Source organism: Mirounga angustirostris, unplaced genomic scaffold (genome assembly GCF_029215605.1).
Source record: "Mirounga angustirostris isolate CCGP_5_RB_7025 unplaced genomic scaffold, mMirAng1.0.hap1 SCAF_13, whole genome shotgun sequence".
Classification (NCBI taxonomy): Eukaryota; Metazoa; Chordata; class Mammalia; order Carnivora; family Phocidae; genus Mirounga; species Mirounga angustirostris.
In genome coordinates, this window is record NW_026991721.1 from 52,313,367 (window position 1) to 52,601,724 (window position 288,358).

Here is a 288,358-nt window from a genome sequence, read left to right on the forward strand (position 1 = left end):
AAAGACGCGGGCGCAATGACATCACGCGGCAGCCGGGTGATTCCCCAGCCTCTGGCGTCATGCGCCGATGACGTCATCCCAGGCGCTCGCCCTCCCCCACGCCTGGGTTGGCCTCCTCACGTGGGTCGGGCAGCGCTCCCGCCCCCTCCCACCTGCGGGAGGCGGGGCGGGCCGGTTTCGGCGGGCGCCGCGGCCTCGCGGGGAGGGGGCGGGGGCCGGTGGGCGAGGCGGTCGGGCCGGGCCCCGCGGCGTACAATAGCGCGGCGGCGGGCGGGCGAGGCGGCCGGGCCGCGGCTGCAGCTGTGCCCTAGGTGCCGGCCGCACTGTAGACGCCCCCTCACGGCTTCCCCCCACAACGCTCCCTCCCACTGCGCTCGTCCCTCGCGCCTCCCCGCCGTCTCCCTCACCGGCTCTGCGGTCCTACTTCCCAGACGCTTTCCCTCAGACTCTCCCCTCTTTCACGGGGCCCCGCGCTCTCAAGAGCTCTCAGCGAACTGTCTCCCACCTCGTTCCCCAGAGGCCGCCCGAATCCCCGCACACTCTCGCCCCTCACAGCATCCCCTTCTCCCGCGTCGCCGAACTGCCTCCGGCCCCCTGGCCGTCGCTGACCCCCGCCCCCCAGCCCGTCCTGAGGGGACCCCCCGGCAAGAGCAGGCTGGGGGAGGCGCCGAGCGCGGCGGCGGCGGGAGCGAGAAAGTGAAGCGGCCCCTCGCGCACACCCGCGCGCTCACTCCCCGGCTCGACCGCCGCCACCCGGGTGGAGGAGGAGGAGGAGCGGAGTCGAGCCGAGCGAGCGCGGAAGGTGAGAGCCGGCCTCCCGCGCGGCCGCCGTGGCGTCGCAGGCTGCGGGGTGGGGGCGCGGGGGTGGGCGCGGCGCGGGGTGGGGGCCGGGGCCCATTCATTCCCCGCGGCCGGGCAGGGTAGGCGGGAGGGGGCGCCAGGTAAGGTGAGGCGGGGCGCCGCCCGGCGCGGCCGCGGCTCCTGGCGGACCAACAAAGGCCCCTGCGCACTGCCCGGCGAGGCCGGCGGTCTCAGAAGCTGGAGACCCGGGGAGCCCGGGGGAGGGCCGGAGCGGGGGAGGGGCCGGGAGACCCGACCGGTCTGGGGCTGGGAGCCGCCTCCCTTGCGAACTTTGCGGGGCTCCGGCGCTAAGCCTGGCGGGCCAGCGGGAAGCCAGGCAAAGCGGCGTCGATTCATTCTGCATGGAAAAAGTCCCTCCTGTTCAGGCCGGGGGGACTCACCTCTGGCGTTCACCTCCTTGAAAAACACGGCTGGATGGAGCTTGACTTATGCAGCCCCTCCCCCACCCCGGGAATACCCTGACTTGTGGAGTTAGAAACAAACAAGGAAAGGAGACTGACAGTTACTTTATGTCCAATACTCCATTTCGAAAGACGTGATTATTATGGCCTTTACGGTCTTGAATGTTTCAGCAGCAAACATTACTGCGGGTATTTTGGAAGAATGCTTTAGAAGTTTTGGTATTTATGTGTGTTGGGAGCAAAGTGCCTCTTGTTTGTTAAACTGCTTGGGTAACTGTCTTACACTTTTTCCCCAGAACTGAAAGGTTAGGGAAGGGTTAGTGCTGTGGTTACCAATAAAAATTCAATTCACTAGTCTAGCCCATATTTGAAAACTTGTTCCTGAGAATAATCTTTCATTTTGCCTGCTGTGTCTTTGTCAGGAGAAAACAGGACTCAACAGTATATAGATGCCTCATTGGTCTTACCTTGTGACTTCACCTACTTACTTTGTGATCTTGAGCAGGTCACTCCTAGCCTTAAAATTCCAGGACTTTTTAAGCCCTAGAAATCGGCAGGTATCCAGCACGTACTCAGCTTTGAAGAGTCCGCTGAATAATCCCGCCACTCGCCTCATTCCCCTACCCACCCCCCCAGGTCTTTGCTGGCATCTGCCTTCAAACTCCTTTCAGGCAAAACTTACTTCTCATTGGGGCCCCCAGAAACCTGGCAGGATTTTTATGGCACTTGTAACATTTTTTTTTTGTTCCTATTTGGGAAATCCTTTATCAAGTGTATATGAAATCCACCTTGCCTCAACTGGAGACTCTACTTCTCAGAAGGGGTTTGGGGACATGGACCCTGAAGCTTATCCATATCCTTACCTATATGATCTCATGGGTTTATTGGTAAATTTGCTTACTCAGTCATTAGTTTACCCAACATTACTGGATCTGGAGCTACTATGTTTTGGGTCTCCTGCTAGGGCTATGGGCATTCAGAGTCTATTAAGACATTCTGTTTTCAGAGAGCTCAAAGTCTAGTGGGTGAGTAGACATGTAAACAGTGAAGGCCTGCCCTAATCTCTGGGGGGACTCCAGTTGTACAAGGAGTAATGTGCAATAATTGAGGCTGCTGGACCTGTTTTACAAGTCTTGTCCAGGCCAAAGTGAGTCTTGTGAGGAAGGTGGTGGCCTGGCTCTCATCCATAAGATAGCACTTGACGGAAAGCTTGTTCAGTTCAATTAAATACACATTTAGTAAGCACACGTTAGGAGGCCGTGTAGGCTTGGAGAAACTAGTGCTTTGTGAAAGAAGGGCCCTATGTGTCCAGAGAGATCTTTGTAAAATTATACCTGATCACATCATTTCTCCCTACTTCCCAACTAGTCATTGCCTAAAGATAAAATTTTAAACTCTTTAACATGAATGAGAAGCTCTCGGAGATCAGATTACTGCTTACCTTTGCAGCCTCACTTTCTATAACTCCTCTGCCATACTTTTTCTCATCTCTGCTTTTGCCTGGTGCTATTTTTCTCATTGGAAATGCTGGCTTCCCACCCACTATAAGCCTGTGGAGAAGTGCTTGTTGGACCTCTGGGAAGCAATCCCTAAGTCACTCCTATTACTTCCATAGAATTGGTTGCTTTTCCATCCTCTGGCTCATGTACATACCAGTCTCAGAGCTCTCTATAGTATTCTATTGCAATTATTTGAGTCCCCCCCCCCCATTAGCCTGTGAATTTCTTTTTTTTTTTTTTTTAAGATTTTGTTTATTTATTTGAGAGAGAGAGAGAGAGAGCATGAGAAGGGAGAGGGTCAGAGGGAGAAGCAGACTCCCCACTGAGCAGGGAGCCTGATGCGGGACTGGATCCCGGGACTCCAGGATCATGACCTGAGCTGAAGGCAGTCGCTTAACCAACTGAGCCACCCAGGTGCCCTAGCCTGTAAATTTCTTGAAGGCAGGATCTGTTTAATTTTAGTGACTAGCAGAGTTCTTGGCACTGAATATATTTTTGAAATGAATGAATATATAAAGAAGTAAATCAAGACCTATGGGATAGAGGCTTCCTAATCTGTTGGGTTAGAACAGTTAGCTCCAAGTGCCGTCCCTACACCAACAGCATCAACATAATCTGGGAATTTGATAGAATTGCAAATTACTTTTCCCATCCTGGACCTACAGATGAAAAACTGGGGATGGGGCCCCCAAACCTCTGCTTTAACAAGCCCTCCAGGTGATTCTGACACTTGCTAAAGTTTGAAAACCACTGGGTTAAAAGATCTGTTTTTGATAAGACCAGCTCCTTGCCAGCTCCTTCCCACTCTTTCCTTCTGTACTGTTGCTCTCTCCCTCCCTTCTTTTTCTTCTTTAGCACTTACTGCCTGCCATTCCATCCCATCTGTCAGTCATGTATCTTTTGCCACTAGATTGAAAGCTTCCTGAGAGCATTTTGTCTGTTTTGTTTGCTACCTTATTGCCGATGCCTAGAGCAGTGACTGCATATAGCAGGCTCTCAAATATTTGTTGAATGAAAAATATAAGAGGATTTAGTCCTGTTTACAGCCAGCTGTTATACTGGGATTTTATTTAAGAATAGTTCTCAGAATGAAGAGGAACCATAGTCCAATATGCAAATCCAAGTGGATTCTAACATTTTGGGGGATTTGTTTTAGACTGAGCTTTTCTTCTGTTTTACATCTGTCCTTCTCCACCAAAGCCTGTAGTATTTTTCAGCTAGAGTTCTTTTACCTGAAAACTGCTTTTGAAATATCTTAGGCTAGGATTGTTTCTTGGGAATTTGCAACCTGGTTTTGCAGATCTATATAAGTGCCCTAACTTTTGAGTCTTTTGACTTGAAACTGTCTCTTCCGGATCTTCTGTGGTTTTTGTCTTTCTCTAGTGATACTTAAAGCCATACAAGGGCCGCCCCGTTTGACTCCACACAAAGGTTTCTCTTCCTTATAAAGCTCTTAAAATATTTTGTTTCTTTCACTTTCCTATTAGCCCCAAGATACCATATCCAGTTTCTCCTTTCCTAACTTCCCTCTGAGAGATTGGCTTCATTTGTTCATTTATTTATAAACACTTACTGAGTCTTTCTCTACCAAGTGCAAGTCCCCTTGCTGGGACAGGATGTTCAGGTATGCATAGGATGCGGTTCAAGTCCTCAAGGTGTTAAAGATATTACAATATGGTATGATAAGTGCTGTAGTGCTGAAATGATGAAATAGAGGGGTAAAAAAGTGATGTATACTCGTGAAGATGGGACAAATTTGTCTTTCTAATTTTTTTTCTCAGTTAAGGAATAGTTTATCAAATAAGTATCATTTTGATAAGCAGATCTTTAAAAAATTTTAATTAAGAGATCAATGGCTTTGTTGGGGAAAGTGAAAAGAAAAATCAAGATGGAATCAATAGTTGCTAATTTGAGACAATGCTCAATTCCGTTGTGGCTGGTTTTAATGAATTTTTCTCCCCCCCCCCCACTTTTTTTATCTTTCTAAACCATAACCAGAAAGTAGGGGGGAAAAACTTTTATTTTTGTAAAGAGAGAAGCTTAAGGTTTTCAAAAGCATATACTATTTCATAGATGTCATTTTAATTCCTAAGGACTAATGTAATTTGGGGTGGGAGGAATGGTCAGGGAAATTTAATTTCGTCTCTTATTACTGTATGACCTTATGGAAGTATTTTTATCTCTGTTCCTTTTGTCCAACTGTAAGATGGGGATAGTAACAGTTGCTATGACTAGCTTATAAGGTTACAAAGCAACTTAATAAAATACTGAATATAAAGGAAACTTTGGAGAGTGTAATTTGTTAGCAGTTGTTAGGTGGTGGTAAACTTTATTGACACCTGTTATGTACCAGACATTATGTGAGTTGTTTTCTCCAATCTTCAAAATAAGCATTTAAGATGATTACTGGTATCTCTGTTTAATGGATAAGGAGGTTGAGGCTCAAACTGGCAACAAGAACCTGTTCAAGATTTTGCTGAAAGTAAGTGGTAGACCTCCATTCCAGTTCATATTCACCTGATACCAGCAATTATGAGTTACGTTCATTACCCAGGCTGCTTTAATTTTTCTGTGTAGAGGAGACAATACAGGAATGTTTTACACGTATATTGCTGTGAGAGTTAAAATAAATTTTTTTCTTCATTTAGCCTGCTCTCTTTTTTTGTGCACAGAAAGACTGGTGAAGAGAGTTTTACATGCATTTACATTTATCATTCATACAGGGAAAAGAATAACATCTTTCCCTGGTGTTTTTTGTTTAGTCTTCACGACAGCCCCATGAGATAGGTATTTCCATTTTACGAGTTAGGAGACTGGATTATAGAAGTCTTGGTTTGCTCAAAGGCACATCATTAGCAAATGACTAAATATTGGTTTAGAACTACATTTTTGAATCTCAGTGTAGTACTTCACTTTTGCCACTATATCATATTGCCTTTTAAACTATCAAACTAAACTTTGGAGCACTAGAAATGTCCTTTTAGATTGCTTCCTAATCCCTTTAGCCTTTTCCCCCTAAGAAAATTCTGACTGAAGTCCAGAGTTTGAACTACAAAAAAATAATTGCTGGTAAAACTATGTCACATGGTCATGATAATACAGACTCACAAGATAACATTTTACCACTGAAGCTGAGAGATCAGACTTAATCCAGCGTTCTGAGTCACAACTGCCTGAATATTCATTTCCCTTTGCCGTCATAAATTTATTAACATCATGTCATACATTTTTCTACTCTTGTATTAAGCTTTACTTTTCGTAAGTAACTTCCTCCACCATTCTATCCTTCTAGTCTTTGAGATGGGGGAAATGATCTATGTGCTAGGATCCTCCAGATTATCCCCTCTCTAAGAATAGTGTGATAATAATCCTAGAAAGAACCAGAAGCTCATTGATCCCTCATTAATATGATTTTGTTTGGTATTAATTCTCTAAAGTTGATCTAAGTCTTAGTTATAACAAGTCCATTATGTCTTGGCTCTTACTCCATGGTGTCAGGGTGAGGTAATTTGCATGCAGCATTGGTAAGTTCACTCTTGTGTTTGGGACTTTCTTCCTCCACTTTTCTACTTCCAGACCTCTCCAGTGTCCCTTGCAGACTATTTAAGTACCAAGTGAGGCTGGTAAGAACATTTTTTTCCTTTACAGGATCTGCCTTTTGACTCTTTTGGGATGATAAATGACGGTGACAATATGTGTGGGTTCCACCCTCCTCTGCCTGCCTATATCTTCAAGGCCTAGCTTTTCTTATTCTCTCCCTGATTCCCAAGAAGCTGGGATCCATGTCTTTCTCATTTGAACCCTTGTCTGCATGTACTTGGTATGTTGCTGCAATATTACCTGTCACTTTCTAGGGAAGGAGAGAGAGATAGAAGGGAGAGCATTAAATTTGAAGTTAGGCAAAGACCTATTTGGACACTTATTTAAATATCTATTTCTTAGTTTGGAAAATAGAAATAACACCTAACAGAGTTGTGAAGATTCAATTAATAATATATGTGAAAATGAATATTATGCGCCTGAAACTAATAATAACACTGTATGTCAATGATACTGGATTAAAAAATTAATATATGTGAAAATGAATTGTAGGATGTTAAGCTATGTAGATGTTGGGTAGAATTGTTATAATTTAATGACTTCAATTGTAGCAGTGGTTTTGAATTTTGGCTATGCATCTGAACTACTTGTGAAGATGTAAAAAAAAAAAAAAGAAATACTGTTGCCTGGGCTCTAAGGTCTAATCAAAATCTCTTGGAATTTCTATTTTTGAAGGTTTATAGGTGATTTTGATATGCAGCCAAGACTGAGTATTGCTTTATATTATAATATTTTGCATAAAAGTCTTAGGTACCTACCATATGAAAACTAATGTTTTAATTGTCATTTAAGTTTCATTTGCTAAACACATATTAAGCATCAGGCATTGTCAGGGGCTCTGAAGAAATAGATGAATCATATCTGGTCCCTACCCTTAAGCTTATAGTTGAGAAACAGACATGTCCATAGACAATTATACTGAGACAAAAATGACATGTGGAGATACAGGCTCATGCTATGTAAAGACAGAGGAAAGGCATCTACTCCACCTGAAATGAGGGTGGTCTGGCAAGCCTTCTTAATGCAAGTGACAGCTTAAGTTTTGTTCTGAGAGACGAATAGGGGTTAACCAAGCACAGTTGGGGAGGGGTGGGAAGAGAGGAGAGAGGAAGCACCTTCCTGGAAGAGAGCAGCATGAGGGCTGGCAGGCTTGAGAGCATGTTTGGGGAACTCTGAGTATTTTAGTACGCTTAAAGGGTAGGGTACAAGGTGGGGAGTGGTAAGAGCAGAGAGGAAGCAAGGCCTGGATGGTGAAGGGTCTCTAGTGTACAAAATATTTTCACTAATATTGTCTCACTTTATTTTTTCAACAACTCTGTGGATTAGTTAGGACAGGTATTGTTTTAGCTCCATATTACAGAATAGGAAACAGAGGTTAATTGAATTGAGGCTATTCAGCAGCACAGCTATGATTTGAAGCCAGGGCCTTTAGGCTCTTGAGAATACAGAGGAATAAAAGAAAAAAGAAAAAAGAAACAAACCAACAAACCTTTTATTGTGGAAATGTAGCCAATAGTATCATTTCATCTGTTTTTTAATGTTTTTAAGAAATGAGTTGGGGTTGGTGATCTCCCTGTTTCCCAGCCACCTGCTTCCCCCAACGTCATTGTTCACTGGGGAAAAATGAGATCGAGAACAAATCAACATCATCAGCCTCATTACAACTGACCTTTTACCAAGGACTTTCATGGTACCAAGTACTTTACATTTGATTTTTCCCTCTACTCCTCAAAATAATCCTGTAAGAGGTATACTGTTTTATACTCATTTTATAGATGAGGAAATTTAGGAGCAGAAAGATCAAGCTGGGATTTGAAGACTTTTTTATGATTATTACTGTGTGACATTGGCAAATCACTTAACCACTCTGAGCCTCAGTTTTCCTTAGCTGTTTTATAGATGCATTAAATCTGATCCTAACTTCCCCAGCTCAAATATTTTGTGACAGTGATTTTTTACCTTCATGCCTCCTCCTCTCTGCCTTCACCCTTGTTCTGTAATACACTAGGACATAGTCCATCATTAACAATGTTTTAGTATGGAAACAATTCTTAGTGGGCTAGAGGTCAGGGAATGGGTACAGTGGGACCTGATATAGTGGAGGGACTCTTAGTCCCCCTATCACCTGTTAGAGAATTACTATTTTTATAAGATTTTCTTCCATTTAAGATTATTTTCCCATCTGGAGTTATCAGTCCTGAGTCTGAGATTTTTATTTGCTATCAGGATAGATTTTGCTTGATTAGTTTAAGAAGTTATCTATTTATAATCTGCAAAATAAAACAAACCAGGTGAACAAAGGGGAACAATTCATGATGATAGACTTTTGAAAGTCCAATTTCCTGAGCAGCCTAGAGACAATATATATTGAGGCTTTACTATTTTCAAAACACTTTCATATATAATCTCACTTAATTTAATTCTGTCTTTAAGGCATCATATTTTTATAGATGGAGAGAAGTTAAGGGCTTGTGCATAAAAACATGGCCACGAGTTTGGAAATTGCAGTCTTTAATGCATATCATCTGTCTCCAAATCTAGTTGGCTCCTGATCACTTGGATGTTTCTTTGACCAGTGGCACTTCCTTCATTTTCCCTTGACTTCTAAAAAATTCCTGGTTCCTTGGGGAATGGTAAAGCTATTTACAACTTGTTCTCTTCCCAAAAATCATGTTGTTTTTTTCTTTCTTTCTTTTTTTTTTTAGAGAGAACGCATGTGCGTGCATGAGCAAGTGGGGTGGAGGGTTGGGGTGGGGTGGGGGTAGACCAGAGGGGGAGAGAGAATCTTAAGCAGGCTCCCCGCTCAGCACAGAGCCCCACTTGGGGATCGGGGATCGATATCGCGACCCTGAGATCATGACCTGAGCCAAAATCAAGAGTTGGATGCTTAACTGACTGAGCCACGCAGGTGTCCCCAAAATCATGTTTCTAACTATTGCTGCTTGCCAGAGAATTGTCGGAAGTTGACTGTTTTGTAAAGGTCCCAGGCTAGTTGGGAATGGCAAAATACACATACTTTCATTTGGATACAAACACAGTACGTCTCTACAGTGCATCTGTTTATCAATTCCTTAATTAGTCTACAAATACTTATTGGTTGCTTCCTATGTGCCAATCATTGTGGTACAATTGGGTACAATACAGAAATGATCCTTTTCCTTGCTCTTATAAAGCTTACATTCCAGAGGGGAAGACAAAGAAAAGCATTAAATGTACAAATAAATAGTTGCAGGTTTTGATAAGTCCTACAAAAGAGATAAAGGACTAATGTAGAGAATTTTGGAATGATGAAAGGGAAGGCCGCATTGAGGAGATGATGCTTTTAAACTTAAGATCTGCAAGATAAATAGGTATTAGTCATTCAGAGAATAGGGCGTAGAACATGTCATGCAGAGGGAACATTTTAAATGCACAAAGACTCTGAAAGTAGCTAAAAGTTTGGAGCTATCATGCTCAAGATGGTAACTACTAGACAATATGGCTACTGAACACTTGAAATTTGGCTGGTTCAAATACAGATGTGCTATAAATATAAAATATATACTAGATTTTGAAGGTTTAGTACTGAAAAAAGAATGTAATGCAACTAATTTTTTATGTTTACTATATATCGAAATGTTAACATTTTGGATAAATTGGGTTAATTTATAATTTCACCCGCTTTTTTTTTTTAGCTTTTAAAAACAAAGCTACTAGGAAATTTAAGATTACACATGTGGCTCGTATTAATGGCTCATATTATATTTCTGTTAGACAGCTCTGATTTAGCTCAACATAGGAACTAAAAAAAAAAAAAGCCATTATGGCTGGTGCACATGGAACAACAGTGAATGGAACTTGATAAAGTTGGGGTGGTAGGAAGAGTCTTTCAAAATGCTACCCTATGCAGTATCCTGTTTAATTCTGAGAGACTGAGAGGGGATTATTAAATCTGATTTTATAGACAGAGACAATTAGTGCCTGAGGGCCACTCCCACCAGGATCGTGCCAGCATTTAGCTTAGTATCTTGAGTGTAGAATGTTCCCTATCACTGTCAGCTAACACAAGCAAATGAATATTGATGGGTAAACTGACTAAGTGGTTTTGAGACTGCCTCTTGGTATCTATAATATCTAAGTACAACTCTTTGTCAAAGACTGAAATTTTCATCACACAAAAAATCCTTCCTGGGGAAGAATGAAGCGGGGGAAATCGGAGGGGTAGACGAACCATGAGAGACGATGGACTCTGAAAAACAAACTGAGGGTTCTAGAGGGGAGGGGGGTGGGAGGATGGGTTAGCCTGGAGGTGGGTATTGAGGAGGGCACATTCTGCATGGAGCACTGGGTGTTATGCACAAACAATGAATCATGGAACACTTCATCTAAAACTAATGATGTAATGTATGGGGATTAACATAAGAATTAAAAAAAAATCCTTCCTAGGTTGACTCCTCTTGAAACTGTTTCATGGTACACTTCTTTCAACTTTTTTGTATGTTTAAAAATTATAATAAAGTATTAGGAGGGAAGTATGTGCAGCAAACACCCATATACTCATTATTTAGATTTTGTAATGTTTTGCTGTATTTTAATATCTATCCATCCCTTAATCCATTCATCAATCCATCTTATTTTGAATCCATTCCAAATAAGTTGCAGACCCCAGTGCACTTCACTCTTAAACACTTCAGCATTTGTATCATTATTTATTTACATTGAACCATACTTTTACCCATTACACTATGGCATTATTTGAGTAATCTCTATCTGCCCTATCAGACCGTAAGCTCTAGAGAATTATTTCTCTTTAAGGCATGGCATCCTAAAGAGAATGAATTTTAATATAGTACCCTTTTCCTTAAAATAAAAATTATCTTTTTCTGCTCACCATTATATTCACAGTTCCTAGCATATAGTAGACACTCAATAAATATGTTTTGTTTGAAAGAATGAAAGTGGAGCCAGCATCAAACTGAGGTCCATATGACTTCTTTACTGAGAGCATTTGGTTTTTCTCAAGTTCATAAAGAATCCTTTCAGTGCCTGGTGTTGGGAGAGGGAAGGAGAGAAGAAACCTTAGTGTGCTAAATATTTAGCTACCCAGTACAAATAACTGATCTGAGTCAAAGTTGGATGCATGCCCTGATGCTAGCTAGCTAGCTAGCTAGCTAGCTAGTTAAGGTTGTGGGAAATTCTTAAGCTGATCAAGTTGATCACTGGCTTCTTTGCCATTCTGGGTCTTTCTTCATTTTATTTGATTTGAAGAATTCTATGTTACTGAAAAATGGCATTAGATTGAGGCCCTTGTAGGCATATTTACCTTCCAGAGGGTCCATTCTTTTTATAATATCCAAGACAACATTTCCAAAATTGGTGGTTTCCTTTTAGATTATTAGGAGTTTCTTTGAAGTGCTACATAATTTTAATAAGGCTTAACAATAATGTTACTAACTTTCTTCCATTAAAAATAACAGAGCTCTGTTTCACAGACTATTTCATAACACTATTCATAAATTTAAAATTCAGCCAGGATTCCATTACTCTAATGAATAAACACTTGTTTTTTTTTCTTACATATAAACATACATGTTTACATAGTTGTAATCACAATGTAGACCTAAATTTGTTGTTTGCCTTTTTTTGACTTATAAGTATTTCCCCATGTTATTTCTTTGTGCTCATTATAAAATTTTGGATGATATTCCATAATTTGCCTAAAACCATTGTTATCAGTCAGTGTTCTATTAGAGAAACAGAAATAGTAGAATTCTTCGTTTGTGGGAAACCTCAGTTTTGCTCTTGAGGTCATTCAGCCTGATTGGATGAAGCCTACCATTAGTAGGAAGAATTATCCCCTTCATTTAATGTCAGTTGACTTGTAAATGTTTAATACATCTACAAAATACCTTCACAGAAGTACCTAGATTATTACCTGGATTTAATTAGGTAACTGGGCACTGTAGCCTAGCCAAGTTGTCACATAAAACTAGCCATCACAATCATTTGGGTTTTCTTTTCCTGTTATAAATCATACTGTAATTTTGTCTATAACACTACATATAGCTTTTTCCTTTAAAAGATTTTTTTTTTTAAAGAATAAATTCCCCTATGTAGGATTACTGGGTCAAGGGATATAAAGACCAAATGGGTGCTTGACAGGATTTAATATCTGCAAACAGAAAATACCACTACAGTCTTTTTTGTTTTTTTTTTTTAAAGATTTTATTTATTTATTTGAGAGAGAGAGAATGAGAGAGAGAGAGCATGAGAGGGAGGAGGGTCAGAGGGAGAAGCAGACTCCCCGCTGAGCAGGGTGCCCAATGCGGGACTCGATCCCGGGACTCCAGGATCATGACCTGAGCCGAAGGCAATCGCTTAACCAACTGAGCCACCCAGGCGCCCTACCACTACAGTCTTTCTTTTAATGATTTCTTCAGGAATTAATCTATTCAATTGACTTATTTTCTATTTCCAAAAACCTGGTTTTTTCCCCCTGTGTTTTTGGCTCTGGAATTCAGGGTTATCTTCAATTCTCCCTTCAATCTCCACCTGTCATACTTTCCTCTGGGTTTCTTCTCACCCCCCACCCCCAAACTCCCTACCCTACTTTGCTTCCCATATCACAGATAAAATAGAAGCTTCATATTCCTACTACTGAATCTAAGAATCTACTTGGATTTGCACCCATTTTTGCCTTTGCCGGTTTCTCTTCCAAGGAAAAGCCTGCTCCTTCACATGCTTTTAGATTACTTCCCATGGTCCCATCTTAGAAACTTCACTTCACTGCCTCTTTACATTTTACTTTCTATTGAGTTATCATAAGCAGCATTCAAGTGTTCTATTTAAATGACAACAATTTTCCCCTTCCCTACCAAACAAAAGCCCTCCTGAGATCCTGTGTCAGCCTCCCGCTAAAACCCTGTCTTTGCTCTCATTCAAAGTCACTCTTCCTTAAATAGCTGTTTACAAGTTCTGCTTCCAGTTTCTTACCTCCTATTTACCTGAAAGCTTACTCCAGTCTGCTTCTACCCTTACCACCTCATCACAACCACTCTTACTAAGGCCTACAATGACCTCCGTGGTGCCAAATCTACTTAAAAAAAAAAAAAAGCAACCTGGGCGCCTGGGTGGCTCAGTCGGTTGAGCGACTGCCTTCGGCTCAGGTCATGATCCCAGGGTCCTGGGATCGAGTCCCACATCGGGCTCCCTGCTCTGCGGGGAGCCTGCTTCTCCCTCTCCCACTCCCCCTGCTTGTGTTCCCTCTCTCGCTGTGTCTCTCTCTGTCAAATAAATAAAATCTTAAAAAAAAAAAAAAAGCAACCAAAAACCAATACTCAGTAATCCGTTGATGTCATAAAAATATTCAGTTGTGATTCAAATGTCATACTTTTTCTCTTCTTTAACAGTTTGAAGCAGAATCCAGATAAGGACTACACAGAGAGTTTGGTTGATAGGTCTTTTCTGTTTCTTTTAATCTCTAAAGTTCCTCTCAATCTCTTTCTCCTCCCTTTCAGTTCATTTGTTGAAGAGACCACATTGTTTTGTAGTTTCCCACTGTCTGGATTTTGCATCTCCCTTTTATAGTTTAACAAGTTCCTCGGTCCTGTATATTACATGTAAATTAGTATCTAGAGGCTAATTCAGATTCAGGTTTTTCTTTTCTTTGTTTTTTTGTTTGTTTTACATGACCACTTTCTAGGTATCAGTGTGTTCTTTCATCAGGGGCTCTTAATGCCTGGATGTCTTTCATTTTGTTATGTTAGCAGCCATGGTATTTCCTTTTCATTCTCATAGTACTGGATCTCTCTATTTACCTTTTTGGTTACTCTCTTTTTAAAATATTCTTTTGCCTTCTGTCATATTACTTTCTTCATTTGCCTCCCTCTGATCATTCTTCAGTTAATTTTGTGTCCTTTTTCTATCTTGATTTTATTTAGTTTATTTTTTAATGTTGGAATTCCTTAAGGGTGAGATCCTCTCTTATGCCAGACTCTTTCTACTTGATCTCATTCATTATCCTGCCTTTGAATACCATATATATGCTGGCAACTCCTATATTTTTCCAGATATCCCTGGCCTAAACCTCTCCTCTTAACTCTAGACCCATATATCCACTTACCCACTTGATATTTCCACTTTGAGGTCTTACATTTCCTACTTAATGTGCTCTAAAACTGCATTCTTGATCTTTTCCCACAAACTTAGTCCTCCCTCACTTACCCCTGTCTTAGTGGCATCTTTGTTTCCCTAGTAGCTCAAATCACAAATTTAAGATTCACCCCTGATACCTCCTTCTCTCCTATCCTTCACGTGTACTCCACCCCCAATCTTATCAATTTTATTTCTGATGTATTTCTTGAATCCATCTACCTCTCTCCATGTCTGTTGTCACCTCTCTAATCCACGCTACCACTATCTCTAACCTAGACTACTATAGTCATCTTTTAAATGAACTCTTTGCTTAAAACCTGTAAAGGCTTTTTGTTTTATTTAGGAGAAAATATAAAATCTTAAATTAGATTTGTAAGGTTCTGAGAGACCCGGTCCTTGTTTTTGTTTCTCTAACTTCATCTTGTGCCACTGTCCACGGCACTGGCTGTGCTTCAGAGTGATTGGCATTTTTTTTTTTCCTGTTCTGCAAAGTTTGAGAAAATCTTTCTTGCCTCAAGGTCTTCATTATCTGTTCTCCCCTTGTATGTTTTTCCCCAATTCTGGCTTCTTCACAAGTCTGGTTTCTCTCTCCCCCCTTTTCGTTTCTTTTAGAAAACAAGTGTGAGCCAGGACCTGTCTAATCTAAAGAAGACCCTCCCCCCCATTATCCTCTCACAGTACTTTGTTATTTTCTGTAATGGCATTTGTAATGATCTGTAATTCTATACTTACTTGACTGTTTGTTGTATGTCTAGACTTCCAGTTTCATGGAATCAAAGATTGCATCTCTTTTGTCCACCACTGTACCTCAACACCTAGCACAGTGTGTGGAACATAGTGTTGTAAATATTTGCTGAATGAATGTGCTCACACTATCAAGGATTATTAAGCCTTGGCAGTTTTATCTCTGCAATTTTTTTTCAAATTTGTTTTTATTTTTCTGTCTCCTCTGCTTGGTTTAGACCATAATCATCTTTTCTCTAGGCTTTTAACTACCTCATTACTAGTGTCCTGGTCACCAGTCTTTCTGCCTTCTTATTCATTCATTATTCTGCCTGGAATAATGTTTCTGATCCTGTTACTGTTCTGCTCAAAAGTAATCACTGTGTCCCCATTACTTGTAAGATAATGTGTAAAACTGAGTTTTTCAGGAAACTTTATAATTTGACCCCACCGACTTTTTCATCCTTATTTCTCCCTACCCTACTCCATCTCTCTAAAAAGACTTTAAGTTTCATTCACTTTCATATGTTATATCATTCTATTTCCTCAGCCTAGAATATCTTTTCCCTCTCTGCTATTAAAACTCTTCATTCTTCAAGATCAGCTTGGATGCCATGTCTTCCATGGAGTCTTCCAGGCCTCATCTACCCACGCATGATTACAGATTCCTTGAGGGTATGCTGCACATTGAATGTTTATGTCTTTCCCAAATTTATATGTTAAATCTCAATGCCCAATGTGATGATTGGGGATGTGGGGTCTCTAGGAGGTGATTAGGTCATGAGGATGGGACCCTCATGAATGGGATTAGTGTTCTCATAAAAGAGACCACAGAGAGCTCCCTTGCCCCTTTTGCTATGCAAGGGCACAGTGAGAAGGCAGCATCGATGAGCCAGGAAGAGAGTTCTCACCAGACACTGAATTTTCTGGTGCTTTGATCTTGAACTGCCTAGCCTCCAGAACTGTAAGAAACAAATTTCTGTTTTTTTGTAAGCCACCCAGTCTAGGGTATTCTGTTATAGCAGCCTGAATGGACTAAAACAGGGTAGTACTTTTTTTCATTCCTTACTATGTACTCAGCATCTTGAGCAGTGTGTGGCATGTAGTAGGCTGTCAATTAATCCTTGTTGAATGATTTTTTTTTTTTTTTAAGATTTTATTTATTTGACAGAGGGAGACACGGCAAAAGACGAAACACAAGCAGGAGGAGTGGGAGAGGGAGAAGCAGGCTTCCCGTCGAGCAGGGAGCCCGATGAGGGGCTTGATCCCAGAACCCTGGGATCATGACCTGAGCCGAAGGCAGATGCTTAATGACTGAGCCACCGTGGCGCCCCCTTGTTGAATGATTGAACGACAATTTTACTTATCTACTCAACTATTTATTAAGCTTTTTTGAATGTCCGTAGCATTCTTTGTGTCCTTTGCACTATAATTAGAAGTTCATTTGTTATCCATAGGAACTGATCACTTATAAAATTAATCCCCACTCAAGCATCCCTCTTTGCTCTCTGTTGGACTCTGTCCTCTTCACCTCTCTTTCTCAGTAAGTGCCTTTCTAAATGGTAGGATAATTAACAAATAGATTCTAAAATGGAAACTGACCCCAAAAAAGAAAAAAACCACAATTCCGCAAAGCATGAAGACTTTTATGAATTTGAAATAAGGCAATATTGGAGAATGGCTTGAATCACACACAAAAAAATCATTGACAAATGAGGATTAGGTAGAGTTAGACCAGTTTAAAATTGAAGGGGAAATTAACACGAATAATGACATAATAGGAGATTCAGAGGACAATGATTTGAGTAACAAAGGATTAAAAGAGACCTTTGGGAAAGATTGGTGAAGCTCTTGAATATTTTTACAAAATTGATCCTCTTATCAACATGTTTTGAAAGCCAAATGTGAAGTGACAGATGTTCTTTGGTTTAAGAATTACCTTATAGGCAATTACAACTTAATTTTTTTTTAAATATTAAGAATTAGAAAAATTTGTTTTACATTTATCTTGATAAATTAAAGGCCCAATCAATTTTTTAAAAGATTTTATTTATTTATTTGACAGAGAGAGACACAGCGAGAGAGGGAACACAAGCAGGGGGGTGGAGAGGGAGAAGTAGGCTTCCCGCTGAGTAGGGATCCTGATGCAGGACTCGATCCCAGTACCCTGGGATCATGACCTGAGCCACGAAGGCAGGCGCTTAACGACTGAGCCACCCAGGTGCCCCAAGTCCCAATCAATTTTTAAAAAAAAATTTACTAGGAAATTTTGATCTCTCATCAGTTAACTTAAATGGCATTTTTTGATATCACTTATACTCAGTAAGAATCCCACTGTATGTACTTGTTTCTCCATTAGATTTAGTTCCCCAAGGTTGCGGATTGTGCTTTATTCATTATATTCCTATGGTGCCTAGCTCAGAGTCTGGTACTTGAGAGATACCTCATAAATGCATAGGGGATAGGAAGAAGTAAATAATAATTGAAGGGTTTGGAAAAGCTCTTTGAAAAGGTACTGTTTGGTGCAGAGTGTGTATGGTAGGTGAGTGAATAGGGTTTGACTGTTACACTTTGTTAGGTCCCAAAGGAAAACCTCTCATTTCTTTTGCCGGCTCTTGCCTGGTGTGTACTTTAATATTCACAGTCTGTTCTCTGCCTCAATAGCTCTTGTTCTCATTGTAATTCTTCCTGGAGATTGAGATGGAAATGAGGAAGGCTTTGGGCTGCTGCCTCAGCATCCACATTCATGAGAACTTAGAAATGCAGAGGGACCAAATGCCAGGCCTGACCTAGACGGATCCAGGTCAGCCAATCATTGCTTTCCTGCCTCTCCCTTTGTTCTCTGTGCCTCCAGTCTCCTATCTGCTGGAGGTGCTACAGCTGTTTATACCAATTAATATAATGCTAATGTGACCCTTAATAAAAAGTGTGGAAGCACACGGTCTCAGCTGGTGAATAAGAACCAGATAGGGTCAACCTTCAAAGTACCTTTTCTCTAACAACAGTTGGACTAGGCACCTGAATACCTTTTCGCATTATTTTTGAAATGATGGAAACAAGCTGGAAGTGATCATAGTTTAGGGAATGTAATCCCTCATTTTATGGGATAAGGAAAAAAAAAACAACAACCCAGAGATGATAAAGCTCATGCCAAATTAATAATTCCTGGCCTCCCATTTTAGTAAAGATCTGTCTCATGTAAATGTAATGTTGTCCCTTCTCTATTTTATGCAACATTTAAAACCCCTGCTACTGACCTGACTTTGAATCTTGTAGCCCTGTCTTTTCCTGACTGTGATCCGGGGAGAGTTGCTTAACCTCTGTAGTTTTAGCTTCCTTATCCTTAAAATGGTACTAATAACAGTACCTGCTTCACAGGTTTGTTACTGGGATTACATGAGGCAATAATCGTAAAGCACTTAGCAGATTCGGGCACATAACAAGTGTTCAGCAACTGTTGCCTAATTATTATTATTACAGCATAAGGAAGCTAAAACGAGCCTAATGACCAGTGCTTTAATTTACAGCTCTGTCCTTGAAACCTTTGTTCCTATTTCTCCTTTAGCTAGAATCTGAACCTTGTGAAAGCAAGGATTTTGTCTGCTTGCTTCCCTGTATTCTCAGCACCTAGAGTAGTTTTTAGTAGTAGTTGCTTAGTAAATATTTAGTGAATTAATGAATTCTCTTAGAGAAAATCTCCTCTGAAAAACACCTACTTTTAGTTTTATTTATTTTTTTTAATTTAAATATTTTATTTATTTGACAGAGAGAGAACACGTACAAGCAGGGGGAACGGGAGAGGGAGAAGCAGGCTCCCCACTGAGCAGGGGGCCCGATGTGGGACTCATCCCAGGACCCTGGGATTGTGACCTGAGCTGAAGGCAGATGCTTAACCGACTGAGCCACCCAGGCGCCCCAAAATACCTACTTTTAGATACTCCAAAGACTTGAATCTTTTTTTCTTTGTAGTTGTTTATATGAATTGCACTTGTCTTTATATTATTTGTATTGTGTCCTTGATCTTTTTAGTTATCTTTGTTTCTACATTATAAATCTTCATGGGTAGGAGACTGTGATCTCACTATGGGAATTTCCTTGTGGCTCCTAGTATAGCTTTTTTTTATAGACAGTTATTAAGGCTTAGTAATTCCTGACAACTGACTCTGAAAATCACTCGTATTCAGTACTAATTTATTGAGCAAACACCAGTATATGCTGTGGCATCATTTCCAACTCCAAGAAGTTGTGAATTCATAGGGTAAGGCGTTGGTGGCAAGAGGCACTTTAATGCCCTTGTGAATGTTCTTTACACATGAAATACCCTCTCCTTCCTCCTTGCCCCTTCTCTGCCAGATGTCACACTGCTCTTTCTTTAGGGCTTAGTCTCCTCTGTCATGTCTATTTACTTCCTTTCTTTTGTGATTAATTCCTTTGTATGTAAATCTCTTTATGGAAGAAGTGGATAGCTTTTGCAAATGGGATGATTTTGAGGGAAGACATTGCGGACTGAGGAAAGAGTTGCTGCAAAGACAAGGAAGGAAAGGGTCAGCTGTTAGAGAACATAATAGTAAATAATAAATGTTATCTTTAGTGTAGGGCAGTTTATTGGTCAGGTTTCTTATTAACAGGGGCAAGTAACAGAATCCACTCTAGCAGGTTCAAGGAAAAATGCTTTATTAGAGGGTGCCAGAGAGATTAAAGAGCCTTTGGGAAAGTAGAAGAAAAGGACCCAGGCTGAGTTTCCAGGAAAAAATCCTCAAACTGCACTGGAGAACTGAGCTGTCAAAGATGCCACTGTCTTTGCCATAGTCTCGAAGCTGCAGAATCAGGAAGCTGTTGCCACAACTGCTAGATCTAGAACCGTGCTGCCTCTGTGCAGTTTGCTCCAAGAGGGATGTCCTGTGTCCAGTCTTTCCACTTATCTAATTTCATTCCAAGTCAGTAGTGTGAGAGCATCTGATTAGCGAAACCTAAATCACGCTTAGAAGGGAGTCTGAGAAATGTGTGTATGCATATATATTCTCCAAGCTGGCTTTCATCATGGTGGCTGATAGGAACAGTCGAGGAGGTAAGTTTGTTTTGCTAACCAATGGATGAGAGAGATACATAGAGACAGAGAGGAAGGGGAAGGGGAGGGAGGGAGATAGGGAGAGAGGCAGAGAAAGAGAGATGGACACTGACTTCATCTCCCAAAATGGGGAAAAAAATTCTTTAGTCCAGTTGGATCAACTTAGGCACTTGCCCATCCCTGAACTATGAGAGTTTCAGAGACTACCAGAAACTAATTGGTTAAGCCTGAGTTCTTGAACTAATGACTGTCAAAGAGAATGGTTTGAATACTATGGTTTAAATGTAGAATCAAGACCTACCTCTGGCTGGGATGTCTGGGTGGCTCAGTTGTTTAAGTGCCTGCCTTTGGCTCAGGTCATAATCCCCAGGTCCAGGGATCTAGAGTCCCACATTGGGCTCCTTGCTCAGTGGAGAGCCTGCTTCTCTCTCTGCCTGCCGCTCCCTCTGCTTGTATTCTTTCTCTTCCTCTCTCCCTCTGACAAATAAATAAATAAATAAAATCTGAAAAAAAAACAAAACAACAAACAAACAAACAAAAAACTACCTCTGGAGCTAGGTTTAGGGTCAGCATTACCTTAGTTAGGATAGTGGTTTCCAAAGTGTAGTCACTTGGGAACTTGTTGAAAATGCAGATTCTCAGGGCGTACCAGACCCACTGAATCAAAAACTCTGGGCATGGGGCCTAGGAATCTGTTTTTTTATAAGCACTTCAGGTAATCATGAGTCTGACAACATGCTAAAATTTGAGAAATGCCTTAGTAACATAAGCTGCTGAAGGATGAATACTGGATAAGAATCAGGGCTCTATTAGGAAGGAGGAAGAAGAGAATGAATGCTAGGTAGGCAGCCAATAGCATCCATTTAAAAATTGTAAAGGTGGGTAGTGGTCTGTAAATGAGGAATCATGAATGTCTACCTCACAAGGTTGTTGTGAGATATAAAACCAGGTAATGTATGCATAAGGGAACTGTGCAAGTGAAGGAGATAGATTATAATAGGGATGAGGTAGATAGTACATTGAACTTGGAGTCACAGATTGGGTTCTTATCCAGGTCTCTATACTTCTTTAAGCTTCAAACTCCTCTTCTGTAAAATAAGAAGTATAATTACTAAAGTGTTGAAAGAGTTAAATGAACGAATGTATGTGGAGGTTCATTATTTAGCAAATTAATAAATAAATATTTACTGAAAATGCTTGGCCAAAATAATACAAACTTTATTCTGAGGACAAGGGGAAGTGTGCTCCCTTAGGACTGTCTTTCTTCCTAAGAATTCCCTGGTTCTTAGTAATTGTTTCGGGTCTCAGGTGCTTGATCATATTTAGATAAGCTCTGATTTAATTTCATGAGCAATGGTTTCTGCCTCTGCAGTCTTTTCTTTTCATGTGAATTGTTTACTTCAGCTGTCGCAGATATAGAGATTTCTTTTTGCTCTTACAACTAATATGTACTCAGGGTGATGTGACCATATATATTTTACGTTCTGCCTTGGCAGAATAACTGATTCCTTTTTATTTTATTCTGTGAGGTCATTTTATTTGTAACACTATGGTCTCTTCCTACTACTTTTTGTTTTTTTACATATGTCACATTTTCTAAATATAGGATTTTTATAAATTTCTAATAGGTTACAGTGGGAAAGGTGTTTAGGATTGATTTGGACTCTCTCCTTTACTTTATATAAGAAACTAAGACAGGGAAGTGATTTGTCCAGTCCTGTATCCTGCTTCTTGCCCTTTTCTTATTTCCTGGCATGGAAGAACTTATATATGGGGTTAAATTTCATTTTTTCCCCTATGTATTAGTCAAAAGTCTCTTGTAAATTGTTTATATCTAATGGGATTTAGTTAAAGTCATAAGCCTGGTCTGTTGAAAATGAAACAGAGCTGATGTCCCAACCTAGGAAAAAAGATTACCTAGTGAGTAGAAGTGTTGTGGATCCAGCAGTGGAAAGAAGGGCCCACCATGGACATTGCTCTTCACTTCTAGACATACTTGGCATGCTATTAGATTTGCTAGTTATTGGGTGTACCAATGCTGCATTATTAGGTGGCTTGTGGTCTTTTCTATGTTTATATCTAGAGTGTTTGAGGAAGGAAGGAATGAAATCAAATGAGCAATGTTTACTCTGGTTGCTGAGCACTTCTCACCTTATCTATACTACAAATAACGTTTAATGTTTGTTTCTTTTAGAAAGTTACTACTGGGTGGCAAGGAAATCAGAGAAACTTCTCATAGACTTGTTGGTACTAATTAAAACCTAGATTGCCTGCTGAAGGGCAACCTGAGGGTTATCCAATTCAACACCTTTATTTTATGAATGAGAAAATGGAGCTGAGAGAAGAAAAGTAACTCACTTAATATTTTAAAAAACTTTTTTTTCTGGCTACAGATTTATTCAACACAAAACAATCTTTTCCAACTTTACTGAGGTGACTGACCCCATCCACGACCAAATCCACCTCAAACTGGAATTCAGTTGCTGACCCAGCCCCAGCCTCAACTTTCTTGTCAGCACCAAGGGACACAGCACTTTGTCTGTAGGTGTCTCTTGTCAGCTTCCCCTGTGTGAGTCTTGCAGGTGGCTCTCCCTTCAGACCTTTGGACTGTGGCCTTTCAGTCTCAGGACTGCTGTGGTGCAGAGTGGCAGGCACAATCTCAGGGGGCAGGTGGAGGTAATCACAGAGATACTGGATACCCTTGTTGGTAAGGTTCCAGTAGAAATGTCTCTAGGCAATGTATTCCTTTATGTAGCCTCATGATTTGAGAGACTGCATGGCCTTGACAATATGAAGATGGGGTACATGCTTGTCTGCCAGCTCAGGGTGTTAGGCATGTGGACATCCTTTTTGACCACCATCACTCCCTCCTTGAAAAGGAGTTCGTAAGTGACAGTAGGGTTTTTTTTGGTCATCAACATCTCAGCAGCTGCTACATACGGGGCTGGGGCTGGAAAGGAAAGCAACTCACTCAATGTTATACAGTAAGTTATAGAGTCAGGACCACATCTCAGCACATCGGACTCTCTGTTAAGTACATTTCCACCACACACCTCTGCAGGACACAGTGTAGGAGGAAATGTGGAGTAGTAGAAAAGATCTGGGTATGAACCATGGCTCTGCCATTTACTGACTTGTTCCTGAGAAAGTAGTATCACTTCCTCAAGTATGAGCTTCCTCATTTGTAAAATGGGATAATACTGATATTTCTTTTACCTGCCTTACAGGGTTATCATTAGGATAAAATGTGAGATGCAGTGGGAAAAAGGAAGATTAAAGTGAACATGGCCAATTCACCTATGGATTTCAGCTTTATCACCTATTTTTTTTTTAAAGATTTTATTTATTTATTTATTTGAGAGAGAGAATGAGATAGAGAATGAGAGCACAAGGGGGAGCGGGAGAGGGAGAAGCAGACTCCCCGCTGAGCAGGGGAGCCCGACGCGGGACTCGATCCCAGGACTCCAGGATCATGACCTGAGCTGAAGGCAGTCGCTTAACCAACTGAGCCACCCAGGCGCCCGCTTTATCACCTATTGACTGTGTGATTTTTGGGCAAGTCACTTAGTTTCTGTGAACACAGCTTTTCCTTTGTAAAATTGGGACAATACTAACTCCCTTGCAGAGAGCTGTTTTGAGGACATTAGTGTATGTGAAGCATTCAAAATGGTGCCTCGTACATAATAGGTATTCAGTATGTGAGATCCTCTCAGAAGACTTAGTTCTATCTTTTTAGAACTGTTCCTCTAAAGACTTAAAGTAGATATAGCAGAACTCATTCTTCTGTGGCTTTAAGACTATTTTGTAAAGTTTGATTCAGAGGCTGTAGGTGGGATGGGTAAGGTATGAGCTTTACAGTTAGTCAGGTTTCTGTTCTAAATGCTAGTGGCCCATGGTTAGGCTCTTTCTTCTGTCCAGTGAAGGGCCTGTAGAGATGGCAGGCATTAAATGTGATGAATTGATTGAAGAAAAGGTAGAGGAAATTTGGTGGCTGGGAAACTCAGAAGGGAGAATGGAAATGGGAAAAGTAATGCTACTTTTCATCACCACTGACTGCAGGCCACTGAATATCTGTCAGAACGTTTGTGGTGAAACCTTTTCTCATAGTGATCTCAGTCTCTGAGATAAATGTCTCAAAGTGTTGGGACCATGTCTAAGTCCTCTGTTGCCCCAAACACCTGACCTACAGTAGATATGTAATGTATTTTTATTGAAAGAATGACTACCTGAAATGGAGAAGTACTGTGGCCCATAGAGGTCCATAAATACCTGGTGGCCCCTAATATCTTATCCAAGCTCCACTTTGCTGAGATATTTATATTTATATTTAATCAGGCTTTTATAGTCTTTAACCTGATGGATTTGTGAAATTTTGGGTCTTGGGTTTTTTAAGCTTTGCTCTACTGCCAGCTTCCCTTTACTGCCTTGGTCAGGCCAGACGACTATTTCCTTCATTCCTAGTCATTGTGTGGCACCTGCTGGGTTCGTCTTTCTGGTTTTTAATCCTGGGATGGGGTTGGTGGTTCTAATACACAAGAGCTAGAGAACATAAAATCTGCATGGTCAGGCAAACAGCATTTCCTCAGAAGTTCCAGGATTATGGGACAACTATGGGAAATGCTAATAGGTTCCCTCCTTCTTCCTCCCCCAAAAGAATACTCTCATATAAGCCATTAATTCAGTAAATACATACTAATCATGTATACTACAGATCAGACATTCTTCTGGGTGCTTTGAATACATTATTTCACCAAATGCTTAGTAATCCTTTGAATTAGGCTGATGCCCTCAATTTCACAGATAAGGAATATAGAGTTTAGATAAAGGAAATGACTTGCTTTACCTAGTAAAGGGTAGACTTAGGATTTGAATCCAGGTCTTTATGACTCAAAGATAATCACTGATTGCCATATCTTCTACCTTACTAGAATGGGAACTCCTTGAAGGTAGAGGTCTTGTCTGATTCAAATCTGTGTATTCCTATTGCAAAGGAAAAAATAGAAAATTTTTTTTACATTTTTTGAAGTTTTTATTTAAAGTTCAGTTAACATACAGTGTAACATTAATTTCAGGTGTGCAGTATAGTGATTCAACAGTTCCATACATCACCTGGTGCTCATCCCAGCAAGTGCACTCCTCCATTAATGAAGTAACACATAATTGATGCCTGTGTTGTTCTGCAGCCCTATGACTCCTCTCTCTTTAAGCCCAATGCCTACTTTCCTCTAAAGTCAGTTACCTGCTTTAGTTTAGTTTTCTTTTTTAGGCTGTTTTTGTGTGGGCTAGCGTTCCCTTTTAAAGTTGAATTGAATTGTGTAAAGCCTCAGGAAGTGGCTGAAATACCTTCCTCAAACCTGGTTGCATCAAAAGACCATCAAGTCAAGTCCTGTCCTCAAAGAGGAAGAGAAAGCCTGGACTCCTTAACCAGTAGATAAGAATTGTCTTCTTTGAGTTCTCTGGGCTAATTTCACCACTTAAAGAAGGGATATTTCCTTTTAAATTCCAAACACTCCACTCTGTATGTGATTAATATCCCTGGGCCATTTTTATGTCACTCTTTAATTTCCATCTACCTTTGTAAGTCTGACCCTTGGGTCATACAAAGTAAATTCAAGCTCTTCTCCATATTACAATCCTTTATAATCACAGTGGTGATTTTGTTTCTTTTCTTTTTTAGTAAATATTTTCTTCATGAGTTTCTAAGATGACTACCTCTCCTTGCTTCTCATACCACTTTTCTCTCCACAAAAAATTCCTATGGGTAGGCTCTTACGCTAATTTTCTCATTCTGTATAACTCATTCACTTCTCTCAAGTTTTTTCACTGTTGCTTAGGTAAGCCATATATACCTCTTTCATTGTCTCCCTAAGTTGTTTCTCATAGTTTCTTTTGTGTAACATGTTTTTCTTTGCTTGCTGTACTTCTGCTCAACAACCTTCAAGGCCCAGTTAAAATATGTCTCTGATACCTTCCCTGACACTCTCCTTCTGTTCCAGACAGAATATCCTTTTTTTCAGTGTTTATGTAATACTTTATTCCAATAGCTATGGCAGCATTTATTGTATTGTACTTTTTTGTACTGTATTGTATTGTAATTTTACTTGTTCATCTATCCTTCCTCTCCCTAAACACTTCCTCAGTTAGCCCTTCCAATGTTGAAAGTACCTGTCATATACGAGGTGGTCAACAAAAAAGGCAACTAACATTTGTTCAGTGCCCTACTGCTGTGCAAGTAGCCATATACTCTCACTTAGTCCTTACAACAGGTCTCTCATGTAGTATTAGGCCCATTTTACAGATGAAGTAATTGAGGGCCAGAGATTAGTGATCTATTTATGATCTCACAGCTGGTAATTCAAAGGACTGGGTGTCAGACCTGTTTGCTGACTTCAAAGCTTGATCTGTGTTTAGAACTATGCTTCTGACTCCTAATTCAGTATTCTTTCTGTGCACATCAGAAAACCACAAAGTGAGTATGTAGATGTGTTTAATGCAGTGATGGATAAGAGTTCAAATGAGAGTAAGGTGCAAATAGCAGTAGCACTCACGTAATTGCTGTGTATTAAGAAATGGTCTGGAGTTGTTAGTGCCTTAATCGGTACTGTAGGCAGTCCTATAATTTGGCACTTACAAATGAATCTGTTTTAGCTGGTTAGCAGATGTAACAACACCTACCTTAGGGCATGTTCTGTTCTAAAAAGGGATGAAAACTGCTTCTCTCGCACTATCATGGGTAATGGGGATGAGCTCAACTTTGACCTGAAACAGTGCTTCTGAGATCTTTTGCTTCTAAGCTTTGTCATATTTTGTCAGGTGCTGTTAACCTACTTTTTCAGAACTGTAGAATCAGACAATTGGAATATGAATTGGAATATGGGGTTCTTACTCCCAACTGTTTGAATAGCCTAAGCTCTTACCAGGGAGAACCTAAACACAAAGGACTTTTATGGAGTTGGTAAAGGAGGCCAAATGGTAGACATTGGGAAACACTTCTGTCTCCTTGTTTTGTGACATGGGCTATTGAGTCGTTCTGTCTTTTCTTAAGTTGACTAATAGCAAATGCATTACAGAAAGGTAACAAAAATGAGAAGACCGTGGTTCAAGCTCTTGTTAGCCTTATGTGATTTGGGGCAAATGATTTATACTTCCTAGGCCTTTTCTTTTAGGTGTTTTAATCCAGTGATTCTTTCTAGGGGATGTGATCCTGTAGTCCAGGTACCACACATCTCTCTCTTGTCCAGGGACCATACTGTGCTGTAAATTACATCTTCTTTTGCCTTTCTTTTTTTTAGGTCACAAATCCTCCATTCACTATGTATACTCTAAAAATTTGTTGAAATCTGTCATCTTTTGATGTCTGCTACCCATTCTCTTCCTTGTTGAGTTTTTTACTTTTACTATCTTTTTTTTTTTTTTTAGATATTTTATTTATTTATTTGACCGAAAGAGACACAGTGAGAGAGGGAACACAAGCAGGGGGAGTGGGAGAGGGAGAAGCAGGCTTCCCGCGGAGCAGGGAGCCCGATGTGGGGCTCGATCCCAGGACCCCGGGATCACGACCTGAGCCAAAGGCAGACGCTTAATGACTGAGCCACCCAGGTGCCCCACTTTTACTATCATTTTAGTGTGATTTTAGGTAGGAACATATGTTAATGTGTTTTTAATCTGGCAAATTTAACTAGAAGCAAACTTCAAAGGAAGTTAAAGGTAAAGAAAATGAAGTTGCATTTATATCTGGAGTTGCAAAAACTTCACCATGAAAGTAAGGGAGAGTTAGAGGCTGGGCCTTCCCAGGAGATGTCCTAGGTTTAGATTTTGACTTCATCATCTACTAGGTATATGACCTTGGACAAATTACCTCCCTAAATCCTCATTTTTGAGATTGGAATTTTTTTAAAGATTTATTTTTAGAGAGAGAGAGCATGCTCACGAGAGGGAGGGGGAGAGGGAGAGAGACTCCCAAGCAGACTCTCTGCTGAGCACAGAGCCTGATGGGGGGCTGGATCTCACAACCCCGAGATCATGACCTGAGCCAAAACTAAGAGTTGGAAACTTAACCGACTGCGCCATCTAGGTGCCCCTGGAATTTATTTTTATTTTTTTTTTAAAGATTTTATTTATTTATTAGGGAGAGAGAGAGAGCACAAGTGTGGGGAGGGGCAGAGGGAGAGGAACAAGCAGACTCCCTGCTAAGCTGGGCTGGGCTCCATCCCAGGACCCCAAGATCGTGACCTGAGCCAAAGTCAGACGCTTAACTGACTGAGCTACCCAGGTACCCCTGGAATTTTTTTTTTTTAAGAGAAAAGATACATTAGAAATTGTATTGAACTAGTAATCAAAACATGAGTTTGGTTTTAGCAGACTATGGGACTTTGACCAAATCCTTTCCCCTTTTTGGGCCTCAGTTTCCCTCTGTAAAATGAGGAACTTGGCCTTGGCGACCTCTAAGTTCCTTACTATTCTAAGGAGTATGAAATTTTCCTGATTCCTGAAGAGCACTGGTTCTTTGATGCTAATGTCTAGCCCCTTGTTCAGGATGATTAAGGCCTAGGATTCAAACAAACAGGACTGGGTGTTCTGAAGTCTGTGTGTATCTGCCTACTATACTGACCAGAGCATGATACTTTAAAAAAGAATACTTACCATTTACATCGATGTGGTTGGAACTGGAGGGTGTTGTGCTGAATGAAATAAGTCAATCAGAGGAAGACAATTATCATATGGTTTCACTCATATGTGGAATATAAGAAACAGCACAGAGGATCATAGGGGAAGGGAGGGAAAACCGAATGGGAAGTCATCAGAGAGGGAGAAAAACCATTAGAGACTCTTAACTATAGGAAACAAACTGAGGGTTGCTGGAGAGGAAGTTGGTGGGGGGATGCGGTAATTGGGTGAAAAGCACTGGGTGTTATATGCAACTGATAAATTATAGAACACTACATCTGAAACTAATATTGTACTATATGTTGGCTAATTGAATTTAAATTAAAAAAAAGAGCAATCACAGTATACAAATCCATGGCTCTTAGTACATGGTAAGCAGGCAGCCATTTTAAAACATTCACCCTTTTTCCTTTTTCTCCTGGGATTAGGATAAGTCAGGATACCTGAGGTCTTAGCATGGGAAAGAACAGCTTTTTGCTTTTTGCAGCTGTGATTATTGTGTGTCTGCTTTAGCGGGAAAGAAAGACACTAAAATTATTGTAACGTTCAGTGATGAATGTATAATAGAGAGATGTACCAAGTATTATCTAAGCAAGGAGTGGGAAGGGGGAAGAAGAGGCAATGAAGGCTCCAGAGTGGAGGTGACATTCAAGTTGGAAGAATGAGCTGCTGTTGAGCTTCCACTGAGCTTCACTAATTTGAAAATGTGTGAGGTCTTTTTAGGGTTGCTCTGCTCTTTCTCTGGGCTTCAACACAACCTAAAGGACTTCTTTAGGAAGTCACTGGAGCCTATTAGGAACTGAGAAGTTTTTTGGAAGTCTGAATTAGTGTTTTTCTGATGCTGGCTTGGACTTCTCTTTATACCAGTGGAGACAAGATGCTTGGCCAGGCTGTTGTTCTTAGACTTGTTTGAGGTTTGGGTACTGTTAATGGACGTATGTCAGTTAAGCAGAAAATTATGTCTGCTCTTTTGAGAGCTACCTGAGTGAATTTCTGAGACAGAACTGTTTGGAATCTCTACTTTCTGGCGTTCCAGGCAGCTGTGGGGTCTTTAGGACCTAACCTATTTAAGATACCTCAACATTTAACTCAAAGTAACTTGCCAATATATTTTTCCTTTTGGACTAAAAGTTGGTTCTTTTTTGTCTTGATACTTTTTGCTTGTTGATTGTTGGGCATCTAAACTTCTTAGTAATTTCATAGGCTAGAACAGCCTAGCACAGAAATAGTGAAACATTTTTATTACATCAACAACAAATATTATTGTATTTATTTTATGCTACTTGCTGTGCTAGACTCTAGGTATACAAAGGTAACTAAGATCCAGTTCCTGTCTTGGAGAAGCTCATGGACTAGTGGCAAAGAAAGAGAAAACAATAGGAACTGTTGATTGAGCATGTACTATGAACCATGATAAGCAATGGGGATGAATGAGAGACTCTTAACCCCTGATAATGTGTATAGCCTAATGGGAGGTGGCATGGTGAGAAGGAGCCCTGTAAGCCAGTAACTAATACAATGGACAAGGGAGAATGTAGCATTTATCATAAAAGAGAGAGCAGGGTGCCTGGCTGGCTCAGTCAGTGGAGCATGTGACTCTTGATCTCAGGGTTGTGGGTTTGAGCCCTGTGTTGGCTGGAGAGATTACTTAAAAATAAAATCTTAAAAAAAATTAAAAAAACAAAAGAGAAATGGTATGTATGCATTGAGGAAAACACCACATTAGGTTTGCACTAGATGGTCTGTAAGCTCTCTCTCAGTCCCAAACAGTATAAGATTATATGATATTGTGAGTTTTTCACTTATGGGTACCAGAGAGTAAATGATATTATATATACCAAAAACTCATGAAGAAGAATGTTGATTTAAAAATAGATAATTCCGGGGGCACCTGGGTAGCTTAGTCAGTTAAGTGTCTGACTTTGGCTCAGGTCATAATCCCAGGGTCCTGGGATTGAGCCCCATGTTGGGCTCCCTGCTCAGTGAGGAGTCTGATTCTCCCTCTCTCTCTACCCCTCCACCCTGCTTGTGCTCTTGTTCTCTCTGTCAAATAAATAAATAAAATCTTTTTTTTAAAAAAGCTAATTCCTGTGTAACAGAATTATGGAAGTAGGAGAAGTGATTTTTTGGTTGTTAAATTCTAAAACAATAGTAGTGGTTGTTGAACATTTTCCAGAAAGTGATCAAGTGAGCAAATGTTTCCTGAATACTTTTTCTGAGATCAGTCTCTCCCTAAGAGTGGTAGATGAATGATGTTCCTGCCCCCGAAAGGCTTTGATTTCATTAGGACAGTAGGATGTATATGCTAAAAAATTGAACAGTTCTACCAAATAAACTGGGTATAAACTTAAGAGTTTAGAGAAAGGCAGATAATTAGTTTCCTAGACCTCCTGTAACAAAGTACCACAAACTAGTTGACTTAGAACAACAGAAAATTATAGTCTCACAGTTCTGGAGGCCACAAGTCCAAAATCAAGCCGTTAGTAGGGCCATGCTCCCTTTGAAGGTGTGAGGGAAGGATCTGTTCCAGGCCCTTGTCCTAACTTCTGGTAGCCTCAGGTGTTCCTTGGCTTGTAGATGGACATCTTCTCTCTGTGTCTTTTCATAGTCGTGTGTGTGTGTGTGTGTGTGTGTGTGAACTTCTTAGTAAGCACAGGCCAGAACAGCCTAGCTGGAATTTGGAAATTTGTTTCCAAATTTCTCTTTCTTAGAAGGACCCAAGTCATATTGCATTAAGGCCCACCCTAATAACTTCATTTTAACTTAATTATCTTTCTAAAAACTATTTTCAAATAAAATCACATTCTGAGATACTAGGGTTTAGGACTTTGACATATCTTATTTTGGGAGACACAGTTCAAACCCATAACCATAGGTTTGAGGGTTAAGGAAAGAACTTGGTCAGGTAAGAGTTGAATTAGCAGAGAGAAGTGGAGATATTATGAAACAAGTCTGTACAATATCCAAACCCTCATAAGAGGACACTCCAGGTAAATTCATCTTGGTAGAACCAAGGAGTTCTGAGATCCTCAAGCAGGGATATTTAGAGAAACAGGATTACTTCAGTTTTCTTAGTTATTTTTGTTCACAGTATACTATTATGGGCAATTTTATTAATGCATGCCACATATCCAGTCTCGACCAGTAAGACGTTGATTGCATATTGCATAAAAATTTATTCTTAGGTAACAAAAATTAAATTATTTTAACTTACACAGTCATTTGTAATAATAGAAGATCTTTTTCTTTGTAAATGTGATTAATTTACAAAAAAAAATAGATGGCTTCACTCAAGGAATAAGAAAATAAGGTTGAATCATGACATTTCTTAATCTGTGACTCTTGGGATTAGGGCAGTAGTTCTCAAGTGTGGCCATTCCTAGAAAGCTTAAAATTATGTTGATACTTAGATTCCACCCATGCAGGACCAAATAAATTAAATTTGGGGGGTAAAGGTAGGTATGGGGTTCAGGCATCAGTGTTTTTAAAAAGCTCCCCAGGTTTGTATACCTGGTTGTAGCACTGGGTTAGGGGAGTAGGAAGGAAATGGTGTTCTTTTTTTTTTTAATTATCTTTTTTTAAAATTAACATAAAATATTATTTGTTTCAGGGGTACAGGTCTGTGACTCATTAGTCTTATACAATTCACAGTGCTCACCATAGTACATACCCTCCCCAATGTCCATCATCCAGCCACTCCATCCCTCCTACCCCCCTACACTCCAGCAACCCTGTTTGTTTCCTGAGATTAAGAGTCTCTTATGGTTGTCTTCCTGTCTGGTTTCATCTTGTTTCATTTTTCTCTGCCTTTCCCTATGATCCTCTGTCTTGTTTCTCAAATTCCTCATATCAGTAAGATCATATGATACTTGTCTTTCTTGATTAACTTATTTCACTTAGCATAATACCCTCTAGTTCTATCCATGTCGTTGCAAATGGCAAGATTTCATCTTTTTGATGGCTGCATAATATTCCATAATAGACCACATCTTCTTTATCCATTCATCTGTTGATGGACATCTACGCTCTTTCCATAGTTTGGCTATTGTGGACATTGCTGCTATAAACATTGAGGTGCACATGCCCCTTTGGATCACTACATTTGTATCTCTGGGGTAAATACCCAGTAGTGCAATTGCTGGGTTGTAGGGTAGCTCTATTTTCAACCTTTTGAGGAGCCTCCGTACTGTTTTCCAGAGTGGCTGCACCAGCTTGCATTCCCACCAACAGTGCAGGAGGGTTCCCCTTTCTCCGCATCCTTGCCAACATCTGTCAAGGAAATTGGACTCTTGTCCTTGCTGTGACCTTTGGACATTCCCTAAAACTATTGAGTCTCAGGTACCTCTGAGAATAAATCTAGGTGTATTATCTCTGGCATGTACCAGCTGTTTGATAGCTCAAAATAACTTTTTGAGTCTCAGCTTTCTCATTTGTAAAATGGAGAGAATTAAAACTACCTTCAAGGTTTGCTGTGACAATCAAATATTTGCAGATACTTCAGAATGCTTTGTAGATTCCGAAGTACTAGTAAATATGAGGGTTTTTAAATTTTTCACTAATAGATAACTTGCCCAAGGTGTTACAGCTGCTTGGTGCCATGGATAGGACCAAAGTCCACATCTCTTGAATCTTTTTATTTCCCCATTAACTTGAAAGGTGATCTTTCTTCCTTTCTCTTTCATTTTTTCAGTTCTTTTAAGTTGTATCTGAATGCCTTTGTATTGGATACTTTTAGGCTCCTAGGTATAGTAAGCAGCATATTGGTTTAGTGGAAAGAACATGGTCTTTGGAGTTGCATGGATGTGAAGTTCAATTCTGGCTCCATTACTAACCAAATCACTTTAACCTAAGTTTCTGTTTCCTTGTATGTTAAATGGAGTCGTAAATGAGAAAATAATGTGAAAGCACTTAGCACTATATTTGGTATGTAATACCAAGCATTGGTAATTGTTACTTTTTGTTGTTATGAGGGGCAGTGATTGAGGGAAATACCTTTAAAACAGTCGGATCAATGGTAAAAAACTACTCCATGTGACTTCACTCAACAGAGTCATCTTCCTTTTGATGGCTGTTGGGGGTGTGCTTGGTGGGGTACCTTCCAAAGTCTTTATTATACCAACTTTAATTTGTATAGTTTTACAGTTTTAAAGATGCTTTTATGAGCTGTTCTCATTTAATCCTCACCATAATCTGCAAGGGAAATATCCCTATATGTTCAATAAGGAAACCACAGCTAAGAGAGATGAAGTGACTTTCAGCTGGTTACCTTATGAGTAAGCAATGCAGAGAGTTACTGTTTAAGGGGAAGCCCCAACCCTAGAGGCCTTAGGTTTTGTTTCAGCTGGACTTTTGGTTTCATAATGGGCTTTCGGATGTAAACCCAGAAGCCTTAGTTTCTTGGTTGTATTACTTATGTACTGTTGCTTAAATAAATTGCCTGCAAAATTTAGCAGCTTAAAAAATAAACATTTATTATCTTACACAGTTTCTGAGGGTGAGGAATTTTAGAGTGGCCAAGCTGGGTGGTTCTGGCTCAGTATCTCAGCTGAGATTACAGGGGAGCTGTTGCCCAGGGCTACAATCATCTAGAGGCTCAACTGGGCCTGGTGGATCCCCTTCCACACTCACTCATCTGGTTATTGGCCAGCTTCAGTTTTTTGCTGGCTGTTGGCAGGCTGATGACTTCAGTTCCTTGCCACGTGGCCTCTCCATTGGGCAGCTCACAACATGGCAGCTGGCTTCCCCACAGTGAATGATCTGAGAGAGAAAAGAGCCAAAACAGAAGCTGTAGTGTCTTTTATAATCTTAATTTCAGAAATGACATACCATCACTCTATTCTTTTGGTTACACAGACCAACCCTTCTACTAGGTGGAAAAGGGTACACAAGGTGCAAATACCAGGAGGCAGGGACCATTGGATATCGTCTTCGAGGCTGGCTACCATAGCTGTAGAGAAACTTTGAGGCCCAGGCTATACACATAATGTATTAAGGAGTTAACTTTATTTAAAAGTTTTTTTTTAATTAATTTATTTTTGAGAGCGCACACGCGAGAGAGAAAGCACGAGTGGGAGGGGCAGAGGGAAAGAACCCCAAGCAGTCTCTGTGCTGAGAGCAGAGCCTGACACAGGGCTGGATCCTCAGGACCCTGAGATCACGACCTGAGCTGAAACCAAGGGTCAGACGCTCAACCAACTGTGCCACCCTGGTGTCCCTAAAAAGTTAACTTTATTTAATACACAGGTGTAGATTCTAGTCCATGTTCCAGGCATGGTGGATATCAGGAAAATTCCCATATGTCTTTAAGGGATGGTTTCTCAGGACACAGGGAGCAGGGAGTCCTGCAGAAGCCTCCTGAGTCTTATTTATTTACTATCAGTCTTTCTAAGTTGGTAACATAATCATGCCTGTTCTTAAAAATAGACACTTTATTGAGGAGTTGGGGAACATGAGAGGATTTCTTTGCCATTGAGTTTCATCTGGTGAAATTAACCTTGGAAATCTGAGCATTTTGATTCTTTTACCTGTAGAGAAAATTAGCTGAAGGAACTATGCAAGCCTCCAGCACTTAGTGCTTTTAAAACGCCTTTCACATTTCATTTTCACGTGATCATCTCAAAGGAATAGTGTGATGAGATGGGAAATTGACTGCCATTTAAGTCAGTACGTCTGAATTTGAGTTGCAGCTTTGGCACTAACTGACTGTGTGATCTTGACAAAGTCATGTTCTCCCTCTGGACCCTAGTTTCTTTAAGTAAAACAAGGAGGTGTTAAATAGAGTCTCAGGGTTTTGAAGTGCAACTTCACAGGCTATTGTGGTGAGACTGGGAAGTGGGAAGAGGCTGAGGAAGTGGAACTTCCCCACCTCCTTTTCAGCCAGAGCAGCACTACATTTATCTGTTTAGATATTGGTGTTTCTGTAAGATTTGATGGGAAAAAAAGAGTTCAAGAGACTTTTAGAAAAGCTTGGAAACCATTGGGTTGAGTGATTTCAAAAGACTTCTCCATGCAAAGAAAAGGGTTGGTTTTTCTGATGTCACTGGGTGAGCAGTAGCCTAAGGGGTGTTGGCGTACTATCCTTTCTACATTTCTACAGATAGAACAGCAGAGCAGCGGACCTAGATGTCTCCTAAGAAACCTAGATGTTTTTCTCACCCTTTCCTCCTTAGATTTTTCCTTTAAGCCAGCAGAGGGAGAGGTGGGCATTCGTTGCTGCTGGCTATGTCTCCCGTCTTTAAGATGGTATAGCTTCTTCTGGAATTAGGATCCAGATCTGGAGGAATGAATGAAGGCCTTCCTTGGAGAGGCAGAGGTCATGCAACAGGCTTCCTGGGAGAGGAGGTGACTGGGTAAATCAGCAGCAGGTGAGAAGGACTGGTCCTGTAAGTTGGCCTCTGTCTCCTTTGGATTATTTAGATGTAAACACACTTTCTCTGGCCTATTATTGGTCCCCAAGCCCATCTATCTTTTGGAGACTAATGGAGAGAGAAGGTAGAGGTGGGAGGAATTTCAAATGAGTCTTGCTTCCAGCAGCTTAGGAGGATTCTTTTCTTTTGGTGGCTCCAGTACTTTTTGTTATTTCTCTATTGGCGGTAGAAAGCAGACCATTGCCAGCTGGTTGAAGTTAGGTTTTAGCCCTCTTTACTCTCTGTTCTCTTACTTTCCAGGTAATATTCTTTTTGGAGTAGAAGCCTGGAAATGAATAGTTGAGCAGAAAGAGGACTGAGAATCAGTTGGTCTAGGTGAAGCTCTGGCTCTCCTACTCACCTTTGTGAACTTGGGCAAATTTCTTAATCTTTCTCAGTTTGTTTCCTCATATATAAAATAGGATTGCTGTGAAGATGAAAGGAAGTAAGCATGCAAAGTACTGCATCTGCCAAAATACGTGTTCATTAGGTGTTAAGTGTTTACTATTATTTTTGTACTTATGTTTTTGAGAATTTAGGATAGATGCTAATTAAATTATAAGAATACTATTTTATATTAGAGTAACAATATCAGTACTGGAAAAAGTCTTACGGATCATCTTATTTATTCATTTTACAATTGGTACATTTTATAATTGGAATTATTCAGGCTCAAAGTGAAGCAATGAATGGTCCAAGATCTCCCAGTAGAGGCAGCAGGGACTCAGTTTACAATACCTCATTCTCCAGTTACAGGAGTGTCTTCAACTAGTCTGGGTGGCTGGGGCTGGCATAGGTATCCACAGTAGGTTCCTAACTTTATGCTTTGAGGGCCATTAATCTATGTGCCCTGAGAAACCAATGGCCACTTGAGTTTGGATACTGCTGGGTAGAACCAATCTTGTAATGTCCCACTCTTCTGAGAGGTATTCGCTGGTGTGGACCTGGGCCCTGAAGATATACTTAGTGGCTCTTTCCTTGATGACTAAACCCATCCTTCCTCTTCATAAATTAAAAACAAATCCTGAGAAGAGCAGACAGATGTCTCTGGCTGTGAATGACATAGTGTGCTGGAATCAAGTATGGAAAGAAGGAGGGAAGGAGAGTGGAAAAGTTCAGGAAACTTTTTGGGTATTTTTTCCCCTCCAACGTATGCTAAAGGCTGTTCTTTCTGTTGTTGTGTGAAGAGAGAATTGTAGAATTTTAGGACTGAAAATTCCTTGTAAGGACGTCTAACACGGCTTTTACCCCATGTTTGAATTTCTTCTGCAAAGTTCCTCCCAAATATTTCTATTATATCTGCTTGCATATTTCCATGATGGAGAGCTCTCTGTTGCTAGAGACAGTCATTTTCATGGTTTGACATTTTGGCCCTTAAAACTAAAATCTACTCCTATGTGGCTTCTAATCACCAGCCTCTTACATGAAGAAACTTAGGTTCTGGTGGATGAAATAGTGTATGTTAAGTCTTTGGGTGTGCATTCATCCCACATCCAGCTAAGGGGATCAGGCAAGACAGAGACCTAGGAGCTCAGTTCTAGAGCCTCAAATTCATTCTCATGTCTTTGTGGGTCAGTGGGTTTTATTAAAATTATTTATTCTTTTTCATGGACTTGCTGGATTTATTAGCAGTAGAATCACTAGAATTTATTATTAGAATTTATTAGTACTAGAAAGAACCTTAGTGGTCATATGGCCTGTTTTTATCATTTTACAGATTAGTAACTGAGTCCCAGAGAGGTAAAGTCATCTGCCCAAAGACACACATAAATTCTGGCATTAAGACCCTGGTCTCCTGGTAGCCAATACTGGGTGTCATTCCATAGATAGTTCTTCCAGAGAGACTGTTACCAAACTCTAAAACTTTTTTTTAAAGTGCCATGTGGCAGGTGTACCTTGAGATTTCTATTAGGAGAGACAGCATCAGTTAAAAATTTTGTAGATTTCTGTCTAAAAATAACATGCTATTTTTCAGTATCAGGAGAGAAGGTAAAGGGTTCTATCCACAGATATTTATAGAGCACCTATAGGAGTTCATGTGCCAAATTCTTTAAAATTTATACTTCAAGACACACTCAGAAACCTTCACTTTTGTGAACTTTCCTGACTGTTCCCTTCCCCCACCCTCATATCCTCATGGAAATGTTCCTCATTATAGTTCTCATGCTGCATAGGCAGTGTGGTGTGGTCAAAAGAATATGGACCTTGGATTTAAACAGGCAGACCTGGGTTGGATTTTGGATCCAAATAATTCACGTGAAGTGCTTATTAGAATGCTAGACAACACAATAAGCGTTCCTGAAATGTTGGCTACTGTTATTGTCATTATTTTTACTCTTACTAATGTCTTATCTCCCCTTTTAATCTGGGAGCTCTCAAGGGCAGTGTTTTTTTCCAACTGTGTAAGTCATAACCCCTGGATTGTTGATTTAACATAGTACGTTGGACCAGCATTTTTAAAAAGTCAAACAGAATACGCCAGAAAAAAAAAAAATCAGAATACATGCTATATAGAAAGAGCAAGGACTGTTTTGTGAAACTTGTGTTTTAGTTTTATATTTATAGATTGTGTGTGTGTGCATGCACACACATGTGTATGTGCATATATACCGTGTCTCCAGTTTGAGAAGCCCTGCCTTAGAGAAGAGACTGCCTGCTATTTATATCTTTTATTCATAGGCGCTAGCACAGGGTCTGGAACAAATCTAATGCACATGTAACTAAGACAAGAGAGCCTGAAATTAATTGCTTAGTATGTGATACAGACAGTAAATATAATATAGGTTCAAAGAAGGGGGAAATTGTCTTGAGAAACAATTTAGTAAATTAGTTGAGAGCTTAGTTTTCTGCTGTCTGAAAGATCTGGAGATAAATTGCAGCTCTGCTACTTATTGGCTAAGGCAGTAAGGCAAGTTACTTAACCTCTCTTACCAGTTTCTTCATCTCTGAAATGGGGATAATAATGACCTCAGGTTGTGAAGATTAAATGAGATAAAGTTACTATAGTGGCCAACACATAATGAGCACTTGCTTAATATTTTCTTGGGCTGAAGTGGTCATGGGAGGCTTTTTTTGAGGAGGCAAGCATTTGTCCTTGAAGTACTGGTAGGAATTAGATCTGGGAAATGTTTGATATGTCCTGTATGCAGCTGAATACTCTGTTAAAGCCATCGATAGTCTTTTTCTCTTACATATTCTTTTTCCATGTTTTTTCTCACCAAGATATCCATGGTCTTTTTTCTCTTCGAAACCACTTCCTGGGAAGAAAGTCCAACATAAGCTGTTACAACTTGCCTATGGCCGCCCCTCCTTAAGGCTAGTTCATTCCCATAGACAGGGAAAAGGAAATTACTCCAGGTTGCCTGACCCAAGTTATGCTTTCAGGCAGAATGCCTGCCTAACCTCGGGAGAGAGCAGAGAGAGGTGACCAAAGCAGCTCAGCTTGGCTCCTGTTAAAAAAAAAAAGTAAATAAGAAGAGTTCTTGGCTTCTGGTCGAAAGCCCATACTGGAGCTCGAGAGGGCAGGTCCTTCTAAAGGTAGGTAACTGGAAGGGTGGGGAGAAAGGTCATCCCTGTCTCTCACTTCTGATGATACTAGAAAAGAAACAGATCCAAACCTGGGAAGGAGGAATAGGGAGAGGAAGAGGGAGAAGCATAGAAGAATTAGGGAAGGGAAAGAGAAAGTGCTCGCAAGGTTATCTAAGTTAGCTCCACGGAAGGAGCCCTGGTCTGGGAGTCAGGTCTGTTTATTTTCCTTTTAGCTTGTGGGAAAAAGCCACAGAGCTACTTAAATGAAATGAGAAAAGTGTCCTTCTCTCCTTGTTTCAATTATTTTGATCAGTAAGATTATTTTGGTCTAGTGACAAGAAATGTTTATCAAGAGAAAATAAGTATCTTAGGAAATCAGCTGTATGCAAAGCGCTTTCGTGTCTGTTTTCTTACCTTATTTCCCAGCCATTTTGCAAAGGTAGTGATTATTATTATTATCCTAATCTTACAAATAAAGAAAATAGATTCAGTGAGAAGTCATGGTCATTCAGGTAGTGAGTAGTAGAACCAGCATTTGAACTTAGGTCTGATTCTTTTTTTTTTTTTTTTTTTAAAGATTTTGTTTATTTATTTGAGACAGAGAGAATGAGAGAGACAGAGAGCACATGAGAGGGGGGAGGGTCAGAGGGAGAAGCAGGCTCCCCGCCGAGCAGGGAGCCCGATGCGGGACTCGATCCAGGGACTCCAGGATCATGACCTGAGCCGAAGGCAGTCGCTTAACCAACTGAGCCACCCAGGCGCCCTTTAGGTCTGATTCTTAAGACCAGTGGGTGCTCTTGCCATTTTACTGAAGTGTGTGTGTGTGTGTGTGTGTGTGTAACAGCTTTACTGAGATTCAGTTAGCATACCATAAATTCACCTACTTAAGGTGTACAATTCAGTGTTTTTTAGTGTATTCATGGGATTGTGTAGTCATCACTCCAATCCAGGTTATCTTCCTAAAAGAAACCCTATAGCCATTAGCAGTTACTTGCCATTCTTCTCTATCCTCATCACCCTAGCCCTAGGAAACTACTAATCTATTTTTCTGTCTCTATAGATTTGATTTGCCTATTTTGGACATTTCATGTAAATGGAATCCTACAATATGTGGTCTTTTGTATCTTATTTCTTTCACTCAGTTTGTTTTTAAGGTTTATCCATGTTGTAATAGGTATCATTTCTTTTTATTGCTGAACAATATTTGGTGATTTTTTTCACGAAATAATACTCCATTGTATTATACATTTTACATACGTACAAATACGTATGTATTTTTATACATATTATACATTTTACATACGTAAAAATACATTTTACGTATTCTTTCACATTTGATGGACATTTGGGTTGTTTTTCCCTTTTTGCTGTTACGAATAATGTTGCTGTGAACATTTACGTACAGTTTCTGTGTGGATGTATATTTTCATTTATTTTAAATATATATCTAGGAGTGGAATTGCTGGATCATATGTTAACTCTGTTTAACCTTTGAGGAAATGCCAAACTTTTTTCCAAAAGAACTGCACCATTTTACATTTCTACGGCGATGTATGATGGTTCCAATTTCTCTACATCCTCACCAAAATTTGTCATTATGTGTCTTTTTTATTATAGGCATCCTAATGGGTGTGAAATGGTATCTAATTATAATTTTGATTTGAATTTCCCTAATGACTAATGATGTGTTTTTTGGCCATTTGTATATCTTTGGACAAATGTTTATTCAGATCCTTTGTCCATTTTTAAATTGGTTGTCTTTTTACTATTATAGACGTACTTGGAAGGCAGCTATGTTCACTACTACACCACCAACACTCTTATAGATATACCTTGAAGATACTGTGGGTTTGGTCCCAGAGCACCACAGTAAAGAATATTTGCAATAAAGTGAGTCAAATGAATCTTTTGGTTTTCCAGTGCATATAAAAGTTATGTTTACATTATACTGTAGTCTATTAAGTGTGTAATAGCATTGTGTCCAAAAAAAAGCAATATACATACCTTAATTAAAAAATACTTTATTACAGGGGCACCTGGCTGGCTCAGTCAGAAGAATGTGTGACTCTTGATCTTGAGGTCGTGAGTTTGAGCCTCACGTTGGGTGTGGAGATTACTTAAATAAATAAAAAACGTAAAAAAAATCTTTATGGGGTACCTGGGTGGCTCAGTCGGTTGAGTATCTGACTCTTGATCTCAGCTCAGGTCTTGATCTTTTTTTTTTTTTTTAATTAGAGAGAGCAAGCAGGAGCAGGGGGAGGGGCAAAGGGAGAGGGAGAAGCAGACTCCCTGCTGTGACACGGGGCTTGATCCCAGGACCCTGGGATCCCATCTCCCAAAGGGAGATGTTTAACCGACTGAGCCACCCAGATTCCCTTCAGGTCTTGATCTTATGGTCATGAGTTCGAGTCCCACATTGGGCTTTGTCCTGGGCATGGAGCCTACTTAAAATAAATATTACTAAAAATGCTAACCATCATCTGAGCTTTCAGTGAGTTGTAATCTTTGTGCTGGTGGAGGGTCTTGCGTCAGTGTTGATGGCTCACTCATCAGGGTGGTGGTTGCTGAAGGCTGGGGTGGCTGTGGCAATTTCTTAAAATAAGACAATGAATTTTGCTGCATTATTGATTCTTTTTTCACGAATGATTTCTCTGTAGGATGCAATGCTGTTTGACAGTATTTTACCCTCCGAAGAACTGCTTTCAAAATTGGAGTCAATCCTCTCAAACCCTGCTACATCTTTATCAACTAAGTTTATGTAATATTCTAAATCCTTTGCGTCATTTCAACAGTCTTCACAGTATCTTCACCAGGAGTAGATTCTATCTCAAGAAATACCTTCTTTAACATCCATTCAAGTTTTATCATGAGATTGCAGCAATTCAGTCATGTCTTCAGGCTCCACTTCTCATTCAAGTTCTCTTGTTGTTTCCACATCTGCAATTACTCCCTCCACTCAAGTCTTGAACCCCTCACAGTCATCTATTAGGGTTCGAATCAGCTTCTTCCAAACTCCTGTTAATATTGATATTTTGACCTCTTCCCATGAATCATGAATGTTCTTAATGGCATTTAGAATGGTGAATCCTTTCCAGCAGGTTTTCAGGTTTCTTTGCCCAGATTTATCAGAAGAATCAGTATCTATGGCAGCCTTATCAAATGTATTTCTTAAATAATGAGACTTGAAAGTCGAAATGACTCCTTGATTTCTGTGCTACGGAATGGATGTTGTATTGGTGAGCATGAAAACATTCATCTTGGAGGCGCCTGGGTGGCTCAGTCGTTAAGCGTCTGCCTTCGGCTCAGGTCATGATCCCAGGGTCCTGGGATCGAGCCCCACATCAGGCTCTCTGCTCAGCGGGAAGCCTGCTTCTCCCTCTCCCACTCCCCCTGCTTGTGTTCCCTCTCTTGCTGTGTCTCTCTCTGTCAAATAAATAAATAAAATCTTTAAAAAAAAAAAAAGAATACATTCATCTCATTATACATCTCCATCTTGGGGGACCAGGTACATTGTCAATGAGCAGTTTTTTTTTTTAATGAGCAGTTATATATATATGTGTGTGTATATATATATATTTTATATATATATGTAATATATTTTTAAAAATATATATAAATTTATATATATATTAAATATTTATTTATTTGAGAGAGAGAGAAAAACATGATTGGAGGGGAGGGGTAGGGGGAGAGGGAGAAGCAGACTCTTTGCTGAGCGAGGAGCCTGACACAGGGTTCCATCCCAGGACCCTGGGATCATGACCTGAGCTGAAGGCAGATGCTTAACTGAGCCACTCAGGTGCGCCAAGCAGTTATATTTTGAAAGGAATCCTTTTTTTCTGAGTAGTTAGTCTCAGTAGTGGGCTTAAAAAATTCAGTAAACCTTGTTGTAAACAGATGGGGTCTCATCCAGGCTTTGTTGTTCCATTTATAGAGCAAGTCACCGGTTACATTAGCCCCTAACAAGAGAGTCATGCTGTCCTTTGAAGCTTTTAAGCCAGACACTGACATCTCCTCTCTAGCTATGGAAGTTCTAGAGGCATCTTTTTCCAATAGAAGGCTGTTTTTCTATATTGAACATCTGTTGTTGAGGGTAGCCACCTTCATGAATGATCTTAGCTAGATCTGGATAACTTGCTGCCGCTTCTACATCAGCACTTGCTGCTTCACCTTGTACTTTTATGTTATGGAGGCAGCTTTTCTCCTTAAACCTCATCAACCAACCTCTGCTAGCTTCACACTTTTCTTCTGCAGCTTCCTCACCATCTCTCAGTCTTCGCAGAATTGAAGAGAGTTAGGACTTTTTTCTGGATTAAGCTTTTGCTTAAGGCATAGTTATGACTGGTTTGATCTTTTATCCAGACCACTCAAATTTTCTCCATATCAACAATAAGGCTGTTTCACTTTCTTATCATTTGCATGTTCTGGAGTAGCACTTTTGACTCCTTCAAGGACTTTTCTTTTGCATTCATACCTCGGCTAACTCTTTGGCACAAGAGGCTTACCTTTCAGCCTATCTTGGCTTTCAACATGCCTTCCTCACTAAGCTTAGTCATGTGTAGCTTTTGATTAAGAGTGAGAGACATGGAAATTTCCTTTCATTTGAACACTTAGAGGCCATTGGAGGGTTATTAGTTGACCTAATTTCAATATTGTTATGTCTTAGGGAATAGGGAGGCCCAAGGAGAGGGAGAGAAATGGGAAAACAGCTGGTTGGTGGAGTGGTCATAACACATACAACATTGATCGATTAAGTTCACCATCTTATACGGGCATGGTTTGTGGTGCCTCACAACAATGACAATAGGAACATCAAAGATAACTGATCACAGATCATCAGAATAAATATAATAATGAAAAAATTTGAAATATTGTGAGAATTATCAAAATGTGACACAGAGACACAAAATGAGCAAATGCTGTTGGAAAAATGGCACTAGTAGACTTGTTCACTGCAGCATTGCCACAGATCTTTAATTTGTAAAAAATGCAGTGTCTGTGAGGTGCAATAAAATAAGGTATGCCTGTATTGTAAGAGTTCTTTATATATTCTTGCAGTTCCTTATCAGATATATGATTTATAAATATTTTCTCCTGTGGATTTTCTTTTCACTTTCTTGATGCACAAACGTTTTAAATTTTGATGTAGTCCAATTTATTTAGTTTTTCTTTTGGTGCCATATTGGACAAATAATTGCCTAGTCCCAGGTCATAAATATCTACACTTACATTTTCTTGTAAGTGTTTTGTAGTTTCAGCTTTTACATCTAGTTGTAGGTACCATTTTGGATTACTTTTTTGGATATATTGTGAGGTAGTAGTCCAACTTCATACTTTTTCAGGTGGATATCCAGTTGTCCCAGCACGACTTGTTGAAAAGACTATTCTTTTCTCATTGAATTGTCTTGGCACTTTGTCAGAATCATTTGGCCGTAGATATAAGAGTTATATCTATATCCTGGACTCTCAGTTCTGTTTCATTGATCTGTATCTCTGTTTTTATGCCAGTACCACATTGTGTTCATTACTGCAGCTTGGTAGTAAGTTTTGAAATTGGGAAGTGTGAGTCTTCCAACTTTGTTCTTTTTCAAGGTTGTACAAATCTTGCACTTCTTTTATTCTTTTTGAGGCTATTGTAAATGTAATTTAAAACAAAATTTTCAGCTTTTGGATTGTTCATTGCTCATGTATGGAAATATAATTGATTTTTGTATTGCTCTTATATCCTGCAACCTGGTTGAACTCATTTATTAATTCTAATGGTTGTGTGTGTTTATGTCTGTGTATGTGTGGATTCCTCAGGATTTTCTATATACAAGATCATGTCATCTCAAATAGAAATAGTTGTACTTTTCTAATCTTATTGCTTTTGTTTATTTATTTTTCCTTGCCTAATTGTTCTGGCTAGAACCTCCAATACAATGTTAAATAAAGGTGGCAAAAGCAGATATCCTTGTCTTGTTCCTGATTTTAGGAAGAAAGCATTCAAATTTACCAATTTAAGTATGATATTAGGTGTGGGGTTTTTTGGTAGATGCCCTTTATCAAGTTAAGGAAGTTTCCTTCTATTATTGGTTTCTTGACTGTTTCATCATGAAAGGGTGTTAGTGTTTGTAAAATGCTTTTTGTGTGTCAGTAGAGATGATCTTACAGCTTTTGCTTTTTACTCTGTTAATATGGTGTATTTGATGTATTTATTTATTTATTTTTGGACATTAAACCAACCTTCTGCACCATTGATCATATTGTGTTTTATGAGAAGTAATTTTTGGGCACCAACTGCTTGAAGCCTATGGGAGTACACACATGACTAAGATGTTGGGGCCATTCACGGTAATTGTGGAGATGAAAAATACACTGGTTTACAGTTGAAAACACAGGAATATGATAAAGACAGCATCTTGTGTGGATGTGTGATAGTTACCAAATGAACTGTACAATGACCTTATTTTCAGGCCACTCAGTGATTGTAGCGTTGGCATATTATAACTCTTTTTTTCTTCAGATATGTCCTTTCCCTTCTCCAGGTCTCAGATTCACCATGTATACATGGGAAAGTTGGACTTAGTGGTATGTAAGAGTCCCTCTAGTTATAGCATGTTGTGAAATTACTTGCCTTTTGTGGGGCTTCCTTCACTTAGGTCCTTCTGAAGAGTTTGCTGTTTTGATAAGTTCTAAGTGGATAGGTATTAGGTGACTTACCCTATTCTAGTTCTGAGTGAAAGAAAGGTGTTTTGCTTTTTTTTTTTAGTTGGCCTTAATCACGCTCCCATCTCAGAGAGATGATTTCTTTTCATATTATTCCACATTCTGGTGAAAGGGAATAATCCGTGAGAAGGGCCATTTCCTTCAGCAGCACAAACTCCATGAGGAGGAAAGGCCACTGGAGAGGGAGTTTGGAGTACATGTTTTAGGCTCAGCTGTATATTTAACTTACTGTTAAGATTGGGCACATTAACTCATTCTATTCTTGTTTCAGTTGCCTCATTTGTCAAATTGAAAAAAGAGTACCACTATCATTATGTAATCTCTCAGGGTTGTTATGGGGCATAAATGATATTGTAGATGCATATAAAACTGTGTATACACATTAGTTATTTGTGTTAGCAAATAATGCAAATATAAATAATACAAATTATTATTGTAAATAATAATGCAAATAATAGCAAAATGTTACACATAATATAGCAAATGTAGCTAAAAGATAGGTACATTTTATTTTATTTTTAATTTTTTTTAAAGATTTTATTTATTTATATGACAGAGACACAGCGAGAGAGGGAACACAAGCAGGGGGAGTGGGAGAGGGAGAAGCAGGCTTCCCGTGGAGCAGGGAGCCCGATGTGGGGCTCGATCCCAAAACCCTGGGATCATGACCTGAACCGAAGGCAGACGCTTAACAACCGAGCCACCCAGGCACCCCTAGATAGGTACATTTTAAACGCCTGCTCTTTATGGCACTTTTGATAGGTGCTTTAAACCTAATTTCTCCAACAATTTATAATAAAAACTTTATCCCCATTTGATAGGTGAGGAAATTCCAGTTCAAAAAAGTTAAATAACCAGGTCAAGGTGGCAGAGTCAAGAATCAAAACTAGATCTAATTCCAGAGTCCGTATTCTATTATATTTTGCTGCCATTATCTCATTACTGTTGGTGTTCAGTTTGGTAACCTGCCTAAGATGGTATCTTTTAGACTTCTCTACTGAAAGGTACTCTTTTCTCCTTCATAATTAATAAACATTTTGTAGGGAGGTACTATGAAACTGTGTAAATATCCTTTTCTGTGCCAAACTTTCTATATATTTAATTATTTGTATCTGCATGGACTCATGGCTTCCTACTTTATTCAGTTAGGTAATATGCTATTGCTATTTTATTTATTTTGATTCTCTAGTTCTCCCTGATTTGGCCAGTAGGAGCCCCATTCATTGGCTTTTGTATACTTTTCACATGTCCCTGCTTTTCTTTGACCACTCCTTTTCCTTCTGGCCCAAGAAGATATTCTAGGCTCATCCTGTGCTTTCTCTGCCCCAGCCCTGGAAAGAAGCCATTTCACCAAGGAGCCTTGGTTTCTTTTAGTGTTAAGTGGTATTTAGAAGCCAAAATCTGGCTGCTAGGTATGCTTATTTCTGTTGGGCTGGTGCTGCTCCCAGGCCCTCTCAAGAGACATAGTGAGGAACTAAGATTCCAACTCTCCATTACAGGCTCTCCCCACTGTATGGATGCTCTCCTTATCCTGTGTGGGTTCAACAACCTAGACCAGGCTGCTCTGTCATGGAGATTTCTTCTTCACTTCTTCAGCTTGGGTTCTGACATGCTGTACCATGCTCCCTTGCCCTCATATGGATGCCCTCCTCACTGTACTTAGACTCTTATATTCCACACCAGTCCATCTCCCTGCTCCATGCATGGATGCCCTTCTCACCTTGCTTGGGCTCTGATTCTCCTTACCAGCCTGTGTCTCCCCCACCCGTCTCCCCACTGTAGATCCTCCTCACCCTGCTTAGGCTCTGATCATGATGTTGCAGTGCCCTTATCATCTTTTAACAGGGCTTTTATAACATAGTAGGTTCCTAACAGTCGTACTACTTCTAATCTTCCCTTACCTTTCACACTTCTGCTAGAGTGATCTTTCTAAAATATAGGTCAAATCATGCCCTGTTCTGCTTAAAAAAATTATAATATTTCCCCATGCTTGTAGAATGCATTTCAAGTTCCTTACCTTAGGCTGGCATTCAAGACCTTCCAGAATCTGACCCAAATGTGCCTTTCCTGCCTTGTTTCTTGTTAATTCCTCCGTGCATCCTGTACCCAAACCATGGTCAATGGCCATTCCTTAGATGTTCCCCATGCGTGTACTCTTCCAAGTTTTTGCCTTTGCCTTCTCCTCTACCTGGCTTAGCCAACTCATTTCTTTCCTGTATGGTAAAATTCCTTGGTGTGTTTTTTTGTCTGGTATGGGTTGTCAGAGTCTGAGTACAGTACAGTGAAGAGGGCATCCATAAAGGGAGAAGGTCACCTAGTGAAGTCTCTCTGATGTCCATGGTCAGTATCAATCCTTTTTTTCTACTTCTTATGGAGTACTTACTTCATTCTTCCTGTTTTCATGATTAACTCTTTTTTTTTTTTTTAAGATTTTATTTATTTATTTGACAGAGAGAGACACAGCGAGAGAGGGAACACAAGCAGGGGGAGTGGGAGAGGGAGAAGCAGGCTTACCCCTGAGCAGGGAGCCCAATGCGGGGCTCGATCCCAGAACCCTGGGATCATGACCTGAGCCGAAGGCAGATGCTTAATGACTGAGCCACCCAGGTGCCCCTCATTCTTTTTTTATGGCTGAAGAGTATTCTGTTGTATGTATGCATCACATTTTCTTTATCCATTCATCTTTCAGTGGACACTTAGATTGTTTCCATATCTTGACTTGTAAATAATGCTTCACTGAACATGTTGCGGGGGGACATACATCTTTTCAAATGAATGTTTTTACTTTTGGAATTGCTGGATCATATAGTAGTTCTATTTTCAGTTTTTTGAAGAACATTCATACTGTTTTCCATAGTGGCTATACTACTTTCCATGCCCACCAGCAGTGCACAAGGGTTGCCTTTTCGCCACATCCACAGCAACACTTGTTATTTTTTGTCTTTCTGATAACAGTCATTCTAACAGCTGTGAGGTGATATCTCATTGTGATTTTGATTTGCATTTCCCTCATGATTGGTGGTGATATTAAAAAAATAATTTATAGGGGCGCCTGGGTGGCTCAGTCATTAAGCGTCTGCCTTCGGCTCAGGTCATGATCCCAGGGGCCTGGGATCGAGCCCCGCATCGGGCTCCCTGCTCGGCGGGAAGCCTGCTTCTCCCTCTCCCACTCCCCCTGCTTGTGTTCCCTCTCTCGCTGTGTCTCTCTCTGTCAAATAAATAAGTAAATAAATCTTAAAAAAAAAATAATTTATATATGGGAAGAAAAAGTATAAGCAACAGATAAGTGAAATAAATAGGTATCATTTGTTTTACTGTACAGCATTTTGTGTCTTCCAACTTACGAGTCTTTCTGGGGGCAAAGATGCTATCCCCTAAAGGAGATAAAAATGTATCTTAGACAGTTGTTTTTCATACTGCCCTGCTTCCGGAACACAGTCAGTGACCTGGCTTTCACCAACACCACACTTGGATTTAGGACTTGATGACACGAGAGAGAAAGCAATGGGCAGCCGGCTCTCTGCCTTTGGCGGCAGAGGCAGTAGCATCAGCCTGCAAGTGTGAGTCTCTGGCGCTGAAGTGCTATTGATGCTAGTGGCTCTTGCACTGAGGTTTGCCCTGTCGGAAGGGGCAGTGCCACCCATTTCAGCATCTGATGATCAGAAGTAATGGCAGTCATTTCCTCATTGAATTGGGTCATCAGTGTGTTGTGCTTTGTGCTGGATTCGGTGTAGAGGTGATAGAAAAAGTAGAGTCAAAGATGAATCACATTTTTGGCTAAGTAACTGAAAGAGTTGAATTGCTGTTTGCTGACGGGGGCAACTGAAGAAGGAACAAATTTGGACTTGTTAAATCTGTCAGTGACACAGCTTTGTTTTCTGTTGTATTTAAAAATGTTTTGCTGCTGCTGCTGCTGCTGCTCCTCCTCCTCTTCCTCCTCCTCCACCTCTTCCTCCTCCACCTCCTCCTCTTCCTCCTCCACCTCCTCCTCTTCCTCCTCCACCTCCTCCTCTTCCTCCTCCTCCACCTCTTCCTCCTCCACCTCCTCCTCTTCCTCCTCCACCTCCTCCTCTTCCTCCTCCTCCACCTCTTCCTCCTCCACCTCCTCCTCTTCCTCCTCCACCTCCTCCTCTTCCTCCTCCTCCACCTCTTCCTCCTCCACCTCCTCCTCTTCCTCCTCCACCTCCACCTCCTCCTCTTCCTCCTCCACCTCCACCTCCTCCTCTTCCTCCTCCTCCACCTCTTCCTCCTCCACCTCCTCCTCTTCCTCCTCCTCCTCCTTTTACTCCTCCTCCTCCACCTCTTCCTCCACCTCTTCCTCCTCCTCCTCCTTAAAATGCTTTGCTTCTTGAAAGTAAGAAGTAAGTTTCCTCATGTTTGTATCCCTCAACACTAGCACTGTGTCTGGCATGTAGAACATATTCAGTAAATAATGAATGAATGATGAGATTATTTGCTGTTTCCTTGAATGACTAGACTATTCTTTGCTAAACAGAGTGCATACTTTTTCCTCTTTTGAGTCTTTGCTTTTCTGGTTCCCGTAAGGGAATTCTCTACCCTTATCCCCCATCTTCAACACCTCTATGTATAAAAATTCTACTTCTTCAATTCCCAGCCCAAATACTGTCTCCTCTACAAAACTTCCCCCATCTCCACAAATGTAATTAATGTCTCCCTTCTCTGTACTTTTTTTGGCCTTGTTTGAACTTCCAGTACATTTTGATTTACCTGCTTTGAATTGCTGCTGAATGGTTTTGCCCCTTTTTCCATATCCATCCCACCATTGCTTATGTCTTTTCTTGAAGTATTTTTGTAAGCTATTATTATTTATTTATTTTATACTTCACCTCATTTCATAGTCGTTTATAGGCAACTGGCCCTGCCATCTGATTACAAGAAAGAATGGTATGACTTGTTAAATCTGTCAGTGACAAGTTTAACTCGTGATATGGGAAGATTTAATTCTCATACAGTAAATGTATTGTTCTTTTTTTTTTTTAAAGATTTTATTTATTTATTTGAGACAGAGAGAATGAGAGAGAGAGAGCACATGAGAGGGGGGGAGGGTCAGAGGGAGAAGCAGGCTCCCCGCCGAGCAGGGAGCCCGATGCGGGACTCGATCCCGGGACTCCAGGATCATGACCTGAGCCGAAGGCAGTCGCCCAACCAACTGAGCCACCCAGGCGCCCCTAAATGTATTGTTCTTAAAAATTATTTGCAGTTGCAAAATAATCAAATAAAAACTATCTTTTTCAAATCCTATGGGCACTATAATCACTATACATAAGCCATTAGGTTGAAACCCATAGTGTCTAAACAAAATTTGCTAATTATTACCAATCATTAGCCTTTATATAGTGTTATCCGGGGTTATCCGGGGTTGCAAACTCATATGCCTATACAAGCCAGGTGAGTAACCTAAAAGGGCCTGGTCAAGCCTAAGGTGACTACACAGATAAAACATTACTGGTCAGGGTCCATGGCTCAGAAGGATAACTTGTGAATTATTTACTTTGTAAACCAAAGGACTATATAACAGCAAGGAGTAATTGCACTTAAAACAAGTTAACTGCTAACTTATGTAAACTTAGGCAAGTTATTTGATATCTCTAAGATTTAATTTCTTTCTTTGAATATACAGTTTTTTCTCTGAAGTAACTTCTCCCTCATTTGGTTCTGCTTTTTCATTTCTTTAGCTAATAGTTTCTTCCTTGATTATAAGTTTGATTATTAGCCCTCGGTAATAAAGCTTCCTTGATTATTAGCTCTTAGTAATTAATAGAATGCTGGCTTCTCACCAGTATGCCTCATTTTCATGAGTCTTGTGTTTTAGAAGGGAGGGAGGGAGCCAAGCTTAGCCAGGCTTCCTGTAGTAGCACCCACAATTGAAAGAGGCTCTCTAGGAGTGAGACAGCTAGTCAGCCTTTTGTAACCAAACCAGCATCTGGTTTTGAGAGAACTGAAATCTAGAATAGAACATACCTGAATTTGATCTTTCCTGCTGAAGATGCTAGTGGTCCTGCCTTATATTGTATGTTAATGTTTTATTGTTTCTTCTACCTTATTTATTTTGTTTATTCAATTTTCTAGTGTGGGACTTTTTAGTTTTATATATGCTAGCCTCCATTGTTAGTGGTGATTAGTGGAGACATAGACCATTTCTAGGTTGTCTTTAATCCCTGAGGCCTAATGTGGGTGAGGGTACATGGTAGATGTTTGATAAATGTTTTGAAGAGATAGCATATTTATTGGATTTGCAGGTGATAAAGACTGGAAGGGAAAAGTACAATGCTAGATGGCAGAGAGAGAGCAAGCAAGAGAGCTTGCAAAGATGTGTTGAAGCCAACAAGATGAAATTTAAGGATGACAGAGGAGTTCTACATTTTAAGTCTCAAAGAAATGGCAACATATGGGCAGACTGGAGGAGAACTAGCATGATGCTATTCTTACAAAAAATGGTGGTTTTGGCTGCCTAAGCTCAATGTCAGCCAAAGACATTGCAGTGGCTAAAAACTAATGCAACTTCAGACTAAATTACTGGAAGTAAGTAGAGTTAGAGGAGATGATAGTTCAACTATGTTCTGAAGGGGACAGACTGCACTTAAGAGTGTCATGTTCCCCATAAGGTACCAGGTAGTAAGAGGGTCATGGCAAACAGGACTATGTTTAGTGGAAGGTGCCCTAGATCACCACTACTCAAAGTAGATTCTGAACAGTTCTCAATCTACAATGAAGTAAGCATAAAAATTGAGAGTGTTTAGAAACTTTTATAGCAATTTGACAGAATAATTTTATGTCTAATGAATCTAGTAAAAAATAAAATGAACTTTATCTTGTATGTCCTTTATTTTGCTCGATACTTTTATTTTTTCTTTTATTTTAATACATTTTATTTTTAGAGCAGTTTTAGGCTTAGAGAAAAATTGACCAGAAAGTCCAAAGAGCTCCCATATACTCTCTCTCTACCACTCCCCCTTGCACTTTGTCAATTACCAACATCCTACATTAGTGTGGTACAATTGATGAACCAATATTGACACATTATTACTAACTGAAGTCCATAGTTTATATTAGGGTTCACTCTTTGTGTTGTACAGTTCTGTGGGTTTTGACATACATAACGTTATGTATCCACCATATAGTATCATATAGAATAGTTTCACTGCCTTAAAATGCCCTGTGTTACTCCACCCCACTTCTGAACTCCTCACAACCACAGATATTTTTGCTGCTTCTATAGTTTTGCATTTTCCATAATATCATACTTTTCAGACTAGCTCTTTACTTGATACTTTTCCACTTGGGGTTTTTCTGTGTCTTTTGTGGTTTGATAGTTCATTTCTTTTTATTGCTGAATAGCACACCATTGTATGGATGTTTGTTTACCCATTCATCTATTGAAAGATATCTTGGTTGCTTACATATTTTGGCAATTATAAATAAGGCTGCAATAAATATTTGTGGGTAGGATTTTGTGTGGACATAAATTTTCAATGCACTTGAATAAATACCTAGGAGTGCAATTGCTGGATTATATTAAACCTATGTTTAGCTTTATAAGAAACTGCCAAACTGTCTCCCAAAGTGGCTGTACTGTTTAGCATTCCCATCAGCAGTGAATGAGAATTCTGCTGCATATACTCACCCACATTTGGTGTTATCAGTGTTTTGGATTTTAGCCATTCTAATAGGTATGTAGTCGTACTTCATTATTATCCCTAATGACATATGATATTGATTATCTCTTCATATTCTCCATATCTTTTTTGGTTTGATGTCTTTCAGATCTTTTGTCCATTTTTTGATTGGGTTGTTTGTTTTCTTGCTGTTGAGATTTAAGAGTTCTTTTATACATTTTGGATACAAGTTCTTTTTTTGTTTGCTTCAAATTTTTATTTAAATTCTAGTTAACACATTGTGTAATATTGGTTTCAGAAGTAGAATTTAGTGATTCATCACTTACAAATAACACTCAGTGCTCATCATAACAAGTGCCCTCCTTAATACCCATCACCCATTTAGCCCATCCCCTACCCACCTCCCTCTGTCAACCCTCAGGTTGTTCTCTATAGTTAAGAGTCTTTTATGGTTTGCTTCCCTGTCTCTCTTTTTTTCCTTCTCATATGTTCATCTGTTTTGTTTCTTAAATTCCACATATGAATGAAATCATATGGTATCTGTCTTTCTCTGACTTATTTTGCTTAGCATAATACACTGTGGCTCCATCCACCTCATTGCAAATGGCAAGATTTCGATCTTTTTGGTGGCTGAGGAATAGTCCATTGTGTATGTGTGTGTGTGTGTGTATATATACATATACATATACACACATATACATATGCAAATACACACACATACACATATATACACACCACATCTTCTTTACCCATCCATCAGTTGATGGACATTTGGGCTCTTTCCATAGTTTGGCTATTGTTGATAATGCTGCTATAAAGGTGCATGTATCCCTTCGAATCTGTATTTTTGTATCCTTTGGGTAAATACCTAGTAGTACAATTTCTGTCATAGGGTAGTTCTATTTTTAACTTTTTGAGGAACCTCCATACTGTTTTCCAGAGTGGCTGCACCAGCTTGCATTCCCACCAGCAGTGTAAGAGGGTTCCCCTTTCTCTGTATTCTTGCCAACATCTGTTGTTTGGATACAAGTTCTTTATCAGATGTGTTTTGCCAACATTTTCTCAAGTCTATGACTTGTCTTTTCATTCTCTTAATAGTATCTTTTGCAGAACAGAAGTTCTACATTTTAATGAAGTTCAATTTACCAACTTGTTCTTCTATGGATCGTGATTTTGCTGTTGTATCTAAAAAGTCATAACCTAACTAAGGTCATCTAGATCTCCTATGTTATCTTATATACATTTTATAGTTTTTCAGTTTACATTTATGTCTGTGATACATCTTGAGTTAATTTTTGTGTAAAGTGAAAAGTCTGTGTCCAGACCAATTTTTTTTTGCATGTCTTGTTATTGTAGCACCGTTTATTGAAAAGACTACTCTTTCTTCATTAAATTTACTTGGCTCTTTGTTGGAAATCAGTTGACTGTATTTGTATAGGTCTATTTCAGACTCTCTGTTCTGTTTCAATGATCTATTTGTCTATCCTTTTGCCAATACCATACTGCCTTGATCACTGTAGCTTGAAATCAGGTAATGTTAGTCCTCTGTATGGATGGATATCCATATAGCTATAGTTATATCCATAAAGATATATTGCCTGTGCCACATTTCAGACCAACTGAGTCAAAATCTATGCTAGGACTTCAATATATATTTTTAACATTTCCCAGGTATTTTGATACAAAGGGAGAGTTGAAAACCATCATACTAAAACTGTAAACTCCTTGAAGGTGTGGTCCTGTTCACTGATGTGTCTATCCCAAGTAGGTTATACAAGGTGCTTCAGTAGTTATTGAATGACCAGGTGATTAATAGAACTGGGAGTATCTATCCTGGAGAAGAGAAAAAGTGCAGGGGCTTGATAGATTACCATAAGACGTACCCGAAAGCCTTTAATATTTGCCTTGAAGGATGCTTTCTGAGTGCTCCAGGAGGCAGAATTGGAAGTTTACAGAGAAGCACCTGGCTGAATGTTAGGAAGCATTGTCTATTTCCAAGGGAGCTCTCTGTTCCTACATGTATTTCAGCAGAATGTGGAAAACCGTCTGTAAGAGGGGGGGATGCTGGATGAGGTGGAAAGTTGGGTAAGATCAGATGCTATGATTATTGATGGTTACTTTGAAAAGCTATGTCCAAGGCAGAGGACTGTTTCTGCCTTTTATCCACTCTGTATAAGTTGAGAGAAGGGTGTAGGGTTAAAAGAACATCCTAAAACTACTTTGAAGCTGAGTTCTAATAGTGCAGCAGGTCCCCCACTCTGTGTTATTGACCAATTCTCTCTATAATGTGGATGTCTTTAAGAAATTCCCTGTCTCCTCCACCAAATTTGGGACTTCTTGTAATTGGACTAGCATGGGTACTCAGGGTCTGGGAAAGATGAAAGATACTTAACAGAAGAGTTCTTTCTGTCCTCATTGGAGTTCTTCCCTTACATCCTTCTACAGTTAAATGATTGGGCACATTGAATGGAGGTGGAGACATCCGGCAGGAGAAATGGAGAAATAGATAAACACCATAAAATTTCCCTCTAGCACACTTAAATCATTGATCAGGCATAATGCTGGTTACCTGCTCTTTGCTGGCAGCAGGGACAGGGGTATGGCAGATGACTAACATGGCAGAGAGAAACAGCATAGCTTTAGGAGTCAGATCAAAGTTGGGACAACTTGGCCATTTTCCAGCTGTGTGGTCTTGGGAAAGTTACTGCCCTCGTTCACCCATTACATTCTGTCTTTCACCAAGTTCTGCTGCTGCTGCTTTGAGCTGTATCTTTAGAATATGCTTGTTTTGTTTTGGCTCATCTTCCAATATATTAGTCTAAATCATTACCATCTTCTCTTGCCTGGAGTTCTGTAAGAATCTACTAACTTGGGGTGCCTGGGTGGCTCAGTTGGTTAAGCGACTGCCTTCGGCTCAGGTCATGATCCTGGAGTCCCGGGATCGAGTCCCGCATCGGGCTCCCTGCTCGGCGGGGAGCCTGCTTCTCCCTCTGACCCTCCCCCCTCTCATGTGCTTTCTCATTCTCTCTCAAATAAATAAATAAAATCTTTAAAAAAAAAAAAAAGAATCTACTAACTTGTTTTCTTGTTTTCCACCATTCTCCCCTTTATTCTCCATTCAGCAGTTAGTGATCCTGTTAAAGATGTAAATTAGATCTTGTCATTCTGCTTAAAATCTTCCAAAGCCTTTCGATTGTTAAAACTTAAAACCCAAACTCCTAGCTCTGACCTGGAAGAGACCTTGCATAATCTGACTCCTGCCATATGTCTCAAGAGCAGGGTGTAGAGGGGAAGTTGGTGGGACAATATTATTTCTTAGGGAGCATTTGGATATGTATGAAGGTGGGATTTTTTGTTGTTGTTGTTAAATTACTGAGGGGGCACTAGTGGGATTTAGGGGGTCTGGGCCAGGGTTGGTGAATGTCCTGTAATGTGTTGTTCAGCTCTGGGCTCATTATAATGCCTGATTCACAGTATGTGCTTAAGAAATACTTATTGTATGAAACCACATTCTTCCTGGACCTCAGTTTTGACATGTGATTTGGTAGAGAGCCTACTTCATAAGGTTGTGGTGAGAGAGACATAACATTTCGTAAAACACCTGGGACACAATAGCACTTAAATGGTAGCTGCTGCTGGGCGTTCTTTGCTTAGAAGCAGCTATAAGTGCCCCCCTAGAGTTTTCCCTAGGACGTTAGACACCTTTGTTGGTGGGGTAGAGGGGTGGGTGCATCTTTTTACCTGAAGGCTAAACTGATGAGTTGCCCTGGAGTCCAGACAGCTGCAGAAACTAAGGCACAGAGGGGGTCTGGTTCTCTTCCTTGACTCTGGGGCTCACCGAGGACTCTGACAGGCCCTGGAAAGCCTGGCCCCAGTGAGAAATTACCTCCTGCTGGAGACTAGGTGGGGGAGAATAGCTGAGAGGGTGCGAAGGTAGTAGTCTCCCCGCCCTCAGAGCTTCGGGGAAAGGAGAAGCGCGGTTTCCTCCCGCCTCCTTCCCTCCCTTCTTCCCCCGCCCCTTCTGCTTCGCCAACCCCGAAGCTGCGCCTTTGCTGCGCCCTGCGAGGGCGGGAGCGTGCTGCACCGGGAGCGGGAGCTGGGGCGGCTGAGCTGCTGGGAGCCCGGCCCCAGCTGAGGAGAGCGGCGCGGGTGGAGCCAGGGCGTTGTGCGGCTGGCTGGGCGGGAGAGGTGCGGCTCTGCGACAAAAACAGTCGCCAGAGATGCCGGGCCCAGCTCCCCCCACCAGGTAATACTGGGCCCACCCTGGGGCGCGCCCAGTTGGGCCCTGCTGGGGAGGGGGAGGGGTCTCCGCCGGCTTCCGGGGAGTGGTGCCGCGCTGTCGGTGGATTTAGGGTCTTTCCTTAAAGATACTCTAAGCGAGAGAAGGGGCTGAGCCCTCAGATGAGCCGGCCTAGAGCTAGGCCAGCACCTGGAATCAGCTCTGGCTAGGGAAGGTTGTGAAGGAGAAGCTGGTTTTGGGGGGAACTGCTGTGTCTCAGGAGCCGTTCTCATTTGCTAACACCCTTTTGCTTGGGGGTTAGGGTGATGCTTTCCTCTGTCTTGGCTTAGCTGCCGGCCTGCTGGGACCATGGGGGGTTTTCTCTTGGGTGCTGGGGAGGGGCATTATATTATAAGTGACCTGTTAAGAGGTGGAGTAAACCAGGAGATAGGAGACCTAAGGAAGCTGGTGCCGTTCAGGCAGCCTCTGTGGGCCTCAGTTTCCTTATCTGTGCATCCAGGAGCTTGACATTCTGTTTGTAACTCTGGCTTCCCCAGACTATCAAACGGCCTTTTGGAAAGGTGAGCTGGTTAAAGCCCTAGAATGGGCTGCAGAGATGTTCCCGTCAATAATGTAGGAGACAGGGGAACTTGAGAAGCAGACCTTTGTATCCTGTCCTCCAGCAGCCTTTTGGATGGCATCTTGCTGGTCTGCTGAGGACCCAGACACTTAATGGACAAGGCAGAGGTTGAAAATGCTGATTATTTTGGTGTTGAGTGTAGATATGTTGGATGTAGGGAGTTGGGGTTGGAAAGAAACAGGTCAAGGCATGTTAATGATTTTTCTCTGAACTGGCCAATGATTTGATACTTGGGTGTAAAGCTGCTTTAAACTAAGCTATCTTCTCTGGAGCCCCCTCCTTACTCAGCCTAGTTAATGACAGACCTTGGGGGCTGTGTAATGTCTTACTATAATTCTTTCCTTCTTGATCATCTGGGACCAAGAAACACATGTTAGGCCTGATACTAACCTACCTTGATTATTTTGATCTCCTTCCTCCCCAGAGTTTTTCTGTGAGTCCCCTCTTTGTCTTCTCCCCATTTTTCTACTTCTTACTCCTGATCATTTTTCCTTTTCCCTTACCCATCTTTTCTCCCACCCTCCACTTTCTTCCTTCTTCCTGCTCTCCTCATACTTCCCTTTCTTATCCTTTCCCCTCCAGAGTTAGTTTTTCCTTCCCTCTCTTGGGTCCTTCTCCTCTTGGTTAGGCTTTCTTCTCTTTTCCTTTTAGAATTGTTGGTTAAGGGGCGCCTGGCTGGCTCAGTCGGTGGAGCATGGGACTTGTGATCTCGGGGTTGTAAGTTTGAGCCCTGTGTTAGGTGTAGAGATTACTTAAAAATAAAATCTTAAAAAAGAAATACAGGAAATAGAATTGTTGGTTAAGCTTTCTCATTATTAATGTTTGTAGGGACCTTTGTTATGGTGTTTGTGAGGTCCAAACACTGTGTTTCCCACCTAACTCCCTTACTTTCAGCTTTTATCTACAAATTCTGTCTTCCCCAAGTGCCAGTCTCTTTCCTTACTTCCTCTGTGTCTTGCTTTGGGCCTGTCAATAAGCAATCTTTCTTCCAGGATTTGACCCCCACTTCCTTCGCAGAGGGGAGGAGGCAGTGGAGGACAGTAAGGAGTAAGCAAGATGAGAAGTGGAGAGCTTGAAGACTAGAGTGAGAGAAGAGTAAGCTGGGCAGAGGCCCAGACTGTCTTTTGTGAGACAAGTGATAGGAACAAAAACTCTATGGCAGCTTTGAAGTGTTGCTTACCTGGAGGAAAAGAGGTGACTTATGAGCCTATGGAAGAAGAGGGGATAGTAGGGATAGGGTAGAGGGAGAGAAGGTGGAGGGATCTTTTGAAGAAGAGGGTGGATGGGCAAGATAGGGGTTATTTGGGAGTAGAGGTAGGTGTGGTGGGAAAGACTACAGTCTAGGAAAGAGGACTGTATAGATTAATTTCTTTCCCTCTGAAGCCTGGCTTTTTGGACGGGTTTGTTTCTACTCAACTAACTTTTCTTGAGCAGTGTCCTCAAAGTGGGAGAGTGAGAGGAGAAGCAGAGATAAGAAGACAAATTGCTGTTTTCCTGGCACTCACTTTCTAGACTGTTATGTGGAATGCACATGTGTACAAAAAGCACTGAATATGACATCCATCATCACACATTCTCTGGATCACCTGTTCTGTGTTAGTTATGGTGCCAGGTGCTGGGGATACAAAGATGGAAATTGGACTCAGTTGCTACCTTCCATTGCAAGTCAAGGAGTATGGGTATCTGTAACCTTATATGTTAAGTATATGTGATAGAAGCACAAGGGGCTGTGATAACACAGAAGGAGGAAACTTTTTAATCAGCAAGTCAGTGGCAGAGCTGGGACCTAAATTCAAGTCTTCTCTAAAGGTGGGATCTGTTCTCTTATGCCATGTTCTCTTCTGACCCTGTGGATGCATATAGTGTACAGAGAGTTTTCTTACATTTTCATCTGTCTGTGGGGCTGGACTCAAGGTATTACTGAGATGAAAAAAGAACAGTTCCATGTGGTAGGTCACTCATTACCTTGGAAGGGAAACTGACTTGGTCCCTGTTAATTTCTCCTGGCTCTAGGCCACTTGGGTGAGCTTCCTCTATAAGTCATTTACTCTCTTCGTCCTTTTCCACTCCCCTCTATTTTCTTAAATTCAATTTTTGGTAGGCTGTAGAGTCCAGATGGTGCTAGGCTAGGTATTTCACTTCCATTGGCCTCTGTAAAATAGGGATTTAACACCTCATAGGGTTGATGAAGATCAAATGAAATAATGAATGTGTGGAACTAATTTGTAAACTGTGAAGTGCTCTACAGATGTTAACTGTGGTTGTTCCTGAATACATTTGCAGCTGTGAAAAATGCTCAGATACTTTAGCATAAAAGAAATGCCTAGGGGGCGCCTGGGTGGCTCAGTTGGTTAAGTGGCTGCCTTGGGTTCAGGTCATGATCCCAGGTCCTGGGATCCAACCGAGCCTGCATGGGACTCCCTGCTCAGTGGGGAGTCTCCTTCTCCCTTTGCCCCTCCTCCTTGCTCTTGCTCTCTGTCTCTCTCAAATAAATAAAATTAGGGGTGCCTGGGTTGCCCAGTCATTAAGCATCTGCCTTCGGCTCAGGTCCTGATTCCAGGGTCCTGGGATCGAGCCCCGCATCGGGCTCCCTGCTCGGCGGGAAGCCTGCTTCTCCCTCTCCCACTCCCCCTGCTTGTGTTCCCACTCTCGCTATGTCTCTCTCTGTCAAATAAATAAAATCTTAAAAAAATTTTAAAAATATATTTAATAATTAAAAAAAAAAAAGAAATGCCTAGGGTTGCTCACTGATCAATTTAAAACGAGCCTCAATCCTTAATAACAAAGGAAAAGGAGGGAGTTAGAACAAGGATGATTTAGAGACTGGTAATTGAACCCCATGCTAAAAACTGAGTTCAAGAGGTATAGTGATTTCTTTTAGGTCAAACAAATAGTAGGTGGCAAGTATAACAGATATTATTTTTGGTGGTACCTTGTGATATAGCAAAGAAAAAAAAGAAGAAAAGGAGGAAGGGGGAGGGATTTAAAAGCATACTGACCTCAGTTCAAATTTTGGTTCTACCACCTACTAGCTGCTTGGTTTTTAATCTTTCTAAACTTCATATATAAAATGGAATGTATTTACAACTACTTGGAAGAGTTATTATAAAGCTTAAAAATAATTATATAAAAATATATTTAGTAGGCACTTAATAGCTATTCTTACAAAAAAAAAAACCTCTTAAATTATCTTCTTAAGAAAGTTTTCCTTGACTCCTAGGCTATTAAGGGCCCCTCTTTGGGATTGATGAAACACTCGTGTTCTTCCCCTCACCATTCACAGTGGCACTTACCATGTCATACCGTCATTGTGGTTTATGAATCTGCCTATCCCATTAGTATGTGACTGTTTTGAGGCTAGAGACAGGGTCTAGTAAATCTTGGTGTCTACTGTTGCTGAGCCCTGTTTCGTTGCTAGGTATGCACTGCTAAGCACAAAAGACTTAGTTGCATCATTGTGAAGCTTACTGTTTATTGCTGGAGATGTATAATAAATAAGCAAATATAATTCATGATAGTTGCTGTGAAAATCAAGAGTTTCATTTGTTCGTTTTAGGTCTAGATACTTAAAATAAATGCAGGCAGAATTGTCTAACAGATGGATTAGTCTGAAAGAGAGTTTTTGGGCTAAAGGTAGAAACTTGGGCATCATCAACATATAGGTAATAAGTAAAGCTATAGGAATGGATGAGATCATCTAGACAAGATTGTAGCATATAAGGAAAGGAGGTTTTTCATAAGTTTTTTTTTTTTTTTAAAGATTTTATTTATTTATTTGACAGAGACACAGCAAGAGAGGGAACACAAGCAGGGAGAGTGGGAGAGGGAGAAGCAGGCTCCCGCTGAGGGGGCAGCCCGATGTGGGGCTCGATCCCAGGACCCCGGGATCATGACCTGAGCCGAAGGCAGACGCTTAACGACTGAGCCACCCAGGTGCCCCGGAAAGGAGGTTTTTAACCTTGGACATGTCAAGGATAGCTAGGAAGAGTCTGCAAAGGAGATAGGAGTACACAGAAAGATAGAAGAAAAGCCAGGTGAATGCTGCAGAGTGATTGAGTAAGGTGAGGACAGAATAGTAACCATTTGATTTGGCAACATGGAGATGGTTGGTAACCTTGACAAGACTACTTTTGGTGAAATACAGGGTGTTACTTGGTGAACATAAGGGGAGGGAGTGGAGAAAGTGTAAATAGACAATTCTTCTGAGAAGCTTTGCTATGAAGGGAAACAACGAAATGTGTTTTGAGGAAGATATTGGTGTCACGGGAGGGGTGTATGTGTGTCTTTGAATAGGAGACACTATAGCGTGTTTATATTCACTCAGTATTCACAGATTAGGCCAAAAATTTAGAGATCATCTTCATTTTCTTTTCCCTCACACGGTACATCCAATTTCTAAATAAGCCATTTGGCTCTACCTTCAAAATGTCTACCTTTGCTGTACTACTGTATACCTACTGCAGCCCAGTCAAACCACCGTCAGTTCCCACCTGGATTATTGTACGAGTTTCTTAACGGTCTCTTCACTTTTCCTTTGCTCCCCTGCAGTCTGTTTTCTGCAGCCAGAGTGGTCTATTTAAAACATAAATCAGATCACTACTCAAAATTCTTCAGTGTCTTCTCATGCTTGATACAAAATCCAAACTTATTGTGGCATGTAAAGTCCTATATAATCTGATCTCTGGCTAATTTTAGTTTTCTACCATGTTTCCCCTTGTTCACTAAACTTTTGTCTTGCTGTCCTTTTTGCTATTCTACATGCCCAAGAATATTCTCATCTAGAATATTTGTACTTATTGCTCCCTCTGCTTAAAATGCTTCCAGATATTACTATGGTTAGTTGTCTCATTTCATTCAGGTCTTAAGTGTCTCTTCCTCAGAGAAGCCTGTCCTGATCATCTTGTCTTATATACCACCCATCCCTGGCTTCCCCTCCCCCCCCATAGTCACATGTACTACTCTTTAATTTTCATTATGGACTTGACATTGTATATTTGCTTATTTCTTTGCTTCTCTTTGCTTCTCTTACTAGTCCATAAAATCCACAAACACAGGGACTTTGTTTTATTCAGCTAGATTAGTACTGGTACATTGTAGATGCTCAATAAATATATGTTGAATGACTGAATATATCTGGGAGAGAGAGTGGGGGAGAGAGATTGATTGATTGGTTGGTTGATTAATGTAGCTGAAAGAGATCATTCCACGTGAGAGGGAGTGCAAGTGAGGGAGAAGAGGGAATGGCTTTTGATGGGAGTAGGAACACCTCCTTCATTGTAAATGGGTGGCGCGGGTGCAGGGAGGCATATAGATTTGGGAGTGGGAAGATGGAGTTCTGCAAAGATTTCTGTTTTCTCACAGGCGAGTTCATCAGCGAAGGGGAAGCGGTGAATGGGAAGCCTAATTGAATGCCCATTTGAGGCAAGGTAATCATTTGCAGAAAGGTATTCATAATTCTCAAGTGAAAGCAGTCAATCAGGTAATGTTTTTTAGGACATTCAACTACTTCAGTACAGAGACAGTTGGGAGAGAGTTAGAGTTCAACTATCCCAAAGCTGGGATTTTGCCAGTTACATTTTGGAAAGGGAGAGAAGACAAGGGGGTTGATTGTTTTGTTTGTGTGTGTGTGTGTTTTTTTTTAAATCAGATTTGTTTAGATTAATCAGATTTGTTTAAAGTATACATGTACAGGGGCGCCTGGGTGGCTCAGTTGTTAAGCGTCTACCTTCGGCTCGGGTCATGGTCCTGGGGTCCTGGGATCGAGCCCCGAGTTGAGTAGGGCTCCCTGCTTGGCAGGGAGCCTGCTTCTCCCTCTCCCACTCCCCCTGCTTGTGCTCTCTCTCTCTCTCTCTCTGTCAAATAAATAAATAAAATCTTTTAAAAAAATAAAGTATACATGTACAGTGAAAGCCTGTTATAAACTGTCTTATCATCCTACAAATTTTACTGAGAATCGGTTATCCATTGCTCGTAATTAATATCTTAAGTCTCAGTTCATTGGCCTCTACCCTAGCATTAACAGGCTCCTGTGGTAATATAACTGTGATATCATTGTGAACTTTCAGCACATTGTAGTGTATCTATTGGATAGTAAATTCTAATTCCCCTTACTTTTTTTTTTATTGTGGTAAAATATGCATAACATAAAACTTATCATCTTAACTATTTAAATGTATGGGTTAGTGGCATTAAATACTTTTAACATTAGTATGCAACCATCAGCGCCATTCATCTTATAACTCTTCATCTTATAAAGCTGAAACTCTGTGCCTATTAAATAACTCCCCATTCTCCCATGCCACCATCCCCTGGCAGCCACCATTTTACTTTTTGTCTTTATGATTTTGACTACTCTAAGTACCTCATATTAGTGGAATCATATGGTATTTGTCTTAGCATAATGTTCTCAAGGTTCATCCATGTTGTGGCATATTACAGAATTTCTGTCCTTTTCTGAGTAATATTTGATTGTATGTGTATACTACATTTTGCTTATTTATTCATCTGTCAGTGAATACTTGTATTGCTTCCACATTTTAGCTGTTGTGAATAATGCTGTTATGGACATGGGTGTGCAAATATCTCTTTGAGACCCTGTTTTCAGTATTTTTGTGTATATATCCAGAAGTGGAATTGCTGTATCATATGGTAATTCTATTTTTAATTTCTTGAGGAACTGCTATACTGTTTCCCACAGCGGCTGCACCATCTTACATTCCCACCAACAATGTGCAGGGTTCCAGTTTCTCCACATCCTCACCAACACTTCTTGGTTTCTCTTTTTTTTGATAGTAGCCATCGTAATGGTGCAAGGTGTTATCTCATTGTAGTTTTGACTTGCATTTCCCTAATGGAACATTTTTTCATGTGCTTATTGGCCATTCATACATCTTTGAAGAAATGTCTATTCAAGTCCTTTGCCCATTTTTGAATTGAGTTGTTTGGTTTTTTTGTTGTTGAGTTTTAGAGGATTGATGGGTTATGATGTTTGAGTGATTTTTGATGGACTATAGTTAAGGAAAAAGAGAAGTGAAGGCAGGAGGTACTAATGGATAGTGGATTAGAAGTTCTTGAGCAAGTGAGCTCATGGATAGGAGGTTGTGTTGGAGTATATAGGATTCATTCCAGATACTGGAGTTGATACACATTTTGGTGATAAGGTCCAGGATGTGATCATGGGAGTATTGGCTAACTTGGACTGGAGGCCAGCAATTGAAATGGCCAGAGTGTTGGAAGGGTCATCATTGTTGGAAGGGTATAGAGGTCACCTATAATGATAACTGGAGGGGTACAGAAGAGATTGATCTAGGAACTAAAGCCTTTGAGTGAGGTGACCAGAAAGTGGGTCTTAGGCAGCAAGGAAGTGTGATAGCAACCATTGGAGGCTACTCAAAGGAAAGAGGTTTTTACAAGAAGAAAGGAATGGTTTGGAAATAACCCTGAAAATTAAGGACAGCACTGATAGGTTGAGTATGAGAGAGAAAATAGCTTCCAGTTGAGAGGGCTGCTGGAGAAATCTCTTCTTCAGGTGATAGCCAGGTTCCTTTTAAGAAAAGGAGGCAAGGGGAGTTAGCCTGTGACAAATGGGAAGATCCAGAGGAAATAGTGAAAGGGATCCAGAGTCAGGAAGGGGGTGAAGAATTTGATGAGGTTAGAGGGCATACAGAAAAGGTTGGGGGACAAGATTTTGGGTGACTGGGGATGACTGAAGTAAATGAACACTAGAAGCTTGATTGACTTAGTCCTGAGTATCTTTTAGGGGAGAGAGAACAGTCCATTTTCAAGCTGTGGTTCTTAACACTTCCAAGAGAAAATGTTCCTTTGAGACAGCATGGGGTAGGGGCACTGTGGGAAAATCACAGGATATGTTCAGGCACAGATTGACTAGAAGGTCGTCCATCCAGGAGACAGCTGAGTAGATTGCAGTGTTTCTTGGGTGGTTGAACCAGATGGCCTTATAGGTTCCTTTCAGCTCTCAGATTGTATGGGCCTCAGGTTTTAGTGATGATTTTCTTGGTTCAGGGCATCCATTGGGAAGTCTAATGGCTTAAATTTGATTTTTTCCCTTAATTGTTGGGAATAGCTTAATTGGGGCTGCAGGTCAGGAATTTCCCAATATGGTGGGGAGGGGATTATAAGAGCTTTGGTACTGGTTTCTGCAAGTAACTCTAGTGGCTATCTGCAAGGGTGGTAGAAGTGAGGAGGATGTGTAGGTGTGATTGGGGAGGGGAGAGGAAGGTGAAGGTACAGGGCTAGCTTAAGTCTTGGACCCCAAATCTCTCTGCCTTTTCCATTTTACTTCTTTGCCTCCCATACTCTCTAATTCCAGGTACAGACCTTTGTTCATTCTGTCTCAAATTATAATTAGTGTAGAAAGAGTGTTTTTAAGAGAATCAGAATAATCAGAGTCTCATCATGTCCTCACTATTTCATTGACTGATCTTAGGTAAATTTCATACTCCTGTGGGTTTCAGGTTCCCAGCTATAAAATAAAGGTTTGAAACTGGCTGATTTTTCAGGATCCTTCTAGCTCCTTTTTTTTTTTTTTGTCTTTTTCTGTAAACCAGGCTGCCTTAGTCAGTGAACCTTTGCTAGTTACCTAGTGTGTGCTGGGTCTGTGCTGGGTGGGACTTGGAGACATAGAGATTAATCAGACTCAGTTTCATCCCTTGACTTGTTCATGGTCTGGTGGGGTTGATATGAAATATGGACACTGTTGCATAGAAGTATGTATAAACTGCTATTAAATTTTTGGGAAAAGATAGAAATAGGGGAGCTTCTTTGAAGGTTTCATAAAGAAAGTGAATCAAACTGGGTATTGAAGAATGAGTAGGAGTTTGTTTGGCAGACAAGTTGGGACATCTTAGGCAGAGAGAACAGTGTGGGCAAAGGCAGGGGCATGAAAGCATATTGAGCTGGAATGACTAAGTTTAAGGAATAGTAGAGATGAAACTGGAAAGATGAGTGGGGGATAAGAACAGATATTTATTGGACATCTATTTTGTGCCAGGCAGCTTGCTAGGTGCTTTTATATATATATATATTTTATGCTTTTAAATTCTCTTAACCCAGGGCGCCTGGGTGACTCAGTCCGTTAAGTGTCTGCCTTTAGCTCAGGTCATGATCCTGGGGTCCTGGGATCCAGCCCCATGTCCGGCTCCCTGCTCAGTGGGGAGTCTGCTTCTCCCTCTCCCTACCCCCACTCATGTTCTCTCTCTCTCTCATTACTTTCTCTCTCTCTCAAATAAATAAAATCTTTTAAAAAACCAATTTCTCGGAACTCTATATACAGTCTTATTTGTATTTTACATGAGGAAACAGGGCCAGAAATTAAAGTAGCTTTTCCAACAACCCAGAAACAGCCTCCAGTTTTCCTGCCTGCTACCTCAGTGGTTGCTTTCTTGCTGCTGAACCAGAGCAAGTGGTTGGAGGCTACATAGCGGGAGTGCCTTTGCTGTGTCAGAAGGACATCCCTTAGCAAATTCAAGACTGCAGCATTCCAGGTTCCTGCCAAAGAAAACCTCTTGGCACAGTTTAATTAAAGATCAGATTCTCATAATCAGGTGTCAAGGGCATGCAATACTCCCCAGTTCTGGGTGGAGTGTTGGTCATGCCAGTCTCAGCTGCTTTGAGTTGTTGACTGACAAATGTGATTAATATGTGGAATAGGTTTTATTTTTTTCTCCTTCCTTTCCCTTCTTCGTTTTAAATAATGGACTGAGGGGTTGTTAAAGGTTATCTAGTCCATTCCTTTGCCTTTAGAGTGAACAGTGACACGTGGTATAGTAGAAAAGGAGGTGGTCCTGTAGTCACACAGACTTTATTTCAGATCCCTGCCTCTGCTAGCTCTGGGTGCCTGGCAGTATCTCTGATATTTTGCTTCTTCTGACTTGCTCACTGTTTTATCCCCAGCGCCTAGCACAGCCTGGCATATAGTAGGTGATGAATAAATATTTGCATGCATGAATGAGAAAAATGATACCAACCAAGTAGATTTCCAAGTTTTCTGTAAATTCCAAAGTGTTTTCTAATGTTAGTTGTTATTAAACTATCAATGCCAAATGATGGCTGAAATGCTACTTGTAAAGATAGTTAGTCCAGGAGGTTCTGTGGGGAAACTTTTTTAGAATTTGAGTAACTCTGTTAGACAGTTTATAGGACTCTCCAAAACTCCCATTGTGTGAGCTCAAGGCATCACAGAGCCCTCAGTGCAGACAGATGGCAGCTGATGCCCTCCTCCAGGCAACACCTCTTTTCTCATTGTCATCTCTCCACAGCCTTGTTAAATCAAGTGTCATCTATTTTTAACATGAGACATTCATTGCGTGGATCTAGAACTGCTTAGAAGGGACCATTTTTCTGACTAGTGCTGTATGTGTTACAGAACATAAAAGGCTCTCTGATCGCTGTGTCCTACTTTTTCATTTTTGTGTTGCATTCTACCACACTGTACCCTCACACATGCTATTCCTGTGGTCTAGGATGCATTTGCCGTTATCATTCTCCGTCAAAATTGTCCATTTATTTATTGTCTGTTTTCTTTGGTCTAGGTACTAAACCAATGCCTGGACCTATTTTATTTTAGACCAGTTAAATCAGAGCTCAGCAGCAATGGTATTTGCCCGCCCCCCCCACCAGCTTTTTATTAGGAGAAATTTCAAAAGTACAGCAAAGTTGAAAGAATTTTATAGTGAATACCTGTATATCTACCACCTAGATTCTTCTACCATTAACATTTTCATATATTTGCTTTATCACATCCACTATAAATTATGTATGGACATGCATATTATATCACATCCCTGTGTTCCTCCATTGATCCATCTTATTTTTTAAAAATACATTTCAAAGTAAGTTGCATGTATTAGTATACTGCCCCCTACGTACTTCAGCTGGTGTTTTAAAAAGCTCCTAGGGGGCTTCTACTAGTCCAAGTCAAAGACCACTGGTCTGACTTATTTATTCTTTAAGCTCCTGCTTTTAACACCACCTCTTCTATGAAGCCTCACTGATCACCCAAATTCAATACTATCTTTCCTTTTTTGTGTCTTCTGACATTTTACCACTTGTACTGCTCTACAGCACTTGGCCTGGCATTGTGGTTTTCTAGATCCTATGTATCTTGCTTACTAGGCTGTGAGAATGTCTAGAGTTAGATCATATTCATTTATTTATCTCTTTGTCCCTAATTTCTACCATGGCACCTTATATGTAAGTACTCAGTAAAAATTTATTGATTTGAATTGTACTTAAATGAAGAACCTGCGATGATAGCAAAAGGTGTACATAACTTTCACATGGCTGATTTGAGGACCAAGAATTTATTTATCTTCTTTGGCACTTAGACTCATGGAAGACAGTAAATATCAATCAGATCCAGGCAAACATGTTTATATTGTTCTATTTTTGCCATTGGCTAGATTTGACTTACCTAAATCAAGAGTAGCAGAGTTCAGGTCAGAAAAGGTACAGAGGGGATAGAATTACCTCAGGTATACTTGGAAAATTCTTTGGCAGAGAGTCTGAAGATATGGGTTCCAATCCCACCTTTAAATTGCTGTATGATCGTAAGCAATTTCTTTTTGTGTTTTGGACCTCAGTATTCCTACCCATTATATGGGAGGGTCAGATTATTAGGTGACCTCTACAAGGTTGCTTCTGGCTTTGATGTGTATCTTAAAATCTTTATCTTGGCCCTTTTTATATTAGTGGCTGTGGCATCAGATGTGATAAAGTGGAAAGAAGTAGCTGCTGGTATACACACTCTTTCCCTCAGTTCCTGTCCAGTTTCATTCAGTATGTAAAGTACCTTATACATAGTGGCTACTTGAAAAGTGTTTTCTTTTCCTTCTTTTTGCCCTAGCACTGTATCTTTATGCTATTTACAGCAAAGGGGACATAAATCACTTCCACTCCTTGGTTGGCTCTTGACCAGTATCTGTCTAGTGACCATAGAGTGGGAAGTAACAAATTGCAGCTCATAGGTGAAGGGACTTTTATTAGAGTCATAACTAGTAAACAGCAGAGCCAGGACCTAAAAATCCAGATCTCTTGATTTTAGATCCAGTCATCTTTTTATTATATTGCCTTACCGATGGCCTTTTTGAAACTTCACAGTGATCCTGCATTTATGATAGAGCCATTCAGTTGATTCATAATTAATACTTCAGTATAATTAGTTGCTCATAAATTATTCGGCTCCCTGAGCCTCTGGAGCATTGGTAAAATGTGGTCAGTGTGTCTTTCCTTCTGTCTGTTTTATCAGTTTGTTGTCTAGGATGGATAGAGGGGTGCCATCTGAACTATCGTTCTAAACGTTGGCTTTGAGCCTAGCTTTATACTGCAGCCTGTCAGAAGGCATTGGCTTGTCATCTTCCCAAATCTTTGACCTGCACAGACTGTGAGAAGATTTAAGATGTGTTTGGTCTCCTTATTTAAGAGTTGAGTATGTTTTTCCTTTCTCCTCTCAGGATTAATCTTTTGGACTTGTTTTCCTATTAAAGTTTACAATGGCATAGTTTTTAAAAATGTGCCAATTATTGTGCTGAATGTAGATGGACAAAATGACCAGGAGGGGATCTATGAAGTACAAAGAGAGTAAAGAATTGTGGAGAAACCACAGGAAGGGACTGGTTGGAGGGCTGCAGGGAAACTGGAAAGTAGTATAGAAACATCAAGTCCAAGTAAGTTCAGAGGAAGGATTGGGAAGGTACAAAGTTGTGTTCTGTGAGTATAGTTGAAGATACTGACAATGTTTAGCATGAGAAAATAGATTTGGGGGGTTTTGAAGGATGATTTCAAGTATCTAAATTTCAGTCTGGGGAAGAACCAATAGACTTTTCTGAATAGCTATGAGATAAGATTTAGAACTAACAGACGTAGTGTTTGTTCATTTATTTGTTTACTTGTTCTTTATTCATTTGTTCAACAAATCTTTATTGATTAGTCTGTGTCAGACCTAGTGTTGGGGATTGAGAAATCAATAAGATTGAACTTGGTCTTGAGGAGTTCATGGTCTAAGCCTGGCAGAGGAGGGTGTGGGTGTGTGCTGGTGGGGGAGGCAAATGTATGAACAAATAATTGCAGTGCAGTGTGAAATAGATAGAACTTAATATTAAGTGAGAACTCTCTAAATGAAATGACCAAAGATAGAACAGGCTGACTTTTTGAGACTGTAGATTCTCTAAAAATGGAAGTTTTCAAGCATAGGCTGGATGACCTAGGCTGGAATATGGTACAGAGGATTCAAGCATTGCATTCCAACAACAGATTTTAGATTTTGATAATTTGGAATAATTTTGAAAGTGGAGGTCTACCCCTGAGAACTCTCCAAGTATGATTGAAAGAACTGAGAAATGAAGAAAAGCCTGTATTAGAAAGGGTGGTGAAGCCTTTCTTGGCACAATCTTGGGCTATGGTCCTGAAGGGGAGCTACATTCAATGAAGCTGTGGGCTGAAGGACCTAAGAGGCAAGGAAGGGCCTGCTGTCTGTCAGGTGGCTGTAGGGAGTATAATTTTGGAACCTGCAGTCCAGAGTAGGAAGTTACACTTGAGAACTTAGCCCATGGAAATTCCCTTTGTGGGAGCGGAGGGACTTGAGTTGGGGCTGGGAAGAAAAGCAAAGGCAAACCTGCAAAGCAAAACCAGAAAAAATGGGTAAAAAGCACACCACCCAGAGAGTTAGTATAGTTTAATAGGATTCTTCTTGCTTACTTAATTTCTTTTGATCAGAAAGAGAAGTAAGGAGGGCGCCTGGGTGGCTCAGTTGGTTAAGCGACTGCCTTCAGCTCAGGTCATGATCCCAGGGTCCTGGGATCGAGTCCCGCATCGGGCTCCCTGCTCTGCAGGGAGCCTGCTTCTCCCTCTCCCACTCCCCCTGCTTGTGTTCCCTCTCTCGCTGTGTCTCTCTCTGTCAAATAAATAAATAAAATCTTAAAAAAAAAAAAGAGAAGTAAGGAGTAGTTGGTTTGGCAGAGGTAGGTTAGGATGAGTTACACAAAAGGTGAAGTTTGAATTTGGCCTGAAAGATGAGTAAGATTTTTATCAGTCAGAAGAGGGAGAAATCTTTGACAAAAAGCACTGGGGGATTGGGAGGAGGGGGTAAGAGACTACTTGGCAAATCAAGAGAACAGAGATTTCCAAGGTATAGTTTGAGTGTAGGCTGTGTCCAGGTGTGGTGGCTTAGTTGGTAAGGAACTTTAGCTTTTGTTCTGGGATGTCAGTGATGAATTTTAAAGTAGAGGAGTACTGCATTTTAGATCACTGATGGCATGTGGAGGAAGAATTGAAGGGGAAAAATGGATGCAGGGGATCATTTAGTCCTGCATTTATTAAAAAATTGTAAAAAAGATTAATAGATTTTGCTCATAGCATTTAAATAATTGACATCTAAAGCAGTAGTATTCAAATCTGGCTGGCACTGGGGTCACTAATTTTTAACGTTACAGAATTTTGGCCATAACCTAGTTGTACTAAGTCAAAATTTATGGGAGTCAAAACGGCATCTATATTTCTAAAAATCTTTTGGTGATTATTACATTGGTTTATTTATTTATTTTTAATTAGAAACGTTAGTCTCTAAAGCACTATTGTGTTTACTCAAAGGAGCTTATATTCTAAGTAGTCATGGCTAAAGATATAATTTCCATTGTAACCTGAAAGAATAATGAGAGATTTTATTAATTCTGTATACGTACATGCCTGCCCATTGTCAAGGACACTTATTTAAAGTAATAACATCTGTCTTCGTTAAAACTATTGGTACCATGTGATACGAATTTTTTCCCTTTTTTAAAGATTTTATTCCTTCTCTTTACCAGAAGCATTGGAGATTGCCAGTAAATTCAACACCGTATATGACAGGATGGTTACCGCATTGACTATCATGTATTTAGAAAAAGATCAATTTTTAGAGGAAGAAGATACTGGAGAGATGTTATAGGCCAAGGGTCAGCAAACTTTTCCTGTAAGGGACCAGATAAATATTTTAGGTTTGTGGGCATATAGTCTCTGTTGCAACTACTCAGCTTTGCCATTGGGATGTGAAAGATGCCATAGACAATATGTAAATGAACAGCTGTGTTCCAATAAAACTATTAACAAAACTGGCAGCTTTATGGACTCTTGATATAGTGATACAGTCCATTCTAGAGAGGGAACATGATTTTCCTAAGGTTACAAAATTAGAGGTTGGGAAAGGGTCACTATGTGGAATGCTGTTAGCAGTTTTATTTAATGAATGAATAAATGGAACCCAAGTGGCTAAGGAATTTCTCTAAAGCTAGTAGTGACACTGGGATTCCTACTTAGTTTAGCTGGGCCAAATTTCTACCTTTTAAACTACATCATGGTGATTTTCTGTGCTCTCCAATGTCAGGTAGAGAAAAAGAAGCACCTTGTGAATTTTCAGCAGTGCTTGGCACAGAGTAGGTATTAAATCTTTGAGTATTGTTGATTGATTAAGATGGCGGTAGTTATGGTATGTGGTGGAAAGGCTTGAGCTGGGCCCTTGAGGATGGGTTGTATAATTTGGATTCTTTAAAATTTTTCAACATGTATTTCCTTTTGCATGAAAATAATAAAAGAGTTATGTTCTTCTCTCTGATTCCAGTAGCTGCTGGTGGTGGTGACAATGTCAAATAACGGCCTAGACATTCAAGACAAACCCCCAGCCCCTCCGATGAGAAACACCAGCACTATGATTGGAGCTGGCAGCAAAGATGCTGGAACCCTAAACCACGGTTCCAAACCTCTGCCTCCAAACCCAGAGGAAAAGAAAAAGAAGGACCGATTTTACCGATCCATCTTACCTGGAGATAAAAGTACAGTATTTCATTTCTTTCTCACCATTTATATACTTAAAACAATTTTTTCTGGTAGCTTAGGTAAAAGGACTGTCCTTTCCTTTACTTAATTTTCCTTTAATACCTTTTTCCCCCTTAAATACTTCCCTTGTCTTTCTTTCCTAAGGCAGCTGAAGTCAAATAGAAAATAGACTTATTTTTATACCTTATTAACTATTGCTGAGCAAATTTCTAAGAAAATAATTATGCTGTTGCTGGAGTTTGAACAATCTGAAGCCATATGTTTATAAGTTATAAAACTTTTATGAACTCACAAAATATAAGAAATACTGGAATGGCTTCATTTGGAAATGTTTTTTTCCAAGCTAGTGTCATTTTTGGAATGTCTTCTTTCTGGATTCTTGATTGCCTCTTCTTTATTCATATGTCCTCATCTCACATCTAGATTTGGAGATTAAATATCAGTAAGAAGGGCAAGTAATCTCTGGGAAAAAGAAGCAAGACTCAGTATGAGTTTACTAAGAATAGGTCATACTAAGTGGGCTCATTTTATTAATAAAACTTTCAGAAGAATAATCAGGATTTTAAAGATTTTATTTATTTATTTGAGAGAGAGAGGGAGAACATTGGCAGGGGAAAGGGGCAAAGGGAGAGGGAGAAGCAGGCTCCCTGCTGAGTAGGAAGCCTGATGCAGGGCTCAATCCCAGGACCCTGAGATCATGACCTGAGCTGAAGGCAGACACTTAACTGACTGAGCCACCCAGGTGCCGCAAATAATCAGGATTTTAACAGTGTATCTGATAAAGTTGCTGAAATCCTATGGACAAGATAGTGAAATAGAGGTTTGGGTGTCCACATTGATAAATGATTTTTGTTTGACTACCCAAATATTTATTTAAGTGGCTCTTGATATGAGGTAAAATTCTCAGTCATGCTTGCAGGGCCTTTTCTTGTGGCGTGTTGATGAAATTGACTTTGTTTATAAATAGTTATCATGAGCTTCTGATTTAGATGGACCTGGTTCAAATCCTGGATTCATCACTTACCAGCTCTCTGACCTTAGATATGTCAGTTAGCTCCTTTGACTTTTAGTTTCCTATCTCTAGGAAAGATTGGGATTTTTATATCTCTAAAATCGGGATAATATTTCACAGGGTTGTTGTGTGAAAATTACATGCAAATTTCCTAATTAAGTACCTTCCACACAGAAGGTACTTCATTTTAATGTGCTTTCTCTTTACTTCTTTATTGAAGCTGGGAGGCATAACTAGTAGACTATATGATAAGATCAGAATTAGGATTCTGAAATAGTAGGCCAGATATAACAAGCACAATGGTGAATTGTGGAAAATATCCTATATTGCAGAAAAATATAACTGCATAGTTATAGATCAGTGTAAGATGGTAGATGATATATCATTAACCAAATAAGGAACACAGAAAGAGGAACAAGTCAGGAGGGTTGGTAGTTGAAGAGAACAGGAAAGATTTTAAACACATTGCATTTGAGGTGAAAAGATAATTTTAGACACTTTGCATTTGAGATGTCTTGACACAGATGTCTAATAGGCAGTGATATTACATATAGGAAATGATTGTTGAATAACTGAAATGAGAACTATTGAGCATTTTTATTATTTTGGGCTTTATCTTTGTGTGTGCTTACCCTATCCCCTGTTCCACCTTCATAGTGAGCTCTTTTGGGGTCTAGTTGGAAGAGATATGGGTAAGTTGCTTAGTTTTCATTTTTTGGCTAACTCATTTACGTAGTAGCTGCCAACTTCCTGGATACAGGGGCTATGATCTAGGTGGTGTTACTCTGCCCTAGAATCTTCTCCCACGTATGTAGCCACTTTGTTTATCCCTCAGTTTAGGTGTGTGCTTATTTTTAACATTGTGCTTTATCAACCATAATTTTTAATCTCTGTAAGTAAGTAGGTCTTCAGCCCAAGTTTCTACATGTAGTAAAGAGAACTCTTAAAATTAAAAAGTTGGAATTGTTCTTGCTGACTAGGAAGATAAGAAGAGTCCTGCTTCGTAGATAGCATCAAAATTAAAAACTTTTGTACTTCAAAGGACACCACCAAGAAAGTAAAAAGATAATCCACAGAATTGGAGAAAATTTTCTTAAATCATATATCTGATAAGGACTTGTATCACAAATATATAAAGAGCTATTATAACTCAACAATAAAAAGACAAGTCAATTACTCAATTAAAAAAATGGGTAGGGGCGCCTGGGTGGCTCAGTTGGTTAAGCGACTGCCTTCGGCTCAGGTCATGATCCTGGAGTCCCGGGATCGAGTCCCACATCGGGCTCCCTGCTCAGCAGGGAGTCTGCTTCTCCCTCTGACCCTCATGATCTCTCTATCTCATTCTCTCTCTCAAATAAATAAAAATCTTAAAAAAAAAATGGGTAAAAGATCAGAATAGACATTTCTCCAAAGAAAATATACAAATGGCCAATAAACACATGAAAAGATGCTCAAAATCATTAGCTATCAGGGAACTGCAAATCAAAAGCACAGTGAGATGTCACTTCACACCCACTAGGATGGCTGTAATAAAAAGATAATAACAAATGTTGACAAGGATGTGGAGAAATTGGAACCCTCATACACTGCTGGTGGGAAGGTAAAATGGTACAACCACTTAGAGAAGTCTGGCAGTTTCTCAAAAGATTAAGCATAGAGTTACCATGTGACCTAGAAATAGAAACATATGTCCACGTAATACTTGCACATGAATGTTTATAGCAGCATTATTCATAATAGCCAAAAAGTAGAAATTACCCAGATACCCATCAACTGATGAATGGATAAGTAAAATGTGGCATATCCATACAAAGAAATATTATTTGGTAATAAAAAGAAATGAAGTTCTGATCCATGCTGCAACATGGATGAACCTTGCAAACATTGGGTTCGTGAAGAAGTCAGTCACAAAGGACCACATATTATATGATTCCATTTATATGAAATATCCAGGCAAATCCATAGGCAAAAAGCAGATGCATGGTTGCCTAGGGCTGTGGGAGGAGGTAGATGGGGTTAGGGGGTATGGAGTTTCTTTATGGGGTGATGAAAATATGAGGACCACAGGGCAAGGGAGAGAAAACTGAATGGGAAGAAATCAGAGAGAGAGAGAAACCGTGAGAGACTCTGGACTCTGGGAACCAAATTGGGGGTTACAGAAGGGAGGGGGTTGGGAGGATGGGGTAACAGGGTGATGGGTATTAAGGAGGGCATGTGTTGGGATGAGCACTGGGTGTTATATGCAACTAATGAATCCTTGAACACTACAACAAAAACTTATGATGGGGGCACCTGGGTGGCTCAGATGGTTAAGCGTCTGCCTTCGGCTCAGGTCATGATCCCAGGGTCCTGGGATCGAGTCCCACATCGGGCTCCCGGCTCAGCGGGGAGCCTGCTTCTCCCTCTGACCCTCTCCCCTCTCATGCTGTTTCTCTCTCACTCGCTCTCTAAAAAATAAATAAAATCTTTAAAAAAAAAAAACAACAAACTTATGATGTACTATATGTTGGCTAACTGAACATAATAAAAAAAATAAAGAAAAAGAAGAAAGAAAACCTTGAAAAAAAGAAACGGAAAATGTTCTAAAATTGATTGTGGGGATGGTTGCCCAGCTCTGTGAATATATATAAAAAGTCACTGAATTGTGTACTATATGGATGAATTGTACAGTATGTGAATTATATCCTGTCTAAAACAGCAGATGGAAGCATAACCCTTAGACATTATTGAGAACTAAAGGGATGATCTTATGTACTGAACGGGGAGGTGGGGGTCTGAATATCTGGGTTGTAGTCTTAGTTCTCTCATAAATTGGCTGTCCAGTTTGGGTCAGTTATTTCTCTGTAGACTTAAGTGCCTTCATCTAAAAAACTAGTGAAATCAGTAGATGTATAAGGTCTCTTTTAGTTTTGAAATCCTATAATTATATAAATGATATTATAAAGATGAAGTCGGATTGGGTTGTATACCTAGTGAAAAAAAACTAGGCCATTGCAAAGTACTTTAATTAGTGATAAAGCTGTATGTAGACCCAGAGGTTCTTGGACACCCTTCACTGAGTGATCCTAGGCCAAATCTTTTCTGAAAATAAATCTCATAACTCAAGATCAAAGCAGTTTTTTTGTGAATTCAAAGTATAGATGTAGAAAGTAGAGTTTTAGTAACCTCTCTTTCATCCCTTAGTTATAGATTTTCTTTGCATGCCATGAGCACATAGGTTTCTCCTGTTTGCTTTAAGATGGCTATAATTAATGCATATATGAAAATGAAATAAGTGAAGTTTTTTTCCTTTTGTTTGGAGCCTTTGTTCTGCTTAATTTTATGCTTATTGATATTATCTTTCAACTGGTAAGCATTTGTTGACCTTTGCCTTGTGCCTCACTTAGTCTTAGCAGGATACAAAACAGTGTTGGCAGTCTTTGAAGTGGTATGCCCTTACTAAAGTATTTGGCCTAGAAATGGTCTAGAACTGGACTTAGAGAACCAAGATTGAGTCCTGTCTCTGACATTTATTCTGTGATTTCTTTTCCTTTTAGCAATTTATTTTAATCTCAGTATCCTCATCTGTAAAGTGGGAATAATTGTAATTCCCGTCATCCCTATCAATAGGCTTTTGCCACTTGACATAGTGGATACAAAACCATTTTCTAAACTGTAAAACACTACAAATACGAGGTTGGTTTTTTGTTTTTTGTTTTTTTTTTAATGGGAAACTAACTTCTTGTTTTAATCTGATGCCCACAAGTCATTTTTAGTTGAGGAGGCTGAGATTTAGAGAAAGTTAAATTGCTCGAGATCTCACAGCTGGAAAGTGGCAGGGATGAGTGTGGAACTAAGTCTTCTTGAAGTATCTGTTACAGCAAAACCTACTATCTCTGTTAGTTGTTCTCAACCCAGATTACACATCTGACTCACTCATGGTGCTTTTAAAAAATAACAGATGCCTAGGTCCTACCCAGACTTTGGGAGCCAAAATTACCGAAGGGATAGTTTTAGGTCTCTAAAGAGATTTGGGAAATGAGAAAGAAGAGTCTTTGTGGCCTCCGGTAGTGGTTGAGATTTGAGCTGTTTAGGATGTCTGTGGGCATTACCTAATGCTGACCTCCAGCACAGCTTCAGTGTGTGCCTGGAGGAATGCATAAGTAAATTGAAGAAGCTGTAGCTGAGGGCCTGTAATATGTGGCAATGGGTTGCAGAATTTTATGTGGGAAAGCCTGGTACCTGAGGTTAGGATCTGGAGCCTTTGGTTTATTCTAATAAGTCCCACAGCATTTAGTTTGGAATCTTTTTCTGGCTGAATTTTCACAACCAAAGTGGAATTCTCCAGGCTTGGGAAGAGTTTAGCAAGTTAATTTTAAAACTGGACTACGTCAGTGTTTATCTCTCCCAAGTTTGGAGTGTTTTACTGCCTTGGGCTCAGATTAGCTCGGCTGAACCAATAAGAGGTACTTTTTAAAAATAAATCTTTTAAAAAAATAAGTAAGGCCAGTGATTTGTGCTGAAACATGGATGGCTGTACTGCCCATAGGATTTGGCAGTGTCAGCCTCATTTCCCATGCTATCAGAAAGCCAAAAGGACTAGGCCAAAGATAGGGTTAAAGTTAGGATGGGTGAGGTTGTAGGCTTCTTTTTCCACTTTGTTTCTTCAAGCTTGTGATCTCTAGTTACATGACGTCAGAATGATTCTTTCTTCTTTCTTCTCATAGTTTCTCTTAGTGAGTGGGTTGGGAAATCTTACTCTGAAACTTTCTTATATTAATGATAACTCATGTTTGTAAAGCTTTTAGCTTATAAAACGTGTACATTTTCTTTACCTTAGTTGGTCCTCAAATTAATAACAATAATAAAAATAGTAGTAATAATAACAAATAGTAATTACACAATAGTCATAACCATAAAATAGTAACAACAATAACCCAGCTACTATTTGTTGAATGCCTATTAATTACCACACAGTATGTTAGGAACTTTGATGTTTGTGAAATATACCAGCCCTTTCAGGTAGATAAATATTTCACTTATTAGACAGTAAACTGAGGTTCACAGTGATTAACTAACTTTCCCAAGGTCATCTAGTTAGGGAGTGGCCGAGTGGGGACTGAAGCTCTAATTCCACTGTACAACACTGATACTCTTAGGTTTAGCAGGTCAGCAACTTGCCCAAGGTCACATACTGCATAGTTGTAGTGCATGGAGTCTGAATTTGAATAATTGTCTCTTGACTTCTGGACTGTACCCTCTCACTCTTCTAAATCCTCAGACACCATATAGTGTTTGAGGGCTCCTATCCGAGAGATGTTCAGACTGATGCCTTTAGTAGAATTGATTTGGTTGTTTCTTTTAACATACTTTAAAACAAATTTGCTTTTAATGACATCCATTCTATCACTCACTGGCATATTCATGTAGTCTGCAATATGGGGAAGGCACAGTACATACAAAAGAAGCCATGTTGGAGTTCAAGCACTTGAAGTTACCACCATTGCCCATCCCTGACTTTGTGACCTTTGGTTAAGTTGCTTTACCTTTCTTGGCTTCAATTCTCTTATCTGTAGTATGGATACACGTAATATTTATCTCATAGAATTGCTGAAAGGATTATAAGACTAAAGATGTGAAAAATGTTATGCAAATTGCAGCCTTGTTAAGAGTTGGTAGAAATTTTGGTGGCTATTGTAGCTTGCAGTTGTGTTTTTCTTTTGGAATCTGTGATTAACACTTAAGAGTTGTTAACGAGATTTACAAAATAGCAGCTCTTGACAGGGTTCCTCGAAGATAGAATTAAAGAATGATTCTGGGGTAAACTACCTTTCTCTTCCTACATATAGGCTTGTATTTCCTTTGGTTTAGATACGGCTAATGGGAAGTCCAGATTAAGTTATTTTGTGCACTGAGACTAAACAGACCCAAGAACAGATTTCCCAAGAAGTTCCCAAGAGTTCTGTGTAATATCTGTCAGAAGCAGGATTCTAAGCTCTGGATATGGGCCTGGATTTCTGGACAAATAATATATTTGAAACTGAGGCCGAAAGGGTAAGCCTCTTAAAACTCCAAATCTCTTAGATACTCTTCATTTCTTTCTTACTCTAATCCTCTTCCTTTTCCCTTTCTTTCCCTCTTTCTCTTCCTCTGTGTTCTCGAATTCATTTACATAGTTGTCAACAGGGGTGGAAGCATTGATGTACATATGATATTAGGAGTTGGGCTTGGCACCCAACTATGTGTTCAAGATTTTCTAAGGAAATAACATTATAAAATAATCTCTTTGGGGTTTGTTCCTATTGCAGTGTTCTCATGTATTTGTTGCGTGGCCTTGAACTACTCCCTGAACTTCTCTGGGCTTTCTCATCTTTCAAATGGAAAAAATTGGATAAATACTCTGTAAAGCCATATGTGGCTCATGAACCAAGGTTCTTGTAGGTTCCTCCACTGCACTTTTACACCTTCATATTGAAAAATGCACATTTCAGAAGTGTACGGTTCAGTTACGTATTGACTGCACCTATGTGGCCACTAACATGACCAAAAAAAAAGGATATAGCTAGTTCCCTAGAAGCTCCCTACATTTTCCCTTCCAGGCACTAACATCTCTCTCCTTCCCAAAGATTAACTCATAAATGAGTTTGTCTGCTTTTTAACATGCTATACATCCAATCAAACAGCATATATTCTTTTCTTTGCCTTTGTTTGATTAACATTGTTTATAAGATTTATCTGTATTTTTACATATAGCTTAGCTTGTTTCATTGCTGTATAATATTCTCTACTAGGAATATTTTCCACTATACTGTTGATGAACATAAGGTGTTTCAGACATAGACTGTTATGAGTAATATTTTCTGACCCTTCCAGTGCATGTCTTTATACATGTGTTCACACATTTCTATTGGGTACCTATACATAGCGAAATAGCTGGATCATGCAGATACTTGTGTTAAACTTTGGTTGATAATACCAAAAATTCAAAGTTCGAACACATAGTTGTTCAATATATATTCCCACCAACAATGCATAAGAGTTGCACTTACTTCAATTTTTGGTCACCACTTAGTATTGTCCGTCTTTAATGAGGTTGAGCAGCTTTTCGTGTTAATTGGCCATCTGGGTGTACTTTTTTGTGAAGTGCCTGGTCAAGTCTTTTGCTCATGTAAGAAAATTTTTTTTATTGATTTACAGAAGTTCTTATCTAGATATAAGCTTTTTGCCAGTTATATATATTGCAGGTATCTTCATTTATACACTTAATGGTATCTTTGACAGAATTTAATATAGTCAAATTTACTATTTCCTTTCCAATGCTTTCTGTTCTGTTTTTGGAATCTTTACCTGTCCTCAGTTATGAAGATTTTTCTCCTATTTGAATTTTTCTGTGTTTGTATACACAATCATATTATCTGTAAATTGTGATAGTTTTGTTTCTTCCTTTCTAATCCTTCTCCCTGTGCTTCTTTTTCTTTCCTAGTTTCACTGGTTAATACCTTCAGGATTATGATAAATAGAAGTGACATCCTTATCTTATTTGTAATCTCAGAGGATAAACTGTCAACATTTCAACCATTAAGTATGATGTTGGCTCTAGTGTTTTTTGGTAATTAGCTTTTATTAGATTAAATTCCCTTGTAATCCTAGTTTGCTAAGAGGTTTTAATCACAATTGGATATAAAATTTTAACAAATGCTTTTTCTGCATTAATTGGATTATATACATTTTCTCCTTTATTTTAATATGGTAAATTACTTGGTTGAAAAAATTGAGATATAATTCACATACAGTTCACCATCTCAAAGTGTACAGTTCAGTGGTTTTTAGTATAGTGATAAGATTGTACAGCCATCACCGTGCTCTAATTCCAGTACATTTTCACCGCCCTAAAAAGAAACCCTGTGTTTCACCGTATTTCCTTCTTCTCCCAGTCCCTGGCAACCACTTATCTACTTCTGTCTGTGGATTTGACTTCTCTGGACATTTTATATAAATGGAATCATATAATATGTGGCCTTTTGGGACTGGCTTCTTGCATTCAGCATAATGTTTTTAAGGTTCATCCATGTTGTAGCATGGATCAGGGCTTCATTTCTTTTTACAGCTGAATAATATTTTGTTGTATGGATATACCGTATTTTTATTTATTTTATTCATCTGTCCATCAGTTGAGGGACATTTGCTTTTTGAGTCTTTTGATTAATGTTGCTATGATGCTATGGACATTCACTTACAAGTTTTTGTGCAGACATAGGTTTTCATCAGATTCCTCTAGACTCATACTTGCTAGTCACCATAAAAAAGTTTGCTAGCAGCAGCAGTTGTCCCAGGCAGCCTGATGTTTGTGGCCTTGAGATATGGGCCTACCAGTATCCTGAATTTGCTTTATTTTCTCCATTGTATCTCCTCTCAGTCCCAAGCTTGGAGTACATCTCTAATAAGAGTTTATTAAATTTGGTTGACTTGCTGGGCAGGTGGAAAGCTGGGACAAAGATCACTGTTTTCTGGGCCTTTGTTTATTCTGTTTCCCTCTGGAATGTCCTTCTCTGTCTCTGCCTGACCCACTCCTGTTTATCTTTCATGAGTTCTTTCAGGTATTATCTTCTCCAGAAAGGTGATTTTTTTACCTCCTTTTATCTGTACCTGAACATGGATCAGTGACCTACTTTACAGATTGAAGACTTGAACTCAGAAGAAGAAGGTAACTTTTGCACGGCCATAAAGTGGATTAATGGCAAAGAGAATACTGGATCCATCTTCCTCTCCTAGTCCAGAACAGATTTCTTTTAATTCCCTGACTTCAGTCTTCTCAGCTGTGAAATGGGGATGATCCATGCTGTCTAGTTCTTGGAGTTGTTTTAAGGAACCAATGAGGCAGTGAATGTGAAAAGGCTTTGTGAAGGGCTATACACATGTGAGGGAGGTGAGTGGTGGCTCTGTGACTCCTTGACTTCTCCAGTTCCATCCTGCTTTCCTGCCTCAGGTATCCTGTTTCCTGCTGGTGATCCCCAGCCAGTGAGCACTCAGCCTAAATTGCACAGCACTTGGGATAAATCCTGTCAGCTAGGTTTTTTCCCCCCCACCCTTGTACTTCTCTCCTCTTTCACTTCAGCCAAGCCTTTCCTCTTCTTATAGTCCATTTCTGGTCTATGTTAAACTGTTATTTCAGTCAGTAGTTCCTTCCATTCAAATCAGTCGGTAGGCATCAGGGGATATCACAAAGGATAAAAGATTTGATCAGGTGAACTGAGTCTTACCTCCATGTGCTCTGTGATGCAGGTCAAGTCAATTTACTTCTCAAGGCCTCTTCAGGGAGTAGGATAACCGTCTCTAAGGTTACTTCTTAATATTTTTGGTGTGTTCTTGAATAACTTATTCTGTGTTGGGTCCTCAATGGAAGATTTGGAAGTTGAACAATCATAATTACAAGCCATGATTATGGTCCTCTAGAAGCTTACATTTTAAGTAAAGAGGTAAGTCTTTAAAATAGCAAGGAATCATACAAGACAGGAAGTGACTAAATGCATGGTGGTATGGCAGACTCAGTGTCTTGGGAATTAACAGAGGGAGGAAAGGTCAGGAAGAGAAGTGGGACCTAGAGCAGTCTTTAAAAGATGACTAAGAGTTTGACAGGGAGACTGGGAGGAAGAGCATTCTAAAGCAAGGAGAAGAAAAAGTGAGCAAAAACTTGGAGATGGTAATATGGGAGGTATATGCAAAGGTTATGGGGCAAAGAGTAAACCTGTGGAAGCCAACTTTAGCATTACTCTGTATGTTCATGTGGTAATTGATTTAATTTCCTTGACGCTCTTTTCTGTAGACTACTCATCCTCTGAGCCACTCTTTTTCTGTGTCTCCATTACTGGAGTTTCTTTTGTATTGACATTCCATGCCTGTGATGGTATATTATGTAGTACATTAATAACATAAATTAGAAATGATATATAAAAATAGAAGATACATAAGTATAAAACAAAAATCTAAATAAAACATAAGAATAACATATTTGTTCTTCCCTACAATCTTTTAAGTGACTAGATCAGAAGAAATTTAGAAATAGTAAGCAATTCCAAAGTCCTGTACCATGTCCCATGCATTCTAGCTATGAATAAGACAGATGGACTTATGTCATAAATGAGTGCTTAATTTGGGCCCTGGTAAACTCTTGGCCTTCCCTTTCTAAAAGCAGCTGCTTCTGGAAGGGAAATTGCCAAGTGCATAAATAACTTAAACCTTAGCAGTTGGCATGTAAGCAAATAGTTCTCAGTAAGACACTGAGGAAGGAAACTTTGGAATCAGACCTGGGTTCAAATCTCAGCTCTTACTAGCTCTGTGAGCTTGAGCAAATTATTTAATGGTTTTTTGTTTTTTTTAGTTTCCTCATCTGTAAAATGACAGTGGTAATAATCTATCTCCTAGGATTTTAAGAATTAAGGAAAATAATGTATGTTATGTATCTTATACATGGTAAGTTCTTATTCAATGTTACTTCCTTTCCTTATTTTACTAAAGTATGTTTTCTTGACTTAACTTGAAATTCTTATGGGAGGCAAAACAGTAGAATGTAAAGGGCCTTGGCTTTGAAGCCAGACCTTTTGAATTTCAGTCACTTCAATAACTACAGGCAAGTCTGTGCTTCAATTTCCTCATCTACAAATAGGATTTGTGGTGCCTCTCAGGATTGTGGTGATTATATAAGATGATGTGAATGGAGTATCTCTTAAAAACTGTGGGGTGCCGTGTCAGGAAGAATCTAGCTACAGAGCTTTGAGAGTATTCATCTTTCTGTTATCATAGACTCACGGAATGTAGGAACTGGAAGGGTCCTTACAATTGTCTAGTCCATTCCCTCCATTGTTTAGATGAGAAAGCCAAGAACCTGGGCTATATGGGTGTATAGGGGCAAAATTGGCCTGGACTCTAGACCTTCTTGCTTCTTCCCTCCTCCTCTCCCACCCCACCCCCATTTTGCTGCCTTTCATCAGGATTATCCTGGGTCTGTGGAGGCATTAGGACTTCCGAATTTCTTTTGGCCAGTGTGCTGAGCCAAACAGGACTGAGGTAGCTGGCTAACAAGGATTGTGAAAAGTCAGGTCACACCTTGTAAAAATGAAACATTTATTCCTGTCCTGGAGGGTATTTGCCTGTCTTTGACAGATTCCTTAGACCCTTGCCAGGTCGAGTTAGGTATTTGGTCATTCGTTCCTTTCTTCATTCGCTGTTTCGTGCCAGGTGTGTGCTAGCTGTTGGGGATCCATGATGAATTGGACATGGCCCCTGCACTTGGGATTCAGTCTGGTTGGAAGGTAAACCCATAAAATAGGCAATTACTATAATGGTGCTGTGGGAACAGAGGAGAGGGTGAAGGACTGCCCAACCTTGAGATCAAGGAGGACTTCAGAGAAGAGCTGACCTTTAAGCTGACCCCCGAAAAGGGTAAATTAAAGGCTGAGGTAGCAAGGGAAGGGAAAGGGCAGGGCAGGATTCATAGGCAAAGGGTGTAGCTTGAGAAAATGTGAAGAGGTGTAAAAGAGCTCATTATGTTTGGTGACATAACTGGTTCAGTGTAGCTGGTAGAGAGTGTATGAAACATAAGTAGCAGGAGATTAGGAAGAGGTACAAGTTTGTAGAAGAGAGCTTCAGAAACTTAAAAAAAATTAGAGCAGTTTTAGGTTCACAGCAAAATCGAGTGGAAGGTACACGGTACACCTTGTATATCTGTATACCTCCTGCCCCCACATACGTACAACCTTCCCCACTGTTAACATCTTGTACTAGGGTGGTACATTTTATTAATCAGATTGTTTATCTTCTTATTGTTGAGTTTTAAGAATTCTTCATATATTTTGGATAATAATCCTTTATCAGATATATCTTTTGCAAATATTTTCTTTTTACTTGTGGTTTGTCTTCTCATTCTCTTGATTCTCAAACTTTTATATGCATATGAATCATTTGGGATCTCATTAAAATTCAGACTCTAATTCAGTAGGTCTGGGTTGGAGCTTGAGAGCCTACATTTCTAATGGTCTCCCAAGTTGTGCTGATGCTGCTTTGAATAGCAAGGTTATAGATCACCCTGGCTGCTGTCTGCATTGAAGGGGAGCAGAATGCAGGTGACAAGTTACTGTTAGAATGATCCAAGGCCAGAGATAACAATGCCTGAAATAGGGTGGTGGTAATGAAAATGGAGAAGTGGATAAATTTGATCACTATATAGAATAGGAAACCATTAGTAACCTGTGAACTGAATGGAAGAGAGATGGGGAGAAAGAGGAGAAATCACATAATCATGAGCAGCAGTAATCCACAAGAGGCAGAACAACAGAATAGGAAGGCCTTGGGGCTGGGAGTCTGAAGACCTCAGTTCTGGTGGCAGATCTGCTTCTAACTTGCTCTGTGACCTTGTGCAGGTTATTTAACTTCCTAGAACCCCTGTTTCTTCTTCTCTCAAATAGGCAGCATAACCACTGCCCTGCTCATCACACAGTTGTTTTGAGGCTCTAGTGAAGTAATATATGTGAGAGTGCTTTGTAAGCATTAGAGCATGATACAAATGAAGGTGATTATTATGAAATGTAAATCTGTTATAAAGTGCTGTAAGGTATCTGGTACTTTCTTTGCCCTATAGGAATATTCAGTCTCGTAGTGAGGCTCAGACAAGTCAACTGGGAAAGGCAGTACAAGTGGATCATATATATGCAGTCCAGCTCTTCTTCTTCTTTTTTTTTTTTTTTTAAAGATTTTATTTATTTATTCATGAGAGAGAGAGAGAGGCAGAGGGAGAAGCAGGCTCCCAAGGAGCAGGGAGCCCGATGCGGGACTCGATCCCAGGACCCTGAGATCATGACCTGAGCCGAAGGCAGATGCTTAACCATCTGAGCCACCCAGATGCCCAGTCCAGCTCTTCTTGAACATTGGGGCCATAACTGTGGATTTTGGGGTCTCTTTTAGTCCACAGCCTGTACTTGAAAAGAATTTTATTTTTATTGGAGCATAGTTGACACACATTACTTTAGTTTCAGGTGTACAACATAGTGATTCAACAAGTTTATACGTTATGCTGTGTTCACCACAAGTATACCTACCATCTGTCACTGTGTGGCGCTGTTACAATACCACTGACTGTATTCCTTACGCTGTGACTTACTCATTCCGTAACCAGAAGCCTGGATCTCCCACTCCCCTTCACCCATATTACTCATCCCCACCCCCCTGACGGGCAACCATCAGTTTGTTCTTTTTTTAATTATAGGTTTGATTCTGCTTTTTGTTTGTGTATTCATTTTTTTTTTTTTAAAGATTTTATTTATTTGACAGAGAGAGACACAGTGAGCGAGGGAGCACAAGCAGGGAGAGTGGGAGAGGGAGAAGCAGGCTTCCCGCAGAGCAGGGAGCCCGATGTGGGACTCGATCCCAGGACCCTGGGATCATGACCTGAGCTGAAGGCAGTCGCTTAACCAACTGAGCCACCCAGGCGCCCGTATTCATTTTTTTTTAGATTCCACATATGAGTGGAATCATATGGTATCTGTCTTTTCCAGACTGACTTATTTCACTTAGCATAATATCCTCTAATCCATCCGTGTTGTCGCAAATGGTACTATCTCATCCCTTTTTTATGGCTTCAAGTATTCCTCTGTGTGTGTGTGTGTGTGTGTGTATGTAAACACCCACGTCTTCCTTATCTATTTGTCTATCAATGGACAGTTAGGCTCCTTCCATATCTTGGCTGTTGTAAATAATGCTAATAAATATAGGGGTGCATGTATCTATGCAAATTAGTGTTTTTGTTTTCTTTAGGTAAATACCCAGTAGTGGGATTACTGGATCATATGATAATTCTATTAACTTTTTAAGGAACTTCTTTACTGTTTTCCACATTGCTGTACCAGTTTACATTCCCACCAACAGTGTACGAGGTTTCCTTTTCCTCCACATCCCCCCAACACTTGTTATTTCTTGTGTTTTTTATTTTAGCCATTCTGATAGGTATGAGGTGATATCTCATTGTGGTTTTGATTTGCATTTCCCTAATGATTAGTGATGTTGAGTATTTTTTCATATGTCTTTTGGCCATCTGGATGTCTTCTTTGGGAAAATGACTATTTGCATCCTCTGCCCATTTTTTAATCAGATTGGTTATTTTTGGTGTTGAGTTGTATAAGTTCTTTGTATGTTTTAGATGTTAACATCTTATTGGATATATCATTTGCAAATATCTTCTCCTATTCAGTAGGTTACCTTTTTGTTGATGGTTTTCTTTGCTGTACAAAAGCTTTTTATTTTGATGTAATCCCGATAGTTTATTTTTGCTTTTGTTTCCCTTCCTTAGGAGACAAGGGAAAATGTTGGAAAACCTTCCACAGCCAGTGTCAGAGAAATTGCTGCCTGTGCTCTCTTCTAGGATTTTTGTAGTTTCAGCTCTTACATTTAGGTCTAATCCATTTTGAGTTTATTTTTGTGTATGGTGTTAGAAGTGGTCCAGTTTAATTCTTTTATGAAAGAACGTAGCTGTCCAGTCTTCCCAGCACCATTTATTGGGGAAGACCAGAGACTTAGGGCTCCTGGGCTTTCCTTGATGACTTGCCTTAAAGAGAGGATATTGTGGTCTTGCCTTTCAGGCCTGTGAGCCTAGATGGCCAATGTCTAATACTTTTAGGATAGACTTGTCACTGAAACTTGGGAATGATCAAGCAAATTATTAAAAAGAAATACTTATGTTTCCTTACCTATAAAATGCAGATGTTAATATTTGTTTTGCAGGGTTGTATGAGTATTTGGTGACATGATACATATAAAATTTATAGCGCATGCTGGCACATGGTAAGAGCTCAATAAATAGTAGCTTTTGCAGTTAGCCTCTGACCCCACTTCCCCCAGGTGTGTGTAGGAGTTCCCTGGGAGTTTAGACCAGATGGCCTCCTCCCTAGAACATTGAAAGAGGAGGAGCCTTGGGTGGAGAAATAAGGAGGGTTTCTACAGATGTTTAAAATCTGGGCTCTGTAGGTCCCCATTTAGGAAGGAAGATTATCTGGCTGAGCCTTGGAAGGTATTTAAGCCTGTTTCAGTGGGATTGCATTTGCAGATGCCTGCTGAGGTCTAGCTTGATACCAAGACCTTGAAACTCCTTTAAGCTGGAAGAGGGTTATATTTATAGAGCTTCTTTAACTAAATACCACAAGCTAGGCAGCTTAAACAACAGAAATTTATTGTTTCAGTTCTGGAGGCTAGAATTCCAAGATGAAGTGGTCTGCAGGGTTGTTTTCTTGTGAAGGATGAAATCTGTTCCATGTCTCTTCCTTAGCTTCTGGTGGTTTGCTGGCGATCTTTGGTGTTTCTAGACTTGAAGAAGCATCACTCTGACATCTTTCTTCATCTTCATATGGTATTCTCCTTGTGTGCATCTGTCTCCAAATTTCTTATTTTTATAAGGACACCAGTCTTAACTGGATTAGGGGTGCACCCTGCTCCAGTACAACCTAATCATAACTAATTATATCTGCAATGACCCTATTTCCAAATAAGGTCACATTCTGAGCTACTTGGAGTTAGGACATATGAATTTGGGGGGACATAATTGAACCCCTGACAAGGGTACTTTACTTTATGGTTAAGCGACTGCCTTGGGCTCAGGTCATGATCCTGGAGTCCCTAGATTGAGTCCCGCATCGGGCTCCCTGCTTGGCAGGGAGTCTGCTTCTCCCTCTAACCCTCCCCCCTCTCATGTGCTCTCTCTCAAATAAATAAAATCTTTAAAAAAAAAAAAAAAGAGTACTTTACTTTAGCACTACAATTCCTTAAATGAAACTTTTTCTGCCGGGAAGCAGGACCTTAGTGAACATCTATTTTACTCAAGACCCTTGATGGGAGAGAGGTGATTACAAGTATTTGGTCTGAATGATCCTTTAAGGTCCTAGCCTGGGGAGCAGTGTAGCATAGTGGCTTTGAGCTCAGGCTCTGGGCCAGACTGCCTGGGTTTGTGTCTGGATGCTGCCAGTTACTAACCACGTGATCTTGAACAAATAACTTAATCTCTATGCTTCAGTTTCTTTACCTGCAAAATAAGATAGTATCTAACTGATAGGGTTGCCATGAGGCAAAGTGAATTCATACATGTATAGAACTAGAACCATTGTCTGGCAAGCATCTGACAAAATATTAGTGATTTATATTATTAAAATAACATCCAGATCTAAAATTCTCTAAATTTGGAGAACCGTAAAGCAGTCCATAATCAAATACCAAACCAGTAGGATGTAGGTCATAGAAACTCATATAATGTAGGATGTCAGAGCTGGAAGGATCTTTAGAGACCATTTACCCACCCTAGCCTTCTCTTTTTTATAGATGGGGAAACCAGGGTTCAGGAAAAGGAAGTGACTCACCCTAGATCAAATGGCTCATTAGTGGTAGAGCCAGGACTTTAAACTCTGAGGAATATTCTTTCTTTCCCTCCCTTACTTTAATTCAACAAAAGATTTAAGTTCTTTAATCATGCTTTGAGCGCTTATTCCAATCTGAGTCTGGCATTTGGCTTGTCAATACTTCTGTGAAGTAGACGGCCCTTAGCCTTAGGCGCTAGGGCTTAGCCAAAAGCTCAGCCCACAGCTCAATGAAGAGTTCAGTAAGCCAAAAGATGTAATGTCCTTGTTTTTGATTTCCTTTTCCCTGTTTCTCTTGCAGCAAATAAAAAGAAGGAGAAGGAACGGCCAGAGATTTCTCTTCCTTCAGATTTTGAGCATACAATTCATGTTGGTTTTGATGCTGTCACAGGGGAGTTTACAGTAAGTCCTGGGTCGCAGAAAGGGCTTTGGTCTTTGAGAGCTCTGACTGTGCACTGTTAGATTCATTTTTTCCCCCTTGGTATTCCTGATGCCTCTGTCTTAGCCTGAGACCCTCCTTACTATCTTCTTACATTCATGAGAGGGACATTTTCTTCACCTCCAAAACTGTACCAGAGAAGGCTTTGGATCTGCATTCCTTAACTAGACCTCTGTTAAGTGGCTCCTTGGCAGTAGGCTTTGCACGGGACACTGATAATGTAAAGACAAATCATACATGGTTCCTGTTCTGAAGGAGGAATAGCTTAGTGAAAGAGCAAACACCTCAAGAAATGACTAATATAATGAGATAGGTACTATAAAAAAGGCTTGTATAGAGCTCTGAGGGTATAGAGAGAAAGAATGACTAAACCTGTCTTTAACTGCCAGCAGGTATCAGAGTTTCTCCTTCAGGATCTCCTTTGACTATGCCTTCCTGATAACGTTGTATGTCTCTCTTATAGGGGATGCCAGAGCAATGGGCTCGCCTGCTTCAGACATCAAATATCACTAAGTCAGAGCAGAAGAAAAACCCACAGGCTGTTCTGGATGTATTGGAATTTTATAACTCAAAGAAGACCTCCAACAGCCAGAAGTACATGAGCTTTACAGGTATGGGGATTGAATTCAGAGCAGTCTAGGAAAAAAAAAGGGGGGTTTTAGTCTGGGTGGAAAAGCTCCACATGCCTGTTGGTGTGGGGTAAGGGAAGAAAAGTATTGGAAAGAGTGGGGATGGTACTTTAAGGTGGGATTTTGGAATTTGAGAGCCAAAGTGATGGGTCTTTGCTCTGAAACTGCACATTTTTAAAAAGTAGCATGACACATATATTTTGAGCCTCAAAATGGGAATAGTAATTCCTGTCTCAAGAGATTGTAGTGAAGAATAAATGAGCTCATTGATATGAAAGTTCTTTATAGGTTGTAAAACAGCACCATGGAAATGTAGCTATCATTATCATTTTTAATTTTAATATCATTAAGTTATTTAATAACACATTTGATGTGTATCTTTTAGGGCGCTTGGGTGGCTCAGTTGGTTAAGCGACTGCCTTCGGCTCAGGTCATGATCCTGGAGTCCCGGGATCGAGTCCCGCATCGGGCTCCCTGCTCGGCGGGGAGTCTGCTTCTCCCTCTGACCCTCCCCCTCTCATGCTCTCTGTCTCTCATTCTCTCTCTCTCAAATAAATGAAATCTTAAACAAAAAAAACAAAAAAACCAAAAAAACTGATGTGTATCTTTTAAGTAGGTAAGCCTAAGTTTTTCCTCAAGGAATTAATTTTTATCAGTCAAATGTAAAACAGGCCACTAATAATAAATGTACTTTAGATGTACCCTCTCTGTAATGGGCTATGTTTTTCAGACTGCTTTTAATGGCAGAATTGGGATTAGAATCCATGTCTCCTAATTCCCAGACCAGCACCTTTTGAGTTTACTACTTGCTTCTAGTAACTCTATTTGGAGCACCTCCTTCCATAGCAGGGAGATTTTTCTTTTCCAAGATAAGTAATCAGAAGGCCTACATTTCTAGAAACTTGCCTTTTATAGTGGCATCTTAGAATGTTAGAGCAAGACATATCCTCAGTATATACTGCTCCTATTCCCCCTTGTTTTACAAACACTAAAGCCAAAAAAGGCCTTTCTAATATGGCTTAATTGGTGGCAGAGCTGGTCTCTTAACTCCAAGTCTGGTGCTCTTTCCAGTATTCATGCTGTCTCTTTCAAAGAGCAATATTGTTGGAGAAGGTGAGAACCAGGATGAACTAGCTAATTTTGAAGGATACTTTACCCAGCAAGTATCTGGCTTGTATCAAAGGGCACAGATGGTGAGAATGACAAACTGCAGCTTAGCCCATGCTGCTATGGTGGTACCCAGGAGAAGGTCATGCATGTTCCCAGCAGTATTTCCTTCCTCACGCCTGGCCCCTCTGGCTCTGCCTCACTTCTCCCATTGAGAGACTGGGTCATTCCAAGGAGGAATTGGGGTTGAGGGGTGTTGGGTGGGAGAGTTTTCTAGTCAGGAGATTAGAGCTTGTGTTTTTAAGGCATTTGTCATGGACGTCCGATTAGAAGCTGGCTTTGAAAACCTCAGCAGCGAAGTCTTTGGAAGAATCTCTGTTTATGTACATGTGTGTAGATGTGTACAAGTACCAGATATGTATATGGAAGCACAGCTCTGTGGGTTTGCATATGTTTGGAATTAAAGTCCACTTAAGTATTCATGAATTAACCTGTGTATAGATACACACATTAAGATAAAGGTATATATGATCATCTCTGCATGCATATATGAATAACACTGTATATGTGGAGAATGTATAGATGTGTGTTTATACATCTCCTTCTGTGTGTATAAAGCTATGCACATGTGTATATGTATGTGTGTGCACACGCAAGTGCAGAATTTTTAGTTTTTTAGAAGTTGAAATCCAGGGCTAATTCTAGGCAAAATTGTATATTTGGCACAATTTATTTTTATTTAATTTATTTTTTAAAAAGATGTTATTTATCTGACAGAGAGAGAGCAAGAGTGTGCACAAGCAAGGGGAGCGGCAGGCAGAAGAAGAGGGAGGCAGAGGGAGAGGGAGAAGCAGACTTCCCTCTGAGCAGGGAATCATCTGACACGGGGCTCAGTTGCAGGATCCTGGTATCAGGACCTGAGCCGAAGGCAGACGCTTAACCGACTGAGCCACCCAGGCACCCCTGGCACAGTTTATTTTTCATGCCATCTCTCTCCTTTTCCTGTTTCCCTTCTTCTCATACTATTGATTCTGAGAATACTACCTCAGTTTGTATGCTTGCACATGAATTATCTCATTGATCCTCATGACAGCGTTGGGGGTTGGTATAGCAAGGACTATTATCCCCATTTCACAGACTTGGAGAAATTAATTAGGCTTAGAGAAACTGAGTGACTTACTCAGGGTGAATCGACTGATATGTGATGGAATTATGTTTAAAGGATATCCTGAATTAATTTCTCCAGGGTACAGTTGGCGATTCAGGGTTTTTTTAAAGAATACATTGTCACAGCTTGTGGGTTCATGATTTGTCATAGGATCAAAGAAGCTGTACCTGACACTTTCTTATATGATGGAATTGGGATCTTGGACATTCTCTGGACTTGGTTCTTGGTGAGGAATATGTTGGATTTGGTAGAACACATTTCTCCTCCTTAATTCCATTGGTGTTGAAGTCAGCTTCTTCTTAGGTCTGTAAAATTAAAGTGTAAAACCAAACATGGTATTTGGCTTTTAAACTTATTTTCTTGCTAAGATCTCCATTGAGTCTGTGTTTCATATTTTATTAAATATATCATTAATTGTAAGCTGCACCATTATTTTATATACCACTAAAGAAGAAAAAGTTGCCAATTAAACCATGAAATGCCTTTGATTGTAGGACACATCTCTCTTTCAGAGATGTTAATGTGAAAAAATTTATATTTCAAAATCAATGAAATGTGATAATTGCCTCATTGAGGAAGTTTGAATCTATTCTTAGAAATAAGACCCTGCCTTAAATTAGACTTGACATGATTAATGCTTGTCTTTTCCTAAACCTCAAATTTTCTTTCCCTGTAGGAAATAGACGTGGATCCTTTTTTAAAAGCTGAAGCCACAAGCTGGTCATGATTTGTCATGGATAGCTCACGACATGAATTCTTTCCCTTTCTCTTGGGGAGAAGAAATTTCCTTGACCATTGAGACCTGATGATGATATAGTTGATGATGTGGATATAGTTCTATCATAGTATTTAGGATTAGACTAGGATTCAAATGTTGACCCCTGTTTAACCTGTGTGTACCCTGGGCAAATTACTTTTCTGAACCTCAGTTTCCAAATCTATAAAAGTAGACATAATAATAGTATTCAGAGCTGTAGTGAGGATTAAAGGAGGTAATGTGTATAATGTGCTTTAGTGTGGTGTCAGGCCCATAGTACCAGTAATACTACTATTATTCTTTGAGCCTGGCAAGTGCTTGACTGGATAGGCTTCGTTAGCTCTCAAGAATGGATTAATTGTAATTATTTACTGACTGAGTCCCATGTCTTTTTCCCTTTGCAGATAAATCAGCTGAGGATTATAATTCTTCTAACACTTTGGTAAGTCTTTATTTTCTTTATTCTGATACAGGCAGGCCTGGTAGTTAGGGATCAGGACAGTGTGGTAGATGCAGAGCCTGGACTGGGAGACACTCATCTTGGTTACTTCATGCCCCTCACCCGCCGGCCCTCATAGTTCTTATCTATACAGTAAAGGAATTGGACTTAATAAACAGTAGGTATCACTTCTGGATTTAATTTTTTAGTGTTCCAGATATCCTAATCTTGGAACCAGAACTGACATCTAGACTCAGGTTTTCATTTGTAGCTTTGAACCTTGGGCAAGCCAATTTGCTTTTCTGAACTTTAGTTTTTTTATCAATAAAATAGGATGATACAATTTCCCTTACCTGGACATGTCTTCAAATACCCGAATTTAGAAGAGAATTCCCTCTTTTTTGTTGATAGGGTCTACAAAACCAGAATTAGGACTAGTTGTTGAAGGGGGTAGATTCTGTTCATTTAAGGTCATTCATTCTGTTCTATGACACTGTAGTGAATGCCCTGTCACTTAAAGGCGTAGTATAGGAATCACTGATGAATTGACTGGAAAGTAAAGCTAGATTACCCCATCCTCAAAACTTTAAAAATAGAACTACCCTACGATCCAGTAATTCCACTGCTGGGTATTTACCCAAAGAATACAAAAACATGAATTCAAAAGGATATATGCACCCCTATGTTTATAGCAGCATTATTTACAATAGCCAAATTATGGAAGCCACCCAAGGGTCCATTGATAGATGAATTGATAAAGAAGTGGGGTGTGTGTGTGTGTTTATATTTTTTAAATATATGTTCTATATTTATATATAATGGAATATTATTCAGCTATAAAAAAGAATAAAATCTTGCCACTTGCCACAACATGGGTGGTGCTAGAAAGTATCATGCTAAGTGAAATAAGTCAGACAAAGACAAATACCATATGATTTCACTTGCGTGTGGCATTTAAGAAACAAAACAAATGAACAAAGGAAAAAAAGAGAGAAACCAAGTTCTCTTAACTATAGAGAACAAACTGATGGTTACCAGAGGGGAGGTGGGTGGAGGATGGGTGAAATAGGGGATGGGAATTAAGGAGGGCACTTGTGATGAGCACTGTATAATGCATAGCGTTGGCTCCGTCACTATATTGTACACCTAGAACTAATAGAACACTGTATGTTACCTATACTGGAAATAAAATTTAAAAAGCTAGATGACCGCAAAGGTCTCTGCCCTCTCAACTTACAAATTCCCTTTTTCAGAGCAGATAAAATGAGATGTTGTTGTTTGAAAGGGTCTTTTAAATAGTAAGTTCTGATATGTATAAGAGAATACTGCAATTCTTTCTTTACACCTGATGCTTTCTCTTGTACAGACGTGGTTTTGTCATATTGATTTATTAAATTTTTACAGAACCTCCACTCTATGCCAGGTCCTGTATGGAGAAATGACAATATAGAAATGAATCAGACATTGTCCCAACTCCTAAGAGTCTCCCAGTCTTATGAGCAACATGAAGGCACAGGCGGTTACAGTAGAGTGTGCTAAAACTTCATGAAGCCAGGGGCTATGTCTGACTCGTTAATTGCTGTATCCATGGCATCTGGCAGATAACCATTTATTGAATAAAAGGTTGGATGTATAAGAGAAAACTTCTTGATGGTAGAGTCTGAGTTGAGGGGTTTGTTATCTAGGGCAAGAATTAAGGAGAAATGAGGATATTCGAGACAAAGAAAATAAATAGCATGTGCAAAGACAAGGAGGTTCACAAGGTATGCTTTTATAGGGAACTGCAAGTAGCTTGTTATGATTGGAATGTGAAGTGTGAATGGACGAGAGGTGGGTGATGAGGAGGAATGGTGGCAGGTCAGATCATGTAGAAGTTTTATCCTTATCTTAAAGGTAATGAGAAGCTATTAAAGAATTTTAAACAGGGGAATGGTAAGTTCTAACACAATACTGAGTCACCATCAGAGTACTTTAATCCATGCTTCCAGCCATAGGGATTGGTTTACTTTGAGTCATTTACATCCTGTCAATCATAAAAAATGTTCACATGTCCAGGGCCTTTGTAACATACTGAGTCCTTTCTTATTCACTATGTCTTTTAATCCTCACAGGAGTTTAATGAGGTGGGTTATTATCCTTGTTTTAGGGATAATAACACTGAAATAGAGATGGGTTAATGGCAATAGGTATCTGGTTCCCAGTCTACATTGTTTTCCCCTGGTTCATTCTTTCATCAAATGAAAGAGATGTAATTAAAGGAGGGAAAAGAATTTGTAAGTGTTCTGATCTTTGGGAGTTTCTCCCCATTACTGAACAGTAAATTATTGAAGAAGGAGTCTAAACAAAGCTGAGCTGTGCTTTGTGGCTCAATGTGTTTATGCTTTTACAGGAGTGACAGCTATCATTTATTGAGGTGTCAGTGTATGCCAGGCACCATGCTAATAACTATTTATGGTTAGTATGGTTAGTCCTCACAGTTACCTTGTGAAGAAAGCATTATCCATTCCCATTTCACAGGTAGAAAACAGACTTTCTTGAAGACTCATAATTAGTGATGGTGGCAGAACCAGATTAACTAGGGTCTTCTGAGTCCCAGTCCAGGATACTTTTCACTGTGGCAGGGAACTGAGAAAGATGATGTCAGAGAGGTATTATAAAGGAGACTACAGTAAAGCCATAGCTATGTTGTTCGTTCATGAGGAGGAGGAGCCCTGGGGCTCATGCCATATGGCAGAGAGGATAACACCTGCTTGGTAAAAACCTGGTTTAGTATCTACAGTTAAAACCACTCAGGCTATCAAGGACATTTTATCCCCTAATTCATAACATTTTCCCCTGTGGTTCAGTATTCTATATTTCCTTACTAGTTTTACTTGGGGGATTATGGTTTGCATTGTGGTAGCATATCATTATTTTCCATATTGCTTTCGTACAGATCATCCTACTTGATTTGTGAAATAATTGGATGGGATTGTTATTCCCATAACACAGATTAAGAAATTGAGATTCAGAGATTAAGTGACTTGCTCTCTACCCTTGAATAAATTAGTAGTAGAAACCAGTACAAAATTCCATATTCCTAAGCATTCATTTATTGATTCATACTATAAATACTTACTTAGCACCTTCTTTGTACCCAGGTGTTGGTGAAACAAAAATGAATATGCACTATCTTAGTCCTTGAGGAAAAAAATTAACAGCAGACTAGAGGAATGAGGGCTGCAAGAGAGGTATGAATAATGTGTGATGGGGGTCATATTTGATAGAGTGATTTATTCTGCCTGGTAGTGCAGGGAAGTTTTCAGAGTTGTTGGTCCTAATGATTTGTTCATTTAAAAAACATGATCTTTAAGATTCCTTCTAGCACTAAAATTCTGTTACTTATGGCTTATTGGTTTGAGGTCTGGCTCTCAGATTCTATAGGATTTCAGTGCCTGAATTCTCATTTATAAAATGAACAGCTGTTATGTGATAGGTTCTTTGAGTGTTGGGGAGTCAGGGACTGGTAAGGTCTTTGCTCTTGATTTAACAATTTAGTGAGGAATCAGAACACGTAAACAGGGATTCATAATATCTTGTCAGGTAAACACAGGTAATGATACCAGGCAGATAAAAGGGAAATGCTTTCTTGTCTGAGATACCATGAACAAAAGCCAAGTTAAGGATCCATCGTGTCAAGCCAAAGACCTAGAACTGTGTGCTGGAGCTAAGGAAATCTTTTATATAGGAGATTGATACAGCTCAGGAGAGGGAACAGTGGAGAAACAAACTCACACATTTTAGTCTAAACTCACATTTTAGAAAGATTCCTCTGGAAATTGGATCAGGGTACTAGAATGAATTCATGTCTCTATCTCTCTTGCTATCCCAAATTTCTTAATTTCAGAAACGATCTATTAAAAAAAATACAAAGCAGTGGTCCAAAACAAAAACAGGACATAAATAAACCATTGTCAGAAATTCATAGAAGATATAAAGCAAAGATCAGATTGATGAGAACAGAAGAAACTACAGCTTAAAATATGTGGAAGAGAAAACTCCTGGGAAGATGAGAGTAGCTGAGAGAGTATATAATAAGAAGCAGAAAGGAGTCCTGGATCATCTTCAGGGGTAAATTATTTAAAATTTTGCATTTGAGACAGCAAGGGCAGTCTTCATCTTACAGTGAGCAAAAGGTAGCAGAATTTTGATTCTAAGCTTAAGCTAGATAATTTTCTAAAGAAAGTAAACTGCCTACTTGAGAACTCGTACTGTAGGTATAGGTGCTTGAGAGAGAAGCAGAGCAGAACCTGAGTTAACTACAGATCTCTACAACAGGTATGAAGAAGGAGAAAAGGAAGAGTAGGTCTGCAGTGGAAGAAAATAAATTAAATTTCTCCATCCCAAGAGTAAATTTCTCATACTTCTGATAACTGGAAGGAAAGGAATCAAAACCCTACATGTTCTTCTATGTCAACACGCCCTAAAGTGATGCCTGCGATCAACCACATACAGACTCCATAACTCACATATACACTTCATTAGACCTCCCATTCAAAGAGGGGACAGTGGAGAAACATACAACTGCAGAATAAGCTCATGCTACTTATATACTAATGAATCTAGTTCTTCACTTAGAAGTATGAATGGATAGCCCAGGATCCTCAAGTATTTAGATAAGCATTAAAGAGAAGAATCAGATAAAAAAAGTAAAATTGACCCCAGAGCAAATAGATAATTCAAAGAATTTTTTTTTTAAAGATTTTATTTATTTATTTGACACAGAGACAGCGAGGGAGTACAAGCAGGGGGAGTGGGAGAGGGAGAAGCAGGCTTCCCGCTGAGCAGGGAGCGTGACGCCAGGCTCGTTCCCAGGACCCTGGGATCATGACCCAAGCCAAAGGCAGATGCTTAACGACTGAGCCACCCAGGCACCCCTTTAAAAATATTTAATATATTCACAGTGGCTTTATGTGATGTTGCATCCACAAAAACAAAACTGCAATTAGACCAAAGGATGAAAAAGATTTCTTAGAAATGAAAAATGTGATTAAAGAAATAAATTCGGAAGGATTAAAAAATGCATATAAGAGTGAATAATATGACACAAAATATAAAAACAGTGGGAAAATAGGGGAATAAGGGACACAGGGGTTTACTTAAGGAGATTCAAAAAGAATTAAAGAACTGGGGCACTAAAGTGGAAAAAATAATCAAAGGAATAATAGAAGAAAAATCCCTCAATTAAAGAAAAGCATGACTCTTCAGATGAAAGGGCATACCGGTTATCAAGTTAGGTAACTGCAGAGACCCAAGGATAAAGAGAAAGATCTTCAGACCTTTCAAAGAGAATATACACCTAATGTTCCTCATTAGCAATAGTGGGCAGAGGAGCAATATCTTCAGAGGTATGAGAAAAATTATTTAGAACCAAGAATTCTGTGCCTCATCAAACTAACATTCAAGAATGCATGAGGTCAAAATGAAGACACAAAGATACAGATGGACCACCCACAGATAATCTCTGACAGGCTAACAAATAATAGCAGTAATTATCCGTTAGGCAAGTTGATGGTGATTAAAAATATTCCCTTAAAAATTATTTTTACCCAAGTATTAGATGAAAAAGTCAAATAGGATTAGAATGCTTGTAATTAACAGTTGTTCTGGGATCTCTCTTAACCATTGTCTTGCCGATCCCTTTGCATTTCTCTGTTGGCGTTGCTGTTTTCTTTGTGTTGTGCCTTCCTCATTTTTGGTTTACTTTTGCAGTTTGGTGGAGCTCATCTTCCAGTAGCTTTGAGAAAGTAAATGGGAAGTAAATATTTTAATGCCTTCCAAGTCTTGAAATGGAGCATGTCTGTTCTGCCCTCAGATTTGATTGATTCTTTGGCTGAGTCTGGAGTTCTAGATTGAAAATAATTTTCCATCAGTATTTGGAAAATATTGCACTTTTGTCATCTAGCATTCAGCTTTGGCTATTGATGTCTGAAGTTATTTTATTCCTGCTTCTTTGTATCTGACCTATTTTTTTTTTCGCCTGAAAAGCTTGTGGCATCTTCTTTGTCACCATGGCTTTGAAATTTCATATTTATATCCTTATATTCATCTATTTATTTTACAAGGGGATTTGTGGACTCTTTAAGCTTTGGAAATTCAAACCTTCAGTTCTAGGAAATTTGCTTGACTTATTTCTTCGATGATTTCTTTGCTTCCTCTTTCTGGAACTACTGTTATTTAGATTTTGGACCTCCTGGGCTGATTTCTCCATTTTTCTTACATTTTCACTATTTCTCTTGCCTTGATTTTTGTTCTGCTTTTGGGAGACTTCCCCAACTTCATCTTTCAATCTGTCTATTGAATTTTTTTTTTAAATATTTTATTTGTTTATTTTGACAGAGAGAGACCCAACACGAGAGGGAACACAAGCAGGGGGATTGGGAGAGGGAGAATCAGGCTTCCCGCTGAGCAGGGAGCCTGATGCAGGGCTCAATGCAGGACCCTGGGATCATGACCCGAGCCGAAGGCAGATGCTTAACGACTGAGCCACCCAGGTGCCCCTGTCTATTGAATTTTTTTTTTTTTTAAGATTTTATTTATTTGACAGAGAGAGATACAGCGAGAGAGGGAACACAAGCAGCGGGAGTGGGAGAGGGAGAAGCAGGCTTCCCGCGGAGCAGGGAGCCCGATGTGGGGCTCGATCCCAGGACCCTGGGATCATGACCTGAGCCGAAGGCAGACGCTTAACGACTGAGCCACCCAGGCGCCCCCTGTCTATTGAATTTTTAATTTCTGTTTTCATGCTGAATTTCCAAGAGCTCTTTTATTTTCACTTTTTAAAAAATTAGGGTATCCTATTCTTGTTTCCAGAATTGGTATCTGTGCATATCCCTGAGATGAATGATAGGCTTTTTTTTTTTTTTTTAATGTTTTCTTCTCCCTGTCTAGTTTGTTTTTTCCAGGTGTCCTTTTTCCCCATTCATTTTGGTTTCCTCCTTTTATGTTAGAGGTATCCCATGGATATTTGGTAATCCTTGGGGACATGCCCATATTTATGATTGGGTTACTAAAGTCCTTAATAGAATTTTAAGCTCATTGGTTGTGGCACTGAATTGTAAGTATACAGTTGTAAAATGTATGCTTTTAAAAGTAATTTAATAAATTTTTAGAGTTGTGCAGTCATTGCTATAATCTAGTATTTTGTTTGTATCACTATAGAATAATTCAGCTTGGACCATTTGGTGAAACCTCCTGTATTTTATCTGTAGAACTTAGGCTGGTGAGATCCAGAGAAGGATCTTCTAATCTTCTGCGTTGAGAATAAGAGTTTGACTCCTAGTATTCTAGGAGCCTAGAAAGGGAAGAAGGGTGGGTGTCTCAGCATTCAGTATGTTCTCTTAATTACCCTGTTTTTAATATGATACTCTTATATTTGACTGTGCCTAACATCCCTAATCCAGAAATGATGTGTTTTACCTTCCAGAGACTTGACCTCCAGTTTTCTGCTAGGGATGGGGAGGGCAACTGCACGGTGGTATAGAGTAGGGGAAGAGATTTAGGGATCTAACTGCATCTTACATAACTGTCACTGAATCTGCCTTTAGGACTCTCCCTTTCCTGTGGACTTCATCTCCAGTTTCAGAAGTATATGGTGCTACCAGTTCCTGTGCCTTTTGAGGATTCTGCTGCATAGATAAATGGATTGGTTTTCAGCTTTGAATTAAGCCTCCTTGAATCAGTTACTGCTCATCCGTCATTGGCTCTTTTTTTTTTTTTTTTTTTTTTTTTTGCTGCTCTTGCCTTCTCTCCTGTTCTCCTCATTCTTTGGGGTTTAATTCCTTGAAAAGACCGTTTATTATAGTTCTAGTGAGATTTCAAGATGTAGATGCCTATGTTCAATTTGCCATCTTTACCAAGCATTCGTTCCTGTGGACTGTTCACTTTTAACTCCTTATATTTCTAGATTATTTAAAATTTATAATGAGAACCTACTTATTTTACATATAATTTAAAATTTTTATAAGCAGCTTTATTGAGGCATTATTTACATACCATGAAATTCACCCATACTGATTGTACAATGCAGTGGGGTTTTTTTTAATTAAATTCAATTTAGTTAACATATACTGTATTTTATTAGTTTCAGGGGTAGAATTTCGTGATTCATAAGTTGCATAGAGCACCCAGTGCTCATTACCTCACGTGCCCTCCTTAATGCCGGTCACCCCATCCCCCCGCCCATCTCCCCTCCAGCAACCCTCAGTTTGTTTCCTATAGTTAAGAATCTCTCATGGTTTGTATCCCTTTCTATTTTCATCTTATTTTATTTTTCCTTCCCTTCTCCTATGTTCATCTGTTTTGTTTCTTAAATTCCATGTATGAATGAAATTATACAGTATATTTCTTTCTCTGGCTGACTTATTTCACTTAGCATAATACCCTCTAGTTCCATCTTGCTGTCGTTGCAAACTGCAAGATTTCATTCTTTTTGATGGCTGAGTAATATTCCATTGTATATGTATACCACATCTTTACCCATCCGTCAGTGGACATCTGGGCTCTTTCATATTTTGGACATTGCTGCTATAAACTTTGGTGTACATGTACATCACGATGTTTGTATACCTACATATTTATCCAAAGGATACAATGCAGTGGTTTTATTAAATGTTTAGACTTGTTCAGCCATCACCACAGTCTACTTTTAGGGCATTCTCATCACCTTGAAAAGTTCCCTTGTTTCCTTTAACAGTTCATTCAAACTCCCATGCCCAGCCCTGGAAAACCACTGATCTTCTTTCTGTCTGTTCAAATTTGTCCTTCTAGACATTTTATATAAATGTTCATGCAACATGTGTCTAGTTTTTTGCTTAGCATAAAGTTTGCAAGGTTCATCCATGTTGTAACATGTATCAGTACTTGATTCCTTTTTATATCCTAATAATATTCCATTGTATCAATATACTACATTTTTTTTAAAAGATTTTATTTATTTATTTGACAGAGAGAGACACCGCAAGAGAGGGAACACAAGCAGGGGAGTGGGAGAGGGAAAAGCAGGCTCCTGGCTGAGCAGGGAGCCCGATGCGGGGCTCGATCCCAGGACCCTGGGATCATGACCTGAGCCGAAGGCAGACGCTTAACGACCGAGCCACCCAGGCGCCCGATATACTACATTTTTAAAAAAGATTTTTAATTTATTCATTTGAGACAGAGAAAAAGCAAGAGCATGAGTGGGGGTTGGGGGGCAGGGAGAGGGAGAAGCAGACTCCCTGCTGAGCAAAGAGCCCAGCACAGGGCTTAATCCCAGGACCCCGGGATCATGACCTGAGCTGAAGTCAGATGCTTAACTGTCTGAGCCACCCAGGCACTCCTGATGTTTTTAATCCATTCATCAGTTGATGGGCATTTCGGTTGTTTCTACTTTTTGGCTGTAAATAATGCTCATTCATGTATGAATTTTGTGTGGCTGTGTATTTTGACTTCTCTTGGGTATATACCCAGGAGTGGAATTGCTAGGTCATATGGTAGCTCTGTGTTTAACCTTTTGAGGAACTGCCAGGCTGTTTTCCACCATGGCTACACCATTTTGCACTCCTACAAGCAATTTGGAGGGTTCCAATTTCTCTGTATCTTCCCCCACATTTGTTATTCTCTGTTGTTTGATTATAGCCATTTTAGTGGGCGTGAAGTGGTATCTCATTGCGGTTTTGGTTTGCAGTTCTCAATAGGTAATGATGTTGAGCGTCTTTTCATGTGTTTATTGGCCATTTGCTTATGTCTTTGTAGAAATGTCTTAACTGTTGTTGATCTCTAATTTAATTCCATGGTGTCAAAGAATACATTTTATGTGTTTTTAGTCCTTTTAAATTTATTACGATGTATTTTGTGGCCTAGCATATGGTCCGTCCTGAAGAATGATCTATATGTGGTTAAAAAGAATGTGTCGGGGCGCCTGGGTGGCTCAGTTGTTAAGCGTCTGCCTTCGGCTCAGGTCGTGGTCCCGGGACCCTGGGATCGAGCCCCGCATCGGGCTCCCTGCTCCACAGGGAGGCCTGCTTCTCCCTCTCCTACTCCCCCTGCTTGTGTTCCCTCTCTCGCTGTGTCTCTCTCTGTCAAATAAATAAATAAAATCTTTAAAAAAAAGGAAAAAAAAAAAAAAAAGAATGTGTCTTCTGCAGATCTTGGGTAGAATGTCCTGTATATGTCAGTTAGGTTGAATTGATTGATAGTATTGTTCAATTTTTCTGTGACTTTGCTAATTTTTATTCTAATTCTGTTAATTATTAAGATCTCTTTGAGGTCTGTTTCGGCTTTTACTTTCTGCTTGGCTCTTTTGAATCTTTAATGTATATGCACACAGCTAAGCTTGTAAGACTAGTGAGAGGCCTCTCTTGTGTCTGCCCCAGCCAGAAATTTATTTGCCCTATCCAGGACTACATTCTCAGGCTAGCAGATCTGAGCAGTTGGCCTCTTTTGCTAACCCCTCTGGGAGGTCATTTCCACTGACAGCACCACTAGACCTGGGCATTGCCCACTGCTCCAGATGAAAGTGAGCCCTCTTGGATGATGTCGTTAGAGCCTGCCTCATCCTGGAAGAACCCGCACTCTGACAGAGCTGGGGTGGGATGGACGGAAGCAGCTCTGGGCCAGAAATCAGAGGTTCCTACTGCTTTTATCCAGAGTTCAGCAGTTTTTATATCATCAGTGTTTCTTAGCAACATAAGTAGGCCTCCCAGAAGTATTGGAACACACCAAGCATGTTTGCATCTCAGGGTCTTTGTACTTCTTCCACCTGCCATGAATATTCTTTTCCCAGAGAGTCCCATGGCTTGCTCTCTCAATTCGTTCAGGCCACTGCTTATATGACTTCTCATTAGAGAGCCCTTTTCCATGACTACTGTATCTAAAGTAATATTTACCCACTCCTAACCAATTACTACTCTCATGTGTAAATCTTATTACTACCTGGCACTTTGGTAATTAATTTTGACTGTATTTTCTTCTAAAATGCAAGCACAGGATCAGGGACTGTATCTATTTTGTTCTTTAATATAGCCTCAGAGGCTAGAATAGAGCCTGATACACAGTGAACAAATACATGAGTTGAAGTCACTGGCTTTTTTAAAAAGAGGTTTGTGGTTATTAGACATAATGATAACTTAATTGATTCCTTGCATCTTTCTAGCTCCTTAGCACTTATTTACAAAGTGTTTTTATGCCCACATCACTTCATTTCATCCTCCATTGGCCCTCTAAGGTGTCATTATCCCCATTTTATAGATGAGAAACTTGTGGCTTAGGGTAGGACAGCTTTGCCTAAGGACACAAGGATAAGAAGTAAAAATATGGGATAAAATCTTATATCTCTTGATTCTAGTAGTTGTTAATATTACCACTCAAAGCCCTCACCTGTGGAAAGCAAAAGGTGTTGCAGTGGAAAGTGATGAAATCCCCTTTTCTGCAGGGTTTTAGGAAGCAAACATACCTGTTAAACTGTGTTTACAGTATACATTGGGGAGCCCCAGGGCCACCTGATTATGAAGAGGCTGCTGAGTAACTTTGTTCCCATTTTGGGTTTTTTAGTTAAATTTTGTTGGGTGGAATAGTGGGGAGAAAAGAAATTAGAGCAGAAAAATACCAAAATATGTAGTTTGACAGGGAAAGACCTCTACTGGATTTTAGAACTGGAAGTGACTTAACTAAGGTCACCCCTCAAATTATACCACTCCTCTTCCTCCACATTCCTCAACCAATGGAACTTGAGACCAAGAGGATAGACTAAGTACCCGTGGTCACCAAAGCTAGTTGCTTACATATAGCTGGCACTGGCAGTTTTTAAGTTATGCCCTGCACCAGTGATCCTGTTAGAATCTATAAGATTGCCAGTTTTCCTTTTCTTAGTATGTCAAATGTGGTAAATACCAGTCTCCCCAACGGGAGTTCTTGTCTAGTATTCCACTAGGTAAGTTCCCTCACTAAGCTACTGTCATTCTGACTTCTGACTTTCCTCTCTCCAGAGGCCCCCAAAGGCAGGCAGGAGGGGAGTTCACCCTCTCTCTGTCTCCCATACCAGACAATGAGCTGCTTTAGGACAAGGACCGTCTTTTTCATCTTTGTACTTCTGTCAACAGTATCCATCACAGTATCTTACTGAGCACAGAAATGGGTGCTCTGAAAATATCTAAAACAGTTGAATTATGCCAATATATATTAAAAGATTCCTATTGCCTCTCTGGTCCTATGCTGTAATCATTTAATCTCTGTCAGAAATCTCATGTTTTGGAGCTACTCTGGCTCTTGAATCTGTGTGGTAAACAGTAATGGTATATTTTTTTGAGTGGACCTGCCCTAAAACCTGCCACTCTTGGCCCAGGTTTGTTATAGTTTGCATAGAGAAATCAAGTTGCTGAGATTATAGCGGATTCAATTAGTAGTGGTGATAAGGTTCATTCTCAGGGCAAAAGCTTAGTGAAATGTATAGCATCCAGTCTGGGGAGAAACTCGCTGCCCTCTTGAGGCAAGGGGCTCCTGATATTCTGTATCTTCAGGTTGAGGCAAGGGTACCTGATGACATAATGGGTCCAGTAGGTTTTGGTAAGGAAAGGAAAAGGAGGGGCAAAAGCCTGTCTGGACTCCATTTACCATATCGGAAAGAAGTAAGGAATTATAATGATAAACTTTGTAAAATTTCAAACTTTTGATCACTTTACCACATTTTGTACTTTATTACCTGTTAAATGTGGAGAGTGAAATTCAATGAATAAGAAAGAACTGTGAGTTTATCTTCAGAGTTTGGACTAGAGAAGGCAAATAGAGAATCTGTAAGCTTGCTTCCCAGTTCACAACTAGGCTGTTGGTAGGAGAAGGAAGCCCCCAAGGGACTGAGTGGATAGTAGAGGCTAAAAGAAGAGAGGGAAGCTGACCAAGTTCCTGGGACTGGCTACACAAAGGTGGAGAGTTTAGAGGATGATGTGGGTTTGAGGAGGGGTGTCAGGATGAGATTTCTTCTGGGGATTGGCGATCCTGGTAGCTTAAGTGTCACGTCAAGCTGGACCTGATGAAACTGGCTTTTCTCTGCTGTACAGAATGTGAAGACGGTGTCTGAGACCCCTGCAGTGCCACCAGTTTCGGAAGATGAAGATGATGATGATGATGCTACCCCACCTCCAGTGATTGCTCCACGCCCAGAGCACACAAAATCTGTGAGTCTGTGGGGATGTGGATAGCTTTGGGATTTATTAGAGCTTGCAGGGGTGGGAGGGGTTGGTCCTGAGGCCTAGAGGTTTAATACTCTGGTAGGGATCCTTGGATTTTGGAGCTGGTGAAATCACGGAACCACCTTGACTGAAAAGTACTTTCTGTGTGATTAAAGACAAATGGTATATTTGTAACTGGTTTGCACATAGTCCCGAAGTATCCTAGATAATTGGTGTTTCTGCTAACTCAGCCCTAGTTTACTTAGCCTGTTCTCCAAAGACAGGAAGATACACAGAATTAATGTTACATAGTGCAGGACTAACATAAATTATTCTAGTCTCCTGGGAAGCAACAAATTAGCCTGCTGCGGATCTTTTCTTCCCTGTTAAATGTGTAGCATTCTACCTCTTAGAAAATCATTGATGATACTGAAAGACCCAAAGGAATTTATAAATACATTAGTGCTATTAATATGCTGGACATCAGGAGTGCGTTTTGATGCTGGGTATTGGCAGTGATTTTTATTTAACTTCCTCTGAGGTTTTTGCATCTCAGAATAGCCACAGTCCTTCTGTCCTCACTTTGTACAGTCTGGTCCTCATGGCTTTTACTTGATTTAGCATCACTGAACACTGACCTATCATCAAATGATACTATATTAGTGTTTCTTTGTTTGGACTTTTTATATGACAAGAGCTTTATAATGGAAGAATGATTTAGGGCTTAAACTCTGTGATAATACAAAAAAAGGTGCCTTTGGAGTAGAGCATTCAGGGAGGTATTCAAGCAGAAGTTGGTTGACTGTCTATAGGAGATGCTGTGGGGAAATTCAAGGGGTTTAGATGACCGTTTAGGATGAGAACTTACAAACAGGATCTGTGGAATCACCCTTTCTATAGGTCACAAAGTCACCGTAACGAAAATGAGCTTCAAAATTGGGGAGTTGCCAAGATAGCTCACATTGATATGGCCTTTTTTCAGTTTGCAAGCATGTTCTTTTAAACCATGAACTTCTCAAAAATAGAGGAAATATATATGAATTGGTAGTGCTTAGTTCTTGGCAGGTATCAGAAAGACAATAAATACTGAGTGAAAAATGAATTAATAAATTTGATCTTCATGGCATTCCTTTCTAAAAAGACATTGTTTTGCATTTTGTTTTATTTATTTATTTATTTATTTATTTATTTATTAAGATTTCATTTATTTGACAGAGAGAGACACAGCGAGAGAGGGAACACAAGCAGGGGGAGTGGGAGAGGGAGAAGCAGGCTTCCCGCCGAGCAGGGAGCCCGACATGGGACTCGATCCCAGGACCCTGGGATCATGACCTGAGCCAAAGGCAGACGCTTAACAACTGAGCCACCCGGAAGCCCTAAAAAGACATTGTTAATTCCTAATTTATGTTGTGTATAGTGAGAACAAGGAAGGCCATTCCACCCACAGAGAATGGGCCTGGGCACAGAGGAGGAGGAACATAGATTTTGACCTAGGAGAAGGGATGAGTTTATCGGGATTTGTTCTTCTGTGGATATTCTAACACATACATGTGTAAGAGGCTCCTGAGTGTCTCGTGTGCTAACAAAGACTGGCCTTGCCAAATTCTTGCACCAACAATACAGGTATACACACGGTCTGTGATAGAACCGCTTCCTGTTACTCCAACTCGGGATGCGGCTACATCTCCTATTTCACCTACTGAGAATAATACCACTCCACCAGATGCTCTGACCCGGAATACTGAGAAGCAGAAGAAGAAGCCCAAAATGTCTGATGAGGAGATCTTGGAGAAATTACGTAAGCACTTTGTAGCTTTCTGAACTTTCCTTTTGTATGTGACTGAATGAGCACAAAAATGGAAAAACATTGCTAAAAGGATCCTGATCCTAGGCTTGGTCTATGTGGCTGGCTGACTATGTTGATACCTTAGCCACATAAGGTGTGCTTCTCACCTTACCTCTGCACCCACCTCCTCTGTCTCAGCAGCCACGATTGGATATCACGTTAGGATGGGAATTGAGGAGAGTGGATAGCATACTTCGAGGGCTAGGCCTCGCTCAACCTTAGGCATGGGTTATGGAGATGAAAAATAGCTTTCATCTAGTGAATAGTCTGGAATGTTGTGTTGAGAAAGACTGAGGCCTTGCCCATACCTGGTAGGAAAGATTGCTGTGATTATTGATGCTTGCCATTGACTTAGGAAAAGACTGGTCTGCCATCTTGGTTGTAGGGAAAGAGGGAAGAGAAACTAACATTTTGTGAGCCTGTACTGTGTACCAAATGACAAGCAGGGTATTTTCTTGATTTTTTTTTTTTGGTTCCTTTATTGCTCATATTAACCCTGTGAAGACAGACATTATAATCTTCATTTCTTGCAGTTAAGGTGTTTGAGGCTCAGGGATGCTAAGTACCCTGCCCAAGATCACACAGCCAGAAAGTGACAAGGCTGGGGTCAGAGCCCAACTTGTGCTCCTGTAATTAGAGCATGCTGCCTCTTGCTCTCAGGTGGAAACTTCCATTTTGCTTTCTTTAGTGGCCAGAAGTGGGGTATATTAGAGTACCTTGTTTCTGTGTTTCAGTAAACTGCAAGAGAATTCATATTAGAAGGAGGGACTACATTGACCTTTGGGCTTGGAAAAATTTGATGTGACCTTTCATTTATCCTTTGTACCTATTTACTAAAGGAGATTTGATGTGACTGTTTTGGCCAAATCCACAAACTAGCACTGCTCTCAAAAGCCTAGGTTTCTGGTTCTTTAGCTTAGCAGCTCTCAATTTCTTCCTGATGATTCTTGTTTGATTTTTTAGAAAATTTCACTCTTTTAAAAGTTGCCCTTGCCCAGAGCCCTTATGAAATGATGAAGTAAGAAAAGCCACTTACCTAGCCATCTGTTTACTCCTATATATAGTGTTTTTCTCTGAACCAGATTTGTTTTAAAGCAATCATACTTAGAACATAGAATTATGAAAAGCAGACTGGCCTGAGAGTTAAGGGCACTTGGGTTGAAACCCCAGCCCTGCCACTGACGGGTCTTGGGCAAATTTGTACTGTTCTCTAGGCCTCCTTTTGCTTATCTTTTAAATAGGGATGTTAATACCTCTCTTACTTGTAAATCAGATGAGATATATGTGAAAAGTATCAAATCTTAGTAATTGGTGTTAGGGAGAGCACACTGGACTGGGAGACTGAAAACCAAACTCCTAGTCTTAGCTCGGACACCAGTTTGATGTGTGACCTTGGGGGGAAGTATTTTCTTCTGTGGGCCTCAGTTTCACCATTTCTAGAATATAAGTTGTGAAACCCAACCTCCCTCACACCTCTCTATCTTTGCACTTGAATTACTGCCTGCTGTAACCTCTTCTCCGACTTTCTGGCTAACTCCTACTTACCGTATAAAAATCAGTCCAGATATCACTTCCTTTCTGAAGCCTTTCCAGTCTGTATTTTATGCCTCTTTCTGTATTGCAACAATTGTATTTTCATGGAACTTTCATGTCTCCTCCATGAGACTGAGCTTCTTGAGAGCAGGGACTATTTTAACTGTGTCTCATCTATCCCTTTATTCTTAGTATTCAGCATAGGGCTTGGTACATAGTAAGTGAGCATATTAAATGATTAAGTGTTTATTGAATGAATGAATTTAAAAATGAATGAACTGTGAATAAAAGCAGTAAGGAGTTGAAACTTTTGGTTGGAACTTACAGGTAAAAGCTAAGGACCTGCTTCGTATGGCTTTGGGCATTGGAGGTAGTTCTTTAATCCTTGCCAGCTGCAGGATTTGGGGGAATATGGGGTCTATTTTGTATCTTGATCTGGGAAAAAATGATTCATGGTCTCTGTTTCTTTCAAAGGGAGCATAGTGAGTGTGGGCGATCCTAAGAAGAAATATACGCGGTTTGAGAAGATTGGACAAGGGTTAGTAGGGGGGCATTTTGTTTCCCTAGAGAAATGACTTAAAAATTGTGTATGCTTGTATATATGATTTTGCTTTTGTATTGCCTCTCATAAACCTTGTTCTTTCTCTACCTCATCCCTCACCCATTTGAAGGTGTTATGTTAGGCTGACTTCAGGTTTGGCAGAATTATGCTTAGTATGAGAGATGTGCCATTAGCTGGCCATGTTGCTAAAAATAACCCTTCAGTGAGAATGCAAAAACCATTTATTTTCTTAGCACAAAACCTGTTTCCCAAATTACAGCTCTGCTTTTTCAGATTAACCCTGTTTACCTGGCACTGAGACCTACCAGCACTAATATGAAATGGAAGGCTCCAAACTGCAGACCCTTCTCCTAGTGTAATGGAACCTGTTTTTCTAGGTGGATGCCAAGATTCATGTCTGTTCTCTGATTTCTTCTCTGCATCTTGCATGCTGCCCTCAGTGTACTGAACTCAGCAGATCTTAACCGAGTTCCTGTTTATGTGCTAAGCAGTATGAATACAGCTATGAATCTGACACAGACTTTGTCTTCAAAGACCTCATGTTTATGGAAAGAGACTGTCAAACACAAAATTATAATATACTTTGATAAGTCTTAAAACTGGCCATTATTTTGAGCAAAAGAAATCAGATATAAAAGAGCAGAAACTGTATGATTTTGTTTATATGAAGTTCAAGAACAGGCAAAACTAATTTATGCAGAATAATGGTTGTGTCTGGGAAGGGCATGTGAATTGGGAAGGAGCATAAGGAACCTTTAGGGGTGATCTTAGTGGTGAACACATGGGTGTGTACATATTGAAAAATCATCAAGTTGTACACTTTAAGATTTGTGCAGATTACTTTAGTTAAGTTATACCTCTGTATAAAAAAGCAAAATAATAAGATTTCTGCAGACCTACCCAAGTAGCTAAAATTAAAAAGAGACTGGAAAAAAAGTACCTGATTTGTAGAAAGCTCTCAGTGTTAATTTCATGAAAGCATTGTTGCTGATGAAGTCTTTGAAGTTTTCTGTTTCAGTTTTCTTTCTTGTGCATCCAAGGATATTCAAAAATAAGATAAAGCATTGCATTATATAATGATATATTTGTACAGCATTCTACAGCTTGCATCTGTTATTTGCATCTGTTGCTTAATTTAATCCTTGAAATCACCCTGGACATGAGTGGATCTTATCTTTTCCTGGTCCAGTACTTTTCCTACTAGACATGCTTTTGTGAGTCTGAACTGGCTGGTATAAGGTAGTTAACATCTTGAAGAGAAATTATTTTGCTTGCCTCAAAATAATCTGGGATGGCATTTCCTTTAGTTATTACATTGAGATACTAAGAATGTAGCAGAAAGGTACACAGACAAGTATGGGCAAGTCAGGTCCCGTTTCTGGACTTCAGTTTCTTCATCCATAAATTTCAGGGAGAGGTTGTGGACTCCGAGCCTTTCACCTCCAGAACTTCTGACCTTTTTTTTTCTCATTCAGATGTATGTGGCCCATAAATAAGCAACATTTCCTTGCTTACTTGACAGTTCTGTTAGTGCTAAGGGAGGAATGAAATATTTATTAAGCACCTATGCTGATGTTTCCCCTTTCCATGATTTTAAAACATAAATGCCAGTGCACCTGGCTGGCTCAGTCAGTAGAGCATGCCAGTTTTGATCTCAGGGTCGTGAGTTCAGGCCCCATGTTGGGCATGGAGCCTACTTAAAAAAAAAGTTAAAGAAATGCCACACAAATATGATGAATTGGTACTATTATAATTTTTGTTTGCTTTTTTCCCCCTTTAAGACCTGAAGTTTTTTTCTTTTTTGGACCTGGAATTCATATGTCTTTTCAAGGTGGAAATAATCAAGTATTAACTAGTGGACCTGACTTCTAGACCTCTGTAATCATGGAGACGTAGTCCCAAAATGTCCAGTCCCCTGGGGCCTGGGCATATTTGCCCTTTAAGAATGATGCTTCTGATAGGATGGGGGAGGATGGGTGTAGGAAGATAGACACCAGCTTTATGACAGAAAATGGCTAAAGACAGAAGGACAGGCAATGGGAAGGTAACTGCCAATACAAATAATCCAATTCTTATAGCCCATATATTATGATCACAATTTCCTGGCATGGTAGGTAGGCTTCCAACTAAAGAGTGGTGGTGTGGAGGCTGGTGACCATAATTTCTAGCCTCAAGGCATACTTACAAGTGACTTCTCTCCCTAAATTGACCTGACTTCTCTGGATAGCATAATCTCAGGGCTTGCCTAGAATACATTTTGGTAATACGTAGACTTTAAAATTTCTTCAAATTGCACATAATATATCTGACGTATGACATGTACAATTACAAATATTGTTGTATATCACTCACCTACAAATATACAGGGCTCATGATTATAAAGTGAAATTTTCAGATATTTAGAATGGACATGATTGCTTTCCTACCATTATTCATAGTATTTCTCTGCCTCCCTTCCTCCTACTCTCTTTCTCTCTGTTTGTATGTGTGAGTGTATGTATGTGTGTGTATGTATGTATATTATACATACACACATATATGTATAGTGAGATTGTTTTTACCTTGGAGATGGGATAAAAATTATATCAGATTTTCTGGGAGCATATGTGTTGGAAAAAACATTTAATATTTTGTGTTTGAAAAAATGAAAAATAACCTATTTTATAATATAAACTGCAAAATAAAACTCATATCCTCTTATATGATAAATGTTTGAAAATACTGTTCTAAAGGTTCATAGTATAAAAGCAGGAAAGGCACCATGAGATTATTTTTCTAGTTTTTTAGTTGTTCTAGTTTTTTTTTTTTTTTAAGATTTTATTTATTTATTTGAGAGAGAGAGAATGAGAGAGAGCGAGTACATGAGAGGCGGGAGGGTCAGAGGGAGAAGCAGACTCCCTGCCGAGCAGGGAGCCCGATGCGGGACTCAATCCCGGGACTCCAGGATCATGACCTGAGCCGAAGGCAGTTGCTTAACCAACTGAGCCACCCAGGCGCCCAGTTGTTATAGTTTTTTAATGTAAATTATAATTGACTATAACACACATAAGTGTACAACTCAGTGAATTTTTAGAAAATGAACACACCCATGTAACCAGTACCTACATTAAGAAACAGATCATTACTGTTACCCCAGAAGTCCACACCTCTTTTTGCTAAAAATATAAGCCATCCCCTCATCTCATTCTGAAAATTTCCCTTGGGCCCCTTTTCCCTCACTCCTCACCCCTGGTTGAAAACTATAGATCTTATCTTACCGAGGCTCAGTGAAGCTCAGAGAAAGAAAGCTTGTTCAAGGTCATATAGCTAGTAGGTACTTAGATAGATGTTTCAGATTGGAACTTAGGTCTGTTGGCCACTAGAACCTGTATTCTCTTTCTACCACATACTACCTCTCGCATATGAGAATAGAGTAGGGGGTGTTGGGGAGGATTATTTTTGCTGCTGTTGTTATTAACACTTGCATTGCCAGATTGTATGTAAAACTGCATTTGACAGCTGTCACTTCATTTAATACCTATGTTTTTTGTCTTTCTCTCTCTCTCACCTGTTGTTCAGTGCTTCAGGCACTGTGTACACTGCAATGGATGTGGCCACAGGACAGGAGGTGAGTATTAACCACCAACTATTGCTCCTTCAGTTCTACTGTTTTATTATTATTATTATTATTATTATTTATTATTTATTTTTTTGGTTAATTTTTAGTCCTTCTTAGCTCAATAGGAATACTTCTAGTTTCTTACTATAGCAGACTAGAACTAAACAGAGTAGTAACATGATGAGATTTACAGATTTTGGGAAAAGTCTCTGTGGCTACAGTGTGGAGAACAGATTGGAGGAGATAAGCTTGGAACAGGTGAGACAGGCGGTTATTGTGTAATTCTAGGTGAGAGATGATGGTTTGGACTAAGGTGGTAGCATAGTATGAATGGGGGGAAGTGGCTGGATTTGAGAGGTACTTAGATAGATTTGAGAGAATTTGGTGAGTGACTGAATGTGAGAATGACTCACAATTGAGTGATCCTCGTCAAGGAGAAAGTAAAAAGGTGGAGGTGTAGGTTTAAAGAAGTGGGATACTGCCTGAGAGACCTTGTGGAACTGCCTAGTGGGCTATTGTGTATATAAGTTTGGTATTTGTTAGAGAAATCTGATGTGGAAGAGATTTAACTTTTTTTTCTTTAAAGATTTATTTATTTAGAGTGAGCAAGTGAGCAGGGGGGAGGGGTGGAGGGAGAGGAAGAGAGAGAATCCCAAGTAGACTCTGTGCCAAGTGTGGAACCCTATGCAGGGCTCAATCCCACAACCCTGAGATCATGACCTGAGCAGAAATCAAGAGTTGGACGTTCAATTGACTGAGCCACCCAGGCACTCCTGATGTAGAAGAGATTTAAACACATGTCTCTTGACTCCTAATCTAGTGGTCCTTCCATTACTCTGTGCCCAGGATTCCAGTTGACATTGAAGTCCTCATTTGGAGGCACCTCTTTGTCTCTTTCATTTCATTAAGCTGAGAGAGCTCTGACTTCTTTGCTAAGGCCTGCTGACCCAAGATCTTCAGCAAAAGGAAGCCGTGAAGGGAATATAGAGTACTTGAGGTTTTCTTGCATTCACTCTTGGTTGCAGAACAGGATTGTTGGTGGGTGTGCTGTGGATGGGAGCTGCCTAAGGAAGTTCTTAGTTCATAGAATACTGGGACTCAGAGGTTGTGAGAGAGACCTCCTGTTCCAATCATAGAGTCGGGCTCCTCGGAGCGAGGCTACTAGGACCTGTTTGTATATGTTTGGTGGTTGAAACCTCCTGGTATACTGGAGAAGGCATGGTTAATAGGGATAGCACATATTTCACCTTGCTCTTGTGAGTCTTTTACAAGCATCTAAACCAAATATTGAGGCTCTGTTGAGGGTAATTATTGTGATTAAAGATTTGTGCATTGTGCTTTGAGATGAGAATTCAGCAACCTAGATGTTTACTGTTTGGTAGATGTTTAAGTAATTTTGAGCAAGTCATTTGACTTCTCTGAGTCTGAATTTTATTTATTTATAAAATGTGCATGATAACACCTACCTACTGAAAGTGTTGAAAGAATTCAGTAAAGAAATGCATGTGAAAATACATCATAAACTTTAAGAATTAAAGTTTTTATTACATAGAAAATAACATATTTATTAGTTTTTATTTGTTCCATAAAGCAATTGCTGAAGATATGTCTTATGCCACACTTTGTGCTAAGAACTATGTGAAATACTGAGTCCTGTGCAGGCACGCAGACAATAAAATCATATATAAGTGTTAAGAGACCACACTTTCCATTGGGTACATGTACAGCGCAGGACGGGAACCTGCATTAAAGTAATGGTGAGTAAGGAAGGATGGTATCGTTGTGCCAGTTTTAAACATGGTGAATTGGAGGCAGAGATAGAAAAGAGGTGGTTATACCAATCTTAAGAAGAACCCTGGGAGGTAGGTAATATTATTTCCTTTTTACTGATTAGAAATTTGAGGCTCAGGGAGTTTAAATAACTTTTGCAGGTTTATGCTACCAGCAGTTAGCAAGGACTGGGTTAGAATCTTGACTCTAAAGCCTAAACCTGCACTCTCCAGACTGCAAGTCCACAGCAGAGCTGAGACTAGGTTCTAGGTCCCTTTGCCATGTTTCTGGCCTCTGGGGCCCTACAGCCATTGATGGGAGACACGCTGGTGATGGGCAGTTCCTGGAAAGGCCTGGAGCCTGCATGTGTGAGAAGTTGGCCATAGGAAACAAAAACTTGACTTCACTATATGCCTGCCTTGTGGTTACAAAACTATGAATGGAAGCAAGTCCATTAGTGTGGCTAATGCAGTGTGGTCAGGAAGGCCTCATTTCCTGCCCCAGGGAGTATAAATATTTAGTGGAGCTGGCGAGATGCTCTCAGTCTTTGTGAGTGAGTGCTTATTGGGGGGTATCCACTGGGAAGAGCAGAACTATTGTCTGTCACATATAGGAAGCTTAGCATGTTAGTGCCAGGAAGTCTCCCAGTTACACAATTACTTTTTAACCCATTTTTAAAGGGAATGTGTTTAATAGAAAGAATAGACTGGAAGAGACTTTGGAGTCATATGGACCTGAGGGCATTGATTATGATCTTGGGCAATTTTCTTGTAAGTCTTAGTTTCAATTCCCTTACCTGAAAATACAGGTAATGATTTTTACTTGGAGGGTTGTTGTTAGCTTTTTACTGAGATAACATAACTAGAGTACCTAACATAGCACCTGGCACAGGGTAAGCATTGAATAAACAGTATTGGTGGAACGGTGGTTAGTTTTTGTTGTTGTTTCTGTTGATGTTGTCATTCTTGCTGCTCAGTACCAGATATTCCTCAAATGCAGTTATTACTACAATTTGCATTTTCATTATTGTCTTCCTTTATTATTTAAAATTTTTACTTATATTTGAGTAACACATTGGCCACTATCTCCTAAGTAGTCCTCAAAACAATCCTGCAAAGAGGGGAACCAGGGTTGGGATTATTATCCTTGGTGTATTGATGGAGAGACCCAAGGCACAGAGAGCTTTTGATTGGTCAAGGTCAGTAAGTGATAGCCCCAGAGCTTAGGTCCTCAGCACTCAAGCCCAGTTCTTTTTCTGTTATAGGAATGCTATCTGCTGGCCTAAAAGGGACTGATTGGGTGAAGGACATTGGTTAGTGGATAGCTACTGAAAAGGACTCCTGGTATCCAGCCACCACCTCTATGTTATCCTCTGCCTGCCAGTCATCTCTCTTGCTGCTTCCAACAGTGACCTCTTTGAGGTTCATAAACCCTTTCCCATCCTCTAGGATGGCCAGACGAACTCCAAAGGCATTCCTTTGCCTCCAGATCTTAATATATGTTACAAGGGCTCACTATACTTAATGTAATATATCTTTAGATCAATGTGTTACTCTTCAGACATTAGAAAAAGCTAATAACCAAACATTATAGAAAGCTACAGCCAGACCAGAAGCCTAACCTGATAGGAGACCCCCCTCCAAAGCAAATTTTTCTAACTTGGGATAAGGAATGGAAGTAGTAAAAGTGTTTAAAAGAATCATTTCTATTCTTACTGATGATCCGGATCTCTGCAGAAGACTGCCTATACTTAAGAAATAAGAGCCATGGGTTTTTTTCCCCATAAAAATGTGGGTTATTCATTTTTTTAACCCTTCTTGCTGCTTCTGGAAAGACTGATTTACTTATTCTGTTAGGTGTTCATGTTCTTTTCTGTTAAGCAGGAAAAAGAAAATATCTCTAGGGAATAAACGTTTAACAAATAATAGAAGTTCTCCTATGGAATAGAGTAGCCTCTTGCTGATACTATTTATGATTTAAAAACAAGGTACTTATCAACCCACTGAATTCTCTCTTTCTCTCTTCATTTCCACAAACATTTGTTCAGCAACCACTGTGTGTCAGGTCCTGTGCTTGGCACCAGGGGTTCTGAGTTTTCAAATGAGCTCTCAAGCTTCTAGAGATAAACACTCTAACTAATCATCATGGACGTAGTATGTGGTAAGTTCACTAAGAGAGGTATAAGTATGATCTTATGAGGCCTTAAAGAAGAGAAAAAGCCTATCTGGTTTAGAGAATGAGGTTTCTTTTGGCCTGACACAAAATATAAATAGGTTTTGAACATGTGAAAAGGAGGCAAGGTCCTCCAAATGGAGAGATCAGATCACAGAGTATGTGAAGGAATACAGTAGGAAGGAAAATCATGAGAACTTTGAATGTTGGGCTGAGGAGCATCTCTAGGCAAACAGAAGCCATTTATGATTTTGAGCAGGGGAGAGTGTTATCAGATCTGTACTGTGGGGAAGACTAATCTGGCCATGTGTACAGAATAACTTGGCATCACTTTTGAGGGTTCTAATCATAACTTTGCTATTGAATAGCTGTGTATGCAAGTCACATATCCTCTCTGAACCATGCTTTCCTTCTCTGTCAAAAGGAGTCAATAGTAATAGTTAACTCATGGGGTGTCTCTGAGGATTAAATAAAATAAATCTGAGAATACCTTACCCTAGTACATGACACATAGAAGAAATGGATGCAAAAGTGCTTTGGGAATTCATTTATTTCTATAGACAAAAAGCCTATAAAGTTCTTTTTGATACATAAATATTAGGGATCTCATCCCCCTTTTCTCTTCTCTCTCAATGTGGTCAATTCTGACTCATCTTTCCACAGCAAGCTCAAAAAGTCCTCTCCCCCTTTTTGAAGCCTCTCTACCCTTGCCAGATTGAAAGAGTTCTTGCTCTGTTTTGTGTTTCTACAGCGCTTTGTATGGACTTTTGTTATAACATACCACTTTTTTTCTTTTTCTTTTTCTTTTTTCTTTTTTTTTTTTTGAGAGAGAGAGCACTAGCAGGGGAGCAGAGGGGCAGAGAGAGAGAGGGAGAGAGAGAGAATCTTAAGCAGGCTCCACACGTCTGGCCATCCTAGAGGATGGGAAAGGGTTTATGAACCTCAAAGAGGTCACGGTTGGAAGCAGCAAGAGAGATGACTGGCAGGCAGAGGATAACAGAGGTGGTGGCTGGATACCAGGAGTCCTTTTCAATAGCTATGAATGAGTGTGGAGCCTGATGCAGGGCTTGATCTCACGACCCTGAGATCATGACCTGAGCCGAAATCCAGAGTCAGACACTTAACAGACCGAGCCACCCAGGCGCCCCCGCACAGCATACCTCTTTTATATTGTGATTTTTTTAAAGGTATTTTTCACATACAAATATTTTATTAGGAGAAAGTTTGATCCTCAAACTTTGATGCATGTCAGAATCATCTGAAGCGTTTATTAAAATAGTTTCTGATCCAGTATGTCTGGATGGGACTTAAAAATTTCAATTTCCAGCTAGTTGCTAAATGATGTTGATGCTGCTGGTCTGGGAACCTCATACTGAGTATACTGGTTTATGCGAATTCTGCAAGGGCTAAGACTGTATTTTATTCATCTCTGTCTCCTTGGTGTTTAAGGTCTGGTACTAAGTTGTTGCTCAGTAAATGTTGAGTGACTGGTTGCACACTGAATGTACTCTGATTTCAGGTGGCCATTAAGCAGATGAACCTTCAGCAGCAGCCGAAGAAAGAGCTGATTATTAATGAGATCCTGGTCATGAGGGAAAACAAGAACCCAAATATTGTGAACTACTTGGACAGGTATGGAGTGATAGGTCCTGTCACAGAGATCAGCCTTTGGAACTGATGGATGGTGGCGCTAGGCTGAACTGCCTCCACTTGAGAATCTTCTATGATGCTTGGCTGTCTGCCTCCAATCCTGATTCCTGTTGGACACTTCTGATTGCTGTGCAGTCCTTCTGAGTTAGGTGAACCCTACCACCGCGTAGCTTCTAACAGCTGATCCTAGAACTGTTTGTTCTGCCTCGGAGAGGCCCTTCAGCCCATCTGCCAGAGTCCGACATGTAGGTCTTTAAATCATTTTACATCTCAAGTCTTTCCTTTTCCTGCTAACCCTCCTGAATAACTTCTAGTTTGTCTTAATCTCTTAAAATTTGACGGTCAGTAGTTTCATTTGAGGTTTGGCCAGTATGGAAAGAGTAAGACTTCTCTTTTGTTCTAAACTCTACACAACCTAATGATTTCATTCACTGTTTTATTTTTAGGAAGCCTGTTTCATTGTTGACCCCTAGTAAGTTTGTAGTCAATTAAAATCTCTGATCCCTTTTTTTATTTTTGCCTCAAACTGGTAATGTAGAACTTTTTAGTAACCATCATTAAATCCCATTTTAATTATTTCCATCCATGATTCCAGCTCATGAGAATTCTGTTCTTCAACATAATAGTGGTTGCAGCTAACATTTGTGTTATGCTTTACTTTGCACCAAACACTTTCATGAACAGTATCTCATTGTGAGGTAGGGTTTATTATCTCTATTTTACTGATGAAGAAACTGAGGTTCATAGAAGTTAATAACTCGTCCAAGACCAGTAAGCCAGTAAGTAGCAAATGAGGGTTTTGGATTTGAATATTCCTAGCACCAGCATCCATGCCCTTTCCCTCATATGTTCTTTTCTCCTATATATGAAAAAAGAAAGTGAGCTTCTTGCCTGTTTCAGAGACATCACCAGTGGAGGTGATATTGGACTAAGTCTTGGACTCTTAATTCCTTTATTATCTATGCTGCATTGCCAACTATATTTCGTTTCTGCCAGATTCTGCCAGATTTCTTGTTTTGCATCTAAAACATTGGTAAGCTTCAGTTTCTTTAAAGAGGAAAGGAGTTGGACTTTGACCTTCCCAACACACAATGTTGATAAGTATAGTGAATATAGCCTTCTTCCTTCCTGGGGGATGATTGTCTCTCTATGACGGGGATCATGACTGGCTCTGAAAAATCCTCTGGAAGTTATTATTCACCTTCCCATCTCTTTGAAGAACTTATTATATAGAGAATATAGCTTGGACAAACTAAGGCTATAAGGGTACCAGTTTTTGGCTCAGGATAAGGAAAAATGAAAGCTGCACAATAAGGGTATGGGCATTAAAAAAATGAGTCTCTTATCACTGGAGGTGTCTAAACAAAATGCATGACCATGTTGTTGAAGGAATTTGTGTTCTGGGAATAAAATTAGATTTATAAATTTGTTTATCAATCAAGTCTTTGCTGGTGTTTCCAGAGGCTTGTACTGTGAAACCAGAAGAAAATAAGGCTCAGTCCCTGCCCTCAAATAACTCCTAGTCTGGTATGGGGGAAAAAAAAATATCTAGGAGCTCCTGTGGGGGGGCAGAAGTGGGTACCCTTACCCTGAGCATTAAATGAAGGTATTGTAATTTAGAATCTTTGGTTTTTGTGAGTTGTCCCAGAAGAGAACTCCATCCATATTTGTTCTTCTCCAAATATGTGATGCTCTGAGGCTTTAACTTGAGATACGATTTTTGAAGGTACCTTGGCACAGTGTAGAGCCACCAAGTTTTTGGGACAACCTGAATCTGGTTGTGCGTTGTCTTAGCTTTGACAGTGACATGTTGGGCCCAGGTAAAGAGGCTCTGCTTTGTCAGTGTCCAGAGATAGTCTCTTGGACCCTCATATTTCTTCCCCCAATCAGTCCAAGCTGACAGATATCTCCTTGATGTGCTGGGTAAGAGGCATAATGTGCATTCTTTGTCAGGGAAGAAATAGGCTCATACCAGTGGAGGGCTTTTTACCCAGTCCTAAATTATCTTTTGGTCTAAGTCCTTATAATCTCTCAAAAGAGATTGTTGAAGAACACCCTAATCTGTCATATATATTCTTCCTGGAAATTAAAAAAACTACAAGACTTTTAGTTACAAAGAATATAGAATCTACTGAAAGAGTACTAGGTTCAGAATCAAGAGAATAGGATTCAAATCTTAACCCTTTGCTGGAGGCCATTTTTTTTAACAGTCTCTCCATCTGCCCAACAGTAGTCCCAATATCAGGATGACAATAAGATGCCATACCACACAGCTCAAGCCAGTCCACTATAGGTTCTTTGTCTGAAGCTAGCAGAAGAGTCTGTAGGGCTCTGGGCTATTCTTCTTTTCATTTCTTACTCTGTAGCTAAAGAAACTGACCAGACAGGCCAAGTGATTTTTTTTATTTATCACACAATAGGGCTGAGTGATCTAGTCCCTGAGTGATACAATTGGTTCTAACTCATGTCTCCCTAATCTCTGCAGGGAGACTGTACTAAATGTCAGTCCTTGGCTTACCAGAAGAGGCTTTGGCTCTGCAGCTTGAATTCATTTCATTCCTAGAATCAGAGACGCTCAAAATGGAGATCTTGCCAGCATAATGACTATGTGTATAATACTTTATAGCTTTTAAATGGCTTTTACAGCCATTATTTCATTTAATATTTACAATCAATTATCTTTTATTTTGCTCATTGATTTACTCAGTGAATATTGGCATCTATTATGTTGGACTCTGGGGATAGAGTTTTTTTTTTTTTTTTTAGTTTTCCTTTTATTTTTTATTTATTCTTTTTTAAAATTTTTTTTTATTATTACGTTATGTTAATCACCATACATTACATCATTAGTTTTTGATGTAGTGTTCCATGATTCATTGTTTGCATATAACACCCAGTGCTCCATGCAGAACGTGCCCTCCTTAATATCCATCACCAGGCTAACCCATCCCCCCAATCCCCTCCCCTCTAGAACCCGCAGTTTGTTTCTCAGAGTCTATAGTCTCTCATGGTTCGTCTCCCCCTCCGATTTCCCCCCCTTCATTCTTCCCCTCCTGCTATCTTCTTCTTTTTTTTTTTTTTTTAAACATATAGAGAGTCTTGAACAAGACCCAGTATTTGCTCTCATGGAGCTCAGATTTAGCAGAACTCTCAAGGACGTTTAGTGCCTTTCCCTAATGTTGCAAACATGGATTCCAAATCCCACCTTTGTCAACTGTTTGTGTGCTCTCTGCCTTGATGCTTCTAGAGGTGTGGGAATTGTGCCTAATTTTGAGAAGCATTACTTTGTGTTGTGATGAAATATAATTTTATTATATCTTCAACCTAGTGATCTTAGTTCTGCCATTTGGGGCTTCACAGAACAGTCTACTTTGTTTTCTCCAGGAGAATCCTTAAGAGGTAATCAAGTTAGCATTTCTGTTCCCCAGATTCTGCTTCTCCCCAGAGTAAAGAACCCTAGACTTTTCCACAGCTGTTGGAGATGCAGGTTCACTCTGTGTATATGCCTAGCCTTTGAAACCCAGTGCTATGGCTCAGTGTACTCTGTTCCTTCTTACCCTTTATCTGTACTCCTACAGTTACCTCGTGGGAGATGAGCTGTGGGTTGTCATGGAATACCTGGCTGGAGGTTCTTTGACAGATGTCGTGACAGAAACTTGCATGGATGAAGGCCAGATTGCAGCTGTCTGCCGTGAGGTAAGGCCAATGGCCAACTAGCCTTGAGCAGGAAGTGGCCTTCATATCAATGTCTCTCAAAAGTTCTGCACCTGATGGGATCTCAGCCTGGGCATTGGAGGTGGGAGAAAGTAGCTGAATTCTCCCATTATTCTCTTGTTTATCTGTTTTGAAATTTCTATCACTATGATCTGTTCTTTAAAGATAACTTTATTCTGATTACAAAAGGATATACCCATTGTAGAAAAATCAGATATTACATGTATATGTAAAGTCACTCTTTCAATCTTAAAGGTGACTGCTATAAATACTTTGTAATATTTTTCTCTTTTATATGGATATATATTTTAATCATAATTTTATTTTACTTTCCTATTTTCATCATGTGCTGTGAAGGAAATAAAACAGTAAGAAAATAGTGACAGAGGAGGTACTATTTTAGAGTAGTCAGGGATGGTTTTGCCATAGATTTGAATAAAGATCTGAATATACATAAAAGCAAGTCATGCAAAAATCTAGGGTAAAATATTTTCAGGCAAAAGAAATAGAAAATTAAACACAAGTAGGTATGCTCTTTTCTCCTCATTGCTATTGAATGTCTAAGGTCTGTAATATGCTGGTATAATGGGGAAAAAACCTCTTTACAAAGCCTCTGTGAGAAGGATGGATGGCCGATACCAAAGAGGTTACTGCCTATGTTCTCCTCTAGGATTTTTAGGATTCATGTCTCACATTTAGGTCTTTAATCAATTTTGAATTTATTATGTATGGTGTAAGAAAGTGGTCCACTTTCATCCGTCTGCATGTTGTCCAGTTTTCCCAACACCATTTTTTGAAGAGACTGTCTTTTTTTCCTTTGGATATTCTTTCTTACTTTATTGAAAATCAATTGACCATATAGTTGTGGGTTCATTTCTGGATTTTCTGTTCTGTTCCATGATCTATGTATCTGTTTTTTGTGCCAGTACCATACTGTTTTGATTACTACATGTTTGTTATATAACTTGAAATCTGGAATTGTGATGCCTTCAGCTTTGCTTTTCTTTTTCAAGGTTGCTTTGGCTATTAGGAGTCTTTTGTGGTTCCATACAAATTTCAGTGTTGTTTGTTCTAGCTCTGTGAAAAATGCTATCAGTATTTTGATAGGGATTGCATAAATGTGTAGATTGCTTTGGGTAGTACAGACATTTTAACAGTATTTATGATTCCAATCCATGAGCATGGAATATATTTCCATTTCTTTGTGTCATCTTCAATTTCTTTCATCAGTGTATTATAGTTTTCAGAGTATAGGTCTTTCACCTCTTGGTTAAGTTTATTCCTAGGTATCTTAGGGATTTTGGTGGAATTGTAAATGGGATTCCTTAATTTCTCTTTCTGCTTCATTTTTAGTAGATAGAAATGCAACAGATTTCTGTGTGTTGATTTTGTATCCTGCAACTTTATTGAATTCATGTATCAGTTCTAACAACTTTTGGTGGGGTCTTTGGGTTTTCTTTATAGAGTATCATGTCATCTGCAAATAGTGAAAGTTTGATCTCTTCCTTGCTGATTTGGATTCCTTTTATTTCTTTTTGTTATCTGACTGCTGTGGATAGCCATATATTTTTTTTTAAGTAGGCTCCACACCCAGTGGGATCCTGAGATCAAGACCTGAGCTGAGATCCAGAGTCAGATGCTCAACCAACTGAGACACCCAGGCACCCCAGCCCTATTTTTGTTAGAACAAGAAGATGAAGGGATTATTCAGGGAAGTTGAGAATATTGGGTGTTTTGCTGGTAAGAGACTGGAACTTTCCAATAGCCCAATAATAGAAAAGTCTGAGAGTTAGGGAAAGAGTAGATTAGGTTCAGAGCATTATGGGGTTAAGTTTGATAGTGTGATTGGGGTTTGATGATGTAAGGTCTGGAGGCATTCAGATGAAATAATGGAGTTGTGTATTTAATCAATATTAGAAAAAATAAAATCATATGAAGTCAGTTTCATCCTTGAAAATATGATCACCTTTGCATTAAAAACCCTGGGATCAGGGTGCCTGGGAGGCTCAGTCATTAAGCCACTGCCTTTGGCTCAGGTCATGATCCCAGGGTCCTGGGATGGAGCCCCGCATCAGGCTCCCTGCTCGGTAGGAAGCCTGCTTCTTCCTCTCCCACTCTCCCTGCTTGTGTTCCCTCTCTTGCTGTGTCTCTCTCTGTCAAATAAATAAATAAAATCTTAAACAAAACAAAACAAAAAAACCCTGGGATCTAGAACATACCCACATAGGTTAATGGAATTAACACAGGCCCAGGACTCTTAGGATCTACGTCTACTTTGCTGTACTCCTAATGCAGTGTTTTTCAATTTTTTTTTTTTTATTATCTCCCCTAAGGAGGCTTTTAACACATTTTTTTCCTAATCACATTCCCCCCATGAAGTATTTTTTTTTTTTTTTTTAAGATTTTATCCATTTTTCAACAGAGAGAGAGAGAGACAGTGAGAGAGGGAACACAAGCAGGGGGAGGGGGAGAGGGAGAAGCAGGCTTCCCGCGGAGCAGGCAGCCCGATGCGGGGCTCGATCCCAGGACCCTGGGATCATGACCTGAGCCGAAGGCAGACGCTTAACGACTGAGCCACCCAGGTGCCCCCCCCATGAAGTATTAATACCATAGATATACTGCATATCTCTTTATGTACTGTGGCCCTTTGGAAAGCCACAAACCGCAGTAATATCTAAAATATTTTTCACTCACTCCAGGATCTGGCTTTCACTGGTTGAGGATACTTGCATATGTGGACTTAGGGAAATCAATTTTCCCCAACTTACTTATTAACAATGGGAATTCATGCTATATATACAAGTTCTAAGAGAGATCATCCCCCTTTAAAAAATTAGTTTTGTTGAGATATAATTCATATACCATATAATTCACCCATTTAAGGTGTATAATTTAATGGTTTTTTGGTATATTGAGTTGTACAACCATCACCATAATCAATTTTAGAACATTTTCATCACCCCCCCAAAAAACTCCTTACCCATTAGCAGGCAGTGCCCCACCCACCTCACTTCTTGGCCTTTTCAACCCTGTGCAACCACTAACCTATTTTCTGTCTCTATAGATTTACTTGTTCTGGACATTTCTGATAAATGGAATCATATGATATATGCTTGTTTGTGACTGGCTTCTTTTCCTTAGTATCATTATACTAAGGAAAGTTCATCCATGTTAAAGTATACATTAGTACTTCATTCTTTTTATTAACAGATAATATTGCATTTATTTATCATTCATCAGTTGATGGACATTTGGGTCATTTCTACTTTTTGGTTATTATGAACAATGCTATGTACTTGTACAAATTTTTAGTTGGGTATCTGTTTTCATTTCTCTTGGGTATATGCCTAAGAGTAGAACTTTTGGTCATATAGAAACTCTGTGCTTTTTTGAGAAATGACCAAACTGTTTTCCAAAGTGGCTGTACCATTTTATATTCCCACAAACAATGTATGAGGGTTCTAATTTCTTAAAATCATTTTTTATCATAATTTTTGACACCCAGAGGCCAGGGTCTCTCCAGCTTCCTAAGGAAAGCAGCTCTTACTTTTTCAGGGAAAAGCTGCTTCTGAATATTGGTTTGTTCTTAATTTAGCCATTGGAATGTTCTTAAAAAATGGAGTATTAATTTGAGAACATTTAAATAGTATTTTCCAGTTGGTTTGCATCTTTTGTGTTTTTTAGTTGGTAGAAGCTTCTAAAATTTTAGCTTTGGGTTATGGACTTAAACTAGTAGATTTAGTAGCAAACCTGAGATTATCTTTTCTAATCCCCACATTTTACAGATGGGAAAACAGTAGCCTAGAGAGAGTAAGTGATTTGTTTAGAATGATATTGTTAGTTAGGTAGTGGAAGAACCAAGCATCTTCATTGTTCCATTCAGTCTCTATGTTACTCATTCTGCCTGCTAATTATAGGTGTTTTCCAAGGTACTTTTCTTTCTCCTCTTCTATAACATTTGCCAGTTCCAACCATTCCAATAACTTAAAGAAAATCACCAATCAAAAATGACTCATAAATACTTAAGTCCAGATCTCTGTATAGAACTTAAGACTCTACTGAACATTTGTCTGCAAATGTTTGTAGGTATATAAAATTGAACATACCCAAAACAGTACAAATTATCTCCTCACCAAAAATATTTCTCCTAACTTCACTGTTTCTAATATCACTTCCATATGTCTCAGATATGACTTTTTTTTTTTTGTCACTTTCCTCCAGTTTTATCTTTATAAAATCATTTCCATTTCTCCTCAGTAGTCTAGCTTGGGCCTCAGGTTCTTTGTTAAGGATCTGATGTTTGGTAAAAAACTCCAAAATACATAGGAGGAACTCCTGTAAAAAAACTACTGTAAGGTGTATTATAATAAGGTTTATTATATGAAAGGCATAAGGCAGCACCAAGTTAGAAGAGTGCTTAGCCAGGAGATAGGAGACTAGTCAGTAGACCTGCCTCTGCCACAGATTTGGTACTAGTTCTTTCACTCACTGGGACCTCATTTTCATTGTCACAAAATGAGGAGGTCGGATTAGTTGATTTTCTGTAAGTCTTCATATTATAAGTCCTTTCTCTCTCTCTTTGCCCATCCATTTCAATAGTGCCTGCAGGCTTTGGAGTTTCTGCATTCGAACCAGGTCATTCACAGAGACATCAAGAGCGACAACATCCTGTTGGGAATGGATGGCTCTGTCAAGCTAAGTGAGTAGGAGTGATGATACTTCTCTTCCTGATGGGACCCTGTCTCCTGGGGGGAGGTTAATCACATAATAGTAGCTACAAGACTCAGCATAGGGTCTTTGTTACAGGCTCACCTTGGAGATACTGCGGGTTCGGTTCCAGGCCACTGCAGTAAAACAAACATTGCAATAAAGCAAATCAAATGAATTTTTCCTAGTGCATATAAAAGTTATGTTTACACTGTACTATAGTCGATTAAGTGTGTAATAGCATTATGTCTAAAAAAAATGTACATACCTTAGTTAAAAAATACTTTATTGCTAAAAAATGCTAATCATCTGAGCTTTCAGTGAGTCATAATTGTGCTGGTGGAGGGTCTTGCCTCAGTGTTGATGGATGCTGACTCATCAGGTAGTGGTTGCGGAAGGCTTTGGTGGCTGTGGCAATTTCTTAAAATAAAACAGTAATGAGGCTTGCTGCATCAACTGTCTTCCATTTCACAAACGATTCCTCTGTAGTATGCAATGCTGTTTGATAACATTTTACCCACAGGAGAACTGCTTTCAGAATGGGGGTCAATCCTCTCAAACCCTGCTATTGCTTTATCAACTAAGTTTATGTAATATTTTAAATCCTTTGTGTCATTTCAACCATCTTCACAGCATCTTCACCAGGATTAGATTCCTTCTCAAGAAACCACTTTCTTTGCTCATCCATAAGAACCCACTCCTCGTCTGTTCAAGTTTTATCATGAGATTACAGCAGTTCAGTCATGTCTTCAAGCTCCACTTGTAATTCTAGTTCTTGATGGTCCCAGGGTCCTGGGATCGAGTCCCATATCAGGCTCTCTCCTCTGCGGAAAGCCTGCTTCTCCCTCTCCCACTCCCCCTGCTTGTGTTCCCTCTCTCACTGTGTCTCTCTCTGTCAAATAAATAAATAAAAAATCTTTAATTCTAGTTCTTATGTTATTTTCACCATGTCTGCAGTCAGAACATACACATTTATCAACTTAAATTCACCATCCTATATGGGTACAGTTCGTGGTGTCCCAAAACAATTACATTAGTAACATCAAAGATCACTGGTCACAGATCACCATTACAAATATAATAATAATAAAAATTTAGAAATATTATGAGAATTACCAAAATGTAACACAGAGACATGAAGTGGAAGCTGTTGGAAAAATGGCACCGATAGACTTGCTCATCACAGAGTTGCCACAAACCTTCAATTTGTAAAAATCGTAATATCTGTGATGTGCAACAAAGCAAAGTGTGATAAAATGAGGTGCAGGCTCTTTATATTACTCAGCACTATACAAGGTGTCATTTCTTTTTTTTTCCATTCATTTATACGTTTAGCCAAAAAAAGTTTACTGAATGCCCCCTATGTGCTATGATGGGCACAAGGATACTTTTGCCATTCTTCAGGTAGCTCTCAGTCTAGTAGTGGAGTCATAAAATACATAATTAGAAAATAGAGTTTAGTGTAATTTCTTTGATTCATTCATTCAGCAAACTTTTATCAAATGTGTATTATACTTGGGCCCTCTGGGATTAAAAAAAATGAATAAGAAGACATAGTCCTTCCTATCAAAGGCCTCATAATTTAAATAAACATATAATTGCAATTTAATGTGAATGAACTGTAAGCAGAACATCTTGTTCAAAAGTGTAAGGACCAGTAGTCCAGACAAACAGGTGTGTTACAGGTAGACGGGCAGCTGTGGGAAGATTGTTAGCAGTCTTTGTCTGGGGACACAGGGTAAGAAACTGATAAAAGCAGGGCCATTCCTACTCGTAGGTGATTAGGGTTTAAGTCAGGGACTCATGCCCAGGAAATAAAGCAAGGACCTAGACTGCCAGATTCTGAGGCATGGGAATGGTTTTTAAGAAGAAAGCAGAAGCGGGGCAAATAGTCAAGGCCAAAGCGGGCAGCTTGGACTTTAATGCCTAGTTCTTCTGGTTTGAGGAGCGATAGGGGGCCAGAAGTGATGTTTCTTTTGTTCCTCCTGCTTCTTTTCAAAAGGTTAAATAGAGGACAGGCTAAGAGCCAGTCGTGAAAGTAGCAGTCATGTGATTCTAGCTGTGGAAAGACAAGGGATTGCAGTGGCTAGGAGCCAGGCAGAGCTTGACACCTGGGGATAGGCACCATAGTCAGTACATACGGAAGGAATACCCTGAATATAAGTCCATTCCTTCTTTTCTTTTCTTTTTCTAGCCGATTTTGGATTCTGTGCCCAGATCACCCCAGAGCAAAGCAAACGGAGCACCATGGTGGGAACTCCATACTGGATGGCACCAGAGGTTGTGACGCGGAAGGCCTATGGACCCAAGGTTGACATCTGGTCCCTGGGCATCATGGCCATCGAAATGATTGAAGGGGAGCCCCCATACCTCAATGAAAATCCTCTGAGAGTGAGTGTTACTAGTCCCATTTTAAGATGTTCGGGCTATTGTCTTTAGTCCCAGGAAATAGGACTCAGGCGGTTCCTTACAGTTTCCAACCTGGATTTGTCTTTTCTGGATAAAACTTGGCACTGTTGGGTTTAAAGTATAAATGCTCAAAAAAAGAGGTATTAGCAGTCACTCAATCATTTATTCAACAATTTTTTGAGTTCCTCTAATGTAAAAGAAACTGTTCTAATGGTGATGAAAAAGATTAATATATAGTAACAGAAGGTAAGTGCTGTGAGAAAAAGCTGAGTAAGGGGCTTAAGAGAGCAATGGGGAAGGAGGGAGAAATGTGCTCTTTTATTTAGAGTAGAGAAGGAAGTCCTCTGTTCTAAGTTATTTGAGCAGAAATCTGAAGAAAGGAGCAAGCCATGAGATTAATCTGATGCAAGAGTTTCCCAGGTATCAAGTATGATTTGATGTAATTTGAGAACACAACTCGTTGTATCCCGAGAAGACCAAAGAGACCAGTGTCCCTAAGTGAGTCAGCATGGTGGAGATGAGTAGACAAGGTCAGAGAACTAGCAGGGAGCCGAATCCCAGGTAAGACCTTGTGACCATTGTGAGAACTTGGCTTTTATTCTGTAAGAGATTGGAAGCCATCAAAGGATTTTGAGCTGAGTAGTAGTATGACTTAATTTATGTTATAAATATTAACCAACCATTTTGACTGCTGTTATAGAAAACAGATTGAAATACTGTTAGAATCGTTCAGGTAAGAGTGGTGGCTTGGACTATATTGGTGGCAGTAGTAATGAAGAGTGGTTAGACTCAGGAAATACCTTGAACATGCTGCTGACAAGTTGAAATGGATATCAGAGAAAGATGAATCAACAATACCTATAAGATTTTGGGCCCTAATTGCTGAAAAAGTTCATTTGCCATTTACTGAGAAGGTTGAAGGGCAAGTAAAATGGGATAATAGAGTTGGTTTTGAATGTGGTGATTTGAAATGTTTATTAGATATCCAAGTGGAGATACTGAATAGAGTTGGGCATATGAGTCTGGAGTTCAAGGGTAAGAGGTCAGGGCTATAAATATGAATTTATCAGGAGGTGGTATATAGTTGGTTTATTTAAAGCATTGGAACTAGATGGTTGATGCGATCACTCACCTAGGGAGTAAGGTTTGAGTACTGAGCCCTGGGGTACTCTCACGCTTACAGGTTGGAGGAACTAGCAAATTAGACCAAGGAGTGGCCTTCCAAGTAGGAGGAGAACTGAGAGAAGTGTGTCCTGGAGGCCAAGACAGCAAAGTGTTTGGAGAAGGAGGATGGACCACTGTGTCAGATGTCACTGATAGATCGTATGAGATAAGATTGAGAAATAAACATTACATTTGCCAATGTGGAGTTTATGGTAATGAAATGAAAGCCTGATTAAAGGAAATCTACCAGAATGGGAGAAGAGGTTGAGATGGCATGTGAAAGCAGTTGTTCTTTAAGCAGTTTTGCTCTTAAGGGAACAGAAAAATGGAGCAGGAACCTGAAGTGGAGTTGAGGGAGGACTTTGGTTGTTTTTTTTTTTTTTAAGATGATATTATTTTAGCATGTTTGTGTGCTGATAGGAATGATGTAGTGGAAAGGAGGAATGTGGTCATGTACAAGAGAGAAGTGACATCTGTTGGAGTGCTGTCCTTAAGTAGATGAGAGGGGTTGGATCAAGTATTGAAAGAGTATTAGATTAGAAGATGGACAATTTATCCATTGTAAAAAAAGAGGAAAAGCAGAGTATATGAATACAAATGCAAGTAGGTTGGTAATTTTGGTCATGGGCAAATAAGAGAATTAGTCTGATTGCTTTTATTTTCTCATTTCTCAACCTCCCATCCAGTGCAGGAAATATGTGTGTGTTGTTGTTGATAGGTGGTCATCTCATCTTAACTGGTTACCTCTTGGATAGCTGATTACTGGAAAGTGCTTCAGTATACCAGCTGAAACTGCCTGAAGGTCCAAGCTTTGCCCTCCGATTGCACATACCACTTATCTTCCCCCATCTTACAGTGGCCTTGAAGAGATGATCAGTATGGTGTGGATGGAAATAAGACTGGGATTAGAGTCAGAGGACATAAATTCACATGAATAGCTTGATCCCAGGCATATGTCTTTATGTTTCTGGACTTTATCTGTGAAATGGGGATGATAATTCTTGCCTAGCCTATTATCCAGATTTATTGTGGTCATTCAATGAGATAGTATTTGTGTAAATACTTTAATACTTTGTGAATTAAAGTTCTGAGTGCTTGAAAAGGACTTTTTTTTTTTAAAAAAGATTTTCTTTATTTGACAGAGAGAGACACAGTGAGAGAGGGAACACAAGCAGGGGGAGTGGGAGAGAGAGAAGCAGGCTTCCCACTGAGCAGGGAGCCCGATGTGGGGCTCGATCCCAGGACCCCAGGATCATGACCCAAGCCCAAGGCAGACGCTTAATGACTGAGCCACCCAGGCACCCCAGGACTTTTTTTTTTTAACCTATCCCATAAGATGGCTCATGTTAGGGGACCAGGGGAGGCAATAAGGAAACAGATTGTTGCTTTACAGAACACTTGCTTTTTATATTGCTCTCTTGCTAGAAGAAATCAGTTCTTAGGTGATTAAGGTGAGGGCATCAGGAGTAATTTCCTCCAGCAAATGGGCAGATAGATGTTTAACTCATCATCAGGCTAAGTGAGTAATAAACCCTTTAGATACATAATCAAGAATAACAATCAACCCATGCGTCTGGAACACATTTCATAAGTTTTTAAAGTGCTTTCCAATATACTATCTTGGTTTTTACAGACATGTGAGATAGGCACCATTGTCATCCCTATTTTCCAGATGAGGAATTTGGGAGGTCACTGGCTTGCACATGGTCACATGGCCTTTAAATGTTAAATCTGATCCTTAGGTCATATTCTTTCCAGTATACCAAAGCTGCCTCTTTGTGTCCTGGAGGCATAAAGCAGCTAACCATATTTCTAGAGGGCAGGTCTGGACACTAAGAGAGAACTCAAGCTAGAGCCTAAGGTGATTCTCCATTTGTATTGCCAGGCCTTGTACCTCATTGCCACCAATGGGACCCCAGAGCTTCAGAACCCAGAGAAGCTGTCAGCTTTCTTCCGGGACTTTCTGAACCGCTGTCTTGAGATGGATGTGGAGAAGAGAGGTTCAGCTAAAGAGCTGCTGCAGGTAATTGTCCCTATGCAGGGAAGCTCTGAATTCAAGGGATAACTAAACCAAGCCTTTTTTGCTTCATTTTTGTCTGTGAAGCACTACTAGGCTTCTCACCTACAACTTCCCACACTCAATTTATATTCCTAGTTCGCTAACCTCCTTCATCTCTGGGCCTTTGTTCATGTTATTCCCTGAGGCTATTCCTCAGTCTGTTAAAACTCTGTACACATTCATAGGCTCAGCTTAAAAAATCTACTTTCTGAGCTTCTGCTGAACTTTGCCTGTAACTTTCATCAGCACTTCTTTCGTTTTACCTGAGTTAGAGTGAGATTCTGCCAATTGTGGGGAAGCCTGGAGTCGAAGGTTTGCCAAGCTTTTATACTTCCACCTGTTTAATCCTGAAATTACATAATTATTTCGTATGGTTGCAAAAACTGCTTTTAGCAGGCTACCACATAAGTATCACATTAAACTTTATGGTGGTGATTAATCTGTAGGCGTGCACAGTTACTTCTTTATTATGAGGACCAAGAGCAACTGAGCAAGGCAGGCCAGACCTCCTGCGTTAAAGTTAGTTATGAACAACCCTCTCTTTCCCACTAAATTGTAACTTCTATCTTTTTAATTTCTTGGTCTCCTCTTATACCTAGGACCTGACTTGGAAAAGGTATTCGGAAAATATTCATTGAATTGAATGAAATTGCTTAAAGTATTTACCTTCCTTGAGATGCTACCCTCTAGAACATAGTTATTCGGAAAACATTTATTGAATTGAATGAAATTGCTTAAAGTATTTACCTTCCTTGAAATGCTACCCTCTAGAACATATTTAGCATCTCTTTATAACCAGGGTTATGGATTTACAGAGCACTGGTCTGTTAGATATGAGATTTCGGCTCTCCCAAATGTAACCCATTAGTGTCTCGGATCCTTTGAAACTGAAAACCCCTTATAACAGGCAGTACCATATAGGATCCTTTTGCTTTGCATATGAGGTTTGCTCTGGAAACCCTAGACATGGAAAAATGTTCAAATTCTACTCTAAGCCTGTGATTGGTGAAGATATTGTTAATTAGGTACCAAATTATAATTATTGAAAGATTAGTGCCCTCTAGAGTTTTCTTCCTGATACCATAAGAAACAATAAATGCATTATATTGAATCTTTACCACACTATAGGCACTAAGTGCTTTATATGTTATTTTCGTCTGTTCTTTGTAACAACCCTGTGATTTATAGGTTCTATTATTCCCATTTTTATAGGTGAGCAAGTGAGGTTTCAAGTGTTTAGTAACTTTTCCATGATTATATAGCTAATATGTGGTAGACCCAGGTTTTAACCTATGTCTGCTTGGCTCTCAAGTGTGTATGCTCTTGGCTACTGCTCTTTTGTCTCAAAGAGTGCTAAAACTGGAAGGGCTTTAGGGCTTATCTATGATACTTTGTTCATTATACAGAGGAGGAAACTGAAGCCTCCCAGATTGGTATTGGATCATGCTGCTTTCTCAACTCAGAGGGGAGTTGTAAAAACCTGTGATTTTATAACAATGGCTCTTTAACTTTTACTGTACGTTGTAAATATTCAAAACTATGACTTTTGGAATCTTAAATCACAAAAGCTTCACATCTCTTTCTCCTGTGAGAACACATATATGGATAAAAATACATGGGGTATTATGTTGAAATTTGTATCTTCATGATTTAGCCAAGGTCTTTTATTTTTTTCATGGTAACTTCTTGTCTTCAGTGCCTTTTTATATCCTATCTCTGTCCAAAAAGAAGATGAAGCAACTTCCAGCAATGAAAAGGTGTATATATGCCTAAATGTGTATGTGCCTATACAGTATATAATATAATTAGTAAAAAGGACTCATAAGGATGGCAGAAGGATCAAATATGCTAATCATCTGAGTTAGTTTTGTTTAAACATTAAATTTGGTTCTCAGTTTCCTGGTGGCCAGGACAGAAAAAGAAATGTGATAGTTCCTATATTTCTTATCAAATGGAAAAACATCACATCAAGACACAAAGCCTTTTTACTACTAAATGTAAGAAAAATCATTTTTAGTTAAGAGGCTCTGAGTTACATAAAGAATTGTTCTCCATAACAGTCTTGCTGAAAATGTAGATGCAGTTTTCATACAGTGTTTTCTCCAAAATGGTCTTCTTTAATAGTTGTGGGTGTGGCCCAAAGTATAGCCCAGTGACAGTGATTTGGGAAAGGACCAAGCTATTGAAGGCTTTATTGAATTCAAAGATAGAACAATAAATTCCTAGGTCAGTGCTCCTGAACTGCAGTATTGCAATATACCACTGGGTCATGATCAGTCAATACTTTCCCTCAGAGATAATTATTATTCTGATTATCACCATAGTTTAGTTTTACTTAATATAAAGTGGAATCATACGATATGAAATCTCCTGTGTCTGGCTTCTTTCACTCAACATAATGTCTGTGGGATTCATCCTGTTGTCAGTGTATCAATCATTCATTCTTTTAAATTGCTGTGTAATTTTCTGTATAGTATTATAAAATATAACATTATTCATTCTTTCATTCTCTTAGACATTTGGGTTCTTTTAGTTATGACTATTGTTAAGTAAAACTGCTCTGAACGTTCTTGTTTGTGTCTTTTGGTGGATACACAAACTTACTTCTCTTGGAAATATACCTACAAGTGGAAATGCTGGGATATAGCATAGATGTGTGTTTAAGTTGTAAGTAGATAGTGCCAAACAGTTTTCCAAAATGGTTTGTTATCTTTTAAAGATGTTCTTCAACTTGGGGATGATCTGAAGCTTTCCAGGCAGCACCTTGTGCAAATATGGATGCCCTTAACATCTTATGATGGTTACTGAGGAAGAATGGTAAATAGTCATGTGTCTTTGCTTTTTTTCCTTTCTAGCATCAGTTCCTGAAGATTGCCAAGCCCCTCTCCAGCCTCACTCCACTGATTGCTGCAGCAAAGGAGGCAACCAAGAACAATCACTAAAACCATGCTTACCCCAGCCTCATTGTGCCAAGACTTCTGTGAAATAAATGCTTATTTTAGAAATTCCAACCCCTGATGCCCTCTCTTCCTTGCCTTGCTCCTCCCATTTCCTGGTCTAGCGCTCTCATGACTTTGATCCTTGAAAACCATGTGTCCAGCATTGAAGAGAACTGCAACTGACTAATCAGATGATGGCCATTTCTAAATAAGGAATTTCCTCCCAATTTGTGGTTGTGAGAGTAGTTTATGATCAAGGGCTTAAGGAATAAACCCTTGGACTCCTATTTCTACACAGCAAAATCTTCTCCCTCCACCCCAATCTTACGCCTGCCAGTCAGTTCTTGACTCTATAAATTTTTGGCTTTATAACATTATCAATTTGTAATCAGTTGAGATTTCTTTAGAGCTTGCTTTTCCGAGGCTGAACTGCCCAAACTCCTATTGTACTTGAAAACTGGAACAGCATGAGGAGTGCTGTGAGCATTGATAATTTGCCAGGGGCATGAAATGGCTCATCTTCCTGGACCATGGCTTTGGCGCAGCTGATCTTGATATGGGAGAGAAAGCTACCATGTTTTTTCTTTGTGTGTGCTTTTAGCAGCTATTTGGGAGGATCTTCACCCAGTAGTGCTCCCCATGCTATTTCTTGTGAAATGGTCTTGGCTATGTAGCAGCTTTTGACTCCCTACATCCCCTAGGCTGCTGCCCCAATTCTGTCTTTGTTTAGAACTTTTTGAGAGGTTTCCTAGGGCACATGCTGGGTGAGAGCAGTGTGAGAAGTCAGGGAAAAAAATTTAGCTGCTTTTAGAACAAAGTTGGGTATCAGCATGTGTCCAGCTGTACCTGTGTGTTGTTTCAAGAACTCAGCCTCTTTTTCCACCTGGGATAAGGAGCTGAAAGATCTGATGGCCTGAGTCTTTGGGTCAGAGGGAAGGATCTCCCAACTCTGAAACTGCGTGTTAGCTTTGAATGGATTCGGCGACCTGATAAGATACTCTGCCAGCTGTGAGGGGACCCTGTTTTTACAATGCATGGCCAAGCTCTCTGCAAATGGAAATGCTTGCACTGGGTGTTGGGGATGTTTGCTACCTCCTGCTATCTTTGTGGTTTTGGTCCTCCCTCTACAATAGGACCCCTGGCCAGCATTGTGGCTTGTCATGTCAGTCCCATTGGCTACCTTGTCATGCTCTGAGGTACCGCTGCCTCTTGCAGCACAAGTTTTATTTCCTTCAATAAAAGGAGATGAAAATATTCTACTTGGAGTATGCCTCTCTTCTTTTCCTCCTCCCCTTTTCTAATTTATCATTTTGAAATAATTTCAAACTTAAGGAAACTTAAATATATATATACACATATATATATAAAATAAAAATGTATATATAAATTTTTCTTCCTGAACGATTTGAGATTAAGTTGCAGTGAGATGCCCCTTTACCACTATGTACTTCAGTGTGTATTTTTTTTCTTAACACTTTTAATTATAAACTAAGAGAAAAGGGCCAAAAATGGTTATATATTATAAGGTATTGGCTCAGGCGAGTATGGAAACTGAGAAGTCCCATGATCTACATCTACAGGTTGGAGCCCAGGAAGGCCAGCAGTGTAGTTCAAAGGCCTGAGAGCCAGAGGGCCAGTGGTGTAGATTCCAGTCAAAGTCTGATGTGTAAGAACCAGGAGCACCCAGGGCAGAAGATTGATGTCCCAGCAACGCACTCCACCTTTTTGTTCTATTCAGGCCTTCAGTTAATTTGATGATGCCCACCCAAGCAGGACTCTGTCCACCAATTCATATGCTAATCTCTTCTGGAAACACGCGTTTCCCCGCTACCCCCACCCCCCAACCACACCCAGAAAGAATGTTTAACCAGATACTGGGCATCCCATGGCCCAGTGAAATTGACACAGAAAGTTAACCATCCCACACTCCATCCCCACCTCCAGGTGAAGGAGATAACTCCAGCAGGGACTAACTGAGCTGACACCTTTTACAGTGCTATGTGGTTATGACCTTTAGATCCAGGGGGCAAAAGTGAAAAGGTTGGTGACCCCCAATCTTGTCTTACGGAAAAAAAATACAAAGGTACAGGAGATCTTGCATGCAGTTACTGAAAGGACAAGGACAATGGCATTGCTTACATGTAACATAGAAGGAATGTTAGATGATGGTATAGCCCATCAGAAGACAGGAATGTTACACCTCCTCACTTTAGATTGCAGTGGTAAACTGGTTGGTCTGATGAGGACTGAGGAATTCTTAGCTGCCTATCCCTCTGGAATCTTAGAATCTTGGAATTTTCTGATAGTTGGGCATTAAAACAGAAGCATTGCCTCTCCTGTGAACTTTCCAACACTCTGTTTAAGCGTTATAGGGATGACTGTTTACTACTGGGATATCTAGGCATCTACTCAGATATCGGAACATTTTTCCTGCCCAGCCAGCTTAACACAGCATATTTCCATGCCTTTTATTGTCTGCGGAGTGTGGAGGCAAGAGAACTCTGAAACTCTCTACTCATAGACAATTGCTGCTTACTTAATTCTATGAGTACTGTACACACCTATCCCATGTGTTAGTTTTCTATTGCTACATAACAAATTACCACAAGTGTGGCTTAACACAACATAAATTATCTCACAGTTTCTATAGGTCAAATGTCTGAGCACGGCATGGCTGGATATTCTGCTCAGAGTCTCATGAGGCTGAAATTAAGATATTGGCCAGGGCTATAGTTCATCAGGGCCTTGAAGTCCTCTTTCAGGCTCACTAGTTGTTGGCAGAATTCATTTCCTTGTGGTTGTAGGACTGAGGTCCTCATTTTCTTTCCAGCTGTCAGCCAAGGACCACTCTCAGGAACTAGAGGCTGCCAGCGGTTTTTTGCCCCACCCCCCCACCCCCGGCCCTCTCAGGCAATTCACAAAATGAATGTTTGCTTTATTCCAGATTAGCCAGAGCACATCTCTCTTTCACTTTGACAACAGCCAGAGAAAACTCTGCTTTTGAAGGGCTCCTGTGATTAGGTCAGGCTTAGTTAGATAATCAACCAGTCTTAAGGTCAACTAATTGGGAACTTAATTACATCTGCAAAACCCCTTCACCCCAGTACTTAGACAACTGTTTTTTTGGAAAAACGGAGAAGTTACGTACACCAAAGCCTGGGCATCTTGGAGGGCTCAGTCCATTTGGGCTGCTATTAACAAAATACAATAGACTGGATGGCTTATAAACAACAGAAATTTATTTCCCACAGTTCTAGAGGCTGTGATGTCCAAAATCATGGTGTCAGCATGGTCAGGTCCTGGTGAAGGCCCTCTTCCAAGTTGCAGACTGCTAACTTCTTGCTGTGTCCTCACATGGCAGAAGGGATTAGGGGGTTCTTTGGGCTCTCTTTTCTAAAAGCACTAATCCAATTCATGAGGGCTCCACTCTCATGACCTAAGTACCTCCAAACCTCCCCATCTTTATACCATCACTTTGAGCATTAGGATTTCAACATATGAATTTGAAGGAGGGGGAAATACATTCAGATCACAGCAGGGATCATCTTAGAGTTCTGCCCCACATATTCTGGAAGGGGCTATCTGCTCTCAGCCATCTGTTAAGGACACAGAATTAGGGGATGGGGAAATAACTGGAGTAGTATAATTGTAGTGCAGGGACCTGAACCCAGGTATTCCTTTCCATACCTCTGTACCTTTTCTCCTATCCTGATTCTCTTTGGCAGTTGGAAGTCTGAACAATACACTGTATCAAGACTAGGCGGATACGAACCTGAAGACACTGCTAGAGCCATGAGGCTGGCTGGTGGTGACCAATTAAACTGAAGTCACACTAATACCTTTATCCTGCATTTGATGTTATTGTGTAAGTGCTACGTAGGCATCATGCAAGGTGTCCTCACCCTTGGGTATAAGTAAGTGCAGTGCAGCTACTGTGGAACCATGGAGGGAGGAGATCGGTAGTGATGGGGTAAGGTAATTGTGCTGGCTCAGATGTTATAGATCTTTTCAGAAGAAGCCTTTCACCAGAAATAAGGGTATACCCAACACCACGGGAGACATTTGGAGGAAGTACATCCTATCTTCTTCTACTTGGGTCCCTTCAAGAGAACCATCACCCAGGCTATCCCGTTCTTCTAGGCATGTCTTACCATGGGTCCTTGGCTAATCTGTCACAATGCTGGATCAGTCATCAGTTACCAGATGCAGCAAGGGACAGCTGGAAGCACTCCAGTGTTTTCTAACATTTACCTACTATGAGTTTCCTATCCTACTCCACTGAATCACACTACCCACTACCTGCCTATAAAACTATCCATAATGGACTCTTAGGTTCCATGTCTCGCTCTTCCTCTACTTGTTGAGATGACACAGAATTCTTGGTCATTGGAAAAGGCTTGGGAGTAATCCTATAGGCCTTGGTTAGGCTTTATTCAAACCCTGTGACTATGAATATTGGCCTTAACTCCAGTACAATGTGTGGGCGAGCACACACACATACACAACTCTGGACTGGATAATATTTTCTGCCTAGGCTGTTTTCCTGTGTGGTCAAATGGCCTTCACCTGTTTGCCTCCAGTAACCATGACCTATAACCCTGAGGTGATAATCCAGCTATTTGATGTTTTCTGGGATTCTCAGGCCCCCGCGTAGCCACCACCTGGCCTAGATGTAGAGGAGAAAACCTGCCAGCAGGTAGTGAGGAGAGAGGACACTGTAGTCTTATTCCTGAGTGGGGATAATTGAAGCTGAAGACAACAATAGGAAATCTAGCAGTTAAGCTAGGCTAAATAGCTAATGAGATCACTCTAACTGTCTAGCAGATTAGCCTGGACTCCTTAGCCAGGGTAGTTTTATTTTCATTTATTATTGTTGTTGTTATTTTAACCAGAGTGGATTTAGACTACAAAACTGATCTTCATAATCCTATAGCCAAAGGGCTTTCTGTGCCCTAATCAACAATTCCTATTGTTTATGGATCATGATTAGTGGCAAGTAGAATAATCAGTATTCTGCATATGGGAAAAGGCAGTAGGGTTATTTAGTGTATCCCAATCTGGTACCCCTTTTTCTTGTCTGAGTGTGAGCTCCTTCAGCCCCTGGTTTAGGGAACAGCTATTCAATAGGCTTGCCCTATTCCAGTGATTTTCAAAGCGTGGTTCCTATACAAGCAGCATTAGCATGACAGGAGAACTCTTCAGAAATGCAAGTTCTCAGGGTCCTTCATGGATCTGAAATCTGCAGATAAGTCCTCCAGATGATTCTGAAACAGCTCAAGTGTGAGAACTACTGCCTAGTTGTTGTATTAACCATTCTCCAGAGTTGCCTATAGATTGTAATGGCATATATTACTGATGTAATGGGGTATGATGTATAGAGGCCACATAGAGAGTGGAGGTGAAGAACTGTTGTGGTTGAGAAATAAGGGTTAACTTGCCCAATATTCTCTACTGGCTGGCCTCCCAGGAAAGGAGTTGGCCTTTGAGCTCCATGGAAACTAGCTACAGCCAAATGCTTAGAGAAATCATTCTAGAAGAATGCTGATCAGATCACTTCTCTGCCATACCAAGACATGGTTTTTTGTCCCTGGTCTTGACAGAAGACAGCCTGTGCATTCTCTTCTGTATGTTTGATATGTATGTATGAATGAAGTGGTGGAACAGAGCTAGAAGCCATGGTTCTGCCATGTCATGCAGCTATTGGATCATAACCCTCATCAGGCCAGCTATTCTATGGCTTTTCAGACCTCTACCTCTGTGAAGAAACAATCTTCCTCACTGGTAGTCATGAGGAAGGGAGATGAGTAGGAGATACTACACAGTCACATTCATGCAAGGATCAGGGTCTCATTCCTGTGTGCTGACTTCAAATGGAATGAGCAACAGGGGACTTCCAAACCTGCTGCTGCTTCTATACTCACTGATTTCCTCCAATAAATGCTATTCTAAAGGCCTGGTATGTGTTCTGTGTGGTCATTTGGCTTTGCTCCATGTTATTCAGCTGTATGAGAGTATGCTGACATTATTTATTCATTCTTCTGTTGCTAAGCATTTGGGTTATTTGCTGTTTGGGACAATGGCAAGCAATGCTGCATAAGCACAAATTTATCTACTAGATATCTTAGGTGTGGAATTGTTGGATCACAGGGCGTATATATCTTCAACTTTTTAATACCTACAAGTTTTCCAAAGGAGTTATACAAATTGACATCCCCCACTAATGTGGGAGTTCATACACATTGCTCAACCTTGCTCACATTGCCCAGCCAATCCTTGCTAACATTTAATATTGTCAACTACTTCATTGTAACCTGTCTGTGTCTATAGTGCATTTCATTGTGTTTTTAGTCTTTTGTGAAGTGTTTTTTCAAATCTTTCCCTCATTTTTTTCTTTTTTGTCATCTTTTAAATATTTTCTGTTGAAATTCTTTGTGTGTGCTGGATAATTTTTCTTTCTCATTTTTGAGTTATAAAATCTTTTCGTTGGTTGTCTTTTTAAAATTAAACTTTCTGGGAACCTTCTTACACTGTTGGTGGGAATGCAAGCTGGTGTAGCCACTCTGGAAAACAGTATGGAGGTTCCTCAAAAAGTTGAAAATAGAGCTACCCTACGACCCAGCAATTGCACTACTGGGTATTTACCGCAAAGATACAAATGTAGTGATCCGAAGGGGACATGCACCCCGATGTTTATAGCAGCAATGTCCACAATAGCCAAACTATGGAAAGAGCCCAGATGTCCATCAACAGATGAATGGATAAAGAAGATGTGGTATGTATGTATATAAATACACACACACACACACACACACTGGAATACTCAGCCATCAAAAAAATGAAATCTTGCCATTTGCAACGACATGAATGGAACTAGAGGGTATTATACTAAGTGAAATAAGTCATCAGAGAAAGACAATTATCATATGATCCCACTCATATGTGGAATTTAAGAAACAAAACAGAGGATCTTAGGGGAAGAGAGGAAAAAAATGAAACGAAAACAGAAAGGGAGACAAACCATAAGAGACTCTTAACCATAGAAAACAAACAGGGTTGCTGGAGGGGAGGGGTGTTCAGGGGATGGGGTAACTGGGTGATGGGCATTAAGGAGGATACCTGATGTAAGCACTGGGTATTATAAAAGACTGATGAATCACTGACCTCTACCTCTGAAACCAATAATACATTATATGTTGATAAATTGAATTTAAATTTAAAAAAATTAAAAAAAATTTTAACTTTCTATTTTGAGATCATTGTAGATACACATGCAAAGTGAGAAATAATAGAGAGATAGCCCACATACTCTTTACCCGGGTTCCTCCAATGGTACCCCCTCGCAAAACCATAGTACACTATCACAACCAGAATATTGACATTAATAAAGATGCAGAACATTTCCATCCCCACAAGGATTCCTTATGCTGCTCTTTGACAATCACACCCACTTCCCTCCTGCCCCCACTTCCTCTTTATAATAATTTCCTTCTCTCTGCTGGCTTTGGGTTCATTTTGCCCTTCTTTTTCTAGGTTCCCGAGGTAGGAACTTATATGCTCTGATTTGAGACTTCCTCTTTTCTAATTTATATATTTAGTGCTGTAAATTTCCCTTTCAGCACAGCCTTAGGTGTGACCCAAAAATTTTACATGTATTTTTTGAACATATTTATACACTTCCAGTGTATTTTTAAAATTTACCTGGAGACTTGCTCTTTGACCCATAGATTATTTAGAAGGGGGTTGTTTGGTTTCCAAATATTTGTAGATTTTCATGTTATCTTTCAGTTATGATTTCTGGTTTGATTCTAGTGTATCACAGAACATACTCTGTATGATTTAAATGCTTTAAAATTTGCCGAGGTTTGTTTTAATGCCCAGAATATGGTCTATTTTGTATATGTTATGGAAATAAGCATTTGAAATGAATGTATAATGTATAATGATGTTGTTGGGCAGAATGTTCTATAAATATCAATTAGATCCTGTTGCTCGATGTTGTTGAAATCTTCTAAATACCTGTTGATTTTCAGTCTAATTTTCCTATGAATTGTGGAAGGATAGGTGTTGAGGACTTGAACTTTTATTGTGGGTTTATTTCTCCTTTCATTTCTATTAGTTTTTCATTCACATATGTTGCAATTCTGTTGTTTCCTGCATACATATTTAGGACTGCTATCTCTTTTTGGTGGACTGACCCTTTTATCATTGTATAATGTCTTTCTGTGTTTCTAGTAATTATCTTTGCTCTGAAATTTAATTTATCCGATATCAATGCAGCCTCTTCTGCATTCCTTTGATTAATGTTTGCATGATATAACTTTTTCCATCCATTTACCTTCATCGTGCCTACACTGTTTTATTGGAAGTGAGTTTCTTACAGACAGCATAGAGCTGGTTCATGAATCCTATTCTGCACCTTATACACGTGGAGGTCATGAAAAATCAGAGCATATGTCCTTATTTTTGTTTATTTATATTTATATCCTGCCTTTTCAACAAATGATTTAAGAATACCTGCAACAATAACATCTTCAATGAAACAAAAATTAATAAATACAGATAGAGAATCAGGACCCAGGAAAAGGTGAGCACAAACACGTTGGTTACCAGGGCTAAAGTATTGCTATACTTGAGCTTAAAATCTTGAATTGAACTTATTGGAAGTTAAAGTAACAAGGTAATGTGTATAATTTCCATTATCAGAAAGGCAGAAGGCATGCCAGTTACTGGGGGCTGTAGACCAGCATTATCCAATAAACTTCCTACAATAATGGATTCTACACTTGCATTGTCCAGTGTGGTGGCCACTAGCTACATGTAGCTGTTAAGCACTTGAAATGTGGTTAGTGACTGAGGAACTGACTTCCCATTTTAATTTTTATTAATTTAATTCCAAATAGCCATATATGGTTGGTAGCTATCTTATTGGACAGCAGACGTCTAGGGGAAACAAAATAGTGTAATTGGAGTCAAATGGGCTGTATTTAATTTTTGGCTCTGTCACTGGTACATATGACCTTGGAAAAGCTACTTAGCCTGTCTGAGCCTCAGTTTCTAAATCTGTAAAGTGAGTACAATAGGGTATCTACCTTCCCTAACCTATAAGGAAAGACAAATCAGGTGAGCAGTAGTTCTCTCCACAGAGACCTGGCAGGCCAGAAGGCAATGACATGATTTATTCAATGTGCTGAAGGGGAAAAATATGCAGCCAAGAATACTTTATCCAGCAAGGCTGTCATTCAGAATGGAAGGAAAGATAAAGAGTTTCCCAGACAAACAAAAATTAAAGGAGTTCATGACCACTAAACCAGCCCCGCCAAAAATATTAAAGGGGACCCTTTGAGTGAGAAAGAAACACCAAAAGCAACAAAGACTAGAAAGGAACAGAGAAAATCTCCAGACAGCAACTTTACAGGTAATACAATGGCACTAAATTCTTATCTATCAATAATTACTCTGAATGTAAATGGACTAAATGCTCCGATCAAAAGACAGAATGGACTAAAAAAAAAAAAAAACCAACAGAAAAAAAACAAGACATAACTATATGCTGCTTACAAGAGACCCATTTTAGACCTAAAGACACCTCCAGATTGAAAGTGAGGGGATGGAGGTCAATTTATCATGCTAATAGACATCAAAAGAAAAACAGAGTGGCCATACTTTTTCCAGACAAACTAGATTTTTTTTATATTTTATTCATTTATTTGATAGACAGAGAGAGTGCATAAGTAGGGGGAGTGAGAGGCAGAGGGAGAGGGAGAAGCAGGTTCCCGCTGAGCAGGGAGCCCAATGTGGGACTCGATCCCAGGACCCCGGGATCATGACCTGATCCGAAGGGAGACACTTAAATGACTGAGCCACCCAGGCACCCCAGACAAACTGATTTTAAGCCAAAGATTGTAACAAGAGATGAAGAAGGGCACTATATTATAATTAAGGGGTCTATCCAATAAGAAGAGCTAACAATTGTAAATATTTAAGCCACCTGTGTGGGAGCAGCCAAATATATAGATCGATTAATAACAAACTTAAAGAAACTCATTGATAATAATACAATAATAGTAGGGGACTTTAATACCCCACTCATAGCAATGGATAGATCATCTAAACAGAAGATCAACAAGGAAACAATGGCTTTGAATGACACACTGGACCAGATGGATTTAACAGATATATTCCGAGCATTTCATCCTAAAGCAGCAGAATACACATTCTTTTCAAGTGTACATGGGACATTCTTCAGAACAGATAACATCCTGGGTCACAAATCATCCCTTAACAAGTACAAAAAGACTGAGATCATACCATGCATATTTTCAGACCACAACATTATGAAACTTGAAGTCCTAATAAAAAACAAAAAAATTTTTTCCTCAAATTTCCACAATTAAAGATTTGGAAAGAGCACAAATACATGGAGGCTAAAGAACATCCTCCTAAACAATGAATGGGTTAACCAGGAAATTAAAGAAGAAATTTTTAAAAAATACATGGAAGCAAATGAAAATGAAAACACGACAGTCCAAAGCCTTTATGATGCAGCAAAGGCAGTCCTAAGAGGGAAGTATATAGTAATACAGGCCTATCTCAAGAAGCAAGAAAAGTCTCAAATACACAACCTAACCTTACACCTAAAGGAGTTAGAAAAGGAAATAAAGCCTAAAAAAGCCTAAAGTCAGCAGAAGAAAGAAAATAATAAAGATTAGAGTGGAAATAAATGATATAGAAACAAACAAACAAACAAACCCCCAGTAGAACAGATCAACGAAACTAAGAGCTGGCTCTTTGAAAGAATTAATAAAATTGATAAACCCCTAGCCAGACTTATAAAAAAGAAAAGAGTAAGGACCCAAATAAATAAAATCACAAATGAAAGAGGAAAGATCACAACCAACACCACAGCAATACAAATAATTATAAGAGACTATTATGAAAAATTATATGCCAACAAATTGGGCAATCTGGAAGAAGTGGATAAATTCCTAGAAACATACAAACTACCAAAATTGAAACAGGAAGAAATAGGAAATTTGAACAGACCTATAAACAGCAAAGAAATTGGACCGGTAATCAAAAATCTCCCCACAAACAGAAGTCCAGGGCCAGATGGCTTTCCAGGGGAATTCTACCAGACATTTAAAGGAGAGTTAATACCTATTCTTCTCAAACTGTTCCAAAAAAATAGAAATGGAAGGAAAACTTCCAAACTCATTCTATGAAGCCAGCATTACCTTGATTCCAAAACCAAAAACCCCACTAAAAAAGAGAATTATAGGCCAATATTCCTGATCAACACGGATGTAAAAATTTTCAACAAGATACTAACAAACCGAATCCAACAGTACATTAAAAGAATTATTCACCACGATCAAGTGGGATTTATTCCTGGGCTGCAGGGGTGGTTCAATAGTCACAAATCAATCAATGTGATACGCCACATTAATAAAAGAAAGGACAAGAACCATGAGATCTGATCAGTAGATGCAGAAAAAGCATTTGACAAAATACAGCAGCCCTTCTTGATAAAAACCCTCAACAAAGTAGGGATAGATGGAAAATACCTCCACATCATAAAGGCCATATATGAAAGACCCACAGCCAATATCATCCTCAATGGGGAAAAACTGAGCTTTTCCTCTATGGTCAGGAACAAGACAGAGGTGTCCACTCTCTCCACTGTTATTTAACATAGTACTGGAAGTCCCAGCCTCAGCAATCAGAACAACAAAAAGAAATAAAAGGCATCCAAATTGGCAAAGAAGAAGTGACTCTTTCACTATTTGCAGAAGACATGATACTCTATGTAGAAAACGTGAAAGACTCCACCAAAAAATTGCTAGAACTGATACATGAATTCAGCAAAGTTGTAAGATAATATAAAATCAACATAGAGAAATCTGTTGTATTTCTATACACCAATAATAAAGCAGCAGAAAGAGAAATCAAGGGATCGATCCTATTTACAATTGCACCAAAAACTATAAGATACCTAGGAATAAACCTAACCAAAGAGGTGAAAGATCTATACTCTGAAAACTATAGAACTCTTATGAAAGAAGTTGAAGAAGACACAATGAAATGGAAAAATATGCCATGCTCATGGATTGGAAGAACAAATATTGTTAAAATATTATACTACCCAAAGCAATCTACACATTCAATGCAATCCCTATCAAAACATCAACAGCATTTTTCACAGAGCTAGAACAAACAATCCTAAAATTTGTGTGGAACCAGAAAAGATCCTGAATAGCCAAAGCAATCCTGAAAAAGAAAACCAAAGCGGGAGGTATCACAATCCCAGACTTCAAACTGTATTACAAAGCTGTCATCATCAGGACAGTATGGTACTGGCACAAAAACAGACATATAGATCAATGGAACAGAACAGAAAATCCAGAAATGGACCCACAACAATATGGGATTAAAGATTAACCTAATCTTTAACAAAGCAGGAAAGAATATCCAATGGAAAAAAATGGTGTTGGGAAAACTGGGCAGCCACATGCAGAAGAATGAAACTGAACTACTTTCTCACACCATACACAAAAATAAATTAAAATGGATGAAAGACCTAAATGTGAGACAGGAATCCATCAAAATCCTAGAGGAGAACACAGGCAGCAACCTTTTTGACCTTGGCCACAGCAACTTCTAACTAGACACATTGCCAGAGACAAGTGAAATGAAAGCAAAAATGAACTATTGGGACTTCATCAAGATAAAAAGCTTCTGCACAGCAAAGGAAACAATCAACAAAACTAACACTTCAGAATGGGAGAAGATATTTGCAAATGATATATCTGATAAAGGGTTAGTATCCAAAATCTATAAAGAACTTATCAAACTCAACACCCCCAAAACAAATAATCCAGTTAAGAAATGGACACAAGACATAAACAGACATTTCTCCAAAGAAGACATCCAAATGGTTAATAGATGCATGAAAAGATGCTCAACATCACTTATCATCAGGGAAATACAAGTCAAAACCATGATGAGATACCATCTCATCCCCATCAGAATGGCTAAAATTAAAAACACAGGAAACAACAGATGTTGGGGAGGATGTGGAGAAAGGGGAACCCTCTTATACTGTTGGTGGCAATGCAAAGTTGTGCAGCCACCCTGGAAAACAGTATGGAGTTTCCTCAAATAGTTAAAAATAGAATTACCCTATGACCCAGCAATCGCATTACTAGGTATTTACCCAAAGGATACAAAAATACTGATTCAAAGGGGCACATGCACCCCAATATTTATAGCAGCATCATCTACAATAGCCAAAATATGGAAAGAGCCCAGATGTTCACGGACAGATGAATGGATAAAGAAGATGTGGTATATATACACAATGGAACATTTTTCAGCCATCAAAAAGAATGAAATCTTGCCATTTGCACTGATGTGGCTGGGGCTAGAGAGTATTATGCTAAGCGAAATAAGTCAATCAGAGAAAGACAAATATCACGATTTCACACATATGTGGAATTTAAGACACAAAACAGATGAACATATGGGAAAGGAAAATAAAAGGAGAGGGAAGCAAACCATAAGAGACTCTTAACTATAGAGAACAAACAGAGGGTTGATGGAGGGAGGTGGGCAGAGGATGGGCTAAATGGGTGATGGGTATTAAGGAAGGCACTTGTTATGAAGAGCACTAGGTGTTATATGTACGTGATGAATCACTAAATTCTACACCTGAAACCAATTTTACCATATATGTTAACCAACTAGAATTTAAATAGAAACTTGAAATTTAAAAAAATAGTATCTACCTTAAGATTCCAAGCAAACAAAATAATGTATATAAAGCATTTAACACAATCCCTGACACCCAGCACATTCAGTCCCGTTTTACAATGTTTGAAATTACCTGGTTTGTCAGGAGACTCTTTTACTGGCACCAAAATGAAGGTTTTATAATAACTAGGAGTCTAGGTTTGCTTAAGCATCTTAGCCAATAACTGGTTTCTGGTTATAGAACCAAAAGATAAATCAAACATGGATAAAAACTTTTGTCCATTTGAAGCTGCTTGAGGACGCCCTGTTTAAAAGCCCAGGGCCCCCCTTTTTTCCCCACCGAATTGCTAATTTCCCTACCAAATTGCTAAGCCCTAATATTAGTATTTAATCTCTCTCTCAGATTTGTAGTTCAATTATTTCTTCATTATAGGTGTATTAAAAGCAAAAGTACTAATTTCAATGATCTTTTACTTAAGAGGAGATTCATTACTTTTAATAAAAAGGACACTTGTTAAAACAGGAGTGCTATATGCATTTAGCAAAGATAATGTCCAAGCTTTGGGCTTGACACACTGTTGTACAGTTGACCAGAGTCTGAACTCAAGCCCTGGCATGCTGCCAAGCGAGAAATCGGAGGCTGCATTAGACCACTTAGGTGTATGTTGCCACAGGTCTCCAGTTTATCCTTTTATTTGTGTCAGTTTTATCATTTTGCTGATTTATATAATGAGTACTCAAAACAACATTTGATTGTTTACTCATTCTTTAGTCCAAACAGTGAGTGATAAAATTGCTCTTACAATAATAGGAAAGCTACAAAAATGCTGGAATAGCTATTGCTAGATGTTTTAAATGCACATGCACGTGTGTGTGTGTGTGTGTGTGTGTGTGTGTGTGTGTGAGAGAGAGAGAATGCATGTTTGCAAAATATACGAAGATGGCTTTATGGACTACAGCAATCTGCAAACTCTCTTACATTGCTTTTAGCAGCAATCTCTGTAAAACCATAGCGTGACAACAATCGTGAGAAAAAACTTTATCTCAGGTCAGCTTATTCCTTATGGAAACTACTGGAATAAGAGCCACTACACTATGAAGAAAAGGTAGAGTTCTGAAAAAATGATGAGCAAATCTTCAGTTTGCAGTTTTGAAAATCTTAAAAAAACAGAATTGAGTTCCTCCAACACAATCTCTTTTGAGTTCACACTTTTTGTCTAAGATCAGACAAGGCTACCAGACTTTGAACAATATTCATTGCAAAAGAACAATTTAATTAGATGAAAAATGAGTCTACAAAATTGAGTCCGTTCTGTTGGGATAACAAAGCCAGGAAAAAAATGTCCTTTAGATATTGATGGGAATCTGTGGTTTCTTAAAGCCACATCATATCCCTCAGTTTACTATCATTTCTGATTTTTAACTGGTAAATATGAAGCCCCCCACAGAGATTAATTGAATACTTTTGTTCTTTGAAATAAGAATGTTATAACTTATTTGATAAGTTGTTTGGTACCCTTTTTATACTCTGTTTTGCATGCTTTCGTTTTGTCTTACTTCTGCTTTAAAACCAGAGACAGAATCAGGCCTGTATTTGCTCAAACATGGGTCCAACCTCCACAGCTTTGTTCATTCTCTATTGATAAAAGGAAAAGGTCTCTAAAGAAGTCAGAATGGAGTTTCAGAAAATCTTCAGATCACACAAAAAATTGCTTAATCCCTTGATTGTTACCTAATCTCAGTGGGTGCCAACCAGTTTAGTAGTGCTATGTCAAGGGTTAAGCTAGGGTCCCAGAATGGAACTTAGGAGGAAGAGGGTAAACATTAAAGGATCAAACTACTTTTCTACTCTACACTATTACCATCCTGATCCAAGCTACCATTCTTTATTCTGGTCAAGCCCTCCCAACTTGTTATTGGAGGTGTACTCTAGGGACATCAGCTAGGTCAGGGCAAAAAAAAAAAAAAAAAATGCAGCCTGTCTTACTCAGCTTAAAGGTTGATGGATCTGTAGCTTCTATTTATGTGACCAGTTGTGCCAAGCTTTATAGTAAGCACTGGGAATAAGTGATGAGGTATGAGGTATGGTCTCACCTTTAAGTAGATTAAAATTAGAAGAGGGAAGCAGAAATTGAAACCTCAGCAAAACAAAATAAGTAATTATAATCAATGCGGCTAATATAGTACTAAGAAGTTAACTTGGACAGACATATAGGACAGAGGAGGAAGTACTTAACTGAGCCTGGTGGTAAGGAACAGGTTGTGATGATCAAAGAAGGCTTCCTGACCTGAGTCTTACACCAACAAAAAGAGTAAGTCAGGTAAAAGTTAGGGGTGGGAAGTGGGAAAGCCTGACTGTAGGGACATCATGAATAAAGATACATAATGGTGTAGGGCAGAAGTACAAGAGGTCTGGTTTTGCTGGAGTTTGAATATGAGCAGGGGTGAAGGAGAACAGGGGGAAAGAAGCTGGAGAGAAAGGCAGGATCGAATTTAAGGGTCTTGAGCTTTACCTTAGGAATGAATTTTAAACATGGTGAGACTTGCATTTTTAAAAGATCACTAGCTGCTCTTTGAAAGGTAAATTTGGGGAGCAGCTCAGTCGGTTTAGCATCTGCCTTCTGCTCAGGTCATGATCCCCGGAGCCCCACATGGGGCTCCTTGCTCAGCGGGGAGCCGGCTTCTCCCTCTGCCTGCCGCTCCCCCTGCTTTGTGCCCCTGCACTGTGTGCGCGTGCTCTCTCTCTCTGACAAATAACATCTTTGGGGGGAAAAAAAAGGTAAATTTGGGAAACGGTAAAGTGGAAGTAGCGAGTCTTTGGGAGCCTACTGAAGTAACTATCTTAGCCCTTACCGCAGCAGTCCTAAGCCGCTGGTACCTACTGAGATGGTTACGGGCCTAGTGGCCATTGAGATACCACAAGGCAAGCGCCGGCAGAAATGGACAGGAAGAGTGAGGGCAGGAGCGGGGAGGGACGCTGCAAAGGAAAGGGAGGAGTCAAGCGTGGAGCTTTGCTTTGAGGTCTTGCCCTGTAACAGTTCGGAGCCACAGGAGGTGGAGCCGTTTTGACGGGAAATAATTCAGCGTAGGGTATACTGAGTTTGAGGTCTAAACAGCGGGACAATTCAGATAAAGAGGACCAGCAGGCAACTGGATATAATGGTCTAAGAGCTCAGAAGTGAGGTCAGAGCCACAGAGATAGCCGGAGGAATCAAAGATTAAACAAACAAAACTAAGGCCCATTGTTGAAGGGGGGCGGGCAAAAAAAAGACAAGAAAAATATAATAAAAAATGAGATAATCTATAAATAACTCGGCTACAAAAAAGCTAATGCCCGAACTAAATGACTAGCGAGAACTAAGCTTATGCTGAAATTATTTTTATAAGAAGCAAAATAAAGAGAGCACACCTTAAAATACACATTTAAGGGCGCCTGGGTGGCTCAGTCGGTTGAGCGACTGCCTTCGGCTCAGGTCATGATCCCAGGGTCCCGGGATCGAGCCCCACATCGGGCTCCCTGCTCCGCAGAAGCCTGCTTCTCCTTCTCCCCCTCCCCCTGCTGGTGTTCCCTCTCTCGCTGTGTCTCTCTCTGTCAAATAAATAAATAAAATCTTTAAAAAAAAATACACATTTAAGACGCGGTGCTCTGAGCTAAGCTTGGGGGTCCACCTGCAGCTCAGCCTCGCGGCCGGACGGAGCACCGGAGGCCACGCCCCTGGCCACGCCCCCCGCGCGGCGGCCGCCGCAGCCTCGTTGAACCAGGCGACCATCTTGAGAGACGCTGGTCTTCTCCAGTGGGGAATTCGCGTTTGCCTTTGAGGCCTTGAAGTCGTCGTAAGTAACGTGTCCAGCTCTCTGCTTCTCCCCCTTAAGCATCTCCAGGAGTAGGAAGCTACATAAACATTATCACGTTGGCAGCCAGACCTGAGGCACGTGTACCCAGGCGGCTCACTAGGTGTGGTGAACCGGGAGCTGCCATTACCCCTGTGCTCAGGCGAGGAAGCTGAGACCAAAGCGCTTCCGCCTGTCCCTTTGCCGGTCGGTGGGCGACAGGGGCATCAAGCCGCGCAGGCCCAGTGGCTTGGCTGGCGTCCAGGGCTGGCCTGCGGTCGTCTGGTCCGCACGTCCCTACAGGTGTGAAGGGCTCGGCTCGTTTGTTTCTCGCCTCTCGGCGGTCAGAGCCCAACGCTGCCCGTGTTGAGCGTGGGAAAAGGTTGCTTCTTGCCCAGTTTCCGAGTTATTCATGGACGGAGCGTAATTCTTGCTCTAGTTTCTCAATCCTGGCAAGCACACCCTGGTGTTTGACTCAAGCACCGGGTGCACGGTGGTGCCCTTTGCTGAGATGCGACAGACTTCAGAAGGAACAGGTTTGGGAGGGGAAGGCAGGGGTTCAGCTTGGGATGTATTAATTTTGAGATGTCTGTGAGAAATCCAGGTGGAGATTTCGGCAGGCTGCTGGAGGTTTGGAAGGGAAACTCTGTTTATTATCTTTCCCTAAATATTATTGAACTTCAAGGATCTGTAGGTACCTGGGAAATTGTTGTGGTAATGATTCTCGTTAAAATGCGGCCTTTTATTCAGTATTCAAGCAGTTTACCACCATTCCAGTCACAAAGTTTTTGTTCTTGGATGTACCAATATTTGCAGCTGCTCACACCGAATTCATGTAGTTTCATCATCAGCCAATTCAGACTTTTTCACATTTCCATTGTGATTATTTTCCTTAGACCCATGAGTTTTTATATAGTTTTTATATAGTTCCCAATGTGTATTTTTGTAGTTACCTTTTTCTTACTGATTTCTAGCTGAACTGCACTGTAGTCAGAAAATATACTCTTAAGATTTCAATTCTTATAAGTTTATTAAAACCAGTTGCATGGTTCAATATATAACTTTCGATAAATGTTGCAATTGAAAAGAATGTACATTCTGCAATCATTGAGTATAGTGTTCTATAAATATTAATTAAGATTAGTTTGTTAATCGAGTTGTTAAAATCTTCTGTATCCTTTTAGACTTTTTTGTCTGCTTATTATATCATTTATTGAGAGAAGTATGCTGAATCTCCCACCATGATTGTGGATTTGTCTGTTTCTTCTGTAGAAGCCATGTGATTGGGTGCCTATAAATCGAAAATTATTTTTTGAGTCATTTTGCATCATTATGAAATGTCTTTCTTTGTCTTTACTAATGCTTTTTGCCTCAAGCACAAAGCAAGGTCTTTTGATCTGCTGGTAACTAGTGAGGTAGATTGTATCATTTGGCTTCACACTCTTTTTGCCTTGTAACTTTTATTGCCCTCCTATCATGAGTTGACTTACTCTGCTTCTGACTTTGACTTGAAGACATCCTTTGAAGCAGAGCCTTGAGATGGATTTGCATGTTACGACTTACTCTTTTGGACAACTTCCACCACCATGAGAATATACTCAGGCCAACCTGGTTGAACCACCCATGGAGCAGAGCCAGGTCACCCCAGTCTTACTAGCTGAGGCCAGTCTAGATCAGCAGAGTATGAGCAGTAAATGCTTATTGTTTGTTACATATGACTCAGGTTTCATCTTTGATTGGTACATGGCATTGTCCTGGTAATGGATACTAATTTTTCCATTCTTTTACCTTCTGTAACAACAAACCAAATTCTTGAAAAGAGCATATTGTTGGGCTTTGTTATTTTAATCCACTTAGACAATTTTTAATGTGTTTTTAAACTTGGAACATTTAGACTGTTTATATTTAAAGGAATTACTGGTATATTTAAGTTTAAATTTGATTTACTACTTGCTTTCTATTTGTTCTCCTGTGTTCCTTTTTCACTTTTTTCTTGCTTTCTTTTTGATCGAATAATGTTTATGATTTCATTTTATTTTCTTTGTTGGCTTATTATATACATACACGTTATCCCAGAGGTTACTTTGTGGTGTACAGTATACATCTTTAACTTATCAGAGTCTACTTTCAAGTTATATTATACCACTTAATGTATCATATGAGAACTGAATAACACTACACTTTCATTTCCCTGCTCCTGGCCTTTGCACTACTGTTGTCATACATTTTACTTTTATAATTGTTATAGGCTGCAGTATTCATTGTTACTGTTTTTGCTTCAGTCAATTATCTTCTGAAATAATTTTATAAATAAGAAAAACATTATTTTATATCCACCCATATATTTAATATTTCTGGTGCACCTCATTTCTTTATGTAAATGTGCATTTCCACCTGGTACCTTTTTCCTTCATATTGAATGATCTTAACATTTCTTGTAGTGTAAGTCAGCTGGTGATTAATTCTTCTAGTTTTGAATATCTGAAAGGTCTTTATTTCACTTTCATTAAAAAAAAATTTTTTTTTTAACATTTTATTTATTGGGGCACCTGTGTGGCTCAGTTGATTGAGCATCTGCTTAATCTGCCTTGCTTGTATGCTTGCTCTCTCTCTCAAATAAATAAAACCAATTTTTTATTTGAGAGAGTGAGTGAGAGAGAGAGAGAGAGAAAGAGAAAACATGAGCAGGGGGAGGGGCAGAGAGGGAGAGGGAGAAGCAGACTCCCTGCTGAGCAAGGAGACTGACTTGAGACTCAATCCCCAGACTCTGGGATCATGACCTGAGCCAAAGGCAGACACTAACCGACTGAGCCACCCAGGCCTCCCTCTACCAAACATTTAGAGAAGACTTAATACCTATTCTTCTCAAACTATTCCAAAAAATAGAAGAGAAATGAAAACTCCCAAATTCATTCTATGAGTCCAGCATGACCCTGATACCAAAACCAGATACAGACACCAGTAAACTATAGGCCAGTATCCCTGATGAACTTTCATTTTTTAAGACAGTTTATGGTGAGCTTAACATGTTTTGTTCAGTTCTTTAAAGATGTTGCTCCACTGTCTTTTGGCTTGTATTGTTTTCAACAAATTATTTTTGTTGAAAAAATGTCAAGAAGTCATCTTTGTTTCTCTACATGTAATATGCCTTTCCTCTGGCTGGTGGTGAGATTTTCTCTTTACTAGTGTTTTTAAGCATCTTGATTATGATGTGTCTTGTAGTTTGCTGTGTGTGCCTTTTCCTTGGGGCTTGTTGTGCTTTTTGGGTCTCTAGGTTTATAGTTTTCATCATATTTGGAAACATTTTGGCCATTAATTTTTCAATTATTGTGTTTATCCCTTTCTCTCTCTCCCTCTTTTAGGAACTCCAGACATGTTTATATTAAACTGCTTATAGTTGTTCTGCAGCTCACAGTTGATCTCTTTATTTAAAAAAAAAATTCTCAAGTTCTCTAATCCTTTCTTTTGTAGTGTCTAATCTGCTATTAATCCTTGCAGTGTATTTTTCATCTAAGACATTTATGTCTTTCATCTCTAAAAGTTCAGTTTACATCTTTTAAAAATACCTTCCATGTCTCTCCTTAACATGCTTATTTTCTTCTACTATCTTCAACATATTGAATACAGTTGTAAAAATGTTTGGTGTCCTTCCCTACTAATTCTATCATCTGAGACATTTCTGAGTTGTTGATTGACAGTTTTTTCTTCCATATGGGTGCACTCTCTTACTTTTTTATGTTCCTGGTAATTTTTGATTGGATGCTAGGCATTGAGAATTTTGTTTTGTTGGCTACTTCTTGTATTTTTTTTTTTTAATCTGAGATTTGTTTCAGAACAGAGCCAAGTTATTTGGAAACATTTTGACTAATTTGAAACTCATTTTTAAGCTTTGTTTGGCCAGGCTGTAGTCCTTAGTAACCTTTAATGAAGGCCTAATTTTTTTCCCACTATTGAAGCAATACTCTTCTGAGTATGCTTCCTAGTGCCTCATGTATTATAAGGTTTTTCTGCTTTGGAGGAAACACCAACTATTCCCAGCCTTTTATGAGCTCTAAAGATTGTCTAACTACCTCATTTTATGTGATTCTTTTTCTAGCATCTGGTAATTTCTTCATAAGCATGTACCGATTATTATTCAATTGGAGACTTGGGAAGACACAGAGGGAGGTATTTCTCCTTCCCCAAACTTCCATTTCTGTCTGCTCAGTTCAGGGATACTGCCAGGATCCACCTACATTCTCAATCCCAGGGTTTCATCCTGGAAACAATCCAGATTGCTTTTACAAATACTCACTTCCTTTGTTTCTTCTCTTTCAAGGATTGCTATCCTTCACTGCCTATTGTCCACTGTATGAAAACTTTTCTTTCATATTTTCCCCAGTTTTTTAGTCACTTAAGCTGGGAAGGTTACTCTAGTCCCTGTTACTCCCATTTTTTGCCAGAAGTGTACATTGAGACTATGCACTCTGAACTACAACACTGCCTTTCACAGAAAAACAGAGTGGAGTACAACAGAAAGTTTTTAGGGGCAGAGACTGTTGCCTGGGATCAGGCCCTTTAAGACTTCTTGTTTGTTTATTTTTAAATAATTTCGGTTCTTGGTTATCTTTTTTTTTTTTTTTTTTGCCCCTAATTCCATACATTATCTGGAAGTGTCCTATCACAGTAGGGCGAGAAAATTCAGTAGTGGCAGCTAGACATAGCTCAGTATCTTCCTTTCTCTCCCTCTTTCTTTCTTTGTCTCTCCTGCTTGCTTCCTTCTTTCCTTCCTCCCTTCCCTAGTAAGAAAAACCCCTGTCAGTGAAATGTCATGTTCAACTTCTGTAAGTATCCTTAAAGTAGGGGGAACATCCTTCTTAGTTCTTCTTGCTTTCTCCTGGTTGGAATTTAGAATAGCTCGAGGAGCCATTTTGGACCCTGAGAAGGAAGCCCTGTGCTGCAGAGGAACAGCAAGATGGAAGATGTCTGGGTTCTTAATGACATTGTGAAGCCACATACTACATTTTTTTTTTTAAGATTTTATTTATTTATTTGACAGAGAGATAGTGAGAGCAGGAACACAAGCAGCGGGAGTGGGAGAGGGAGAAGCAGGCTTCCCACTAAGCAGGGAGCCCGATGTGGGGCTTGATCCCAGGACCCTGGGATCATGACCTGAGCTGAAGGCAGATGCTTAACGACTGAGCCACCCAGGCCCCCCATACCACTTTTTGAAATATTTTTGTTAGCAAAAGAAAAAACAAACTTGTCTTTTTTCAGCCATTGCTATTTTGAAAATTCCATCATTTATTTTTTTTTTTTTTAAGATTTTATTTATTTATTTATTTGACACAGAGAGAGACAGCGAGAGAGGGAACACAAGCAGCGGGAGTGGGAAAAGGAGAAGCAGGCTTCCTGCCGAGCAGGGAGCCTGATGCGGGGCTCGATCCCAGGACCCTGAGACCATGACCTGAGCTGACGGCAGTCGCCCAACCGACTAAGCCACCCAGGTGCCCCGAAAATTCCATCATTTAAATTGAGGCTAACCCTAACTAATTCCAGATGGGAGAGGAATGAAAGGGATGGGGCAGGCAGCTATATATCTGAGTCACTTATTAGTCAATGATTATATTTTTCACATATCTCACCCATGCCTCTTAAGATCTCAGATTATTTCAAGAGCATATTACAGTTGAAAAAACACATTTGTATCATTTCTATAGTATGTATATATTATCTAATTAGATGCTCTCAGCATTTATTTGTTGACTAGGGCAGAGAATATGGTCCTACTTTAGAGGTAAGAAAACTAAACCTCGAATGGTGCATGACTGCAGTAAATACTAAACAAGTTAGTGGAAAAGGTAGGGTGAAGCTCTGCTCATCTCCACCAAATCCAGTGCATTATCCTAGATTATAACTTTTAAAATCTATCTTTTTTTAATGGAATTTTCTGTAGAACAGTGAGGTAGGAAACATTTGAAGGAGCTATTAGATCCTAATCGTTTTATTTTTCTTTTCAGTAAGAGGGTGAACCATGCCTAAGGCCAACAGGATTGAGCCTGGGAGCCAGAGGAGAAGAAATCTGAAAAGGCATAATCCGTGGATCCTATGCGGCTGCAACCGACAGTGCTATATCACCCTCATTACTGGTTGCTACAACTGCGAGTGGCAAATCAAGCAGGAGAAAAAGTCCAGACCCGGACCCTGCTGCTGCTCTTGGGTACAGAGAGATGGGAAGGAGTTGGACCATACTTTCTCAGATGTGGGGAACATGGGCTGGTCCCTGCCCCTGTGAGGGCTTATTAGAGTCTCCAGGACTGGGCATGGTAGGGCTCTAGTTGTTCGATGAAAAGCCTGCTGCAGTTCTGGAGCCAAAGTTAACCTTACAGAAACACATGCTTGATTTCTTCATCTTCTTTCACTTTTATTCTTTACTTCTTTTTTTTTTTAATACCTCTTTTATGTCATTCATTTACTCATTGATTTACTTTTGCTCTTATTCATTTAGTGAGTCTTGAAAAAGTGAAGTTTAGGTATAATTAGATGTTTTTGACTCAGAATTACATGAATGCCTGAATCTTTATTTCTCTCTTCATTGTGAGTTTCCCAAAGGAGCTATGTTTATGAGAAAAATAACAGCAAGTGGGAAACAAGGTATTCCTTTATTATTGGTCAGGCTAATGCCTGATTTTCCGTAATGAAAAACTTTAGTAAGGCTAAGTGGTAGCATGTGGCCTAGCCTTATTGAGGGCCTCTTACTTTAAACTCTCAGCCATATGTGGGGATCCTCTGGTGGGCCATTTGATATAAGAGACCAAATGATGAGCACACTGAAGCGATAAGAGGAGGGCCATGTCCTGTACCTTCATGTACTTATAAACACACTCCAACCAGGGTCTGAGGTTCTGACCAGTTGGATCACTAGTTTCTTATGCCTAAGATGGGGAACACAAGGAAAGGGGTAGAAATGGGAAGCTTGCCTAGATTAGGAGAAGTATTCTTCTGTCTCCTATATCTTACCTTCCTAGATATTCTACTAGCTTATAGTTTATAAGGACTAGTTTATATACTAGTGACTAGGAATAACAGAAATGCCTTAGATATCATTGCTTCTCAAACAATTCATAGTCTACTGGTGGAAGAGACGAGCATAATACAGTCTCAAAATACTGAGAGTATTTGTGTGTTTATGTGTATATGCATACATGCCTCCATGTGCCAAGGGAGGGGCTGAAAACAACTTCATATAGAAGGTGAAAGGTGATTAAGAATCGGGTAAGTAAGGATTAGGGGATGGTAGAAGAAACTGTATTGGAGGAGTCAAGGAGCATTGGTATAAGGTTTATCTTAGGTGGGACAGAGGATAAAAACGGAGAAGTGAAATGAAGCTAGAGAGGGAGATGGGACCGGTGTTGTTTGGTTTTAAGAATTTGCTCTCTGCCATGTAGGGGATAAAGAGTCCCTAAAGAGTTCAAGCTGATGTTGCCTGATCTGTTTTGGAAGGATTATTTGATCATGTGGAGGATGCATTGGAAGGTACAAAACAGGGAGGGAGATGTCTTTGCCTTCAAAGATAAAGTGAGAGTAGTATTTAAGGTAAGAGATGTTGGTGGCCTGGATTAGAGTAGTGATGGTAAAGATGGAGAAGAGTGAATTGATTCAACAGATAATTATTAGGGATGAGGCAGTAAGTTACATGAGAGTTATTATGTAGTGAGGGAAGGAAAAGGAAGGCTTTGTGGGCAGGGTGACATTTGAGGCAGTGTGGTATTATGGAAAAATCCCTAAACTAGAGCCTGGGAGAATGTTTGGGTACTATTTCCCACTCTGCCCTTGGGCTGGCTATGTGAGATCTCTGAGCCTCTCTATAGCTAGGAAATTTAACTAGATAATTGCTAAGTTCCTAGATAATTCTCAAGGCCCCATTTCTGCTCAGGGGAAGGAGTATAGCATATAGCATAAGAACTAAGATCTTGTGTTTTGGGAAAAGACTGCCTGGATTCAATTTATGGCTTTACCACTGACTATCTCCAAATTAGAGCTTTACCACTGTGTTACCTTGGGCAAGTTACTTAACATCTGGTGCTTTAGAGTCCTCATTAGAATAATGGAGATGGTAATAGTAGTACCCACCAATAGGATTTGTGGGGATGGAAGAGGTAATGTGAATTGGGCTTGTCACACAAGTAGGCCCCAATAAACTCTTCATGGAGTCACTGACTTGTGGAAGTGATCTTTCACATACAGAAATATTGGTATAAGGAATTGTGGGTAGAGGGAATGAGGTCAGAAGTCAAGGGATAGAGGAAGCACAGTGGTGCGTTTAAGAAAAACAAATTGCCACTGTTGAATTAGGGGCATATAAAACAATGGCAAGTAGTAGGGTTGGAAAGGAATATTTTGATCAAATTAGGAAGCATCTTTATGTCAAGCTAAAGTATTTGAACTTTCTCTCGTAAACAGTGGGGAATCTTTGAAAATGAGCAAGAGTGGCAGCAATGAGAATCAAAATAAGGAAATGGATTTATTCAACAAAAACAAGTTAGTGGAACACTTAACTATGTGCCATAGTGAATAAGACAACTAAAGCCTCAGCCCTCCTGCAGTTTACAATCTAGTGAGACGAGTTAGTTAATAGACAATAAATGAAGAAAGATCATTTCAGATCGTGATAAGAGCTTTGAATATAATAAACAGGAAAATGTGTTAGAACCTGGGATGGGAGAGTGGTTGGAGAAGACCTCTTTGAAAAAGTGTCATGTGAACTGTCTCCTAAATGGAGAGGTAGAGTCAGCCATGTGTACATCTGGGGGCAAAAGTATTCCAGGCAGAGGAACCAGACAGAACAAAGATTTTGAGGTGGAAACAAATTCGGTTATATTCTAGAAACAGAAAGAAGGCCAGTGTGGCTGGAGTTCAGAAATGGAGTGTGTAGAATGGGATGAGGTCACGGATGGACAGGGGTTGATCATGGAGGACCTCGTTGCCATGGCAGGCAGTTTGATGGTACGTTACTACAATAGGAAGCTCTGGCAGGGTTTTGAGCAGGGTAATGACATAATCTGATACATTTTTAAAAGTCCACATAAGATTTAGTAGAGTATGAGCATAAGATCTGAGTCAAAGATCCTGTGCTCTTCATCCTCCTACACTCAGAAAGTACATCTTGATAGCTGTAATCTCTCTCATCTTTTTGGAATTCAGTTTCTACATTTTCCATTTTATTTCTTTATTTTTGCTTTTCACGATAATGCCATAATTTAGACAGGGCAGGGATTATTCTTTCCAGTGTTAAACGATTAAATGCAGTGTCCCAAAGAGGCAGAATTCTTATTCAGGTGATACAGAAGTGTTAAGATTATAACTCAGGTAACAACCCAAACCTAATGTTCCCGGGAAGGATTTGGCAACCTCTGGCATGACTGGTTTGTGTTGTGACTTTCAGTGAACGGGGTTGCCTTCAAGGCTGTTTGAACACCTCCTCTGTAAAGATATCCTCCATCCTGGCTTTAGGCTCAGGTCTGGACAGTGTCCCTGCCAGTTCTTGGCTGTGTGAACTTGAGTCAATTACTTTACCTCTCTGAGCTTTAGTTCTTTTGCAAAGCAAGGTTAACAATACCTAGCTTATATGGCCATATTGAAAAATAAATTAAATGAAAGTAGAGTTTGTGAAATTTCTAGAATTGTAGTGGCACAAGGTAGCTACTCCAAAAAAAAAAAAGGCTTTATTCGGTGCCTGGGTGGCTCAGTCGTTAAGCATCTGCCTTCGGCTCAGGTCATGATCCCAGGGTTCTGGGATCGAGCCCCGCATCAGGCTCCCTGCTCGGTGGGAAGCCTGCTTCTCCCTCTCCCACTTCCCCTGCTTGTGTTCCCTCTCTTGCTGTGTCTCTCTATGTCAAATACAGAAAATCTTAAAAAAAAAAAAGCTTTATTCCCTAACCTGTCCCCCATCCCCCAAATTTGGGTAGGTCAGTGACTAAATGAACCATTGAGTGATGATTGAATGAATTACTCAATGAATGAGTCAGCAAACAAAGTTTGGTAGATGGAGAGGTGGATGAATGCAACAGATGACTGTTAAGAGCCAGCTGCATTTAAGGAACTGTACTAGATATTGGCAGGATGGAGGTGTGTAACCGAAGTTCTGTTTCCTCAGAGAAGAAACTGTCTCACCAAATACAAACGGATAAACATGTAATTGCATTTAAGTGTAATAAATGTTATAAATAGGCTTATACAAAATTCCATAGGGGTAAAGAGACTAGAGTGGTCACTCCAGCCTCTGGAGGGTAATGCGTGGCATTGCAACTCTGCACAACTTTGACAAGTGTAGACAGATACTGCCGAGGTGACGTGGATACATGGAACTAATTTATACTTTTCTTTCTCTTCCCAGAGAGAGCAGTTATTTTATCCATTTCTGATTTTTTCATTTTTATTGTCTGTGGTTTTGCTGTTCGTGTGGATAGAAACTTCAAATGAATACTTTGGCTTTGACTGGTGAGTTTCACATTTTGTATTTTCATTTATATAGTGGCTCTTTGGTTTGCGGGCCACCTCAGGCTGAAAAGATCTGGTGGCATAAGAGGGAGGGTCACAAAATTGGTCTTTCCACAGTGGGTGGATGAGAGGCCTGACTCTGGCGTGGAGGAAGGATGCTTGGCACCCTCACCTGTGATGCTTACCTTCCACATTTAGACTGAATCTGGCTCATTGGGAAGCTATTCAGATAACTCCCTGAAACCTTGTTCCTCAGTCTTTTTGTCTGGGCTACTGATGTCTACATTAGTTGGTCTTCATGTTCTCTGTCCACGAACCCTCATGTCTCTGCCTCACCTCCGTCCTCTGCCTCTTCCTTCTGTCCCCAGGGAGCTTCCTAGGACTCTGAACACAGAGATGGGTGTCCTCGGCATCCTTTCATGGCCAGACTCTTCAACCTGGACTGCTCCCAGCAATTCCAGTTTCTCTGGCCTGATGGTTGCAGATCTTACCCATTATTTGGTATTTGGGGGAGAAAGGGGTATGTTTGGATATGAGGCTTTTTAAAAAAAATGGAATACAGTTAAGTTTTACTTTTATAGAAGTAAAATGTATTTTGTTTTAAGAGTCGGGGAGGGGAGAAGGAGAGAAGAAATCATAAGCAGGCTCCACACACACAGCATGGGACTCGATCTCATGACCCTGAGATCAGGTCCTGAGCCAAAATCAAGATTTGGACATTTAACCAACTGAGCCACCCAAGCACCCCTGTTTGTTATTTTAAATATGAAAAAATTGGAAAATATAAAAATTTGCTTTGTCTATTCTTGAGTGACTATCACTTGTTGGTATATTTCCCAGCCTTTTTTTCTACGCTTGTTTTTATATTATTGCACTCATACCATACATATATATAATTTTGTTTTTCCTTTTCACTTAAAATAATAACATTTTGACACAAATTATTAAAAACTGAACATCATTTTAAATGGTTTCAAAATATTTCATGACAGGATGCTGTAATATACTTAACCACTTTTTATTGTTATGCATTATGTTTCCAATTTTTTTGTTTTTATGAAATAAGAGTGCAGAGAAAGCTTTGTATTCTGACTTAGGTCTTAGAATGACCTATTGAGTTATTGAGTCAAGAAGAATAAATATTTGTAATATTCATTATGCCTGTTGCTGAAGTACTTTCTCAAAAGATTGTAGTGATTTTCATTCATGACAGAGGTATATGAGAGTTTCTATTTTTTTTTAGCAAGAGAGAGAGAGCATGTGTGCGTGTTTACCTGAGTGGGGATGGGGGAGGGGCAAAGGGAAAGGGAAGGAGAGAGAATCTTAAGCAGGCTCAACGCCCATTGCAGAGCCGATTTGGGGCTCGATGTTACCACCCTGAGATCATGACCTGAGCCGAGATTGAGAGTTGGATGCTCAATCAACTGAGCCACCCAGGCACCCTGAGAGTTTCTGTTTTAACCTGTCATTGACAGCATTAACCATTCTTATTTTGAATAATTTTTATTAATTTTCTAGAGAGAATTTGTTTTGTTTTAATCATTAAGTGTTAAAACTTGTTTAATTCATTTTCTTTTTAGTTTTCTTCTTTGCCCCTTACCTTATGGGATTTTTAGTGAGTTTTCTCATCAGTTTATATGCAGTCTTTATGGGTCAGTTCTAAGTTTTATTACAAAGCACTTGAAATACAAAAATATTTCATTTCTTATATTTAGAAAATTTCCCCCAATTTTAAAAAACTTTTTATTGAGATATAATTGACATACAACGTTGTATTAGTTTCAGGTGTACAACATAATAATTTGATGTTGTATATATTGCAAAATGATCACCATAATAAATTAGGTAACATTCATCACCACTCATTGTTACAAATTCCTTTTTTTTTTTTTTTTTGTGATGGCAACTTTTAAGATCTACTCTCTTAGCAACTTTAGAAATATATTAATTACAGTCACTGTGCTTTACATTACATCCCCAGGACTGACTTACTTTATAACTGGAAGTTTGTACCTTTTTTTCCACCTTCACGCATTGTACTCACCCACCTCTCACTCCCTGCTCCTGAAAACCACCAATCTGTTTTCTGTACCTATGAGTTTAGTTTTAGTTTTTTTTTTAAGATTTCCTCTAAGTGAAAACATATGGTATTTGTCTTTCTCTGTCTGACTCACTCACTCAGCATAATGCCCTCACGGCCCATCCATGTTGTCACATATGGCAGGATTTCTTCTTTTTATGGCTAAATAATATTCCTTTGTGTGTGTGTGCATGCATGTGTGTGTGTGTGTATACATATATGCATAATGTATGTCACTTAAACCTCAATTTAAAAACAAAGTGTTGGGGCACTTTGTTTTTAAATTGAGGTTTAATTGACATGCAACATTATATTAGTTTAGTTGTACAACATAATTGTTTCATATTTGTATATATTGCAAAATAATCATCACATGAGTCAGTTCACATCCATCACCAGGGGCGCCTGGGTGGCTCAGTCGGTTAAGCCTCTGCCTTCTGCTCAGGTCATGATCCCAGGGTCCTGGGATCGAGCCCCACATTGGGCTCCCTGCTCAGTGGGGAGCCTGCTTCTCCCCCTCCTTCTGTTGCTCCCCCTGCTGTTCTCTCTCTCTCTCTGTGTCAAATAAATAAATAAAATCTTAAAAAAAAAAAAAAGTCCGTCACCATACATAGTTGCAAATTTTTTTTCTTATGATGAGAACTTTTAAGATTTACTCTCTTAGCAACTTTCAAATAGACAATACAGTATTATTAATTATAGTTACCATGCTGTACATTATATCCCCATGACGTATTTATTTTTTAACTGGACGTTTGTACCTTTTGACTCCCTTCACCCATTTTGCCTACCTACCACCCCCTGCCTCTGGCAACCACCAGTCTGTTCTTTGTATCTGTGAGCTTGATTTTTGTTTTGTTTTCTCTTGTTCTTTAAGATTCCACATATATCTGAGATTATGTGGTATCTGTCTTTCTCTGACTTACTTCATTTAGCATAATACTCTGAGGGTCCATCCATGTTGTTGCACATAGCAAGATTTCATTCTTTTTTATGGCTGAATAATATTCCATTGTGTATATATACCACAGTTTTCTTTATTGATCCGTCGATGTACACTTAGATTGTTTCTGTATTTTGGCTATTATGAGTAATGCTGCACTGAAGATGGGGGTGTATATATCTTCTTGAGTTGGTGTTTTTATTTTCTTTGGATAAATACTCCAAAGTGGAATTGGTAGGTCACATGGTTGTTCCATTTTTAATTTTTTGAGGAACCTTCGTACTGTTTTCCAGAGTGGCTGCCCCAGTTTGCATTCCCACCAACAGTGCACAGAGGTTCCCTTTTCTCCACATCCTCACCAACATTTGTTAATTTCTTGGCTTTTGATGATAGCCATTCTAACAGGTGTCAGGTGATATCTCATTGTGGTTTTGATTTGCATGTGCCTGATGATTAGTGATACTGAGCACCTTTTCATGTACCTGTTGGCCTGAATGTCTTCTCTGGAAAAATGTCTGCTCAGATCCTCTGCCCATTTTTTAACTGGATTCTTTATTTGCTGGTTGAATCGTAGGAGTTCTTTATGTATTTTGGAGTATTAATCAGATATATGATTTGCAGATATTTTCTTTATTTTGGTAGTTTGCCTTTTCATTTTGTTGATGGTTTCCTTTGCTTTGCAGAAGCTTTTTATTTTGATGTAGTCCCACTTGTTTATTTTTAAAATCTTTTAGGCCTGTTTTCACTATGATTTATTTTTATTTTTATTTTATTTTACTAATTTATTTTTTCACTATGACTTATTTTTAAAGTTCTTGTGCTTTTATTTTATCTTCCTGTCTTCTGCCTTCCTCCTTCCTACTTGTCCTCTCTCCCATGAGTACCAGTGGGATATCATATTTTAGTTTGATTTTCTTGGGCTTTCTGTATTTAAAAAAATTATTAGGAAATGATTATAGATTCACAGGAAGTGGAAGACAAATGTACAGGGAGGTCCCATGCACACTTTACCCAGCTTCACACGATAGTAACATCTTGTAAAACTATTGCATAATGTTAAAAACAGAAAATTGACATTGGCAAAACACGTGGAGCTTATTCAGATTTCATTGGATTGACTTATAAAATAGCGAATTATTACATTTGATAAGCAACAGTTATGATCACAGTAAAAGTTGAAATTCACCTTGTGTGTGTATTTTGGCATGGGTCTGGTAGGCATTTGTGTATATTCATGTGTACACACACAGAAATGAATACACAGACATGACTTTTACTGTCTTGGTTTGGCCATCTGGCACCTCACCCAGTGCAGGACAACTGAAGACAGCCATCATGTGCATGTGTGTGTGTGAGAGAGAGAAAGAGAGAAAAAACTCTGGCTCTACCCATTTCGTGAGACTGTTTTGAGGAACAAATGGCAGAATCTCATGTAAGTACCGTTCATAAACTATAAAATAATAAAAAGTATTATATTTTAGTAGACTTCTAATGTCTCAGTAGTGTACACAGAAAATAAGAGGAGCATACTTAACTGTAAAAGGAGGGGTGCATGTGTTGGGGGGGTTAGTATATAGCAGTCTCAGCAAAGTCACATCCAAAGACGTAGAATCACAAAGTCAGAGGGATCTTGGAGGCAGCTGTTCCAATTCTCTACACTGTACACGTATTTTAAAATATTCTTTCCAGGTGGTCTTGATTCTAATCTCTGATTAAAACTTCAAGTGGTGGGCACATACTGTTTTATGTTTCAGTCTTTCCATACTTAGAGAGCTCTAAATGTTTAAGAGCTCTTTATTATAATAAGCTGAAGTCTGCTTTCCCTCTGACTTTTACTTGTCTTGGTTTGGCCATCTGGAACCTCACCCAGAGCAGGACAACTGAAGACAGCCATCATTCCCCTAAATATTCTCTTCTCTATCCTAAACAACTCAAGCATTTAACATGTTCATCATATACAAGACTGTTCATCTCTGGGTGAGCTTATTGTTCTTCACAAGAATGGAACCAGGATTGGAGCATAATGGGATGTGAACTGGACCAATCCCCTTCCATGTCTGTATATAAAACTTGTATTTATATACAAGTATAATATGTATAATATGTATAATATGAGCCCCTATGCTCATATTAACACATTTTCCCTCATCTTGCCTCATATTCCTTTTTTTTTTTTCTATCCATTGAGGGTTTTTTTTGTTTGTTTGTTTTATTGATGTGTAGTTGACACACATTAGTTTCATGTGATTCAACAGCTCTGTATGCTGTGCTCATCACAAGCATAGCTACCATCTGTCACCATACAATGCTATTGCAATACCATTGACTGTATTCCCTATGCTATAACTTTTATGTACCTTATCATGTACCTGTTGGTCTGTATGTCTTTTTTGGAAACATGTCTGTTTAGATCCTCTGCCCATTTCTAATTGGATTATTTATTTGCTATTGAATTGTATGAGTTCTTTATGTATATTGGATATTAACTGCTTACTCAGATATATGTTTTGCAAATATTTTCTCCCTTTCGGTAGGTTTCCTTTTCATTTTGTTGATGGTTTCCTTTGCTGGGCAGAAGCTTTTAGTTTAAGGTAGTCCCACTTATTTGTTTTGTTGCCTTTGCTTTTGGTGTCACCTCCAAAAAAATTGTCAAGAAGAGGGATGTCAAGGAACTTACTGCTTATGTTTTCTTCCAGGAGTTTATGATTTCAAGTTTTACATTCAAATCTTTCATAATCCATTTTGAGTTGATTTTTGTATATGGTATAACATAGTGGTACAGTTTCATTCTTTTGCATGTGGCTATCCAGTTTATTGAAGAGACTGCCCTTTCCCCATTGTATATTCTTGGTTTTTGATTTCTTTGCCATAAATTAATTGACCATATATACACATGGGCTCTTTATTCTGTTTCATTGATCTATGTGTCTGTTTTTATTTTATTTTATTTTATTTTTATTTATTTATTTATTTTTAAAGATTTATTTATTTATTTATTTGAGAGAGAGAGCAGAGTGCAAGAGAGCACACACGAGAGGGAGAAGCAGACTTCCTGCTGAGCAGGGAGCTGGAGGTGGGGCTCAATCCCAGGACTCTGGGATCGTGACCTGAGCCGAAGGCAGATGCTTGACCAACTGAGCCACCCAGGCACCCTATATGTCTGTTTTTAATGCTAGTACCATACTGATTTGATTACTATGGATTTGTAAACAATCTGAAATCAGGGAGTGTGATGCCTCCAGCTTTGTTCTTTTTCCATATTGCTTTGGCTATTCAAGGTCTTTTGTAGTTCTATAAAAATTTTAAGATTATTTGTTCTATTTCTGTGAAAAATGCTTTTGGAATTTTGATCCCTATCAAAATTGAACTGAATCTACAGATGGCTTTGTGTAATATGGAAATTTTAATAATATTCTTTAATATTCTTCATGAATGTGGGATATCTTTCCATTTATTTGTGTCTTCAATTTCTTTCCTCAATGTCTTATATTTTTCAGTTATAGATCTTTCACCTCCTTGGTTAAATTTATTCCTAGGTATTTTATTGTTATTGATGCTAATGTAAGTAGAATTTTTTTCTTATTTCTTTTTCAGATAATTCATTATTAGTGTACAGTAATGCTATTGATTTTTGTGTGTTGATTTTGTCTCCTGCCAACTTAACTGAATTTGCTGATTAGATTTAACTGTTTTTTGGTGTCTTTAGGATTTTCTGTATATAAAATCATGTAATCTGCAAATGGAGGCAATCATACTACTTCTTTTCCAATTCTGACGCCTTTTATTTATTTATTTTTTCTTGCCTGATTGCTCTGGCTAGGACTTCCAATACTATGTTAAATAGGAGTGGTGAGAGTGTGCAGCCTTGTCTTGTTCTTGATCTTAGAGGAAGAGCTTTCAACCTTTCCAGTTGAGTAAGATATACACTGTAGACTTGTCATATGTGTCCTTTATTATGTTGAGGTATAATCCTTCTATATTTCATTTGTTGAGAGTTTTTTTCTTTCCAAGTTTTTATTTAAATTCCAGTTAACGTAGTGTAAATTTAGTTTCAGATGTAGAATTTAGTGATTTAACACTTACATGTAATACTGGTGTTCATCACAACAAGTGCCCTCCTTAATTCCCATCACCCATTTAACCCATTGTCCTCCCACCTCCCCTCTGGTAACCATCAGTTTGTCCTCTATAGTTAAGAGTCTGTTTCTTGGTTTTCCTCTTGAGAGTTTTTATCATGAATAGGTGTTGAATTTTGTTAAATGCTCTTTTTTCATCTATGGAGATGATCATATGATTTTTGTTTTTCATCCTATTAATGTAGTGTATCATATTTATTGGTTTATGTATCTTGAACCATCCTTGCATCACTGGGATGAATCCCACTTGATAATGGTGTATAATCTTTTTAATGTGCTATTGAATTTTGCTTGCTAATTTTTTGTTGTGAATTTCTGCATCTATGTTCATCAGGGATATTGGGCTATAGTTTTCTTTAATTTTTAAAAAATTCTTTATTTAAATTCTATTTAGTGAGCATATGCTGTATTATTAGTTTCAGGGGTAGAAATTAATGATTCTTCAGTTGCATATAACACCCAGGGCCTGCAGTTTTCTTGTAGTGTCCTTATCCAGCTTTGGTATCAGGGTAATTCTGGCTTTGTAAAATGAATTTGGGAGTATTCTTTCCTCTTCAGTTTTTGGAAGAGTTTGAGAAGGACTAGTGTTAATTCTTTAAATATTTGGTAAAATTCACCAGTGAAACAATCTGGTCCCAGAATTTTCTTTGTTGGAAAGTTTTTGATTACTGATTTAGTCTCCTCACTCAGTATCAGTCTGTTCAGATTTTCTATTTCTTCATGATTCATGTTGTATGTTTCTAGGAATTTATATATTTCTTGTAGGTTGTCTAGTTTGTTGGCATATAGTTGGTCATAGCAGTTGCTTATGATCCTTTTTATTTCTGTAGTATCAGTTGGAGTGTCCCCCTTTCATTTGTAATTTTATTTATTTGGGTCTCTCTTTCTTCCTTGGTTAGTCTTGCTACAGGTTTGTTGATTTTGTTTACCTTTTCAAAGAGTCAACTTTTAATTTTGTTAATCTTTTTTGCTGTTTTCCTGCTCTCTATTTTACTCATTTACCAAATAAATTGGCCCATGAATGAAGGGAAGGCCTTGCAGAAGGATCTTGCTACACAACCAAAAGTATGTACTGTCAGTCTTCCTCCAGTCCCCCCCTCTCCCCCGCAAAGAATCTCTGGTCGTTTACCAAGGTGGTTGTGCATGGGGTTGTACTTTTGGGGGAATTAGCGTACACGGACACTGAACTGATAGGAATTTCTGGAGATGTTGAAAACACCACTGTGACTCACTAGTCAGAATAAGGCTTTCAGATGATAGGTAATGGATGGCACTTTGGCCAGGTCCATCTCTACAATGGGTCTAGTGGGTCCCCAAACACACTTTGTGGTTATTTCTCTAGTTCTGGAATGTATAGTTGGAATAAACATACTCAGCAGCAAGCAGAATTCTCACTAAATACTCCCATCATCAAATAGAAGTTGTATGTATGAGTGCATTCCCACAGGTTCTAATGCCATAAGTAAGTTTCATGGGCAGTTTTCCATTGCTGCTATAGCAAATTACTACAAATTGGGTGGCCTAAAACAATACGCATTTATTATCTCACAGTTCTATAGGTCAGAAGTCAGGTATACTCAGCTGGGTATTCTGCTTAGGATCTCATAATGCTGAAATCAAGGTGCCAGCTGCCCTGATCTTTTATCTGTAGTCTCTGGGTGAGAATGCACTTCTAGGTTTATTCAGTTGTTGGCAGAATCCATGTATTTCTGGTTGTAGGAGTGAAGAGCCCTTCCTTTGGTGGTTGTCAGATGAAAGTTGTTCTTACCTGCTAGAAGCCAGTGCATTCTTTAGCTTGTGGCCTTCTCTGTCTTCAAAGCTAGCAACTGGGTGTCAAGTCCTTCTCACACTGCAAATTTCTCTGAGTTCTTTTTCATCTCTCTGACTTCCTCTTACGCCCCCCTCTTCTGATTTTAAGAGTTCATGTGATTACACTGGATTGACCCAGATAATCCAGGTTAATCTCCCTATTTTAAAGTCAGCTGATTAGTAACCTTAATTACATCTGCAAAGTTCCTTTTATCTAAAATACCATTATTACTGGTATGACACCAGAGGACAAAGGTCATGGGTGCCAGAATTCTGCTTGTCCATCCCTCCCTTCCTCCCTTGTTTCTTCCCCCCATATATATATTTTTTTTCTCTTCCATTCTTCTACCATTCAAAATAGTATATGTTAATAGTAGTTAACCATATATATCGGTACTTAAATTAGAGGTATAGCCATCACCCATTGGTGAGAACTCTAACCTCTTTTGGAGAGAAGATTGATGTATTTTTAGTTGTATGAGAGATAATTGCGTCATGTTAGACAGAAAATAAGGGTAGTTTGTAGAGGTGTGCATGGATACCAAGTTGACCTTGAGTGGACTGGGATAGTGTACTTTCTGGCCCAGCTAAACTATAACTACATTTCTGAGAATTCCATTCCCAATATAAGATTGAGTTAGGATTAGTCACAAGAGAAATTTGCATAAAATTTGGATGTGGGAAGTGAATCAGTAGCCACTGTTTTATACTCTGAAGGTCAGCGATGTGCCCAGGCATTATGGCAGCCTTCATGCAATGTCAGTATCTGATAGTTCATTAGATGGCATGGGGTGGCACCTCAGCCCACATACTCCCTGACCTTGCCAGATCTTTTTTAGTTTCTTCATGTCCTAGGCCACGGTAATGAAAGGCGCCAACTTTTCTACATGTCACTCTTTTCATCAAGGTTGGAGGCAGTTGTTAAACTTAACATTTATTACGTGGAGCACAGAGTACTGGATGATGTGTCAAGGCAACAATAGTGGTGAGTGGTGGTTCAGCAGCAGACCACCAGAAAAATCAAAAGAGAAGTTTATTACTTATAAGTACGGGAGGAAGTACATGGCACACTTCAAAGGGGCACACAGAAGGTCAAGGCAGAAAGAGAGGCAGGACCTGGGGCACACGCCTTTTTTAGGGTCCTTGAGTGGAGTGTTTTAGGGTTCCTGGGCTAGGGCCAAATTGATCAGTTCAAACTAAAAGAGCAGGAATTTGGTAAGTGCCATGAGTCTTATCTAAGGGGCATATAAGGCATACAGGCACTAGGAAGCAGAGGACTTGATCCCAGGGGCTGTTGGGAGAGACCTATCAGGAACTTACATTTGCTTGTGACTTTGTGGGATGCTGTATAGGGCATGTACTTCCCTAAGGGAGCCTGTGTCAGTTTAAGGTCCCTGCAGGCCACTTGGCCAAACAAAATGGATGTTGAGGCAGCAATACCATGGACTAGCTTAGCTAAATGCTTGACATGGTGATAGACAGACACATGTTCCATTGTCTGTGTGTCTCCTCACGGGTTCCAGTCTGTCCTCATGTGTTTCAGTTTGTCTTTGTGGGTTCCAGTTGTTCATTATGGGTTTTAGTTCTCTCATATGTCATGTCCAGTTTTCCTTCCCAACTGCTGGCCTGACTTCTAGCAGCTTTAGGCCAAATATCAGAACAGATGTAACAGCCTTATATAGCCTTCTCTAATAGCTTCTATAATAGCATAAGGTCTAATCCCTACAATAAATTATTTCCTGACTGATCCCAGAGCAATAAAATATTTTAATCATTTTGGAAAAGTTCTCAGCCACTGTCTTTTCAAATACTGTTTGTACCCCATTTTTTATCATCTCTACTTTTGGAACTTTAATTTTATGTGTATTAGAACTTCTTTACCCCCAGGTGCCTTAATCTTCTGTATTTTTCGTGTATTTGTTCATGTGTCTCTGTTTTATTCTTGGTATTTTTTTCTGACCTATCTTTTGTTTAACATATTCTTTTATTTTTTTAATTGATCTCCTTTTAAATAGTTCTCTACTGAAATTCTAGTCTAAACATTTTAAGGATATTTATTTAGAAGTCTGTGTCTGATATTTTTCTTACCTATATTTGCTGAAGATCTTTTTATGTTGTCCTCCCTCCCTCCCTTCTTCCTTCCTCTTTTAAGTAGGTTCCATGCCCAGCATAGAGCCCAACACAGGGCTTGAACTCACAACCCTGAGATTAACACCTGAGCTGAGATCAAGAGTTGGACACTTAACTGACTGAGCCACCCAGGTGCCTCTGTTGTCCTTCTTTCTTTAGGCATTCACTAATGTGGTCTCCTCTCCTGGTGTGCCCAGTTGTTTTGCTTGAGTGCCAGACATTGTTTATAAAAAGTTTGTATAGGTAATTTGAGGCCTTGAATTACATTATGTCCTCTCAGTTACTCTGACAAGTAACTAGGTGTAATAGCAAATCGTATTCACCTTAATTTAGTTTGATGTACTTAAATGGTTCAAAGCTAGGATTCAGTTCCCCAAAAGCAGTGTATTTCTGGATTGTGTTTATTCCTAGGATGTAGCCTTGGAAGGTCCCAAATCAAAGTGTATAGTGTTTATCAGATTACCCTTCTCACTTTTTTGTCCTCCTAACCCTGCAAGATACAGGAAGCCCTCTTTTTTATCCCAGTCACTTCTAGAGAAAAATCATTCAAATGCCAAGTTATGTCTGTTGATTTCCTCTCTTATTTGGATCTTGGTTCCATAGTTCTTCACTGTTTATTGGCTCCCTGATGCCTTCATTTAGATTTTAAAGAACATATCCAGCTTTTTTAGTTGTTGTTACCTTTAGCTAGAGAGAGGTAGAGCAGAATTTTTGATGGGGTAGCTGTCACTTTCCTTCTTCTCCACCCCTGCAACCCCGTGTGTATTGTGGGGTTAAACTTGTCTCCCCCTTCCTTATGTTATGTGAAAGTTCTCAGTGGCTCACCATGATGTGCCTTTTTTTTGTTTCTTCAGAATTACTGTCAGCTGACAATTGGTGGTACTAATATAATTGAGGTATATAAGATATGTATTCGGGAAGAGGCAAGAAAGCTGCATTGTGCAGCTATGGGAAAGCAGGGATGGGGTCCTGGAAGATTTCTTTAAGCATTAGTGCAGTGAATGTGGATTTAGACAAAGTTGCATTGACTAGGCTTCCTAACAGGCTTTCTCTATAGAATGATAGAGAAAAGGGGGATGTGATTATGGTGCTGGGGTATATAAAACAAATGACCTGGAGCAGAGAGAAAGCTGCTTGAAAATACTAAGTCATAAGAAGCCTAAATTGGACAATCCATGTAGAGTGAGCCTATTGCATATTCATCAGCAACTGTATATTCCCAGATTAAAGGAGTGATGGCCAAGAAAGACTTGATTTTTTAATTCCCACAGATGTGTAGTCAGTCACTTAAGCTAACTCCTTTTCATTCTTCTCACTCCCTTTTGTTATCTACCCCTGCCCCAAACCACCACCAAGAGTACGCACAGATGAATGGGACAGGAAGAAGTAGAAAAGGGAGAGAGAGAAAAAAAAAATCACAGCTCTTCCTTTGCCTGAAGTTCATAGCAGGTGGATGAGAACTTCACTTGAGTTTGGTGAGAGAGTTTTGAGCTGAACTAAACTAATAATAATATTTACATGTGATTGAATATACAAAAGAAGGTTGAAAGGAAGTGGGGAAAAAATCTAATGTGACTAGAGAAATGATTAGAAAAGATAGAGGCACCATTAAATGGCAAACTTTAGCTTTCCATTCTCACTTGAAAGCAAAGCCAATATCATTTCTTGGTTAAATTGTTCTGTTAATCCTTTGGCTGTATCTAGACTGATATTAAGTCCATCTTTCATTTTCTTTCAAGAACTTTATTTGATTGTTTTGATTATCCCTGTTCTTGTATTAAAACATCATATTCTTGGGGCCCCTGGCTGGCTTAGTCAGTAGAACATGCGACTCTTGATCTCGGGGTTTTCAATTCAATGCCCATGTTGGGTGTAGAGATTACTTAAAATAAAATCTTTAAAAAAAGGCAAAAACATATTCTTGTTACATGGATATTAGTCCTCCCTTTATTTCTCTGAAATTCTGAAATATATTTGTTTTGTGATTCTTTTCTGATTGTTCTATTGCTCTGTTTTCTTGGATGCAAGTTATTCTATTTGTCAGCTTTATTGGATTCATTTGTTGACATTGGATGATTTCTGATTTCTGGTTGTAAGCTCATCTACAGAATACTGTTCCCAGTGTCTTGATTTGTGATAGTTCTCGATATGGTGACTTCTTGTCTGTTTGTTTCTTCTGGGTGTGTCTTACAGCCCCTGACCAAAGAGAATTTCCTTTGTTATTTTTAATGTGGTTATATGTTCATTATTCTATATTTTATATTATTAAAATATGATTTCTCCAGGTTTTATATTGAGAGAAATTAATTTCTATTATCTGGAAATGAGTGTAAATTATTTGACATATAATATCTAGACCAAGTATAACACTGTTTCTCTTAGCAAATCATTAGCAGGTTTCTCTCATAACCTGTTTCAGAACAGAACACATTTGAACTGTTTTTATTTTATTTTTATTTTTTTTAAAGATTTTATTTATTTATTTGACAGAGAGAGACATAGCGAGAGAGGGAACACAAGCAAGGGGAGTAGGAGAGGGAGAAGCAGGCTTCCTGCTGAGCAGGGAGCCCGATACAGGGCTCGATCCCAGGACCCTGGGATCATGACCTGAGCCAAAGGCAGACACTTAAGGACTGAGCCACCCAGGCGCCCCTGAACTGTTTTTAAAAGACCCAAATCTCCTAGTTCTAGCATAGAGCACTTAAAATGGTAGCTAATTACAATTACTTTAGAAAACATACATGCAAATGGACAAAGAACCTGCCAAAATGGAAAATACTAATTTTTTTAAGGTGGTGAACTTATGGATGACTTTTTCTCTTTTGACTTTCCAGAATTTCTGTATTATTATATTATTTTTTTAAAGAGGACATAATTTTTGAGTATATATTCTAAATAACTTTAAAAAATCCTACCACTAATACAGACCCCCAGTAAAGTATCCAGTTGCCTCTAGGATAAAGTTAAAACTTCTCAACTAAATATCTCCAAAGCTCTTCACAGATCTGTTCTCAGATTGCTTCTCTTACCTCCTTCCATTTTCTTATGCTTCATTTAGTCCAGTCTTGTTCCCCACCCTTGACACAGACACTACTAATTTCCACTATGTTTTAAGGATTGAAACACATTTTTGCAGGGTCATTTTTCTAGGTACAGGATACTGGTTCTTTTGGTCCATTGTTTTGCTGAGTTTATTTGGGATCCTGGCTGCCTACTGTACATTGCTGGTGGTGAGTAATATTTCATTGCAGTTGGTGAGTAATATTTTGCATTTCTCTTACTCCTTTCTGAGTAGCCTCGTAAAGTGCTCCTGTCTTGGATAGTATCCAATAGGTGCTGAGAACCTTCATAAAATAAGATCACTCTTGTCTTGGCAGAGTTGGGGTTTACATCAGCTCCTTGAATCTTAGGCACAAAGGATGGATGAAGGAAAGAAAGGCTTGTGCTATTAGAGGATCTGTCTTACAACCTTCCCTTTTAAAGGGTGGCAGAACATCCTTTTTTTAATCTTGTTTCATAGCCTATTTTATGGTTCAATGTTGTTATTTTCAACACTCCAGATTCACATTAGCAGTACCTTTACATATTGAACTACCTCATTTCATATCCTATCTCCTGAGAATCAGTCTTTCTGGGCCTTACAAATTAAATTAGCTAGTTTTTTAAACCTATTCTAATGTGCAAATGCACATTAGTCCTCTAGTCTAGTTGCAGAGTACATTTTATCAAGTCTTTTGGCAAATAGTGACCCTGTCTCTGTTGCCTGACATACTAGTATAGTGTGGTATGAGAAATTCAGGCCAAGCAAGAGAAAAGTCTGTAGAAGTGGAAAGCTATGGGAGGATAACTTTCAAGTAATGGGAGTTTTTCAGTGCCCGCTTATCCATAGGACGTATATATCTTTCTCTGATTTCACAATTCCCTGTCCTTACTGATTTCCTTTCTGATAAGAAAACCCCAACCCACCAAATCCATTGCCATTTGCATTTTTTCAACAAAATTTATTAATCACTGTATGAGTGCTAAGTACTGAGTATACAGTGATCCACAAAACATGCAGTTTTTATTTTCATGCAGGGCACTTCAAAGAGATAGGTATGAGATGTAAAGTTATAAAAGTGTCTTAATTCAATGAATATTAACTCTAATAGGACAACTAACTCATAGACAAAAATAACTAACACAAGCAGAACATTACATTTGTCACTAGAGAAGCCTTAAAAAAGTTCTGTATGGGTTCTGAGAAGGAAGAAGTGACTTTCAGCCAAGAGGATTAAGTAAGACTTCTTGGAAGAGGTGGCACTGATGTATGATCTTGAAGGGGTGGTAGATTTGGACATGTGTATATGGGGATGGGGGAAGAACATTCCAGGCTGTGGGAACATTATGACAAAGGTGGCGAGACAAAAATACAGAGTGTGGCTAGATAACAGGGCAGGGTCAGTTCTGTTAGCATGTAGGGCATAATGAAGAATAATGGGGAACATAGCTAAAAAGATAGGCTTGTGACAGATTTTGGAAGGTCTGGAAATAAGGCTAAGACATTTGGCATACATCAGATTTCTATTTTAGGAAAACCATCCTGGAAATTGTGGTGTGGAGGGTGGCTGTAGGCAGGGAGGCTGGTTAGAAACTTCTTTTTAATGGGGGAAATGCAGATGAAGGATGTGCTCTGGGCCAAACTCTGGCCACTGACTTGTACTGCTTTTATACACAGTGAACATGAAATGGTATAGCTAGCTTCTAAGGTGGGAATGAGTTCTAGTGTCCAACAAGGCAATATATTATAACTACAACAAAGTTTCTACTCTACCCTACTTCTTTTTGGGTACATACAGTGGCAACAACAGTGCACAAAGAGGAAGACCTGAGTTCTATTTCTATTGTTAGGTTACTTCGTAACCTTGGTCAAGTCATATAACCCTTTGAGCCTCCATTTCTTTTCTTTCAAATGCGAATGATAATATTTAATAAAATGGTATTTTATGGGGCTGGATAAAGAACAAATGAAATCAGATACATAAAATTATTTTGATAAAAAGATTAAGAGCTTTATACATTCCAACTCCCATTAATATCCTGAGCATCTAAGGGTTCTGATTTTGTTTAGATTAGATTCAAATCTGATTAAGATTTATTGACTAAATATCAGGTTAGCAGCAGTAGTTAACAGTTGTAACAATGGCACCGATTCCTCAAGAAAGAGCTTTTAAATAACGCATTGGAAGGGCTGGCCTCTGCCCTCTTTTCTCTCACAAGTGTGTCTAAGTAATACCATGAATACAGTTCATCATGGGGAAAAGAAATTGGTAGGAACTCAGGAAGGATATCAGTGTGGTGATTGTCATGAGACTCCAGAGATGAGAATAATTCTTCCTGGGGGTGCTCGTGAACATTACAAATAGAAGATGACATTTGAACTGCCTTTGAAGAAGCATCAGTGGCATGGGGAGGGAGAGCTTCTCAGGCAGGGGAGCAGCATGGCAAACTACCAGAGGCTGCAAAGTGCAGGTAGAGCAAGAAGTGAATGTAGTGCTAGACTGTGAAAGGAATTTTGAGCTACAGAACAGTGCTTTGCCTAGCAACTTGGTGATTTCAAAATAACCTCCTTTTTCTTCTTTGCTTTTCCAGGTACTTGCATTTTTGTTGGTTTGGGAAGGGTATGAACCAAACCTGCACTGGTGTCATAAGGTAGGACACTGAACCTTTGTAGGAGCTCTTGGGCCAGGACTGAATGTGCCTCTCAGGCACTCAGTGTTAAGTAGAGTCACCCTTTCTTTCATTGTTCCCCTTAGACAGAAGAGATCTGTTTACACTGTTTTAACGGAAATAATTAAATTTCTAACAGATATAACTGATTTACTGAAGGAACTGAACGCAAACTTTTTTTTTCACCCCTCCTTGTTAAACTCACGCTGTGACTGTTCTTCCCATCACATCTTAGGCAAACTCCATTACTTTCTCAGTCCTTTATAGTCATAAGAACATTCTCATTTCAGTCATTAAAAATTTCAGTTCATTGTAATAACCCAAACTTCAACATTATTAAGATTTTTTCCTCTCCTTATTTGGACTTAACCCAGGCCTGGAAACCTGCAGTGATAGCGAGAGCATGATGGTCCTTTTACCTCTCTTTTCACCAGAATAGGGCACAGGGGAAAAGGAGATAGAATAAACGAACACAGTTGCACAAAGAGGGGTAAAAGGGTCATCTGGGGTTGATGCTGTCAGGACCAGATAAATGTACAGTTGTTGGCTTTTTATCCAATAGGCTTTTTCTGTGTGTATTTTCAGAGACCCTTCTGCTGAGAACCTTGACCACACCTTTCTTGGTGGAGTCAGTGTCTGTCTTCCTATACACCCGGAAATTTCTTGAGGTCTTTTTAACCTTCCCTTAGTTTGGAGCCCCCCCCTTTTTTTTAAGATGTTATTTATTTATTTCACAGAGAGAGAGAGAGACAGCAAGAGAGGGAACACAAGCAGGAGTGGGAGAGGGAGAAGCAGGCTTCCCGTGGAGCAGGGAACCCGATGCGGGGCTCGATCCCAGGACCCTGGGATCATGACCTGAGCCGAAGGCAGACGCTTAACGACTGAGCCACCCAGGCGCCCCTAATTTGGAGCCCTTTAAAATGACTCCAGAATGGTGTCTCTCAAAGGATCTGAATCTGTTCCACAGAAAACAACATCTTTGCCCCATCTGTGGACATGCAGCTCATTTCCAAGATAGCCTCCCTCATTTTGTTCTGCCATGGGCTTGAGCACCTCCAGCCACAGCCTCTTGCCTTTCTGTAGACTTTTTTCAGGCATGGTTTGATACCATATTTTGTTTTTCCTTAAACCCAGGAACATATCAAACGCTGAGTGGTCCCCTTAAATTTCTTCTTTCTCAAATGAAAAGTATGAACTGGAAATATAAATTTAAGAGTTATTAGAATAGATCAAAATTGAAATCATGAGATCTTAAGGGAAAGAATGTATATTGAGAAGTGAAAAAATAGGCCTTATTGAGATCACCATCTATTTTGGAGTTGGGACACCATGATCATATGGTCACTACCAAGAGTCATGTGAAATCTAAAAAACCCAGATGAATAGACAAAAAGCAAAATCAGACTGATAAATACAAAGAACAAACTGATGGTTGCAGGGGAACAGGGGTAGGGGGTGTTGGGCAAAATGGGTGAAAGGGAGCACGAGATACAGGCTTCTACTTAAGGAATGAAGAAGTCACAGGAATAAAAGGTACAGCATAGGGAATATAGTCCACGGTATTCTAATAGTGTTGCATGGTGACAGATGGTAGTTACACTTGGGGTGAGCATAGTGTAACATAGAGAATTGTAGAAAATGAAAATGCTGATTTGAAAAGATATATGAACCCCTGTGTTTATCGTAGCATTATTTACAGTAGCTAACATATGGAAACAGCTTGTGTCCATCAATAGATGAATGGATAAAGAAGATGTGGTATACATACCTAATGGAATATTACTCAGCCATAAAAAATGAGATCTCGATATTTGCAACAATGTGGATGGGCCTAAAGGATATTATGCTATGTGAAATAAATCAGAGAAAGACAAATACCATATGATTTCACTGGTATGTGGACTCTAAAAAACAAAACAAATGAACAAACAAAAAGCAGAAACAGACCTATAAACACAGAGAACAAACTGGTGGTTGCCAGAGGGGAGGGGGGAGGGGATAAGCAAAAAGGGGGTAATTAAGTGGGGAGTGGACGGTATAGCTTCCAGTTATAGAATGAATAAGTTACAGAGATGAAAGATGGTATAGCATAGGGAATATAGTCAGTGGTATTGTAATAGTGTTGTATGGTGATAGATGGTAGCTTGAGGTGAGCATAACATAATATATAGATTTATGCAATCACTATGTTGTACACCTGAGACTTTTGGAACATTGTGTGTCAACTATATTTCAATTAAAAAAAACACACTCCACATTTTAAGTCCCAAGAGCAGAATGTATCCTAATATAGAAGAGGAAAGACATTTTTATGAGTAGCTGCATTTAACAGATTCACGTTTCTCCAAGAGAAAATGTTTTATATGTACCTTCTAATTGCCTGTATCCTTTGAATCATAAATAAGTTTGGTGTTGGGTAGATCATAGAATCTTATGCGATTCATGTGAGTCTGATGGACCTGGGCAAAGTAAATTGAAAGCCTTCTGGAAGGATTCAATATTCAAGATGTCCTGAAGAACATTTGTGATTCATGGGAAGAGGTCAAAATATCAACATGAACAGGAGTTTGGAAAAAGTGGATTCCAACTCTCATGGATGACTGTGAGGGGATCAGGACTTGAGGGAGTAACTGCAGACATGGTGGAAATAGCAAAAGAACTAGAATTAGAAGTGGAGCTCGAGGATGTGACTGAACTGCCGTAGTCTTATGATAAAACGTGGATGGATGAGCAGTTACTTGTTATAGATGAGCAAAGAAAGTGGTTTCTTGAAATGGAATCTACTGGTGAAGATGCTGTGAAGATGGTTGAAATTACACAAAAGATTTAGAATATTACATAAATTCAGTTGGTAAAGCAGTGGCAGGGTTTGAGAATATTGACTTCAATTTTGAAAGAAGTTTTACTGTGAGTAAAACACTGTCAAACAGCATCACATACTATAGAGAAATCATTCGTGAAAGGAAGAGTCAATCAGTGCAGCAAACTTCATTGTAGTCTTATTTTAAGAAATTGCCACAGCCACCCCAGCCTTCAGCAACCACCACCTGATGAATCAGCAGCAATCATCACTGAGGCAAGACCATCCACTGGCAAAAACATTATGACTCACTGAAAGCTCAGATGATGGTTAACATTTTTAGCAATAAAGTATTTTAGAATTGAGGTATATACATTGTTTTTTTTCTTTTTTTATTAACATAATGTATTATTTGTTTCAGGGGTTCAGGTCTGTGATTCATCAGTCTTACACAATTCACAGCACTCACCATAGCACATACCCTCCCCAATGTCCATCACCCAGCCACCCCATCCCTCCCACCCCCCTCCACTCCAGCAACCTTCAGTTTGTTTCCTGAGATTAAGAGTCTCTTATGGTTTGTCTCCCCCTCCGGTTTCATCCTGTTTCATTTTTCCCTCCCTTCCCCTATGATCCTCTGTCTTGTTTCTCAAATTCCTCATATCAGTGAGATCATAAGGTAATTGTCTTTCTTTGATTGGCTTATTTCACTTAGCATAATACCCTCTAGTTCCATCCACGTCATTGCAAATGGCAAGATTTCAATTTTTTGATGGCTGCATAATATTCCTGTGTGTGTGTGTGTGTATGTATATATATGACGTCTTCTTTATCTGTTCATCTGTTGATGGACATCTAGGCTATTTCCATAGTTTGGCTATTGTGAACATTGCTGTAAACATTGGGGTGCAGGTGCCCCTTTGGATCATTACATTTGTATCTTAGGGGTAAATACCCAGTAGTGCCATTGCTGGGTTGTAGGGTAGCTCTATTTTCAACTTTTTGAGGAGCCTCTGTACTGTTTTCCAGAGTGGCTGCACCAGCTTGCATTCCCACCAACAGTGTAGGAGGGTTCCCCTTTCTCCGCATCCCCGCCAACATCTGTCGTTTCCTGACTTGTTAATTTTAGCCATTCTGACTGGTGTGAGGTGGTATCTCATTGAGGTTTTGATTTGGATTTCCCTGATGCCGAGCAATGTTGAGCACTTTTTCATGTGTCTGTTGGCCATTTGGATGTCTTCTTTGGAAAAATGTCTGTTCATGTCTTCTGCCCATTTCTTGATTGGATCATTTGTTCTTTGGGTGTTGAGTTTGATAAGTCCTTTATAGATTTTGGATACTAGCCCTTTATCTGATATGTCATTTGCAAATATCTTCTCCCATTCTGTCAGTTGTCTTTTGGTTTTGTTGACTGTTTCCTTTGCTTTGCAAAAGCTTTTTATCTTGATGAAGTCCCAATAGTTCATTTTTTGCTCTTGCTTCCCTTGCCTGTGGGATGTTTCTAGGAAAAAGTTGCTGTGGCTGAGGTTGAAGAGGTTGCTGCCTGTGTTCTCTGAAAGGATTTTGATGGATTCCTGTCTCACATTGGGGTCTTTCATCCATTTTGAGTCTGTTTTTGTGTGTGGTGTAAGGAAATGGTCCAGTTTCATTCTGCATGTGGCTGTCCAATTTTCCCAACACCATTTGTTGAAGAGACTGTCTTTTTTCCATTGGACATTCTTTCCTGCTTTGTCGACGATGAGTTGACCATAGAGTTGAGGGTCCATTTCTGGGCTCTCTGTTCTGTTCCATTGATCTATGTGTCTGTTTTTGTGCCAGTATCAGACTGTCTTGATGATTATAGCTTTGTAATAGAGCTTAAAGTCCAGAATTGTGAGGCCACCAGCTTTCTTTTTCTTTTTCAACATTCCTCTGGCTATTTGGAGTCTTTTCTGGTTCCATACAAATTTCCATTTCTTTGAAAAAAGTTGATGGTATTTTGATAGGGATTGCATTAAATGTGTAGATTGCTCTAGGTAGCTTAGACATTTTCAAAATATTTGTTCTTCCAATCCACGAGCATAGAACATTTTCTATTTCTTTGTGTCTTCCTCAATTTCTTTCATGAGTATTCTGTGGTTTTTCTGAGTACACATTCTTTGCCTCTTTGGTTAGATTTATTCCTAGGTATCTTACGGTTTTGGGTTCAGTTGTAAATGGGATCAACTCCTTAATTTCTTTTTCTTCTGTCTTGTTGGTGTATAGAAATGCCATTGATTGCTTTTTCTTTTTTTAAAATTTCTTATTGTTAGGTTAATCACCGTACATTACATCATTAGTTTTTGATGTAGTGTTCCATGATTCATTGTTTGTGTATAACACCCAGTGCTCCATGCAGAATGTGCCCTCTTTAATACCCATCACCAGGCTAACCCGTCCTCCCACCCCCCTCCCCTCTAGAACCCTCAGTTTGTTTTTCAGAGTCCATTGTCTCTCATGGTTCATCTCCCCTCCGATTCCCCCCCTTCACCCTTCCCCTCCTGCTATCTTTTTCTTCTTTTTTTTTTTTAAACATATATTGTATTATTTGTTTCAGAGGTATAGGTCTGTGATTCAAGTCTTGCACAATTCACAGTGCTCACCATAGCACATACCCTCCCCAATGTCTATCACCCATCCACCCCATCCCTCCCACCCCCCACCACTCCAGCAACCCTCAGTTTGTTTCCTGAGATTAAGAATTCCTCATATCAGTGAGGTCATATCATACATGTCTTTCTCTGATTGACTTATTTCACTCAACATAACATCCTCCAGTTCCATCCACATCGTTGCAGATGGCAAGATCTCATTCCTTTTAATGGCTGCATATTATTCCATTGCATATATATACCACATCTTCTTTATCCATTCATCTGTCAATGGACATCTTGGCTCTTTTCACAGTTTAATTCCATTGATTTCTGTGCATTGATTTTATATCCTGCCACTTTACTGAATTCCTGTATGAGTTCTAGCAGTTTTGGGGTGGAGTCTTTTGGGCTTTCCACATAAAGCATTATATCATCTGCAAACAGTGAGAGTTTGACTTCTTCCTTGCTGGTTTGGATGCCTTTTATTTCTTTTTGTTGTCTGATTGCTGAGGCAAGGACTTCTAGTACTGTGTTGACTAGCAGTGATAGTGGACATCCCTGCCGTGTTCCTGACCTTAGGGGAAAAGTTCTGTTTATCCTCATTGAGAATGATATTCGCTGTGGATTTTTCATAGATGGCTTTTATGATATTGAGGTATGTACCCTCTATGCCTATACTCTGAAGAGTTTTTTTATCAAGAAAGGATGCTGTACTTTGTCAAATGCTTTTTCTGCATCTATTGAGAGGATCATATGATTCTTGTTCTTTCTTTTATTTTTATTTATTTTTTTAAAGATTTTTTTTAAATTTATTTATTTGACAGAGAGATAGCACAAGTAGGCAGAGTGGCAGGCAGAGGGAAAGGGAGAAGCAGGCTCTCTGCTGAGCAGGGAGCCCAGTGCGGGGTTCAATCCCAGGACCCTGGGATCATGACCTGAGCCGAAGACAGCTGCTTAACCAACTGAGCCAACCAGGCGCCCCTGTTCTTTCTTTTATTAATGTATTGTATCACATTGATTAATTTGCGGATGTTGAGCCAACCTTGCAGCCCAGGAATAAACCCGACTTGGTTGTGATCAATAATCCTTTTAATGTACTGTTGGATCCTATTGGCTAGTGTTTTGGTGAGAATTTTTGCATCCATGTTCATCAGGGCTATTGGTCTGTAATTCTCCTTTTTGATGGGGTCTTTGTCCATTTTTGGGATCACGGTAATGCTGGTCTTATAAAATGAGTTTGGAAGTTTTACTTCCATTTCTATTTTTTGGAATAGTTTCAGAAGAATTAGGTATTAATTCTTCTTTAATGTTTGGTAGAATTCCCCTGGAGAGCCATCTGGCCCTGGGCTCTTGTTTGTTGGGAGATTTTTGATTACTGCTTCAGTTTCCTTAGTGGTTATGGGTCTGTTCAGGTTTTTTGTTCCGTCCTGTTTCAGTTTTGGTAGTTTATACATCTCTAAGAAAGCATCCATTTCTTCCAAATTGTCTAATTTGCTGGCATATAGTTGCTCATAATATGTTCTTATAATTGTTTGTATTTCTTTGATGTTGGTTATGATCTCTCCTCTTTCATTCATGATTTTATTTATTTGGATCCTTTCTCTTTTCTTTTTGATAAGTCTGGCCAAGGGTTTATCAATCTTATTAATTCTTTCAAAGAACCCGCTCCTAGTTTTGTTGATCTGTCTACTGTTTTTTGGTTTCTATTTCATTGATTTCTGCTCTGATCTTTACTATTTCTCTTCTCCTGCTGGGTTTAGGCTTTATTTGCTGTTCTTTCTCCAGCTCCTTTAGGTGTAGGGTTAGGTTGTCTTGTCCCGAGCTGCTTTCATAATTTTCTCTTTGTCTGTGAGACTTACAAGTTTTACTATTAGATGTTGGGATGTTGACCTATTTTTATTGATTTTGAGGGGGGTTCTCTATGCCTCCTGGATTTTGATGCCTGTTTCCTTCCCCATATTAGGGAAGTTCTCAGCTATAATTTGCTCCAATATACCTTCTGCCCCTCTCTCTCTTTCTTCTTCTGGGATCCCAATTATTCTAATATTGTTTTATCTTATGGTATCACTTATCTGTTGAATTCTCCCCTCGTGATCCAGTAGTTGTGTTTGTCTCTTTTTCTCATCTTCTTTATTCTCCATCATTTGATCTTCTATATCACTAATTCTCTCTTCTGCCTCATTTATCCTAGCAGTTAGAACCTCCATTTTTTTTACTATGTTATGTTAATCACCATACATTACATCATTAGTTTTTGATGTAGTGTTCCATGATTCATTGTTTGCATATAACACCTAATGCTCCATACAGAACATGCCCTCTTAAATACCCATTACCAGGCTAACCCATCCTCCTACCCCCCTCCCCTCTAGAGCCCTCAGTTTGTTTTTCAGAGTCCATCGTCTCTCATGGTTCGTCTCCCCCTCCGATTTCCCCCCCTTCAATCATCCCCTCCTGCTATCTTCTTCTTTTTTTTTTTTTAACATATAATGTATTATTTGCTTCAGAGGTACAGATCTGTGATTCAACAGTCTTGCACACTTCACAGCGCTCACCATAGTACATACCCTCCCCAATGTCTATCACCCAGCCACCCCATCCCTTCCACCCCCCACCACTCCAGCAACCCTCAGTTTGTTTCCTGAGATTAAGAATTCCTCATATCAGTGAGGTCATACGGTACATGTCTTTCTCTGATTGAATTATTTCGTTCAGCATAACATCCTCCAGTTCCATCCATGTCGTTGCAAATGGCAAGACGTCATTCGTTTTGATGGCTGCATAATATTCCATTGTATATATATATACCACATCTTCTTTATCCATTCATTTGTCGATGGACATCTTGGTAGAGCCTTCATTTTTTATTGCACCTCATTAATATCCCTTTTGATTTCAACTTGGTTAGATTTTAGTTCTTTTATTTCTCCATAAAGGGATTCTCTAGTATCTTCCATGCTTTTTTGAAACCCAGCTAGTATCTTTATAATCGTCATTCTGAACTCTAGTTCCGACATCTTACTAATGTCCATATTGATTAGGTCCGTGGCTGTTGGAACTGCCTCTTGTTCTTGTTTTTGAGGTGAGTTTTTTCATCTTGTCATTTTATCCAGAGGAGAATAGATGAATGAGAGAACAAAATGCTAAAAGGGTAACAACGACCCCAGAAAAATATACACTAAACAAATCAGAAGAGACCCGAAACCAGGGGGAATAAAAGGAAAAAAAAAAAAAGATTTTAAAAAAGGAATCAATAAGATAAGAAGTTGGTTGAAAAAAGAAAGAAAAAAATTTTTTAAAAAAGGAGAAAATGTGATCAGGTGGGAGACTAGAACAAAGCCATACACTAGATTTAGGGTATATTTTGGTCTGTTAAAAGAAACTGTATCTCAAAATTTTAAAGAAAGAAAAACTTACATTGAATTTTTCTTCTTTCCTTTTTCAACCAACATCTTGGGAGGAGCCAAGAACTCAGGGCCCCACTCCTCAGTGAGCCCTCAGAGAAAAGCAGTCCATCACTCCTGTCTCCCTGGTCTCCGGCCGCTCTCCGAGCTCACCCGGCTTGTGACTGAGCATTTGTCTCTGGCACATGACCCCGTTTGGAGTCTCCAAACCCAGCAGATTCCTGCAGTGTTTTCCCGTGCCACTCCTCCTGGGGGAAGAAGGGGAGTCTCCCCGGATCTGCCGCTTGTTGGGTCCCGGCTCGATGAACAGCAGCCCGAATGGGCCGCAGATCACGGTTTATGACAACTCCGAGCTGAGAGCCCACTCCTCAGCTCCGTCTTTTTAGCTGGCTTCCCTGCTTTGATACCTGGGAGTTCTGCTGCACTCATGCACCCTTGGTCTTCATGTGATCCCAAGGGTCCTGAGACCACACTGTCCCAGTGAGGGTTCCATACCCCTCTTAGCCACTGGAGCAATGCCCGTCAGTGGAGCAGACTTCTAAAAGTTGCGATTTTTTTTTTTTAAGATTTTATTTATTTATTTGACAGAGAGAATGAGAGAGAGAGCACATGAGAGGGGGGGAGGGTCAGAGAGAGAAGCAGACTCCCTGCCGAGCAGGGAGCCCGATGTGGGACTCGATCCCGGGACTCCAGGATCATGACCTGAGCCGAAGGCAGTCGCTTAACCAACTGAGCCACCCAGGCGCCCTAAAAGTTGCGATTTTGTGCTCTGCTGCTCTATCACTTACTGGTAGCCGGCTGACGGAGGCTCCCTCCCTCTGCAGTGTATCTTCTTGAATATCACCTTGGATTCACTCCTCTGCATGTCCTGCCTTCCAGAAAGTGGTTGCTTTTCTGTTCATAGAATTGCTGCTATTCTTTTCTTCAATCTCCTGTTCAGTTTGTAGGTGTTCAGAATGGTTTGGTAACTATCTAGATGAATTCCTGGGACCAGAAGAAATTTAGGTCTCCTACTCCTCCACCATCTTGCTCCTCCTCCCTATATGTTGTTTTTTAAGATATAATGCTATTGTACACTTAATTGACTATAGTATAGTGTAAGCATAACTTTTATATGCACTGGAAAGCAAAAAATTCATCTGACTTGCTTTATTGTAATAATGGCTTTATTGTGGTGATCTGGAACTGAATCTGCAGTTATGTCTGAAGTGTACCTGTACTTTTTCTTTTTTGTAATGTCCTTGTTGAATCTGGGCGTGAATGTTTTGTTGGCTGTGTAAGACAAGTCAGAATATGTTCCCTCTTTGTCTATTCTCTGGAAAAGTTTGTTAAGGATTGGAAATATTTATTCCTTAAGTGTTTTGTAAATTAGCCATTTAAGCCAGCAAAGCCTGGAGGTATTTTATGAGAAGGTTTAATTATGGATTCAATTACTTTAATAAATAGATTATGGAAAGGAGGTAACTAAACACTCTTTCGAGGACAGTACAGATGTAAAAAAACTATACATTTAAGGAGATAAAGTTGTGTTTTCTTTGTCTCAATGTTTTTTTCTCTGTGAAGTGTGTAGTGTTCTGGCAGGCAGATTTTTGTTTCCCTTTGTTCAACAAATATTTATTGGCCGCCTACTATGTGCCAAACATTCTGCAAGGCAGTAAGGATATAATCATAAACATCATCCTTGATATCATGAACATTATAGTCTGTTGGGGAAGGCATACATTGAAAAGGCAATTACAAAATACTATTTATTTGTGATTGTATTGAGTCATATAGAAAAGTAGTGAACATTTGTAATGGCCACTGTTGAAGGTGGGTGAAAGGTGCTAAGCAATGTTAAGGGCACAGTTGAGCCTGGAGACTATAAATCAGTAAAGGCATCAGACCACATAGCTGGGTAATTTTTTTCCCAGCCATGCTGTCCAGCAAAGACTTATTTATGCACGGAGAAGGTAAGTGGTTGGATCCATTCCATATTGAAGATTTGCAAGATAGTTAGAGTAAAAGGATGAGGAAATGAGGTCACTGATATTGTTGGGACACATATACAATTCCCAAGAACAGTTCTGATTCAGTCCTAGTGCCTAGAAGTCAGGAGATTCTTTCTGTTTCCCCAGATCGTGGTTCTGCTAGTGATTCTGATATGCTCATTTTTTTTGTGGATTTTATGCAAGTACTGGGAAGAAAGGTGGCTGACAGCTGGGCTGTCACTGCAGGTAAGCATCATCCTATAGGTCTAGCGCTGTCTGTCTAGATGTATTCAACCTAACTTTTGGCTTTCTCCCAGATCTTTGCTCCCTACGTGCACCTGAGCAGCATAACTGTGATGGTTATCCTTTCCTGGCCTGTAGGCTTCTACTTGATCCATTTGGAAGAAGAAGGTATGTCATGTGGTAGAATCTTACCTGTTTCTTTGAGCTTTGACTTTAGCTTGTATTCTCTATTAGCAAAATGCGAGTTTGGTAGATTGCCACCAGTACACCTCTTTGAAATTCATTTAGCTTGTTACTCCTACATGCTCTTTGTGGTCGAACTCACAACCATATGTGGCTTGTCATAGCATTTCCCTAGCCATTTCTTAAGAGGGATTCTTCTAGAAAAATAAGAATTTTCTCTATGTTGTTATAGATTGTCTGGGAATGGATTAAGGGTGGGGTGAGAATAGAGGTACATTTTAATTTTATTTGACCAGAATGATTGTACAAGTCACATTAAGTTTAGTTTGTATCAGATATTACTAGTTTCAACTAATGAACTTATGATAGGTCCGGATATCCCTTGTTCCATCCTAGTAATTCAAAGCAGTCTCCCGTGAGTCCCTGACTCACAGCAGAAGCAGAAATGTCTGCCTCAGCCACTGATTGCCTCTCCATTCCTAATATGGAAACAAAAGAGAATCAGAGCTGTATACTAAGTCGTTTTGAGAATAAAATTTTCTCGTAGCACCTTTACTAAAAAAGTAGGATCTTCCTTTCTTTACTGTCTCTCTTTTTACTCTTGGTTAAATAAGTAGTGTTTGCTTCCTGACTTGTGGGAGGATGCAGGCAAAAGAAAGACTGGATTGATACTTTTGCCATTGTGTGCTTGTACATGCGTGTATGAGTAAGTGGAAGTAAATTTTAGGCAATATTTCTGGGGCAGGATCTTAAAAGAGATAGTAATGAACTCTTTTTCATTTCCTAAATTTTAGCTAGAATCAGAAGATACAAGATGACCTATTATGACAGAGAAAGAACCAAGAGATGTAATATACTCACAAAGTTGAGAGGTTAGAGCTGGATATCTAGATTTGCAAGTGATTGGAGCATAAGTGGTAACTTAAAAATATGCAAATGTGTAAAATTCTCAGAGGTCTAAAATAGTAAGTGTTGGGGAAATGACCAGTGATAACAGATATTGTGGACAGGCTGTGTGTGGGGGGGGGTGTGTAGGAGAGAGAGAAAGAGGAGCAAATACCTAATATTTATTGATTACCTATTATGACTCATTACTGTTATATCAATTCTATGAGGTAGATTTTAGTAGCAAGAAACCTCCATTTTTCAGAATGAAGAAAATGAAGATGCAGAGAGGTTAAACAACATGTCCTTAGTCACACAATTAGAAATTGGTAGACTGTGGCTTTGAACTAAGATTTCTGTCAACTAGTGCTCCTTCCACTATTTTGCAGTGTCTTAAATATGGGCATTTTAGGCTTATCTTTACAGGCTTCAGGGCTTTCTCAGAACCAGCCAAACTACTCTTCCTTCTGAGAAGGTATTCCTTAACATTTTCTCCATCTTATGTCCTTCACAGTTCATTCCTTTATAAATTTAGAGTTCCAGTAATTTTTTCTTAATGGTATTGCTGATGTTTGGATATCCCTATACTTTAAAATCACTGAAAATAAGCAGGGATGTGACAGAAATAGAGAGTAAATCAGCCAGTCCACAGAGTCAATGAAACCAATAGACTGGGTATTTACTGTTGGGTAGTTAGTTGCTTGAGATGGTTCTCCATCCCACTTCTGCTTTGTTCTCACTTCTCTCTCTTCCAACTTTTTCAGCTCTACAGGTGGCTATTGGATTGCCTTTTTTCCTTATCCTTTTATGTCTCTATGTTATGCCACTGGGGATTCATTCTCCCTGCATTCAGGAGGAGGGTAAATTGGGACCCAAGCCAGACTTCTTTGGACATAGAGGTGCACCCATGGTAGGTCTGAGCATGGGTGGGTAGAGGTATACATGGGGTGTGTGGGTGAGAGAATGGGACCTCAGAAGCATGGTAACCCCTGGAAAGGAAAAGGGGTTGGCTTGAAATGACAAGAATGAGTTAATTGTAGAGGTTGAATATGAACCCAATCACCTAACTTATTTTTCTGTACTGCGCCCAGTGACATTACCTCAGATGAGCAAAGTCCCAGAATCTGGGTAGAGGAGAATATAGGGAGGCTCTTTGAAAAAAGAGCCAAGGCATCCAAACTCATTTTCCTAAAGCCCTTTCATTACTGGGCTCCCTCCCAGCCATAAAAGGGATATTGAGGGAAAAGACCCTGAGGCATGGTGACTGATGTTATTTTCTTCCACAGCTGGGGCCTGAGAATACCATGATGTCCTTTGAGAAAGCTGTTGAACAAGGGGCCTATGGGCTGGAGAGTGATGTACAATTAAGGTAGGAAAGCAGGGGCTGGGGTGGGGAGGAGTTAAGGCCAATGCCATGGAAGACAAGTAGGGACCCAAGTTGTAGAGAGGGCAAGCCCTGGGAAGTTTCTCCTGTGTTCGTATGGCACATATGCACAGAGCACACACACAAACCACTTCTTCCTTACAAACCATATATCTGTACCCCTACATTCTCAAACATAGTCTCATAAATCATACACACACTATATAGTCTCCATATATAATTCAAATTTGTCCTCATTGCAAACCATGCTGACATTTTAACCCCATGCACTACCTTAGCAATCTACTTAATGTTCCCTGGGCACCTACTGTATTCCAGGCCTTCTTCTGGGTGCTAGAGAGGGGCAAATAATATGTAGCCCTGCCTAAGAGATGTTTCTAGCCAGTGAAGGAGACATAGCATGTTTAAAAACAGAGTATAAAACCATTGTGGTGAGTTCTTCCAGAGAAGAATTAGTCAAATGCAGTGGAACCTCAATGAAGGGAAAGACCACTGTGGCCTTAGAATTGTGTTTATGTTATCTTGAGGAAAATATATTATTTTACCAATCAAAGGTGGGGAAAGAAGGTATTCTGGGTAAATGCAACAGTTTATTCAAAGGAATCTAAATGAGAAATAACAAGTTTGTAGATCAGCAAGCTAACCTGTATGGATTCCTAAAGTGATATGCTTTGGGGACAGGAGAGGGCTATGTGAGGAGGAGGTATGGCTGTAAGGCTCACTGAGGCTGGATCAAAGAGATCCCTAAATGTGTAATGGGCAGCTATGGTAGATTTTAGAGGATATATTTATTGTTTTAGAAAGACTTATTGCGAAGTATATGAGGGAGAATTGTCAGGGAGATGGATGGTAGGCTGTAGCATTGTCCAAAGGGAAACAAAAGAAGACTTGGATCAGAGCAGGGGCGAGGACAAAAGACATGCTTTGCTGTAGAACCTATATGTACCTGAGCAGCTGGAAGTGGAAAGGCTTCATCTCTAGCATGGGTATTTTAGATAATGTGGTGTGTACAAACTGCCTTTACAGCCCTTCTAAGGGGGAAACAGAAGAGAAATGAACCTTCTATTTCACAGATGAGGAAATGTATTTTGAACCTAGATTCAAATAAGAGAAATATATTACTGAAGTCATAAGGCTAGAATGTACATAATAAATCTGGAATTAGAACTAGATTTTCTGACCCCTGAGTGGGGTTCTTGATGTTACCCAACAATGACAGCTGTTTCATGCAGAATGTTTGACTCAGGATTGAAAATGGATAGTCTATCAGAGCTGGGTTCATTTGTTGAAATGCCTCTTGTCCACGGCAAAATGTGGTAAAGGTGCTGAGTCGGTGAACCCTGGCGTCTTACTCTCTCCTGTTACTTCTGTGACTTCAACTTTGATGTAGGTGACCCTTCCAACCCCTCAGTTTCTTTGCTCATTGTCCCTGCACCATCCACATTCATGGTCATACCCTAAGCTTTATGATTACCAAAAATTGCATATCAGCCAGAGTCCAGTCAGGACATGAATAGCACACCAGTAACTTGAACAGGAAAAATGTAATATCAAGAATTAATAAGTATTAAAATGTGGCTAACTACCAAAAGAGGTAAGAGGATCCTGGGGAGTACAAAAGTATCAAGTACAGCTACTGGAACTTCTGTTCCAGATGAAATGCAATAAGCACATTCCACCCTATTTTTTCAGAGTTACCAAAAAACAAAACAAACAAAAATGGACAAAATTCACCTACTTAAAAGTGCACATCCTGCCCACTACTTTCAAGAATAAGAGATGTAGCTGACTTTCCTAACACAAAGAAACAGACACAGAGAGCTAGGCAAAATGAAGAGACAGAGGAATATGTCACAAATGAAAGAACAGGACAAAAACACAGGAAGAGAACTAAGCAAAACAGATACAAGTAATATGCCTGAGAGAGACAGAAAACATAAAGAACCATTCAGAGTTGAAGAACACAATCAATAAAAATATACTTGATGAAATAAATAGCAGGCTGAAAGCAGAGGAACAATTTAATGAACTAGAAGAGTAATGGAAAACAATCAAACTGAACAAATGAGGAAAAAAGATTTATGAACATGAGAATAGACTTAGGGAACTCAGTGAGTCCATCAAGCGTAATAACATTCACATTATAGGGTTCCCAAAAGAAGAGAGAGAAAAGGGGGCAGAAAATTTATTTGAAGAATTAAGAGCTGAAAACTTCCCTAATCTGGCAAAGGAAACAGGTAGCAAGATCCAGGAGGCACAGAGATCCCCCCACCAAAAATCAGCCAAAGTAAGTCCACACCAAGACACATAGTAATCAAAATGGCATAACGTAGTGATAAAGCAAAAAAAATTGTGAAAACAGCAAGAGCAAACACAGCTATATACAAGAGAAACCCTGTGTCAGATGTTTCAGCAGAAACTGCAAGCCAGAAGCGAGTGATATAATATAGTCCAAGTGCCGAAACGGAATAATCAACAGCCAAGAATACTCTTTCCAGCAAGGCTATCATTCAGAATAGGAGAGATAAAGAGTTTCTCAAACAAAAACTAAAGTTCATGACCACTAAACCAGCCCTTCATGAAATATTAAAGGGGACGCTTTGAGTGGAAAGGAAAGACCATAAGTGAGAGTATGAAAAGTAGGAAACACAAGAACAGTAAAAATAAGTATTTCTGGTTCAGGAAAAGATGGCGGAGGAGTAGGGACCCTATTCCAACCAGTCCCTGGAATTGAGCTGGATATCTACCAGACCACTCTGAACACCCACAAAATCAGCCTGAGATGTAAGAAGACATATCTGGATCTCTACAAACAGAATATCGCAGGCGGTTGGTTTCGAGGTATGAAGCTGGGAGCCGTGATTCCGCGGGCACATATCCGAAGATAAACGGAAGGGGGAGGGATCCTACACCGCCAGTGTGATAAAGCCTCCCACGCTGGGGACAGGGCACAGACTCGCAGACCGGTAGCAGTGGGGAAAGGACTTTAGGGCATCTCCCCAGACTGAAACCTGGAGCGGCAGTGCTGCTCGTGCAAACTGGGGATGGCTGGCAGTTTTAGAAGGACAAAGGGCAGAGACGTGCCCCAACCTCAAGGTGAGGACTGGGAGAACTGCTGAGGGGTGCACAACCCAGGATGCTGCAGTTTATTGCAGCACAGACAGAAACAGAGGTACTGTACTGTAGAGCTCACTGAAGAACAGACTGCGATCTCTCTGCTCTGAGGCAGAGGGTTGGAAATGATCTCTTCTGCTCAGACTCTCAGAAGAGACACAGAAAGCTGCCAGGGAAAGCCGCCAGAGAATAAAAGCCTCCCCAAAACCGGTTTTCACTGAGCCCATCCCCCGCCACAGGGGGCAGGGCAACTCTGCCCAAACAGGGTTGCCTGAGTAACAGTGCGGCAGGGCCCTCCCCCAGAAGACAGGCTGGGAGAACAAAAGGCTGGCAACCGTAAGGTCCCTATAAAACAGGTGCATCTTGCTTGGGTTTTGGTCAATAATTTGGACTCTGTACATTCCCTCAGCCATCCCTCAACAGAATAACTAGGAGGAGGAACCCCCAAAATAGGAAAGACTCAGAGACTGTGACTTCTGCCGCAGATTTACAAATGGATACAGATATAACCAAGATATTGTAGATGGAATTCAGGGTAGCACTTGTGAAGACAATAGCTAGAATGGAGAAATTGATTAATGGCAACATAAAGTCTCTAAGGGCAGAAATGAAAGCTGAACTGGCAGAACTTAATAATGCTATCAATGAGATCCAATTCAATCTAGATAAAACGGCTAGGGTAAGCGAGGCAGAAGACCGAATTAGTGATCTAGTAGAAGACCAATTAATAGAAAAGAAGAAAAAACAGGAGGCCAGGGAAAAACAACTCAAAATCTGTGAAAATAGAATCAGAGAAATTAGTGACACCATGAAACATTCCAATGTCAGAATTATTGGGATCCCTGATGGGTGGAGGGAAAGGACTAGAAGATATATTTGAGCAAATCGTAGCTGAGAACTTCTCTAATCTGGGGAATGAAACAAACATTCGTGTCCTAGAGGCAGAGAGGACCCTTCCCAAGATCAAAGAAAACAGGCCAATGCCCTAACATGTAATAGTAAAACTCGCAAATCTTAGAACCAAGGAAACCATCTTAAGGGCAATTAGGGGGAAGAGATTCCTTAAGTACAGAGGGAGGAACATCAGAATAACATCAGACCTATCCACAGAGACCTGGCAAGCCAGAAACGGCTGGCAAGATATATTCAGGGTACTAAACGAGAAGAACATGCAGCCAAGAATACTTTATCCAGCAAGGCTGTCATTTAGAATGGATGGATAGATGCAGAACTTCCAAGACTGGCAGAAACTGAAAGAATATGTGACCACTAAGCCGGCCCTGCAAGAAATATTAAGCGGGGTTCTATAAAAGGAGAAAGACCCCAAGAGTGATATAGAACAGAAATTTATAGAGACAATCTGTAGAAACACGGTGTTCATAGGCAACATGACGACAATAAATTCATATCTTTCAATAATCACTCTCAACGTGAATGGCCTAAATGCTCCCATAAAATGGCACAGAGTTGCAGATTGGCTAAAAAGACAGGATCCATCCATATGCTGTCTACAAGAGACTCATTTTGAACCTAAAGATACATCCAGACGGAAAGTGAAGGGATGGAGATCCATCTTCCATGCCAGCGGACCTCAAAAGAAAGCTGGGGTAGCAATTCTTATATCAGACAAGGTAGATTTTAAGCTAAAGACTGTGGTTAGAGACACAGAAGGACACTATATCATTCTTAAAGGGTCTATCCAACAAGAAGATCTAACAATTGTAAATATCTATGCCCCCAACATGGGAGCATCCATCTACATAAGCCAACTGTTAAACAAAATGAAGAGTCATATTGATAACAATAAGTTAATTGTAGGAGACCGCAATACTCCACTCTCAGCAATAGACAGATCATCTAAGCAGAAAATCAACAAAGAAACAAGAGCTTTGAATGACACACTGGACCAGATGGACCTCATAGATATATATAGAACATTCCACCTGAAAACAACAGAATACTGATTCTTCTCAAGCACACACGGAACTTTCTCCAGAATAGACCACATACTGGGTCACAAATCAGGTCTCAATTGATACCAAAAGATTGAGATTATTCCCTGCATATTCTCAGACCATAATGCTTTAAAACTGGAACTCAATCACAAGAAAAATTTGGAAGAAATTCAAACACATGGAAGCTAAAGACCTCTGCTCATAATGTTTGGGCCAACCAAGAAATCAAAAAAGAACTTAAACAATTCATGGAAACCAATGAGAATGAAAATACATCAGTCCAAAACCTATGGGATACTGCAAAGGCGGTCCTAAGGGGAAAATACATAGCCATCTGAGCCTCACTCAAAAAAATAGAAAAATCCCGAATTCACCAACTAACTTTACATCTTAAAGAACTAGAGAAAAAGCAACAAACGATGCCTAAGCCATGCATTAGAAGAGAAATAATTGGGATTAGAGCAGAGGGCGCCTGGGTGGCTCAGATGGTTAAGTGTCTGCCTTTGGCTCAGGTCATGATCTCAGGGTCCTGGGATTGAGTCCCGCATCGGGCTCCCTGCTCCTTGAGAGCCTACTTCTCCCTCTGCCTTTCTCTCTCACTCTGTCTCTCATGAATAAATAAATAAAATCTTAAAAAAAAAATAAGATTAGAGCAGAGATCAATGAATTAGAAACCAGAAACACAGTAGATCAGATCAATGAACTAGAAGCTGGTTCTTTGAAAGAATTAATAAGATCAATAAACCACTGGCCGGACTTATCCAACAGAAAAGAGAAAGGACCCAAATTAATAAAATTATAAATGAAAGGGGAGAGATCATGACTAACACCAAAGAAATAGAAACAATTATTAGAAATTATTATAAACAACTATATGCCAATAAGTTGAGCAACCTGGAATAAAAGGATGCCTTCCTGGAAACGTATGAACTCCCAAGACTGAAACAGACTGAAACTGACAACCTGAATCGGTCAGTAACCAGTAACAAGATTGAAGTAGTGAACAAAAACCTCCCAAAATTCAGGAGTCCAGGGCCTGATGGATTCCCTGGGGAATTCTACCAAACATTCAAAGGAGAAATAATACCTATTCTCCTGAAGCTGTTTCAGAAAATAGAAACCTTTAGAAAGAAAGCTTCCAGACTCATTCTATGAGGCCAGCATTACCTTAATCCCCAAACCAGGCAAAGACCCCATCAAAAAGGAGAATTTCAGACTGATATCCCTGATGAACATGGATTCCAAAATTCTCAACAAAATCCTAGCTAATAGGATCCAACAATACATTAAGGATCATCCACCACAACCAAGTGGGATTTATTTCCTGGATGCAAGGGTGGTTCAACATTTGCAAATCAATCAATGTGCTAGAATACATTAATAAGAGGAGAAAGAAGAACCATATGGTCCTCTCAATTGATGCAGAAAAAGCATTTGACAAAATACAGCATCCTTCCCTGATTAAAAGTCTTCAGAATATAGGGATAGAGGGAACATTCCTCAAGTTCATAAAATCTATCTATGAAAAACCTGCAGCGAATATCATCTTCAATGGGGAAAAACTGAGAGCCTTTCCCTTAAGATCAGGAACACGACAAGGATGCCCACTCTCGCCACTATTGTTCAACGTAGTACTAGAAGTCCAAGCAACAGCAATCAGACAACAAAAAGAAATAAAAGGTATTCAAACTGGCAAAGAAGAAGTCAAACTCTCTCTCTTCACAGATGTCTTGATACTTTATGTGGAAAATCCAAGACTCCACCCCCAAATTACTAGAACTCATCCAGCAATTCAGTAATATGGCAGGATACAAAATCAATGCACAGAAGTCAGTTGCTTTCTTATACACTAACAATGCCACTGTAGAAAGAGAAATTAGAGAAAAGATTCCATTTACAATAGCACCAAAAACCATAAGATACCTCGGAATAAACTTAACAAAAGAGGTAAAAGATCTGTACTCTAGGAACTACAGAACACTCATGAAAGAAACTGAAGAAGACACAAAAAGATGGAAAAACATTCCATGCTCAAGGATCGGAAGAATAAATATTGTTAAAATGTCTATGCTACCCAGAGCAATCTATACCTTCAACGCCATCCTGATCAAAATTCCAATGACATTTTTCAAAGTGCTGGAATAAACAATCCCAAAATTTATATGGAATCAGAAAAGACCCTGAATCACCAAGGAAATGTTGAAAAAGAAAAACAAAGCTGGGGCATCATGTTGCTGATTTCAAGCTATATTACAAAGCAGTGATCACCAAGACAGCATGGCACTGGCACAAAAACAGACATATATACCAATGGAACAGAATAGAGAGCCCAGATATGGACCCTCAACTCTGTGGTCAAATAATTTTTGACAAAGCAGGAAAAAATATGCAGTGGAAAAAAGACAGTCTCTTCAATAAATGGTGCTGGGGAAATTGGACAACCTATATACAGAAGAATAAAACTCAGCCATTCTCTAACACCATACACAAAGATAAATTCAAAATGGATGAAAGACCTCAATGTGAGTTGGGAATCCATCAAAATCCTAGAGGAGAACATAGGCAGTAACCTCTTTGACATCAGCCACAGCAACTTCTTTCAAGATACATCTCCAAAGGCAAGTGAAACAAAAGCAAAAATGAACTTTTGGGACTTCATCAAGATAAAAAGCTTCTGCACAGCAAAGGAAGCAGTCAACAAAACAAAGAGGCAGCCCAGAGAATGGGAGAAGATATTTGCAAATGACACTACAGACAAAGCACTGATTTCCAAGATCTATAAAGCACTTCTCAAACTCAACACCCAAAAAACAAATAATCAAATCAAAAAATGGGCAGAAGACATGAACAGATACTTCTCCAAAGAAGACATACAATGGCTAACAGACACATGAAAAAATGTTCATCATCATTAGCCATCAGGGAAATTCAAATCAAAACCACATTGAGATACCACCTTACACCAGTTAGAATGGCAAAAATTGACAAGGCAAGAAACAACAAATGGAGAGGTTGTGGAGAAAGGGGAACCCTCTTACACTGCTGGTGGGAATGCAAGTTGGTACAGCCACTTTGGAAAACATTGTGGAGGTTCCTCAAAATTTAAAAATAGAGTTACCCCATTGACCCAGCAATTGCACTACTGGGTATTTACCCCCAAAACACAGATGTAGTGAAAAGAAGAGCCATATGCACCCCAATGTTCATAGCAGCAATGTCCACAATAGCCAAACTGTGGAAAGAGCTGAGATGCCCTTCAACAGACGAATGGATAAAGAAGATGTGGTCCATATATACAATGGAATATTACTCAGCCATCAGAAAGGATTAATACCCAACTTTTGCATCAACATGGATGGGACTAGAGGAGATTATGCTAAGTGAAATAAGTCAAGCAGAGAAAGTCAATCATCATATTGTTTCAGTTATTTGTGGTAAGGAATAGCATGGAGGACATTAGGAGAATGAAGGGAAAAATGAAGGAGGGGGGAATCGGACAGGAGACAAACCATGAGAGACTGTGGACTCTGAGAAACAAACTGAGGGTTTTAGAGGGGAGGCGGGTGGGGGGGATGGGTTAGCCTGGTGATGGGTATTGAGGGCCCATAGTGCATGGAGCACTGGGTGTTATACGAAAATAATGAATTGTGGATCACTACATCAAAAACTAATGATGTATGGTGACTAACATAACACAGTAAAATTAAATTAAATTTTTAAAAAAGTATTTCTGTAAAAAAAACAGTCAAGGGATTCATGAAAGGATGTAAAATATGACACCATATACTTAAAATGGGAAAAAAGGAGTAAAGAATGGGTTTGAACTTAAATGATAGTCAACTTAGTGTAGACCGCTTTATGCAGAAGATGTTATATACAAACCTAATGGTAACCACAAATTAAAAACCACTAATAGGTATGCAAAGAATAAAGAGGAAGGAGTCCAAGTATATCACTAAGAAAACCAGCAAATCATAAAAGAGAGAGAAGAAAGGATCAGAGAAAAACTACAAAACAACCAGTAACAAAAAGTCAAACATATCTATCAGTAATTACTTTGAATGTAAATGACTAAATGTTCCAATCAAAAGCCATAGGGTGACCAAGTGGATAAAAAAAAAAAAAAGACCCATCTATATGCTGCCTACACAGGATATTTTCAGACCTCAAGAAGCCTGCAAATTGAAAGTGAGGGACTGGAAAAACATTTATCATGCAGATGGATGTCCAAAGAAATCCAGAGTCCCAATACTTATATTGGGCAAAATAAACTTTTTTCATGTTTTAAAAAAATTTAAATTTTTTTTAATTCTAGTGTAGTTAATATACGGTGTTATATTAGTTTGAGGTGTACAATATAGTGATCAGAAGTTCAAGGGGTGCCTCGGTGGCTCAGTCAGTTAAACGGCTGCCTTTGGCTCAGGTCACGGTCCCGGGGTCCTGGGATTGAGCCCTGCATCGGGCTCCCTGCTCAGCGGGGAGTCTGCCTCTCCCTCTCCCTCTGCAGCTCCCCCTGCTTATGCATGCTCTTGCTCTCTCTGTCTCTCATTCTCTGTCAAATAAATAAAACCTTAAAAAAAATGTTCTATGCATTACTCAGTGCTTATCATGTTAAGTGTACTCTTACTCCCTTTCACCTATTTCACCCACCTCCCTACCCACCCCCCTCTAGTAATCTTCTATTTGTTCTCTATGTTAAGAGTCTGATTCTTGGTTTGTCTCTTTTTTTTCCTTTGTTCATTTGTTTCTTTTTTTAAAATAATTTAAATTTTAAGTAGTTAACATACAGTGCAATATTGGTTTCTGGAGTAGTATTCAGTGATTCATCACTTACATACAACACCCAGTGCTCATCATAACAAGTGCCTTCCTCAATACCCAACACCCATGTAGCCCATCCCCCACCCTCAGTTTGTTCTCTATCGTTAAAGTCTCTTATGGCTTGTTACTTATATTGGGCAAAATAAACTTTAAAACAAAGAGTGTAACAAGAGACAAAGAAGGACAGTCTATAATAATAAAGGTGACAATCGAAGAGGATGATGTAACAATTTTAAGTATTTATGTACCAAACGTGGGATCACCCAGATACATAAAACAGTTAATAACAAACACAAACTAATTGATAGTAATACAATAACAGTAGGGGACATTAACACCCCACTTACATTGGTGGATAGATCATGCAAACAAAAAATCAAAAAGGAAACAATGGCTTTGAATGACACACTGGACTAGATGGATTTCATAGATATATTCAGAACATTCCATCCTAAAACAGCAGAATACACATTCATTTCAAGTGCACACGGAACATTTTCCAGTATAGATCATGTATTATGGCAAAAAACAAGCCCCCAAAATTTCAAAGAGATCTAAGTCATACCATGCATCTTTTCTGACCATAATACTGTAAAACTAGAGATCAACCACAAGAAAAAAGTTGAAAAGAACACAAATACGTGGGGGTTAAATAACATGCTAGTAAACAGTGAATGGGTCAACCAAGAAATCAAAGAGGAAGTTAAAAAACTACATGGAAACAAATGAAAACAAAAACACAGTGGTCCAAAATCTTTGGGATGCAGCAAAAGTGGTTCTAATAGAGATGTTTATAGCAATACAGGCCTACCTCAAGAAGCAAGAAAAATTTCCAATAAACAATCTAACCTTACACCCAAAGGAGCTAGAAGAACAACAGACAAAACCCCAAACCAGCAGAGGGAAGGAAATAGTAAAGATTGGAGCAGAAATAATGATATAGAAACTGAAAAAAACAAACAGATAAATGAAACCAGGAGCTGGTTCTTTGAAAAGATCAACAAAATTGATATACCTCTAGCTAGACTCATTAAAAAAAGAAAGAAAAAGAAAAGGGAAAAGACTCCAACAAAATCACCAATGAAAGAGGGAAAATGGTAACCAACACCACAGAAATACAAACAGTTGTAAGTAAATATTATGAAAAACTGTATGCCAACAAATAAGACAACCCCCCAAAATTGATAAGTTCCTAGAAACATACATTGTACCGAAAGTGAAACAGGAATAGAAAATTTAAACAGACTGATTACTAAGGAGATTGCATCTGTAATAAAAAACTCCCAAAAAACAAAAGTCCAGGACCAGATGGCTTCACAGGTGAATTCTACCAAACATTTTAAGAAGACTTAATACCTATTCTTCTCAAACTATTCCAAAAAATAGAAGGAAAACTTCTAAATTCATTCTATGAGGACAGTATCACCCTGATAACAAAACCAGATAAAGGCACAACAAAAAAAACTACAGGCCAATATCTCTCATGAACTTAGATGCAAAAATCCTCAATAAAATGCCACCAACTCAACATCAAAAAACAAACAATCCAATGAAAAATGGGCAGAAGACATGAACAGACATTTCTCCAAAGAAGACATCCAGATGGCCAAGAGACACATGAAAAGATGCTCAACATTGCTCATTATCAGGGACATGCATATCAAAACTACAATGAGATTATCACCTCACACCTGTCAGAATGGCTAAAATAAGAAACAGAAGAAACAACAGGTTTTGGAGAGGATGTGAAGACAAACACTTGTACACTGTTAGTTGGAATGCAAAGTGGTGTAGCCACTGCAGAAAACAGTATGGAGGTTCCTCAAAAAGTTAAAGATAGAACTACCCTCTGATCCAGTAATTGCACTAATGAGTATTTACCCCCAAAATACAAAAACCCACTAATTCAATGGGATGTATGCACCCCTGTGTTTATAGCAGCATTATTTACAATAGCCAGGTTATGTAATCAGCCCAAGTCACCATTGATAGATGAATGGATAAAGAAGATGTGGTTTAAGTATACAATGGAATACTATTCAGCCTTAAAAAAAAATGAAATCTTGCCATTTACAACAGTATGGATGGAGCTATAGAGTATAATGCTATGTGAAATAAGTCAGAGAAAGACAAACACCATACGATTGCACTCATATGTAGAATTTAGAGGAAAAAAAAATAAATGAGCAAAGAGGAAAAAGACCAAGAAACAGCTTCTTAACTATAGAGAATCGACTGAGGTTACCAGTGGGGAGATGGGTGGAGGGATGGGTGAAACAGGTGATGGGGATTAAGGACGGCACTTGCTGTGATAAGCACTGGGTATGGAAGTGTTGAATCACTATATTGCACACCTGAAACTAATATTACACTGTATCTTAACCCTACTGGAATTAAAAAAAAAAACAACAACACCTTTCCTCTTTTCTCCCTTCCCTCAGCCCCTGGTAACCACCATTCCAGTTTCTGTTTCTATGACTTTGACTACTGTAGATACCACATATGAGTGGATCATACAGTATTTGTCTTTTTTGTGACTGTCTTATTTCACTTAGCATAATGTTCTCAAGTTTCATCCATGTTAAAGCATGTGATAGGATTTCCTTCCCTTTTCAGGCTGAATAATATTCTATTGTGCGTATATAATACATTTTACTTATCTATTCATTTGCCGATGGACATTTGGATTGCTTGCACGTCTTGCTATTTTGAATAATGCTGCTATGAACAGGAGTCTACAAATATATTTTCTAGACCTTGCTTTAAATTCTTTTGGGCATATACTCAGAAGTAGGAATTGCTGAAACACAGTAATTCTGTGTTTAATTATCTGAGGAAATGCTATGCTTGGAGAAAGGGATTTTTAAAACATGTATATAAAATCCTGGGCAGACCTTTGTGTAACCCATGCATGAAACCTTACAGAAACAACACAGCAGATTTGATAACTGAATGTTGGTCCGGAATACCATCCAGGTTTTAGATTTACTTCTGGGTAGCACATAATGGGAAAGGCCAGAAAAGCATTGCAAAGCCTTTGAAAACTAAACTGACTTTGGAACTATGGTCTACAAACGTGGGCCAGGACATGTGTGCCTAATACATTGACTGCTAAAATAAATATAAATAGCAATGAGGATTTCATCAAAATGCCAAGGATACAGTCCAAAGTTTTCCTCATCCCAAAACCTACAAAAATCTCAGCTTGAATGAGAAAAGGCAATTAACAGATATCACCACCAAGAGAAACAGATGTTGGAATCATCTGAGAGTTTTAAATCAGCTGTCATAATGTATCTCAAACAAATTGTGGACACTCATTAAGCAAATAAAACAGTAGAATGTATTAGCAAAGAAACAGAAGGAATAAAGAAGAACCTATGGAAATAAAATTTCTTTAGAGAAAAGAAAGTGATTTAAAATGTCAACTTGTTTATATATATCAAATCATTATGTTATACATCTTAAACAAATACAATGACATGTCAGTTATATCTCAGTAAAATGAGAGGAGTCACCCTCTTAGCATTTGAATTCCTCCCTCATTTAAAAAACAGTTTTAATATGGCTTCCAGAGTATCATACTGTCCTGATTTTCTTCCTTTCTGGATTGTTTCCTAAATGGTTTTCTTTGATCACTCCTGCCATCTCTTCTTACTCTCAAAATTGTGGAATTTTTGATAAAATATTTAAAAAGGAAATCTCATCTCTACCCCCAAAGTGAACTTGTTTTGACAGTGTTCACCCCATTTTGTAAAATTGCAAACATGTTGTTTTAATGATATGTCAAATTTGTTTATATGAAACTTTCATTTGAATATGATATTTTTAAGACACAGTTGAAAAGGAGGCGTGTCTATATGTCAAAAGCAAGTAATATGAAGTGGTATTTAGCATCTAAGAGAGAAAGCCTATGGGAGACCCTGATAAGAATCTATTGCAAAGACTCTTGGCTGCTGAAGGTTTATTTATAGCATAAAGGCCCAGTTAGATACCCTCACTAAGCGTGGAGCAACACCTCTTAGAGAACACTGAGTCATGTTTTCTGAAACAACGTTGACCTCATGTGAGCCAAAAGGAGAAATGTTGACTCACTGGGAGTCAAAGGAAGCTGAGGCACAGAGGCTGAAAGATTGCAGTAAGCTTCGGTGAGATTTACTGCCCCATTCCTTCCCCACCAACTCAATTCTTACTTAATATTTTAGGGGAAATAAGTGTAAATGTTGTATTTAGTGTGTGTGTGTGTGTGTGTGTGTGCGTGCGCGCATGTGAACATTATGTATGTGTGTAAGAGAGAGTTCAGTAATTTCTTTCAGTATTGCCTACCCTTGAACATCCATGATGAACAAAATGTCAGATATTTTAGTACAGATGTGCCATGCCAAACCATAACAGAGCCCGAGGCAAAAGGTAAAGTCTGTAATTCTGTCTGTATTTGAAATTTAATTATTTTGTTTGTCATGGATTTTTTCATTTATATAATTTTTAAAAGATTTATTTGATAGAGCATGCATGCAAGAACGAGCAAGGGGTGGGGCAGAAGGAGAGAGAGAGAGAGAGAATCTCAAGCACACTCCCCGCTGAGTGCCGAGCTGGATAGGGAGCTCGATTCCAGGAGCCTGAGATCATGACCTGAGCTGAAATCAGGAGTTGGATGCTCAACCAACTGAGCCACCCAAGTGCCCCATCATTAATTTAGATTTTTTTAAAATATTGCATTAAAACAGTATTTATCTTGATTACTGAATATTTGGCACCTTCCTTCCATTTTTACACCTGGTGCACTACTATTTTGCTATCTATTTTTCTCATTTTTTATCTCACTTTAGATTAATGGAGTACTTTTTACGACTTTATCTCCCCTTATTAGCTATACTTTTTTATTTTTTTAGTGGTTGCACTAGAGTTACAATATGATGTTTAACCTCTCACCTCTGACTTAAATATTATACAGTTTTTGTGTGTAAAATACAAATCTTTTAACAATATACTTCCATCTCATCTCTCCCATCGTTTGACCTGTTACTGTCATGAATCGCACAATACATTGTTACTAATTTTTGTTTTAAATGGTCAGTAATCTTTTTTAAAGATTAAAAATTAGAAAAAAGTTTTAAGTATTCACTCATGTATTTATCTTTTCTGGTACTCTTCATTCTTTTGTGTAGATTCACGTTTCCAGTTAGTATTTAGTTTTTGCCTAAGAGTATCTTTTAATTTTTCTTAGAGTGCAGGTCTGTCGGAAAAACAGTCCTATCTTTTATTTCCATGAAAACATTCTCATTTTCCTTTTATTTTTTTAAATATAAATTTATTTTGTGCCTTAGGGTGATATTTGTGTGCTAGAAACATTTTACTTTGATTGAAATCAAAATAATTATTCAGTTTATTAAATTCAGAACCCTTGTTCTTAAGCTTTTAAATTTAGCTTATAAACCTTATTCCCACTCCTGGGTGGGATATGTGTGACATTCTTCCAGGAAGCTCCCAACTGTCTTAATATTAATGCCTTGCTAGAGGGAAAAATAACCTTAACTTGACAACAACAAGGCCTGGGTATCCTGTGAGTCTTCTTTAACATATGAAAATCCTTTTGAAACCTCCCTTTTCCTTACCTCCCCCAACTCCCAAGAATGTAATCAGCCACTCCTCACAGCCCCGGTGCAGCAGGTCTTTCTGCCCACAGGTCCTGTCCCGATGCTTTAATAAAACTACCATTTTGCACCAAAACAAAACAAAACAAAAACTTACTCCATTTATAAGTCTAACTTTTTTTATTAAGTTTTAAAATTTTAATTCCAGTATAGTTGACATACAGTGTTAAATTAGTTTCATGTGTACAACGTCATGATTCAGCAATTCTATACATTACTCAGTGTTCACCATGAGAGGTGTACTCTTAATCCCCATCACTTTTTATCCCCTTCCAACTTGAAAGTATATACTTGAAAGTATATAACGGGCCACTCCTCGTGACCCTAGTGCAGCTCTTTCCACCCACGGGTCCCGTCCCTGTGCTTTAATAAAATCACCTTTTTGCACCAAAGACATCTCAAGAACTCTTTCTTGGTCATTGACTTTGAACACTAACATTTCCCACATCAAATTAATCTTCAATAAAACAGGAAAGAATATCTGCTGGGAAAAAGTCTCTTCAACAAATAGTGTTGTTGGGAAAACTGGTCAGCTACAAACAAAAGAATGAAACTGGACCACTTTCTTAAACCATACATGAAAATGCATTTAAAGGGGCGCCTGGATGGCTCAGCCGTTAAGTGTCTGCCTTTGGCTCAGGTCTGATCCCAGGGTCCTGGGATCCAGCCCTGCATGGGGCTCTCTGCTCAGTGGGAAGCCTGCTTCTCCCTCTCACACTCTCCCTGCTTGTGTTCCCTCTCTCGCTATCTCTGTCAAATACATAAAATCTTTAAGAATTAAAAAAAAAAAAACATTTAAAATGGATTAAAGACCTAAATGTGAAACCTGAAACCATAAAAATCCTAGAAGACAGCACAGGGAGGAATTTCTCTGACATCAGCCATAACAACATTTTTCTAGATATGTCTCATTATTTTATGTATGGTGTATATGTTATTTATATATATATATATATATATATATATATATATATATAATTTATATAATTTTTAAAAGACTTATTTGATAGAGCATGCATGCAAGAAAAAGCAAGAGTCTTTTGTGGTTGCATATAAATTTTAGGATTGTTTGTTCTAGTTCTGTGAAAAATGCTATTGGTATTTTGATAGGGGTGCATTAAATGTGTAGATTGCTTTGGGTAGGATAGACATTTTAACAGTATTTGTTCTTCCAATCCATGAGCATGGAATTCTTTTCATTTGTGTCATCTTCCATTTCTTTCATCAGTGTTTTATCAAAGTATGGGTCTTTCACCTCCTTGGTTAAGTTTATTCCTAGGTATTTTATATTTTTTGGTGCAATTGTAAATGGGATTGTTTTCTTAACTTCTCTTTGCTACTTCATTATTAGTATATAGAGATACAATGGATTTCTGTACATTGATTTTATATCCTGCAACTATAAGTCTGGTTTTTTTAAATTTTTTTTTATTAGAGAGGTGGGGGAGGGGCAGGGGGGGAGAGAGAATCTTAATCAGGCTGCTCACCTAGCACGGAGCCCAATGAGAGGCTCAATCTTATGACCCAACATCATGACCTGAGCTGAAATCAAGAGTCAGATGCTTAACTGACTCAGCCACCCAGGCGCCCCATAAGTCTAATGTTTTAACCATCATTTTTTTTTTTTTTTTTTTTTTTTGCTTAAACAACAGAAATTCATTTTCTCATGATTCTAGAGTCTAGAAGTCCAAGATCAAGGTGATGGTAGGGTTGGTTTCTTTTGAAGCCTCTCTTCTTGGCTTACAGATGGCTGTCTTCTCCCTCTGTGTGTGTCTGTTGTCCTAATTTCCTCCTTTTTTTAATGCTAAGTTAGCCACCATACAGTACATCATTAGTTTTTGATGTAGTTTTGAATGATTCATTAGTTGCATATGACACCTAGTGCTCATCACAACACGTGCCCTCTTTAACCATCATTTTTGAGGGCCTTTGAATAATACTTAATCCCATTTAATTTAGATGTTTTAAATTGCATTTATGCATTTAATATATTGTTTTGGTACTGCAGTTGTCTGACTGAAATATTTTCAGAATACTTAAGGAATTCTTATAAATTTAATACATTAAATGTGTAACTATAGAGACCTTAAATGCTCATGTATCTTTCACATCTATAAATGTAGTGAGATGTTTCTTTGTGATTTTTTTAACTGAAAACTGGAAATTTGAATCTAATAATGTGGTAACACTAGAAATCAGATTCTCCCCCTTCCTCAAGGTTTGCTGTGTTTTTTGTTGTTGTTATTTTTACATCACTTAGGATGTCTGTGCTTTGGGTCAATCTGAGGCATAAAATCAAGGTCTTAGGTTTTTCTGATCATTTCCTTGGGAATGCACTGTCACTTTCTAATTTTCCCCATATATGCAGCTGTTTCTAATGTGCTAGCCTGTAATGTCTGGGAAAAGGAGAAGAATGAAGAGGGGTAAAAAGGGTGCTAGTTCTTTAAATTTCCTGGCAGTCACTTTAGCCTGAAAGGAAGGACTTTGCAACAGTGGGAGTAGGTGCAACAATGGTTGCTTGCCTTTCTGTCTGTCCTTCTGTGGCAAAAAGCAGCAAACAGTGACCAGAACACACGTTCCCTATATTTGGAGTACAGGTTTGTTTGTGCTACCCTGGCTCTCACCAGCTGCTGTGTAAGCTACTCTTGGAACTGTACACAGTTGTTTGCCATGTGGCTGGGGTGGGGGGTTGATAGCTGCTAATGTGCTAAGAGCTGAAATTGAGCAAAATTAACCCCAATTTATGTAAGTCTTCCTCTGGAAGTTGCTAGCTTTTTAATATACTCCAGAGTTCCAAAATAATTACATTAGACACAGTCTGCCAGTACAGTTTTGTCTTAAGTTGAGAGACAGATTCCTGGTGCTTCCTACTTTGCCATTTTTCCAGAATCCTCTTTTCTTTCCTTTTTTCAAAGATTTTGAGTTGATATTTTCCTTCACCATTTAAATATGTTATTTCACTGATTTTTTTGTCTTTTATCTTTTTATCTTTTATCATATTTTTTTATGAGAAGTCTGCTATTTGCTTACCTTTATTTCTCTCTAAATATGTCCTTTGTTTCCCCCTCTGCCTACCTTTACAGTTTCCTTTCCTTCATCAGTTTTTGGGTGTTTTTCACCAGTTTGAATGTAATAATCCTTAATGTGGTGTGTGTATATGTACTCTTATATTTATCCTTCTTGGTATTCATTAAGATTCTTGGATTTGTTGATGTGTAATTATCATCAAATTTTTAAGATATTTTACTTTCATTTCCTCAGATTATTTTTGTTTCTCCTGTCTTTTTAGGACTCCAATCATACATACATATTTATATATATGTGTGTATATATATATATAATATTACTTGTCTAATAGTGTGTTATAGGTCATTTGGATAGATTCTGTTCCTATATCTTCAAATTCTCTGATCTGTACATGATCTGTAATATCTAATCTGATATTAAGTTCATCCAGTGAAATTTTCATTTATTATATTTTTTCAGCTCTAGAATTTCCATTGTTTTTTGTGTCTTACAGTTATGTTTTTATTATGTTCATGTTTTCTTGACATTATTTAAATACACACCTGTATTTTTGTTTTATATGATTTAATACCCTTGTTGATTCATTCTATCATCTCTTTCATTTCTGAGTTTGTCTTTATTGAGTAATTTTTTCTGGTTCTAGTTACACTTTCCTGCTTCTTCACATGTCTGGTAAATTTGGGTTACATGCTGGACATTGTGATTTTAGGCTAGGTGATATGTTTTATTGTATTCCTTTAAAGAATTTTGGATTTTTCTAGCAAGCAGTTAAGGTACTTAAAGTTAGTTTGATCCTTTGAAGGATGTTTTTAAGTTCTTTAATAGAGGCTCTAAAGTCATTCTAGTTCTAAATTATCCCCATTCTAAGGCATGGCCCTCTGGAGGCTCTGAAGAATGCCTTTGTAATTACTGAACTCTCTCTGCTCTTGCTACATGGAACTTGAAAGATTCATACCCCTGTGTGAGCTCTGCACATTGTCTTAGAACTTTCTGGTAATTTTTCTTTTCTTACAAGTTGTTCTTTGCAAGCTTTATAGTTTTACTCTGCACATATACTAATTGATATTTAGCCATACACTCAAAGGACCTCTGCATATTTCTCTGGAACTCCTCTTTTTTTTTTTTTTTTTCTTCAGAGCTCCATTCTTGGTGAGACTCTATCCCACAAATTCTAGCTATCTTGACCTCTCTTTAATCTGTTCTCTTTCTACTCAAATCATCATGCTAGCTGGGTCCATTTTAGGTTCCCCCTCTCTGTGCCACAGTCTAGTATACACCTGCAAAAAGGAAGCCTGAGTAATGGAAGAGCTAGTTTCATCTGTTTACCTTTTCTCAGAGATAATCATATTGTGCTCCCAGTTCCCCACTGGGCTGAAAAGAATTATCTTCCTTATTTTGTTCAGTTTTCTAGTTGTTTATGGGCAGGAGGCAAAGTCTTAGTTCTGTTACACCCTCATGGCCATTACAGAGTTCTCTTCACAGGTATTTTAATGAGAAAGGAAGAGAGATTTTCATAAAACCGGAGATACTTCAAGGCAAATAACAGATAAGAGAACAAGGAACTTTTCTAATGATACCATCTGATATGAAAAGTCTAGGGCCAGAAATACTCAGGGCAGGTACCTACCTGGGAAATGGGTCAGAACAGGGAGATTAGTGTGGTTTTGGGACCTCAGAGCTTTGCCCCATCCCTACCCCATTCACCTTACTCTCAGGTTATTACTGTACCTACAGTTTTCTTGCTGCCAGAAAGCCCCTAGAGAGGGAAGCTACTTTTTCACCATCACTAATATGATTATTATATGTCACTAAATACTGACTTCTAGAGCATAAAAATATTGAAATCAAAGTGTAAGTGACTAGTACTTAGTATGTTTCTGAGATTTGGGAGGGAGTAAGGAACGCTAGTAAGACTTGTGACATTAATGGGCTTTCTGAGAACCTTATCTGCCAAGGTGGCTGAGTTCAGCCTTTCTCCCTCTTCTTTTCCTCTTCTGCCTGCAGTTACGATCAGATGCCTTTTCTCATGCATGACAATGACCTGAGAAGAACAACCAATATTAGGGAGGTCCTGCCAAATGCCTCCTTCACACATGCTAGCTTCTTCAAGTGGAGTTTCCTGTCGACTCTGAATGCAGGCAAATGGTTTGTACAATCACGGGTAAGACACATTCCCCAACTCAATAAACCTGCATTAAATGTCTCTTCTATATGAAGTCATGTGCTGCTCCTAGAAATAAAGGCAAGCATACACAGAATTTCATCCCAGTTTGGTAGCAGAACTATAGCACTGACAGGAGGACTTTTCCAGGAATGCAGTCAGTCTAATTGCTGCTTTCTACATTCAGTGGAAATTCTGAAGATGAACTTGTAAACTTACTTTTGTCATTTAATTCCTTTTTATCGAAGCGTTTCATTAACTTTCATTGTATCTACCATGTAGACAGCATTTTCCTAGGCATTTTGAGTAGCTCATAGTCATAGATGAGGCAGACTGGGAAACATATTTATTCCAGCCTCCTCTTCTTATCATTCAATAAATATTTATTGAGTACCTCTTGGGTACTAGGCACATGGAATACAATGGTGAATAAAACACACTCAGCCCTAATGGAGTTCACAGGCTAGAAGAGACAATTACAATACACTGTGATAAGTGCTGAACTAGAGTTAATTTTAGGTTGCTTAGGAGCACACAAGAGCAACTTCTAACTCAGTCTCAGGGATGGAGATGGGGGATTCTGGAAGAAGGAGACAATGAAGGTGTGGTAAAATATAAAGCATTGCTGTGTACAGTGTAATTTAGAGGCAAGAGTGAATGGTTCTACTTGAGAGAGTTGAATACTCGATGCAAACGTATCATTTGAGCTGAGGGAAGATCATTAGTAATGGGAACCATGGGCAATGATGGTGGTATATTTCAAAGATTACAGTATACTGGAGCAAGAATGGATATGGTGTGCATGCATGCATGTGTGAAAGAGGAAGAGAAGAATGGAGGGAAGGAAGGAGAGAAAGGTGGGTAGGGAGGAAATGGGAGATAGATTTGGAGAAGAACCTGGGAAAACATGTTGAGAGGAGATTATAGCAATGCTTAAATAACAAGTTAGAGAGTTTAGAATTATCCTGAGTATTTTAAAGTGGCTAAAATCAAAGGTCACATTTGCATTCGATAAAAGTTAAATCTGCCTTCCCAAGATAGATTAAAGAAAATAAAACAACTTAGATTCCAATTTATCATATGTCTAGGGGGAATCCACGTGACCTAGGTTATACCAATCAGATACACTCATTTGAGACTTCAATTTTGAAAATAAACATCTGAGCACAACAGGACAGCAAGCATTCACATTGCTAGCACCTGTAACATCAGAGATAGTGTGGTATGGGTATCAGCTCTCTTATCAGGTAATTATAATTAGGAAAATAAGTCTTAAGGTATTTTTAATTGTATACTTGGGCCGGAATGGAATTTTATTTATATTTTGATATTAACCCTGAGAACTTATTTGATCCTTTTTTGTGTAAAAATAGTGTTAAGTAAAGCATTATGTTAAAATGCACTTCTCGGGGTGCCTGGGTGGCTCAGTCATTAAGCGTCTGCCTTCGGCTCGGGTCGTGGTCCCAGGATCCTGGGATCGAGCCCCATGTCGGGCTCCCTGCTTAGCGGGAGGTCTGCTTCTCCCTCTCCCTCTCCCCCTGCTTGTGTTCTCTCTCTTGCTGTGTGTCTCTCTCTGTCAAATAAATAAATAAAATCTTTAAAAAAAAAATGCACTTCTCTGCTTTAATTTCATTCTATTAACTAGTGTTAATATAAGAGATAGCTGAAAGTAGATTTGTAATTACAGTATCTTAGAAAACTTGTTCTTATAGGAGTATATAGCCTATAAATACTGTTTCCATTTGTGAAAACCTGGTATTCCAGGTTTCTGTGCGTACATAGGCTCTCTCTGTGTCTCATCATACATGAAGAAACAGACACATACAAACTAGAGATGCTCCATTAGAATGTATATATTGGGTTAGTCAGCCATAGTTAATGTTTTGGCAAATGTGCCTTCCGGATGAAAAGGCTGATATTGTGTCTGATACATCATGTATGACTCATAGAATCTTATTGTTAAGTGATAGGGTTAGATATGTCATTGTAATAAATTTTGGTGGGTTTTTTAAGGATTAATAGTTTTATTTTAGCATAGTTAGGTGGCATTCTTGCAGTATTTAGTTAATACTATTACTATGGCTACTGAAGAGTATCCTGAAACCTGGCGTTCCAAATATGGTTACCTAGGGGGCTTTATTTTCAGGTTTAATTGTGGAGTTTTCTTTGCTTGCATGCTGTGCAGTCAGGGATGGCTGAAGTGGTGTGGGCATGTGATTTTAAAGATTTGGAAGTTTGGATACTCTTTCATAGCAAAGGAATTGTTTTTGTTTGTGAGGATTATTCTGGTCATTCTTCACTGGATGTGTAAAATTATGAATTGATGATGGTGAGTTGATCATTATTGTTAGTATATATATTCCTGAGATTATTGGTGAAAATTAAATTGTTAATCTGATTGATAATGAAATAAAAATAGAGCAGTTCTGGTAGTTGTTCCTGGAAGTTCAGCTGAGTTCCTGTTTCTCCAGCAAAATCAACATTTCTGTAGAGATTTCTTATATCTTTTTGTGAAAGTGTCATTCTCAAAATGATAAAAATATAATTCTCATGCAGGGGCGCCTGGGTGGGTCAGTTTGTTAAACGTCCGCCTTTGGCTCAGGTCATGATCTCAGGGTCCTGGGATCGAGCCCCACATCAGGTTCCCTGCTAAGTGGAGAATCTGCTTCTCCCTCTCCCTCTGCTCCTCCCCCCCACTTGTGCTCTCTCTCCCACATATAAAGAAAATCTTTTAAAAATATATAATTCTCCTGCAACTAGATAGTGAGCATGAGTAAAAGTTTTATTTAGCACATTAATGAAAGAACAAATCAGGATGACAAAACCCACTCAAAAGAAAAGTGAGAAACCAACATGTGTATAGTCAGTGCAACAAAGAAATGCTGAAATTAGATTGCTAGATTAGATACAAACTTTGTAAAGATACTATTATATATTATGTATATAATATATAAGATATACTACATTACTATATGATATTATATGACAATAAAGCTATACCTTTGGAGTTATCTTCTCTATCAGAAAATATCATTTGCATCTGTACTGGTCAGAAATCATTTCCATTTTTATCAGTTTTCTACAACTTAACATCTAACTTTACATAGTTTTGCCCTAATCAATAGTAAATAGTAATTCAAACAAAGTTACCTTCCCCTAAGAGTTAGATGACCCTTACACAGTTTTGTTAAAGAATGTGCTACCATGGGATGCCTGGGTTGCTCAGTTGTTGGGCATCTGCCTTTGGCTCAGGTCATGATCCCAGAGTCCTGGGATCAAGCCCCACATCGGGCTCCCTGCTCTGCGGGGAAGCCCGCTTCTCCCTCTCTTACTCCTCCTGTTTGTGTTCCCTCTCTTACTGTGTCTCTCTCTGTTAAATAAATAAATAAAATCTTTAAAAAAAAAAAAAAGAATGTGCTACCATGATCCTATATGGTCCAACAATCAACTTTTTGCCTTATTTGTAAGTTGAATAGTTTAACAGTCTCCTTTTGTAGTCATAATTAACTTCTATAGAGTATTTAGAGGTTCATCTCAGTGCAATGTTGTGTTATTTTGGCTTTATTAATTTCCATAAGTTCCTTGTTGTATAATCATCAAATTCAGAGCCAGATTGTGTTAAACAACTTCTTAGTCTGTCAAATTAGATTCTGTCTGGAGATTATGTATAGAATAAAAAAATTCAATTTTAATAGTCCCTATCACTCCAGAGTTCTTTTTATCACTATTATTTGCAAAATAAGAAATTAATCTCTACCAGGTTTCACCTGTATACCTACAGACATGGGCAAATTCCTCTTTTTTCGTGCTAGGCAGTGATCTTTCTTACTACCTGTGATGCTGGGACAGTGTACAACAACAGATACCAGTTTGCTGAGGAAGACTTATAAGCATGGGTTTTCAAATGTCAATTATATCTGTGTCCTTAATGGAGACTGGGGATTTGTCATATCGAGTGAATGGAATGTATTCTCAAAGATGATCCTCCAGATTTGGTCCTGATTACACAATTTGTTAAATTATATCCCAGTAAAAAGGAGGACAGATTTTTATTCAACTTATGCAAATGACTGCATTGCCATGAAAAGTAGAGACTCAGTAAAAAATATTTCTACCTTAGTTCTGTGGGGTCAGTGAGAACAAGATACTAAATACGAAGAATGTTTTGCACATGCGTAACAGAGAAAAAGTTAAAAGAGAATAGGTTTTAAAATAGCAATAAGTACTACTGGGTATTTACCCAAGGACACAGATGTAATGAAAAGAAGGGCCATATGCACCCCAATGTTCATAGCAGCAATGTCCGCAATAGCCAAACTGTGGAAAGAGCTGAGATGCCCTTCAACAGACGAATGGATAAAGAAGATGTGGCCCATTTATACAATGGAATATTACTCAGCCATCAGAAAGGATGAATACCCAACTTTTACATCAACGTGGATGGGACTGGAGATTATGCTAAGTGAAATAAGTCAAGCAGAGAAAGTCAATGATCATATGGTTTCAGTTATTTGTGGAATGTAAGGAATAGCATGGAGGACATTAGGAGAAGGAAGAGAAAAATGAAGGGGGGGAAATTGGAGGGGGAGACAAACCATGAGACACTATGGACTCTGAGAAACAAACTGAGGGTTTTGCGGGGGGGTGGGGGTTAGCCCGGTGATGGGTATTAAGGAGGGCACATATTGCATGGAGCACTGGGTGTTATACGAAAACAATGAATCGTGGAACACTACATCAAAAACTAATGATTTACTGTGTGGTGACTAACATAACATAATAAAAAAAATAAAATTAAAAAAATATTAAAAAAATAGCAGTAAGTACATACCTATCAATAATTACTTTGAATGTAAATGGACTAAATGCTGCAATCAAAAGACAGTGTGACAGAATGGATAAAAAGGCAAGACCCATCTATATGCTGTCTACAAGAGACTCATTTCAGACCTAAAGACACATGCAGATTGAAGGTGAGGAGGTGGAGAAACATTTACCATGCAAATGGATGTGAAAAGATAGCTGGGTTAACAATACTTACATCAGGGGCGCCTGCGTGGCTCAGTCAGTTAAGCAGCTGCCTTCGGCTCAGGTCATGATCTCAGGCTCCTGGGATTGAGCCCCATGTCGGGCCCCCTGCTCAACAGCGAGTCTGCTTCTCCGTCTCCCTCTGTGCTCTCTCTCTCCCTTCCCCCCCAGTAAATAAATAAAATCTTAAAAAATCACAGTACTTATATCAGACAAAACTGACTTTAAAACAAGATCATAACAAGAAACAAAGAAGGACACTATATAATCATAAAGGGAACAATCCAACAAGAAGATATAACAATTGTAAATATTTATGCACTTAACATGGGAGCAATGAAATACATAAAGCTGCTAATAACAAACATAAAGGAACTAATCGAAGTAATTCAGTAATAGTAGAGGACTTTAACACCAACTTACATCAATGGATATATTATCTAAACAAGGAAAAAATTGTATATATTATCTAAACAAGGTAAAATTGACAAGGAAATAGTGCCTTTGAATGACATATTGGATCAGATGGATCTAACATAATATTCAGAACATTCCATCCCAGAACAGGAGAATACACATTCTTCTCAATTGCACATGGAACAGTCCCCAGAATAGATCACATATTTGGCCAAAAAGCCCCAACAAAGTAAAAAAGATTGAAGTCATACCATGCATCTTTTCTGACCACAATACTGTAAAACTAGAAATCAACCATAAGAAAAAAATCTGGAAAGAACACAAATACATGGAGGTTAAATAACATGCTAGTAAACAAAGGTTCAACAAAGAAATCAAAGAGGAAATCAAGAAATACATGGAAACAGATGAAAATGAAAACAACAATCCAAAATCTTTGGGATGCAGCAAAAGTGATTCTAACAAGTTTGTAGCAATACAAGCCTACTGCAAGAAGAAAAATCTCCAATCAACAACCTAGCCTTATACCTAAAGGAGCTAGAAAAAAAAGAACAAAGCCTAAAACCAGTAGAAGGAAAAAATAGATATCAGAGCAGAAATAAACAGAAACTAAAAAACAGTAGAACAGATAAATGAAACCAGGAGCTGGTTCTTTGAAAAGAGCAACAAAATTGAAAAAACCTTAAGTTGGACTCATCAAAAAACAAAAGAATTAACAAACTCAGAAATTAAAAAGGAGAAATAACCAACAGCATAAAATACAAAGAATTATAAGAGAATATTATAAAAAATTATATGCCAACAAATTGGACAACCTAGAAGAAATGGATAAATTCCTAGAAACATATCACCTACTAAAACGGAAGTAGGAAGAAGTAGAAAATTTGAACAGATCAATTCCCAGGAATGAAATTGAATCAGTAATCAAAAAATTTCCAACAACAAAAGTCCAAGACCAGATGGCTTCACAGGTGAATTCTACCAAACATTTAAAGAAGACTTAATACCTATTCTTCTCAAAATATTCCAAAAAATAGAAGAGGAAGGAAAGCTTCCAAATTCATTATGTGATGCCAGCATTACCCTCATACCAAAACCAGATGAGGACACTACAAAAAAAAAAAAAAAAGGAAGAAAGAAAGAAACAAACAAACAAAAAGAACTACCGGCCAATATCTCTGATGAACACAAATGCAAAACTCCTCAACAAAATGTTAGCAAACTGAATCCAACAATACGTTAAAAAAAATAATTCACCACAATCAAGTCTGATTTGTTCCTGGTATGCAAGGGTGTTTCAGTATTTGCAAGTCAATCAACATGATACATCACATCAGCAAAAGAATGAATAAAAACCCTATGATCATTTCAATAGGTGCAGAAAAAGGATTTGACAAAGTAAAACATCCATTCATGATAAAAGCCCTCAACAAAAGTAGGTTTAGAGAGAACATACCTCAACATAATAAAGGTCATCTGTGAAAACCCACAGCAAACGTCATACTTAATGGTGAAAAACTGAGAGTTTTTCCTCTAAGATCAGAAGCAAGACAAGGATGTCCATTCTCATCACTTATATTCAACGTAGTACTAGAAGTCCTAGCCTCAGTGACAAGGAAGGAAGGAAGAAAGGGAGGGGGGGTTGGAGGGAGGGAGGAAGAAAGGGAGGGAGGGAGGAAAGAGAGGAAGAAAGGAAGGAAGACATCTGAAAGAAAGACATCAGAATAGGAAAGGAAGAAGTAGAACTGTCACAATTTGCAGATGACATGATACTGAATATAGAAAATGCTAAAGAGTCCACCAAAAAGTTACTAGAGCTACTGAGTGAATTCAGTAAGGTTGCAGGATACAAAATCAATATACAGAAATCCATTGTATCTCTATACACTAATAATGAAGTAGCAGAAAGAAAAATTAAGAAAACAGTCCTATTTATAATTCATCAAAAAGAATAAAATACCTAGGAATAAACTTAACCAAGGAGGTGAAAGACTCATACTCTGAAAACTATAAAACATTGATGAAAGAAATGGAAGATGACACAAATGGAAAGAATTCCATGCTCATGGATTGGAAGAACATACATTGTTAAAATGTCTATCCTAACCAAAGCAATCTACACATTTAATGCACCCCTATCAAAATACCAATAGCATTTTTCACAAAACTAGAACAAACAATCCTAAAACTTATATGCAACCACAAAAAAACACAAATAAGCAAAGCAATCTTGAAAAAGAAAAACAAAACAACATCAGAATCCCAGATTTCAAGTTATACTACAAAGCTATAGTAATCAAAACAGTATGGTACTGGCACAGAAATAGACACATAGATCAATGGAATAGAATAGCAAGCCCAGAAGTAAACCCACAATTATATGGTCAATTAATCTTCGAAAGGAAAAAGTATGCAATGGGAAAGAAGACAGTCTCTTCAACAAATGGTGTTGGGAAAACTGGACAGCTACATGCAAAAGAATGAAACTGGATCATATTCTTACATCATACATAAAAATGAACTCAAAATGGATTAAGGACCTAAATGTGAGACCGGAAACATAAAAATCCTAGAAGAGAGACATTGGTTGTAGCAACATTTTTCTAGATAGTCTCCTAAGGCAAGGAAAATAAAAGCAAAAATAAACTATTGGGGCTACATCAAAATAAAAAGCTTCTGCACAGCAAAGGAAACAGTCAACAAAACTAAAAGGCAGCCTACTGAATGGGAGAAGTTCTTTACAAGTGACATATCTGATAAAGGTTACTATGCAAAATATATAAAGAACTTATACAACTCAACACTTAAACAAATAATCCAATTAAAAAATGGGCAGAAGATATTTCTCCAAGGAAGACCTCCAGATGGCCAAGAGACACAGGAAAAAATGCTCAACATCACTAATCATCAGGAAAATGCAAATCAAAACCACATGAGCTATCACCTCACACCTATTAGAATGTCTAAAATAAAAAACACAAGATACAAGTGTTGGTGAGGATGTAGAGAAGAAGGAACCCCCATGCACAGTTGGTGGGAATGCAAACTGGTACAGCCATTGTGGAAAACAGCATGGAAGTTCCTTAAAAACTTAACAATAGAATTGCCATATGATTCAGTAATTCCACTACTAGGCATTTACCCAAAGAATACAGAAACACTAATGTGAAAAGATATATGCACCCTTATGTTTATTGCAGCATTATTTACAACAGCCAAATTATGGATGCAACCTAAGTCCATTGATAGATAATTGGATAAAGAAGCCATGGTGTGTGGGTACACACACACACACACACACACAATGGAATGTTACTCAGCTATAAAAAAGAATGAAATTTTGCCAATGATGGATCTAGAGGGTTTAATGCTAAGTGAAATCAACCAGTCAGAGAAAGACAAATACCATATGATTTCAAACAAAGAGAAAAAGAGACCAAAAAAAGAGCCTCTTAACTATAGAGATCAAACAGATGGTTACCAGAGGGGAGGTTGGTTGGGGGAATGGGTGAAGTAGGTGATAGGGATTAAGAGTACACTTACCATGATGAGCACTGAGTAATATATAGAATTGTTGCATCACTATATTGTACGACTGACACTAATATAACACTGTATGTTAAGTATACTAGAATTTAAAAAATAGTGCTCAAGTGTTGGGAACATACATATTTATGATTGTTTTGTGGTTTTTTTTTTAAAGAATTTATTTATTTATTTATTTATTTATTTATTTATTTATTTATTTGACAGGGAGAGAGAGCAAGAGATCAGAGCCTGATGTGGGGCTCGATCCCAGGACCCTGAGCTGAAGGCAGATGCTTAACCAACTGAGCCACCCAGGAACCCCTGTTTTGTGTTCTTGATATATTGACCCCTTTAACGTTATATAATGACCTTCTCTGTCTCTTGTTAACATTTATGGCTTAAAGTCTATTTTGTCTGATATAGGTATAGCTACACATGCTTTCTTTTGGTTATTTGCTAGGAGTATCATCTTCTACCCCATCACTTTAAGCCTATTTGTGTCTTTATAGCTGAAATGAGTCTCCTAAAGGCAGCATATATTTGGGTGTTGTTTTTTCATCCATCCAGCCTCTCTCTGTTGATTGGTGAGTTCAATCCATTTACATTTAGAGTGATAACTAATATGTAAGGACTTACCACTACCATTTTATCTTTTGCTTTCTGGTTATTTTGTATCTCTGTTATTTCTTTCTCCTTGTGTTTCTACCTTTTAAAATTGGTGGTTTTCCATAATGGTTAGGTATGTTTCGCCTCTTTTTAAAAAAATTTTGTTAGTTAACATACAGTGCAATATTGGTTTCTGGAGTAGAATTCAATAATTCATCACTTACATACAACACCCAGTGCTCATCATAACAAGTGCGCTCCTTAATACCCATCATCCATCTAGCCCATCCTCCATCCACCTCCCTCCATCAACCCTCAGTTTGTTCTCTATAGTTAAAAGTCTCTTATGGCTTGTTTCCCTCTCTCCTTTTTTACTTTTCCCCTTCCCATATGTTCATCTGTTTTCTTTCTTAAATTCCACATATCAGTGAGATCATATGGTATTTGTCTTTATCTGACTGACTTACTTCGCTTAACATAATACACTCTAGCTCCATCCATGTTGTTGCAAATGGCAAGATTTCATTCTTTTGATGGCTGAGTAATATTCCAGTGTGTGTGTGTGTGTGTGTGTGTGTGTGTGTGTGTGTGTGACCTCTTTTATCCATTCATCAGTCGATGGACATTTGGGCTCGCTCCATAGTTTGGCAATTGTTGATAATGCTGCTTTAAACATCTGGGTGCATGTAACCCTTTGAATGTGTATTTTGGATCCTTTGGGTAAATACCTAGTAGTGCAGTTGCTGGATTGTAGGGTAGTTCTATTTTCAACTTTCTGAGGAACCTCCAAACTGTTCTCCAGAGTGGTTGAATCAGTTTGCATTTCTTCTGAGGCAAAGATAAAGAGCCTTGCTACTGGATCAAGGAATAGGCATTAATAGGCAATGAGTCTTTGATGTGTGCCAGGTTGTTGAGTTAATACTTTTAGACCATGGCCTCCCCTTTTGTGTACTTTCATTCAAAGAAAGGTTTATTATGATTTGGAAGATCAGCAAAGATGATTGTTGAAGAAATATTTTGAGATTACTGAAGGTGTTTTTGGTTTCTGTGTTTTGTGAGAATGGTTCCCAAGATGTTTGATTAAGTTAAATCATACAGAGGCCTATTTCAAAAGAGCTTGCTGTGTATACTCTACAACATCCAACTAATTCCAGAAATTATTTCGTTGTCCTTAGTGTTTGGCCTTGGATAATTCTGGGTAATTTGTAATCTCTCATTAGATTATGTCCTTCCACAACCAATATATCATGGCCTAGATCAAGTTTCGGCAAACAGTGGCTTGCTGTCCAAATCCAGCCACTGGCTATTTTTACACAGCCTGTGAGCTAGTAAAAGTGGCTTTTTACATCCCTACATGGTTGAAAAAATCGAAAGAAAAATACTACCATGAACTGTAATAATGATATAAAACTCAAATTTCTGGGTCAATAAATAAAATTTTATTGGTATATAGCCATGCTTATTCACTTACGGATTGTCTGTTGCTGTTTTTACAGCATAATAGAGTTGAGTAGTTGTGGCAGAGACTGTATGTCTTACAGAGTCAAAAATATTTAGTATCTGGCCCTTCACAGAGTAAGTTTGCTGAGCCCTGGATAATGAGTTGTTATTTTGTAGAACTATAATTTCTTTTTAGAAGCTCTATGAATATATAGTTGATCTTACAATTTCAAGATGCATTACTGTATATCCTTATGATCTTGGTTTAAGATTTGAGATAAGTAGGATGGGGGCTTCAGTAAATGTCTGAAGCATAACTTTCCAGGTAAATTGTTGATTGTTCCTTGGTGAGGGCAGTGAATATTGGCTATCTTCCTCAGCTAAAACATGAAAGAAAGACAGGGCCAAAGAGAATACATTTGGGTTAGGCAATACTAGAAAACGAGATATAACTCTTTGGTAAATAGCTTACAGATGTTAGATGAATTGGTATCCTTTACCATCACAGTTTTGGGTTGTTGTTTTTTTTTTAAACAGACATTTTGCTTGGACTAATGTGAGGGATACTTAATCCTTGTTGTATCAAAAGTCTGTTACAGTTGGCTTAGATCTTCCTTAACTTCAGCATTAAGAGGTTTTTAGGCAATGGTGTCAACAGAGTCAGTCTGAACCCTTACGGGTTTGACTCCCAATTATTCTATCTTTTCCCAGTGGTTCTGGTACCACGGCCAATTATTTGGTTGTTGTTTGACTCAAGTGTACTAATGTCCATAACCATAATTTGGTAATGTGTAGTAGAATTTTCTGCAACTCCTGAAAATATTTTGTCTGTGGTATATTTCTTTTGGTGGATCTTTTTTGCAGAGTAGATTCCTAATGATGCAATTTATAGGAAAGTGCCATGGAGAAGGAAGGAGTGTTCTTCTGACAAAAATAACAGTTACAGGTTGGGATGTTGAAAAGGGTTTAAGATTGTTAGAAACTCCCACTACTTCAGTGGTTTCAGTACTTTGAACGATCTGATTTTTCATGGTAGTAGAATTAATAGTAAAGGTAGTGGCACCTGTATCAACAGGAAGTTGTGTGGTTGTTCATCTATATTTACAGACAGTTCTCTTCAGAACTGTATGTTGAGTGGTAATGTTTCCCTTTAAGTGGCATTATTGGGCAGATTTTGGAAAATTGTTGTATTTCTTACCAATATGGTGCATTGGATGGTCCTACTTGTAATTTCTCTAAGCATAAGCATAGAGAACTGAGGACTCTTTAGTGTTGTTTTTATTTGAGGAACCAGGTGTTTCATGTGGAGAACCAGAAGTTTGTTTTCATTTCTAGCTTGTTACTTCCTAGGGCTTTTTTGAAAATGTTCAACCATATGTTGGAGATAGTCTAAACTGGCTGTGTCCCGTTCCAGTTTTTTTTTTTTTTTCTCACTAAGTCCCCTATTTTATATACCCCTCCCCCAGAAAAGGCTCAATGTACTTCTGCTGTTAGAACTATCCCATGGGGCGCCTGGGTGGCTCAGTTGGTTAAGCGACTGCCTTCGGCTCAGGTCATGATCCTGGAGTCCCGGGATCGAGTCCCACATCGGGCTCCCTGCTCGGCAGGGAGTCTGCTTCTCCCTCTGACCCTCCTCCCTCTCATGCTCTCTGTCTCTCATTCTCTCTGTCTCAAATAAATAAATAAAATCTTTAAAAACAAAAGAACTATCCCATAATATTATTTAAAGCTACCCCATAATACTATTTAAACCCCAAATACTGGAATCTAGTTTTAAATTCTCCTCTTGTTTAATTTATCCTTAAAGGAAAGGCTTTATAAATGTCCTTGTACAGTGCATTTCCTATTCTTTTTGCCCATTCAGGGACATTTTTAAAATTATGCACAGCTGAGTTATTTAAGTTCTGTCTTGGTCTTTCCCATTCTTTTAATAATTTTCCCCACATGAAGGTCTAATAATTAAGTGAATCAGTTGGTCTAGATTTGGTAGAATCTAACAATATATTAAATTTTGAAGCACATGTTCTCTTTTCCTGAGGATTAAGAAAACCCTTAATAATAGACCTCAGCTCAGATCTAGACCGTGGTTTAACTTGACTTCTATGGCCTGACTCCTGTTCTAGCATGAGGATACTGTACAAGATGATAATTTCTTTGCTGAGAAGAAGGAGGTCAGGGGAAGGGGAGGAAATAGGGTAAGAATGAGAACAAAGAAAGTTATGTAGGAAAAAGAGATTACTTGCCTCTTGAGAAAAGGACCCATGTCCTGTTTCCTTCTTAGAAGTAGCCTTTTATCACTGACTTCACCTACAAATGATCTAAAATGGGCAAATGATTATAAAAGTAGTCCTCTATTAAATTTAATATAGCTAATATACATATGGACTGATGTGTAAAATGAAATGCTGTGTATTGCAAAGAAAATATGACAGTTCCTGCCATAAGGGAGGTACAATCCAGTAGAGGCAGTAGGGAGTGAGGGAACTATTGTGAATTCTGCACTTTTCCATGTACTAGACATGCTTGTAGATGCTGTAAATTTTTATTGTATTTAATATTCAAAATAATCCTGAGAAATACATAGATTACTTCTCTCCTCCCCCATTTTATAGTTTGGGCAATGAAGACTCTGAGAATATAAATGGTTTTACCAAGGTTACACAGCAAGACACCTATGAAACCAGGACTTGAATCTGGTCTAAGACATAAACAAGTAGAAAGCAGAATGAAACATACAACTGAGGCATAAAAATGAGCCTTTGCAGTTTAATACCATCAAAGTCTCTTTAGTTCAGGAATATTTAAGGAAGGCTTCACGAAGGAGGTAACATTTAAGCTGGGCTTTGTAGGTTTAGGAAGGTGGAGGGGCGCCTGGGTGGCTCAGTCAGTTAAGCGTCTGCCTTTGGTTCAGGTCATGATCCCAGGGTCCTGGGATTGAGTCTCGAGTCTGACTCCCTGCTCAGTGGGGAGTCTGTTTCTCTCTCTCCCTCTGCCTCTTCCCTCTGCTTGTGCTTTCTCTCTCTCTCTCTCTCTCTCTCTCTCAAATAAATAAATCTTAAAAAAAAATAGATTTTAACAGGTGGATTCGTCAAGGAAAGCCAATGAGTGATAGAGCTGGGATTGAATCCAATTTAATCTGAAGCCAAAACCTATTTTCTTTCCATTGCATAAAACTAGAATAGTGAGAGCAAATGTGGGAAGCCAGTGTGACTTTTATAAAAAGAGATTTTATTACCTCAAGTTGTAGAAAAAAAGCTGAAAAGGAAGGTCAAGACAAAAATATGAAGGACCTTTGGTGCAAGCACATGTTCTACAGTGTAGAAGAAATCATTCCAAATGCCATAATTACCTATGAAGATTACATTTAATTTCTCTTCTTGGCAACTCTTATCTCAGGACCAGTATCTCAGAGGGTCTGGTGGGTTGAATGATAATGGAGCAAAAGGGAGGTAGGTCTGGGTGTGGGGCTATACAGCAGGAAAATTGGAAATTGCTTTTGATAGGAGCCAATGTATTCTTTGATGTATTTGTTTTTAGTCGAAACCATTTTACAAAATGAAACCCCTATCAAAGGCTGATCGTGAAAAAGCAGAAAATCAGACGATTCCAAAACTAACCGATTTATTGGAACTTGCACAGAAGGAAAGAAAATTTGTGATATTTGATCTTAATGCCCCTCCACAAAAACATCCTCTCAGAAACACATTTATTCGTCATGTAGTAAGCGTGATCCTTGACTCTAAAATTGAGCAACATCTGGTATGTCTACCTCATTATTTATGGTAGAGTTTGGGAGGTGGGTAGCATGTCCCAGGAGCATAGCAGTTGAACTTGACCTACCCTGTAGATCTTCCCTGAGATGCCCAAATAATTTTACTATCTGTAGAAATGGAGGTTATTACTTAGATAGCTACATATGGCAATCTAAGAATGACCCAGTTAAATTTTCCCCAGTGGGGGAAAACATGGCAGCTGTTTGCTACTCCAAACCAAATGAAGTAACAGCACTCTGTTAAAAAGGCATGAGTGTAATGATTATGTGATGTGATCTGCACCATCACTAGCATAGAACTATTAGAAGGGGCTTGGGAAACACTGAAGCTTTGAGGATTTGGCTTTAATTAATGATACAGAAGAAACAGCAGGTTCTTATTTGAGCAGAGATTTGTTCATGTTTTTCAGAAGCAATTCTCTGCGCTTGAGCTATCATTCCAAATCTCTTAAGTTCTCAGAATGTGGTAGAGTGCTCAGTGAAACAAATATGTGTTTTCTTGCAAACGGAACTATTTCCACAGATGAATCATTAAAGTATTCCCCATTGACAGGAAATGACCCCTTTCAAAGATGATTTTTAGTGTCATCAACCAGAAGAAATATGATTCCTACCTTTCATCCACACCTACCAACTCCTCATCCACTTTGGCTAGTGTGAAGCTATCTGAACACAATGGGCCTTTGACTCAGCATGTTAACTCTCAGTTCCAGAACAACCTTGCTGAATGGCCCCATTGTAAGAGTTCATTAGACGGTATTAAGCCAAGTTCACTTTCACCAAGAACTAGAATCTCTCTCCACTACCTATAGACTGTTACCAATGCTGGAATGAGGCTCCGTTTATTCTACCTGGGGCTCTTTGTACCTGGAGAGCTGATTATCCACTGAAAGACTTCCTTTTTCACCTTACAGATTTTTTGGTTGCCAAATTTCGATAGGCAGTATGTCAGAAACGCAGCTCCTGGTTTTCAGCAAGTGGGCCGGTTATTTTCCATTGAACATCTTACAAAAGAAAATATCAGTAGAATAAATGTTGACTACAAGAGGTTGTTCCACAATGGGTTGAGGTAAGAGTTTGACCACACTTCTCTTGGCAGGTATTGCCCTACTTGCATAAAATCTGCACTCCCACCAAGCTCCTTAGCTTCTCCTTCTCATCTCAGGATTACTTTGTATATCTCTTTTTGGAATCCCCTATTTTCCCCTCTTCCTCTTCCCACCCTATCTTCCTCCCTCCCTCTGCCAGCAAACATTTATCAAGTGTAGACTATGTCCCTTGAACATAGTCTTCAGCCCCTTCTCTTCATTTCCAATCTGTTATCATTCAACACGCTTTTTTTCATGCTTGGTGGTTTTGTTCTTATATAAGGTGATCATTGAACAGTCAGAAATCAGGAAATTGTTTATTTCCTCCTGCCATTATCAGATGGAATGCAGTACTTCATAAATAGCTTTGTGGTCCAGAAAGCCAGATTTATTATAAGGATAATTAAGAACATAACTAAATCATTTAAAAAAAAAACCTTAAAACAGCCAAGCATGAGAAGAAACTAAAATTATTAGCTACATTTATAAATATGTAATTAGTGACAGATTTTTCAAATTAAAAGCACCAGGGAATAAAATGGCAACTTTTCCAAACTTAACTATTATTAATCACTGCTTAATTTAATCCATATTTCCTTTCTCTTAGTTTTAAAAGTAAATTTTTTCAGATGATTTTAAATGCTTCAAAGACAGAGTTTTCCTTGGAGAGATATATATCCAAAATCTCCTTGGGCTTAATAAAAATTCCCACTAGATACCTTTCTGCATCTCAAGCCATGAACTAAGCTGTTGGATTTACTTCTGCTCCTGTTCTCACTTTTCCTGCCTCTCTGGCCATGTGGTGGTTGATCATGAAATACTGTCTTTTTTCTTTTAACAATGTTTTACTTCTATTTCCCAATCAGAAGATTTCTCTTTGCTTAACTGCTACTTCTATTTTGAGTGTATTTCTCTTTCCTTTTACTTTTTTCAAATAGAAAATAGCTCTATGATGGATGTCCCTCTCTCCTACTCATAATTTAGATCAATCTAGTAGTTGAAAAATAATTATAACAGCTTCCATTTATTGAACCTTTATTATGTGTCAAGTTCTATGGTTGTTAGACCACAGGCTCTTTTTCACATCATGGCCTACTCATCAGCTACACACACATGACCTTGGACAAATTTCTAATCGTCGGTTTTCTCATTTGTAAATTAAGAGTAGCAATAACCTGGGGGGAAAAAAGAATAGCAATAACATAGATGGACTGGTGAAAAGATTAGATGAGAATATTCTTCATATTTTGCACATGCAGAATGCTGGGCAAGTGTAAGTACACAATTAAGTGTTAGCTGCTGCTTTTATCATCACCATCCTTACATGCTATGCCCTGGAAATTATCACTATCCCTTTTACAAATGAGGAAACTTGCCTCTAAAGAGGAAAAGTTCAAACAGGCTAGGTAATTCACCAAAATTGATATACTTGGTCAGTAGGGGACCAAACTTAGATTTATTTTTTTTAAGATTTTGTTTATTTATTTGAGAAAGAGAGAGAGCGCACAAGCAGGAGGGAGGGGCAGAGGGAGAAGCAGGCTCCCCACTGAACAGGGAGCCCAATATGGGGCTCAATCCCAGGACCCTGGGATTATGACCTGAGCCGAAGGCAGCCACTTAACCGACTGAACCACCCAGGCTCCCCCAAACTGAGATTTAAATATAGGTCTGACAGAGTCCAGAATCCAAATTCTTTCATCGTAGGTCTTTAAAGTTATTTCTTGGCTACAGTTATATGGGCATAGTTTCAACTGGCATCAAATTTGAGAGGGATCGTATCCTGAGTCCTATTATAAAGTCAAGCAGTTTAATTTAGCTCAGCAAATATTTGCTGAGTAATAATATGTACAAGTGCACCTTGCTAGTTTTATGTGAAAAGTCAGAAGCAAGGCAACAGCCTTTTCCTTAAGGAAACCATGTATTCTAATAAGGACAATAAGGGTTTTTCTGTATAGCTATACTGCAAAGCTGACTGTGATAAATTCATGTGTTGTACATTATTCCAAGTCCTCCTCCTCAAGGACCACTACATTTTAAGAAATTAAGTAGTTGTACCTTAAGTTATTTGTATAATGTTTATGACCAGAATATTTGTAATTATGATCACATTTCCAATGCATTCTCTGTGATTATGCTCACTTCATAGTCTATCTGACCACTGTCACAAGATATTGTGACCCTGCCATTTTGACTGAGAATGCTTTAAATACATTATTTTAATCAAAATTATCTGAATATAGAGATGCCCTATGCTTTATTTCTGATGTGGGAATTTTTATAACTTAATTTTAGGGGTGCCAGGGTGGCTCAGTCGGTTAAGCATCTGCCTTTGGCTCAGGTCTGGCTCCCTGCTCAGCAGGGAGCCTGCTTCTCTCTCTGCCCTTCTCTCCTGCTCTGCTCTCTCTCCCTATCTCTCGCTCTCTCTCAAATAAATAAATAAAACCTTAAAAAAATAAATTCTAGTTAGTTAACATATAGGGTAATATTGGTTTCAGGAGTAAAACTTAGTGATTCATCACTTACATATAACACCTAGTGCTCATCACAAGTGTCCTCCTTAATACCTATCACCTATTTAGCTTATCCCCCACCCACCTCCCTCCATCAACCCTCAGTTTGTTCTCTATAATTAAAAGTCTATGATTTGCTTCCCTCTTTTTTTTCCCCCTTCCTCTATATTAATCTATTTTGTTTCTTAAATGGCACATATGGGTGAAATTTGGCAAATATGGAATTTGTCTTTCTCTAACTTATTTCACTTAGCATAATGCACTCTAGCTCCATCTGTATCATTGCAAATGGCAAAATTTCATTCTTTTTGATGGCTGAATAATATTCCACTGTGTGTGTGTGTGTGTGTGTGTGTACACACACCCCACATCTTCTTTATCCATTCATTAGTCAGTGGACATTTGGGCTGTCTCCATAGTTTTGCTATTTTTGGTAATGCTGCTATAAACATGAGGGTGCATGTACCCTTCTGAATCTGTATTTTTGTATCCTTTGGGTAAATACCTAGTAGTGCAATTGCTGGGTCATAGGGTAGTTCTATTTTTAACTTCTTGAGGAACCTCCATACTGTTTTCCAGGGTGGCTGCACCAGTTTTCATTCCCAGCAACAGTACAAAAGTTTCCCCTTTCTCCACATCCTCACCAACATCTGTTGTTTCCTGAGTTGTTAATTTTAGCCATTCTGACAGGTGTAAGATAGTATCTCACTGTGGTTTCGATTTGTATTTCCCTGATGCCGAGTGATGTTGAGCACTTTTCATGTGTCTTTTAGCCATCTGTGTACTTTTCTTTGGAAAAGTGTCTATTCATGTCTTCTGCCCATTTCTTAACTGGATTATTTATTTTTTGGGTGTTGAGTTTGATAAGTTCTTTTTAGGTTTTGGATACTAACCATTTATCAGATATGTCATTTGCCAGTACATTTTGATAGTAGAAATTTTTATTTTTCCTCTTTTCCTTGATCAGTCTTGCTAGGAGTTAGTGAATTTTATTAATCATTCCAAAACACCCAATTTTGGCTTTGTTATCCTTTTTCTATTGAACATTTGCTTTCCCATTTCACTGATTTCTGTTCTTTATTATTTTCTTCTTCTACTTAAAGTTTAATTTGCTCTTTATTTTTTTTATTTGTAGCATCTTTATGTTTGAGTTTTAGATATGACAATAGGAACATAAGCCTTCTTATGAACATAATATAAAGCTGGAATTAGATATAGAGTTTAAAATAGTAAGTATGTTAGTGAATAATTCCAAATGTAAAATACTCACCGGGGCAACTGGGTGGCTCAGTCGGTGAAACGTCCAACTCTTGATTTCAGCTCGGGTCATGATCTCAGGATCATAAGATTGAGCCCTGCATTGGGCTCCTTGCTCAGTGGGGAGTCTGCTTGAGATTCTCCCTCTCCCTCTGCCCTTCCCCTCACTTGTGCTTGCGCTTGCTTGCTCTCTCTCTAAAATAAATAAATCTTTAAAAAAATAAATAAATCTTTTTTAAAAACTAAAAATACATACTATATAATAATACTCTAATAAATGTATACTTAAGTTTTTTCAAATCTTAAAGTGTAGAATAGATAGTATATATCTGGCCTCATAATTTACTTTTCTCAAAACATTTTTTTATTGAAGTATAGTTGACACACAATGTTACTTTAGTTTCAGGTGTACAACATAGTGATTCCACAACTCTACACATTATGGTATGCTCACCACAAGTGTAGCTACCATCTGTCACCATATAAGGCTATTACAGTATCATTGGCTGTATTCCCTATGCTGTACCTTTTATCCCCATTTCATAACTGGAAGCCTGTATTTCCCACTCCCCTTTACCTATTTTGCCCAGGCCCCCCAACCCCATCCCCTCTGACAACCATCAGTTCTATTTATAGGTCTGTTATTGTGTTGGTTGGTTTCTTGGTTGGTTATTCATTTACTTTGTTTTTAAGATTCCACAGATAATTGAAATCATATGGTATTTGTCTTTCTCTAACTTACTTCACTTAGCATATTTTCTAAGTCCAGCTATATTGCACATAGCAAGATCTCATTCCTTTTTATGGCTGAGTAATATTTCACTGTATATAAATATACCACATCTTTATCCATTCATCTTTTCATGCTGCTTCCATCTTTTAGGCTGCTTCCATATCATGGCTATTGTAAATAAAGCTTCAATAAACATAGGGGTGCATATATTTTTTTGAAATAGTATTTGTTCTCCTTGGGTAAATATCCAGTAGTTGAATTATTGGGTCTTACAGTATTTCTATTTTTAATTTTTTGAGGAACCTCCATACAGTTTCCCACAGTGGCTGTACTAATTTATCCCACCAACTATGCACTGGAGTTCCTTTTTTTACACATCCTCACCATTCCTGTTACTTCTTGCCTTGTTGATACTAGCCATTCTGACAGGTGTAAGGTGATGTCTCATTGTGGTTTGATTTGCATTTCTCTGATGAAGAGTGAGATTGAGTATCTTTTCATGTGTCTCTTGGCCATCTGTGTCTTCTTTGGAAAAATATCTGTTCAGATCCTTTGCCAGTTTTTAAAATCAGATTATTTTTTAATGTTGAGTTATATATTTATATGTTTTTTATATTAACCCCTTATTGGATATATCATTTGTAAATATCTTCTCCCATTCACTTGGTTGCCTTTTTATTTTATTAATAGTTTCCTTTGCTATACAAAAGCTCTTCATTTCGATGCAGTCCCAGTAGTTTATTTTTGTTTTTGTTTTTCTTCCCCTATGCCTAGAGACGTATCTAGAAAAATGTTTCTAGGCCTAATGCCTATGTTTTCTTCTAAGAGTTTTATGGTTTCAGGTCTCATATTTAGATTTTTAATTCATTTTGAGTTTATTTTTGTGAATGGTATAAGAAAGCAGCTCACTTTAATTCTTTTACATGTAGCTGTCCACTTTTCCTAGAACCATTTATTGAAGTGATTGTCTTTTCCCAATCATATATTCTTGCCTCCTTTGTCCTTGATTAATTGACTGGATGTGTGTGTGAGTTTATTTCTAGGCTCTCTGTTCTTTTGATCTGTGTGTCTGTGTTTTGCCCATACCATACTGTTTTGATTATTACAGCTTTGTAGTATATCTTGAAATCTAGGACTGTGATACCTCCAGTTTTGTTGTTCTTACTTAAGATTGCTTTGGCTATTTGGGGTGTCTTGGGGTCTCATACAAATTTTAGGAATATTCTAGTTCTGTTGAAAGTGTTCTTGGTATTTTGATAGGGATAATTTGAATTTATAGATTACTTTGGGTAGTATGGACATTCTAGCAATATTAATTCTTTCAATCCATAAGCATGGACTTCTTTCCATTTCTTTGTGTCATCTTCAATTTCTTTCATTAATTGTTTTGTAGTTTTCAGAGTACAGGTTTTTCACCTCCTTGGTTAAATCTATTCCTAGGATTTTATTCTTTTTGGTGTAATTGTAAATGGGATTGTTTTCTTAATTTCTCTCTATGAGGCTTCATTATTAGTGTATAGAAACACAACAGATTTCTGTGTATTAAATTTGTATCCTGCAACTTGACTGAATTAATTTATCATTTCTAATAGTTTTGTGGTGGACTCCTTAGGGTTTTCTATATATAGTATCATGTCATTTGCAAATTATGACAGTTTTACTTCTTCCTTATGAATTTTAATGACTTTTATTCCCTTTTCTTATCTGATTACTGCAGCTAGGATGTCCAGTACTATGTTGAATAAAAGTGGTGAGAGTAGACATCTTGCCTTGTTCCTGATCTTAGAGGAAAAGCTCTCAGTTTTTCCCCATTGAGTATGATGTTAGCTCTGGGTTTTTCATATATGGCCTTTATAATATTGCAGTATGTTCTCTCTAACCACACTTTGTTGAAAGTTTTTATCACGAACAGATGTATTTTTCAGATGCTTTTCCTGCATCTTTTGAGATGATCATATGGTTTTTATCCTTCCTCTTGTTAATGGGATATATCTCATTGGTTGATTTGCTAATATTGAACCACACTTGTGTAATTATAATAAATCCCACTTCATTGTGGTGGTTAATTTTTTCATTGTATTGTTGAATTTGGTTTGCTAATATTTTGTTGAGGATTTTTGCATCTATGTTCATCAAAGATATTGGCCTGTAGTTCTTTTTTATTGTAGTGTCCTTATCAGGTTTTGGTATCAGGGTATTCCTAGCCTCATAGAATGAATTTGGAAGTATTCCTTCTTCTTATATTTTTTTGGAAAAATTTGGGAAGAATATATATTAACACTTGTTTAAATATTTGGTAGACTTCACCCATGAAGCCATCTGGTTCTATACTTTTGTTTGGAAGTTTTTTGATTACTGATTAAATTTCATTACTAGTGATTGGTGTGTTCAGATTTTCTATTTCTTCCTGATTCAGTTTGGAAAATTGTATGTTTCTTGAAATTTATCCATTTCTTCTAGGTTGTCTCATTTGTTGACATATAATTATTTATATTCTTTTGTAATTCTTTGTATTTCTGTGGTGTTCATTGTTATTTCTCCTCCTTGATTTCTGAATTTGAGTCATCTGTCTTTTTTTCTTGATGAGTCTGGCTAAAGATTTATTAATTTTGTTTATTTTTTCAAAGAAACAACTCTTGGTGTCACTGAATTTTTTTGTTCTTTTTTTTTTTTTAAGTCTATTTATTTCCACTCTAATCTTTATTATTTCTACTTGTTTTGGGTTTTGTTTGTTGTTCTTTTTCTAGCTCTTTTAGATGTAAGATTAGGTTGTGTATTTGAGGTTTTTCTGGTTTCTTGAGCTAGGCTTTATCACTATAAACTTCCTTTTTGAACTGCTTGTGCTTTGTCCCAAAGATTTTGGATTATTGTGCTTTCATTTTCATTTGTGTTTATGTAAATTTTATTTCCTCTTTGATTTCTTCATTGATCCAGTGGTTATTTAGTAGCATGTTGTTTAGCCTCCATATGTTTGTGGTTTTCCAATTTTTTTTCTTATAATTGATTTCTAGTTTCATGCTGTTGTGGTTGGAAAAGATACTTGATATAATTTCAGTCTTCCTGAATTGATTGATACTTGTTTAGTGGCCTAACATGTGATCTGTCCTGGAGAATGTTCCTTGTGCAGTTGAAAAGAATATGTATTCTGCTGTTTGTGGATGGAATGTTCTGTGTGTATCTGTTAGGTCTAGTGTATCATTCAAAGCCAGTGTTCCTTTGCTGATTTTCTGTGCGGGTGATCTATCTATTGATTTCAAGAGGAGTATTGAAGTCCCCTATTACAATTGTATTACTGTTGATTTCTCCCTTTATAACTGTTAATATTTGCTTTATATATATATAGGTGCTCCATTCTTGGGTGCATATATATTTATAATTGTTATATCCTCTTGTTGAATTAATTTCTTTATCATCATGTAGTGCAGTTCTTTGTCTCTTTTTATAGTCTGTGTTTTAAAGTCCATTTTGTCTGATATAAGTATTGCCACCCTGGCCTTTTTAATTTTTTTTTTTTTGCTTCCATTTGCATGGAATACGTTTTCCATCCATTCACTTTCAGTCTGTATTTGTTTTCAGGCCTAAAGTGAGTCTCTTGTAGGCAGCATAAGATTGGTCTTGTTTTTTTTTTTTTTTTCTTTAGCCATTCTGTCACTTTATGTATTTTGATTGGAGTGTTTAGTCCATTTACATTTAAAGTAATTAATAATATATATATGGAGTTATTGCCATCTTATTATTTGTTTTATGGTTACTTTTGTAGTTTTTCTCTGTTCCTTTATTCTTCTGTTGCTCTCTTCCCTGTGCTTTGATGGCTTTCTTTTGTGGTATGCTTGGATTCTTTTCTCTAATTTTTGTGTATCTATTACAGGTTTTTGATTTTTGGTTACTGTTGAGTTTATATATAGCATCTTAAGTGTATAGCAGTCTATGTTAAGTTTATGGTCACTTAAGTTTGAACACATTCTAAAAGCACTAATTTTTACTTCCCCTCCCCATTTTATGCATATGATGTCATATTTTACATCTTTTTATTTTGTGTATCCTTTGATATACAAAATTTTTTATAGATATTATTTTTTTATAGATATGATTAGGGGGTTTTTTGGTGAGAGAGAGAGAGTGAGAGAATGAGCATGAGTGGGAGGGAGGGGCATAAGGAGAAGTAGACTCCCCGCTGAGCAGGGAGCCAGACGCAGGGCTAGGTCCCAGGACCCTGGGATCATGACTTGAGCCGAAGGCAGACGCTTAACCAACTGAGCCACCCAGGCACCTCTAAATATGATTATTTACATATTTAGTTTTTTACATAATAGTTTTACTACTCTTGTGATTTAACCTTTATACTTGCTTTATAAGTGATTAATCTATTACCTTTAATTTGTGGTTGCTTTTACCTGTGAATTTTTTCCCTTTCATAATTTTCTTCTAATTTTAGCCTTTTCTTTTCACTTAAAGAATTCTCCTTAACCTTTCTTATAATTCTGAGTTAGTGGTGATGAACTTTTGTATATCTGAGAAACACATCGTCTCTCCTTCTCTGTCATTATTTTTTGCCATTTTGCCTTTTTTTTTTTTAAGTAGGCTCCATGCCCAACGTGGGCCTTGAACGAACAACCCTGAGATTCAGAGTCACATGCTCTACCAACTGAGCCAGCCAGGCACCCTGCCATTTTACTTTATATGTTTTGGTGTGGACCTCCTTGGATTTATCTTTTTAAGGCTCTCTGTGCTTCTGGACCTGGGTATCTGTTTCCTTCCCCAGATTAGGGAAGTCTTCAGTTATCCTTTTTTAAAATAATTTTTCTTCTCCTTTCTCTTTTTCTTTTCCTTCTGGGATTCCTCTAATGTGATGTTATTACACTTGATGTCACTGTGTTCCCTTAACTTAGTTTTATTTTTTTATTCTTTTTTCTTTTTGCTGTTCAGCTTGGTTGATTTCCATGACCTTATCTTCCAGATTGCTGATCCATTCTTTGGCATCCTTTAATCTGCTGTTGATTCCCTCTAGTATATTTTTTATTTTGGTTATTGGATTCTTTGGCTCTGACTGGTTATTTTCTATATTTTCTGTCTTTTTGTCGAAGTTCTCACTGAGTTCCTCCACTCTTCTCTCAAGTTTACTGAGTATCTTTGTGCATATTATTTGGAATTCTTTATCAGGATATTGCTTATCTCTGTTTCATTTAGCTCTTTTACTGTGATTTTGTCTTGTTATTTCATATGGGACATGTTCCTCTGTCTTTTCATTTTGTCTAGCTCTGTGTGTTTGTTTCTATGTATTAGCTTGAGCAGTTATGTCTACTGGTCTTGAAAGTAGTGGCCTTTTGTAGAAGAGGTCCTGTGCTGCCTTATGGCACAATCCCCTCTGGTTACCAGAACCAGGTGCTCTAGGAGTGTCCCCTGTGTGGGCTGCCTGCACTCTCCTGTTGTAGCTGAGCTGTGATTGCCTTCAGCCCAGATGGCTGCAATGACCTACTTTGCCTGGTGTGAATGCACTAGGCAGGGTTTGGCCCCCATGTTGTTGAGAGGCCTGCCTGCAGCAGCCACTGGCTTGTTGGTGGATTGGGCCAGCAGTCATTCTAGCTGTCTGCAGTTAGCCTCTCCTGCCACAGCTGTAGGCACACTAAAGGGCAGTGCTTGCTCCCTGTGCAACCAGCTAAGAGCAAGAACTGTGGGCACACTGGTGTGTGGGTTGTTTTTCCACTTCCTAGGGCAGGAGTCACTTTGGAGTGACACTGGTCCAGCTGGGGCAGACTTCAGGGTGTGATGGGGCAGGAGCCACTTTGGAGGGACCCTTGCCTCTGTGTTGGATGGGGTGGGTCTGCAGGGAAACACCAGGACAGGACATGTGGTGCTAGCAAGGCAGATGGAGAGTGTTAGCACTGGCTTCTGCAAGTATCTGGCTATCTGGGCTGGGAGAGTGGGAGACAAATGCTGCCTGCTAGCACTTTTGTTCCCTGAGAAATTTCCTGCAGATTTTTGCTCCCGCCCATACATGTTCTAAGATTGGTCAATACATCTCCTTTGCATATACCCTAGGCACTTTTCAAACTGCTGCTTTTGTTCTATTTCTCAGCCTAGTTATTTAGTATGCTGGTTCTTTATGTGCAGAGACTCAGTTTCCTGTCACCCCCAGCTCTCCCAGAATTAAGTCTCCTGAATTTTTAAAGCTCACAGAGTTAAACCCTGCTGATAATTAAAGCTCTTGGAGTTAAGCCCTGCCCATTTTCAAAGCAGGCCCATTTGCAGTGCAAATCCTCCCGCCAGGGATGCCTGGTGTGGAGTCTGATCCTCTTGCTTCTCTGTGATTGTGATATACTCCTATTTGTGGTTAGTCCCACCAAGAATTTGGTTCTGAGCAAAGTCTCTGCCCCCCTACCATTTTCGATGTGGCCTTCTCTCTATGATTAGCTATGGAGGATCTGTTCTGCCAGTCTTCAGGTAGTTTTCAGAGTTAGTCACATAGATGTTGCTGTTACGTTTGTATGTCCCTAGGACAAGGTGAGTTCAAGATCTTCCTACTCTGCCATCTTTCCAAAACAAGTAGTAATTCTACTTTTAATTTTTGAAAGTATTGTCATACTGTTTTCCATAGCAGCTGTACCAGCATGGCACAAAGGTTCCAATTTTTCCATATCCTCCATATCATTGTTTTCTGGGTTTTTTTGATGTAGCCATCCTAATGGGTTGGTATTAGTTCTTTAAATGTTTGGTGGAATCCACCAGTGAAATCATTGGGTCTAGGACTTTCTTTGTTGGGATATTTTTGGTTAAGGATTCAACCTCCTTAGTCATTATAAATCTATTCACATCTTCTAATTCTTGATGATTCAGTCTTGGTAGGTTCTGTGTTTTTAGGAATTTGTCCATTTCATCTAGGTTATCAAATTTGTTGGGGTACAGCTGTTCATAGTACTCTCTTATAATTCTTTTTATTTCTGTAAAATGGGTAGTAATGTCCTTTCATTTCTGATTTCAGTATTTGAATCTCTTCTCTTTTTTTCTTATTAGTCCATCTAGCTAAAGGTTTATTACTTTTGTTGATTTTATTCAAGGAGCTAACTTTTGGTTTCATTGATTTTTCCCTATAGGTTTTCTTTTCTCTAATTGATGCTGTAGTCTTTTTTATTTTCTTCCTTTTGCTATGTTGGGTCAATTTGTTCTTTTTCTAGGTCCTTGAGATATAAAGATAGGTTGTTGATTTGAGATTTTTCTTATTTTTTTAAAGAATTTATTTATTTATTTGAGAGAGAGATAGCAAGAGAGAGCACAAGTGAGGAGGAGAGGGAAAAGCAGGCTCCTTGCTGAGCAGGGAGCCCCAATTCAGGGCTCAATCCCAGGACTCTGGGATCTTGACCTGACCTGAAGGCAGACGCTTAACTGACTGAACCACCCAGGCACCCCGATAATTATCTTTTAAAATCTATTGAGACTTAATCTGTGGCCGAACACATGGTCTATCCTGTAAAATGCACTTGAGAATAATGTGAATGCTGTTATTGTTAAGTATTCTGTATATGTCTGTTAGATATAATTAGTTTCTTGTGTTAAGTCATCTGTTTCCTTACTTTCCTTTAATCTGGTTGTTCTATCCATTATTGATAGTAGGGTATTGAAGTGTCCAACTATTATTGTACATCTGTCTGTTTCTCCCTTCCATTCCATCAGGTTTTGCTTTACACATTTTCCTGGTCTGTAATTAGGTACATAAATGTTTATAATTGTTATATTTTCTTGCCATATTGAACCTTTTATTAATAGATAGTGTCTTTCTTTGCCTCTTTTTTTTTTTAAAGATTTTATTTATTTATTTGACAGAGAGAGACAGTGAGAGAGGGAACACAAGCAGGGGGAGTGGGAGAGGGAGAAGCAGGCTTCCCATGAGCAGGGAGCCCGACGCAGGGCTGGATCCCAGGACCCCAGGATCAGGACCTGAGCAGAAGGCGGACGCTTAACTGACTGAGCCACCCAGGCGCTCCTCTTTCTTTGCCTCTTGTTACCTTTTTTGATATAAAGCCTATTTGTCTGGTATCAGTATAGCCACCTCTGCTGATTTGTGTTACAATTTGCACAGAATATCTTTTTTTAATTCTTCATTTGTAATCTGTGTCTTTGGATCTAAAACAAATTTCTTGAAGAGAGCATAGAGTTGGGTCATATGTTTTAATTTATTCTGCCAATGTCTGTTGTAGTGTTTAATCCATTAACATTTAAAATAACTACTGAGAAGGAGGAACTTTGGTCACTTTGTTACTTTTGTCATGTCTGTAAATATTTGTTATTTTGTTTCTGTCATCTCTTACTGTTATTTCTATGTGCCTTTATATCTTTTATGTCCCTTATTTCCTGTAATACTATTTTATGTATGTATGTTTAATTTTTTTGTAGTGAAATGTTTAAATCTTTTATTTCTTTTTGTGTCTATTCTATACCTATTTTCTTTGTGGTCACCATGGGAATTACATTTAACATCCTAAATTTATTAACACTCTGATTTGAACTTATACCAGCTTAATTTCAGTAACACACGAAAACTCTGCTCCTGTACAGCTTCATTCTTACCTCTTCTGGTTGTTGATAATTACGTCTTTGTAGATGGTGTGCTCCAAAACACAAGCTAGTAATTCTTTCAGGCGCACTAGTCTCTTAAATTACATAGGAAATGTAGGTATGTGTGGAGTCACAAACCAAAATTACAAGGGTACGATCTTTTAGACTAATTGCTTTTTCTTTAGATGCATTAGTCTCTTAAATTATGTAGAAAACAAACAGTACAGTTACAAACCGTCGTTATAATACTACTAGGTTTTACATTGGCCCATATATTTACTTTTATTGAGATCTTTCTCCATACAGCTTTAAATTACTGTCTAGTACCCACCCCATCCTTTCACCTTGTAGGATTCCCTTGAGCTTTTCTTGCAGGGCAGGTCTAGTGGCCACAGACTCCCTCAGTTTATCTGGGAATGCCTTCATTTCCCCCCTCACTTTTCAAGGACAGGGGTTTTTTTGCAATAGGAGTCTGGTTTATAGTTGTTTTTCTTTTAACACTTGGAATATGTGGGCCCATTGCTTTCTGGCCTCCAAAGTTTCTGATGAGAAATCTGGGGATAACTTCATTGAGGATTCCTTGTCTGTGACAAGCTTTTGACTTGGTGTTTTCAAGATTCTTTCTTTGTCTTTGTCTTTTGAAAGTTTGGTTATAGTGTGTCTCAGTGTGGGTCTCTGAGTTTGTCTTACTTGGAGTTCTTTAAATATTATAAATACTAGTCCTTTGTTGGAACTGTGGTTTACAAATATTTTGTCCCAGTCTATGGCTAGTCTGTAGGATCCTCTTAACAGGGTCAGAAGAGCAGAATTTTTTAAATTTTGATGAGGCCTAGCCTATCAGTTTTCTCTTTTATGGGTCATATTTTTCTTCAAGTCTAAGAGCTCTTTGTCTAACCCTCAGATCTCAAAGATTTTCTTTTGTAGTTTTTTTCCCCGAAAGTGAGTTTTACATATTTTATATATTTTATGTAGTTTTATATATTTAAGTCTGTAATCTATCTTGAACTAATTTTTATATAAAGTGTGTGGTGTGTCTCAAGGTTTATGTTTTTGTTTTTATTTTGCCTATACCTGTCCAATTGCTCTGCTATCATTTGTTGGAAAAACTGTCCTTATTCCATTGAATTCCTTCTGCACCTTTGTAAAAAAAAATCATTCGGGTATATTTGTGTGGGTTTGTTTCTGGGTTCGAAATTATTTTCCATTGATCTGTGTGCTTATCCCTTCTCTAATAATACACTGTCTTGATTACTGTAGCTATATAATAAGCCTTAAAACTGGGTAGAGTGACTCCCTCTCACTTTATTCTCCCTTTTCAAGATTGTTTTATTTTGGGGTTGTGTCTTTCCATATAATTTTATTTTATTTTATTTTAAAAATTTCATTTGTTTATTTGAGAGAGAGAGCGTAAGTGAAAGAGAGCCAGATGTGGGACTTGATCCCAAGACTCTGGGATCATGACCTGATCCGAAGGCAGACACTTAACCGACTCAGCCACCCAGGCACCCCTCCATATAATTTTAGAATCAATTGACCTAATTATACAAAACACCTTGAGATTTCGATAGGAATTGCATTAAGCCTGTGGATCAATTTAAGAATTAACATCTTTATAGCATTGAGTCTTCCAGTCTATGAACACATATGTCTGTCTGTTTTTTAAATATTCCTGTACTTGTTGAGTTTATACCACAGTATTTTATTTTCTTTGTTAATTGTTAATGATACTCTGTTTTTGGTATTTTAGTTTCTATATATTCATTATTAATATATGTAAATGTGATTGATTTTTGTGTATTGGTTTTAAAAGTTTAAAAAGTAGCTTTTTTAAAAAAATATTTATTTATTTGACAGAGAGAGAGAAATAGCGAGAGCAGGAACACAGGCAGGGGGAGGGGCAGAGGGAGAAGCAGTCATCCCACTGAGCAGGGAGCCCAATGTGGGGCTTGATCCCAGGACCCTGGGATCATGACCTGAGGCAAAGGCAGATGCTTAATGACTGAGCCACCCAGACACCCCTAAAAAGTAGCTTTTTATTACTATTTCCTTATTTCTATTTTTTCTATGTATCTGTAGGTGATTTGTAGAACTGTCTTAGAGACAATTCTAACAGATTGGATAATTAATTGCAAACATTCATGCAGAGGCAGTATTATTATTTATAGTTTATAGTTTATACATTGAACCTAAGAATTTGCCAGGTTAGTATATTGACAGAGCTGAGATTCAAACCCAAGCTTGTACAGAGCTATTTACTATCTCAGGTTAAAAAAAAAATTTTGAAGGCATTTACATGGTATATTATTTAAGAAATTTAACTCCTAAAAATGATAGCTTGACTAGACTTGCTAGGTGTTTCAGTACTTATTTTCTCTATGGAGAATGCACAAGTATCTGCTGACATGTTGTGCATTGGGAAACGTTTGGTTTCATTGTCTCTACTCAATGCTTATAAAAAATTTTTTATATTTGAGGGGCGCCTGGGTGGCTCAGTTGGTTGAGTGACTGCCTTCGGCTCGGGTCATGATCCTGGAGTCCCGGGATCGAGTCCCGCATCGGGCTCCCTGCTCGGCAGGGAGTCTGCTTCTCCCTCTGACCCTCCCCCCTCTCATGTGCTCTCTCTCTCATTCTCTCTCTCAAATAAATAAATAAAATCTTTAAAAAAAAATTTTTTTTATATTTGAAATTTAAATATTCACCAGATTGGTATTCATTTATTCATTCCTTCATTTACCATTTATGTAGGTAGGTATTATGCTAGGTACTGGATATACAAAGATGAATAATACATAGTCTCTACTTTTAATTTGATTATAGTCAAGTACAGAAGACTAATAGGAAAGCAGATAAATATAGTAGAGGGTGGTAAGTTCTCTGATGAAAGTATAGTTGCTACACAGTAGTGTGCTGGAGCTGGTTCATGCCAGCACATGGGAGTCAATTATTAAATATTCAGAAACTTTGCAAATCTGTTTTACCAGCGGTAGCTTAAAATTGGCTACGGTAGGATTATTTACACCATGGAAATCGGCAAATGCTACAAATAGTGCTTTCTCTTTTTTCCTACTTTCTTTCTTTTTTCCCATCAGGACATCCAGTTTACTAACATTCCATGTTGGTACAGGAGCAGAGATATTAAATCCAGTCCTTTACCTCATTGCAACATGAACACATTCTGCATTATCATAAGTTGTCACAGGACTAGCTGCTTCTAGTGATTTAAGCAGCAGCCTCTCACAAACATTGTGGCCGTTACCCTTTTAAATGATGAAAGTGAGGTTAAGTCTAAATTCCCTGTGGGTTCTGTTTTTATTCCAGAGATTATAAAGCAGCTAACATCAAAATCAACTTATACATCGTCAATGAACCTTGGCTCTACTCACTGGCCTGGTGCTGCAGGATTCACTCAGTGACCACAGACAATATTCACATCCTGAGTCAGCTAAATCAGCCTTACTTCTTCATGGTGAGCTGGCTATCCAGATTGTTCTTTCAAGGCTGGTACAGTAGGAGTCTAAGTCCCTTACCCTATCCTTACATTGTCCACTGTGCAATCTCTTGGGAGCTACTTTTAATAGTAGAGACCTCTACGATGTTGGAGATGAGGATTCTCCCTTCTCTCGCCCAGATCCTTCTGTGATCTGCAGAGAGAAATTAGTATTGTTATAATAATTGTCGTTTATTGAATCTTCACAATGTGTTTTTTATGCATTATGTAATTTGACCCTCTGAGTTACTCATTTTTATTATCCCTATGAAGAAACTGAAGTTTGAAGATGTTAAGATTCTTAGGCATAGTCACATGATGCAAGATTCAGAATGAGGTCTGATTCCAGAGTTTTGTTACAGTAGCCCCACCTTCCTAGAGGCGTGGCCACCATGACAGTGGCATGGGCTCTGGGGAGAAAACCAAGTATATCTGACTCCAAAGTGAAAACTGGGTGACCTGAACAAACTGCTTTTGAAAAGGAGAACCAGTCTCAGGGTCGTGAGATTGAGCCCCGTGTTGGGCTCCCAGCTCAGTGTGGAGTCTGCTTGAGATTCTCTCTCTCCCTCTGCCCCTCCCCCTGCTTGCATCCTCTCTCAAAATAAGTAAATAAAAGTTAAAAAAAAAAAAAAGGAGAGCTAGTGTCCAGCTCACCTAGCTTGATTGCTCCTCCTAGGCCTGACGCTGCTTAGTGCCAGAGGCTTAGGGACCTGAACATGTGGGTATAATCACAGCTAAAATCTTATCATTTATTATCTGTGGAAGCAGCCCTGGATATCCAGTTAACTGCTACAGAGCTTTTTTTTTTTAAGATGTTTTATTTACTTATTTGACAGAGAGAACACACAAGCAGGGGGAGCGGGTGAGGGAGAAGCAGACTCCCCGCTGAGCAGGGAGCCCAACACAGGGCTCGATCCCAGGACCCCAGAGCTTAAGGCAGATGCTTCATCAACTGAGCCACACAGGCGCCCCTGTTACGGAGCTCTTATCTGTGTAGAGTAGCTTGACTGAGTCAGACACAATAGTGTACAACAGAAAGAACTTAATTTCTTTTCATTGGCTGTTTAAACTGCTCTCTGAGCTAACCTTTCCCTGCTCCTGAGTGAAATCTTACTCAGGTCCCATAACTTTTCTAGTCACTTTTAGGTAACTTTAAAATTTCACTTCCAGGGCGCCTGGGTGGCTCAGTTGGTTAAGCGACTGCTTTCGGCTCAGGTCATGATCCTGGAGTCCCTGGATCGAGTCCCGCATCGGGCTCCCTGCTCGGCAGGGAGCCTGCTTCTCCTTCTGACCCTCCCCCCTCTCATGTGCTCTCTCTCTCTCATTCTCTCTGTCTCAAATAAATAAATAAAATCTTTAAAAAAAAAAAAAATTTCACTTCCAGTCACCAAAAAGTCTCAATTCAGAATAGAAGTGTGTAGTTGAGAGTACACCCAAACTCCAAGTGTCTTAAAAGGTAAATCTTTGGGCAGAGAAGCCCAAATGAGAAGCATAAATATTTCAGGCTGCCTTCTCCATACCTCTGGCCTCACTAGCCCTTGTTTCGGTCAGGACCAGGAGAAAGCGAATCAGGGTCAGGGCACAATCTCATAGAGCCGGGCTTGCACTGAGGCCCTGTGGTGGCAGGGTAAAATTACTGACACCTTTTTTCTTGCTGGCTTGGGCAACTTTCTGGAGATGACCCTGAAGAACACCTTGAATGGCAGGTCCCTTGGCTAGGTGAAGCTTTCTACTTGTCTGTCCTCATACAAATTTCCTTCATACATGTACTATATATTTTTCTAACATTTTGTTTTTTTAAATTGATTACAACATAAGCCTGTTCATTATGTGAAATTCAGTCATTATAAAAATACATAAATCAGAAAGCAACACATGTAATCCTATTCTCCTAAGTCAGTAATGTCTCAAAGTTGTGCCTTTGGATATATTAAATGAAGCCTTATTAAATAAAGCTTTTTATTTTAATACTTGAATTGATACTATTTGAAATAATAAATTCATGTGATTCAAAAGTAAAAAAGTATAAAAGGATGTAAAGTTAAAAAAATACTTTCTTCTACACCTTGCTATAGTTTTTTTAAAGGACCTAGTGTCACTTTGTTCAGCAAAGTGGGACCAGTATCCTCAGGGCTTTCCCAAGCAGCTCACACTCTGGAGTTAGAATATGCAGTTGTAAATCTTGGCTCTACCACTTACTGTGTGAACTTGGAAATGTTAGCTTGTCCGTGCCTGTTTGTTTATTAGTAAATTGGGGATAATGATAGTACAACAGAAGTACTTTTATCCACCACAGTTTAATCTGATCATTGGTCTGTTAATTGAAAAAGTTGAAGTGGGGAATCATAAATATGTGTGTGTGTGTGTGTGTTTGTATTTACAGTCTATCAGCTTTTACTACTTAAAAAACCCACCTAAAATGTAGTGGCTTAAAACAAACAAATATTTATTTGTCATATTCTTTGTGATGGCTACGTGGTCCTGTGGTCTGAGCCAGCTTGGTGTAGAGTGGGTGCATCCATATGTTTAGGGTCTTACCTGGAATGCCTGGGGTCTCTCTTTATGTGATCACACATCCTCAAGGAGGCCAGCTTGAGCTTGTTCACTTGGTGGCAGTGGGTTCCCAGCAAGCAAAAGAGGTGAAGCCCCAATGCAATACAGTTTTCAAAGTTTCCCAGGTGTGATTTTTGCTGAAGTTCCATTGGCCAAAGAAAATTACATGGCCAAGTCCAGATTCAAGGTGGGATAAGAGAGAAAAAGATTCATTTCCTGATGGGGAGGAACAACAAAGTCACAGTGTATACAGGCCTGCATTTTGGTTGCAGTACTGTCATTTTTATAAACAATCTATCACATACATACTTCACACATTGTATTTTAATTTAAAATATTCATTTACCTTGTAACATAGAGTCAAGGTCTTTGAGGTTACTTCAGCTGGTGGAATTCTATATTCATTTGTTTATTCAAACACCCAAATGAACCAGCTATGATTTCTAAGTTTTGTTTCTTTAAAGCAGAACAAGAACATAAAGGCATTGGGAGAAACAGTCTGAATGAGGGATTCACTGAGATTTTCATAATCCTCTTATCCCAATCTCTTACAGTGTTTCACTCATACCCCATTCAGTTGTAGTTTATTTTTTAATGATCTCTTCTGTCTTCACTGAGATTTTCAAAGCATTGGCTTGGTTTTCTTGAAAATGGCGTACTTCTTTTTCACTTAGATTTACAGATTTGAGTAACATTTCATTACACAGCACAGTTGTAACAAGTACACTGTCTAAGTCATTTTAGGGAGCAAGAACGACTAATTCTTTTTTTTTTTTTTAAAGATTTTATTTATTTATTTGAGAGAGAGAATGAGAGACAGCACAAGAGGGAAGAGGGTCAGAGGAAGAAGCAGACCCCCCGCTGAGCAGGGAGCCCGATGCGGGACTCGATCCCGGGATTCCAGGATCATGACCTGAGCCGAAGGCAGTCGCTTAACCAACTGAGCCACCCAGGCGCCCTTAGAACGACTAATTCTTAGTAAATGGACAGCTCACCTGCTGGGAATCCTGGAGCAGGTCAAGCTCTCAGTCACTCTTTCCCAGAGGGGATTAATAGCCTGGGTTTAGGGGCGACTGGGTGGCTCAGTCTGTTAAGCATCTGCCTTCAGCTCAGGTCATGATCTCAGGGTCCTGGGACTGAGTCCCGCATTGGGCTCCCTGCGCCTCTCCCTGCTCGTGCTCTCTCTCTCTCTCTCTCTCTCTCAAATTAATTAATTTTTTAAAAAGAGCCTGGGTTTAGTGGAAGTTGACTAAGGGCTTCTACTATACTTGCTTAGTGGGCTGTTGTGAGGATGGGATGTGAAAACACTCTTAAAGTGCTTAGAATGCTTCCTTAGCTCTTGTGGATGCTCATTAATTGTTAGTTGTTGTTGCTAATTGTTAGTTGTTGTTGTCATCATGACCGTTAGTATTATTATTATTAATGTTATTATTCAGCTCATGGAAAGACCTTGGGATAGGGTGAGTAGAAGCTCAAGAAAAAGTAAAAAGTGCCAGCCCCAGGGGCATCAAGTAACAATGGAGGTGGAAAGCGAGGATCAAATTGAGTAATTCTAAAACTCACACAAGAGGACCTAGGAGATATATCTCTGGGCGATTCAGGCAAAGGAGCATAGAGAAGGGGGCATGTTAGCTAAGGGGGAGTTATAATTCCAACATACTTATTTGAAGCATGATGATTTAGAACAAAAATTCCTAGATGCTGGTTCACAGACTAGTTGCTTCAGCATCACCTGGGAAGCTTGTTCAAAATGCAGAAATTCTAATTCCTGAGGTATGTAGTGAGACCTATGACCCTGTACTACTAAAAGCTGCCCAGGTAGATTTGGATGTGCGGACAGGTTTGGGAAGCCATACTGTGAAAACACAGAGCAGTGGAACTCAAGAAACTTGGGCTGTAGTCCTGGGTCCAGAATAGACTTGCTATGTGACTTCTCTGGGACTCCTCTGTCTTTGAGGGTTAAGGGAGTTGAAGGGTATGAAGTGTTTGTCCCTTGTAGAGTTCCCTGCACATGTAAGGGGTGATTGTTAAATTTTGGGCAGGTATTCTTTATGTTCGAGACCACCACATCAGAGTTCTTCCACCTGCTCTGCCCTCCCTGCTCTTCCCCCAGCCCTGGCAGCAGAGCAAAGGACTTGACCCTTGTGATCTAAAATCCCTTGCAACTGTGGTTTTTTAAATCTGTTTTGTTTTCTGTTTTGCAGACACCAGGTTACTATATGTTCATGTGGCTTCTCATGGATAGTGTTTCTGCAGTTCTCATTATTACCATATTTTATTTTCATTGGTAAGCCTATATTTGCAATTTTTAAAATTTTTTTAAAGATTTTATTTATTTATTTAACAGAGAGACAGAGACAGCGAGAGAGGGAACACAAGTAGGGGGAGTGGTAGAGGGAGAAGCAGGCTTCCCGCTGAGCAGAGAGCCTGATGTGGGGCTCGATCCCAGGACCCTGGGATCATGACCTGAGCTAAAGGCCGATGCTTAACAACTGAACCACCCAGGCGCCCCTATATTTGCAATTATAAATGAATTTTTCCCTAGATAAAAGTGTAAGTGGTTCTTATGGAAAGTTCAGAAAAAACACTTAGATTCTTCCTATAATCCCACAGGGCAAGCTCTCAGGAAGACAGGGTTTATAATCTGAATCTCTCATTACTTCTCATGCTGCCTGTACCTCCTCACATCCTTTCTGCCTCAACACAGGATAGTATTCTAAGGATAAGAACTCTCAGTAAGGCCTAGTCAAGTCCTGTTACTACAGATTCATTGTAGAACAGTTGGAAAAGGACAAAGGTTGGAGGTTGTACAGAACAAGTGCCTTATCTTCCCACCTTCCGTGACAAAAAGCAAGTTCACAAACTGGGAAGCCTGGGTTTTAGTCCTGGCTTTGTCCCTTAGTTGCTGGGTGGCCCTGGAAAATCACTGCCTCTTTCTAGTATAGTCTTATTATCTGTCCAAGAAGATGACATTTGAGAATCCTGCAAGGAAAATGTTACAGGATTGCAAGATTCAAGGTGGGAAAGGGAACATCCAGGTAGAAGAATTTTAGCTAGAGGAGACCATAGTTGTTCAGACCTCATCACACCCATCATTTCATCATTTGTGAGTTATCTTTTAAAGAGGAAAGTATAAACCCTGTACTTAAATGAGAATTTGACTGGATGATGTCTCTTTTGTGACCACTGCCTTGGATTATTGTCTTTTTTGGAAGAGGTCTTTGAGGCTCATGAATAGTCTCTTTCCTTCCAGGTGGAGACAGCGCAAAAAAGAAATGTTCAATAATGCCAGCATTCACACAGGTAAAGTCAGAGGTCTGCCCTGCTCCTATCTCTTCCTCCCTACCCACTGCTTCCAGGATGGAGACTGCTTTTCATTTCTCTGACAAGAGCTGAGAGAGTCTGGGGAAAGTGGGAGGTGGGGACCAGGGAGAAGCTGGGAATTGTAGGTTGGATGACCCTTGACGTCAGGCTTCATTTTGGACTTTATCCTTTGGCAGTGAGACCTCTTGGAAGATTTTGAGTATGGGTGTTTATTTGTTCACTTGTTCATATCTTAATTCATCACAAAGTTAGTTATTGAGTACCCCCTCTGTGCCAGGCACTCTTAAGAAGGGCTGAAGAAAGCTTGAAAGCTGTCATGGAGGGTGGCCCAAAGAGAGGAGGGCTGGCGCCCGAAGAGCAGTGAAGAAGCAGGCAAATGATAGGGCCAGGCACCACTGGGTCCAGCTACCAAAGTAGCTGTGTCATGCCCATTGGAGCTTTATGGGACTTCACTTATGGGTGATGTATGTTGGAGGGTGGAGGGAGAAAACTGCAGAGATCCTGAAATGCTGGACTAGAGTCTAGGCTCTGCACATAAGCAATCAAAAGATGGTGAATGAGCTTCAAACAAGAGAGCAATATGCTTATTAGATTTCTGTGTGAAGGGTTGGAATAACAGAATAACTATTATTTAGCGGAATAACTCAGGGGCTGATGAAGTGAGATAGGCCCAGTAAGGGGAAGGGAAGCTAGATTTTATTTTTCAGGAGGCTGTGGGGATAATCACACAGTTAGTGAGTGGTTGGGAAGCCAGTGCAGTGTCAAAGGAAAACCAGTTAGGAGGCAAAGGATTGGGCAATACATGATAGATTTCTTCCACAGCTCCTGGAGCCTTAGGTAAAGTTGGTACAGTCACAAAACCATGAAATACTTTAATTTCTTGTGGATAGTGGTGAAGATCCTGAAATGCCATGCACCAGCTGGCAGAGCGTTGAACTTATAAAATACTTAGAGTTGCAGGAATGGATCCATAGGGACCATGAAAAAATAAGTTTAGAAATGTGAATAGATTAAATAGAGAGCAATAGTCTTGCATACTGTGAAACAAGTTCAAACTAAGCTCACCCAAATCTCTTAAGGAGCAGAAATATCTCAAGTAACTCTGAGTTATATGGATTTTTAAGATCACTCTACTGGCTGTTAAGAAATCTGAAGGCTTTAGCCTAGCTACCTTATGATTTTCAGTAGCTGTATTAATAAACTAGGGCTGCTATAACTGAATACCAGAATGTGGATGGCTTAAACAACAGAAATTTATATTCTCAGTTCTATAGGCTAGAAGTCCAAGATCAGTGTGTCAGCAGGTTTGGTTTCTTCTGAGGCCTCTCTCAGCTTGCACATGGCCTTCTTCTTGTGGTTTCCTCATACAGCCTTTCCTCTGTGCACATACACATACCCAGTGCTTCTCAGTGTGTTTAGATTTTCTTTTCTCCAATCAGATTGTATTAGGCCTCATTTTAAACACTTCTTTAAAGGCCCTATATCCAACCATAGTCAGATTTTGAAGTATTGGGGGTTGAGGCTTCAACATGTGAACTTGTGGGGCCCAAAATTCAGCCCATAACAGTAATAGAGCCAAGAAATGGAAAAAACAAACACAAAAACAAAAACGAACCCATGGAAATGATAATGAAAGTATAGATGGGAGAGAAAGTTTTGAAGGAACAAGGAAGACTGAAGCTAAGACCACAGCCCAGATCCATTGAGGCTGAAGAGAATAGAGCCTCAGACACTAAGCAGGCACAGTGTCACATCTTGCACCACAACAACCTCCAGGATGGGCGGGTACTGCTGCAGCTGCTGCCACCACTATAAGGCATTTATCAGCTTTATAGCTTTAGGATGTATTTCTCAGCACTGTAAAGAAGTCAGTCCTTTGTTTTCTGCCTTGTATAGTTTCTTATGAAAAGTCTTGCACAAAAAAAAAGTCTCCCATTTTATCTTTGCTCTTCTACTTGTAATATGTCATTTTTCTTTAGCTGCTTTTTAAGATTGTTCCTTTTATTGCTGATTTTCAATAATTTGATTATGGTTTACTTTGGTATGTGTGTGTGTGTGTGTGTGTATGTATGTAACTATCCTGCTTGGGGTTTGCTGAACTCTTAATATAATTTTCATCAAATTGGATAAGTTTTCAGTCTTTATTTTTTCAAATATTTTCATGCTTCTATCCTCCTCTGGGATTCCAGTTACATAGGTACTATCCCATAGGTTGCTGAGACTGTTCATTGTTATTTTTAGCTTATTTAATTTCTGTGCTTCATTTTGAGTACATTCTATTTCTGTATGTGTTAGTTTCTTACTGCTGGGTAACAAATTATTGTAAACCTAGCAGCTTAAAATAATACAGGTTTATCATCTCACAGTTTATGGGCCATGGGTTCAGGCATGGATTAGCCAGGTCCTCTACTTAAGAGTTTCACCAGGCTGCGGTGCCTGGGTAGCTCAGTCTGTTGAGCCTCAGACTCTTGGTTTCAGCTTGGGTTGTGATCTCAGGGTTGTGGGATCAGACCCCACGTTGGGCTCCATGTTCAGCATGGAGTCTCCTTGGGATTCTCTCCCTTGCCCCACCCCCACCCCACCTGCTGTCTCTCTTGAATGTACTCTCTCAAATAAATAAATAAATAAGATCTTAAAAAAAGAGTCTCACCAATTTCATCTGAGACTTTTAGTCTTCCTCCAAGATCACTAGTTGTTAGAAGAATTTAGTTCCTTACAATTGTAGGACTGAAGTTTTTGTCTGTTTTCTTGATCACTGTTGGGGTTTTCTCTGAGCTCCTAGAGTCTACCTTCAGGTCCCAGCCATATGGCCCTCTTACAACAAGGCAGTTTACTTCTTCAAAACCAGCAGGAGAATATCTTATAGCAGATAGATTCAGGAAGAAGAGACCAAAGGGAGAAAAATAACAGGCAAAACAAACAGAAAACAAGCTGAAGCATAATAGTCATAAATCCAACCATTTTATTAATTACATCAAATATAAATGGACCAAATACTCAAAAGCAGAGGTTGTCTGACTGGATAGAAAAAAGCTGGACCCAACACACATTGTCTACAAAAGAAACACTTAAAGATAAAAGATTAAAAGTGAAAGGATAGGAAAATGACATGCCATGCAAACAATAAGCGTAAGAAGTAATATCTGAAAAAAATAGACTTCAAAACATGGAGCATTACTGGAAACAAAGATTTCATGATGATGAAAAGGTCAGTATATCAAGAAGGCATTATAATTAGAACTCTAGAAACTTGGGGCGCCTGGGTGGCTCAGTTGGTTAAGCGACTGCCTTCGGCTCAGGTCATGATCCTGGAGTCCCGGGATCGAGTCCCGCATCGGGCTCCCTGCTCGGCAGGGAGCCTGCTTCTCCCTCTGACCCTCCCCCCTCTCATGTGCTCTCTGTCTCTGTCATTCTCTCTGTCTCAAATAAATAAATAAAATCTTAAAAAAAAAAAAAAACTCTAGAAACTTAACACATGAAACAAAAACTGAGAGAAGTCATACTTAGGCATGTTAACATGCCTAACTGCAAGAACAACAAAACACACAAAAAATAAAATCAGAAAGGATATGGAAGTCTGAACAGCACCTGCAGCCACCTTGACCTAATTGACATGAAACATTATATACAACAACTGCAGAATATACAACATTTTCAAATGTACATGGCATATTTGCCAAAATAGACTACCTGACAAATCAAAAAACAAGTCTCGGGGTGCCTGGGTGGCTCAGTCGTTAAGCGTCTGCCTTCGGCTCAGGTCATGATCCCGGGGTCCTGGGATCGAGCCCCACATTGGGCTCCCTGCTCAGCGGGAAGCCTGCTTCTCCCTCTCCCACTCCCCCTGCTTGTGTTCCCTCTCTCGCTGTGTCTCTCTCTGTCAAATAAATAAATAAAATCTAAAAAAAAAAAGTCTCAAATTTAATTAGAAATAAACATTAATAAAATATCTAGATAAGTCTCTAAATGCTGAAATTAATGTATTTCTAAACATCCCATTGATCAAGGGATAAATCACAAGAGAAATTAGAAAATATTTTAAACTAAAGGATAATGCATCTGCAACAATGAAATTTGTGGGATAAAGCTAAAGCAGGACTTGGAAATTTGTAACTTTAAATTTTAGAAGGAAGAAACGTTTAATATTGATGAAGTTTCTATCTCAAGAATCAAATTTTTCCCCAAGTAAAGGGAAGGAAATAATAAAGATCGCAGGAATCAATAAAATAGAAGACACTCAAAAATAGAGAAAATGAGGGTCCATCTCTGGGTTCTCTCTTCTGTTCCATTGATCTATATGTCTGTTTTTGTGCCAGTACCATACTGTCTTGATGGTCACAGCTTTGTAATATTTGCAGTGATCTGAAGGGGCACATGCACCCCATTGTTCATAGCAATGTCCACAATAGCCAAACTGTAAAGAGCCGAGATGTCCGTTGACAGATGAATGGATAAGGAAGATGTGGTATATATATATAATGGAGTATTACTCAGCCATCAGAAAGGATGAATACTTACCATTTACATTGACATGGATGGTACTGGAGGGTATTATGTTGAATAAAATAAGTCAATCAGAGAAAGACAGTTATCATATGGTTTCACTCATGTGGAATATAGGAAACAGCACAGAGGATAATAGGGGAAGGGAGGGAAAACTGAATGAGAAATCATCAGAGAGGAAGAAAAACCATGAGAGACTCTTAATCATAGGAAACAAACTGAGGGTTACTGGAGGGGAGGTGGGTGGGGGGTTGGGGTAGTTGGGTGCTGGGCATTAAGGAGGGCACATGATGTGATGAGCACTGGGTGTTATATACAACTGATAAATCATTGAACACTACATCTGAGACTAATGATGTACTATATGTTGGCTAATTGAATTTAAATTTAAAAATAGAGAAAATGAAAAAAACTAAAGTTGATTTTTTTTAAAAAGATTAATAAAATTGATAAACTCTTAGCAAGATGAGAGAGGGAGGGAGGGAGGGGGAAGAGAGAGAGATTGCTCATTTGATGAATGAAAAATGGATTACCTGTCCAGATCCTAGACATAAAAAGGAAAATTAGGAAGATTTAATGCCACTAAAATTTACAGCTTAAGTGAAATAGACAAATTCCTTGAAATATGCAGCTTACCAGAACTGAGAAACTAGAAATTTTTAATAACTCACTATCAGAATCAAATGCATATCCCAAAAACCTCACCAAAAAGAAAAGTCCAGGCCCAAAGAGTTTCACTGGTTAATCAAATATTTCAGAAATAATACTAATTTTATACCAACTCAGAAAAAAAGAGGAAGGAGCACTTTCCAGCAGATTTTTTGAGGCCAGCAATACCCTCATATAAAACCTGACAGAGATATATCAATAACTAAATTTATAGATGAATGTCATTATGAGCTTAGACCTAAAAGCCCTTGACAAATTTTAGCAAATTGAATCCATCAGTATATAAAAAAGATAATATGTCATGAGCAAGTAGGGTTTATCCCAGTAGTGCAAGATGGATATATTATTTGAAAATGAATCTAATTCAGTGAATTAAAGTAGAAAAAGTATATTTGACAAAATTCAACACACATTTATGATAAAAGCTCTGGGAAAGCTAGTAGTATGAAACTTCCTCAATCTGATGAAAGGTATTTACAAAAAACCTGCAACCAGTATCATTTTTAAGGGTGAAACAATGAATGTCTCTCTCTAACATCAGAAATAAGGCAAGGATATCTGCTTTCACCACTTCTATTCAGCGTTGTGCTGGAGATCTATCCAGTTTAGTAAGATAAATAACAGGCATAAAGGAAGAAAGAAAAAACCTTCCTCATTCGCAGTTATGATTAATTACATTAAAAAAATTCTGGGCTTTCCAGAACAGACAGCAGAGTAGGAGGACTCTAAGCTCATCTCATCCCATAGATACAGCTAGTTAACACTATGTCAGTGTAAATAACCCAGAAAATGTCCCAAAGACTGGCAGAACAAACTCCATAACTAAATGTAGAGAAGAGGCCACATCAAAGAGGGTAGGAAGGGCAGATACACAGTGGGGAGCTAAACCCCACAGGTTTGGCCACTGGAGGGATGGAGCCATGGGTGCGGAGAGGGGAGAAAAAACAGACTGTCACACCTAGAAGCCTGGACAGGGAAGATGAATCCCCGTAACACTTGGCTTTGAAAACCAGAGGAGCTGAATTTCTGAATTCTTACCACCCTTGGGACTTAAAGCCTGGAAATTTGAAAATCAGCAGGCTTGGCTCTAGGAGAGCCAGGAGGGCAATAGGAAACTGAGTCCCCACCCTTAAAGAGAGAGCACAACAAATAGCCCACAAAGATACAGCATAGAAGCAGCAGTTTAAAAAACTCCTTAGGCATAGAGGAGGGAGAGTTATTTACTAATCTCAAGAGTTCACCGAGGGACTTCTTCAGGAACAAAGGAGCTGGCAGGCATCATTTACCTCCCTTGCCCTACCCAGCATAAACATATGGCCACCTGTGGGAACCAGTGTGGACCAGCATTCGCTACCTAACTTGCTTATACTACATCCCACCCCCTCAAGCCAGGCTTGCCTCAGTACTTGTGCTGTGGGTCCCCTCCCCCAGAAGACCAGCACAAACCTTGCCAACACTGCATCTCCCAACTGTGCACTTTGTGAGGCCTACATCCAGTGCTGTGGTTGGTCACCTCTCATGAATGATGGGCACACGTTGTTCAAACTGTGCATCCAGCCCATGTGTGCTTTGCAGAGTGGTTCTTGTTTCTGGCTGGTTCCTGTTTTTGTGGTGGCTGTGCTTCATCTGTGGAAGAGGACCAGTGCCACCTTGTTAAAAGTGTGTGCCCACCCACTACTTTCAAGAGCAAGAGATGTAGTTGACTTTCTTAACACACAGAAACAGACACAGAGAGTCAGACAAAATGAGACTGGGGAATATGTCCCAGTTGAAAGAACAGGACAAAATCACAGCAAGAGACCTAAGGGAAACAGAGGTAAGTAATATGCCTGATAAAGAATTTTAAAGTAATGATCATAAAGATACTCACTGGACTTGAGAAAAGAGTGGGTGACATCAGTGAGACCCTTAAAGAGATAAAAAAGAGAGATGAACACAATAATTGACATTAAAAATACACTAGATGGGATAAATAGACTAGAAGCAGCAGAAGAATGGATCAGCGACCTGGAGGATAGAGAATGATGGAAAGTAATCAAGCTGAGCAGGTGAGAGAAAAAAACTTAGGCAAAATGAGAATAGACATAGGGAACTCAGTGACTCCCATCAGGCATAATAATGTTCACATAGGAATCTCAGAAGAGCAAAGTGGGCAGAAAATTATTGGAGAAATAAGATCTGAAAACTTTCTGAATTTGGGAAAGGAAACAAATTCAGATCCAGGAGGCACAGAGATCTTCCGACAAAAATCAACCCAAGGAAGTCCACACCAAGATACATAGTAATTAAAGTGGTAAAAAGCAGTGATAAAGAATTTCAAAAGCAAGAGTAAAGAAAACAGTTACATACAAGGGAAACCCCTTAAGACTATCAGTGGATTTTTCAGCACAAACTTTGCAGGCCAGAAGGGAGTGGCATAATATATTCAAAGTGCAGAAAAGGAAAAATCTGCAGCCAAAAATAGTATATCCAGCAAGGCTATCATTCAGAATAGAAGGAGAAATAAAGAGTTTCCCAGACAGACAAAAGTTAAAGGAGTTCATGACCACTAAACCAGCCCTACAAGAAATGTTAAAGGGGACTCTTTGATTGGAAAGGAAAGACCCTAAGTAAGAGTAAGTAGGAAGCATAAAAGCAGTAAAAATTAAGTATATCTGTAGAAATCAGCCAAGGAACTCACAAAATGAAATGATGTGAAGTATGATACCATATACCTATTATGCGGGGAGTAGAGGAGTAAAAAATGGGTTCAAACTTAAGTGACCATCAACTTAATATAGACTATATGCAGAAGATGTTATATACCTAATGGGAACAACAAATCAAAAACAAGTGATACGTAAAAAATAAAAAGAAAGGAATCCAAGTACCTCACTAAAGAAAGCCAACTTAAGGTGAGAGAAAATCCACAAACACACAACAAATAACAAAATGGTAAATACATACCTATCAATAATTATGTTGAATACAAATGGACTAAAAGCTCCAATCAAAAGGCATAGGTTGATGCAGTGGATTTAAAAAAAAAAAAAAGACCCATCTGTATGCTGCCTACAAGAGACTTCAGACCTAAAGATACAGGCAGATTGAAAGTGAGGAGATGGAGAAAATGTGAAAATAAAGCTGAGGTAGCAATACTTATATCAGACAAAATTAACTTTAAAACAGACTGTAACAAGAGACAGAGGAGACACTGTATAATCATTAAGGGAACAATAAAACAAGAAGACATAACAATTGTAAATATTTATGGACCCAACATGGGAACATCCAAATACATAAACCAGTTAATAGCAAATATAAAGGAACTAATCTATAGTAATACAGAAATAGTAGGGGACTCTAATACCCCACTTACATCAATGGACAGGTCATCTAAACAGAAAATCAACAAGGAAACTGTGGCTTGAATGACACATTGGATCAGATCGATTTCACAGATATATTCAGAACATTCCATCCTAAAACAGTAGAATATACATTTGTTTCAAGTGCACATGGAACATTCTGCAGAAAATATCACATACTAGCTCACAAAACAAGTTGCAACAATTTCAGAAAGATAGAATTTATACCATGCATCTTTTCTGACCACAATGCTAAGAAACTAGAAAATGACCACAAGAAAAAAGCTGGAAAGAACACAAATACATGGGGGTTAAATAACATGCTAGTAAACAATGAATGGGTCAACCAAGAAATCAAAGAGGAAATCTGAAATACATGGAGACAAATGAAAATAAAAACACAACAATCCAAAATCTTTGGGATGCAGCAAAAGTGGTTCTAAGAAGTTTATAGCAATACAAGTCTACCTCAAGAAGCAAGAAAAATCTCAGCAAATGACCTAACCATACAAGTAAAGGAGCTAGAAAAAGAAGAACAAACCCCAAAAGCAGCAGAAGGGAGGAAATTATTAATAAAGATTGGAGCAGAAATAAATGATATAGAAACTAAAACACAATAGAACAGATCAATGAAGCCAGGAGCTGGTTCTTTGAAAAGATTGACTAAACTGATAAACCTCTAGCCAGACTCATTTTAAAAAAGAAAGAAAAGAGAGGACTCAAATCAGAAATGAAAGAGAATAGCTAACACCACAGAAACACAAAAGGTTGTAAGAGAATATATAAAGAAATTATATGCCAAAAAACTGGACAACCTAGAAGAAATGGATAAATTCCTAGAAATATATGACCTACCACAACCAAAGCAGGAAAAAATAGAAAATTTGAACAAACTGATTACCAGCAATGAAATTGAATCAGTAATAATTCAAAACAAAACAAAACAAAACAAAACTCCCAACAAACAAAAGTCCAGGACCAGATAGACAGCTAAACAGGTGATTTCTACCATTTTTTGTTTTTTTAATTTAATTTTATTTTATTATGTTAGTTACCATACAGTACATCATTAGTTTTTGATGTAGTGATCTATGATTCATTGTTTTTGTATAACACCTAGTGCTCCATTAACACCCTCCTTAATACCTATCACTGGGCTAACCCATCCCCCCTCCCCTCTAAAACCCTCAGCTTGTTTCTCGGAGTCCATAATCTCTCATGGTTCGTCTCTCCCTCTGATTTCCCCCCTTCATTTTTCCCTTCCTTCTCCTAATGTCCTCCATGCTATTCCTTATGTTCCACAAATAAGTGAAACCATATGATAATTGACTTTCTCTGCTTGACTTATTTCACTTAGCATAATCTCCTCCAGTCCCATCCATGCTGATGTGAAAGTTGGGTATTCATCCTTTCTGATGGCTGAGTAATATTCCATTGTATATATGAGCCACATCTTCTTTATTCATTCATCTGTTGAAGGGCATCTCGGCTCTTTCCACAGTTTGGCTATTATGGACATTGCTGCTATGAACATTGGGGTGCATATGGCCCTTCTTTTCACTACATCTGTGGTTTTGGGGTAAATACCCAGTAGTGCAATTGCTGGGTCATAGGGTAACTCTATTTTTAATTTTCTGAGGCACCTCCACACTGTTTTGCAAAGTGGCTGTACCAACTTGCATTCCCACCAACAGTGTAAGAGGGTTCCCCTTTCTCCACAACCTCTCCAACATTTGTTGTTTCTTGCCTTGTCAATTTTTGCCATTCTAACTGGTGTAAGGTGGTATCTCAATGTGGTTTTGATTTGAATTTCCCTTATGGCTAATGATGATGAACATTTTTTCATGTGTCTGTTAGCCATTTGTATGTCTTCTTTGGAGAAGTGTCTGTTCATGTCTTCTGCCCATTTTTTGACTTGATTATTTGTTTTTTGGGTGTTGAGTTTGAGAAGTTCTTTATAGATCTTGGATACCAGCCCTTTATCTGTAGTGTCATTTGCAAATATCTTCTCCCATTCTATGGGTTGCCTCTTTATTTTGTTGACTGTTTCCTTTGCTGTGCAGAAGCTTTTTATCTTGATGAAGTTCCAGAAGTTCATTTTTGCTTTTGTTTGACTAGCCTTTGAAGATGTATCTTGAAAGAAGTTGCTGTGGCCGATGTGAAAGAGGTTACTGCCTATGTTCTCCTCTAGGATTTTGATGGATTCCCATCTCACATTGAGGTCTTTCATCCATTTTGAGTTTATCTTTGTGTATGGTGTTAGAGAATGGCCGAGTTTCATTCTTCTGTATATAGCTGTCCAATTTTCCCAGCACCGTTTATTTTAAAAAATGTTTGGTAGAGACTGTCTTTTTTCCATTGCATGTTTTTTCCTGCTTTGTCAAAGATTATTTGACCATATGAATGAACGGGGAGAGATCATGACTAACATCAAGGAAATAGAAACAATTATTAGAAATTATTATCAACAACTATATGCCAATAAATTGAGCAACCTGGAAGAAATGGATGCCTTCTTGGAAACCTATAAACACCCAAGACTGAAACAGGAAGAATAGGCCAATAACCAGTAACAAGATTGAAGCAGTGATCAAAAACCTCCCAAAAAACAAGAGTCCAGGGCCCGATGGATTCCCTGGGGAATTCTACCAAACATTTAAAGAAGAAATAATACCTATCCTCCTGAAGCTGTTTCAAAAAAATAGAAGCAGAAGGAAAGCTTCCAGACTCATTCTATGAGGCCAGCATTACCTTAATCCCCAAACCAGGCAACGGCCCCATCAAAAAGGAGAATTTCAGACCGATATCCCTGATGAACATGGATTCCAAAATTCTCAACAAAATCCTAACTAATAGGATCCAACAATACATTGAAAGGATCATCTACCATGACCAAGTAGGATTTATCCCCAGGATGCAAGCATGGTTCAACATTCGCAAATCAATCAATGTGCTAGAACACATTAATAAGAGGAGAAAGAAGAACCATATGGTCCTCTCAATTGATGCAGAAAAAGCATTTGACAAAATACAGCTTCCTTTCCTGATTAAAACTCTTCAGAATATAGGGATAGAGGGAACATTCCTCAAGTTCATAAAATCCATCTATGAAAAACCCACAGTGAATATCATCCTCAATGGGGAAAAACTGAGAGCCTTTCCCTTAAGATCAGGAACAGGACAAGGATGCCCACTCTCACCACTATTGTTCAGCATAGTATTAGAAGTCCTAGCAACAGCAATCAGACAACAAAAAGAAATAAAAGGTATTCAAGTTGGCAAAGAAGAAGTCACACTCTCTCTCTTCACAGATGTCTTGATACTTTATGTGGAAAATCCAAGACTCCACCCCCAAATTACTAGAACTCATACAGCAATTCAGTAATGCGGCAGTATACAAAATCAATACACAGAAATCGGTTGCTTTCTTATACACTAACAATGTAACTGTAGAAAGAGAAATTAGAGAAATGATTGCATTTACAATAGCACCAAAAACCATAAGATACCTCGGAATAAACTTAACCAAAGAGGTAAAAGATCTGTACTCTAGCAACTACAGAACACTCATGAAAGAAATTGAAGAAGACACAAAAAATGGAAAAACACTCCACGCTCATGGATCAGAAGAATAAACATTGTGAAAATGTCTATGCTACCCAGAGCAATCTATACCTTCAACGCCATCCTGATCAAAATTCCAATGACATTTTTGAAAGTGCTGGAACAAACAATCACAAAATTTATATGGAATCAGAAAAGAACCCGAATTGCCAAGGAAATGTTGAAAAAGAAAAACAAAGCTGGGGGCATCACGTTGCCCAATTTCAAGCTATATTACAAAGCAGTGATCACCAAGACAGCATGGCACTGGCACAAAAACAGACCTATAGACCAATGGAACAGAATAGAGAGCCCAGATATGGATCCTCAACTCTGTGGTCAAATAATCTTTGACAAAGCAGGAAAAAATATGCAATGGAAAAAAGACAGTCTCTACCACACATTTTTAAAAAGATTTTATTTATTTGAGAGAACGATAGAGATAGCAACAGAGAGCATGAGTGGGGAGGAGAGGGAGAAGCAGGCTCCCTGCTGCAGGGAGCCTAACATGGGGCTCGATCCCAGGACTCTGGGATCATGACCTGAGCCGAAGGCAGACACTAACCAACTGAGCCACCCAGGCACCTCTGTACCAAACATTTAAAGAAGACTTAATACCCAGTCTTCTCAAACTATTCCAAAAAATAGAAGACAAAAGGAAAACTGCCAAATTCATTCTATGAGTCCAGCATGACCCTGATACCAAAACCAGATCCAGACACCACTAAAAAATAAAACTTTGGCCAGTATCCCTGATGAACATAGATGCAAAAATACTCAACAAAATACCAGCAAACTGAATACAAAAATACATTTTTTTAATTTTTTAAAGATATTTATTTTTGGGAGAGAGAGTGAGTACAAGCAGGGGGTAGGGGAGGGGCAGAGGGAGAAGCAGACTCCCCACTGAGCAGGGAGCCCGATGTGGGACTCGATCCCAAGACCCTGGGATCATGACCTGAGCTGAAGGCAGATGCTTAACTGACTGAGCCACACAGGCACCCCAACAATACATTAAAAAAAAAAAAAATTCACCACCATCAAGTGGGATTTATTTCTGGGCTGCAAGGGTGGTTCAAAATTCACAAATCAATCAATGTGATACATCGCATCCATAAGAGGATAAGAACCATGTAATCATTTCAAGAGATGCAGAAAAAGCAAAAGAAAACATCCATTCATGATATAAAAAAAAAACAAAAACAAACCCTCAACAAAGTAGGTTTGGAGGGAACATACCTGAGCATAATAAAGACCATATATGGAAAACCCACAGCTAACATCATCCTTAATGAGGAAAAACAAAGCTTTCCCTGTAAGGTCAGGAACAAAACAGGGATGTCCACTCTCACATAGTATTGGAAGTCCTAGCCACAGCAATAGAAAGCAAAAAGAAATAAAAGTCATCTAAATCAGTAAGGCAGAAGTAAAACTTTATTTTCAGATGACATGATACTATAAATAGAAAAGCTGAAAGATTCCACTAAAAAACTGTTAGAACTGATAAACAAATTCAGTAAAGTCACAGGATACAAAATCATTGTATGGTAATATGTTGCATTTCTATACACTTATAATGAAGCAGCAGAAAGAGAAATGATGAAAACAGTCCCATTTAAAATTGCACCAAAAATAATAGGATACCTAGAAATAACCCTAACCAAAGAGATGAAAGACATGTACTCTGAAACTATATAACACTGATGAAAGAAATTGAAGATGACACAAAGAAATGGAAAAACATTCCATGCTCATGGATTAGAAGAAAAAATATTGTCAAAATGTCTATACTACCCAAAGCAATCTACACACTTCATGCACTTCTTATCAAAATACCAACAGCATTTTTTCACAGAACTAGAACAAACAATTCTAGAATTTGTATGGAACCACAAAAGATTCCGAATATCCAAAGTAATCTTGAAAAGCAAAGCTAGAGGCATCATGATTCTAGTCTTAAAGTTATATTACAAAGCTGTAGTAATCAAAACAGTATGGTACTAGCACAAAAATAGGCACATAGATCAATAGAACAGAAAAGAAAACCCAGAAATATACCCAAAACTATATGGTCAATTGATCTTTGACAAAGTAGGAAAGAATATGCAATGAGAAAAAGTGTCTTCAACAAGTGGCGTTGGGAAAACTGGACAGCCACATGCAAAAGAATGAAAGTGGACCACTTTCTTACACCATACACAAAAATGAAGTCAAAATGGGTTAAGGACATAAATGTGAGACCTGAAACCATAAAAATCCTAAAAGAGGGCACAGGCAGTCATTTCTTCAACGTCAGTTGTAGCAACATCTTTCTAGATATATCTGCTGAGGCAAGGGAAACAAAAGCAAAAATAAAAAGCTTCTGCATGCAAAGGAAACAGTCAACAAAACTAAAAGGCAACTGACAGAATGGGAGATGATATTTGCAAATGACATAACTGATAAAGGGTTAGTATTCAAAATATATAAAGAACTTATACAACTCAATACCCCAAAAATAAACAATCCAATTTAAAAACTGACAGAAGACATGAACAGACATTTATCCAAAGAAGACACACAGATGGCCAACAGACACATGAAAAGATGTTCGACATCACTCATCATCAGGGAAATGCAAATCAAAACCACAATGAGATATCACCTCACACCAGTCAGAATGCCTAAAATCAAAAACACAAGAAACGGCAAGTGTTGGCAAGGATGTGGAGAAAGAAGAACCCTCAAGCACTATTGGTGGAAATGCAAACTGGTGCAGCCACTGTGGAAAACAGTGTGGAAGTTCCTCAAAAAAAGTAAAGATAGAACTATCCTATGATCCAGTATTTGACCTACTGGGTATTCACCCAAAGCATAAAAAACTCCGCTCATTTTAAGGAATACCTGCACTGTATGTTTATTGCAGCATTGTTTGCAATAGCCAAATTATGGAAGCAACCCAAGTGTCCATCTGTAGATGAATGGATAAAGATACACACACACACAGACATACACACACACTAGAATATTATTCAGCCATAAAAATGAAATTTTGCCATTTGCAACAACGTGGATAGATCTAGAGAGTATAATGCTAAGTGATATAAGTCAGTTAAAGACAAGTACCATATGATCTCACTCATATATGGAATTTAAGAAACAAAACAAATGAACAAAGGGGAAAGAAAGAGACAAACCAGAAAACAGACTCTTAACTATAGAGAACAAGCAGATGGTTACCAGAGAGGAGGTAGGTAGGGAAGTGGGTAAAATAGATGCAGGGGATTAAGAGTACATTTATCTTGATGAGCATTGAGTAGTAGATGGAATAACTGAATCACCATATTATATACCTGAAATGTATATAACACTGTATGTTAACTACACTGAAATTAAAATTTAAAAAAATTTTTTAAGGAATCAACAAACATACCTATTGGAACTGATAAGTGAGTTAAACAGTGTCTCAGGACACAAGGTCAATATACAGAAAAATCAATTTTATGTCTATATGTTAGCAATGAATAATTGGAAACTTAAAAAGGAAATTTTAAAAAGCATCATTTACAACACCATAAAAACAAAATAGGAATAAATTTAAGGAAAATGTTGCAAGTTCTCACAAGGAAGATATGGTTGGTCACTGAAAGCTACAAAAGTTTACTGAGAGAAGGCACAAATAAATGGACCACTATGTCACATTTATGAATTAGAAAACCTAATATCATAGATATTAGGTGTCATGAAATTGACCTATAAATTCAATTAAAGTGCAGTTAAAATCCCCTTCTTCCTGTGAAGTTGACAGAAATGAAGTTCATGTAAGCAGCCATTTCTTCAAGATTGACATTATACTCAGGACAAAAACAACTGAGTTCTGGGCTTACTTTGGATTCTCACTATCTTCTAGATTTTGGCCCTACAGTTCCTCACCATATTGTAAAATCTTAGTTGATTTTAAGATGTTTTCTTAGTTTTAATTATTATCCAGTTTTTAATTTGTCTTTGGTAAGATTCTGTTTCCTAGCTCCATTACTAGAAGTAGTCTCCATTTATTTTCTTTAATCAGATTAAAATTATTTTTTGAGCACTTATTATGTGACAAACATTTCTGAGCACTGTGTGTATAGTGGCAAGCAAGACAAAGTCTCTGCCCTTAAAAAGCTCCATTCTAATTGAGGATGTATTCGTTTGTCTGTTCAAATTGATTTGTATACAATGGTTGTGAAATGCATGAACTTTAAGCAGATGTCATTTCCTGCCTTCTGAGGACTTCCATGGTAACCCAAAATCTCACATAATAGACTTTTAAACTCCAGCGTCATGCTGAATTGGAAGACCATAATAAAAGCTGCACAAAGTTTGGGGTAGGGAAAACTAAGTGGGGGAAAGAACCTGAGATGGTACATGAGGGACTAACATTTTAAAGATGATAAAATTTCACCACATGACCAGCAAAGATTGGAGAAGTGACATTTGAGGAATCTGTGTTTTTGTTGTTTCTATCCTACAGATTCTCAGAGTATTAGCCTCCAAAAGAGAGAACTTGGGAGTCAAGAATCTTCAAATTTATCCATAAAGCCTCCTTTCCGAGTTATGGAAAGTCCTTGGACTCTAGCAGCCCTCTACCCAGCTTTAACCAAGAGCACAAAGAAACATCCGTGCTCTCGCCATCTTTTAGTAGTCCCCAAGAAGAAAGCCAGTGAACCAGAGCAAGTCAAGGAAGCCATCAAACCACTGATGCCTCATGAGGATGCTGTTAGACAACTGGCATCCACCAAGAAGTCATTTGAACCCATGTGGGATGCTGCCAGAGAGGATACCTTCCAAACTGCATTGCCTTCCCTGAAGATGAATAAACCAACAGTTTCTTCCATAGAGATCTCTCAGTCTGAAACAGAACCTGAAAATACCCCCAATAGTAAATCCTCCCAAGAATCCTCTCTTATCATGTTTTCTACCACATCCAGCGTATTCTCTTCTGAGCTGCTTTCAAAGAAGAATTAGCCGCATCTTGTCTTCCTCTTCCTTTTCATTTCTGTGCCTGAGAGTGGTGATAGTAGGGACTTGTCAAGAAAGGAAACAGAAGGGCCGTTGAGGCTCTCATTAGGACCACTCTCATCTAGCACTTTCCATAAAGAATGCATCTCAAGGGGGATGGGCAAGGGAGTTGTGGTTTGGGAGCTGGAGCTGGTTGTTCTCTAATGTTACAGGGTTTCTCATCCTAACCCTTCATAGTACTCCCTGCTAAAGGAATGGCTTTGTGCACATGAGCATGGGAATAAAGGTGACCTCTCAGGAACCCAGAAGGTAAAGGATGTATTATTTGGATCCCTATGTGATCAGTCAGGCTGACAGAGACTAGGGGATGAGTGCAAAAGTGATGTCATCCTAAGTCAGAGAGTAAGAAGTGGCATAGGCATAGGCATGGGCATGATTTGGAGGAAAGATCATCTTACATGCACATTCTGTGATCTAGTGTGCAGTGAGATGATCCAAAATATATAAGGAACTCCTACAATTTAACAGCAAATACATACATACATATGTACAAACATACATACCTGAGTAAAAAGTGGGAACAGGACCTGAATAGACATTTCTCAAAAGAAGACATGCAAATGGCCAACAGATACATGAAAACACACTAATTATCAGGGAAATTCATATCAAAACCACAAAGAGAAATCACCCTACACCTGTTAAAATGTCTATTATCAAAAAGACAAAAGATAACATATGTTAGTGAAGATGGAAAGAAAAGTAAACTCTTGTCCACTGTTGATGGGAACGTAAATTGTTACAGCCATTATGGAAAACTGTAGAGAGGTGCCTCAAAAAAAATAATAGCTAGAACCATATGATCCATATGATCCAGCAATCCCACTATTGGGTATACATCCAAAGAAAATGGAATCAGTACCATGAAAAGGTATCTGTACTCCCATTTTTATTGCAGCACTAGTCACAATAGCCAAGATATGGAAACAACCTAAATGTCTGTTGATGGATAAATGGATAAAGTGTGTGTGTGTGTGTGTGTGTCTCTGTGTGTGTCTTTGTATACATACACATACACACACACACACATAATGGAATTTTTTTTCTTTCAGCTTTCTTTTGGTTTCGATATGCATGAAATATCTTTTTCAATCCCTTCACTTTCAGTCTGTGTATCCTTAAAGTTGAAGTGAGTCGTAGGCAGCATATAGTTGGGTCTTGTTTTTTATCCACTCAGCCACTCTCTTTTGATTGGAGAACTTAGTCCATTTATATTTAAAGTAATTATTTATAGGTATGGGCTAAGTGCCATTTTGTTAATTGTTTTCTGGCAGTTTTGTAATTCTTCTGTTTCTTTTTCTCTTGCTCTCTCCCTTTGTGATTTGAAGATTTTCTGTAGTGGCATACTTGGACTCTTCTCTTTATTTTTGTGTATATTCTATAGGACTTTGCTTTGTGTTTACGATAAAGCTTATATAAAACATAATAGTCTACTTTAAGTTGATAACAACTTTAGTGTGAACACATTTTAAAGCTCTACATTTTTACTCTCCCACCACCACATTTTGTGTTTTCAGTGTCACAGTTTACATCTTTTTATCTTGTGTATCCATTAAAAATTATTGTAGTTATACTTATTTTATTGCTTTTGTCTTTTAGCCTTTATACTAGATCTATTAGTGATTAACACACTACCATTACATTAGATTATTCTGAATTTAACTGTATATTTACCTTTACCAATGAGAATGGTATTTTCTTATATTTTCCTGTTATTAATTACCACCCTTTCATATCAGCTTAAAGAAGTCCCATTAACATTTATTGTAAGGCCAGGCTAGTGATGCTAAACTCTTTCAGGTGTTGTTCGTCTGGAAAACCCTTTAACTCAATTCTAAAGGCTAACTTTGCTGGATAGAATATTCTTGGTAATACTTATCTTTTCTTTTAGTACTTTGAATACATTGTGCCACTTTCTTTCTGCTGAAAACTCTGCTCATAGTCTAATGGGGGTTCCCTTGTATGTAACAAGTTGTTTTCCTCTTGCTGCTTTTAAGATTTTTTTAAAGGTTTTATTTTTTTGACAGAGCATGCAAGCATACAAGCAGGGGGAGCAGCAGGCAGAGGGAGAGGGAGAAGCAGGCTTCCCATTGAGCAGGGAGCCTGATGCGGGGCTCGATCCCAGGACCCTGGGATGATGACCTGAGCTGAAGGCAGACGCTTAACCAACTGAGCCACCCAGGTGCCCCTTCTCCTTGTCTTTAACTTTTGATGTGTCTTGGTGTGGGTCTCTTTAGATTCATCTTCTTTGGAACTCTCTAGGTTTCCTGGATCTGGATGTCTGCTTCATTTCAACCAGTATTTCTCCAAATAAGTTTTCTACCCCTCTCCCTCTCTTTTCTCTTTCTGGAACCCCTATAAAGTGCATATTGGGCCACTTGATGTGGCCCAATAAGTTCCTTAAGTAATCTTCACTATTTTTTGATTCTTTTTATTCTTTAGATTGGATGAATTCCACTGCCCTGTCTTCAAGTTTGCTTGTCCTATTTTAGCTTTATCTAGTCTGCTGTTGAACCCTTCTATTCAAATTTTCCAGCTCATTTATTATATTATTCAGGTCTATAATTTTTATTTGGTACTTTCTTATACTTCCTGTCTCTTTGTTGAAATTCTTACTTTGTTCACTCATTGTTTTCCTGACCTTGGTGAGTATCTTTATTACCATTATCTTTAACTCTTTATTAGGTAAATCACTTATCTCCTTTTCATTAAGGTCTTTTTCTGAGATTTTATCTTGTTCTTGCATTTGGAATATATTTCTCTATTTCTTCATTTTCCTTGATGCTCTGTGTTGGTTTCCATGCCTTAGGTAAAACAACCACCTCTCTGAGTCTTGAAAGAGTGGTCTGATGTAGGAGCTGAACCTTATTATTCAACCCTGCCCTAGCTCTTGTTATCTCTCAAACCTTTGTGATTGTTTAAGCAGGATTGTTTGTTCTTAGTGGCTCCAGTAGGTGAGGGTGTGCCAAGACCAATCAGTGTCCAAAAGAGAGAGGGATCTCAGCACCTAGGTGCAGGCTAATAAGAAGTCAGATCCTCAACAGCTTTTAAAGTATGCAAATATACCTCTTTCAAGGTAAGACTGGGAAATGGGTGTTTCTGTCTGCTCCCTTTGCACCGAGCCCTGAGGGTATAACCTGTTATAAACTATTTATTTGTTCGCTACCATTTTGTTGAACCTGTGAACACTAACCTGTTAGTTACCAGAGCCAGGCTATCAAGGGATGTGTCTTCCAGGTGGCAGCCACAAAATCCAGGTTGCCAGATGTGTGTACAAACTCCTTTCTTGGAGACAACAGCAACCTGGGTTAGGGCAGAGAGAGAGCATGAAGATAGTTCCCACTGGCCTTCCCTGGCCTCTAAAGAGGATTGAAGTTGGCCTCTAGATGTAGGTTAAATTAAAAGCCTGCCTCTCAGGCTGTAGCTTTGTAGATAAGCAAATAGGCCTCTTTCCCAGAAAGACTGGATGTTTCTGTTGCTGACTCTGTGCTATGCTTTAGGGGAATAGCCAGTTACGAATTGTTTCTCTGATATAGTCCTGTGAGACCCATTAAGTTAGGCCCCATTTGCTACCAGAGCCAGGCGATAAAGAGGCATGCCCTGGACAGCAGCTACAAAAATCAGGGCAGCAAACATGTGCTCAGAATCCCTTCTAGGAAATACTGTTGACCTGGAGCAAGGCAGAGGGAGAACATAAAGTTGGCACCCACCAGCCATTGTGCTCTCTGGAAAGTATTACAGTTGGCCCCTAGATGTATGTTAAGTTTGAAGCCTGCTCCTCTAGCTGCACCTATTAAGATAAACAAGTAAGCCTGTTTCATGGAAAGACTGGGCGTGTTGTACTCTTCTCCCTCTGCACTGGGTCCTGGGTGTTCACCATGGTGAATCCACATGAGTCCTTAAAGAATGGTCTCTGAGTTTGCTATAGCCTTGTTGATTTGGTAGATACAAGCCCCATTGGCTTTCAAAGCTAGATGTTTTGGAGGCTCATCTTTCAGACAGAAGTCTTAAAAGTTGGGGCACCAAATGCAGGGTCCAAACTCTGCTACTCAGAGAGACGCCAGAACGGAGTTTCCTTCTGGTTGTGCATTGCCATGCTGGGGTGAGGTTTATGGCAAGATTGTGTCTCAGACTCTCCTCCTTGTTTCAATGTGGGTTTTTCTTGTTTACCCAGTGCGTAGAAGTAGCTTGGCTAGTTTCTGGCATGGAATATTACTCAGCCATAAAAAAGAAGAAAATCCTGCCATTTGCAACACCATGGATGAAATTGGTGGACATTATGCTAAGTTAAATAAGGCAGACGTAGAAAGACAAAATTCCCTAATCTCACTTACATGTGGGATCTAAAATAGTCAAACTCCTGGAAGCAGAGAATAGAATGGTGGTTGCTAGGGTGAGAAAGAAATGGGGAGATGTTGAGCAAAGGGTACAGAGTTTCAGTTATACAAGATGAATAATTTCTGGAGATCTAATATATAGCAATATAACTATAGTTACCAATACTGTATTTTATCATTGAAATATGCTAAGAGGATAAATCTTATGTGTTCTTACCACAAAAAGAAACAAAAAAAAGAAAATGGTAATTATATGAGGTTAGTTTGATTGTGGTGATTATTTCACAATATATAGGTATATCAAAACATCAAGTGGTATAGCTTAAAAATATACAGCTTTTATTTGTCAATTATGCCCCAGTGAAGCTGGAAGTAAACCCTAGAAACTCTGTACCCATTAAACAATAACTCTTCATTTCTCCCCCCAGTCCCTGGCAACCACCAATCTATTTTTTGTTTCTGTAATTTGATTATTCTAAGTACCTGATATGAGTGGAATCATACAGTATTTGTCCTATTGTGACTGACTTATTTTGCTTAGCATAATGACTTCAAGGTTCATCCATTCTAGGCTCATCCATGTGGTAACATGTATCAGAATTTCCTTCCTTTTTAAGACTGAATAATACTCCATTATGTTTGTAGACCATGTTTTGTTTATTTATCAATCCATGGACATTTAGGTTGTTTCCACCTTTTGGCTATTGTGAATCACACTACTATAAACATGGTCACACAAATATCTATTAATGTCCCTGCTTTTACTTTTTTTAAGTATATACCCAGAAGTGGAATTGTTGGATAATACAGTAATTCTATTTTTAATTTTTGAGGAACTGCCATACCACTTTTCACAGTGGCTGTGCCATATTTCATTCCCACAGCCTTGTAGAAGAGTTCTAATTTCCCCCACATTCTCCCCAAATTCTCTTATTTTCCATTTTTTTTATAATAGCCATCCTAGTAGGTGTGAGGTTGTATCACATTGTGGCTTTCATTTGCATTTCCCTAATAAGTAGTGATGATGAATATCTTTTCATGTACTTTTTTTTTTTTTGAGAGAGAGAGCGAGTGCATGCACATATGGGGGGGGGGGCAGAGAGAGAGGAGAGAGAATCTTAAGCAGGCTCTGCACCCAGCGCGAGGCTCGATCTCACAACCCTGAGATCATCACCTGAGCCTAAATCAAGAGTCAGATGCTCAACCAACTGAGCCACCCAGGTGCCCTGCTTTTCATGTGATTATTGGCAATTTGTATATATCTTCTTTGGGAAAATGTCTGTTTAAGTCTGTAGCTATTTTATTTTATTTTTTGCTATTTTTTAAATTTAAATTCAATTAGCCAAGATATAGTACATCATTAGTTTTTGATATAATGTTCAATGATTCATTAGTTAAGTATGTCACCCAGTGCTCATCCTATCACGTGCCCTCTTTAATGATGGGCCTTAGGCTATTTTAAAATCTGGTTGTTCGTTTTGTTGTTGTTCAGTTTTAGTTCTTTATATATTTTCAATATTACTCTCTTATCAGGTATATGATTTAAAAATACTTTCTCCCATTCTGTGGTTTGCCTTTTTTATTCTTGATTAGTGTCATTTGATGCACAAAGTTTTTAATTTTAATGAAGTCCAATTTGTCTATTTTTTCTTTTGTTCCCTCTGTCTTTGGTGTTATAGCCAAGAAAACATTGCTAAACCCAGTGTCGTGCAGATTTACCCCTATGTTTCCTTCAGAGTTTTATAGTTCTCTTTCATACCTTTATGTCTTTGATCCATTTCTCGTTCATTTTTATATATGGTGCAAGGTAAGTGTCCAACTTCATTCTTTTGCATGTGAATATCATTTTCCTAGCACTATTTTTTGAAAAGATTGTGCTTTTCCCATTGACTAGTCTTGTCATCCTTGCCTGAAAATTAGCCATATATAAACTCATTTATTACTGGGTTCTCTATCCTATTTCATTGGTCTATAGGTTTGTCTTTATGCTAGTACCACACTGTTTTGATTACTGTAGCTTTATAATAGTTTTGAAGTCAGGAGGTGTATAAGTCCTCCAAGTTTATTCTTCTTTTTCAGGATTGCTCTGGATTTCCAGGGTCCCTTAAGATTTATATGAATTTTAAGATGTAAAGAGTGTCATTGGGATCTTTTAGTTTTGTTGTTTCCTTAGCTGTGCAAAAGCTTTTTATCCTGATGAAGTCCCAATAGTGCATTTTTGCTTTTGTTTCCCTTGCCTCCAGAGACATATTTAGTAAGAAGTTGCTATGGCCGAGGTCAAAGAGGTTGCTGCCTGTGTTCCTCTCTAGGATTTTGATGGATTCCTGTCTCACATTTAGGTCTTTCATCCATTTTGAGTTTATTTTTGTGTATGGTATAAGAAAGTGGTCCAGTTTCATTCTTCTGCATGTTGCTGTCCAGTTTTCCCAACACTATTTGTTGAAGAGACTGTCTTTTTTTCCATTGGATATTCCTTCTTGCTTTGTTGAAGAATAGCTGACCATAGAGTTGAGGGTCCATTTCTGGATTCTCTATTCTGTTCCATTGCATTTCTTTTTTGAAGTATATACCCAGAAGTGGAATTGTTGGATAATACAGTAATTCTATTTTTGTTTTTGTGATCTTGACAGGGATTGCATTGAATCTGTAGAGTACTTTGAATAATATTGTCATCTTAACAACATTGTCTTCCAATCAGTGAACATGGGATATCTTTCCATTGATTTATGTCTTCTTGAATTTCTTTTTTTTAAATTATTTATTTATTTTAGAGAGAGAAAGGGCAGAGGGAGATGGAGAGAGTCTCAAGCAGACTCTGCACTGAGCATGGAGCCCCACACAGGGCCCGATCTCACAACCCTGAGATCAAGACCTGAGCTGAAACCAAGATTCAGATGATCAAGCGACTGCACCACCCAGGCACCTCTTCTTTAATTTCTTTTAATAGTTTTTTTTTTTTATAGTTTTCAGTGTACAAAGATTTCAGCTCTTTGGTTAAAATTATTTCTAAGTATTTTATTTTTGGTGCTATTGTAAATGGATTTTTTTTTTTTTAATTTCCTTTTTGGATTGTTCATTGCAAGTTCTCGCTAATCCTTTTTTATTACTTTCTCCATTTGTTTTATTTTCTTGAATGTGGACTTTTTTAAAAGATTTTTTATTTATTTATTTGACAGAGAGAGAGAGAGAAAGAGTGCACAAGCAGGGGGAGCAGGAGAGGGAGAAGCAGACTCCCCGCTGAGCAGGGAGCCTGATGCAGGGCTCTATCCTAGGACCCTGGGATCATGACCTGAGCCAAAGGCAGATGCTTAACCAACTGAGCCACCCAAGTGCCCCTTGAATGTGGACATTTCTATCCTCTGTGCCACTTATTCAACTTTTCTCCTTTGTATATATCTTGCAAGTAATTTTTGTATTTTTCTTTATTTTCATTCAATCCTGTCGCTTTCTGTTTCATATCTTTCAATTGATTTCCCATATTTTCTCTGAGTTTTTAAATTTTTTATTCATGGTATGCTTTCAAGTATACCATTGCTTGCTTAAAATTTTTAAAATTACTTCATATTGGAGTATGTTACTGCTTTTATTTGCTCCATGGCATGATTTTTTTTTATGCATTTCTTGCTCTGAAGTTATGATTCTTATTTTCTGCTGATTCTCACAGTGCCCTGGTAAAAATACTTCAGTGATTTTTCTTGTTCATAATAGAACATACTAAATTTGATAGAATAATTAATTAGCAAGGCAATTCTAATTCTCATCAGAGGAGAATCTTGGGTACTTCACAATTAGTTCAAGGTCTCCTTCTCTTCTTTCTCAAATTAAAGGCAGTTTTTTAATGTATAGTTACCTTTTGGGGAACAGACTTCCCCAATCTTTCTTTCTTTACTTTTTGCTTCAAATTTTTATTTAAATTCCAGTTAGTTAATATATAGTGTAATATTGGTTTCAGGAGTGGAATTTAGTGATTCATCTTTTACATATAACATCCAGTGCTCATGACAACAAGTGCCCTCCTTAATACCCATCACCCATTTAACCCATCCCCCACCCCCTTCCCTCCATCAACCTCAGTTTGTTCTCTATAGTTAAGAGTTTATGGTTTGCTTCCCTCTCTCTTTTTTCCTTCCCCTATGTTCATCTGTTTTGTTTCTTAAATTCCATATATAAGTGAAATCATATGGCATTTGTCTTTCTCTGACTGACTTATTTCGCTTAGCATAATACACTCTAGCTCCATTTGTGTCATTGTAGGGGATGGCACGATTTCATTCTTTTTGATGGCTGAGTAATATTCCATTGTGCGCACGTGCGTGTGTGTGTGTGTGTGTGTGCGTGCGTGTGTATGGCACATCTTTTTCCAGTCATCAGTCGATCAACATTTGGGCCCTCTCCATAGTTTGACTATTGTTGATAATGCTGCTCTACACATTGGAGTGCATGTGTCCTTTCAAATCACTATTTTTCTATCCTTTGGATAGATACCTAGTAGTGCAATTGTTGGGTCATAGGGAACTTTTTGCAGAACCTCCATACTCTTCTCCAGAGTGGCTGCACCAGTTTGCATTCCCACCAACAGCCTAAGAGGATTCCCCTTTCTCCACATCCTCACCAACATCTGTTGTTTCCTGAGTTGTTAATTTTAGCCATTCTAACTGGGGTGAGGTGATATCTCATTGTGGTTTTGATTTGTATTTCTCTGATGATGAGTGATGTTGAGCATCTTTTCATGTGTCTATTAGCCATCTGGATGTCTTCTTTGGAGAAATGTCTGTTCATGTTTTCTGCCCATTTCTTAACTGGATTTGTTTTGGGGGGGGTGTTGAGTTTGATAAATTCTTTATAGATTTTGGATACTAACCCTTTATCAGATATGTCATTTGCAAATATCTTCTTCCATTCTGTCAGTTGCCTTTTAATTTTTTTGATTGTTTCCTTTGCTATGCAGAAGCCTTTTATCTTGATGAAGTCCCAGTAGTTCATTTTTGCTTTTGTTTCCCTTGCCTCTGGAGACGTATCTAGTAAGAAGTTGCTATGGCTGAAGTCAAAGAGGTTGCTGCCTGTGTTCCTCTCTAGGATTTTGATGGATTCCTGTCTCACATTTAGGTCTTTCATCCATTTTGAGTTTATTTTTGTGTATGATATAAGAAAGTGGTCCAGTTTTATTCTTCTGCATATTGCTGTCCAGTTTTCCCAACACCATTTGTTGAAGAGACTGTCTGATTGCTGTTCCTCTATGGTCAGGAACAAGACAGGTATGCCCACTGTCACCATTGTTATTTAATATAGTACAGGAAGTCTTAGCCCCAGCAATCAGACAACAAAAGAAGGCATCCAAATCGGCAAGGAAGAAGTCACTTTCACTATTTGTAGATGACATGATACTCTGTGTAGAAAACCTGAATGACTCCATCAAAAAAATTGTTAGAACTGATAGACAAATTCAGTAAAGTCACAGGATACAAAATCAATGTGCAGAAATCTGTTGCATTTCTACACACCAATAATGAAGCAGCAGAAAGAAAAATCAAGGAATCGATCCCATTTACAATTGCACCAAAACTCATAAGATACCTAGGAAAAACCTAACCAAAGAGGTAAAACATCTGTACTCTGAAAACTATAGAACACTTATGAAAGAAATTGAAGAGGACACAAAGAAATGGAAAAACATTAAATGCTTATGAATTGAAAGAACATTGTTAAAATATCTATACTACCCAAAGCAATCTACACATTCAATGCAATCCCTATCAAAATATCAACAGCATTTTTCACAGAGCTAGAACAAACAATCCTAAAATTTGTATGGAACCACAAAAGACACCAAATAGCCAAAGCAATCCTGAAAAAGAAAACCGAAGCTGGAGGCATCACAATTCTGGACTTCAAGTTATATTACAAAGCTGTAGTGATCAAGACAGTATGGTACTGGCATAAAAATAGACACAGAGGCCAATGGAACAGAATAGAAAACCCAAAATGGATCTACAACCACACGGTCAACTAATTTTCAACAAAGCAAGAAAGAATATCCCCTGATCTTTCTATCCTATCTTGTTGCGATAGCATCCCTAATGTCAGGTGCCTCCTTCTCTTCAGAAACTGGCTGCTGCCTCCACTGGATGTCACCACCTTCCAGTGTGACTCCCTCTTTCACAAGAAGCATTGTCTTCCAAGATGTCCTTCCACTCCCCTAAACTTGGAAACTCCTTTCCTTTCAATGCCAGTGATCTTACTGCCAAGATTCAGACCTACTCTGAGAGGTTCCTGTTCACCATGGGACCTTTCCTTCTTAGTGAATCTTTATTGGCATTTTCTAGATGCCAGCCCCTCAAAACCATCCCTGCATTTTTCACTTGTCTTCACAGCTCTCTCTGGTCTCTACTCACCACGAGGATCTCTAGCACCAACCCTGCTACTTCCTGGGATTTATTTCCACCTCTTTGCTTAACTTGCTTATTCCTTTGTTTCTAGGGGTATTTCTGGGTGTTTTCTCTCTTTGTTGCTTTCTATTAATAGAATCTGTGGGGATATGCAAAACTAGCCAACATTACCCCATAGAAATTCTTATTTGGCTAATATACCTCTGTCACTTCATTTATTAGCACTAGTTGATATCCTTTGAATCACCACTCCCAGAAAATAAGCTGAAATGATAAGAATCAGTCAACTTAAATCTTCTCTCTTCCCTTTCTATCATTTCTACATTGGCAAGATTTGTAATATTTACATTATACCTGTATTTGTTTTAGCCTTAGTGTTTCAGTTAAATAAATTCAGTGCTCAAGATCATCCTTTTGCCATAATTTTTCCATTTATCTCTTCTTGGCTGAAGTTCTGCCTTTAATAGTCTCTTCAAGAAGAGCTCATGGGAACAGTACACCCTAGTTCTTAAATACTCAAGAATTTTACCTACTGCCTTTAAACTGATATCAAATTGGACCTGTTAACACATTCTTGGATTTTACAGGAATTGCTCCACTATTTTCAACCACTGAATAATGCCATGGAGAAATCTGAGACCAACCTGGTTTCACCTAATAAATAAATTGATCTTTCTACCTGGCTTAAAAAAGGAGTCTAGTGACTTAATTTTAAATGACTCATTGTTGATCATTCTGGATCATATTTTCCTTGGTTTCAGTATACCTTTACAATCTCTAGATTCATATCCTCTTTAATATCCACTGGGTGTCTAATAGAAATCTCAAACATATCATGTCCCAAACAGGTGAACTCCTGATCTTCCATCCTCCAAACCTGCTTTATCTGCATCTTTCCAGCCAATGATAATTATATTTGTTCCTTAGGCCCAATTCTTGAAGTCATCCCTGAATCCTTTCTCTTGCACACCCCACATCCAGTCCATTGGCAGATTCTGTTGGCTGTACTTTTTTTTTAAAGATTTTATTTATTTGTCAGATAGAGAGCACAAGCAGGTGGAGTGGCAGGTAGAGGGAGAAGCAAGAAGAGGGAGAAGCAGGCTCCTGCTCAGCAAGAAGCCCAACGCGGGACTCAGTCCCAGAACTCCTGGATCATGACCTGAGCCGAAGGCAGACACTTAACCAACTGAGCCACCCAGGCATCCCTGTTGGCTGTACTTTTAAAGTATATTCATATTCAGCTATTTCTCACCATCTCCACTGCTACCAGCCTGAACTTAGCCTATCATCATCTCTCACTTGGGTCACTGGAGTAGTCTTAATTGGTCTCTATACTTCTACCTTTGTCCAAACTTCCCCTTCTCTAACCCCCTAGTTTGTTTCCAGCACAGCAGCTAGAGTGATCTAGTTAAAACCTAAGATCATGTCACTTTTCATTCCTTGCTCATAACTTCCATTGCCTCCCCCATTTCACTTGGAATAAAAGCCCAAGTCCTAAGAATGGCCTAGGATGTCCTACATCACTCTGCCCAAGTCCTAAGAATGGCCTAGGATGTCCTACATCACTCTGCTCAAGTCACATTGACCTCATTTCTTTTCAAACATCTAAGATACTCTTACCTCAGGGCCTTTGCACTTGCCACCCATTGTCTGGAATTACTTGCCTCAGGTATCCAAAAGGGTTCACTCCCTTAACTACTGCAAGTTTTGGCTCAAATAACACTCAGATAAGTCTACCCTGAAAATCTTATTTAAAATTGCCAACTCCCTCTTACCCTTACTCTGATCAATCATTTTTCAATAGCATTTATCACTTCCCAACATGCTATTAAGTTACTTATAAGTCTCTTCCTCCAGTGAGAATGTAAGCTCCATGATTGATTTTTGTAGTTGTTCATTCACTGATGCATCTTTAACACCTAAAACAGTGCCTGGAGTATAGACAAAATTCAGTAAATATTTTGAATGAATTACTAGAAAGTTTTTAAAAACAGCTTTATTGTGGAATAATTAACATATAATAAACTACAGGTATTTAAAATGTTTAATAAATTTTTAGTTAAGTATACACTTATGAAAGCATTACCACAACCAAGAAAATGAACAGATCCATCACCAGTAAAATTTTCTCACTGCCTCTTGGCCTTCTCTGAACACATCTCCAGGAACCACTGACCTGCTTTCTGTCACTATAGATTAGTTTGCATTTTCCAAAATTGTATATAAATTGAATCAACAGTATATACTAGCTTCTTTCACTCAACATAATTATTATGAGATTCTCCCATGTTGTTGTGTGTATCAGTAGTTTATTCCTTTTCATTGCTAAGTGGTATTCCATCGTATGGATACACCACAATTTGTTTATCTAGTCATATGTTGATAGATATTTGGGTTTCCAGTTTTGGGCTATTACAAATAGTACTAGTATCAATATTTGTGTGCATTGTACATATCTTTGTATGGACATAGCACATTTATCTTGGGTAAATGCCTAGAAGTACAGTAGCTGGAGGAATGTTGTGTATGTTTAACTTTTTAAGAAACTGCAAAATTGATTTGCAAAGTAGTTGTACCATTTTATATTCCAACCAGCAGTGAATGAGAGTTCCACTTCCAACATCTTTACCAACATTTGGTTTGGTCAGTCTTTTTCATCTTAACCATTCTAGTACGGGTGGAATGGAATCTCATTATGATGAGATAAGTTGTATTGCCTAATGTTTAATAATGTTGAGCATCTTTTCCTGTGCTTACTTGCCATCTGCATCTCTCTTTTGGGAAATGTCTGTTGAAATCTTTTGTCCTTTTTATAGTGAGGTTTTTTTTTATTATTATTGAGTTTAGTGACCTACTTATATATTTAGATACAAGTCCTTTATCAGATAATGTGTTAAAAGTAATTTCTCCTAGTCTATCCCTTGTTTTCATTACGCTAATGGTATCTTTTGAAAGGCAGAGGTTTTT

At 39.0% G+C, this 288,358-nt stretch overlaps 2 protein-coding genes and 1 pseudogene across 6 annotated transcripts; 2 read left to right on the forward strand and 1 right to left on the reverse strand.

The window, feature by feature from the left end:
- The first annotated feature begins 205 nt into the window (after positions 1-205).
- PAK1 (p21 (RAC1) activated kinase 1) lies at positions 206-141,388 on the forward strand. 5 transcript variants are annotated; one of them, XM_054512146.2, is made up of 15 exons: positions 206-802; positions 74,704-74,911; positions 92,596-92,696; positions 93,197-93,344; positions 96,799-96,836; positions 109,901-110,017; positions 111,635-111,809; positions 113,865-113,928; positions 117,511-117,559; positions 123,012-123,124; positions 126,721-126,838; positions 131,456-131,555; positions 133,758-133,954; positions 137,022-137,159; positions 140,051-141,388. In XM_054512146.2, exons 2-15 carry the CDS (start codon positions 74,722-74,724, stop codon positions 140,135-140,137), a joined length of 1,635 nt encoding a protein of 544 aa, XP_054368121.1. In that variant the 5' UTR covers positions 206-802; positions 74,704-74,721; the 3' UTR covers positions 140,138-141,388. The 5 variants fall into 5 exon arrangements, with proteins under 5 accessions (XP_054368121.1, XP_054368120.1, XP_045750455.1 ...); XM_054512145.2 differs by having other exon boundaries at positions 207-802; positions 74,701-74,911; XM_045894499.3 differs by lacking the exon at positions 206-802 and adding an exon at positions 58,301-58,477 and having other exon boundaries at positions 74,701-74,911.
- On the reverse strand, positions 22,711-23,206 carry LOC123857549 (small ribosomal subunit protein eS10-like; annotated as a pseudogene).
- A 25,227-nt stretch (positions 141,389-166,615) lies between the features above and the next one.
- Positions 166,616-274,614, forward strand: GDPD4 (glycerophosphodiester phosphodiesterase domain containing 4). Its single transcript, XM_064575849.1, has 15 exons — positions 166,616-166,699; positions 182,285-182,521; positions 184,923-184,982; positions 195,934-196,032; positions 196,104-196,197; positions 197,007-197,084; positions 197,862-198,007; positions 198,384-198,466; positions 219,057-219,213; positions 233,770-233,991; positions 234,919-235,073; positions 251,461-251,608; positions 256,387-256,469; positions 257,436-257,485; positions 274,121-274,614. The coding sequence occupies exons 1-15, from the start codon at positions 166,616-166,618 to the stop codon at positions 274,612-274,614; spliced, it is 2,190 nt and encodes a 729-aa protein (XP_064431919.1).
- Positions 274,615-288,358: the final 13,744 nt, after the last annotated feature.

Coding starts and splice junctions, on each gene's coding strand:
- PAK1 (XM_054512146.2), top strand. CDS start 74,722: ATGTCAAATAACGGCCTAGACATTCAAGACAAACCCCCAGCCCCTCCG. Junction 92,697..93,196: donor CTGTCACAGGGGAGTTTACA/GTAAGTCCTGGG, acceptor TCTCTCTTATAG/GGGATGCCAGAGCAATGGGC. Junction 117,560..123,011: donor ATGTGGCCACAGGACAGGAG/GTGAGTATTAAC, acceptor CTCTGATTTCAG/GTGGCCATTAAGCAGATGAA.
- GDPD4 (XM_064575849.1), top strand. CDS start 166,616: ATGGAGTGTGTAGAATGGGATGAGGTCACGGATGGACAGGGGTTGATC. Junction 198,467..219,056: donor GAGAGTGATGTACAATTAAG/GTAGGAAAGCAG, acceptor TTCTGCCTGCAG/TTACGATCAGATGCCTTTTC. Junction 233,992..234,918: donor CTAAAATTGAGCAACATCTG/GTATGTCTACCT, acceptor TTCACCTTACAG/ATTTTTTGGTTGCCAAATTT.